The 266,140-nt window shown below is 48.4% G+C and overlaps 4 protein-coding genes across 17 annotated transcripts; 2 read left to right on the top strand and 2 right to left on the bottom strand.

Annotated features, from left to right (window-relative positions):
• Positions 1–2,810: 2,810 nt before the first annotated feature.
• Positions 2,811–12,360, top strand: LOC135907171 (uncharacterized). Its single transcript, XM_065438841.1, has 5 exons — positions 2,811–3,083; positions 4,159–4,270; positions 5,249–5,416; positions 10,553–10,636; positions 11,970–12,360. Exons 2-5 carry the CDS (start codon positions 4,205–4,207, stop codon positions 12,033–12,035), a joined length of 384 nt encoding a protein of 127 aa, XP_065294913.1. The 5' UTR covers positions 2,811–3,083; positions 4,159–4,204; the 3' UTR covers positions 12,036–12,360.
• Positions 12,361–23,331: 10,971 nt separating this feature from the next.
• Positions 23,332–41,222, bottom strand: ND-19 (NADH dehydrogenase [ubiquinone] 1 alpha subcomplex subunit 8). The gene is made up of 3 exons (XM_065438817.1): positions 40,976–41,222; positions 34,870–35,045; positions 23,332–23,647 (listed from the first exon to the last, which is right to left on the bottom strand). The coding sequence occupies exons 1-3, from the start codon at positions 41,102–41,104 to the stop codon at positions 23,431–23,433; spliced, it is 522 nt and encodes a 173-aa protein (XP_065294889.1). The 5' UTR covers positions 41,105–41,222; the 3' UTR covers positions 23,332–23,430.
• Positions 41,223–41,609: 387 nt separating this feature from the next.
• On the top strand, positions 41,610–223,717 carry LOC135907152 (transcription factor 12-like). Of its 12 annotated transcripts, none has more exons than XM_070536907.1 (19): positions 41,610–41,763; positions 42,655–42,719; positions 45,936–46,047; positions 54,420–54,445; positions 61,703–61,735; positions 191,805–191,892; positions 192,632–192,777; positions 193,361–193,759; positions 196,006–196,087; positions 198,813–198,892; positions 203,921–204,118; positions 204,535–204,619; positions 210,885–211,050; positions 212,765–212,827; positions 213,593–213,673; positions 213,888–214,033; positions 215,237–215,382; positions 219,230–219,301; positions 221,895–223,717. In XM_070536907.1, exons 1-18 carry the CDS (start codon positions 41,682–41,684, stop codon positions 219,281–219,283), a joined length of 2,052 nt encoding a protein of 683 aa, XP_070393008.1. In that variant the 5' UTR covers positions 41,610–41,681; the 3' UTR covers positions 219,284–219,301; positions 221,895–223,717. The 12 variants fall into 12 exon arrangements, with proteins under 12 accessions (XP_070393008.1, XP_065294886.1, XP_065294887.1 ...); XM_065438814.1 differs by having other exon boundaries at positions 215,237–215,394; XM_065438815.1 differs by lacking the exon at positions 41,610–41,763 and adding an exon at positions 41,823–41,883 and having other exon boundaries at positions 215,237–215,394.
• An 11,791-nt stretch (positions 223,718–235,508) lies between these two features.
• On the bottom strand, positions 235,509–251,053 carry Nacalpha (nascent polypeptide associated complex protein alpha subunit). Of its 3 annotated transcripts, none has more exons than XM_065438839.1 (7): positions 250,923–251,053; positions 250,372–250,458; positions 249,888–249,967; positions 248,428–248,652; positions 245,823–245,960; positions 241,195–241,317; positions 235,509–235,726 (listed from the first exon to the last, which is right to left on the bottom strand). In XM_065438839.1, the coding sequence occupies exons 2-7, from the start codon at positions 250,439–250,441 to the stop codon at positions 235,712–235,714; spliced, it is 651 nt and encodes a 216-aa protein (XP_065294911.1). In that variant the 5' UTR covers positions 250,442–250,458; positions 250,923–251,053; the 3' UTR covers positions 235,509–235,711. The 3 variants fall into 3 exon arrangements, with proteins under 3 accessions (XP_065294911.1, XP_065294910.1, XP_065294912.1); XM_065438838.1 differs by having other exon boundaries at positions 250,887–250,997; XM_065438840.2 differs by lacking the exon at positions 250,923–251,053 and adding an exon at positions 250,527–250,734.
• Between the last annotated feature and the right edge of the window lie 15,087 nt (positions 251,054–266,140).

The following is a 266,140-nucleotide window of genomic DNA, read 5'->3' as shown; positions in this document are numbered from 1 at the left end:
AATGACTTCTGCCAAAACGTTAGAATTTTTTTTCGACATTCTAAACCTTATGTATAGTTTAACCTTAAGTATTTTATCGCTATTCTGCAGCGGTCTACTGGGCCAGCCGCACTTGCCTTAGATCAACGCTGTTACTCTTCGCAATCGGACATTTTTCCGTGCCACCTTACACTGTGTACGATGCGCTGGTTTCTGATCCCATCATGAAGTGACTCGACGTGTTATTTTGCTCCATGTTCGTTTGTACGCGTTCGCAAGTGTCCTACAGTAAGCTTCGTTGCGTAATCTGCATATTTTAACGCGATAGCGTTAAGGAGCTCGTGTCGCAGAAAAGCCGGTGTCGTCGGCGTCGGGTGTCGGCGTCCGTGGCGTTGACCGTGAGCGATAAATCACGGCAGGCACTTCATAAATAAAAAGCAACTTCCAAGATGGGCTGGGTGGGAATCGAACCAGGGTCTCCGGAGTGTGAGACGGAGACGCTACCACTCAGCCACGAGTTTGCTGCTTCCAAGCGGTACAAACGCGCCTCTAGTGAATGCGGTGTTGCCTTCGAAACGAGCCGTGGAAAGTTATACTGCAGTGTATATCGGTAATTATGAACATGTAACTTACAGAAGTCGCAATTACACGAGTAGCGAAGTGCGTTTCCGCTGCATTTCTTCTGCGCTTTCCGCACACGCAGAGCCATCTTGCGGCAAACACAGAAGACCCCCTCCTCTCCATGTAGGGCGCCGCCTCGACAGATGGCGCGCCACGCGCGCATTGGAGCTGTGGAAGGACCGGTGCGAGGGGGGTCGTTGCCCGGACTCTCTCTCTCCTGACAACGCTTCGCCTTGCTCCCTCCGCAGAATCAAGCGTCCTTCCTTTCTTTAGATCACTATCTGTCTATCTCTCTGCCCGTGCCGATCACGACGTTTGGCTGGCGTGCATCATTTCCCCCTCCGAGATACCGAGTTCTTTGGTTCGCTCCGCTTGCTCAGGCGCACGTTTCGTTGCTGCGCCGAACGCCGCGTTGCTCGACCATATGGCTCGACGCTCACCGCGTCCGATGCGGGGCGCCTCGTAAGTGATGACTGCCCTGTAGCCCATTGTCTTACACCCCTTGGCGGGTCGACGGGAACGCTATCGCGTTCCACTCTTGAAGGCGAAGCTTAAGCGTCCTCCAATTTTTGTGCACTAAATAAGTTGCGCGTGTTCTGCAGACATAACCTCATGTAAGCAATATATCGCGCTGCGATTTTTCTTTATTTGTTTCTATACGACAGCAAATGTAGCGTACACAGAAATATTTTGCGAGAAAAATAAAAGACTGAAAAAGTATTTAAGCTTTAAGGTCGCTCCTGCCAGCTTCCTCACAACAGACATGGGAGGAGCTGCTCAGAACGCCGGATGAAAAGCTACAAAAAAGCCCTCGTTGCCTGGTCCGAAAGGTTCGCTCCTCGTGAGGGGCCATACTAGGACTCGGACCTGCCAGATAACTGAGCAGAATCTCAATAAAGTTGTTACCACCACCATAACGTACCTTTCTTTTTTGTTTTCTTCTGTTTTCTGTTTATCACTTTTTCTGCATAGTTTCACTAGCACTTCGCGCTGATGTCCTTTTTGCGTCAATTTACGGGGGAAAGATGTGTGAAATAGTTTACTCACTTATGTCTGTAACTTTTACGCCCATCACCAACGCTGCTTTCATGGTGTACGAAAGAGTCGAGTGCTGGAATATGTGGCTGTTTTCTTATAGGTACAGATAAGCACGCTATACAGAACATACGAGATGTGACAAGACACCAGGCGACACACCAGGCGATGCGTGACACATCCACTCTACGAGTTTGCACAGCCGTACTGTAATTACATGACTAGGTGAACCGAGGTAGCTTCTTCATAAATTAAGAGCCCTTGGCTCGTGCATATGAGATCTATCTGCCTATACATATGTGGCTGAAGCAACAGCGCACACGTGTCAACTGAAGATAGTGAACAGACGAAGAAATCTCATTTCGCACACAATATTGATAACACAATTTTTTCGAAACTCTTCCAGCATGAACAAAAAAAAGCATTTTTTTAATAACTAAGAATCTGTCCCCTGTTTCTTTTTTTCATTGAAATAAATGTTCCGTAGCAAAAGATATAAGTTTTCCGTTTGTTCTTTATTTTTCACATTTATTTTGCACAGTGTAGGGTATCAAGACACCTAAAGACATAGAAACACCACAACAGTTAAATGAAACGAACTTAGGGAGATCTACCACCACCTCGTTTAAAATGTCAACACCCCGTTTCAAACGTCAAGGGAGTGCAATTCCTAATTGCAAGGTCACCTCTTCTTTAACGCATTCATCAATGTCTTTACTGCTCGTGAGAGGCGCTCGATGAATAGAATCAAATAATCCACCACATAATCGTCAAGAGAACAGCCAGCTGCCACAGATTTCGGGATAAAGACACAGATAGCTTCGCTTTAAAAGTGGTATACCGTGTTGAACCGAGCTCATCAGCCATATGCCACTATATCATTTGGCCAACGAGAACAGTTCAAGCACAGGCGCTTAGTGAGACATAACGCACGACAACGCCCGCAAAGTGGGATCAAAAGGCAATGTCAGGTTCGCTGTAAAGGAAGAGAAAGATTTCTCGCACACTATTCTAGTTATTCCAGTATCTCCTTTCTTTCTTTCTTCTTTTACGTTGCGTTTCTCGTTTTCAAATAAGAATTTTCTTGCGCTACCTCTTGCCGCCCGATTATCGGCCCGTCCTCGTTAGTTAGTGGGTGCGAGCCATGATATACGATCATCATCATCATCACTTGTATGTGTAAAGACGACTTACAGCATTTATTCTATTCTCTCTCAAAATTCAGTTTAGCGTTCGCATTTACACGGTTTCCTTTAACCTCTCGTTAATACTTTAATATGACAAGTGTTAAATTCACGGTTATAATGTTCACTAAAAAGAACACTCGTATGACCGCCGGCTCCCTGGTCTTTTAGAGGGCACAGGAACCGTTGTTGGGCAACAAGGACAAGAACAAGGAACTGCGCTACGAACCAGCCGGTCGGAGCCGACGCTGACCTCGATTCAAGGTCGGTGTTCTTGCGCTAGGTTCCATTCTCACTCCGCGTATATTGCGGCAGCAGGCTCCCACGACCTTTTGACATTTTAGGGTATGCACGACAGAACACTGAAGGACGGTGAGGCGATGGCGTCAAATGGGCAGCTATAGCACTAGCGGCCAAAAATGTGGCACTGGCGCGAATACCTTTCCAGAATCGTTCGGCTATATTCGATTACCTTGACAATCATTCTCGATGGTTCCTGCACAATTATGTTCTGCAGTGCGCCGTCATCGTTCTCTTGCATTATTATCGTTTGCTACGGTTGCAGTGGCCTTTTCCTAACCACCAGTTTTGTTTTGTTGTTCAATGATATCGCACCTCGATTGACTGACAGGATTCAGACACTTCGCATGAACTGCATATGTTACGTTATACTTACCTACTGTGGTGGCGTAGCGACTTTGGCGTTGCGCTGCTAAGCACGGAGGTCGCGGGATCGAATCCCAGCCGCGAGTGCCGCGCATTTCGACGGGGGCGAAATGCAAGAACGCCTGCTTACCGAGCATTGGACGCGCTTTAGGAGCCCCGGGTGGTCAAAATTAATCCGAAGTCCTCCGCTACAGCGTGCCTCCTAATCATATCGCAAGATCATATTGCTCAATCATATTGCTAATCATAACGGTACGTAAAACCCCAAAATTTATTTTTTTCTAACACGACACGTATATATCAAACGGATGTAGCTCATATGCCAATAGAGCATAAGAAGATGAGGCGTACAGGCAGGTACGCATACAATTCGCAGATTATACCAGTAATCGTCTATTAGCCAGCATAACGAGGATGGAACCCTATAGTCAGAAACCACAGAAGGCAAGGCGGTGGTATGAAGTTGTTCATGTTGGCAACTGATGGAGACAGCTCAGAAAGGTAATTCTAAGCACTCAGTGTGTTTTCGTGACACTCGTGTCTCGCGCTGTAAACCTTGTTCCAATGCGTGAGATACTCGCCAATAAGTGATAAACAGTACGCGTGGTTTGGACCAAGCAAACAATAGATCCTCTTTTTTTTCTTTTTTCTTTCTTCCTTTTTTTTTGCGCAGAAATCGTGCACCAGCAGCGCGCCCAGAGCGTCAACAACCCAGAGAGATGGTGGGCCTCTACATCCGGGAGTACACGCGGACGACCAACGGCTGGCTCAACGTCGTCGAAGTCGTGAGTATGAAGCATTTCGCGAGATTTTACCCGCACCCGCCGTGGTTGCTCTGTGGCTATGGTGTTGCGCTGCTGAGCACGAGGTCGCGGGATCGAATACCGGCCACGGCGGTCGCATTTCGACGGGGGCGAAATGCGAAAACACCCGTGTGCCTAGATTTAGGTGCACGTTAAAGAACCCCAGGTGGTCTAAATTTCCAGAGTCCTCCAATACGGCGTGCCTCATAATCAGATAGTGGTTTTGGCACGTAAAACCCCCTAATTTAATTTTTTTTAAATTTAACCCGGGTCATTCCGCCAGAGTGCGCTCACGTCGCCGTGGATTCGTCGCTGCTGGCGCGGATCGAGCGAGCCCGTTGCGCTCTCATAAGGTGTGCCGGCACAGGGTTTGTTTAATTCTGCAGAAGGTTAAGGTGCATGTGGCGCCGATCAGACGCATTCGTCGAACACGTGGCCATAAGGGGGCAGGAAAAAAAAGTGCTCACCGTTGTGAGATGGAGGTTCACAAGGATGCGTGAAGTTACTCGCCGGGATCCTCGAGATGCCACGTGAAGTCGAGAAATTCTCGCCAAGAGTTCTCCGGAGAATTTCCAGAGCAAAAACAATATTTTTCCAAAAGATGCCACCCGAAGATTAGAGAGCTTTAGTTTAGAGCAATACTTTTTTTTTGTTGGGCTAGTTGGTGCATTACTGACCGCCAAACAGACGACCGTGCCAAACAGACCCGGCGTGTCTCTTCTTCTTGTGTCGTCTGTTTGGCGCTATAGTACTTCATTAGTTCAGAGGACGCAAGCGGCTTGCGCACGCAGGAACTAGGGGTGCCAGTACTGCGCATGCGCCGACTCATACGTAGGAGCCTGCGCATGCGCAGTACCGTCGCTCCTAGTTCTTGCGTACGCAAGCCGCTTGCGTCCTCTCAACTAAAGCTCTCTACCACCTAGCCACGCGGGCTCCGTCATTCACGCTCTTGTCGTCCAGGTTGTCGGGGCTCTCCTGTGGCTCATGTTCGCGGCCCTGGGCGCGAGCACGTGGAGCGAGCAGGTGCTCTACGGCGCGGCCGTAACCTTCACGACGAACGGGAGCCTCTTCCTGCTCGGCTGCGTCCTCAGCATACCCACAGCTCTAATGCTACCCAAGCTGCTATACGTAAGCTGCGGCAATCTTTCACGTGTCTTCGCAGGCCACGCGAAACTATGGTACTAAGAGGAAGCTTTTGCTCGGGCCCAACTCCCACGCGGCCTATTTCAAGTACATGTAGAACGCCAAAACGTTTTTCTGAGATAATCCCTGGACCGGTCTTAAATAAATTGTTGCATTTAAGAGAGAAAGTTAAATTCTAGTGAGTGTTGGAAGCGGAATTTCAATTTAGGCTCTGAAGCTTGTTAAAAAGATTTTCAAAAAATCGAAACTGAAAAAAAATAGAAGGATGAAGTTTACAAATTAATAGCTCTGAATAAAAAACAGATATAGCGGTTCTGTACACGGCATCCATTAGACCACTGAAAGCGCACAACTTTGATATGTCATTTGATATCTTACATTAATATGTTACGTAGTGTACAAGGGTTCTGCAGGAGCTGTATTTCCATATTACAAAATTTTTTGAGATTCATGTGTAACATATTGAGTTTGTCCGCTTTAGATGTTCTATTAGATGCAATTCATCTAATTGTGATATAGCTTTTCACTGCCGAATTACACAGTTCTAAACTTGATAGTGTCATTTTCTGAAAATTTTCCATTTTTGCCACTTTTAAATAAAAAAATTGACGACCTAAGTAAAAAATTTGAAACCAGCAGTCACTAGATTTTAAGTTTTTCTTTTAAATGCATCACCCTCAACAAATTTGGTACAGTGGTTGCCGAGAAAAACGCATTCTTCTTTTACGTGTATTTAGCTAGCACCCGAGCTAAAGCTTCCTCTTAATTGAACAGCACGGCGCCATAGCTTGCCGCTGTATACGTCTGACCCACAAAGGGGATAGTATATTTCCAGGCATATTATTTCGCCGATGATTTGTCCCGAGCAGGTTCAACATTGGCACGTCAAAACTACCACCTCGGTAGGGAAAACAATAGTGCGAGTTTTTTTTCTGGTGCGTTAAAAAAAGCGAGGCGTCACGAAAGTTGCGGCACAATAAATTACAAAGTATTTGCGCTTCATTCACTCAACCGATAGACATTGAATGTTGTGCCAAGAGGAGAGCGTGATAGTTATGGTCTAGCTCCTACAAGACAAGCAATAGCGTACAAAAGAAAACAATACAGCTTGTGCTCGTAAATACTGATCGTTTAGTAAAAAAAAACAAGATTCATGGCAAGAAGAATAGTGAAATTGAACGAGGCTGGCCTGCAGCCACCCTAGAGGCTGTCAGCTTCCTCTCCCGACGACCATCGGTCTGAGTAAGCGTTCAGACTGCATCCAAGAGAGAGCGTTCATGCACTACACGACATAAGCTTGCAGCTTTTTATTTTGTTTATGCATGCATTGCACCACAGTTTACCACGTAAGTGACAACGATACCATGTCTTTACCTTCAGCATTTCCCTCATTTCCCCCTAAACAACTTTTATGTTTTTATTTTTCGTGCAACGAATCACAGGTCACACGTGTATTCAGGGAGCGCAGAAAGGGAGAGACAGGCATGCGACGAGGCAAAGTCAAATTTGTCAGCACTTGTGAACGCACAAGTGCACGCGCAGCGGCGTTTCAACACACTGCGAAGACCAAAATCACAACAAAATCTAGAATCTGCACGGCGATAACACAGCGCAGTGTGAGCATGGCGCGAATACAACGTACTCCTTTGGGTAAGCAAACACATAGGACAAAAAAGAGAAAAGTTAGATGGGAGCTGGCGAAGCGCAGAGCGATAAAGCTGCGGCAGGAAAACGAATACAGTGGTCGGAGTACGAAACTACGTGAAAAGAACGTCGTATAGAATGGAGTGGAACGCGATGTGTAGTACCTGACAAGGGTGCATTCAGATAATGTATTTTATTCCTGCTTATTTCTGCATGCTCTTTCGCTTGATCAAACAACACACAAGTTCACAGGGAGATGCGGGCTTGAAGTGATGAGCAGGTGGCCGAACAAGCAGCGTTCATCAGAGCAGCTACTGCCCCGACGAAAGACAAGTCCCCTTGTCGAAACGTTGGCTTCGGCGACACTTCTTGTTCGATCCCCTGCTCGTTGCTTCACTTGAACAGATCCAGTCTGACGTTACCCACCGTGGCTGCTTAGTGGGTATGGTGCTGGGCTGCTATGCACGAGGTCGCTGGATCAAATCCCGGCCACGGCGGCCGCATTTCGATGAGGGCGCAGTACGAAAACACCCGTGTCCTTAGTTTTAGGCGCACGTTAAAGAACCCCAGCTGGTCCAAATTATTCCGGAGTCCCTCACTACGGCGTGCCTCATAATCAGATCGTGGTTATGGCACGTAAAACCCGATAATTTTCCAAATTATAAAGTGTGACGTTCAGTTGCAAATAACTCCGCAGTGTATTTATATCTTCGAGAAAGGCTGATCGATTTCCGCATGACGAAATCTGGCATTGCACCGTGAGTCGACCGTAGCCTTTAGTATCTCTTGTGTTGTGTATCGGCCCCTTTTTCGTCATCTCAGTTCTCAATAATTGCCCTTGCAGAGCTACACCTTTAATTGTAATGGTTACAACGGCAGGATATATATATATATATATATATATATATATATATATATTCTGGCGCTGAAACGCACTTGTCTTGAGATACCTGCGTATACAGCGAAAAGATGTTTTTCCTCAAACGCTTCAGACGGAACGTGTTTTAGTGTTAAAAGCATTGCTGTTTGTTGAAGCAACATTGACATTGATTTAAAAGCTGCAAATTCTAACAGTTTGGAATTCGCATCTCTAAATGCTTCCATATAGATTTAGATAACAGTGGTAAATTTTAAATTAGCCTAATTTAAAAGCTCCAATTTGTTACGAGTCTACAATTATTGCACGCAATAGCGTTTCCAAATTTAGATAATAATGCATGATAAAATCTCAATCAGTGGGTAATTACGTTTTTACCTCGCTCTTACATGTTAGAATGGCCTTAGAGATATGCAATGTTTATGCGTGTGGGAAAAGTTTCAGTTGAGAGGTGTATGTGCTAGCGATAACGTGTGCTTCGGGCAATCATTTTTAATCTGCATGTTGGAAATATCATGCACTGTGCTAACTTTTGTGAGTGAGTACTCGTATAGCTTCTGTGTAAAAAGTTGTTTTCAGATGTACACTATTATCATTATTGCTTGCCCCGTGCGCAGTATGAGCATTACGAAGAAATGTGTATGAGATTTTTTAAAAACTATCATTAATAATCTCCGCTCATGCAACACCTTCTATGCACTGATTGTTCAACAACAATTCAGTCATAATTTCATATGTATTTGGTCTATTTACCATTTCGCTACTTTTTCGCTACATATTATCTTGCTTACAAAGATGTTCCACCTCAAACTATCATTGTAATCACGCTTTCACGTTTGTAAGTGCGTTAGTTCAATTTCTGTGTATTTCTACAGTGTGGAAATGCATTCCAGTCCTCAAAGTTGTGTGTGGTAGGAACTTTGTGGAAGGTTTTTTTTTTCTTAATCATTTTCAGACAATCATTTGCTATCCATATTTCCTGGGGACTAGTTGTTTTCTTTAGGGAGATAAATGCGAGGTATTCAACGTATACTCTTCTGAATAAAATGTATCAATTTGTTTAGTGCAAAATTGTGGGGCGAAACTAGGACACGGGCGATAGACCCTACGCAAAGAAGCGCGCAATTCTAATTTATCAACAAAATAAACCAGAAATTAAATCTGATTTAAGATGTGAAAACTGCTGCTCTCACTATTTTGCGAACTTCGGAGAAGCACCGCATGAAGAGATGAAATATAAATCCCTGAACTGTGGATATAGGGTCTTCCAAATTCTACATTACGCTATTGTTCCTTCGCGAATCGCTCTTTTCTGTTCAAACTTCTTAAACGTTTGACGTAATATTGAGGTGTTCGTAATGTTGAATGCATTACGTGTGGCTGAGCGAGTAGAACGCGATCGACCCAAATTGCTATTCTTGTTTGTTTTATTAATTATTGCATAAAATTTGTGTTTCACGTTACCGGCTACTGAAGTCGCCACCTGGTCACGTCCAAATTTATGCTCATCTACCGTGTGTATCATGTTAGTTCCACCATACCCGCCGTGGTTGCTCAGTGGCTGTGGTGTTAGGCTGCTGAGTACGAGGTCGGGGGATCGAATCCCGGCCACGGCGGCCGCATTTCGATGGGGGCGAAATGCGAAAACACCCGTGTACTTAGATTTAGGTGCACGTTAAAGAACCCCAGGTGGTCGAAATTTCTGGAGTCCTCCACTACGGCGTGCCTCATAATCAGAAAGTGGTTTTGGCACGTAAAACCCCATAATTTTTTTAGTTCCACCATAAGTGTTGAGTTCTTTTTCTTTTTTTTTCGACCCCCGATGATATTGTCCTCACTCTTATAGATGAGGAGAGGGCAGCAATATACGCAAGCGCCCGAGTACCTGTCGGTAATTTAGGGTTTACACGTCTGCCGCTGGTCCCTTCCCACCAATTCTGGACATTGCCCCTACGCCCATCTATCGAACTTCACCGCAATGCGCAAGCTCAACTCAATAAGCAGAATTTCTCAAAATGATGGTTCGTGTATCCTGATGTCTGTCACTACTACGTTGCCATAATGTATTAATTACTATATTGTTAAATTACTGATAGGTGATCAACCTGACAGTTTTTGTGACCTCCTTCTGTACTACTAATGATGAATGCTGAAAGGCCGCCCGTTTGTCAACAACTTCAGCTAGATGCGGTGAGAGGGTACGCCCTTCTAATAACACGTGCATTTATGGCACTTATTCGTAAATTACCTGCTGCGTAATAGCCACTGTTTTATTCCTGACCAAAACACTGCCATAACGCAGCAAAGGCTAACGACTCAGTCCCCTAGATACGCACGTTAATAGAAGGACGTACCCTCTCGACGCACCTAACTGGTAGTATTGAAATTCGGTTGGCCTTCCGACATATCTTATTTTTTATTTGTTAATGCTGGCCACTGAGTTAAGCTAGTGCACTGCGGTGCAGTTCAAAAGACAGCCGAAGGGTACGAGTCTAAAATTTCTAGACATCTCCTTGCACGTTTCTCGTGCTTAGACGTTCCTTGCGCGTACCTTGCAGTATACACGCGTGGGTTTGCCTACAAGCGTTTATTTATTTCAGTTCACCATCTACCATCTCGTTGCCGGTGCGTCCTACCTGTACGGGGGCATCGGCAGTGTGCGCAATACTTCCTACACAGATGGCGTGAGTTGTGCTTTACTGTTTTGCCGTTAGGGGGTTCCAGCACTACCCATTTGGACGCAAGTTCACGGTTGCGACGGGCAATGCCGACGTCGCATGGATGTTTACGAAGCAACACCTTATGCACAAATATGCACGCTGCATTATTCGGCTACGATATCATAATCATGATGTTCGACACCGTGATGGAGTGGTTAAACTAGGTTTCAGACGCTCCGTCGCGAAACCCAAATGATTAATGCTTCTCGCAAAACCGAGAAGGCTGGATCATGTTATCCCAATAACAGGTGTTAACTGCCCAACGCGCCAACAGAGATTTGATGCCCACAACGAACTCATTCACGGATACAGGGAGAAGTTCCACGTTTGTTTTACGTGAAGGTAGTCTGTACTGTCGACACTGGATTAATATGCAAGACGAAATCCACATTCTAGTTATTCGTGACATGCGAGGGTTTATTAGCCACGTGCCCACTCAGCTAAGATCGCGTGTTACGTGACGTCATCGGGCAATAAAGGATGTGCCACATCCGCCTCCATGGCTCTGAGTAGCGTTGGCTAGCACTCTTAGTAAACATAAATACCCAAGTTAGTGGATGGATTCAAGGCCGTCGCCGCAGCACAATTGGTACGGCAACGCATGCGTAATGCGGATGTTATGGGTTCGGCTCCCACGGGCAACAAGTTATGATTTCGTCCACTTTCATTTCCCTCATTATTGTCTACATTTAAATTTCAACTACAGCCGATTTCCCCGATGCTTTCCTTGGCTTAATTGTCTGTTGGCTTCGTGGTCATGATTAACAAAATCGAGCCCCTCGGTTCCCCTTCTTCTCTCGTTCGCACACACACACACACACACACACACACACACACACACACACACACACACACACACACACACACACACCTATATATATATATATATATATATATATATATATATATATATATATATATATATATATATATATATATATATATATATATATATATATATATATATATATATATATATATATATATATATATATATATATATAACATTACCTTACCAGCAGGCTTACTTTTTATGCTTACTCTATTCGGACGTTGGACGTAGCTGCAACTCTCTGAGCAATTATATTTTGAGTTCGATGGCATTGCTATCCCCAAATGACGGATCCTTACGAGGCAGACTTGAATAAATATGTTTTGGTTTGCCGCGACAGATTAGGAGTGTGTGTGTTCATTCCCTTTGCGATATATTTCATTCCCACTTTAGTCCCGCAGGAGCGTCCAATGATTTCTATAATCACTTCCTTTCTGTTTCTTTTTTTTTCTTCTCGTTCTCCAGATCACGGCCATCGTCTGCGGGTGCTTCCACATTGCTCACTTCGCGTACACCATGTACGCGAAGTGAGTGCTACCAGCGCCCGTCTATACCATCAGCCAAGCGAAATTCAAGGGTGCACGTCGGAAACCGCGACCCAGATTTTTCGTGCCTTCGCGAAAATGAATAAAGCACGTCACTGACGTCCCTTTCAAACATAGCCGAAAGCCAATGTTAGGAAGGAAGAACAACATACAGTACGCGACGCGGAAAGTAAATAACGACTCATTAAGACACGTTACTTCATTCGTTTTCGAGTCAAACGCCGGCGAAGCTACCCATGCAATTTTTATTTCTTCGTATATACTTTGCGTGTAAAGAATGAAACGTTTCGGCTAAAAGATTTGCAAAAGCTCCCAAAAGCAGTGATCACCGATCACCTATTAAAACAAATTACGTAGCATAAGATTGCATTGGATGCACATTGTTAAAGGCGAAGGAAGCGAAACAAATAAATACAGAGTGCTTAGAAACAAAAGTGGCTTGTATAATGAGATGCTCATGCCTTGTTTTCATGCTTCCGGGTCAAAATGCGCATTTGTTTTATTGAACGTATGGATTGTCATGCTTCAAAATAGCAAACAGGTCTACCAGGGAAGGAACGGTACAGAGAAGCCCACTATTCCCGATGAAATGTCCTCTCTTCAAGACACCCATGCCCATTGTTTAGTGCATGGGTGTACATTCAGAGTATTTCAGAGGGCATACATTCAGTGTATTTCGAAACAACCAACCTATAGCTACCTATCTGCCACAAAGAGCCAAGAATGAGACAAAGAATGCTTCGCATTAAAAAAATATCCGGTAGAGGGCAGAGTCTCATATATATATTCAGACAATCTCGTCTGAATGCATATTCGCACACGCGGGAACTTCGCTGTGGCGCCGCTAGACGGCGCGGTGTGGCTGGAGGATAACAATAACTGATATTCCACGCACCACCTCAGGTTCCTTAAGAATGCGTGACGTACGCAGCGCATTTTTGGCGCAGCCTGCCAATGCTTCAGGTTGCTGTCCTTGAGAAATCCTTGTGCTGGGGGCTTGATTTCGCTCAGCGTCACAGAAATTTAAGGGATCTTTTTCGTCATCGTAGAGTGCCACATTCCCAGCGAATTCATCTTCGTGCTGCCTCGCACTTCATCGCGAACTAGGCGCGCGGGAAGACAGCGCACACGAAGCCATCAGCAATCTCAGGTCGGTTAGCCTTCGAACCCACCGCACGTTACCTCCAAGGTAGGATGCGCGCCATGTGCAGCCACAGCCGGAGTACAAGCGGAGTCGCGCCGCTACCGTACCCCCCTAACCCCCCCCCCCCCTCTTCTCACGGGCGCACCCTCCCTGCCTTCCTCCAATGCGCGCGCGAGAAGCCTCATCATTAGGCTACCATCCTTCTGGGCTGACTCTCACATGCTTTCCGTCAAACCTACAGCATACAGCGCGCGGCCGCGATGTTATCGCACTTGGTCAATACACAGAACATCACGCCGACGCCGACGGCGGAAATTCAACTGGAAAGAGCCTGACGTACTGGATGACTGGTGCAGCTCCTGGCTAATAGGTTTAAATTATTACTAGGAGCAGATTTGCACATACCATGACATTTGGTCCAAGGACGTGCGGTAAAGCCACCATATGCATCTGTATGCTTCTGTTGTCATGCTACATCAATGTGAAGAATTTTTTTTGCTTACTTTAGGCACGTTGAGTCTGTCTATCCGCTAATGCACTCGTGATGCTGTAGTGCTTGTTTTAACTAAATCATTTTTAACTGGAGTTAATCATTATATGCATAATGCGTGATATGAGTACAAAGCGTCACGTATGTCATATTCTCTGTGTCCTGTGTCGGTTGCGTTGCGTTCAAACATTAAGGCAAAATCTTCTCTTACGCTGTCACGATGCCACCGTGGTCTTTAACCGCATCATATCAGGATACGTATGACGTGCATTCATGACAAAACATGCATATTATGAATGAATGACAGGACACGCCTTTCATGACATGCATAAACTATGATATGAATACATTACATGGATTTTTTATCACATTATTTAGGGCACGTCATTCATATCAGTCATGCGTTGCTAGCTTGGGCTACTAGGTATGTGCTCGTGCATGTAATAAAATCGCATTCATCACGTCATGCTGCAAGTCACTTTCGTCGTGTCATGACATGCTACATCATTTGTGTCACGCATGCATTTCAGGACGTGTCAGTCGTGCCATGTTTTATGTATGTCCCGACATGTCATTCATGTTATGCCATGTCATGAGTGGAGAAAAAGGTATGAGCAACTATGCTCCCTCTAGGAGCATATACAGGGACACTAAGAGAAATGTGCCAGAGAGAAAATTCGCTGCACACATGCCTGATACAAGGCACGTATCGGTGGTGGCAGTACGGTGTGTCGCTACATTGGTTTACTGCTAAGCGCATTATCGTCAACATTCATAGTGAGATGGGTTCTGCTAGAATTTTCTTTTGCACCTTTGAGGCCGTGAGCACAGCCAACGTTTTGATGGAGTGGCTGTACGTGCCACGAGGACAGCCTGAAGGCTGCCTTCTTTTTGTCCTATACTTATAGTTGCATATATGGAAGTTGTGCTAAGCAGTATTGGAGTCGAGGAATTACGCAGTCGCCATCTGTCGGAGCGCCTCCCTTGCGTAGTACGAGGGATCAAACGGCGAGCTCCTCACAGGTTTGGCTCACGGCGCTCAACACCACGCGGCAGCCCACCTGGAGATTTCTGTAAGTGCTCTCAAAACGAGGGAAGCTTTGTACTGTCGAAATAATAATCTTGGGCAAACTTAAATCACAGAATCGTTTAGAGACGCTATTTACCGAATACGTACAGTGAACACCACTGCGCAGCATAGCCGTGACGGAGTCTCCCGAACCGACTTCTTGGGTGAAAGGTAGGCAAACGGTTGAGACCAAACTATGTGAAATACTTTCTTATAGTTGGTTTTCTATATAATCAAATGGGCATAACAGAATGAAGCCTCAATGCAGCGATCGCACGGGTTCGCAGCGACCGACTGCGCGTCTGCATGCGTGCTCGGGCACAATGTTTCGCTTTCGCTGCGTGCGCGTTTACGCACCGTGCCACGAGTTTTAGGCCGCAGAATATGAGCATTTGAAAGTACACAAGTAGCCATTGTTGCGTGGACGCTATCAGAGCTGTTCAAAAATAATTTCAATATATGTAGACTTCGACGCCTACGGCGACTGTGATGTGCCGTCGCGGCGGTTCAATCTTTTTTTTCCTGGAAGTTCTTGGACGTTTCAATATTATTTCTCAAGTAGCGTCGCACTACAGTATGTTTATCGGTCTTTTCAGCGTGCGATTTCCCGCTGCTTCTTTTTCGTAATCCAGTGCAGTAATTCATAACACAAACATATGACCATATATGCCACGCCATTTTTAATGTGCTTCTTGCCGCTCCCTTTCCATTCCAGTGAACTTGCCAGTATATAGCATCAACAAGTTCAAAGACCAAACCGTCATGACATTAGCCTGGCAGTGGGCGCGGGCGAGCGTCTCAGTGCGCGTTTCCTGCTACTCGCCGAACATCGCAGACCCGGCGCCGTAGCAAAAATCTACCTCGCGTCTGTGCTTGCTGCATACCTGAGTTGTAGCGGATGGCTGTTTGCCGGTTCCAAGTTTTGCGAGCCAAGCTTCACACAGCTTCTTGTCCTGCGGCTACGTGGGAATAAGGCTGACACCGGGCTCCGTTGCGTACGTCTGGCACTGCTGCACCGAGCAGTAGCCTACCATGCTGCACGCCTCCAAAGGCAGCCACTACTATTAGAGCTTTAAAATGTTGTCAAGCAGTTACCCAAGGCGGGAAAGCCTCGCCACTTGATCAGAACCGCAGCGCAGGTGGGACTTTATTCAGCTAGCTTCGGCACTTCCGAAGCAGTCGGTGCGGCTGCTGTGTCCACGTGGTCCCTCATGCCACGTCACGCTGACGGTAGCGCCAGCTTTTCCAGTGGTGGAGCTCGCTCGCGATATCGCTGCAGCGATAATTTTAGGGGTGTCAGAAACTACTAACCCAACCCTTGGTTACAGCCCTGGTGCAGCACGATGTTGACAGACGTAGGAAAACGATAAGAATGGCTACCTACATTACCGAAGAGTCTAGCAGTTTACTGACAGCCCATTTAACATGTCAATTTACTTTGGCCACAAATTTCGCAAATCGTGTTGTCATGAACATAAATGGCACTGCAGCTGTGCGTTTGGCACAACCTATCAGCAATGCTTAAATGGTCCCTGAAACGGTGTAAAAACATTCAGGCCAAAACTTTTGTGAAGCATCTCGTATTAGGAGAGCTACGTATGATTACAAGTTACCCTCCTCCATAGCCATGGTTTTTCTCTTCAGCTCATTCACTGAGTAATCGGGGCTAACCTCCGCCTTCACTGGCTCTGCATCATGATGGGACATCGTGTTGTCTACCCCTGGTTGTCTTGCGCGTGAAGCCTCTTCAACCTCTCCGCCAGCCGTCTGGCACTCGATTCCAAGTGAAAGCTATCGAAGCAGCGTGCGCGGTGAGCATTCTGTTGCAGGGCCGAGCGTGTCCAGTATGCTGGTAACCATGGGCAAGCTGGGTGTTTTGACGGATGGGTGGAGGCACCATACTATAATGCCGTTACGAAGGAGCTTTGGCATAAATGTACGTGAGCGCCCTGATTTGTCTGCACGTCCAGCCACCTGGTGGTGCAGAACTTAAACAGCCATTTTAGAAATGGTTTTAGGCGCAAAAAATGAGGTGCGGACAACAGAATAAAGGACACGGACAGGCGCACACTCGCCACTGATTTTTATTTTTCACGATGCTTCACTTATATACCGTCAGGCATGCGAACAAGAACATACACGGGTGAGATCACATGAGATACAAACCAAACCTAATCATATCCTATCAATCGGGAACCAAAACTCATTCTCATGACGACACAACGATGGAACACTAATACATTGGTCACCAAACTTTCTTATATACATCGCCTCTACTATTTCCCGTGCCACCGTATCCTTACTTTTTCGTAATATGCATGTGTTTTCAAGCAAACGTTTACACGTGCACACTTTGCAGTGATACAGCAAATGTGACCTAGTCCCATTCTTGATTGATAGAGCATACTCTCGCAGGCGGTCATTTATACAATGCCCAGTCTGGCTGATGTATACCTTGCCGCCATTTAAAGGAATCTTATACACGACGCCAGCGGAACAGTTTTCCAAGAAACGCTTTACGTGGTTCTTTACACACTCTGCCCTTTTAGCGGAAGACAGGCATGCACAAATGCGAGAAAGTTTCTGAGGAGCAGAAAACACTACTGGTACATCGTACGTAGAAGCAACATTCTTTAACGACCATTTCTAGGTACGATGTACCAGCAGTGTTTTCGGCTCTTCGGAAACTTTCTCGCATTTGTGCGCACCTGCCTTTCACAAGAAGGGCTGAGTGTGTAAAGAACCATGTAAGGTGTTTCTTGCGAAAATGCTCCGCTGGCGTCGTGTATAAGATTCCTTTAGACTGCGACAAGGTATACATTAGCCATATTGTACGTAGAAGCAACATTCTTTAACGACCATTTCTAGGTACGATGTACCAGCAGTGTTTTCGGCTCTTCGGAAACTTTCTCGCATTTGTGCGCACCTGCCTTTCACAAGAAGGGCTGAGTGTGTAAAGAACCATGTAAGGTGTTTCTTGCGAAAATGCTCCGCTGGCGTCGTGTATAAGATTCCTTTAGACTGCGACAAGGTATACATTAGCCATATTGGGTGTTGTATAAATGACTGCCTGCGAGAGTGTGCTCTATCAATCAATAATGGGACTGGCTCGCATTTGCTGTATCACTGCGAAATGTGCAGGTGTAAACCTTTGCTTGAAAACACATGCATATATGAAAAAGTAAAGATACGGTGGCGTGGGAACTAGCAGAGGTGATGTATATCAGAAAGTTTGGTGACCAATGTATTAGTGTTCCGTCATTGTGTCTTCATGAGAATGAGTTTAGGTTCTTGATTGATAGGATATGATTAGGTTTGGTTTGCATCTCATGTGATCTCACCCGTGTATGTTCTTGTTCGCATGCCTGAGGGTATATAAGTGAAGCATCGGGGGAAATAAAAATCAGTTGTGAATGTGCGTCTGTCTGTGTTCCTTATTATATTGTTCATGTCTTATTTTTTGCGCCTAAACCATTTCTAAAAGCCACGTACCAACTAGCTCAACAGCAGATATTAATTAACCAGCCAAACAAAGAGCTAATATTGCTGTAACCAAACGTAAAACATTTTCAACATTTAGAAAAACAATGTGTTCATGATTACATTGCTGCCAAAAAGTTATACCGGCAGCAAAGTAGATACACTTTGTTACTGCTATATTAGTTCTGTGTTTGGTTGAGCTCTGTGCCACCAGGTGGCTGCACCGTGCAGGCCATTCACATCCTGTAAAACACCTAGGCCCAGTCCACTTGTGTTTACCCGAATACCGAACACGCGAAACCCTATTGTGGTAGTAATCACTCGGCATCAAGCGATGGCCGCAAACGAGTAGATGCTGGTACCGATTGGATACCGACAACCAGTGCTGCAGCCACTCTGCTTGCACGTTTTCCTCAAAGAGGGCACAATGTTGCAGATTGAATTGTCGCCGATCACCACGTTTGCAGCCCACGAACCATGGTGGTCGCGAAAAGCCAAATGGAGACCAACACAGACCGCGTAGCTCGCGTCAACAGGGAGCTCGTTGCAACACAAGCAGACGAAACTTGCAGTGTGCTGGAAGTGCTTGAGTGTAGTGATAAACTGTCCTTTCTGCTTCTCTTCCTGTTATGTTATTTTTTATAGACACAAACGAACTAACATTCCAACTACTAGGGCTAATCAGAAAGTCTTTTCCCCTATTTCTTTTTAGCCAAGTTATGGCTGTAAATGCAAAGTCAACATATTCATTCCCAGCGGTGGAGCTTTCCTGGATCAGCCTGGCCTTAGCTGCCGTTAGCTCTGCAGCATGGCACTGCTGTCAGTTGTTGAAGATGGTGGTTGCGCTTCGCATGTCCATGGCATATGAGCAACAAAGTGCAGTTCATTTTCTAGGGAGTAAGTGAAGAACCCCCATCGAAATACACAGGGAAATGCAGCACACATATGGGGAAAGGTGTCTCGTTGTGAAAAGTGTGAGGTGGCGGTGTTTCGAGTTCGCAAAAGACCGTGAAGATTTGCCTGACAATGAGCATTCAGGGAGGCCGCCTGCGTCGCTGCCTGATGACATTTGCGATGTGACAAATGTCTGACCCCAGTGTGGGGACTGTGTGGAAAAATAGTGTAAGGTACATAGAATAGTATGTATATTTGTAATTACCTGTATGTACCTTACTTTGGCTAATAAAATATAGGGGCAAAAAACTTTCTGATTTGCCCTCGCATTACAAACATTAGTTCACCATAAAGTTTAAAAATTATCGATGATGTGCCCTGGAAAGTCAATCAGATAGCTTGCTGTACAGGCGTCATATGGTTACCTTGCGTCACTTGATCAGGGGCGGCTGAAAACTTAGTAGCTTGCTGTACAGGCATCATATGGTTACCTTGCGTCACTTCATCAGGCGCGGCTGAAAACTTAGAAGACTGGTGTGCTGCGATCGGTGTAGTGAAGTACATTTTTAATATCTTATAGTAAATTACATGCTTTCCGTGGAGCACTTGGAAGTGTCAATTAATAATCGGGAGGACCTACCTCAACGGCTCAGTATGTTTGTACAAAATCATCAAAATCGTTTCAGGGTCCCTTTAAGGACATTATTTGCACATGCAACGAGGCGGCATTACAGCAAAACATATTTTGACACTCACAGTTTTTTTTTTTCCGCATGAAGCGAGTGTTCAACTAAGTGGGACTATCATGATTGCGCTCAACTGTACCTGGCTAGTTAATACTCCAAGTTTCGAGAGAATGGTCTAATGGTGGAGCATCTCTTCCACGCCACCATCACAATAACGCTATCTGTCCAACCAACATTCAATGAGCTGACACCTTGATAAAAGTGACGCGAGTGTTATTAGGTGCCTTCTTCACAGCAAATGACTCGCAGTGTTTCAAATTTGCCTCAAACACCTACAGTGTTTCCTGCCAATTTCACCCTCTCTCTCCAACATTAAAAGCAGCTCATTTGGCAGCTCATTTGACAGCTAGCTGATATTAAGTCTGAAAAAGAATGCCGAAGCCAGAAATTATGAAACATTCATGAAATATAAAAAAAATGGTTTTACTACTCCAGGTACTGACTGTTTACTAAAATATTTCGCTAATTTTCTTCGTCAGCAATGCTGTGAACTGGCTATCGGCTTTACAGTAGCAGTTAAATCAATCTGCACCACAGACAAACAGAAATATTCATATATAGTTGGTTCGTAAAACATTCATGACAACTTACTCAATTCATTCATGACAATTTATTTGTAGCAGTTATTCAATTACTAGACTAGGGGTGTGCAAATAGTAGTCCTTGAGACAGAATTGAATAGGGCCTGAAGCAGATCGAATCGAATACAGAAGTTTTCAAATAATGAACAGCCATTTCCACAAATAATATATAAAATGAATATATAAAATCCTGGTGCTAAAAATACACGATTTCAATATAATGAAATTTCGCTGCTGCTGCTGCTGCAAAGAAATACCGGGACATTAAATAAAAACTTCCGTGGATACAATGGTTATACGGTTGAATTACAAGTGGCTGCTTCCGAAGGCACATCTCAAATTGCGCGCCAAGCGACCAAAGGCGACCGCTGAAGTGAAGCAGCGGCATGTTTCTTATAATGTCCAAGTGCGAGAAGATCCTATTGTGCCCCCACATGCTGTACGCTTTGGGTGCGAGTGAAAGTGTGCGACGGTGAACCAAGAAAGGTGGTGGTTTGGCTCCCACATGAGCAAGGAGAAATGGGTGAGCAGAGCAAGTTCGGGGTGATGCAATCAAGCGAGCACGAGGGAGGGACGAGCACGTGTGGCGTCCATCTGCTTCTCTAGCATGGCCATGGCTGCACACGAATGTCACAGTAGCCGAGTGCATATGCAGCCCGTGCGCCCTCTTTTGGAGGTCATCTGCCAGATGTTCAAAGAGTGGGCGTGCCAAAATGGCGCGGCACCACACATTCCATCGTCCTGTTCGTTTAGTGCCGGAGGCTGCACAAACTCAAAGTTTCAGAGACATGTGGAAGTGAGAGGCAGATCGAACATTTGCTCCGCACTGCCGACGCTTTTCATGCTAGCATCATCCTACTCGTGTCTATGCTATCAGCCGTAGGTGCAGAGTGGATGCGAAAGTGTCGCTTGCTTTGCTTTACAACGCTGACATGAGCATATCATCGACACGGCATGAAACTGATGGTTAGCAGCTATGATGCAAGTCCCAGCATGTCGCCTCCGAGATTTGTCAGTGTGCCGCGGTCAGTCACAGGTGGTGCCTCATCTCGGAGATCATGCCAAGCATTTGATCAATTGGAGTTGTGCGTTGCTTCTGGTGAGCGGTAATGGTGGCATTTTTTCAATTTCAATATCAACAATGCCTACTTCAGCGAGCGTTTGGATACACATCTACAAGTAACAAATTTTGCAAGGAGGCTATTCTGTATCTTCGACTTTTAAGTGGCTCAAAATTTCATTGCCTTTGCCCATTAATCCACACACCCAGTCCTTCCCAGTTTAACAGCTTGAATTTACTTCTAAATGTTGTGTGAATAAAATTTTAGGATGTGTTTCTCCTTGCCTGTATCAGCACGTGAAGAATTAAGTTGGCATGCAACAAGTGCCAAAGTTTTCGTTATACTGCATTGGTTCCATGGAAGAGGTCGCAGTGTTGCAGGTAGGGTAGAACGATTTGCACGCAGCAATTTCGCACTGCATTTTTCACAGGTGTCATTTCTGCAAATGTGAGCCTCGGATTGCTGTTGCACATGCACCAACCATGACAGCTGCGATTTTTGCATCTGTGAGCACCTACTGGAAGACAGAATTATTTTGACATGAGCTTATTCAGTCCCAATATTCTCGCCGTGGTTGGGCGGCAATGGAAATGCGATCCACCACTCCGGTTTACCGCCAACCGTTCTGAGTGACTGGTCAAAATTTAAGATTTTTTTTTTTCACAATGCTTGAGTGTCACTTTATCACGTGCAGAAATGTTCAAGAGAAAAGTGGCATGGAATTTCAGAAAGTTGCACTGTTCTAGCGCGCTGTTAACAAAAGTGGCATAAAAAATCTGGCATTGGGAGATGCTACCGCACACCAAAGTGTGCAACTTTCTGTTGAAACACTGCTGGAATTTCGGTACCATCGTAAAGAGGAGAGATCCGAGCTTGAGATAGCCACAGTGCTGCATTTCGCTATGCACAAATAACAGCAAATTAAGTGAACGAAAAATGAAAAAACAACAACGAAAAAAGAAAAATAAATAAAGTAGAATTGTGATTAGTTACTACTGCCACACAAACACAGGAACTACTCTCATTGGCTAATGAATAATGAGATGGCCGGTGCATCTTTCACGGACATTTTGACAGTGGTGAGGTGTGCATTTTTTTTTCCTGGCAAAGTCTGGCGATTAAGACGTGTCGCTGGCTTGTGTTAGTTTTGTTAATGTATCCAAAATGCAAAATTGGTGAACTTAGAATTAAAAATGGTGGAATGGTCGTATGGGGGGTTGAGGAGAAAGAGAGAGCATGGGGCTTAGCAAACACATTTCTCCTCAGCCTTCTTAGTACAGATATCCTTTCTTTTACGACTACACTGTAAATCAGCCTATTCACTCTTCAGTTATCTTATTGGTACACAATATGGCAAATCAATTCTGCAGAATCCTACAACTTGGAGGAAGGTTCATAAAACAGAAAAATACTAGCCATCCGCCCCATTTTAACACAAAGCGACAAAGGAAACTAACAGGCATTGGACTCTCGTTCAATCCCGTGACCGGGACAAATTTTTTCTGAATCCGCAAAATTTTCTGAGAAACTAGTGTGGGTCTCCTTTGCAGCTTCATGCTACACTGGGGTGAATGACTATTCTTACCTTTCACAAATTGTACTAATACTATGAAGTCAAAAGAAGGATGATGCCATTCCAGTCTGCTTACGTAGTGAACCACAGCCGATCACCCCTTGTGGGTACGTGCCAAAGTTAACAGGCTATAACAACCTGAGAAAGCTTTATGTCCACACTACCTAACACTACCTGCAAGTGCTAACACTGCCAAAGATGTATATCTTACCATTTAAATAAAGGAGCAATAGACACAGCCCTCTTCAACCTGAAGAAGCTTTATGTCCATATTTTCTACAACTATCCGCTAGTAACGATGTTGAAGATCTATTGCAGGTGTGCTACAATGTACCTCCAACGGTTACGAAATGATGGACCGCAAGCCGTGCTTTGCAGGCGGCCTGGGAAAGTCATCTTCCACTTTCGGCGTCGCAGGGTAGTCGTCACGGTAACCCTTTTCCGGCCTTGGTCGCTCGGTGTGGTGAACACGAGGCATCGTAAAGTACCCAAGGTGCGGCCGTTGAATGCCCAGCTTGTCAAGCATGCAGCCATCCAATGCGGCCTGGGTTTTTCGGCAGCTGCAAAAGAACAAACGATCCATTTAAATTAGAGCACAAACTGAGCACAGTAAGGAAACATAAGAAGGCAGACTGAAAAAAAAAACAAAAAAAAACAGCCACCACTTTCAAAACAGAGCATCAGTGTTACATTTTGACCACAGTAACAATTTTCCATAAACATTTGTCGTCATACATTGTGGTTACAGGCATCTGTTACACTGGGAAGCTCCCATCTTGCTACGATGGTCTCTACAGTGTATTATGCAAAGTCACCGATGTTCACCGATGTGAGTCACCAATCCAACCATTTGTTACAATTGCACCGTCTATGTGGCTAACGAGTAGGTCGCGTACCGTGGGTCTCTCATATGATACACTATTGTACGCATTGTACTAAAACTTAAGCCACATAACATGGCTAACTTCGCAATCATGGTGAGAGCACCAGGTCGGTGCTCTTACCGTGAAGGTTGCTGTTGTGGGACAGTAGAGGAACAGATGTGTCCATCAGCTGATGAAGACATCTACAAAGCAGACCCAGGTGGGCTCAAGCTTCATATCTGTCACTGCTGCCCGTGGTTTGCCTCAAACCCAACTAGGAACAATGCGCGGCAGTCAGCATTGAAAACACAGTGGAACGGAAGGGGCTGGTACATTGAAGGAGCCACAAGACGGTCGTCCGACAGGATGAACTGCGTTATTTCCTGCTTTGGTTTTTCACATGACGTCATCATGCTTACTGATACCTGGTATCAGGATGAATGTGATATATACTTAGTCTTTCCGACTATCATACCTAGTTCTTGGTGTCAGTGTTTGTTGGCTTCTTATGATATGACTAATAAAAGCAGGCCCCTTGATTAACCCCTTTTCTCCTCTCTGAAGGTGACGATAAGAAAGAACTGTTGAACCACAGACCAATATGTATACTTCCCGTGTTTTCAAAGGGCATAGAAAAGTTAATTACCGATAGAATAACTACGTTTTGTAACAAACATAACATACTGACAAATTCCCAAGTTGGATTCCGCAAGGGTCGTTCAGCATAGTCAGCACTATTAAACCAAAAAGAACTAATCTTGACTGCTAAACAAGCTTTTAGCCCTAGGTGTCGTAACTTTTCTAAAGCATTCAGAACTTTATCGATTATGGCTTTAGGGGAGTATTTCTAGATTTACTAAAAACTTACCTACAATATCGCTGCAAGGTTATCATCAACCCTCATACCTCTAACACTATGGAAATTAACTCTGGGACACCACAAGGAAGTATCCTTGGACCCTTACTGTTTAATGTTTACATTAATTAAATCATACCACTAATATATTTATTATATTAATATTTATATTAATGCCATCATTAATACTAACGAAATTGTACCATGCTGCAATCATGCCCTTAATAAGCTACACAAATGGAGCTCATTCAACTCATTAACCATTAATCCACTAAAACTAAAGCCGTGCTATTTCAAGCAAGAAATAAAATGCCATAATTAACAGTGACCTCATTATAGGTACTTCGATAAGTGAACTTGCTCCCTGCACTAATAGTCTTGGAGTTATATTTGATGCACACCTAACATGGAATAATCACGTTCATTTCATTTCCAAAAAGGGTGCCAAAGGTGTAGGCATGCTAACAAGATTACATTTTTCTTTGCCAAGAAAACTTTTAAGGTGCTGATATACAATTTGCTATTTTTATCGCACATTAACTACTGCCACCTGGTCTGGGGTAGTACCACCCCGACCAAAATTACCAAGCGGTCGATATAGCAAAAAAAAAAAAAAATCTGTTTGTGCAATTGCTAATGCACTGCGCCTAGTTCACACAGAACCATTATTTAACAGCCTTCGAATAACAACCATAAATTCCATCTACAATGATTTACTATTAAGCGATATATAGGAAGCAAAAACACAGGGCAACAATTTGGTTCGGGAAATATCTAACCTCCCAAGAAATACTAACGATTACCATACACAGCATAACGAAACATGGTGCGTTCCAAAAACACGAACCAACTACGGTGCACAGTCACTAAATTACAGACTACGATCATTACTCAACTCACTTGACAATGCTATGTGATTTATTGTTTTCTTTCTCTGTGTTGGAATGCTTATATTCTATTTTCCTCCGTACTCGCGAACTTTTTGTATAAATGTCATCTTGTCAGGTTAGGGTTCTTGCTTCGGATTGCTACTTCCCATTCCTGTGTCGTGAAGATGCTTGCAAGTGCTGTTTTTGTATTACGTCTTAATTGCTGTATTTCAAATCTTTGTTTCATAGATGTGTACTACTTATTAAAGTGAATTGTGAACTATGCTTGTAAGTGCTGTTTTTGTACTTATTAAACGCTGTAATGCCAAATCTTCTTTTTTAACAGATGTGTTCAACTTAAGTAGCCTGTATTTAGAGTGAACATTGGCCTTTGTCAAACCGCGCTCCTTTGGCTTTTTGCCCATTTTTATGACATTGTGTAATCATGATGTCGAATAAATCTGTCTGTCTGTATGTCTATTTGTAACTCAGAGTAGAGGGCCCAATATGGTTACACACACACACAAAACAAATGTGGCTCTCAGCACACACTTAACTTGAAATTTCAACTTGAAATCGCTGCCTCTAAACCCCTCCCACCAATAGCAACCACCATTTTTTCATGACTGTGTGACATCAGGAAATAAGGGGCCACCACTGTGTCATCTGCTTTGAAACAGTTCAAGACCACATCGGAGGTCTTGCTCCACACACTCTGGTTGCCAACGATGCAGCAAGGGTGGTGCCACCGAGGTATGGCCGCAATACCTTCATTTTCGCGACAAAAACCAGCAACCAAATGCCCACATGTACAGAGACGTACATGCAAAACAAAACAATGCATGGCAGCCATGATGTATATACTGCTCCTGCAATCACATCTGCAATCACTTCCGGTGTTTGCAGTATACAAAAGCACGGCCTTCGAGACTGCCTTCTGTCACCCGAGGGAGCCGTTTTCAGGGGAACCAAATCATTTTACCATCACTCAGTGTCGCCAGACTGCTTTACAATTCAACAGCAACATTAAACATTCAGATACAAATTTTCTACTACACCGAATGCACTCAAATTTCACCAGCTTGCTGTGGCATGCATAAAGTTTGCCATGCAATGCATAATTCAAGCTTTAAAATTTGTTGTTATGGCCCCTTTGAATGGTAGCACCACCACATCACCTGTATTTCTAGACTACTCATCAGCAGGCTGCAATATTAGCCTTTACATATTAGGAAGGCAGGTAATGTGTTCGAGTGCAGCAATAAACATTGCCCTTGTGACAATGCCCAATGACAATGTGAACGTGAGTGGAAACGGGAATGTGGGTAGGCTTATTGGGTCTGTCAGCTGCCGACATGATGCTATTGCCAATGCAGAAACAGAATGTGGGAGGAAAGCTATCAGTGAACATAACAGCATGTCCTTTTACACTTTGTTCTCGATGGCAGCCACCGTGTATGTACCCTAGCTCAACAACTCAACAACTCGGGAAAGGGTGCTTCAGGACCCCTTTAAAGAGGCCCTGAACCACCCCTCGGGTTTAGTTAAATACCATAGTCCATGGGTAGCATAAGCTACTGTGAACATCTCAGCCAAGTTTTGCTGTTGTATGCGGTGCGTAGAGCTCGCAAGCGGATCGCGAAGTCACCTTTATCTGAAACACTTTCTTTTCAACAGAAGCCTGCACCTCATTCTCTTCTGGATGCTTTATTTTGTAATAAAGTGTATTCCCATACGCGGCTGCTATTGGCAGCTGCAGTAAGCTACGTAGCGTAGGTATCGCGGCTACTGCAGGGTGCCGCCACGAGTCCACTAGCTAAGCGCCCTGTGGCTTGCTGAGCACAGCAGCGTTTGGCTTATATTTAGTGCATTGTAGGTGCCAAAATCAGAAGTCATGACATGTTAGTTAACAACCAAAATGAAATTCGAACTGTGCACCGTGATGACATTTACAGGGCTCAGCAATGCAGGCACGCCTCACTCTGCTGTCTCCTTTGCAGTGCAAAGCATTGAAGAAGGAACAGGATCACAGCGGAGGTCGTGTTTGATTGCCAATAACACTGCTTCTGCTGAACGCATTGAAGTACTTTTTGTGGAAAAGTATTTCTGAAATAGCCTATTTTCACTCAAATGCCCTTCTTCACTTCAATAGAAAGTGGTTCAGGGCTACTTCCAAATATTTTTGTGAACAGGATTTATTTTTCGTATGAGCGGATGCAGTATATGTACAATCACGAAAGAAGCCCAAATTTGCAAAATTGACAAAAAATTCGGGTGAGTTGGCAGGTACGTAGAGTCATGACCAAAAGTTTGGGGACCGAAAGTGCTGCGATTTATTCTTTTTTTCGCAGCCTGGGCATTCCAGCTGAAATCAGGAGTGCACATATATGCGCGCATGTTTTACCAATACAATGTATTAAACCAACTCCAGGCCGTGGAGCTGCGCTTGAATATATTTTAATTTTTTTGCTGGTGCCGTGGTCCCAAAACTCTTGATCGCGACTGTATGTGCTACCCCCCTAACAACCTAGGGTGAATTTGAGGGCTACATTAGCTAAATGCTCTTGAATGGCTCTCCCTGTGCTACTAAAGGAACACAGAAAAAAAAAAATTATTAAGTAAAGCTGTATTAGCAAACTATGTTTCCGCAATAGTGAACTTTTCTCTCTGTTTATGAGGGTAGGCTCAGTATGAAAGACCGGCAGCACCATTGCTCTAAAGTTCCCGCACCAGATTGCTGAGATTTCACTGATTTTGACATTAACGTGGGGCCTAGTTAATATTTTCTTATGAAAGAATTAACACTGGTTTCTAGAGGCACCGAGGTCAACCTAACAAGTCTTGCAAACTCTTCCTGCACCAAAACTGCCTGAATCGAATAAAGAAAGAAGAAAAAAAGAGATCTTCCAGATCAGAACGACGTTCCAGCTCTGTGCTTTCGGCACAAAATTGAAAAAAGGGGAGGCCCAGCCATCCACTTTCACTACTAGAAACCAATTCCTTTCCAAGAAAAAACTTAAGGAATACTCTACTGGTATAAGTTGTAGTGCCCCTTCCAATTTGATTCCATGATTCTTAGTATCGACAACTGCTTTAAGCTTTGTAAAACACAGTTCATGATTATCGATAACAGCAATAAGCATGCTGTGTTGAAACGCGGCTCCGCCTTTGTGCAGACAGACCGGTTCATCAATAGACTTTCAAGAATTTTGAAACGATGACTTACAAAAGTTTGAGTCATGTTATGAGAGTGACATGAAGGCCACTGTCTATTTCAAGATGTTGGAAATGCGTTGTGCCTTCAACCTAACACCAGTGCAGCATCCTTACTGCAATGTTAAAAAAGGCAGTAGTGTCAACCGAGACGTACACACGCTACACAGACTTTGCCTGTTGGAAACGTGCTAGATTATTGCTGACTCTCTAAGAAAAAGACGTAGAAGCTACTACTTATGCAACCGATTATATACTGAGGATAGCTAGTGGGGACATCAGTGTTCAACACAAAGCAACCACTCCTTCAGAGGCCCTACGTGCTTCCAGTTTCTCACATTTACTGGCATGGTATTGCCACTTTGTCCAGTAACCAGCATTGCGAGTGTTCGTTACAATCTAAAGAGACTGTGCAGACTAATAAATTCTGTTCTGAAATTTACTGCTTGCTTTCAAAAGAAACCACATTAAGCATAGACACTTTGTATGGTAGGCTTTGCATTATGGTACAGAATAGGAAGTCATTGAAAAATTTCCTTTAAAGGCCAACTGCAACAATACTTTAAGCAGTGTAGACAGCCTAATTTCATAGTGTAAATATATAGCAGCCGGCATAAAATAATTTATGCCCACAATGTAAGCGGACGTGTCACAAAAGGCTCGCAAAAGTAGATGTTTTTGATACCAAAAGTGAAGAAATAAAAAATTTCCCTTACAGCTTGCCCTGCAGTCGGCACACATTTAATAGGCAGGACATTGCTCGCGCTCTGAAGTGCCTGATTCGACGTGAGGAATGAATTTCCCTGTTCATTTTGCAGATTGATTCATCACCAAGAGGATACTATATCACGTGAAACAGTGTTTTGGTTACACTCCAGAGCTAGCACAACAGCAGCGAGACCACAAAACTTCTTGAGGTCCCTAAATTTTTGTGCTGCAAAAAAATTCTGGCAGAACCCACCCCACGATGACTGCCAAAGCAAATGCTAGCATTGGATCAATATAGCCACACAACTTATTTGATACAGGTTATGTGCGAGACGTGTACTGCAGTGGGACTCCTCTTTCGCGCTTCCCTAAGAACACTCGGCGCCATCTAGCGTCACCGCCACGAAGCCTTTGCGCAGCTTTAGAAGTGCATGGTGCACTGGTGCGTGCGAACGATGATGAACCCATCGCGCAGCAACCTGGCTCTTCTCGCGTTCTTTCTGGACATGCTACGCCATCTAGTGGCACCGCCGAGAAGTCCGCACGTGGCCTTCGAGATGAGAAGTGTGGCTCGCCAGTGCCGGTAAACGCCGAAAGCTATGCCCTCGGTTGCCACACGCACAGTGGCACATACTCGGTGACCCAAGTTAGTGAGAGGTTCATTGAAGAGTGCCACATACACCGATTTATTCATGATGCAGCCTGCTGAAACATGGGTGTGAAAGACATCCACTGAAACTGGCACACATCCGATGCATTTGTGGCACAGCTTGCTCATATGTCAGGTTGCTGTCCTTGAAGGACCCTCGTGACATGGGTTCAATTCCGCTCAGCATCGTAGAAATTTAAGGGACCTTTTTCTTCATTGTAGAGCAGCAGATTACCAGTGGCGCACGCCTAGCTACCCAAGTTGGCGGCAGACATTTATTGAAGAGCGGCACACACCTACTGGCACACATCTAGTGACACAAATTGGCCTCAGTGAGGTTCACTGAAGACCAGCACAGACTAAATGGCACCAGTCTTTTTGGCAATGAATCAAAGCTGTTTCTCATGAATTGACAAAAGCTCGATGCACTGAAAGCAGTATGTGCTTCTTCAAATTTCTTAACTCACAATCACAATAGCGTCGAATATAGCCACAGATTATCTAAAGGGACAATAGAGGCAGATATTAAGTGAGGTGAAAGTGGTAGATTAATACTCGAAAACATATACGGTATCAATATCATCAAGAATAAAGCTTCAGTAAGCGAGAAGTCAAAGTAAATGTAGGACACTATTTAGGAGTCTACCAGGTCGTTTTAGTACAGTGAACTCGTGTTCAGAAGAACTTGGTTAAGCTGAATTCTTGCATATAACAAACAACATGGGAACGTTTGTTTGGTTATCCATAGACTCAATGCAAAAGAAATCTGCTTAAGACGAACCACCAGACGTACTCTTCGGTTAAGATGAACATTCGGAGTGACTGCCACTGCTACCGATCCTGGAGCCTAGGGTGCCCCGATGCGCCGATAGGAGTAATTGCATTGCGATTACTCCCACCAGCAATAGCGAGCGAAGTGACCTTCGAGCTGTCTATTACTTTAAGCAAACTGAGTGGTGAGAACACAGCGCATGCAAGGCTACGAGCCATCAGGCCAAGCAGATTGCTTTCAAGATAAGGCCCGTGCAATCGCGCATGGCCGCAGCACAACAATGCCCTCCCTCCCCTACCCCAGTGCCATGTGCACGAGAGAATACAGCGTGCTTCCTCCCACCTTTCTTCCTCTACGCACATGAGACTGAGCCATCATTGTCTGCTCCCCATCACATGCTTTCACTCGCACACACAGTGTATGGCGCGCAAGCACGATGTTATCACAAGATGAAGCCGGTATGTCCGTATTGCAATCAAAACCTGTAGCAACTGCTAGAGGAAGTCAACCGAACGCACCTCCGCTGAAGCTTTGCTTCATTTCTCTTTCCCCACCTCTCAACGTCACCTAGATTTTCCTCTAGGTGGTGTTCCTTTGCCGCGTGCTCAGCACGCTCCTTCATACTTTCGCTAGCTCGGAATCTGCCTCAATGACCTGCGAGGTGACAGATGCTTGCTTGAACTTCCTAGTGAACTTTTTCGAGCAGCACGAAGGCACAGAAGGATTTTTAAGGTCATTAGGTCAGATGACGTCATTTGTGGCTGCTGACCGATTTACACAAAAGCGACAAACATCCATCATGGACTGGATGAAAGCAAGCAAGAGTACCACTTGAAGACAGTTTTCTGTTAAGTTCAGCCAAATGAAAGCTTTTTATGTCATTTTTCCCCATTGTAAGTCTACTTCATTTACTTAAGTAAGATATATGGATGTGCCTAGTCATGTTGCCAATTATTCTTCAGATGAGATGAACAAATTTTCATGGTCCCTTTGAGTTCGTCTTAAAGGGAGTCTACTGCATTAGCCTGATGATGCCCAACTCTTCATTATAATTGTACCACTGGTACTAAACCACTGATACTAAAGATATCATTGTATTGCATTATAAGATGAAAGAAAATGCTACTTGACCACTTCTACTCAACTCTGGAACATGCCGTGTAGCCAACATTTTAAAAAGAGCGTATCACACATCTAGCTTTATTATGCCATCATCGCCAGTAAAAACGTATTTCATGCCGCCCGCAGTACATGTTGTGGCAACATCTGATAACTAGAAATCAAAACATTTTCATGACTCTGGCCTCTGAGATTGTCTGCGCACGTGCAATCTCAGATGCTTTGTACTCAGTGTGAACTGAGATGAAGCGAAGGCTCATTTTACCATTTACTTCTTGCTGTCATGGAGAAGAGCAAGCAGCAAAAGTGATTTCAGATCAAAGTGGGCAGACTAGTTGCTGTCATGTTGTTAGGCAAACAGGCGGTAATGGGTGGGCTGCCATGCGAACTTCAGGACGACAAGCAATGCGCCGCATCCATGTAACGCCTTGGGATGCTGTCTGTTGTGTCTTCACTTGGTTTCTGGCTGGGCCATTGCATTTTACACAAAATACGATAGCACTGACTGCTACTTCACTCACTGGTGGCTGTAAAGGGTGATGATGGCATATACAGCGTCACACCTCGTCGCTAGTGGTGGGGGATTTGAGCCGTGCTAAAGGAATGTTGACCCTTCAGACGCTATATTCTCTTTATATAAGCATTCTCTTAAAGAAAAATGAACTACGGGGTTCCTGGAATGGCATCTTAACAGTCCCTGCTGACAAAATATTTGCCTTCAGTGTCCCTTTAAAGACTCTTTTTATAACATCCAAGGTAGGTTTTCTACTAGACAGCAGGCTCCAAAAATAAAGTGCAGAGACCTAGCCTTAAGAAGCTGTGATGCATTAACAGTTGTGAAATTTCAGGGAGAGCCATATTTATCCATTGCACAAAGTTGACAAATGATGAATTAGCAGTGCTGATACTCTCATTTCTGAAAATAACTTTGTTGTTTCTTTTTCTTGATGTAAGATATTTCCTGCAAGACATTACGGTTTGTGCAGGAATTGTTATAGACCAGAAAGGGTTAAAGGTCAACTGCAATAAAACTTGAGACCGCATAGAAAGCCCAGTTTCAAATACTGTAAGACACGCAGCAGTCTCCGTGCAAAATTTTAGATTACTAGATGCGTAACAAAAATCAAGCAAGAATTAACAATTTAGATACTGAAACTGAAAAAAAAAAATTCCGGCAGAACCCCATCTCACAGATGAATGTTTATGTTAATGAGATTACTATAGGATTGAAGCAACGTAGCGACACTTGTATTGACACCAATGAATTGCTTCATGTATGAGGCATGTATGCAGTAGAGTTCCTCTTTCGCCCTTCCCAATGAACATGCAGTGCTAGCATAGCATGATCACTGTGTCACGATTGACGAGCGGCACACATCCAGTGATACATGCTCAGTGACTCAACAATTTGAAGCTAAATATTTTGACAGAATTGCCTGTCTTGTTGGGTTAATTCTGACTTTCAAGTGGCTCCAACTAAAAGAAATAGGTTTATTTTCCCATTGTTTCAGAATGAACTCTGCTCCTTCAAAGGGGATGATGACAGAGATGTCGAGGCACAACTTTTAAGCTTTCGTTGTCTGGTGGGGGAGGGGATTATGATTTCTTCTTGGATACTTGAAGGTTTTAAAGAAACCAAAATTCTTACAACTGAGACCAACCAACAAAGACGACAGCCTAAACCATGCCAAAGGAAACCTGACGTCAGGTTATATTCGTGATAAGCACAGAACCATCCCAGACAGCGCCCGGCCTACGACCCTCAGGTAGCCAACCCCTCCTCCACCTCTCCCTTCCCCCCCTTCCCTTCCCCCACCAGACCATGAAAGTTTAAAAGTTGCACTTTAACATCTCCGTCGTCATCCCTCCTGAAGAAGGAAGAAAGTTGGTTCCAAAATGTCAGGAAATGAACTTTTTTGTTGGGGCCACTTCAAAGTCATAACCAAGTTAGCATGAAAATGATAAAATGAAGAGCAGCACATACCCAGGGACCCAAGTTATGAACCCTGCTCCTTCAGCAAAGCAGCCAAACGCTGTACCCATTAGACCATGAACTACCGAGTGATCCAAGTTGGCAGGAAAATGGTTGGAGACCCAGCCTGACAGCTAGATTGTTAGTTGTTCCCTTAAAAGCATGTGAAGTTCCCAAAGAATGCTAATCGCATACAAAATATAGCACCACCGTTGATGTTGCACAATTCTGCAATGATGCCGAACCTGCAATGTTGAAAAATCACTGCAACGCCTGCTCAGAGCCTCCTAGATCTGGCACTAGCCATTACGAGCTGAACATTTCAGAGGCCAAGCACAGCTGGGATCTGTGCCATGTCTGCTAACCACAGTGTACTTGCACTATCTGCTTAGTTGCTGTATAACAGCTGTTAATGTTTAAAAAATACTTTGCACTTACAAAAATTTGTAATTACATACTGGGGTTTTGCATGCTAGAACAAATATGTGATTGCGAGGCACACTGTAGCGGGCACACCAACGAGCGTTCTTACATTTCACCCCCCCCCCCCCCCGCCCCTTCAAAAGGCGGTTAAGATCAAACCAGCAACTTTGAACTCAGCAGCGAAATGCCATGGCCACTAAGATATTGCAGTAGGTTTGGACAATTATTTACCAGTCCTGCAGCTTTGCTTCAACAGTGTACACACTACTCATTTATAACCACTTTATCCCAAATTCGCTGTACTTGGCCTTTAGGCACACGCCTGTCGAGGAACTTACTGGTGGTAGTGCATCTCACTGCTGCTCCACTCGAGGCAGTGTGCGTACTCGTCATACTCCGGTCGGCAGGCTTTCTTCGCCTTGCGGAAGAACTCGAGGGCGCACTTGGTCACCTGCCTGCCTTCAGCGAGGCACTTGCGTGGGTCCCTCTCCTCTTTCCGGCAAAGCATGAACTCCTAAAGGAAAAAAAATGAAATTGATGCAGCACACAGAGTCAGTGTACTATGATTGGTTCGACAAGATGCGTTTTTGGGCACGTTTGTTCACTGCACTTAAATGAGTACTGGCATGACAGTTTCAATTTTTCATTTTCTTTCGTGCTTTAAATGAAGGTCCTCGGCCTCGAAACGTTAGAAAAATTACTCGCAAGCCTTGGAGCAGCCTGAATAATTTACTATGACAGCTTTTCTACTAACCACTTTTGGCTTCATTCCAGGGAGCTGCATAAGTTGTGGTGCAGAAGGTTGTCACGTGGAAGCAGGTCATTGCAACATTCTGGTTCTCACTCGGCTGTCTGCTATGCTATTGATTGTGTGGCCCGATGTGGCAGCATAGCAGACGACAGAACTAACTGAAGTGAGTGCTAAGACATTGCAATCTTCTGCTACCCTATGACCATCTTCAACGTGATCACTCATACACCATCGAGGAATGAAACCGAAAGTGGTTCGTGGAAAAGCAATCATAGAAAATTATTTAGGCTGCTACGAGACTTGCAAGTAGTTTTTCTAGTGTGTCAAGGTCAAGGACCTTAACTTAAAGCAAAAAAAAAAAAAACAAGAAAGAAAGGGAGAGAAGTCAGAAATGTCATGTTAGCACACCTTTCAAGGGGTACTGCAACACTTCTTGAAACATGGTAAAAAAGCATTTGCAATCTGTAAACAATGCTGCTATGTGAGCTAAATTTTGTTCCACTTCAGGCAACAGGGAGCATGAACTCTTGCATCAAGGTTTGTTCACTCTCTCCTGTAGCTTTCGAGGCTCCCTCAATCATGCCACAATTATATGGCGTGATGACACATGCAACAGTTCAAAGACACCAGCCATTGGATGAACTACTGACGAGTTACGTTTAAGTGAAAGCTTGTGCACACATGCGCATCCTTCCATTGTTCTAGTAAACTGGAGAGTAACGGTTGTTAACACGTCCCGGTCACGCGGTCACTGATTCTTTCTTGCTCTCGGAAATGCTTGTCAGATGGCAGCCTTCTCAGGTTACCATAAATGCACCACAGAAAAAAATAAAAAGCTACAAAAAGAGCAACAAGCAGGGCATTCACATTGAGGGTGGAATTTAAGCATCGCGTTTTCATATATCTCTGTTACTGTTAGGAGCTCTCCAAAAATTTACATAGGAATATTTATTTATTTATTTAGAATACCTTACAGGCCCCGTGGGGGCATTGTGTAAGGGGGGGTTACAAAATCAAAGAAAAAAAAGAGTAAGCAGCCTTCTAAAGTGCTATACAAAAGATACACCTCAATACAGGGCTCATTAACATTACTACCAAGACTAAACATGAAACAGGAACAACTGAAGTAATGAAAGGCCACAAAGGTACACTTAAGAAAATGAGTAAAACTTAACACAAGGCACTAATACTAGAAAGCAAAATACACAAAAAATGAACATATCAGGGAGTACAATTCTTGAAGTGATATTTAGGGAAAAAGACGCAAGAAAGCAATAATATATACAGGGCATACAAGTGAACATGCGACGCAGCATAACATAGCAATTCACAAGAGCGAGATAGCAAAAAGAAACATATATATCACAAGAAGTTCGAAGCAGATTGCCAAGTGTAAGAAACAAGATAAAGTGATTTGTAAGTGCTATTATGAAAAATGCTCGTGTAAGAGATGACGAAATTTTTCTTGATCTGACTCGGAAGCAATGTGATCAGGCAGATTGTTCCACAAGCGAATGGCCGTAGGGAGTGCGGAAAAGTTAAAAGCATGTGTCGTACCGTACATGCGCGGAAAACTTAAGTGGTTATTTAATCGACGAGACGTGTTCGAGGCGATCTGGATATGTAGTGTGGATTGTGTGGCATTATAAACATATTTGTGAAACAAGGATAACAGAGCGATATTACGGCGAAGAACTAAAGGCTGTATGGAATGATCGAGTTTCATTTGCGTTACGCTGGAGTGATGGCTATAATTACGTGAAATGTAACGGGCAGCTTGGTTCTGGACTGATTCAAGCATGTCGATTAAGTATGTAGGATGTGACAACCAAATGGATGATGCATACTCGAGCTGTGGTCGAACAAATGTCTGATAGGCCAATTTGCGGATGTTGGAAGGTGAATTACCCAGATTACGACGTACGTAACCTAATGTCCTTGAAGCTTTTGCGCAAACGGCTGCAATATGGTCTGTCCAGGAGAGGTTTTTGGTTAGGTGAACACCCAAATATTTATACCATACTGTATGTATATGTATGTATGTGTATATATATATATATATATATATATATATATATATATATATATATATATATATATATATATATATATATATATATATATATATATATATGACAAACTGCACAATAGTATGGCATGGTGCAATAGTGGAGAAAGAGGTGGATGATGAATAAAGGCAGTGTTCGGGTGACTATGTTTGTCTCTGTCCACAATCTCATTCTCGCGTCACACACACACACACACACATACATAAATGTGCATATATGCAGAAGAAACAGTGCCATAAGGCATTTAAAATCAAAACTTGGTCAGATCTTCGCCAATTGGTGAAGTGAGATGTGAATATTGGATTGCTAATTCATTGGGCTATGCCCATGTGGGTTCAGATTACATCCTTGTCCTCAACTGTTTAAGCAAAGAACAGCGACCAAGCTCAGTTACAGAAAAAGTTCGGCTGGTAGCTGCCAGTATAGGTTGCGAGCTGCTGCTCTATGTCCCGTGACCTTGTTGTATGGGCCACACTTTCAAGTCGCTGCCGCTGCTTGGTCACCGTCACACCCAACGTCACACTGTACCACAGAGGTGGGCTGATGATGATGCAATTTTCATAGTGGCATGTTGATGATGGCAAGACGAAATGGATGGGCACAGCCAACCCAGTTTCCTGCTCTCAACTGCTGTCGCAGTAAATGGTCGTTTTTCCATGAGGTGCTACCTGATGCTGCACACATTATCTTCAGAACCTTTGAGTTTTATGCAATGCAAGCCAATACATCTGAATGGTCTTATTAACTGCCATAAACTAGTTTCACTTCGCATTTCATTAAGGTTTCTCATTAGGACACTTCAAATTGACTGTAAGTGCAAGTCAGCATGTTAACTGATGCCACATCTGAAGCAGTCACCTTTTGCTTAGTTTTTGAAAATCTTTCTGCAAAATTTAGCTCCCCACCCTTCTTTCTTCCTGTGCAAAATTTGGTCTCAAGTAAAACTTAAATTGGGCTCGGCTTATGGCTTGGATTCCCACTCAGCTCTCAACAAACCTTCAATAGAGTACAATAAATACGTTCTGTGCTTCTTAAAGAGACAAGGTGAATCTAACCGTGTTTTCCCATGTAATAAAAATATTTGCACATAACGGGATAACTGTGGACGGCATTCGAGGCTGTGAGAAAGGCGAAAACCAGTACGTAAATGTACCTGCCAGCCAGTCAATTATAGAGGGTCCTTCAGCTAATTTAGGGACCCCATGCGCCCGCGGGAAAATAAAGGAGAAAGAGAAGAGCGCGATTGGGTGCGCCAGTAGTGACGTCGTTGCTCTCCGCCTCAGCCAAGCGCGCGCGCTGCAGTTTCCTTCCAGTTCCGAAATGGGTAGGCCCATAGAGTTTCTAAATAAATACCCTAGAGGGAAATGTGGCGCTAGTGTCTATGGGGGTTCTCATGAGTGTTGCCTCAACCTACGTGGGAATGATGGGAAGTACAGGCTTCGGATTGACTTCGGTCTTTAGACTAGTGGCGTTTGCTTCTGGTGCAGTAAACAAAGCTATACTCAAATGTTATCGCGTAAAATCTAATTTTATTTCTGCAGTATGTTATGTAATGTACAACACGCTACCTAAACTTTGTATGAATTTGAGATGGAAGCATGGTTTACTATGGTTTGTCACCAGGACACACCAGGGTATCCATACTTGTGCGATTCTGTTCCCAATTTAACGCCTAAGAATAATTATTTATTCATTTTTGCAACAGCAAAACAACCGTGCATGTACTTATATAAAAATACTCACCAAGTATTTCTGGAAATAAAAATGTTGTATTGTGACAAAGCGTTGCGCCCTTGAGCGGAATGCTGAAAGTGTCATCTGCTACGACGCCTGCTCGCTGCAAACGCGAGACTTTTCTCGCAGACGACAGGCACTTGCGAACTCTCTTGCTCTTTCGAAAAGGTTGCGTCGGCTGTCACGATTGCTGAACGTCTTCAAGTACTTTTAAGCACATCTGCTGCAGTGCTAGCTAGGACGCTAGTGGCCTCCTACGAGTATGCTTCATCATATTTTATATTGGCGTACCGCTTCCGAAGCGCTACAGCGTGGCTTTGCGGGTACCCATTGTGCGACACTAGACTACAGCTCGGAAGCAGCTAACTTTCCTACCACAAGCAAGTTTGTGTTCTCAAAGTCCTAAAACACGCATGTCAATGAGCACATAAACGAGCACATAATGAAGCCCTCAATAAAATTTGATTTTCAAGCCACTAGAAGTACAACTGTATATGTCTTGTATCAGTAGTGCCTTCTTTGTCCTATTCTGAAGTTTCATAAAGAACGTAACGCTACAGTGTCAACCTAACACACTTAACCAACCAAGGTCCAAACGCTCAAAACATGTTCTTTCAACGTTTATGATGCCACCGCTTTCTCGTCACGGTTTCGACGCCACACCGTGACACATTCATCGTCCCAGTCGCTGGCCCAGCGCGCTATCGCCACTCCGAGCAACATAACAAAGGCGTTGCACTGTCCCACTGCAGGTTATAGCAATTGCGCTTGGAGCGAAACCATAACAGCCAAAAAAATACTTGTAGACTAGTTCGCCAGTCAATAGAATGCCAATCCGAAGCCTGTACTTCCCATCATTCCCATGATGGTTGAACGATCGCAGCGCCAGATTTGCCTCTAGGTATACTAATATGAAACTCTATGGGGTAGGCCATACGTCATACGTACTGCTGAGGAGCAGGAAACTTTCGATCAGCAGAGCCGCGAGCAGAATCGGGAACAAGCTCGTCTACGCCGTGCCGGTGCTGCAACCCGGACACAAGAACAGGCTCGTGCAGCCGAGCGCAAGCAGCAACTGCGTACCGAGGATCCAGCAGCTTACCAAGCCGTAGTTTAATGAAACACCGGGGTTAACCCAGGGGGCGCACGTTTCAGCCTTGCTGGTTAACCATCTGTACGGAGTACTTAAGCGGTGATTTTTTAAATACTCCTCCCACGTTGGCTGAAGCACGCTGTATTAATGCGTAAGGTGATTTAAGGATTGCGCGTAATCAAGCAAACGATCTGAAAAACAGCGGGTGCAGGAAGTGCCGTAAGGTGCACTCCGATGGTCAAGTAGCCTGGCGGGACATGTGGCACTGTATTCGGCGCCGCCGTACGCTCACAACAAATAGCTTCATTAGTTATAGACGATATAAAAAACGTTCGCAGGCTTTGAAAGATGTGTCGAGCAAAATTTACTTCAGCGGTAGCGCCAATGCTTGGTTTCCTAGCGCGAGGCTGTCGTTTCGCTTGCTAACGGCGACTCTTTTGAAAGCACTGCCTGCAGACGACATTCGGAGATAACTCGACCACGTTGTCCAGGCGAAACCCCCGCTGCTTTTGCTGCGCCCTACCTTATGCGGTGACACGCACTCATCGCTGAACCATCCTACAAAAGCCTGAGATAAATTCTATGTGCCGGTTTCGGCCTTTACGGAACGGAAGGTCACATTAGGCAGTTTCGACTTCTTCAAGGTGATCTAGTCAACGTATGTGCATTCCAAGGCGACAGTTGCGAAGCTTCAACATTACATACCATGCGGTTTATATAGATGCTTTCGTTACAGGCCTAATATTACGAAAATTTGAGTGATTGAAGAATGCACACGGCCGTTGCATCCATACTACCTTGCTTGGCTCTTCGCAGTATTTTCCAAAATAGTAAGCTCCCGCACGTAGTGCGGGCGTCGAGATGTTGACTTCTTGAACATTTAACTCGTCGTCACTTGGAAATTGATATCCATCAGTAAAAGGCATCCCGAAAACAGTACAGCAGCAGCACTTGCGGACACAGAAATCACAAAATCCTCTTTCTCGAGCACAGCGAGCTTTCACCGACCACCTAGACCGAACAGTCAAGCAGCTGTTACAACTAATGGCAGTCGCATTGAAGTTTCCATAACACCGAGTATGGTGACTAGCGCCGCGTTACACTGTCGCTATTTTATGTTTGCGTTAGTAATCATTTGAATAAAAACAGTATGCCTGAAAGTTAAAATTTCTTATTATATTGTTGAAATATAAAATGTTTAGTTTGCAAGAAGTATTACGTAATGTTTTAAAAACAAGCGCAGCAGTGTCATATAAATTTTTGCTTGATGTTCAATAAAAAATTGTTTAAAAACGTAGGCCGAAAGTTGTTGAGCACCTTTAATAAACTACAGGCTTTATTTGAAGAAGCTTGATAATAAACATACAAAAACAACGCCATTAGCAACTAAAACAAACAAACAAAAAATTTTGGGACGCCATCTTGGACGTTTTTTGATCAGCAGCGACCTCTACTCCGATTCTCGCACTTGTTTAGGTCGAGAGTGTCAATGTTGGTGTTATCATGGCGACAAACGACGATGAGCCAATGCATTTGTATGAAGTGTTTCAAAATTGTTTCAATAAGATAGCGAATAAACAGCCAGGTGAGTAGGCCAATGCTCTTTGTTCCTATCGCGCTGCTAACGGTTTCACGCAATCCCCGCGCAGAGCCGCACGGATGGTGCATGCACGGAAGACGCTCTCTGCGGACAAAAGCATCACCAGTGAGGCTTAACGAACGTATTAGTCGAGGAAAAACCGTTAATTGGCGATGGAAAGCGTCGTGGACCGTTGCGTTAGCCAGTGTATTGTCTCTGAATGCAAACATGAGCTCGAGAGCGGGTCATCCGGTGACGTTGTCTTCGAAGAGACGCGCTCAGGTCGGAGCTTCGTGTGTCCGATCTTCAACGCCGCTTGGAGGAGACAGCGGATAGCGAAACTTTTTTTTTTCTTCGCGCCGATCTTTCTCATCGGCTTGTGCTTTATAATACCGACTCAACCAAAAGAGAAAGGAAAACGCTTTAGCCTGCGTCATGTCGGCTTTAGCATAGTAGTTTGTGGCATGCTTAACACGTAGGCGGGTGTGTTTGTAGTAATGTTTTCGTGTTTACACTTGACAGTCGGTATACTTCTTTTTTTTCGGTTCTCGCCGTCCAACGTTTACCGCGGATATACTTTTGCGGTTTCGTAGTGTCTGCCAAGCTATTTCGCAGTTGGTAAAATTTCCTAGGAATAGAGCATGATGTCCTCTTCTCAATAAACTGCTACGTCTGCGGTCGCTTTAGCGACGCACCGCGTGCTTGCCTGGCGTGCAGCTATCGCTCGCGCGCGTTTTTACACTCCTTGTCAGCGCACGCTACCTTTGTCGGTTCGAAAAGACGCTCGACGTGTTTTCTTTTGCGTATTTTCCGCGAGTAATTGTCTTCAGTGTGCCTTAGCATCGAGGATTTGGAGAGCCGCTTCGAATACATGGTGGAAACTTGCTGCCGTTTCAGAAAAAAGTCGAGAAATGCCTTATGGAATGCCTTACTCCAGTCAAGGGGAAGATGCACTACAACCTGTAAGTATTCACTTTCGCTTTACGTTCTGTAACTTCGGTGCGAGGTTCCGGCGCCCTGCGCATTATAAAAGTGTACAGATGAATTTACCATCCCGCCGTACGCGAAGCTGACACTTAACTTTACCTATGCCATGGCGTCCAAAATTTTGGGCGTTACTTTCTTAAAAAGACACTGACAATCTTGTACAACGTCAGTTGAATCCAGTTCTAACTGCACTCCTATGTAAACACTGGGCGATTGCATGTTGTTATTGAGTTGTTGAAGCTCCTGTTCAGGAGGAAAAGGGGAAGCTTCAGGAGTAAGCTCAGTGTGTGAATTGCCACACTGTTAATTCACTCGTGGATGAATTTTGAGTTTTAAATTGGAAAGAAAGTAAGTTCAGTGCCGTACCTTCCTTTAGGAGTTCGTAAAGTGAGTTGTTCCTAGCAGCTGTGTTGCTTTACATTGCTGTGGTACTTCCCACAAGACAACATCAGCCCATAGCACGCTAGGAACTACAGCTAGTGAATTAAGGCTTTTATCATAGAGAGATAACCATCACGGGCACATTGGAGCATGGTGTATTTTGCACGCCTGTTTGGAATGCAGCTTACTTCCTACCCTTTATGGTATAGATGCTTGTTGTGACAGACAGCAGGCAAATTTTGTTTAATGAATGTTTCTGCCGTATAAAATCTTCAGGAAATGACGGCAAGTACGCATCTCTATTTGGTGAAACAAAACATTGCAGAAGTTTTGAGTGATAAGTTGGCGAAACATGCGACACCTGAATTATTTGTCTGCTCTTCAGATGACGCGGTGATATTGAGTCTGAAGTTCTTTTTTTTTCCTTTTTAATGTAGTGTCTTGTGCAAAGAAACCTTTTTTGCTTTTGTTGCTGGGTTGTTCGTTTGGTTTAAAAAGGGGCAATGCCATTAAAATGCCAAGGCCTGTTCAACCACTGGCAAGGATAAAAGAGCGGCTTGGTGATTGATGAGGGCAGAACATGAAGTAAGCGACACTTGAATGCAGGCCAGTAACAGGCTGCATTTATTGCTACACGTCTTATGCCCCTAGCACTGTGTGCGCACATGTGTAGACAATTATTATGCTCTTGCTTTTAGTGTCAGCCATTGATTACTTTGGCATGTGCTACTGTGTTGTAGTGCTATTAGTTGTAGTATTCAAGACTTTATTCAATGCTTGCTTCAGTCTTCACACACACACCTGCACATATATACAAGACTATTATGAAGGGAAGGAGAACTGCGGCATTTGTCTCTCATGTAAGCGATGCGCAGTGAAGTCAGATGTGATGGCAGTAAGTCATTTCACATCTATGTTAATGGTGTGGGAGTTGAATTTATTATTGTAACTTTTCATAATTATGAAGGTAGCCTTCCCATGAGGCAGTTTGCCATGCTAACGACATTGTAGTCATTCTTGCCCTCAGTGCGAGCACAGTTTGCTTGTTTTACGACAGCGAAAATTTAGGCGTCTCTGGTTATGAAGCGCAACAGGCAAGACCCGGCATGTGCAGAAAGTGACTTTCTCTTCATTTGAACCATAACTGGTGCTGCTACTAGTTGAGCAAATATGCATTGCTAAGAAGCACACATGTGAGTGTGGAAAAAGGTATTAGATGGAACTTTGAAAGCACATTATATGGATCTGCCTTGCATTGTATGCGTAGCTGCGAGTAAGTAGTAGCTACTGCAGTTCAGTTCATTTTCACTTTGCTCACTGGGAAACTTGCGAAACTTTTGAAGTTGGCAGCCCTATAAAACTTCCTTTCACTGAAAAGCTATACTACGGACCAACTTTGCCATTTTTTTTCAAAAATAAGGTTTATGCTATCTGACCTCCAGGTTTCTGAGCAACTTGAGGCCCTTGTCAGTTCTGAGGGCCACTCGCAGCTTAGTTAGAGTGGTGAAAGGTTGTCTGTGCATGTGAATCTTGTCGTGAAGGACTATTACTGGGCAGAGATGGAACCCAGTTTTCGATTTAGTGGTCTGAAGACAAAACAGTAATAAATAAAGAAGAATGTTGCTGAATATGCTACTGACCAGCAGTACTCAGTTGCAGCTGATGAGAGCTTTTCGTTAGCACTAAGCCTTCTTGCAAGCCAGCCAACATGCAGAATTTTGCTAATTGTCCATTTATGCTTAAAAGCTTTCTATCAGCCGACAGGTCAGGCTTGTCTGGCACCTTAGAGTTCGGCCCTGAGGCCTCTCTTTCCTGATGACAATAGTCAAGCGGGGAACAGGTAACTGTAGATAAGTATGTTTGAACAACAACGACTTGCTATTGGCAAAGGGCTGAAATGCTCAGATGGCAACCTTCTCAGTGCCTGCAGTTATGCAGAGGCCACCATGCGGTCTTGTGCTTTCAGCATGTCACTCGTTAGTTCTCGGTGCTTATGATTACATTAAAGAGACGCTAAATAGAAAAAGATGATTTTACCTGTATTAGTACATTACCCTTCTGCAAAATTAAAAACCCCGCTATTACCATGAGAAGAGGCGTGGTAAACAAAAAAAGGCGCAGAAAGGAAATACAGATGGCGGCACCTCCTTGAAGTTCCCGCACCAGTTCACCTTAGCATCATAGATTTTGACATCTGCTAGGACCTAGTTTGTTCATCTGTAAAAATGAGCTACGGTACCTTGTATTCTAAAGGAGATAAGGGTCGAACTTGGCCATCAAGGCTCAAATGCAAAGAAATACTGTGAAGTCTGTGATGTTACACTGGCATACTGACGCTGGGGTTCTGGTGCGAAAAAAAAACAAACAAAAAAACATTGAAGTTGTACGTTCATTTCCTCTTCTAATAATTAACCTATTGTCATGAAATTAAGCAAAATATAATGTTTTCAAATACTTCATCAGTCTAAACTGCTTCCCTCTAGTGTGCTTGTGAAAGCACAGTTGGACCACATTATAACGAAGTCGCATCTGAGAGTTGGACCACATTATAACGAAGTCGCATCTGAGAGGAAAATACGTTCATTATCTGTCACATGCTAGTATCGGCAAGAGACACATTATGTTTGCTTTGTTATATTCTTTAATTTGTTATATTTGGGTTCTTTATAAAATGCTTCAACCGTACTTGCAGGTTCTCATTTCAAATTATGCTTCCGTTTCAGTGGATCTCTTAACCATAACCATTCTGTGTTGAAAGTAAAGTTTCACTTTACTGAGTAAATCCTTCCCCTCTTTTTTTCGTGATGCAGGACGGCCTGGGCAACTTTCCCGGCGCAGAGCCAATAGCATCGAACGACCCAGCCTACTTCCAATACGGCAATGCAGCTCAGCAACGGTTACTACCACCGGACACCAGCAGAGGTATGGCGGCCATTATGTATTTGTTGCAGTTGAGAGCAGTCCAATAGGCGCAGCCAGCGATATATGAGAATGGTGGCTGCACAGGCCTCCTCTTTGAGGCGCGCGTGGGGGAGTGGCTCGGAACCCTGGCCCAGGTGTTCAAAAGAGTGTCGTGCGGAGCCTGTGGAGTGCAAGAAGCCGCGGAACATCCAACACTGCAATGCGCAAAACTGGTTCCACCTGCAAGAGAAAACGCCACTGTTTACGGATGCACCTGGACTCTCAAATGCAAACACTTGGAGCTACTGCCATCACCAAAACCGGACTGCGAGAGTAATGGAGATGGTGCCAGCAGTAAACATCTGTTTTTTCAGTCATTTTTATTAGGACACCATGTACACAGACTACGAAAGGGAACTTCTTTGTGTGTAGAACGTGAGCAAGGAAGCAGTTTGCTACACCCATAGTGATAGAAAAATGATGTGCTGCTCGCGGGAGTGCATGACACACGTTGTTTTTGCCTTCGTTGTGGAATAAGTGATGGAAGAAGGTGCGCTGCTCTGGGATTCATTTTTGTGTGCGGTGCTTCACTTCTCCTGAAGCCTGGCCAACACGGGACACAAGTTGGGCCATAATGGCCTTTCCAGTGTCATCGCCATGTCATCATCATAGTGATAGTAGCGAAATGGGGCAGCTGTATGCAAGACAGGATACAGAGCACAGGCCTGTGGTTTAGCAAGATATACCAACCAGCTCAAATGAATAGAGTATTAATGACTAAAGGACTTCGCAAGCCTGCTTGGAGATTGCCTACTGCGGTGGCTCTGATGCCGTGGCCTGCTGCCGTGCATCAGAATGCGGGTTTGATTCTCGACCATGGTGGGTGGCACCGTAACATCAAGGACAGAAGCAGCTCGTGTACCACGCTTTTGGGTGCACAGCGAAGGATGCCAAGTGGTCAAGATTAACCCTGGGACCTCCCACAGCACTGTCTCTTACTGTGTTGTTCTGGGATGTTAGACCCAAGTCATAATGAGGCTTCAGGATTTTGATTGCCCATGTGCGTTGTGCTTATCATCTTGTTATGGCCATTTTGACGAAAAAGTTTCTGGTGCTGTCTACTCGGCCAAATGGTATCGATGCTTGCTGCCTTGCTGGTAACCTGTCATGATTGTGTGTGTGTTTGTGTGTGTGTGGACAAGGTGCAGGACAGCAAGACGTGGTTGGGACCGTTAGGGAAAATGACTGTGCAGTTTACCAGATTGTACCGCAGCTGTGCAGACATGGTGTCAAATGCTGGCAGATGCAAATACGTGTGTTGGACATTTTTGCCAGTTCCCACGAGTGCACTCGCTCACGAGCAGAGGTAGCCTCTGCAAACAGGCGCGTCAAAGGCGCGTCACGGGCCACCTGCAATGAAACTTTAGTTTGGTTGGTTGCATGATGAAGCAATCTTGGCAGAACTGGTAGTTGTTTAATTTTGTTTTAACAGCCTTTATATAGCACCTAGCAGATGATGTGAACACATGATTGCTGGTGGATGTGGTGCAGATACTAAAACGTGACCTCCGAAATCTTGGGCTTACTGTGTGTGCCCATCTTAGAGGTTGCACCCGAGTGCTGCACTGGTTCTGAACATTACAGGTTCTGTGTTGTTTCAGGCAAATGGTAACTGCAGTATTTTCTTGAGCTCAGTATGAAAATGTTGATTTACTTGGAACACCTTGTGAAACATTTACTTGCATTTCTAATGTAAAATTTTGCACTGAGTCTATGTCTACACTACGTATAGACTATCAGAAAGTAGTGTTCTTGTGCAGTCCAAAATTTAACAAGCATTTGTACCAGTCTTTAAGGTGTTAAAAAATGGTGTCTTTTTTTTCTGCATGTGGAAGAAGGAGCTACACAAGAAATAGTGCCTACTGTAAGCAATCAAAATTAACGTCTTCAGATGTGCTATTATCAAGCCCAGTATGTTGAACACTAATTAACATGAAGTTAATGGAAGGGCAAGGTTGCTGGCTGCTTCTGCTAATGACTTACAGTTGATGTTATCTCTGTAGAATGTGTTTTCTGGTGGTGGTGGTAGGAACATGTTATCCAAGAAGTTAATAAGAGAGTTGCTTGCTGTGCGCCTGAGTGGCAGCCCCTAGTCTGGGACGCCATTGGAGATGGCCGCTGCCCGGGCGCGTGCCACCAAGGAACGTTGAGCTTCCAAGGTAGAGCAGGTACTCCTCCCAAGCCTCTCTAGTAGGGATGGCAAAAGGGGATGAGAAGGAAAGTGGAGTGGCGGTGCACGGAGCCACAATGTGAAAGGTATCGGCGAGGGCCTGACAAGTCGGGCACGTGCCTGAGATTTCCGGCATGGAGTGCCGGGCGACCGCCGGACTAAGGAAAGTATTGGTCTGAAGGCGGCGTAGTAGTAGTTCTCCCACTTTTGCCAAACCGCTTGCAGGGTTAGGGTAGAGTCGGCGCGAAGTGCGATAATAATCCAGAATATCGCTGTAGCGTGTGAGGCTCGAGTTGCCAGGATCTGACTCGGGACATGAAGGGGCAGCGGCCCGGAGGAAGGAAGCGTGGGCAGTGGCATTCGCCACATCGTTGCCGGGAAGACCTGTGTGGCCTGGAGTCCAGACTATTCTGATGGAGTGAGGGTTGAAGCGCCAGGAGGCGGCCCCAAGGAGACTAGCCGCCAGCGGGCCGATGGAACCCTGGATGTATTGAGCACAGATTGAGCGCGAATCTGTCAAGATAGTGCTAGTGGTGGGGTGGGAGGCGGCCAGAGCGATGGCAACCTCCTCTGCATGAGTTACAGTGTCGGCTCTGAACGAGAGGCCATCGACATGGTGACCCTCGGTGATCACAGCGGCCGTGAAGTGACCTGTGGGGGAGACGTCTACGTAGAATATGCCGGGGTGTTTGGAGTGGCGTGCCTGAAGGGCAGTGGCACGCGCTTGCCTGCGACCGGGGTGTTGTTCGGGATTCATGTTGCGAGGGAGCGACTTCGCCCATGGCTTCTGATGCCAGAGTTCCGGTATCGGGGAGGGAGGGACTGGGTTAGAGATTGAGCTGAGGCCAAGTCTGTGTAGCAGGTGGCGCCCGCAAAGCGTCTGCGACAGACGAATGAGTTGACGCGATGGGCTTCCCGCAGCTCTGCGCGAAGGAGTTGTGCACCCCCAGGGCCGCAAAGCGGCAATTGGAAGTAGGGTCTGTGCATGTTAATTGTAACACCCTTTATACATAGTGCAGCGACTCGGATAATGCAAGTTAGCTTTATCCGTAGAAGTTAAAACGAACACCTATTTGTGTGGTACCTCTCTTATTAACCTCACAAGACCCGCCATATCATTGTTGATACATTGAGTTTGATTCCTAAAAATTTGATTTTAAGTGTGATAAACTTTACACAAGGTCCATAGAAATGTTGTCAATACCCTGGAGCGAGATTTCATTTGTGGGTAGTTCAGCAAACCAGTTACTCAGTAGTTGATTAAATAATTATTATGTTATTTATTTTTGCTAGAAAAGTTCATTGCACCTTAATGTACTTGTCATGGCCAAAAGTAAAGGGAAATGAGTTCTTCATATTTTCCTAGATGTGAATTGTGTTCGAGCTTTTTGGGGTTACAGTAAAACCTCGTTAAACCGTACCCGCTTAAACAGTAGTTTCGTTTTAAAAGTAGTAAAGTCAATTCCCCGACTCAGCGGCCATTGAACATAATGTATTTTGTATCCGCATAAACCGTACCAGCTTATTGCGTACGCATCGGTTAAAACGTAGCGTTTCCACTTTTCGTCGCGCAAACACGGCGGTGCGTCGTCTCCATCGGGCGGCCCGGGAGAACAACAAGCCTCGGAGATCGGTACAACGGCCTCCAAGCGCCCTGTGCGTTTGCACGTGAAGCCGCATCAACATCAACATCATTTAGACGCCGCATGGACGCCGTGCCAGAGAGCGTTGCGGCGTTGTGCAAGCGAGGACTCGCGTCATGCCAAAGCTAGGATAAAAAAGACGCCGGATGCTCAGCATAGAAGAAAAATTAGACATCGTCCGTGCTACCGAACGTGACATGAAGTCGGCGCTGGCCCACGACGTGGATCTGCTGTTGACTACAGTGTGTGGCATTTGGAATGCGAAGTTGCTCGGCAGCGCTGCTGCGACCGCGAAGAGATGTCGGTTACGAGGTTCGACTTTTCACCATCGTTGCCGCTGTTGTTGCCGAAGTGTCAACTAGCGACAGTGATGAGGACGACACGGAAAGCGACAGCACGGGCTATTCAGGCCCGACAGTGGCAGAAGCGGCGCGTTACGTCAGCCTCGTGAATGCGATCGTCGCAAGGAGAACAGGGGCGCGATAACGTAACTATTCCAAACGAAAAGTTTTCCGAACTCCGGCACCCGGCAATGAAAAACGCGCCCCGGGACTTATGCAGCACTACTGCGCGCGTGCACGGAGAATACGTAACGCCAACGAGGAATCTGCCGTGCGAGTGTTTGCCGAGAGGAGGGGGGCTGGCTGAGAAGCGGGCACGGAGCTTCAGTAAGTTTGAGGCCGCTGTCGTCGTGCTAGGCCGCCGCGACATCAAACGAAAATAACACTTACGTCCCGCGAAGTGAATAAATACTGCATGTTTTTTCACCTTTCATCGTACTCTCTCTGAGTTCAGTTTTCGACAGGTAAGTGGGCGATCTCATGCTATTTCGCTTAAACAGTACTACCGTTTAGTACGTACTTTTTCCGAGCTCCGGCCGACTACGGTTTAACGAGGTTTCACTGTAGTAAGCTCCTTTAGGCTGAATCAAAGGTGGGAATGGTCCGCTTTTTAATTTGCCTGCCCTTACGGCTGGCACTGTGTTGCGTTGCGTATGGAATTTAGCTGAAGGGGGCATTGTATGTAAATCAGAAAAACGCAATCTAAGCTTGTGTAGGTTTTCTGCATGATCTTTTCTCTTAAGTTTTGATCGACCTAGTCATTGAGTCATTGATCACATGACCTGTATTGTGCTAGAAAATTGGTTGTTAAAGGCCAACTACAGCAAAATTTTAGAGGCCGCATAAAAAAAAAAAATCTGGTTTCAGATGAGGTAGGTGAAAAGCTACCTCCATTCATAATTTTATCTGAAGTGCGAGGAGATGCTTCTCAAAAAGGTGGCAAAGATATACATTTCTCTTACCAATACCGAAGCAAACACAACCATTATCACTGAAATGGCACAGAAACCAGACTTTTAGACACTGAAAATTCAGGCGTCATGGTCTAGAATTGCTGTCACATGCGCTGTTAGGTGCTAGTGTCATCTGCTTAGGTGCTTACATGCGCTTAGGTGCTACTCCACGGGCCTTCCTGAAAGTCCAGGCTCAGTGCCACGGCTGCGCCGCACTGTCCGAAGCATTTTTCGATGGGCCTAAGGCCGACCTTGGGTATCAGGCCGCGGGCTGGCGCTGGGCTCGGGCTTGGAGTGCCAGGCCCGGGCTGGACTTGGGCCGCTCATTAAAGGGCCTAAGTAGAGCCTTCGAGCAGATGCAAACATTAGGCATTGTATGGCCCAAGGCATTCTGTGCCAAGCTGAAGTGACATGTGAAAAGAGCTGGATCTTGGTATACCTTAGGAAAGAAAATAGAAAAGCAGATAAAGTTCCAATTTTTTTCTTTTCCACAAGAATGAACATTGTTTCCACATAAAGAAAAATAAGTTAGAGAAAAAAAAATGCTCTTCAAACCATTCTGTTATTTTAGGGCTAATGCAAGGGGTGTTGCTTTCAAATTGAGCATTTATATTATGCTGTATACTCATGAATTCGCCTGTTTGTATATATATACATATATAGACTCATGCTAAATGATCTCATAGGACCATATCGTATGATCAAGATTAATGCATACGCACCAGCGGAAAAATAATGGCACAGGCAATGGGCCAGATCACTGATGTTCCCATGGGAGAAACAAAGATTTCTGTCTTTGCGTATACACTGCAGCTGATATACCCCCAGAAGGGGTGTGCCTGATACACAGGGTACAATTTGCAAGTGAAGGAATATATTTTTTTACTTACAGGCTGGGCCTGGTCATGCACATGCGGACACTGACTAAGCCTAATAATGAACACCCAAGCATGGGCTTAGTAACATGGGCCTGGGCTTGGAACCACGGGAATCATGGGCCTGAGCTGGGCTCGGTCATGTATGCCCTGGCCTGGGCTAGGCCTGTGCTTGGTATCACAGGCCCGAGCTGGGCTTCGGCTTCATGAAGCGGGCCCGGGCCAGGCCGGGACAGAAGAATCAGGCCCGTGCAGTGCGCTAGTGCCACTGCCTTCCATAACCACCGCTAAGTTGCACTGGGTATAAACTTGGAGCGAGCGCTTGATTTTATCAATCCGAATCCGCCGGTGGAATGCTCCTTGGGGGATCACACTATAGTTATTGCATAAACGTTACTCAAACTAATTTCAAGAATAGTGCTGAACTTACACTCCTTGTGTGTTTTCATGGCAACCAGAGTCTCCTTCCCACAGCAGGCACATGTTGTGTGTAGATTTTACATGAACACAGATGTGACGCATGCTTCTTATCCTACTTCCGCCTAAATCCGAGCCTTGGCAACAAAGCAAATGTGAAAGATTTGACACTGAGCGAGTTGGTTCAGAGTTGGAAAGCATGAACCCGCTCCGGATCGATCACTGGAAAACACTATACGTATCTCTTGGAATTCACCTTAAGTAAACATTATCTTTTGCTTAAAGGGCTTGACTTGAAGTGGTGCCATGCACAATCTTTGCAACGAAGTGACCTTTATAAGGAAGTATTTTGGATGTGTCATGCGCTTTGTTGTTTGACTGTACTTGCTTTTCAGCATACAAACTATGGCAAGCATAGGCATGTTGAGAGGAATTTATTAACCAAGTTTTTGTTATTTCTTTCTTTTTCTTTCTTTCACACACATGGCATGGCTTGAAAAAAAAAACATTACAACTGCAACTTGTGAACAATAAGGTTATGCCAAATTAGGTATTGTTCGTGCACCTTTGTGTTTCTTCTACATAAGCTGATGCGTTTTGGTCACGAGCATATGCTAAGGTAGCCACTGGTCTGGTCACAGAAACATCTCTCATTGAGTGGTGTAAATAGGGTCAGATCTGTAATAATTAATAATTACGACCTGATTTGTCTCACATAAGTATGAATTCAGAATTCTAACTTTGAAACAGAAATATCTGTTGACAGGTCACTAGAAGCTTGCAAAACCAGACACTTCCAACAGTGAAATGGAGGGTGGGGGGGAAAGGGAATGACAACAAAGAATGAAAAAACATCACCATTGCTGTTTGTGGGAATGGCGAACGACCCAGAAAGTCGAGATCCAACTCAAGTTTTCGACGCAGCCTCCAAGATTAGGCCACTCCTGTAGTGCGCTGAAAATCTTGGAGGCGTCGCGCTGGGATTTGCGTCGTATCCACTGTTGCGCCACACTGTGTGCCTGTCATCGAGGCAACTGGCGCTACCCCCCTCCCTCCCTCTCATTCTTCTGAAGTGGTTGCTCTTGTGCTGAGCTTCAAACATCCACTGACAACCTTGACCTCGTCATGTCGGGCCAACTCTCCCAGCTATCTGTACCGACCTCCAAAGTTTCACGAAACTGCCGACCCCTTCCTGTAGGTCGAATTGAGGAATCCGGTGGCGCACCACACCAAGACTGCTGCTGCGATAAAAGAGGGATGCGATGCGGGTGATGTCGGCGCCCGCCATGCCTCGTTCCTGCCGACAATGGGTCATCAAAGGGACTTAAGGCAGAACCGGCCCATTGTTAGAAGAGAGTGTAACTGCCAGCCACCCCGTCGGTCTGGTGCGCTGTGGCCGCTACTTGTACGCTATTACCTGCTATATCTGTACATGCTGTACAACGCTTTTCATCTCCTCTTCGTCTGCTTCAAGAGTCCATCTCTCCTCATCCCCGAGTCACAATACCACTAACCACCAGATGCAGAGGTCTGCTGAGGTGCTTTTTAAAGGCTGTTTAATGGAAGAAAATTACAGGATTAGCAGCCCTGCAGGCTTTTGTTGAGATTGCTTCAGTGGTATATGTTACTTATTCTTTTGACAAGATTGCTTCAGTGGTATGTGTTGCTCATGCTTAACCAATTTTGCCATTGTGAAATTTTGTTGCACTTGGCCTTCAAGAACCCCAGGTGGTTGAACACAAACAGGAGTCCTGCCACTAGAGCGTCCCTTGTAGCCCATACATCGCTTGGAGATGTTAAACAGCACAATTTGACTTCATTTTGTTTTCTTTCTTCTGGCCATGTTGAGAGTGTACGCATGTGTCAGTGTTACAAAAAAAAAAAAAATGTGTTCTGCCGTACCTGAAGTCAGTTTCTCTTCTGTTCCCGTGCAGGTATCACGAACAAAAGGAAAAGAGACGTAAGTGTCCTTCCACTTATTGATTGATTATAGAGGGATTTAGGGCAGGGTCCCCTAGGTTTTGGCCTCCCAGATGTTGTCACGCTGGCCAGAACTGTGAAGAGGAGCAGCAAGCTCTAGAATTGGGTTTTGTGCTAGTGCCAGTTGTCTGGGCTTGTTTATGTTCTGCTGATATTCAGAATGCTCATGGTTTAAAATTTTTCCTACTGCGAGAGGGCTCAAAGAATGGATGGGAGTCGAAGTAATATGTAAAGGAAATCAGTATTGGTTAACTTCAGAGCATTGTACAACGACAAGCAGTTGTGCAGGCAAAAGTGGTGAAAACACACAATACATGCAGCAAATAGAAGCAGCAACGATAAACACAATTGCTCCAACCCCAGCAAGGACGATAAGAAAGGCAAAAGAAGGTAAAAAAGCACAAGCTCAGTTGTACTACAAAAGAGCTTGATGGTGACCAAATTAGAAATAACAGCATATAAATATTAAAGAGCAGACACAACAGGCTGTCTCCACTGTGCCTTTGCAGTGCAGGAAATTATGCCAGGCTGTGTTGTTTAATTTCCAAAACAGATTCATTTGTCTTTGTCAACCTAGCAAGGAAGGGTAATGCCAGTTTGACCGGTAGCGTTACCATCTTTGGCACATTTGTTTTTTTAATCGAACAGCTAATCTCTTAGAGCTTAGCTAGGTTATATTGTGTTAAACAGATAAATAGGTTATATACAGTTCGTCCCACATGAGATTAGCTATGTTATATTGTGTTATATAAATATATAGGTTATATACAGTTTGTCCCACATAACTTGAGCCAAAGTTTTAAAACTGAAAGGCACTCTTTACGTGAGTTGAACTGAATGCATAATGTTGGCACTGGCCTAGGGTTACTCAGGCTATCTTTTATTTTCCCCTTAACTAACGGATTAGTTATGTTTAACTAATCAACTTTTTAAGTATTGGCTGCAGACCCCAGGTGTGATACGCAACGTTATAGCGCACCTTGAGAAACCTCTCAATAAATTGTTTCCAGCACGATATATCTCACGCGTTCTTTTTTTCCGCGTTTCAAAGAAAGCCTGCGAAATATGAAAAAATACAACTTGACCGGGCACTTGCGCACTGTTATTGTGCTGCTCTCAAGGGCGCGATGGATGAACAAGGTCGGGTGCAGCGAGATTGGCCTGTGACAGGGCGTTGTGCCTGGTGTAGGTAGCTGGGCATGCGGCTTTTATCGCATGACGGTGCAAATGCCTGCTGCTGGCCGAGCGTTGCGGACCTTGTTCATGCATCGCACGCTTGAGAGCAGCACAATAACTGTGTGCAATCGACCTGTCACGTGGTATTTTTTTCATATTTCGCGGGCTTTCTTTGGAACGCTGAAAAAGGACCACGTGAGATATATCGTGTTGGAAGCAATTCATTGAGAGGTTTCTCAAGGTTCTCTACAACTTTGCATATCACACTTGGGGTCTGCAGCCAATACGTAAAAAGTTGATTAATTAAACATTACTAATCCGTTAGTTAAGGGGAAATAAAACATAGCCTGAGTAACTCTAGGCCAGTGCCAACATTATGCATTCGGTCCAATTCATGTCCAGAGTTCCTTTTATATTTAAAACATTGGCTCAAGTTATGTGGGACAACCTGTATATGTTATATAGGTAAGACAGGTTATATTGTGTTGCGCTCACACTAATTCTCACTTATAGGGAACCGCTTTATCCGAGACGAGTTTGTGATGCCCTCACGAGGCTCAGGCTTTGCAGCTGGTGATGATATATACAGATGAAGATATGCAATGGATGATAATATGGTAGAGATAATGAAATTGAAAGTCAAACGTGTTGTGCTCACAATATATATTTATGATTTACACGAGATGGCTATGATAGGCTTCATCGGCACTCATTGTATACAAACATTTCAGTTTCCCTGAAAATGGTCACATTTGCTTGAAGGGGAAAAAGGGAAGCAGGGAGGGAAAAGGGAAGAAGGGAAACAAAAGCAATACGTTAACGATTACACTTCTGCGCAAAATTAACACCAGCAGCAAAGAAGAATACATTTCGTTACTGCTACTGTGTGTGGTTGAGCTCTGTGCCACCAGGGAGACCATTCACATTTGCGCTTCTGCTCATTCCGTGAAACGGTAGGGTCAAACGGCCAAGCCCTGTTCCTTTGCGCTTGCGTTTACCTGAATACAGGACTCACGAAACGCTATTGTGGTAGTAATCCTCCCGTGTAAAGTGACAGCAGCAAACATGCAAATCCTGACGCTAATCGGATAGCAGCCAGTCCGCTCGTCTGCTGCCTTGCACAAAGACAAGATGTCGCAGCTTGACGACATATTACCAGTCGCTACGCTTGCAGCCCACAACTCAACAAAGTCGAATCGTAGTGCTCACAAAAAGACTGAGACTGACTCTTGACTGCGGAGCTCTCGTAAAAACAGAGCACGTTGTAACACAAGCAGACGACACTTGCTGTGTGCTGGAAGTGCTTAAGTCTAGAGAAATTGTTCTTGTGCATCCACTTTATGTTCCTTTGTTTTTGTAGAAACAAATGAACTAACATTCCAACTATTAAGAACAACATTTGTTCACCATAAAGTTGGAAAAATAATTGCTGACGCGCCCTGGGCAGCCCATCCGATAGCTCGCCCTACTAATGTCATTGGGGCGAATGACGTCAAATGGGCAGGGGCGGCTTAAAAGTCAGCTGAGCAATGTGCTGCGATCGGCAGCAATGTACATTTTTAAAACCTTTTAAATTACACACTTTACGTGGAGCACTTAGATGCGTCAATTAATGATCAGAAGGGCCTACTCTAACGGCTCAATACATTTGTTTCTAATCGCCAAAATCGTTTCAGGGTCCCTTTAAGCACATTTTGTGTCCCATTAATGTGCAGTGTCAATGATGCAATTTCCTTGCCACCCTAGTATGTTTGGGTCCCCTGTTCTAAAGCTTTCTTATGGCTGCAGGTGAAGATGATGCTGGGCAGGTGCTTTGAAATGCACTCTATCATCTTTATTTTGATCTTGTCAGATGCACACATTGAATGTTAAAGGGTGGAGGGAAGAGAGAGAGAAAAAAATAAACGTACATTCAAGTAATATGTACAGGAAATGATGTCACTACTGCAATGTAAACTTTACTTGCAGAAATTGCATTGAACTTCTGATTCAATACACGGAGAACATGCATCACCATGTCTTTATGCTTTGCATTCATAGGGGAGATGGTTTTATGTTATCGCTCCTAGCAAGACCCTTTTCAAAAAGGGTGCACTGAAGGTGATTACAGCTGAAACGTTCTGCATGCAGTGCAATAATTTCATTTGTTTCCCGTAAGATTATTATGGAAAAAACAAAATTTGCAAGGAATCCATACAGATTCTGTAAAAATTACATGGAAATCATATGTAAAGATGTAGAATGATTTGAATGGCATACGGTACGGTTCAGTAATCTTCAGTGGGATTGGAACTCACTTCTCGTTTTGCTTGTAATTACCGAATGTACCGTATTTATTCAAATCTAGGCTGATAGCTTTTTTTCAAATAATCACGTACCAAACTCTGGGGTTGGTTTAGATTAGAGGATTTTTAAAAAATGTGCCAGTTTTTAACGGAAATTGATAAATATGCTGCATAGCTAGCACCCTCTAGAGATGTCAGTATTGCAGCCGCTACTAGCCATGCCAGTAGCCAACTATAGTACACGAGCGATGTCGTCATTTTGACCTGGGAAGTATCGGTGTGCGGCATGGCGTTATCGTAATGACACCAAACGCGATGCCACTATGCTGCCGCTTTAAAACGAAAAATTTTGCTAGCCACAGAGGCATTGTCAAACGTTCAAGCTGGGAGGGACTTTTGCATCAATGAGAAAAATGTACGTCGTTGGAGGCAGCAACAGGAGATGCTTTTTGTATGTGCCGGCCGCAACGAGGAAATGACAGTGATAAGGGAGATAGTGACGTAGAATAAGCTCGGCATATTTGTATTCAGTAAATGCTGATTTCATTTTCTGAACAGTGTCCTCGCTTTTTTGTTCGGCCTACTTTCGAGGCAAGCTTTTTTTTTTTTCTGGCTTTGGACTTTTAAGGGTTGTTTTAGTATCGGGGCTGGCCTAGATTCGAGTAAATACGGTACCTGTGCATTCAGCATAGGCAACACGCAGCACAAATATAAAGAAAGCGCACAGACAAGGAAGATGCAGCACCTGTTCGTGCATGACGCATTTATTGTGCTTGTAATCTTCGAATCTTCAACCAGTCTGGCAAACTGCCTCGCAGTAGAGGAACAATAATTTCTTGAGCTGCCTCCTCTTGAGTAGAGTGTATTGTGCATGTGAAAAAGTAAATTTAAGAGCTTGGGTTCATTGCAGGATTGTCTGTCTTTAATTACTGGCAGCAAAAAATTTGTTAGTTTGTGGCTAAACTTATTCTTGTACAATTTTGTGAAGGTTACGCGGGATGACTGACTCAAAGCAGATATAGAAGCCAGTTGAAGTTGTTTTGCGAGAAAGTTTTCAAGTTGTTGGCACCTTTGTATCATTGTCTGGCTTTCAACATTGGGAACTACTTCATTTGAAACAGGGTTGTCTAAATGTAACAGTCCATGAAGGAATGTAAAAGAAAAATATATATTTATAGAAACACTTGAGGCCATAAAATAACACCATTGGAACTCTCTAGTAAAAGGCTACTTGGTAAGTGACTTGTAACCTGCAGATTTTCTTACTTTGTTAGAGTCATAGATAGTTGCACAACAAAAGCATAAATTCCGAGTCCGCCTTTCTGAGTAAAATGGATTCCACAGTGCTACACACATGCATGTAGTATCCTTTAAGAAGGTAGAAATATAAATTTTTTCACTGGATAATTCTGGTGGACTTCGTTGTAATTATCAATGCAGTAAACCTGTTTAAACTTATTAAGGAGGGGTAACATGTTTGATGTAGAATACAGGGCCTCTCAATTGAATGAAACCAGTAATGTCATCCTTGCAGTGCGTATTTCATGAGCATGAATTGAAACACAAACAGGAAGGAACTGTTTAGAGCACTTGTTACGCGTAGTCACACAGAAGTGCAATCACTACACAGCCGTTTTCTCAGTATGGTGCTGTCCCAGATCCGTATAGTAATGCATGAACTAAGCCAATGCTACTAAAGCAAGCATATACAGTGCTACAATGCATTCAAATCTCTTTTGACTTGTTTGCGTTTGAACTTATGCCAATGGTACATTAAGCAGCAATAATAAAAGAACTACAAGTTTAAATAGCTGCCACGGTTATCCTGTCATGTATCAGCACATAGCATTACGAAGGCTGCATATTCTGGCAGTGACCAGAAATCTGGTTCCAACTTCAGCAAGAATGTATTGGCTTTTACTAGATGACTGCAGGGATACATTGTAGTGCGAAGCCCAGTTTTATTGGTGCTGAATGAAAATCAATGTCAAGATCACTCGCATCCATTAAAATGCCTACAGTAGCTAATAAACATTGCATACACTGTATATGTGTATCAGAGATGCTATGAGTTGTGGAATTCAAGACCGTCTCTTGCATATTCCTTGATACTTATTTTGGTATTGAGGTTGGCACTGGCACGTAAAAATTATCAATAATAATTCAAGTAACTAAGAAACAGCCATCAGACACTGATGTCATGAAAAATAGGAGAAATAATGCTCTTTTAATTAATATAATACCATGTTAATTTAGGAGAGGGTAAACACTCATTAATATTGTCAAAAACGAAAGAAAATAAGCACGTAATAAAGCCAACTCTGTGACCATTGAGGAGTCAAAGCCAAAGTCTCCTCCTTGTGCATGTAGTGCTCACCCAGCTGTGGATGCAGCTAACAGTTTTAACCAGTTTGAAGTGTTGTGCGTGTTGTATTTGTTGTGTTGTTTTGCATACGACTAAATTTACTTTGCAAGGTTGTGGGCATTGTTCAACGCTCAAATGTTTAGGAGGACAAGCACATTTTTTTATCATACCCATAGTGGCATAGGGAGGGGTGAGGGGGAGGGGGCACTCACACAAGAATGAAGTGTATTTTCATTTGGACCATTGAAATTAAGGAAGTACATTACGCATCGGAGTTACAAATTTACTTATGGACGGAAAACCGCACGAGAAGTAATCTCAAAAAGAGCTCTGAATAAAGCTCATGATAAACTCAAAAAGTGGCGAATGCACATGCAAGAATGCAAATCACATTTGGCCCACACAAAGGCAGAGCTGTACAGCTTCGCTTGGTCATAATTCCAGATGCACACATACACACAAACAAACAAACAAAAAACGAAAAACCATGACACTGCCATTCCTCTGACAAAATAACACTCCTACAGGTCTAACCATGCTGCACATAGAGAAACTTATTTCAACCAGTCCATGAGCAGCACGTTTGTTCTGTCACTCGCCTTGCATACTAACTGGCAGCACATCCAGCTGTGACACAGCAAGCTGTGTGTTCAGTGCACTTAAAGTAGCACAGCCTGATACTGTAAGAATTGCTTTATTTGGAGGTTGGATTTTAAATGCGAAGCATTTCTTGGTGAACATTTGCTACTTTGACAGTATCTATCTAGCTGCCTACATCTTGGTCCTCTCATAGTCATTTTGTTAACTTGGTGTGTACCAAAATTGACATAGTATGGTGAACATAAATGATAGGTTATGACATTAATATCATGACGTGTGTCGTAGGTCATGAAACAGCCGCCTACGTATTGGTGCTCTCATGCTTGTTTTGTTAACTTGGCATGTACCACAATTGGCATAGAATGACAAGAGTGCATGACGAACATAAACGATAGGTCACGAATGTCATGACATGCATGTCTTGTAGCTCATTAAACAGCCGCCTGCATATTGGTGCTCTAATGGTCATTTGGTTAACTTGCATAACTTTGCATAACATCGATTCCCGCAGGGTGTGGGATCTGCCGGCTTTTTCCTTTGGGGATCTCTCTCCCTCTCTTTGTGATGCTGCATTTGCTTCCCTTTCTCTTGCTCAGTCTTGCATGTCACAGGCCAAATCACTATACGCTGCCAGTCACCGCCGTACTTCACTAATTTTCTGCAGGTTAATGCAAGTGAACGGAACATGTTTCTGAATACTGAGAGTCACTGTCATGTAAGCCATGTGCTTGGGCTCATTGGAAAGATACCCTTGCTTCCTCAGTGGCTTTAAAGGGTATCGCTGTCTGACTCGTCTTTGTTTTGCGGACAGGTCATAGAGCCAGAAGATTTGGACGTCCATTGGGTGAGTGCTGCATGGAATTGCATGACTTCTCGGCCTTATATGCCGCTTCCGAAATTCGGAAGCGCGTCACCTTTTCGTTTAAGCCCCAGCCACTAAAGACGCGCGTCGGAACGTGTCAGCACGCGCTGAATCGCGTCCGGGCGCGTTAAGGCTCAACCAGACGTACGCGTTCCAATGCGCCCGCACGCGCCGCACCACGCCTGGGCGCGTACGGCGTCAGGCGCGGAGGCTGTTTCGCGTGTCGGCGCGCGGCGGCGTCGAGACCTACAACCGCTAGGTTTTTTGCGCCCGCGCCGGAAGCTGCCGCTCGCGTCAGTAGCATGACGCACCTCACATGACCACGGCAGGCCAACGTCACTTCCGGAACGATTCTTCGCGCGACGTTCAGGCAAGCCCGGGTAGGGTGGCTAGAACGGGAGGTGTCAGCATCGGCAGGGCTGCGCCGCGTATGGCGGTGCAGCATTTTTTCATGACAGCGACAGGTGGCGCGCTCGTCGTCTCCGAGATGCCTAGCGTGATGTGTTTGAGCAATCTCTCCGGCCCCAAGCGCGCGTCGTGAAGTCTGTACATAATTTAGTACATAGTACGTTAGGCCAGCTGCAGGGATAAAGCCGCCTAGCCTTTAAAATGATTTTCCGATGCGCGTTTTGCGCCCCAACAAGCCGCGGAGCGAGAAAGCACTTCACAGCGGAACCAAATAACCGCAGCGAACCATCTCGGAGCCGACAGCAGCGCCGCCGCATCGTCCTGAAAAAATGCTGCCTCTCCGGCGCTCCGATGCCGACACCTCCCCCTCTAGCCACCACAGCCCGGGCTAAAGATGCAGGGGCTTTAGCCCGGGCAAGCTGCTTCAGTACCTGGTGATGCTATGCCGATGCTGCTGCAGGTTTCGCCGGGCTCAAAATACTCATATTAGGTCGCAGTTGAGCTGAATGACCCACAAGGAGTCGTAAAATATGTTTCTGAAATATAAAAACAAATTTTAAGCTAAAATTATTGTGTTTTCTTGCAATATGTAACACATTGCTTAACATGGCCGTTAAGCGAAGGCTACACTGCCTTGAACATGGCAAGCTAGCAACACTGCGCCACCGCGACGAGACGCGCGGCTACGCGCGGCAACTCATGCATCGTTTGGGTGCGCGCCCTCTTTCTCCGTCGGGCGCGACGCGGCGTCGAGTCAGCGCGGCGTGTGCGGACGCATTGGAACGCGTACGTCTGGTTGAGCCTTTAAGCGTCGGGTGCGTCGCGCGTTGACGCGTAGCAGCGCCGAAACCTAGCACCGCGTGCGCCGGAAGCTGCCCGCCTGCGCGATGTGACCTCACGAGAGCGTGGCGAGCCCACGTCACTTCCAAAACGACGCTTCCCTCGACGCGCACGTTTCGCTCCAAGCTGCGCGTGTGTTGTGACCGGCGTGCCGCGCCGGCTTTGTGATCATTGCAGCCACGCCCAGCGACGCGCGGCAACTCGAGCTTCGTGTGGATACGTACCCCCTTCTCACGCGCCGGACGGGACGCGACGCCGAGTGCAGTGCGGCGAGTGCTGACGCGTTCCGACGCGTCCCGACGCCTGGGTCTGGCTGGGGCTTTAGGACTGACGCACCGATATAAGTGTCGCGCGTTCTTTGGCAGAATGCGACAGCTGCCCTGGTCGTTTGCGGAGTTCGTGCCTCTGTTATTAACGTGCTATTATACCTGATACCTACGGATGTGCACGCCATATATGACGTCGGGACTTTTATGCGACTCGGCATCCCGCGCGAAGTGCGTGTGCGTAAAGTTCCAAGGTTAAGCTAGTAGGGTTTTGGGCGCAGTATGTGTTTCCTAGACGCTCAGTGGGCCATCATTGTGAACTGCATTTTGTGGGCGCAGATCACTCTCTTACACCTTGGGGTGCCAGCGCACGAATATTTCTCGCTTTACGTCCAGTGTTATACCCGCATTCTGTTTGGCAACGGAACATTGCTCTGAATCTTCTTTATATTTAAAGTGCGAACTTTTTCGTCGCTTTCCTCACATACTGAAATTTCTTTTTCTATTTTTTTTAACGCTCGCCGTCTTTGGATGTGTCTACACTGAAGTTGAAGCGACACCAAGTTGCATGGAGCGAGCCGTGGCCGAAGCCCTGAGCTTCTTCTGCGCGCTCAGATTCATGTGACGCGTTTCAGTTCTGACGGCGGGGTTGCCGGACCTTTGATTGTGGCGGCGAAAGGCGCGAGCTTTCGTGTGCGTGTGCACGTTGAGGGATGTCACTGTCGGGTTACAACCATGCGCAGGTGCGAAGCGCGCGGCTTTATTTCATCGTTCGTGATAGAGCTAGAGGCCGGCCGAGCGAGGAACACCCGCTGCTTGTACAGTCTTCCATACCAGTCCCGTTGGTCCCTCCTGGCCGCACTGCCAGGTGAGCCAGCTAAATGAAGAAAAATCGCGTCGTAATGGGTTGGATCCACACTCGGGCAAATTCTCCGGCACGCGCGCTTTATTGTGCAGTTTGTGAGGGTGAAGGGCTAGCATTCAAAAGGCCTTGAAGTGGTTGGATGGCTGCGTTGGCGTTGAGAAGCTCGTCGACACTGGAAAAGACTTGCGCTTGTTTTCGCATTCTCGCAATTATCCCCTAAAAAATTAGCTCTGTGGCCGACGTGATCGGCCTTCGATCTGCTAATGTGCCGGCCCCTGGACGCGCATGTTCAGGCTCTGTGCGCATGCCATTCCGTTCGGCCGTATATAAAGAAAAGAAAAAAAGCAAGCTCGGTAACCGCGCTACCACCTCATATCGGTGCGACCCCCCCTCCTCCTCGAAGCTGGTGCGGGTCCGACTCGCTTGTCGACCGGTTGTCGAGCAGCTCGCTTGCCGCGGCCTTGTAGATACCGGCACCCCTCCTCCCGCTCTGCCGCCGAAGAACAGCTGGCCCCGCCGCGATCCGACACGGCAGCTGCCGCCTGCTCGCCCATCGGCGCCCCTGGGGTTCCCGTGCACACCTCCGGCCAGCGCCAGCGAGCGGTGGCCCGAAGTTGCGGGGGCCTCTCTCTCTGGGCCGACCTCGCGGCGGCAGGGGCGACGCCGGAGGTCAAGGGTTCGCGTACCTCCCCGGCGAGGAATCGATCGACTGCCCTTGATCCCCCGATGCGCTGACGCGTCTCTTCTTGCTCTCGCGTGGCGGACGTGCGTCTCTCGTGTGACAGCCCGTCCTTATTTCTTTTTTTTTTCGACCCTCGGGTAGGAAGGGCAACCTATATATTGTGTCTCGTAAAAATCCTGTGGCATTAGGCAACACGACGAGTGGTGCTGTGCCTCAACAGCGACTCTATTTGCCGAACGCTCTTCGCGCGGCTTCGTCTCCTTACCGTCCTCGAGGCCTCTAGAGAAAGAGAGAGAGAAAAAAAAATAAGGACGTGAAAGGCGGATAAGTGGGCCTGGTCGAGGCAAGCTCCTCTATATAGCCAGCTACTCTGCGTGGGGAAAGGGGAAAGGAATAGTAACGCGATCGATGGCGACAGATGGAAGAGGGAAAGCACATAACGGGCAGGTATACTCGTACAGCCTAGAGTCCAGGTCCGTACTGTTTTATTAATGAGTCAAGTGACACCTAGGTGGCCTGAACACCAGATCACGACAAGTGCCCAGCATAACGTCCTCTCGACAACGGCCAATCATTGAGACAGGCACGAGCATCAGTCAGCACCCGTCGACGTTCCCTGCATTGGGGGCAGTCGCGTAGCACATGTTTTATTGATTCATTGGCTTGGCCGAGCACACGGTGCGTCGCATGAATTGCGCCTGTACAACGACGTGTGAACGCGACTTGTGCAGAAGACTGCTGCGCTGAATTTTCGGGTGGTGGTAGCCTTGCATGTGCGGCAAATCCGTCGGCGCACGAAGCCGGCTGTCGCGTTTGCCAACGCGACAGATGCAAACGGTTTTCTTTCTCTTTGCCGTTTCATGCTTTGGTTAGAGCACGTACAAGCATTCGTGCGAGGGGGAGAGGCAGGCCTGCCGCTATTAACCTAACCTAGCCAAGCAGTCCGGCTACTGCTCCTGGTTTGGTACTAAGTCCTACATTAACCTAACCTAGCCAAGCAGTCCGGCTACTGCTCCTGGTTTGGTACTAAGTCCCACATTAACCTAACCTAGCCAAGCAGTCCGGCTACTGCTCCTGGTTTGGTACTAAGTCCCACATTAACCTAACCTAGCCAAGCAGTCCGGCTACTGCTCCTGGTTTGGTACTAAGTCCCACGTTAACCTAACCTAGCCAAGCAGTCCGGCTGCTGCTCCTGGTTTGGTACTAAGTCCCACGACCTCGAAAGCTCGAGTCCCCAAGCACGCGCTTCGACTGCGTCCGCTTGACGCTCGCTGTCTAAACAAATGTGAGTCGAGTGGGCCGTGATTGAACGCTTCCGAGGCCTCAACCGAGTGAAGCCCTTAGCGGACGGAAACACGCGTTTCTCCTTCGAGCGAGCACGCGAGACGGCGAAGGCAGCTGCAAGACGAGGAAGAAGCCGACGCTATCTCTTAGCGCAAAGCGTGCGTCTGTATCTCGCGTCACATCGTTGCGTCCGACTGGGGACGGCGGAGCGTCTCTGGAATCCTTGGAAACGAATTACGCTTCGGAGATTGCGTGAAAAAAGGTGGTGGGCGCACGGCCAGATCTTGATGCGCTCAGTCTCCCCCGCCGCTCTTTTCAAAAGTTACTTTGCGTCCATTTCCCCGGGTGTTTAAGATAGATCTCCCGCCGATTCCGATCGCTTGGCCGTATTTTGCGCGGGAAAAAGACGCGAGCGGGGGAGGGGGGAGGGGGGGCAATCGCCGGAACTCGGCGGCTACCGAATTGGCACTGCGCGCACTCAATGATCGGGACAGCTGGTGCGATCGGAGCGTCATTTCTTTCTGGCGCTGTGGACGAAGGCAGAAGGGGAAGCGCGGACATGGATTGCGGATAGCCGGTTTTGTTTTGCTCGCTCGCAGTGGTCATGTATAATTGCTTGTTGTGCTGCTGCTTTGTCATAAGTAGCCAGCCAGTTCTGCGGGCGAAACACTTGAGGGAGTACTAACATATGTTCAAGTTGTAGAAACTTTACTACTACCACTCCTCCTTTCTCGCTCATTAACTTTGGGGAACGTGCACTTGCTGGTTGTTCAAACTGGAAGTTCGTCTCAAGATAACCGACCGGGGCGCCATCGACGTTATCGTGACTTCATGACACGAAATGAATCCTTCTTCGCCGTGTTCTTTGCCGTCGTGTAGCGGCAAGGCGTATGTGTGCCTACGTGTACGTGAACCGCTACGGGAGCGGTTCGAGCCACAAGTCGGGTTCGGACAGCCCGACTCGAGGGCGTTTACGTCTCACTGGTCGAGATTGTTGCGACAGCCTTGGTCGAGGCCGTGAGGCGAAGACAGTATCCGTCCGCGCTTAGAATCGCTCCTTGGCCCTCGAATCGCCGACCCAGACCCGTCCGCATTTACACGGGTGGTTCGATCCGGGTCGCGCTGGTTCAGCCCCACAAGCGCACTCGACCCGCTTTGTGCCAGGTTCTTGTGAACGCCTTGTGAAACTAAAGTGTACGCTGCACGCCCTTCTTGTTGGCGTGGCGGCCACATCGATCGTATAAATAGAGCGAGCTAGTTTGTCGGGACCCATCCACCACATGGGTACCCAAAACCGAAACCGACTCTCACAAAAAAAACGCCGACAGGTTGCAGAGCTTGGACCTAGCTGGAAAGGTCGCGTCTGCGCGCCCTTTCTCGAATCCTGCGAGGTGTGCGTGAACCAGCTTGTTTAGCTCGGGGCTGTCGTCGAGGGGGTTCGGGTGAGTCCGTCTGCTAGTGATGGGTAAGATCGTTGGACCCGCATTCCTGGCGGTGCTAGCAACTCTGTGCTCGTCCAGCGCGCGCTTTGCAAGCACCACAGGCGCACTACGATCTATCTCCTCCTCAGATGCGCAGAGCGTACCGTCTCAGTTACTTCGAGGGACACTAAAGCAAACACTAAATCAGCTAAGCCGATAAACCGTTCTCTGAAAGCTCTGCCGTTTATAACTTTGATATAATAGCTCGATTGTTAGAAACGAAAATTAAGGTCGAAGTTTCAGTTCTTGAATTTCGCGCCGAATGCCCAACGCCGGTACGTCAGTGTGACGTGACGTATTTCAAGGTACTCTCCTTAAGTATGCAGGCCGCGTTAGCTCGGCAAAAGTTCTCGAAACTCGCCATGTTCACGTTTTGTCTCCTTTAGAACGCAATATGGTCTGTCTTTACCGCTACAAGATTAACTAGGCCCTAGAAGTCGTCAAAATCCGTGACGTCGCAGTCGGATGGTGTGCGGGAGGCTCAAGGAAGCGTCGCCACCCGTCTTTTGTTACGACGCTTTTTCTGGCTTGCCAAGCGTCTTGTAGTGGCAAAAGTTGGTGTTTGTGATGTTGTCGAAGGGTAGTTTACTCATGCAGAAGTGATTACTATTTTTTTTTTCTCCTTGGTATCCCTTTCAGACGTAAAATTCGGGCGATGACGGACGGCGGCCGTGTAGCGACGAAGGCAGATCCGCTTGCGTGGTCCGTTCCCCCTGTTCGCGTTGGCGTGGAAGGCCTGTGCGGCCACAAATCACACCCTCGAGGGGGCTGGTCTTGTTGCGCGCTCAGGTGTGAATGCGCGATGACGGCTCGGCCGAGGGACGACGCCGCGCAACGAACGTGGCCGTCTTACGGGGAGGGCTGGAAGTAATAAAACAACACGGTCGGGCCTTTTTCGTGGGCAAGCTACCGATGAACAACAGCCCAGCCCAGTGGCGGACGTTGTTGTCGCTTCGCGGTGTATTTGCGCGGACTGTATTGCCTCGTGTAGTCCGTGGGATCGCGTGACGAAGACCTCGGCGAATGTAACGCCTTCCTGTGTGTGTGCCTGTGTGCGCTCGCAAGCGTGACTGCTTGGCCGGAATTGCCCTTTCGCTGTCGACGTGGGAGGGGATGGACGATGGTGTTGTGGCCGCAATGCGCGCGGAGTATAGCCGAGCATTTTGCTTTCTTTCTCTCTTTTTCGCCTCCTACGCGGATCCTCCGCGCGCGCGCTTTTGTCTACATCCTCATTTGTCAGCAGCGACACGGTCACGTTGTCGCTCCTACGCTCTGTCGCCGTGCGAGACGAGGTCGTGGGTTCGAATCTCGACCACGGCGTGGCCGCGTTCCGACGGGGCGGGCGGACTGGGGGAAAAAAAAAAAATGCGTGTGACGATAGAGAAACCCGCGCTGCTGACATTAATCGGCAGCCTGTCTTGGTTCTCGCATAGCCCCTGCGTGTTGGTTTGGATGTCAAGGCCCACCATTCGATCAACGTTTCTCAGCAGCCGCGTTCGGGAAAATGTTGAATCCCGCAGCCGCGCATTTTTTTTTTTTTTGAAGTTAGCAGTGTTGTGCCTGATCAATTTTGTTTACGTTCAGAAATCTCCCCACCAGCTCAGGCGACAGGGTAAGTGGTAAGAACAGAACAGCGCTTCTCGTCCGGCTCGAATCACTTGTTAAAAAAAAGAAGAAAGAACAGAAAAGCAGCTACACCGTTCGCCAAGCTGCTGTTACCGGGTAGTTCGACCGTGTAACCATTGACCTCCGGAATTCTTTACCTGGCGATATCCGTTCCCTCCTGTTAGATGAATTTTGTTTCACGGCACTTGATATCGGTGATAACTTCGTAACGTTTTCATTTTCAATTTTTTTGTACCGTTTCTGGTCTTGTTCATTGTTGTAAGTTCGTGTCCGCACCTTTTCAAGCGTACTTCTTGCTCCGTCGCCGTTTTACGCTGTGCCCGCGAGTGTCCGGAGTAGCACTCATTGGGGTGCACTATGTTGAGGTGAATAAGTATAGCTCCCCCCCCCCCCCCCCCACTCCTCCTTTTGGAGGCGGACGTCCGCCCGCAGCGGCCCGTGCAGCAACGGGATCTGGCATGCGTGCCTTTGGGGCTGCCGGTCGTCGCCCCGCGATCCAAGTTGCATGCACGCAGCCGCGGCCGGACCTACGCCGCCGGGTTTCCTGTCCGCAGGTTGCGCCGGTGTCCCGAAAGCAGCGCACTGTCCCCCCCCCCCCCCCCCTCCCTTCCCCGCCGCGGGCTCACGAAATGTGCACGGGGCAGACGCTTGTCCTAACCTCCTCGTACCCCAGGACTGCTTTTTCATCGCCTCTTATTACCGAATAGAATGTTCCGCGACCATGAGGGGGGGGGGGGGGGGGGGGAGGATTTATATAGCGCGGTTATCTAGATGCTGCAAGCAGCATCTACATTTACAACAACAACCGGATACAACGACAAGCACCTTCGGTGAACAAGATGTGTTCGTTGTATCAGAAGTTCGTTATAGTTCGACTTGCTCTCAGATCTACCGATGCAGAACTCAACAAGGCGCGGAGTAGAGGCTCCATATCGGAAGAAAAAAAAGACGACGCGTTCTTCAGTTACCGCCGGAAATTGGTGATTGAGCTTTGTTTAAGTAGTTTCCAGCCGACAGGGAGTTCGTCAACTGTCGACGTAGTTGTATAGGAAAAGCTCCAGACAGGATGCTTGAGCGAGCTATGAGGCAGGCGATGTGAAGACTGCTGAGCCACTTTCCGGCTCGCCGACACACTGCCAAGTTGCGGTTCTTATTTCGTTGGTTGTAACCAAGCTGAGGACGACGCAACGAGCTATGGAAAGAAGAATGTTAGGTGTAACGTTAAGGGATAAGAAAAGAGCAGATTGGGTGAGGGAACTAACGCGAGGTAATGACATCTTATTTGAAATCAAGAAAAAGAAATGGGCGTGGGCAGGACTTGTAATGAGGAGGGAAGATAACCGATGGTCATTTGGGGCTATGGACTGGATTCCAAGGGAAGGGAAGCGTAGCAGGGGGCGGCAGAAAGTTAGGTGGGCGGATGAGATTAAGAAGTTTGCAGGGATGGCATGGCCACAATTAGTACATGACCGGGGTTGTTGGAGAAGTATGGCATAGGCCTTTGCCCTGCAGTGGGCGTAACCGGATGATGATGATGATGATGATGAACCAAGCTGAACTCGGTACGTTATAAGCGGGCTGTTCTCCCATAGACTCCTTCCGAAACAGTTTGGTTGTTGCGAAAGTGTTCGCAGTATAGTCGAAAATTCGCTATAAATGGTATCGTTATATGTGGGTTCCACTCACTATGTTAAAAGTGAGGCGGTATGGGGGGTTAAGCTCTTGGAAATCACCCGGAAAACATTACTGATGATGTGTCAAGCGCTATATTGCCGTCCTGGTTCGACTCGTTGGGCGGCGTTACTGGGCAATTTTTTTTTTTATCCCTAACGTGATTCGTCGAAGCAGGCGTCTCACTAACGATCCAGCGATATATACAGGGTGTCCCGGCTTATTTGGACCAAGATTTCAAAAATACCCAAGAGCTCTAGAGAAATTGTACCGACTGCATAGTAGCTGTAGTCGTATGTACTTACGGCCAGTACTTCTTTCATCACGAAGAATTACTTAATTAATCACTTGTAATTAGCGATCAATTTTAATTATTGCATGAATCGCAAACATGTCAATTACGAAGTCGTTGGGCGCCTCAAATAACCTCCGAATCAAGCATTTGTTTAGTGCTCAGCTTTTCCTCGTTGGTTTTTCCGAGAAAAACAAAAGCGCGAGAAACATCCAAAATACGAAATAGATAGGCGCTCTCAAGCGCTCCCAAACGAACAGCCGCGGATACACGGCGTTACTAGGGGCGGCAGCTCGATACAGGGCTTCACGCTATGTGATGGTCGTGGCATAAAGAGAACACGCCGCTGACGCATTGATAAGCGTAGCGGAGCCTTGTAGTGTGCGGCGATAAGAGAATGCAGCCGTATATCTTTCAATGGTTGCTTGCAGGCGCCTGAATAGCGGCGTGCGAGTGCGCATCTATTTCGTATTTCGCGGGCTTTTGTTCTTTCTTGAAAAACAAAAACAAATAGGACCACTTCATCACGAAATAAATGCTTGATTCGGAGGTTATATGAGCTGCCCTACAACTTTGTAATTGATATGTTTGCGATTCAAGCAATAATTAGAAAGCTAATTAATTAAAAGTAATTAATTGATACTTAGTGATGAAGAAATGCTGGCCGTAAGTACATACGACTATGCAGTCGGTAGGATATCTCTAGAGTTCTTGGGTATTTTTAAAATATTGGTCCAGGTTAGCTACCGTATATTGCACTGGTAAAATTGGAAAACGCGCGTTTGTTTGTTTGTTTTATTTATTGCGTTGCGTTGGCCGTTTTGCCGTGTATGCTGCGAGCATTTCTTGGCGGAATTCCCGACGGCGGTCTCTTCTTTCTGCTCGGCTATTAAACTGGAATACGCCCCCTATTGTGTCGAAGCATGCCTGTGTGGTGCAAGGGTGGACCTTTGGGCAAGAAGCGAAGCAGAAAGCCTCGAAAACACCTGTAAAATCCGAAGTCAGGGTTTCTGCACATTTCTAAAAAAATTATCGTTATTACTGTTGTATTCTATTAGTATTTGTAAATGCTGTGTTGGAGATGCGTGTCTACTGCTGTGTGTGCTACTGTCTTTTCGTTTCGATGGCCTCAATTCATACTTCGTCAGTTTTCCTCCCTAGCGTAATGACATAATTTGGCGCTGTGGATATACGCGGCCAAATCGGTACACTGTAGATACCACGTGTTCCAGGTCAACGTTGCGCCCCCGCGGATGACGTCACTCCTCTTAGCTCCGTTCGCGATAGCGGTCGTAATTACACGGGCCGCTCGGCAGCGTTACCGGCTCTTGCGCTCGCATGTTGTCCTTCGGCGTTTTTGATTAGCCTGTGTAAACACGCTTCGTCATTCGAAGTGAGACATTTTGCTCGCGAGCGCCTGAAAACGCCACCTCACCGTTTATTCCCCTTCGCCGCTTGCCGCTTCCCTATGCACACCTGTAGGTGGGGAACGCAAGAGTTCGGGGCAGTCCCAGAAAACCCTCGAACACCAAAACTAACATTCTCGAGGTCGTTACATTTCGTCAAACGTTAAAGGGACACTAAAGTGAAAAATGATTTCTTCTGAGTCAATAAGTTACCGTTCTACAACACCAAAAACACCACTCATGCAACGATAAGACGTTTGGTAAGCCAGAAAAAGCGCAAGAACGAAATACGGGTGGCGACGCCTACTTCCGCAACTGGGGGCTTTGACGCCTTGGATTTTGATGGCATCTTCTAGGGCCTACTAATTATATATAGCGGTACAGATTGACTACATGGTGTTCTAAAGGAACCAAATATTCAACGTGGCAAGTTTCGGGAACCTTTATTTCAGCCATCGCGGCTCAAATGCGAAAACATGCTTTCGAATCCCTGACGTCACGCTGACGTACCGGCGCTGGGGTTTCGGCGCGAAATTCAAATACTGATGCTTAGAGCTTCATTTCCTCGTCTAATAATCAAACTATTTTTTTCGAAATGACTGCCTGCAAGGTTCTCATACAATGGTTCATTAGTCTAAACTGATTTATTGTTTCGCTTTAGTGTCCCTTTAAAGGGGAACTAAAGAAAAGTGTTGAGCCGTGTATGTCCATAGATTGTTCGTCTACAAGTCTACGATCGTTTTAAGTGTATCAGTGTGGGACTTCGTTGCGTAGGAAATTGCCGCTGAAGGTCCCGCTTCTGCTCCGCAATGCGAACCGCCCGCGCCCAAACGGGCGAGTTGACGTAGCCTCCACGTGACTTCCCTCTCTGCCGCTGCCTGTGAAGTGCAAGTGCCTGGTCTTAGTGCTGGTTAAAAATACTTTGTCAGGGTGGCGAAAGCCACACTGACAAATGCCACGAGTCCTGTCGGAAAGTAAGACTGGTTGTTGCAAGGCTTGCCCGCTGTATAAGGTAGTGGCGGAATCCAGCGCCTCACTTATTCTGTAAGCTTTTGTGTGTGTTTGCGTGCGCTGCCGGCATCCGTTCTCGCCGTGAATTCTCGTCAAGTCTTGGTGCCTAGGACGACCGCGGTCTACGGCAAGTGCTCGTCGTACGTGCGCTAACACTCCCGTTTTTCACTCGCGAGCGCGCCTGGTCCCGTCACCGCAGCTCGCTCGGCCTTGGCCTCTCTCTCTCTCTCTCCCCGCCCTGCTTCCCTCTCTCCACGTACTACGTGCGAGTTTCATTCATCGCGAGCCGCCCTGGGAGACTTTCGGAACCGGCGCATTCAGGCTGCGTCCTTCAGCGCCGCGATTTGTATTTTTTTGTTATCGTTGTTATTAGTTGTATCCTTCCGCCTGCCTGCCTCGCTAGAAAGGTGTACCGAAACAGGGAGGGAGAGGGGAGGGTGCGAAGAGGTTACATAGCAGCCGATTTCCTGCCCGTATCGTCCGTGATCATTGCGACCTGCTTTGATCTCTCTCCCCCCCTTTTTTTTTTTACTTTGCTCTGCGTCGTTGTTCGCGCACAGGCGCAGGTACCACTGTGCTTTCGTCGGCCTACGCTCGCGCGGAGGGCTTGCCCTGCCGTGCTCTGTGCGAGCGAGGAGTGTGTACCTTGGCGGCTCCGCTTCGAGGCGGAAACGAGGTTGGAGAGGAGCCTTTTTTTTTCCTCTTTTTTTTCCCTTCGCGCTCGCTTACCTCTTCCCCATCTCTGATCTCCTCCTCCTCGCCCTTTCGCGCGTTGCTTTGCAGCGCGCTCGTGCGCGTGGACGCCGGCGCTTCGAGTTGCGAGCCGCCCCCTGGCGTGCCTCCCCTGCCCGCTTCGGGCTCAACCCGGCTCCGCCGCTACCGCTGGCGGCAACGCCGGCAGCGGCAAGCTGCGGCGAAGCCGGGCGTGCGTGACCCCCCCACCGGCGCCGTTCCTCGCGTGTCGGTCGGTCGCCGCATTTCTGGCCAGCCCACGCCGCGGCTTACGCCGGGCACCCCCCCTCTCTCTCCACCACGCTTTCTCGCTCTCTCCTCACCTTGTCGCCTTGCGGTAGCCGCACCTATCGCGTCCACTCGTTGTTTCCTTTTCTGCGCCCAGGGCTTTCTTGCTCGTTCATTCGGCAACTCTGTTCGACCTCGGTCATCAATCTCGCTGCAGCGAGAAAGAAAAAGCCGCTTACTGTTTCCGGCGAAGATGGTGGCAGTCGGTAGCCGCGTGGAGCACTCGATGGCCTCCTGTGTGCTTTCGAGCGTAGTTAAAGCTACGCCGTGTCTTCTTTGGGTCTTCTTGGCGACCCCGACCTTGTTGATGCCGCCGCCGAGTCGGCTTCTGAGGTGATGACGGCGCGACTCGAGGATGCCCTACCGTTGTCCGTGGTAGCCCGTTTTGGATGTGGCCCGGACAGCGGAGATCGCGTCGTTAGAAAGGCGTGTGTTAAACTCCGCTGCCCAGAATTGAAACGTGGACCGAGTCTCCCGTTTCATTATCAACACCGAGCGTACGCTATGTGCACACAGTTGGAATTGTTTCCGTTTCTATTTAATTGGGTTCAGTCGACGCCCCATTGCTTCAAAAGACAGTGCTACGTCAAATTGCGGGCCTTATCCGATGCCAAAAAATTTAGTCTTCCTTGTGCATCTGAGCAGGCTGATTCATCGCCGATCTCCGCTTGCTTCGTCAATCGGCTGCGTATCGCTCGCAAAGAAGGTGTGTGCGCAGGCTCTGCAACGGCGTCCCTTGTGGTATTGGTCAACGGCATGACCGTGAGATGCTTGCCTCTTGGGGGAGGGCGGAATTTGCCAACAGTGGACACAGCTGTTGGGCTGGCGGAATCTATTACGCTGCAGGAGGCATTGCACCGACGAGTGCAGCTGACGTATATAGTGTATAGTTAAGTTACTACGCCACAAACGCGTTGTGCACGTAGATGTGGCTGTTATTTCTTTTAAGATTGTTTTTCGTTATTCTTTTAGCGAAAGTAATATCGATTTATCAGCTAATGTCGTGATGAAATTTTGTCAATGTGCTTTTGACTGATCGCCTATGCTGCTGATTGATCATTTTGAATTCTGCTATCTTTTTCGAGCTGTTTGGGTCTGCGTGTTCAATTCGTTTGCGGCGGCACTGAAACAGTGGGTGTGTCGAGTGTTGCCTCTTCATCAGTGTTCACTCTTCGTAGCAAGGACGCCGCAAAAGGCGTGCGAATCGGGCCGCGCGTCTAAAAAAAAAGTAAAAAAGAAGAGAAAAAAAGAAATAAATGAAGACTAAAGACCGCGGTAATATCTCAGTGCCACGCGCGGCCTCCCGCGGATACACACACGCACGCGCGCGCATGTCTGCCTGCCTGCACTTGGCTAGGCTGCCGGCGGGGCGGGACGGGACGAATTCGCGCGTAGTTTTTCGGCGCTCGTTGGACGTCGTTGGCAAAGACGACCGTTCAGTAGTAAAATGCCTGGCTTCGCCTCTTGTTCGTGGCTGCCGAGAAGGGAGCTGTCACGGCGTCTCCGCCTCCGTCCGGAGGGGGACGCCGGAAGACCTTGGCGGCGCGCGTTGATGCCCACACGCGTTCACGCTTCTTCTTCTTTTCTTTTTGTTATCTTGTGCGACGACTTCGCCTTTGCTTTCATCCGCTCGCGCGCCGGTGTCGGCGGTTGACGCGTCTCGTTGGCGGCGGCGTAGAGCCATTACGGAGCCTGCCTCCGTGTTTGCGCTGGCTGCTTCTTCCGATTCCCCCCCTTTGTGTGCGGTCCGCGCGGAGAGAGGGGTGACCGTGTCGGCGCCGACAAGCCAAACGGCGTTGGTGTTGTCCGCTGAGCCGTGCTCCCGCAAGGGCTGCAGAAAACAGCGTCAACCTTTCCTTACCCCTTCAAGAACCACTTCTCTCTTCGTGTTGTCCACTTCTCTACTCTTGTGTCCTGTCTGCACGCCTCACTTCTATTTTGCATAATGAATCCTTACCAACTAGCTCAGCTTTCTGTCGTTCTAAGCCAAACGTATCGCAACATGGACCGCGGCAGCCCTACGCAGCTCGCACAATCTGACGAATCTGTGGCGTCGTTTTGGACCCTTCGGTTGTGAAAAAAAAAATGAATATGAATGAACGTTCGGGGGGAGGAGGCGTCACATGCGAGCCGAGACCGCCGTCGCGAATGGTATCTCTTCTTGTTTTTTTTTTTTCCCCCGCTGATAGTCGGAAGGTGTGTGACCGCTGGAAGACCTAAGTATCGAAGTAGTAAGTCACTGGTGTCACAAGACGTGGTTTTAAAGCGGTGCGGCGTGGTTTGACGGCGCCCGCCTCTGGGATTGGAAAAAAGCTTCGCGAGTAGCACACAGGTGTTTGCGTGGGCTTCTAAGCTATCCTTCTTTCTATATATACATATCAGGTGACCTCGAGAGTGGCGCCGTCTGTGGCTTGTGTGTGGACAGCCATTCGCTTGCAACTCTGCGGAAAATGTTGTCCCAGTCGGCGACATGCGGTTTCTTAGCGCCGAATCATTTGAATAGAGAACGAATGTTTTCTGGTGGCTGACTTCAAAAGGGACCCGACTCGGAACTGACCGAGATCAGTGGTGATCGAGACGTGTATCTGGCTTTTCAAAAGATACACAAGCTTGCGTTGTTGAAGACGGTGACGTCACGGCGACCTGTAGCGGAGACTCCACGGCGGCGTCGCCACCGGTCTGTCGTTTGTCGCGTTTTCTCTGGCTTACCCAGCCCGTATTCAAGGCAATAGTGGTCGTTTTGGTATTGCAGGGGCGTAAATTGCTTGTACAGCTAGCTTTATTTAACCTTATTCTTTAGTTCCCCCGATTCGAGCCAGGAGTGGAATCACGTCGTTCTTGTTCTTTCTCCCCATTCTCGTTTCGCGCCGCCCACGGACGGCGCCATTGACACCCAGTTTTTCGCTCGCGGCACGATTACGCGCGCGTGCCGTACGCGTAATCCGAGTTGTCGTATTTGCCGTAGGCGCTCGCGGTAAGCCAGCCCGTCTCACATTCTTCGTAATCTGCGTACTTGTGTACGGAACGCCTTCTTTTTTTTTTTCTTTTGTACGCGTGACGTATACCTATCGGCTGTCTGCGCACCCGTTCGGCGGCGCAAGTTCGCTTCGTCATATCTGCATCATCGCCGCCGCACATACGGCGCGGCTCATTTCACGTCGCGACCCGCTGCGTGGGACGGCGCAAGGCGTCGTCAGCCCGCACTCTCGATTACCCGCGTTTGTAGCGCGCAGTGTTGTTAATTGGCCGTCGTGTTCTTTAGCGTACACGTTCACTACGTAGTGCCGGTCCCGCTGTGTGTGTGTGTGTATATATATATATATATATATATATATATATATATATATATATATATGCGCGCCAGCCGCGCCCCGTCACCGCGCTCTGCAGCGGCTCACGCCCTGTGCACGTATAACATAATAGCGGAGCCGCAGCAGACGAGTTGTAGCATTCTGGAAAAAAAAAAAAAAAAAACTCGCGCCGCGATATCGCCTTTCTCTCTCTCTCCCTGTTCATTCAGTGCCTCAAGTCTTGAATTTTTCGCATTCAGCTCGCGGGCTCGTGCCGCCGGCTTGACGCGTAGGTGTGCGTCGGGCGCGCGTATCTCGTGGCCCCGCGAGCTCGTTCGCTGTCTAGCAACTCTGATGCATATGTTCATCCTGTCTCTCTGTCTACTCTTCCGAGTACTGTTTGCGCCTGCGCAGAGAGGTTGGTTCGGAGTGAATCCGTCTGCGACCTCGGAAACGTCGCTTGGCGCGCACCTACACGCGCGGCCGTGTTCGTATTGTGGCGAGTTCGTTCCGACGGCTTACATTCCCCTGGCTGATGAGTGTGCCCGCGGCAGAGTGTCCCGCGCACGATGCGCGCTCTTCGCGGCGGCTTATACGCACCTTGGGCAGTTGGGAGCCACCACCTCCTCGAAAGATTTTCCTCGGGCGATGGACCCCTGGCAGCCTAGCCCCGGGCACCAACATCAACAACCGTTGGACAAATAAAGTTTATTCCTATCCTATCCTATCCCTACTCTCAGTTCGCGACTCGGTTCTCCTAATCCGCGTCACCATTGAGTTGTCTCGCGTGTCTGCCGAAGTGTGTGAAAAGCCTATAGCTCCGACTCCCCATCGCCGCGCATGGCGAGTTTTTGTACAGGACGTGCTATGAAAACGTCGTTCCAACGAACTTCTCTGCCGAATGGCGTTCGACCGTTTTGTTTCCCGTTAACCGATTCCACCGTCCAAGTGATTCGGACGCGTGCGCTGTGCGCGCGTCGTTAAAAAAAATGGCTGTGGCTTAGCTAAGGTTAAGCCCAGGATGCGAAGCATACTAGCCTTTATTGTAGTTGTTGAACCACTGTTTAGCCTGGTGAACTGCTGTTGCTTGGCTATATTTCGTTCGGCTAGACGAAGAAACAACTCATGCGTTACTCTGCTTCGCCTTCAAGAGTGGAACGCGACAGCGTTCCCGTCGACCCGCCAAGGGGTGTAAGACAATGGGCTACGGCGCAGCGACTACGCGCCCCGCATTGGACGCGGTGAGCGTCGAGCAACGCAGCGTTCGGCGCGGCAACGAAATGTGCGCCTTAGCAAGCGACGCACGCCTGAGCCTTAGAAACAGCTCGTTTCTAAGGCAACACCGCATTCACTAGAGGCGCTTTTGTACCGCTTTGAAGCATCGTACTCGTGGCTCAGTGGTAGCGTCTCCGTCTCACACTCCGGAGACCCTGGTTCGATTCCCACCCAGCCCATCTTGCAAGAGTTGAGCCAAAGCCACCTAGAAAATCAGTCTCTGTAGCACGCCGCAACCTTCGCTTCTCATTCCAACGAGCAGCTCTGTCTCCAGCAGGCATCTCACCTCGTGAGTGTCTAGCAGAGGCAACCGCCGCGACGCCGCGAGCGACGGCGCGAGTTGGAGCCCCGTTTCTCCTCTGTCGTGACGTCACGGTGTCACGTGGTATTGAAGGCGACACCGCCGCGCCTGAGGAGCTGGGTTGAGCTCTCGTAATATGCTTCGCATAAAAAAAGAAAGAAAAGAATTAAACGAATAAGCGGCAACCTTTCAGCCCGAGCATGCAGTCTTGGAACTGATTTCTACGTGCATCGTGTATTCATTCCAAGCGACATGCTTCGGCTGCAAACCGTGCCCGTATTATTTTATTTTATTGTCGGTGCCGTTTTCCGTGAACGTTGCCGGACGAGGGTGTGTGGACCATGCGGAATGGTGCGGACGCATCCGCGCGGTCCTGGGCCAGCTCGAGATGTTAGATGCACTCGTGCATATGTGCGTATGTGTGTTCACTCACTCTGATACGAACTGAGAATGCCGACAAGTTGAACCTTAATCGCGATACCCTCTTAGTTGTGTTAAACCTGAAAACCCGGAAATCGTGTTATATCGCACCTTATAGGAAACGCTGTTGAGGCGGCTTCGTTAGAAGGGGAGTTCGATGAAATGGGCCGAATCAGCCTGTCTGTACTGCGGCACACGATCTGTGCGTGATCAGATCAGATAAGCTCGGTGCGTGATCAGTGGGCGTGACGACAGTCTGGTGTCTCCTATATAACGGGACGAAATGTGATGTTTGGGTTTAATTGATTCGTGGCATTTAACGGTCCGAAGCAACACTGAGGGTTATGAGGAGACGCCCTAGTGGAGTGTTACGGATTTGTTGTTGACACCTTTCGTCGATCTAAGCGCACTGACATTTTCCGCAGTTTCATCCCTATTTACAGTATGCGTCTGCCCCGACCGGGTGTCGAATCCGCGACCTCGTGCTCGGCTGCAGAACGCCGTATGGCCATTGTGCCACCGCGACAGATGACGAAATGGGATGATTTCCTCTGTGGCCTCCGAGATCGCAGTTGCGAACATGCGATCTCGGAGGCTACGGTTCTCTCTCTCCCAGCGGTGGAAGCTTCGTCTTCTTTCTGGCGTCCTGCGTGTCCCCGTTTGCGCTATACACATTTGACGTAAAGCAGTTACTTGCCTGGCGATTGCGCATTCTAACGCGAATGTGCGCGCTCTCTCTCCATGCAACGTCGCATGCGCACTCTGCACACCGAAGAATACGATGTCATCTCTAACTGTTCGCGCAGTTGCACACGAGACACCTCTGCGTTAGCGTTCGCCCTCCTCGCCACTCCCTCTCTCTCTCTATCTCCATCTTGAACTGCGCAATTCTCTTCGACACTGGCCTCGCTGTACTGTCTGATTTTTTCGTATGGTGCGGCATCCTTTAGTCGTCTCTGAGTACTCTTGTTTATTTACTTTTTTTCCCTTCATTTCCTCCCCGAGTGTCGGGACCGCCCAACTTCCGGTCTCGCGCTCACGTCGAAATTACCGCGCATACGCACAAAAAAAGCACGGGGCGTCGCGGATCTTGTACGCAGTGCCCTCTGCATCTCCTCCTCGCCGTCTTCGTGCCCCTCCCCCAACCTTCCTCCTCCGTGTAAATAATAAAGAAGTTAGGTCAGAAAGAAGGAACATCGTGAGTGAGCCTGGCGAACAAGAAATAAACAAATGTGTACTCTGAGATGCGGAGGAGCGCAGAGAGAGGTTCCCTTTGCCGTGCGTTTCAAGGTTCCGCCATTATTTGAATCGGTGGCGCGTCCCTCTCTATTTTTCCTGGTTTTGGATCATTTATTTACCCGCCACGCGAGAAGACAGAGGTGTGTTTGGAAGGGGAGGGAGGGGGGGATTCCTCACGACTCCATCGTTTCCTCTCGACCGGCTCCTTTCTTACAACTTTCCGGTGTTTATTTTGCTTCGGCGCCCTTTACCAAAGTAATAAATCTAAAAAAAGAAAAAGTAAGTTCTCGCGGTTTCTTCTCGTCGCAGGATTGAGACTCGTCCCCTCCTCGTCCCTCTTTTTAGTTTTCTATTCGCCTATCGTGCCAGAGTTCCAACGCTTTTGCGAGAGGGGAAGATTCAGCGGGGGGGGGGGGGGGGGGGTGACGTTGATTCTCCCGCGTTTGCCATCGTTATTTCCGAGGCCTCGACACTCGGTTTATCGCAGTTTTGTACCGTTTCGTTTGTTCTTGCTTATACGTTGTCTCCCCAGCGAAAGATTGTATGTCCTCGTTTTTTTTTTCTTCTTAGTCGTTGGTTTTCTTCCTTCTTTGCCTTTCGTGACATTCGGCTTTGCGTTTCTCGTCTCGAGTCCCGGTAGAACGTTCCGTCTACTTGAGGGTCACCGAAGAACAAAGCGGATCAGTCGTGGTTGTAAGTTAAACCAAAGGTCGGTGGGGCGTTGGGTGCCCGCGGCGAAACCGCGCACCGGGCAGTGCAGTGGGACATAAGTTCGCCATCTTTTAACGCCGGAGAAACGCACACGAAAGCTTTCAAGTATTTATGAAAAGCTGGCGAAGATCGATGAAAAGAAAAGGGGCGGCTGGAGTGCCACAAATATCAGCACCTCAAAAGCGTGGACACGGAATGGAGGAAAAGGCTAAGAAAGTGAGAGAAACAGAGATGGTAAACTAGGTGCAAGGAATTGGGAAACAAAAGAAAGTCAGACGGTGTTTTGCAAACACCTGGAAATAAAGACAAGGAAAAATTAAACTCGGTAAACATATGTGGCATGACACAAAGGCCAGTAACTTGCTTTTTGGCGCCCGAGCTTGCTGCGTGAGGTCAAAAACATGATAGGGCCAAAAATTCGCAACGTGATGAAGTCTGCTGTAGAAAAAAGTCCGGAGATGACTCGGCACGTTAATTGGAATGCCAAGATATTCGTCAACCCAGAACCGTATAGAATGTCCGCATTCCAGGAGAGCGTTAGCGAGAGCAGCATCAGCTGTAGCAGCAACGGCGGCCCATAATTATCGAGCAAATCGCCCGTTTGAACTGCTTGTAATGTCTCTGTAAAAAGCCTGTAGTTTATCAAACAAAGCAGAACTGTCTTCTTTCCACTGATTCTCCTCGCGGCGAGAGCGTCCTTTCCCGCGTACTGTATTGTTCCAGTGGATTAAAGGGGAAATAAAAAAGAAGAAAAAAAAAGAACTAATTCTGTATTAGTAAATTGCCCTTCACACAATACCAAAAATCACCACTTTTACGGAGAGAAGACGCTTGGTAAGCGAGATAAAGCGCAAAAAAAAAAGTACAGGTGGAGACGCATTTTCGAAGTACCCCCACGAGATCGCTGTGTCGTCATGGGCTTGGATGGCGCCTTCTTGGGCTTACTTGATTACTTAGCAGTAGAAATTGGCTGCGTTGTGTTCTAGAGGAACCAAAGTATTAAACATGGCAAGTTTCAAGAACTATTATACTTTGGAATCCCTGACGTCACGCTGACGTACCGGCGTCGCGTTTTTGGCGCGAGGTTCAAATGCTGTCAATCTGGCCTTAATTTTTCTCATCCAATAATCGACTTATGATTTTGAAACTACCGCCTGCGGGATTTTCAAACACTGATTTATCAGTGTTAACTGATTCATTGTTTTACTTTAAAGTCGGGAAGTAGAGAACGAGAACGGATTGTTTAGTTATCGCCCTGCCGTCAATCTCTCTCTCTCTCTCTCTCTCTCGTCCGTATTCGCTTCCACTAGCACGATGCCTACACTCCGTTCCGTACAATAGCAGTCAATGTGGTTGGGGCTAGAAAGAATTCTTGCAGTGGTCTCGTTCCCACTTGGATATAGTTCGATGTTTTTTTGACCGCACTTAAGCGCAACTGTTGTTCATATAGGCTCAGCATTGGGTGAAACAAGTTTTAATCCTTAGAAACCAACATACTGTGGTACACAGCTGTTAATGCGTTGTTTTAGATCCTTCTTATTTTTGTTGTTTCCGTTTTTATTTAAATTTTATTTGCAACCCGTTGCGAGGCGCCTCACGTACATGGACTTAACGCGCGGGGTGATAAATTTTCTTGACCGAACTTCTTGCGTAGCTTCCACAGCGTTGACTGCTATGCATGGAACGGAGTATAGTCTCTGGCTGTCAGGATTGGGGGCTCAATCCCATCGCTCGTGGTCCGTTGTCAAAATTGGAGTACGGCATGAATTCGAAGGTAGCTGGCCCCTGCCGTCGACCAACTTATCCACGCTGAGGACGTTAATGAAGGGAAGAACTGCTTCTCATCGAGAACGAGGAATATGGCTTTATTTACAGTATTTACATCAGTCTAACATGACTGCTTGAGAAAAAGAGTGTCAGTCCAAGATGACTGCATGAGAGAAGTGTATCAGTCTAACATGACAGCTCAAGAGAAGTGTGTCCAGCATTCGCACCACAGCAGTTTTTATAAACTCGGTCCTCCCGCGATACAAGGTGACGCGAACGTTCGTTTACTCATTGTCAACTTGCCGCCGCCCCGCAGAACAGTTTACGCACACAAAGCACTCACATTCCGACGTCCGAGGGGCGCCGTTCCGGGAAGCTCGGAGCCAATGGTGGGTAGCTCGTTGTCTTGCGTCCCGGTCGGGGCGTGTGGGAAGCAACAAAAAGCGGCTTTCTCGCGGCAGCTTGCTCACGCGTAGCAGATCATGTACGCGCTGGAGAGCTCCGGCACCATAGTTCGCCCGTCGAACTCGTTTCGTCACAGCGGAGATGGGGTTGGAGGAATGCCGGCGGTTTTCAGCACAAAGCCCGCTTCATCGAACGCATCCCAGGTGCAGCGAAGGAGAGTGGGGGATGCGTGTCTTGTTCCCCGGTCGTAACTGGGTGGCAATCTGGCAGTGCAGCTCGCCATTCTTAACATGGCCTGACATGGCGTCCGAGATTTGCGCGCGCCGTCAGAACCAGCCGGTGCGCGCGCATCTCGCAGGCCGTAGGCCTAACCATTTAAAGTCGGATACAGCTCAAGTCTGCAGTGAAGCCCCGCACACGCCCTCATTACCGCCAGCCCCTGTTCCTCCGCGAGGCTGCAAATAGTTCGCACTTCAGACTTTCCCTCTTACCTAAATAAGGTGCTAACCTCAAAAATAAAATCATCGTAATTTTCCACGTTTTCACTCGTCTGTTATAGGGAAACATTGAAAGCCTGATTCTTTCTTTAACTGAAATAAAACGCATGCTTCGCTGCAACTTTTTATTGTCAAGTTCCACTTCACTTTGCAGTGAAGATTTATGAGTAAAATGGGGTCAGCAGTGAATTTAACTGTACCGCGGACTTTTAAAGAGTGAAATGCTCGGACTCCATACACTTTGTCCATGCCCTTAGCACATCGCATCGCTTACGCCAATGAAACGACTCTTCAAGAACAGCAGGCGCTTCGGAGGTATCAAGTACGACGCCATTTTGAAATGGTCGCATGAGGACAATTTTGTTTCCTTTTGTGATAGGTTGGCAGAGTAAGGAGCCCGCGCGGTCCGTGTGCCTTGGTTGCCAACTGCCGTTTCTTTAAGTTGTATCCTACTGTAGTCCCAATTATTCGCTCCTCGGAGGCGCTGGTTTGGGGAACTAGAATTAAGGCACATGCCTCCAGGTTTTTTGTGTTTCATGGGCTCCTTTTGACATATTTTGTGTATCGTATTATTATTTCGCAATGCATTCTTCATGTTCATAGTACAGCTCATTAGCTCATTGCCATAATCTTATATCTTGTAGGTTTTATGCACTCCACAGCGACTATTATTAGGCCCCTTTACAAGTGCGTCTCATCTATTTCTCAGAATGCATCGCTCCGTTGCGGACTCACTAGCACTGGCTGGCGCTCTTTGGCCATACCTGCCCCTTGCGCCACTACACAACACACATTCAATTTTTCTTTTTTCTTTTTCTGACTCTGGGCGCTGCGGTGTATCACCGCGGCTGCTCAAGCTGCGGCGGGCCAGTGCAACTGGTTCCTTTGCAACGCGTGCTCGGAGGCGTGGGTTGAACGTGTAATTAATGCCGGCCCGCTGAGAGAGAGGGAGAGAGAAAGTTGGCTGCGTGAAATCCGCCGGGGCAACGCTTCGAAAGGAGCGTGGGAGTGCGGCGGAAAGTTACTTTTGCGGAAGACCTCGTAGCGGGGCTGCTCTTCTTCCTCGAGCGATCTGCGTATGGGCGTGCTCTGCGGAACGCGATGATGATGACTCGATATGAATCTGCGGGAACGAGGACGCAGGCTCTGTGAGGCGCAAAGGAGGCGTTCCCGCTGTGCACGGCGCGTTCTCGCCTGCCGCCGGGGCGCCCCGGCAAATGTTATGACAAATGGCGGAGCGGAGGCGCTCGAATAACGGACGCGCGGCTCGGCGCTCATGACGAAGCGGTTTTTCGTCACGAGCGCTTTGTCTCGTGATGGGTGGCTTTTGAAAATTCTATAACGGATCCGCTCGGCCCGCCTTACGCTGATGCCGCCAGTCCGGTCGTCCAGCTAGCTGGACGACGGGACTGGCGGCATCAGCGCCAACTGCATGTGTGGGTCGAGAGCTGCGTGTACGGGAACCCGATAAAGTCGAGTCGGGTCGGGTAGTCGGCCAGAAAACCGATCGTCGTCTACCTTTAGGCTGGTCGGGTCAAGCGAGCGCCGAGGCTATTTCAGTCGGACTGCCTGCGAGATGTGGGTTGACCCGTTCAGCCCGCTTGCCTTAGGTGCACGTGAGCGCGGGCGGGTAGGGGGGTGTTGGGTCAGCTCGACTTCTGACTCGACCCACTCGCGTTGAATTCGTGTAAGCGAAGCTACAGAATGGTTAGTAGGGCACAGTGAGTGAGCCCTCCATGTTTCTCCGGGGCACGCGAGCAGCTTTCGTTAAAGATTGGTTGACGCCAGCTGTGAACCTTCGCTTGTACTGCACGGAATTGGTTAGACGGGAGTACGCCTTCCGTGGCTACGTGCGCGGCGGTGTTTGTTTCTGAAAGGCGCCGTCGCACTCGCAGGTTCGCTGTTTGGGGATGTTGAGTAAGTGGGGGTTCCTGTGCGTGGTCATCTACGTAAAGGACACGCAAACTCGAGACTCACGGGCCAAGCTCAGCCGATTCTTTGCTGTCTTGTCGCGTCCTCTTACGTGGCTCATTAACGAGCCGTAAGAGAAAAGCACGCCAACAGTGTGTTTGTACTGTTGCGAATTGTTTCTTCGTTTGACGGAGAGTCACGTCACAGGTCGCACATGTAACTTGCTTAAGGCTATATTAACGATGCGGTGAGAAAACGTTGAGCCAGAAAGAGAAAAGCAGCGAGGTTAACCACATGAGAGTTTTCGGGTTTCGTACTTGCACGAAGATTATAACGAGATAAAGAGATTAAGAGAAAAAATAAAGGGGGGGGGGAAAGAACTGGGAAGGCCTTTTCGATTGCAGGGGTTTACACAGACCCGTGGATAGCAAAAAGCAAAGTAATATGTCTGCGGTATTCGGTTTTCACGTTGACTACCGTCGATATTGTGAACATTGTCAGGTTTACACTGTGCAGTTCGTTGAATTCGCTAGAAAATACTGACCATGATGAACTGCGATGGAATCCATGCTGACAGAGTGAACTCGTGTGTGTTTTCTAGCTCTATGGCCTGCGTTTCGTAGACGCATCTCTGTTAGGCAGTGGTGCTCCAGGAGCGATGATCCGCGATACACGTGGCGCCGGCCACTGATATCCTTCTCCCCACCCCCCTCCTCCCTCGCCATCGTGGAACAGGTGGCCCGGCTCGGCCTGCTGCTCACCCCCCTCCCACCTTCCCGTTCTCAGGGGGAGTGGGGCCGACACGCTGGGGGCTTTTAGTGCGGCGTCTGCACGCGTCCACCCCCTCTCCCTCGGTTTCGTGTCATTGTTGGTCGCCGCGTGTGTGCCAGCAGCGATGGAGCGAGCGTGCTGGGGGCGTCGCGTAATCGGACGGCCGCCGCGGATCCATCGGGCAAATTTCCGCGCGCGCACTTCCTCGTTCGTTTTCTCCCCCACACCCTCTCGGTGTTCGCTTTTGGGGGAAGAACAGTGGTGGGCTGCTGCTCTTTGCGGGCGGCACTTTTGTGTAGCCGGCCTCGGGCTCCCCTCGTCGCTGCTCGGCGTCGTCCGTCCCTTGTTTTCTGATCCCCTCTTTCTATCGGAACGAACCCCCCTCCCCCCTGTTCCTCCCTCTACTCCAATCCACTCCACCTTAGGCGGCGGCAGTCACCCACCCTCGCTTTATTTAATTCCGCGCAGTTTTTGTAGGCCCCAAAGCGAGTCCCCCCGCGTGCTCTTGCCGCGCCGGCGGCGGTATAAATAGCGGGGAAGCCTCGCTCTTTTCATATTGAGCCTCGCTCGTCGCGCGAGAGGACGTAGAGCGAGCGATTCCCCTCTCCCCCTCCCTAATTTCCATGAGCGTTCTGCTCGTCTAGACGAGGCGAGAAGCCTTGCCTCCCCCATCGCCGCTTCTGGGTGCGTGCGTGCGTGCTCGGCCCCGCCGTGATTCGATATTTTTCAATGAGAAAAGCGTGATTTCGTGGGCGTAGTGCAGGAATAAAACCGGCAGAAGGGGCGGGGAGGGGGTTTGCGTATAAGCACCACCGCGCACCGTGCACACACGCACCCGCGGCGCTGCTTCCCCTCCTCCTCCTCTCCTGTTATATGCGCCCGAGTGCGAGCTACGCTCGCTTGCAGGGATTGACCTCGCGGCTAGTGAAGAGCTCTCGCGCGGGCTTTGGGATTTCGGTTCGCTCGCTTTTTCGCTGGTTCCCCGGGACTCGCACTTTTCAGCGGTGTAGAGCGGGCGGGGGGGGTGGGGGGCGGTCTCGCAGTTCATGATGGCCTTCTTTTCTCTTTCGGCCCGTAAGCACTAGAGCGCCGAGCCGGCTCGGTTTTGGGCCCCGTGCTCGTTGGAGCGGCGAGAACCTCTCTCCCTCTCCCTCTGCTCGCTGCCTAGCCGGTTGAGGTTTTACTTCGCTCTCGCTTTTTGCGTTATTTTTTCGCGAGGTGCTCGTTGTGATCTCTCTCTGCGGGGGCGCCGCTTATACACGCGCGCGCGCGCTTTTTGATGTCTCGGCGTGCGGTGCGTGTCTGCGGCTCGCCGGTTTTTCTTTCCGGGGAGCTGCGCAGAATGGCCCTCGTTATTCCGGCCCCTTGTCTGCTTGCCCCCCTCCTCCTCCCCCGCCCCCCGCGCCTTTTCTCCCGCACCTCGATGTGCTCTAACTGCGTGAACCACCGTGCTTCAGCCTCCCCCCCCACCCCACCCCTCCCTCTTGTCTTTCGCCTCGGCGTCATTCGCTTCGCGGTGTGTTTTACTGCTAGGGTCGGGACCGCCGGTTGCGTACTCGCGCACACGGACGTGTAGTTAGGGCCGGTGCCTATATGCAGGGCGCGCTCCCTGCGGACGAAAAGCGAGAGAGAGAGACCTCTACGTCGGCTTTTGCTTTGATGTGTTGTGAGGCTCCTCCACGCGTTCTTTAATATAGCCATCTATGGATGACGTCGCTGAATGGCCCCGCAGCGCGTAATGCGTCTGAGGCCGAACCAGCGTGACGTCCCTCCTCTCCTCCCCGACCGGCACACCACCACCACCACCACCGCGTTCTCGTTGTGCGCGCCGTAGTGGTTTTCGCTCTCGGTGCGCTCACCCGGTTACGCGGGTGTCCCTCCCCATCCCCTTCTCCGTTTGCCCATTTCCGTTATTGTTTCTTACACTGCTACGTACTTGGCCCGCTCCGCGTTATTTATCGTGCAGAACTCGTGCCGTTCTTCCCGCTTTCGTCTCCGCCGTTTTGCTCGGCCGCTGCATTCGGAAGGTGACGTCACCTTTGTAAGTCATCTCCTCCGCTGATGTTGGTCGCGCGGGCCCCTCGTGCGCGTTGGATTAGGGCGAGGCGGCGTAGGGTTAACGCCACTGTGAGAGATCGCTTTTACCACCGGAGCTGTTGGCCTTTCATTTTATCAGCATTCTTTTCTTCTCTTTTTCCTTTTTGTCCTAGTATTCGTCACGCTCGCGACTATTCCGATGCAAACTTTCGAATTTGCGCAGGTTCGCATTAATCCAGCTTACTGTGGTTGGTGAATTCAACTAGGAGTCCTCCCTCACGCGTTGTTATGTGTCCGTTTTCACGGTGTTCGCGCTCCGCTACTGAGTCATGGGAAAGAGAGAGAGAGAAAAAAACATATGTCGTTGTTTTGTGCAGCTAACCTTGCCGAACCTTGCCGAGTCGCGTTGCATTGCGAGTGAACTGTGAGATCCTATCCCCGGTACTGTCTTACGAGACTCTCGATAGCGATTGTTCCGCGGTTAGTGTTATAGATGGGTTGCGCGATACGGCGGGCGAACTCGCAAGTAAAAGGTGACGATCGACAGGCGCTACACGTTTCGCCACGGTTGGCACTGTGTGCTTTTTCCGCGTTCACTTCGCAGCGTTCGAAATCCCGACTTTTTCGGTCACGTTTCCAGTCTGCCGCCACCGTTCGCGCATTCAGGAGGCGACGCGCGTGAGGGGTTTGCAGAAAGAAGAAATAAAGAAAAACAAAATCCGAATCCACCTGCGCGGAGTCCTGAGGTAGCTGGTGCGCTGAACCATAGTCTGCGGCGCTGTGGCGCCGTGTCTGTTCCCGGCCTCGCGTACGAGGAAAGAAAAAGAAAAAAAGATATGAGCTGGTAAAGCAGAATACAAAGAGATCGACGATGGTCGAGCGGCTTGTTGAACCGGAGCGCGCGACGCTTCGCTCGACGACACCGGTGCGCGCAGGTGCGTTTTAGGAGGAAAGTGGAAGTCCCCCCACTCCGGCCGCCAGTCCCGATAGTGTGACGTATACGCGTGCTTTTATACATATATATCTGTTTCCTACGCGTATTTCAGGATTGATTTAAAGAAGAAAGGAAAAAAAAACAAGAAAGGGACTTGTACCGCGAATTATCACCGCCGTACTTTTGTCCTCGTTATTTTCATTTTTTATTTCTTTATTTGGTTGTTTTAGAACGAAACATTGAGCGATAGCTAGTGGCAAGTGCGTTTATTGCGCTACTCCTGGGGCCAAATTCGCGCAGCTTTTCGTTCGTATGTGCTCTTTGCCATTGGCTCCCGGCCTTCGGGAGATGCGGCATTATGTGTGTCCGCCTTGCGAGTTCGTTGCGGTGCGGTCGGTTGGGAGGCGAACGTTCCAGAAGTGCGGTATATCAAATGACATGCATGGACGGCACTGCAGATGAGATGTCCATTATAAAATATGAAGATGCCGAATAAACGGACGCACATAAAGAAGAGAACGGGACAGGGCGCCTGGCGCCCTGTCCCGTTCTCTTCTCTTGTGTGTGTCCGTTTATTTGACGTCTTTATATATTATAATGATCAACTACCGACTAGCCCAACAAGAAGTGCTTTTAAGATGAGATGTCGTGGGCCGTCGATAGCGATAAGGAAGCTTCATGTAGCGACGATGGGTGATGTGATCGATCCGACGTGGTATAATGATGGAATACTTTTTGTCTTTCTTCGAAGTGAAAACAAAGCGTTATTACCTTCTCTCTCTATTACAATCAAAATCTGGTAGCCAACACAGTCAGTGCCACTGCATTCTTTGTTCTTGCGTGAAAATCATTGCGCGTTTAATGAACTGCGAACTTATGTTCGAGTCAGTGCCATTCGTGTCCGACTTGTGGACACTACCGCGAAACGCTTGAGCACTTGCTGTTAAAGTGCCCAACTTTCAACAGTGATCGCTGTGTGCTGCTGAGCATGTGTTCCAGCAACTTGATAATATTGCACGAACTGCGCTAGGTGATTTCTTGGTTCAGAAAGGTCGTACTTCGCAACTCGGTGCGAGGCTCACAAATCTGTGCTGCAATTATTCTCGAACACGTCGGCTAGACCTTCGCAATGACCGTACTCTGCGTGCGAATCGGTGTGATGTGCTGTGGTGGGCTTTCCTTTTTCTTTTATGGCGGACACTCCAGGCTCATTTTTGCCGGCGGCGTCGCCGTGATGTCCCGTATAAAATACAAGGGCGCAATCACCCTTGCCGCGCGCCGAATGCTGTATGTGCGACTGAAAGCGTGCGAGGGGGAACTGACGACCGCGGCACGATTTCGCGCGCGCAAGGGAGGAAAGTGGGGAGGGAACGCGCCGTCTTCAGTCGCGCGCGAGTCACCGGGGGGAGGGGAAGAAAGGGCGCGGGCGGCAGCGTTCAACTCTGGCTGAGACTGCGTTATTGCGCGGCCCGCAGCTTGAAAGCTATATGTGTTGGGGGCAGAGTCTATAGGTGCGCCGATGGCTCATACCTTTGTACGTGTTGTGTTCTCGCCGCTCGATTTGCTTTGAAGCGATAGACAGCACGATGGTCACTTCGCGCGCTGCTGCTGCTGCTGCGCTTCACCTCACGCCAATGTTTTGACAGCCAGTGTGCGTGGTCATCGAGTGTTCATGTTTGCCTATGACACCAGGCTTGTTCATTTAGTTAATAGGTGAATGTTTACAAGTTTATGCGGACGATAACACTACTATCCTTACTTCGTATAGCAGTCCACGAATTTGCTATCGCACTCGATGCTTCGCTTTTCATGCGAGTCTGCGGCTTTTTTTACGTCTTTTCTCGTTCTCCTTCTTAAATGCGAAACATTTCTTGGCGAACATTTGCCACTTTGACAGTATCTAACCAGCCGCCTACGTATTCTTGCTCTCATGGTCGTTTCGCTAACTTGGTATGTACCAAAATTGGCGTAGTATGGCAAGAGTGTATGGCGAACATAAATGATAGGTCGTGACACGAATGTCATGACATGCCTGTCATGTAGGTGATGAAACAGCTGCCCACGTCTTGGCGCTCTCATGGTCGTTTCGTTAAGTTGGTAGGCTCCCCGCACAATGCTTCGCATAGCATCGATTCCCAAGGGGCGTGGGATCTGCCGGCTTTTTTCTCGCCTTTTCAAAGGAGGAGTGGGCGGGGTGAAACAATGGCTAGCTCGCTTCGTAATTTGTTTGCACAATTAATAATAATTAGAGTCGACTAAGTACAGTATATTTGCTGGTACCTTTAGAATTGAGTTACAATCTACGCCCACAAAACCGCACCACGCCTGGTCGTATGTGCGTCCGCGCTACGAAACATAGTTCGCGAGAGGCGCCGATATTGAAAGTACCTCACCTCCACCATGACGTCACAGTAATGTGCGAACGTCGGCGCCTCTATAACAATTCTCTCTTGACTTGGACGGCTGTGCACTTGTCGCTGCATTCCTAGGCTGCCACCGATAGGTATAGCCTAAAACATGGCGGATCTTGACGTGTTTCCGACTCCGCAACCACTTCCGGTGCATGCGGGTCACAAAAGCATAGCCTTCGAGACCTGTTTCTTGTTACTCGGAGAAAACCGCCGCTACATCATCAGCCGAGCTCGTAAGGACACGTTGTAGGGGTCGTGGACGGACTTCGGGATGAAAACAAAACTTGGGAGGTTTATTTTACATTAAATACAGAGAGGTGAGAGTCAAGTAACAGTCGTACAGTCATTACGGGCCGGCAGCAACTCGGACGCTGCGGCCCGCGGCAAGAAGTTCGAGAGAGGTGAATCAGGGAATGCTGGGGTCTCTCTGGAATGCTTCTTTTAAACCCTTCGAGGACTGGAAGTCGCGTCATGTTCGGCCAATGGGAGAATCCGCTCAGATGACGGCATTTTCCGCCAATGGTTGGCGCCCGTGTCGCGGTGTCACATCTGGCGAAGAGAGTCGCCGCTTGGTCCCCCTTGCTTGATCGCTTGATCCACCTTGCCTTGTTGACTAGCAACTCGCCGTCACAAAAGCCAGGTGGGGGCGACGCTGCCAGGCCTTCCCGGTACATCGCAGCCGTCTTGTTTCGGGACCCACTTTCCTTGCAACAATGCCGGGCTATCGCTTCGTTTTCTGGAAAACTCAAGCATTGAATAGCTCCACCGGCGGCGTACGAACTTGTTTGCAAGTGTCCTGCCTCAGGAATGTGGCATCCCTGCTTCTGCATTCCTCAATTAGCTGTGCTGCGATTCGAAGTGGTTTGGGGAACTCGAAGTAGGCGCAGGAAACAGCTCCATATCTAACAACGTAAACATGTCACGTCGGGGAACAAGTGCAAAACACGTGGTTTGTGTTGAAGGTGAGCGAGTCGCAGCTTTTTTTTTTCTGTTTGTTAGCATAATTTTTTTTTTTAATTCGGGGTTCCGCATGCGCAGTTGCTTGCTTCGTTGCGAGTCGCGGAAATGGATAATAGGGCGGGTCTTTGACCTGTGCGCCCGTGTCCTACGCGTCGCTTGCCGTGCATTGCATATGTTTCCAACACAATTATGCGTGGAGGATGCGTATGAAAGCATGGTAATGGGCGAAGGATGTGGCTTTTGACGCACTCGAGAGGAGAGTCTCATTGCGGTACGTTGCGCAATTTTGAAACTATAATTACTGAAGGAGGCCGGCGACACGGCGATCGTTATCAGCTATATTGGTAGCTGCTTAGTTATATAGACTATTGATTATCGCGCCTACGGCTGGCTAGGAACACCAGGGTGTCTTCTGCGAGCAGGAAAATGTGGAAATTTCTGGGATTTGGCCAGTTCTGGACAAATTTAGGCGTGGTGGGGTGAGGTGACTGGGGATTTTCGCGTCCAGTCGGCACCTGCTGTAGTTTTTTTGCGCGACTCGTCGGGGCTCTCGGCGAGACTCTAGGATTTTCTCCAAAGACGGATAGCCTCACGGCTACCCAAACCACTCTAGGCTACTCGAACTGCCCCAATCATCTGGCTCCTGCTGGATCACCGCTCCCTGGCCTTTCACCAGATCACCAATCCTACCGGACCCACTGGGCCCTTCCTGCCGGACTGCTCATCCGCTGCCATGGCGACCCTTTAACCCTCTACTCTCCTATCTCCTTTGCTCCCACTATCCCCCCCCCCCCCCCCACCCCCGTTGACGCTGAGCCGTGCTCCCGCAAGGGCTGCAGAAAACAGCGACAACCTTTCCTTACCCCCTTCAAGAACCACTTCTCTCTCTAATTCCGCCCTTTGCTGGGTTTGCGCGTGTGAGCCTCGCTGTGTGACTGGAATACTACGAAACACGTGTTTCAGTCAAATCTCGCACTGCATCCTACCTGATTTGCAGTTCGATGGTAGTTAGTGGTTGTGAAGGGGGCTGACTTAGTAACTTGTAAAAGCTATAAACCCATCTTGTTTTGTGTTTGAACCTCCTACATGTCAGTCTGCCAAATAATTTTCATAAAAGAACAGTCGGGGTTAGCTTGAAAAAAAAAATGTGAGAGGGGGATCTGAGAATGCTTACTTAGTAGACATTCTGGAAATTAGCTTCAGCGTCGTCGTCTGGGAAGTTCTGGAAACCGACGTAAGAAGTTAATTACCCGTTGTAGCTAAGGGGTCTGTTAAGGAGAGCTACACGGAATTCTGTTACGTTTCGCCAAAGTATTGGGCAAGGCTTTGCGGTACGTGTAGTAATAAAACGTTTAGTGAGAGAAGAGAGGCGTATTTAATGAAAAAGAGAAGAGTGGAGTAAGGCGGATTGTGATCGCGTCGCTGTCGAGAGATTACGGGCCAGCGTTGAAAGTGCGGAAGAGCGATAGGAAATTAACGTTAACCATACCGCGTTTCGCAGCGTGGCCTTGCAAAAAAAAAAAAAAAAGAGAGAGAGATGGCAAAGCATATAAGCTTAAAAGATAACTAGCTATGCATGTTCGACTTTTGTAAGTTGTGTGTGTGGGCGTTTCAGAGAGGAAGGATTGAGCAAAGAAGGGCAAAATTTGCATTCACGCAACAGGGCGCGATTCGATGAAATTTGTGCGAAATGCAAGAACAATCGTGTAATCCGATCTATGTGCACGGAAGACCCGCAGGTGGTCGAAATTAATCCGGAGTTCTCCCCCCACTACAGCCTGTCTTGGTTTTAGCGCGCAGAACACCAGATTTCTTTTCTATTTACTTTTTTTTTCCGTTCGAAACGCTGAAAGCAAGTGTGCAATATAACGTACGAGGGGTCACAGGGGAGGAAACCACAGCTCGCGTGGGCTTCGCCAGTTCTCGCCGCTATCGGAACCGGAAATCGGCATCCGCCGTCCCGGTGATGCCGCTTCTTTTCGCCGGTCCTCCATTGGGCGAGGAAGAAGATGCTCGGGCCGCCCACTCCTTTCTCCGGGCTTCCGCTAGCCGCCGTCGGCCACCGCCACAGCCGGTCGGTCCCCGGTCGGTGACAACGGTGCTGCCCTCCGTACTCGGATCGTGTGGGAGGGATGGTCGCCGAATAGAACGCGCTTTCTTTTTTTCTTTTTTTTTTTTGCACGCGCGGAGACCTCGTTCGTACCTACCTCTTTCCGAAGTTGTACGGCCGGTGGGCGTATCTGGCGCGTAACGGTGCTGCCCGCCCGCTTCCAGAGACCCGGCGGAGCATGTGATGTCGCTGCCGCCGCCCGAGGTTGCGCGTGAATCTTTTCCTCTGACTGAGCCTTCGCAATGGTTTTACGAGAGCACTGCTCTCTCTCTCTCTCTCTCCCTCTCGCGTGCTTCGCGCGGGCGGAGTCGTGCGCGCGTGGAATCGGAAAGCGCTTTCACGCGGCTACAGTGCCCTCGCGAGATATTTCGAGCGATCGCAGGTACGGCGTGTTTCTTTTTTGTTTTTAAATATATATAACGGAAAAAAGTCTGGTCTCCAGGTTGTCGATTCGGCGTCGCATTGGAAAAGAGGGAATCTGATTATTGCTTTCTATTATTATTATTATTATTATTATTATTATTATTATTATTATTATTATTATTGAAGAGATAGTGTACTTGTGCCGGAAGCTTGCTGAGTCATTCAGGGCCTCATCCCTTCGTGACGGCACAAAACAGGGAGAATGCGTTAATCAAAAAGAAAAAAAAGATCGTGTGGTTTTACATCTAGAAACTGCGCAGTGGGCTGTAACAGTAGATTTGGGTCCATTTGTTCTACGTGTATTTGTCCGCGACCGCCGGTTGAACGGTAAGCGCACCTGGTTGAATCAGCTGGGTATCACGTGCCATTTTATCGCGCCTTTGCAGCACTGTGGATACCTCCTGCCGTTACGGCTATACCGGCTTGGTGCGTTACCCTGAGCCATTTGTGTCTTAGCATAGCGCTAAGGCTGTGCTTTCCAAAACTGACGTTTTACGGTGCCCGGCTGTTTTTTTACTAAGCTTTGCTACCTAGGCAGTGAAAAAAAAAAAAAACCTCCCTTTACGCACTGAACGAGCTATGCGGGCAACTTTCCGAGTCTACGCTTTCCAAAACGCGCTAATTGGAAGGCTATTATAAATATAGCGCGTGCAATCGCCGCGGTGTATTTCGATTTAAACGGGGTCGTCTACTCTGCAGAACCTAAATCATCAGCGTTTTCGTTTGTGCGCAGGGCCGATATCGTCCGCTAAAGTCGGGACTTCGCGTTTCCCAAAACTGCCTAATGAAATGGAAGCGGCCATCGGGCTGCGCTGGTATCCGCTGGAAAAACAAAGGGTGTAGGGGGAAATAAAGAAAGAAAGAAAGGGAAGCCCTAAAAACAGGGTGAAAGCAGATGCCAGCGTAGTGGCCTCGTTAATTTTGCGGTGGCGCCCGTAGGCGGAGCGGGCGTTGTTCTTGCGGAAGAACGAATCGAAATCGTTTGCTGCGAAGAAGCGCTTCGCGCTGGTCGCATCCGAGGCGCGCTCTGCTTTGCATTCATTAAAAGCCTGTGTCGGGGGGAGGGGGGGGGGGCGAAGTCGTTGCTCGCTCCAGAAATCCCGTTGTGCGACCGCGTGGGCGCCGTGTAATGCGAGGAACCCCGAGGGGCGCGGGACTCTGAGCGTTCTCTGGGCACGGGTTCTCCGAGCAGGGGGGTCTCGCTGCGAAGCGAAATGCGTGAGGTGTCGGGAGCCATTGTGTTCGAAAGCGTGCACCATTACGCGGGTGATGACGGGGTTCAGGCGCTGCGTGGGCGTCCGCCTTGTTACTGAAAATACTGCGGCCAACCTCCCCGTGCACGCACGTTGGTGTGGGCGTGTGAAGCGATTTTCGGCCCGCAGTCACCGCCCTGTAATGAGAGGTGTAGGCATTTAGCGCAGCGATCGAAGCGGGAGGTGCTGAAGTCGAGCTGAAGTCGAGCGAGTGTTTATGTTTTGTGGTTTTTGTCTGTAGCAATCATTCTCTTTGTTTTGTGTGTGTGTTGTACCCATGGAAGAATGAAAGAAACTAGGAAGGTGCGTGACGTCACTCAGCCGGCCGTGGCAACTCAACTGTTTGTGAAGCCGTTCCATTATTTCTGATTTCATACTCCTTTTGCCTTAAATAATAATGAAGGGGGGGAAAAGAAAGAGAGAAACATCTTAACGCTAGACCTCAGATATTCGGCATGTTGGCCGGTAGTCCTTGGTTTTCGGCCGTTTTTAACCGATGCGCAGTCGTACGACTGCTTCGCCTTCTCTTTGCTCGGTGCTTATGGAACCGTTTATGTGAACGTTGGTTCTGCCTGCACAGCGGTGGAACTAGACTACCTCGCGCTCTGACCTGACGGTGACGCGTTGGACCCAATCGTTCTGCTTCAATGGCGTTTTGCAGTGCGTACTCCTTCCTCCGTGGCTTTACCGGGTTTCGGTTGCGCTTCAAGAGCCCGGTGTCGTCGAAATCAACGACGCTGGGTCGCAGAACAATAGCCGAATCGGTTCTCAGTTCGATTGATTTAAAATGCTCGGGCACGCTGCCTGAATGCGAGTATTGTAGGGGTTGGAGGACGGACTTCGCGATGAAAACCAAACTTGGGAGGGTTTATGTTACATTATATACAGAGAGGTGAGACTCAAGTAACAGTCGTACAGTCATTACGGGCCGGCAGCAACTCGGACGCTGCGGCCCGCGCCAAGAAGTTCGAGAGAAGTCAATCGGGGAATGCTCTGGAATCTCTGGAATGCTTCTTTTAAACCTTTCGAGGACTGGAAGTCGCGTCATGTTCGTCCAATGGGTAAGTCCGCTCAGATGACGCCATTTTCGGCCAATGTTAGGCGCCCGTGCGATGGTGTCATACCCGGCGAAGAGAGTCGCCGTTTGGTCCCCCTTGCTTGATCGCTTGATCCCCCTTGCCTTGCTGACTAGCAACTCGCCGTCACAAAAGCCAGGAGGGGGCGACGCTGCCAGGCCTTCCCGGTACATCGCAGCCGTCATGTTTCGGGACCCACTTTCCCTGCAACAATGCCTGGCTATGCCTTCGTTTTCTGGAAAACTCAAGCATTGAATAGCTCCCGCGCGGCACACGACCTGGGGGCCGCCAACTTGTTTGCACGTGTCTTGCCTCAGGAATGTGGCATCCCTGCTTCTGCATTCCTCAATTAGCTGTGCTGCGATTTGATGTGGTCTGGGGAACTCGAAGTAGGCGCAGGAAACCGCTCCATATCTAACAATGACGATTCTGCGTCAGGCGCCTCCGTGTTGTTCGGCGCCGAGGCTCGAGATGTAGCGTGCGTGTTTAAATGGCACGCACGAAGTTTGTACTAAACGCTTTGCGTTTCTTGGTGCGTCTTCTCGCATGACGAGAGCTGTTTTTGGTCGTCGCGCTAGAAGACACCGACGCGATGCCTGTTCGGCCGAGCCCCCCCTCCCCCCCCCCCCCCCCCCCCATCCTTCCGCCATCAAGTTTTCGTCGAAGCATCTTCGTTTCCCTTGTGCACGCGGCATGTTGCTGCGCTTGCCATTCACGCTTCTCGCTTATGGAACGCTTACGACAAAAAAAAAAAAAGGTCGTAATTGTGGTTACGCCTTTTCTCTTTCCGCTCGGACGGCTTTCTGCCTTCGTCGTCCTTTCTTCGTTCCCTTCCGCTCGGAATGATGCAAGCGTTAAATATCGTCGAGGTTTCGCAAGCGCGCATTATACGCGTTCGTCGCATCGCAGCCCGGATAATTTAAACGCAACCCTAGCGCGAGGCCAGGCCCAGCCTTCCTTTCCGAGGGGAACGGAAGGAGCGGCGACCGCGCGGAGAAGAGAGGCGGTGTTGTCTGTCGCGGCGTGTATTATGGTGTTACAGCGCGCACGCCAAGGAGGCGATCCTCGCTGCGTCGACAGCGGCGATTGGCGCAGCAGCAGCGAAAGACAATTACGTTGCCGCAGCCGCGGAGCTTTGCTGTGTGTGCGTGTGTGCGCGCGCGGGCGGGCGAGCAAGCGAGCCTTCTCGGGGAGGCCCCGTTGTGTTCCGGCAGGGATCCGCTGTTCTCGGCCGTTTTTTGTTTCTCCTTCTATCCGGCGCCCTGCGCGACGCTGCTTGCGCGCCTGTGTTTTTCTCGTTCGCTGGCTGCGCCAGCGATCCAGTTCATTGCCGCGGAAAATGCAGCAGCAAGCAGCGGGAGGGACGAAAATGACGACGATGATGGTGACGGCGCATTTAGGACCTCTCTCTCCCACTCGTTCCTCGTGGCTTGCCTCCGCCGCCTCGGTTGCTGCTTCGGCGGCGGCGGCGTCTTCTGCCTGGCGCTCGGCTCGGCTCGGCTCTGGGCCGCGGCTTGCCTTGTTCGACTTCTTTTCTTTTCTTCCTTCTCTCTCATTCTTGTTCTCTCTCTCTAGGCGGTTGGTTGTACGTGTTTGTTTCGCTGCGATCTCCTTTTTCGGGGCATTGCTGCCGGCCTCGGGACGCATCGTGCGCGAATCCCGGGCTCTGCTGCCGCCCTTCTTTTGCTCTCTTTCTTTTTCGGTGGTTTTCCTCGTCGATATTACTGTTTCCTGCAGACTCCTCTCGCGTCGTCGTCTCCTTTTTCTTGCGTCCTGTTTCTCTTTCATTTTTCTCTCGTCCTCTCTGTATTTCTGCCCGAATTCCCGGGAAGCAGCGACTCTTCTTGCGCGCATCGTCTTCGCGTTTCTGTTCTTTTGCTTCGGTGTACGCGGGGTCCTCTCCGAACGCGTCAGTTGAGAGGGCATCCGGGGAAAGGGGCGGGAACACACTGCGCGATTATGTTCGGTAGGGGATGAGAGGATGCTAAATAAAGGGAAAAGAGGATAGAGAGATGAAGGCGACAAGTACGCACACACACACAAAAAGGAAGGAACAACCTAAAGGCTGGGGGGGGGGGGGCGAACGCGGGAGCAGGCTCGCGTCTACTACGCGCGTGGCGCTTGCCTTTTGCCCTCCCTTTCACTCGCCGCGTTTTTCTCTCTCTGCTGTCGGATTTTCGTCTCCGTGCAAGCCCTCTCCTCACCCTCGTTTCGCCCGCGTTGGTTATGCGGCCGCTTTTCGCGTTTTTTATCTGCATCCGGACGTCTGCTTTTCTTTTTCTGCCCAGCTACCCGCTATTCGCGCTACTCCCCGAATTTCGGTGCTTCCTTTATTTCGCCGACCCTGGTGTTTCACGCCGCTTTTTTGCTTCCTTTTGTGTCTGATCGCGGTGGCCCTCTCTTCCCTCCACCGAGTGCCGCGCAGCTCCCTCCCGAAGCACTCTCATCGTGCAACGGAGGGAGGCTCCAGCGCTGTCGAGCTGGGGCGCACCGAGACGCGTCGTCTCTTCCTCCCTCCCGTGGTTCCCCCTCTGTCCTTTCCCCACCGACGATTCCTCCTTTCCGCCGGCTTTCGGGCGAACTTCCTCCTCGCCCCTCTTTGTTTCCCCGGCGGTGGCGGAGCGCTGCTGCGTCCTCCTCCTCTCCACGCACGGTGGCGGCGGTTGCTGCAGATAGTCAGCGAGACCTGCCGGCAGCAGCAGCAGTAGCAGGACGCAACGCGCACGCCGACCGGGTAGTAGCGCGTGCGAGGTGCGGGCGCGCGCTCTTTCCACCACCTCTCATTCGCGGTGAAGCCACCGGCTCGTCGTCCAGCGCGCTGCTGCCTTTTCTTGCCGCCGTGCAGTGTAGTAGTCGCGACTGGCGTGGCTGTCAGCTTGCCGGTCGTCCGTCTCCGAGTGGTTTGTGCCGTCGTCGTCCCTTGACTCCCGTCGGCGATATCGGGCCGCCCTTGTGTGACCGCATCGCGCCCGCCTCCTTTCTTCCTCGCGTGGTGTCCTGGGCGCGCGTCGCCGGCGTGGTGGTGATGCCGCGGTGATTAGGCGCTTGATGTGTTGTGCGTGCGGCGCTACCGGCCCAACGTCGTCATGTTTCCCTACGAGAGCGGCGGCGGTCAGGGCTTTCTCGAGGTCGGCGGCACGCAGGTGCACCAGCTGATGACGCCGCCCGCCGCCGCCTACCAGCAGCACGGCGGCATCGTCAACGGCCACCTGCACCATGCTCAGCACCAGCCGCCGCCGCAACACCAGCACCAGCACCACCATCAGATGGTGCGCTATCAGGTGAGGTCTCCGCACGCGCTGTGCTGAAGACCACGTGGAACTATATATATATATATATCTATAAATTCATTCGCTGCCTGCACGTGGCGGAGGCGAGCTGTGGTGGGGGAGGGTTCTAGACAAGCGAATGGCGGCACGACCCCTCTCGCTTTGTGCTGCCGTCTGCTATTTCTTTGTGCACGTTTCACGCCGCCTTCTAGGAGTTCCCGATTTTTTTTCCTTCTTTTTCGTTTACCACAGACAGGATCAAAAGTGCGCGTTCGCCTACTTCTTCATTTCTTTTCTTTAGAAGCGGGTGTCAACATGCTGCCGTGTTTTACTCTCCACTTCAGCACGACGCAGAAGTGGACGTATCATGCACGTGGTGCGCTTACCGGCGACGCTCGAGCAGTTACCACTGGCTTGCGCAAGTTCCGTGTACCCGCAGCCTAGGATGCCCTCCGTTGTCTCTTCAGCTGCGTGTAGTTTTTGCTGCGTTAGTACTTTCATACTTCGGTAATTTGCAGTACACCTCTGTTACACGGACGCGGGCCACGTGCGAACGGATGACGCCCTTTGCAAACCTATTGCACTTTCAACCGAATCCACGTTTGTTAAAAAAAAAAAAAGATGGTGAAGGTGTCATCGGTGAAACCTGTCACGCTTTAATCGCGCCGCGTTTTCTACGACGCTGGCCGGGCGTCCGTCTCTCGCTGCTGCTGCACCGTGTCTTCTTCGTACCGGCTTTGCGTGTTTTGCGGCAAAGTACATTCAGGTTTGTCGCAGCTCGCTGCCGACGGGGAAGGACGCCTTCGATGTAGTCTCGCCTTCTTTTTTTACTACCATTATTTCTCGTTACTCGGCCGTGCGCAGTGTTATTGTTGCGGCAAGCCATTGTCATGCAGCCTCGATACCTGTGCGTCTCCGCCGTCTCGTACCTGCGCTTCGCGACGCGTTTCGCAGTAGGGGGCGAGGGGGTCCGTGTTGGGCCTCGTATTTCACCATTGTTTGCGGCGCACCTTCGTGGAAGGTCGCTGACGTTGAGGCCGCTAGTCCGCGAGTCCATTGTATTCCTTCTTTTCGAGGCGCGACTGGTCTTCGTTTTTCTTTTTTTTAGTAGGTGTGTTTTGTGAGGGCTTTAGCGGCCGGGATTTTCTATCCCTGAGCGCGAACGGCGTGTTTCTCGAGCCATCCGCGTGTTTACTCGCGAATGCGATAGCGTCGCATGTGCGAAAACGGCGCTAACCCTCTCCGTACCGCTGGAAATCACAGAAAAAGAAAAAAGCTTGATTAGTACCTGGTAACGCCATTGAAGCACAAGTAAGACAAGGCACCGAGAAGGTGGTTTTGTGAAATGACAAAAAGTGCATCAAATTCCCCATGGATATCCAGAAACGTGGCCTCGTGACGAGCTGTACTTGCTATCGGCCATGTTGGAACCAATTCGGGTGTCGGTTGTTCATTCCAGGGTTGTAGCTGTGCCGTTTGAGGTGCGTACTACTGTTACGTTTGGTTTACTAGCTGAAGAGCAGGGGTCTTGGGGTGTCGATATCAGACGACATTTCACCGAGTCGAACGCAGGCACGTAGAGGCTGACAATTTCGCCACCCCTACGAGAGGACGCGTCTAACTCGTAACCTCGACCGCGTACTGGCATAGCGATCTATAGTTGCCATTCAACATCTTACGCTTTACCACCGTTGAACCCTGCACACGATACTACCCTGCCATAGCCTGTAGCGGGGGAGAACTGAGGAGCTGGAATCTTTGCCGTAATTTTTTTGTAATGCCTTTAGGCTCGCGTTTCGTTCCTGGAATGGGAGGGGACTGGGCCGTGCTTAAAGGGAGCAATGCAGTCTGTGAACGAGAGTAGACGTCTGAAAAACACGAGGTGGCGGTCACTATTTTGCGAATCTCAAAACGTGTGCCAAATCGGCTATGTTTGAGGCCTGAGCCCGGATGCCCAAGGAAAAAAAAAAGAAAAAAAAACTTGACAGATATGTGCCACAGGATGCGGCATATGTGGGCCACAACAAAAGCCCCGGTAAACGACTCGACTTATCCTAATGGCGTTCAAGATCAAGGTATCCAGCGACAAGAGGGGGCCGCCAACAGCTGCCATCAACGTCGTCAATCACCAACGCCCATGTCCAGCTCGTCTGCTAGCGATTGGGCGAGCAGGTCAAGAAGTGGTTGGGGAATTTCGGGGACCGGCTTTCCTTCTGGCGGTGTGTGTTGTGTACCTCTCACTGTCATTCCTAGGACAACGGGGTGTACTCGCATCACCCTTTCCACGATGATGGCGGCACGTGTGCTTGGTTGGCGTCGTCATTCTCCTCCTTAGCTAAGGTGGTGTTTTGCGGCTACACGCCACTGGATTGGTCAACGGTGACACGACCTGTTTCCCTAGCATGCTAGCGGGCGTGCTCCTCCAGGGTGATTTAGCGTGCTCAGACAGAACGATGTAGCTGCGTGCTTCGATGTTACTGCGCTCTGTAGTTCTTCTGCCCGTACGTGTACGCTTTCACTTGTGACTAAATTTGCCCCGCAATCTCCCGTGTACGAGGGCGAACCAGAAAGCTTTTGCCCCTATTTTTTTATTAGCCAAAATAAAGTAGTTACAGGTTATTACAAATGTACGTACACCTTACACTATCATTCCACATAATCCACACGCCGGTTCAGACATTTGTCCCACCGCAGCACTAAATTCGAGATGCGCCTGTAGCAGAATTCCTCCGGCTAACTGTGGAACCACCGTCGGACCGCTGTCTTGGCTTCATCGTTGCACGTGAATCGCTGTCCTGACAGGAACTTCTTATGCGGACCGAAAACGAGGAACTCACTAGGGGCGAGGACCGGGCCGTATGGTGGGTGAGACTGTATGGTGCTCGATCGAAAACGAATCGCACTTAGTTGCTCCTACGCCGTGGACGTGTGAAACACAACCGCCATCTTCAACAACTGACAGCAGCGCCGTGCCGCGGAGCTACCGGCAGATAAGGCCGGGCCGCTCCAAGAAAGGTCCAAGGCCGGAAATCGGTCCAGCGCCGGAAATTGGTCCACCGCTGGGAAACATTGCATTTACAGCGTTATCTGAAAAAAAAAAAAAACGTGGAGGGGGCGGGGGGGTTAAGGACTCTGATTCGCCCTCGTAAACACCCCTGTTTTGTTTCTTCGACCTTACAACCCATCACCAAGCTACCAACTATCGTCAAGGGTGTACGGACGACGGCGTGGACCGGCTTGACGTTGGTGTTGCTTTACCCTTTAGAACGGGCGGGCGCTGGTGCTGCGCCGCAGCCGTGATAAAAAAGCATTAAAACAGTAACATAACACTGTCACAAAAGAAACAAAAAAACTAAACAGTAAAAAGATAGCAAAAGTCTAAATTGTCACTATCGACTGTACGGTTCAACTTCAGTTCATGGACGTCCGCTCGCTACCCTCCGTGTGACGCCCCGCCTAGCGTAGGCCAATTGGCTACCCTTTTTTGAGGCTCACTCGTGGCGTTGGCCAAGAGCGCGACCGTCTGTGTGACGCCCGGCTCCACAGCTACCGTGCCCAAACCCTAGAGATGGGACTGTGGCATCGCGACACCGAATTTATCGACGACTATCTTGACTTCTGGTAACTCGCATGCGCGTTTTCTTTGTAGCTTCTTTCTGATGGACAATTTGCAACATCCTGTAAGTCGGCTGCACCTGCTAGGTGATTCTCCAGTCAATAACCTCGTTCGCAGTGTAATGTTTCTCCCTGCCAGTGCAGTCTCGCCTAGGAGGCAGCGCGTGTACAAAGGCTTACCGCAAGTTACCCCAAAAATTTCACCTCGTCGTAGTTTCACGATTCTTTTTTTTCCTTTATTTTTACTTCGGGAAATAGCCTGCCTTTAGGCGTCATAAATACGCGGTTACATAAGCACAAACAGATTTGTTTAGATGACGTCATGCACTCGGAAAAGAGGACCGCAAGAATGACTCGCCCATTGTCCGCGTACGATCGGCCCTTCACGCGACGAAGCATGAATGAAAACTCCACAGATGGACTTGCAGATCACAATGGGCGAGCCATTCTCCCGTCCCTGAAACACGCAGCCGGCTCTATCTAGTTAGTACGACTACTTCGTTCACAAGTTTTCCAGCACGGATTGCGTCTATTGTTTCCTCTCGAGGGCCCATCATAGAGTTGCGCAAGGCAGTCGGACAAGCGTCGGGATTTACAGGTGGCTTCGGGAGGGTTAAAGGGCCCCTGAAACGGTTCGGACAAATTTTGTAGGTGCGTAGGGTACAGCTTAAGTAGAACATTCGCACCACAATTTAAGTGAAGCGTTACGTATTAATGGAGCTGCAAGCGATTAGAAGTTACCCTCCTCCCTAGCTATGCTTTTCCTCCTCAACTCGCTCGCCGAGCGAGTGGCGCTAAGCTCCGCCTTCACTGGTTCAGCGTCACGATGCGACGTCACATCGCTCACTTCCGGTTGTTTAGGAGCACGCCCCCTCCCGCGCGAGACCTCCGCTAGCCGCTTGGCCGTCGACCGAGAGCTATCGAAGCAGCGTGCGTTGCGAGCATTCTGTCGTAGCGCCGAACGTGTCCGGTACTGCGCTAAAAACAGGCAAGCTGGTCATTTCGGCAAATGACTGGAGGCATAAACTCAAGCTGATGAAGGAACTTTAGCGTAGACGTACGTGAGCAGCCTAATCGGTCTGCACGGTCCAGACACTTGCTGGCGCAGCGCTTAACCAGTCAAACAAAGCGCTAATATTGCTCTAACCAAGTGTAAAGCATTTTAAACATTTATAAATCAACGTGTTGATGATTACACTCCTGCGAAAAATACACACCAGCAGCAAAGAATACACTTCGTTGCTGCTACTGTGTATGGTTGAGCTCTGTGCCACCAGGTGGCTGCACCGTGCAGACCGTTCACATTTGCCCTTCTGCTCATCTCGTGGCTCATCCCGGCACAGTCAAGCGGCCAGACCCTGTCCCCCTGCGCTTGCGTTTGCCCTAATACTGGACTCGCGGTTTGCAGGTCGCTAGGTTTGCAGTCCACAAGGCAACAAAGTCGAATCATAGTGCTCGCGAAAAGACTGAGACCGACTCTGACCGCGGAGCTCTCGTCAAAATGGAGTACGTTGTAACACAAGCAGACGACACTTGCTGTGTGCCGGAAGTGCTGAAGTGTACTAAAAAACTATTCTTGTGTATTCTCTTTAAGTTATTTTCTTTTTACAAAAACAAAGTAACTAACATTCCAACTATTACGAGCATCATTTGTTCACCATAAAGTTGGAAAAATTATCGACCACGCGCCCTGGTCAGCCAATCAGATAGCTCGCCCATGTGACGTAATATGGGTTATTTGCATCATATGGGTAGGGGCGGCTTAAAATTCCGCCGAGCAGTGCGCTGCGATCGGCAGCGATGGGTATTTTTAAAACCTTATAATAAATTACACGCTTTACGCAGAGCACTTAGATGCATCAATTAATGATCAGAAGAACCTACTCTAACGACTCAGTACGTTTGTAGAAAATCGCCAAAATCGTTTCAGGGTCCCTTTAACATCGACGAAGTGAACGTAAGCGAAAAACGCTTGGAAGATTGGTAGCGCGAGATAAGAGAGTGAATGGCGTCTAATAATGGTTTTTTACATGGCCGGACTCCTCCACGTGGCGGCTGAATTTGCAAAGGAGGCACAAGGCGACTAGAATTGCTTAGACATGCGCAGTCGCTTTCAAGCGAAGACTAATCTCGAGGATGACACGAGGAAAGGCGTGAGATATGCCTTTTGTAATTTATTATTATTACATTTTTGACGACGAAAGCTCCACCATCATGGCGCACGCGGTCCTTCCCAGCTGCACCTGCACAGCTTCGCAAAGTGTCTGTGGCGTCTTCGTCAGATCCCCTCAGCTGTAGACGGGTCGCAGGTGCACCTCGCTGCTTCAAGCAGCCGGTGTCGCACCAAATGCTGGCCCCAGCCACAGCCGAGGTGGTGACCGCGGAACGCGCTGTGGTTTCCCCAGCTCGCGTGTATTGCGATGCGTCCAGCGTCGGCATGACGCAGCTGGCGCCTGCAGTGACCATGCGTGTGACGTTCGCCTGGAGTGGGGGGTTACAAGGCGAAAGAAACCGGATGTGCGGCAGGCACAATCCGTGGTTCACTCAACTGCTACCGTGCGGACCCCTTCGCTTTATGGTACCCCTTGTGGCACCTGCTGTCCAGTTCACCTCGCGTTGCTCGGACCTGTCTCGACGCCGTTTGGGGACACCTGCTCGCAGGTGTACGGAGCGAACATCTGCGTTTTTCGTCGGCGGCGGCGGCGCTGGGAGAGCGGTGTCTCCCCAAGAAGGTTGCAGTTTTAAAACCTCTTTGGCTCCCTCCCCCTTGCTTTTCTTGTTGCGAACTGAGAGGACGTCGCGGTAGGGTCGCGCGGGTTCTGCTCGGCTCCTGTCTGACCCGATCCGTTCGCGTAAACGAAACGGCGATCTCTTCTAACCCCGGTCTTGCGCTAGCTGGTTCCTTATTTATTTGTTGAATTTCCTTACTTGATCACTGCACCTAATTGTCTGCTGCCCTTGATTGGGTTTCTCTTCCACTGGTAACCACTGGTTATCTGCCCTATCCATTATGTGGCTTGCCCAGCTCCATTTCTTTCCCGTCCTAATGTCAACTGTAATATCGGCTAACCCACTCTAATTCATACCTCGGTCTCCTAACGTTACGTGTAATATTTCTCGTTGCATCGCTGGTTGCGCGGTCCATAACTTGGTCTCAAGCTTCTTTGTCAACCTCCAAGTTTCTTCCCCATATGTTAGCACCGGTAGAATGCAGTGATTGTACGCTTTTCTTTTCAAAGATAATGGTAGTGTCGCGGTCATGAATTTATCCGCCATAGTGGCTTTGGTATTGCGCTGCTAGGTTCGAGATGACCGCATAAACATACTCCGCGCATATTTCGAAAGTGTGACTGTCGATCATGAATTCTTGTTATCTTGTCAGGCTATTCAACATTACATTGTTCTGCTATTAATATTCAACCCTACCCTTACACTTTCTCAGCCAAGGTCTTCCTCAATCGTTTGTTGCGATTTATCCCCAGTGTTGCTGGGGGTGAATATCCCCGATATGTTCGCCGTTGATCGTCACACTCGGTCTTGCCCAGTCAGTCAGACAGTTTGAATATTTCTGAGCATGCAGTGAAAAGCGTTGAAGGGATTGTCTTTTCTTGCCTGTCCTTTTTCTTTTTTCTCCGCTTTTCTTGTGGAGAATTAAAGTAGCGGTGGAGTCATTGTATATATTTGCTAGGATATTGACGCATGTTTCCCGCACTCCATAATTATGCAATGCCTCCATCTCTGCTGGAATCGCTACTGAATGAAATACCTTTTTTTTTTTTCACAATTCACGAAAGCTATTATAGCGCTCGTGATATCATAGCGTGGATAAATGCTGCTTGAGACTGAGCCCTGGCGAAGTCCATATTTCAGGTTAATTGCGCCGTTCTTCTTTTTTTTTTTTTCAGTAGCAATTACATGGCCACTCCAAGCGAATATCTGCCGTCGGCGTCGCCGTGATATCCTTATATATTTAGGTGTATGCAGGTTATATGGTATGCGGTATATGCAGGTTACATTGGCACACCATTCTATCACTCAAATTGCTTGTACCAGGTCTTACATTCTTGCCAAAATTATTCCTCAGGATTTCGCAAATGGCAGCCCATAAGCGAATGTCACGAAACAAAACACAAACATCGCATGCCTTTTGTCTTAAATCTTCTCAGACTTAAATATTAAATGCGCGAGACAACAGAGAGTTTTGGATGTCTGCGCATGCGCAGTACCGTGGCCACTAGTTCTTGCGTACGCAAGCCACTTACGTCCCCTAATCTAAAACTCGCAAGCAACAGAGCGCGGACCTGAAAGTGATGTAATTTTATTGGTGCGTCAGTGCACTACCTCCGGGATCGGCCCAGCATCGAGGTTCGATACATACCCGACACGGAAAAGTGGGGCTAAAGTCGCTAAAAAAGTCGTTGGCTTTAATTAAATACACGTAAACGAAATTGCCCGATGACAGAATTCAAACAGAGGACCCCTAGCAAAACAGCAATTTTTTTTTTACTTAGTCAGCTTACGTTTACTTCAATTCATACTTCCACTACAGCCACGAGTCTTGCACTTCGTGTAATATTCCAAGTTGTTGCTATCACATTGATTGCTTCGCCATTATGGAGAAATTGATATTTTTATGACTCTGGCAAAAGCAGATGGTTCGCGAGCCGTTGCGACGCCTCGAAAACGCGCGGGGACTGCACTTAAGAGAAGTTAGCCAAGTGGCCTCGATTCGTGAACTGCCAGAAGGATAACAGCTGACAAAAGCCCGCTGCAGTGAGGAGTAAAAAAAAAAAGGTACTATAAAACACATTAGCTTAGTACGGGCTTCGTGTTGGGCAGGCATGATGTATTAGTCGCATGTATTAGTTTCCCATTACCGAGAGTCATGCGTACTGTATACGATGTGCAGTATAAATGTTTTATAGACCGAGTGTACAATTGGCGTTCCCGCTCGTCCTTCATAAATTCTGACAGTGAGCGAATGGATCGTCGACCTCTGTAGCGCTTTTCCCCCCTCCCTTTCTTTCTACATTGAACCGATGCGTGCTGCTCTAGCGGATGGTACAGGTGCCGCACGCAGCTTCTGATTAACCTTATATAATCCCCTTGCCCCGGAACCGGTTGTGACGTCGCTCATCGAGTGACACCGCCGCCATGCCGATGCGTAGCTGCCGCTGGAGACGCGGCGGCTGATGCTGCTGTGATGAACGTCGCGCTGGTGCGAGCCGCGGGGTTATATATCGCGCCCATCAAACGCGCGCTGTCGCAAGCGTTTCCGCCGCTGCTGCCTCGCATTCGGTAACGAAGTGAGTAGCGAGCGCTCGTTGCAGTGTCCATCCGCTTTCACCGGAGCAGCATCACGTGACCACTTAACTGTTGGCGACTGCGCGGTTGCAGCTGCACTGACTGGCGCGCCGTGTTAAGCACGCTACGTAGTCTTGACAAGTCAGGTGCCGGATCGCATGCGTGCGCGTGATTGATGCGTGACTGACCGTTTGGCGGCTACGCGCCGTCATATTGTGTGGGACGAGGGGGGAGCGCTAATTAATACTTCGGCAACTTTTGAATGAAAGAAAAAAAGATATTAGAAGGAAGGAAGTTAAGCGGTTTTGAGGCTCTTTAACGGAGAAATGGCGTTAGTGAAGTGTTTGACGTTACGCGCTATGACGGGAATGTCACAACGTTTGGCAAGTATTGCGCAACTGCTTGCCAATGAGAATAAGCCCATGTCACATATTACGTGTCACATTCGTAAGTGCCGTGGAAGATGCGCATATCTTGCTTTTGCACTGCTTTGTGAAGCCCCCTGTGCGTCATATGTGCATCTGAGAAGCAAGTTGCAGCCGTGTTGGGGAGTGCCCCAATTTACGCCGCGCTGTCAGCGCCTTTACGGCGACAGGTACCACGAACTTGGTGGTCAATTAACGACAGAACTGAGGAAGGGGGCGAGTGTTTAAGGTCATCACGACCGCGCCAGCCGCACGTGGAGACAAGGTGACAGTGTCTCGGGTGTCAAAAAGCAATTCCCGAAACGTTTTGTTAATTCTTGTCTAAACAGGGAGAAATGTGTTGCGATCGGGTCTGAAAGAGCCCGCCGAAATGGAGTAGTCGGTAAGGCTACGTGCTTCCTGCCCAGTTCTGCCCTGTACGGCTGCTCGTGTTCCGAGAGCTCCGGGCGTTGTGTGCCACTGTCATCGTCGTGGTTCCGACTGGATCGTTGTTGGACTCACCTTTGACTCTTGCTCCTCCTTTTTTTATGCGAAGCATACTAGCCGCACAACCACGCTCTTCCGTCCTTGCGGCCGCGTAGCTACCATATGACGTCATAACAGCTGCAAAATCGGAGGCTGAACTCGTGCGCTCGCTTGCGGCCGCGTAGCTACATAGCCGGGTCTCAGCTCGTGCGCTCGCCTGCATGATTTGCTTCTTCGTCTAGCCGAACCAAATATAGCCAAGCAACAGCAGTTCACCAGGCGAAACAGTGGTTCAACAACTAAAATATTTGTCACGTGTGCGGCGCCACATTCGCGACCTGGTGTATTGCAGCATGGTAGCAGCGCGCTGCGATACACATTTCATTACCCTCGGGTGTGCGCCGCAACCTTTGAGAATCCGCAGGTGATTTCAAGCTCGGAAGTGGGTGCAGTTAAAGGAGACCATCGGGTGATGCCGGTTACGTTCCGATATTTAAATCCTGTCGTGTTCTCCTACGTCACGTGTAAAGCAGTCGTGCTGCTTTGATCGGCATGCATATCCTAATGTACGCTGAAATGAAATAATCTAAGGAACGCAGGCAAGAGCGCACACACAACAACGTCTTTGCAACACTCGTCTGCTACGTGGTCGCTTCATTCTGAGTTAAATAGCGCTGGACATTTTTTTTTTTAATACACACTCTAAATGTTTTTTTTTTTTTTATACGCTCAAGGATGTTGGCGTCTTTATGGCTAACACCTTTACCCTTCAGGATATTAAAAAAAAAAATATTTGCACATTGTCGAGCTCGAACTGCACCTGCGATGAGAGAAACTGTAGTTGAATACTGTTATAATGCTGATCACTCAGTTGCGCACCACAGGGATAACTATTAAAGTTTATTTCGTGCACTTTTGTCTATCGCAAATGTCATGCTTACTTGCAAAAAAAAAAAAATCTGAAAAGTGAAAGTCCATCTGTACCCATCAGCGATTCGATCTTACCACTCTAGAGACTGAAGGTGTTCAGCCGTGGGTTAAACCAAGCACCACTTATACCCTCACAAAATTGTTGCAAAAAGTATAATGCGTATTACGAAAATGCATGCATTGCCAGAGTTAAACATGGGTCAATATTGTAAAAAAAGAAAAACTAAAAGAAAGGCCAGAATGCATCTCTTGGTAACTGCGTGGCGTTTAATGCGATCAACATTCACGCAGTGTAATTGCTGAAGACACCTTGATTGACAATCCGTAATAGGGTACGTGGCTGCGTATGGGAATCGTACTAAAAAGACTTGAAACTTGTAATTTTTAGTGTTAGCTAGAATAGAGCACGTGCTCACTTTTATCAGTCAGAAGTGCGAGCTTTTTCTTTTTCTCTTTTTTTTTCGCGAGGGAGAACGACGTCTCAGGGGCTGCATAGCAGGCAAGCAGCAGGCCAAAGTGGGCGAAGTAGGCTAAGAATCCTAATCGAATTAACTAAAGAAGAAACAAGTAAACAAGAAATGAAAGAAAAGAACGAAAAAAAAAAGGAAGCAAGTCAGGTCCGCGGCCAACCCGGGCCGTGGTCTCTCTCTCTCTTCCTCGTATTATCCGGGGCCGCGCCCCCTCCCCTCCTTCATTCTGTCCCCCCCCTTTCCTTACAGCGCTCCAAGATTTGTGGCCGCTGTGCGGGGGCGTCGATCTGTTTGCTCTGCGGGATCGGAAGCCGCTGCTGCTGCTGCTGCCGGAAGGAGGAGTACACAGCGTCGGGCGCTTGTTCGAGGGGGCGCCGGATCAACCCTCTTCCCTGTTAGCTCATTGATTTATTCCGGGGCTGGCGGTGAACGGGAGTGCCCGGTGGATTTATTGGCACCCCGCAACAGCGGTGGGGCCGATCCGAGATTGCATTATGGGAGCCAGCTCTACGCGACGATGCCTGTCCACGGTGTGGCTGCGAATAATAATTGAGAAAGGCCGTGTCTTGCCCGCGCTCTCCAGGAGCGAGGAAAGGGAAGATCCGGACCGCGGATGGGTAGTGGCTGAGGTTCGGTGAGGAGGAGGAAATCCGGGGGGGGGAGAGAATAATGAGAAATAAGTCCGATTTTGCGTCACGTGCGAAAACTTTCGAGAAACGACTGTTATTTTGCTACTCATGTGTCGCGCGAACCTCCAGACTGCGATGCTTTTGGTCGGAATACCTCTGCCGTACGCAACGTACAACAGCAACGTCAGAGGTTAGCCAGAAGGGAAGACTGGTTTGCTACCCTGCGAGAGGAGGGAAATGGATTGCGAGTTTGCTGTGTGTGTATTCCGCATGTGGACACCAAACGTTTTTTTCTCTCTTTTCTTTTTTTGAACTAGTGCTTACGTTTCTGGTAAGAGCGGCCGAACGAAGGTTGTTTCTAGAGCCATCGTTTCGACAAGGGAACTCGTTTTTGTCCGATATCTCTAGAACAACACTTTCTAGAAGGGGAAGAGTGATGACATTCATCGAGCAGAATCTTGAAAAAGCGAATCGCGAGTGCTTTTTATTGTCATTATTATTTTTTATTGCATAAGCACGTCGGGAGCATTCTTAGTATTTCGAGTACGAGTAGGGGCACTATATGCATATTGCTCTCTCTCTGCGCTCCGATGAAATAACGTAGTGCCGGCTGATTTTTTTCTTCCTTCTTTCTTAACACGTCTCGGCTTGCTTTTCGTTTGGCTTCTGTTTCTTGCGGCTGTCCTTCCGGTTGTCGTTCGCCGTTGCGTCCGCAGTCTGTTCAACGGCCGGCTGACAGACGAGCGAGTCGACGAATGTTTCCGGGACGAAGTGGGAAACGGAGCCGGCGGTTGCGTCGCGTTGCCGAACAACCCCCCTTCCTCCTCCTCCTCCTTCCCTCCGCATGGCGGAAGATTCGCACTCGGTGTCCGGTTACGATTTACTAGGCAGGAAGTTACAAACGCACCGAGCGTCTTTCGAGCGTTGCCGGTTGACGGCCGCGAGGCTTCGGGAACTGCGCAATCGGTCGGCGGTGTAGAGCACGTTGACGGAGGAAGCACCGTTACTTTGGAAGGAAGGGAGTGTTAAAGAAGCGTTAGAAAGATATTAACGATAAAAGTTAAGTTGAAGCTGCGTTACTAAACTTTGCTTCTACGATAAAAAAAAATCTTCAACTGTAAGAAACAGATGGAGAGTTTCCTAAGTTACTAGAGCGAGCTCCGACGCTGAGGTCGCTTGTCTGTCATGGGAAGGACGGTTACTACATTGAATATTTTCAGATCTTCGAACTTGTGGCTTCAAAAGTTCTTGTGGCTTTATTTATTGCGCTTCATCTGCCATTATCCGCCTAAACATTGGCGCAGTTCTATACTCATAAATCCGAAAGCAAATAAGAATCGGCGCACATGTTTTTTACAACGCAATATTTTCGTGAAAAAGTGAGCACTTAGCAAAGTCGCGAAGCCGTTTGAAACCAGAAAGCCGAAGTTTAGACAAGTGCATGTATTAAGTAACATTTCCATGCCGTCTGTGCGGCCTTTGCTCGTTGGTCCTCTAGACGCTAGCGCCATAAATCCCTCTGGTAATGTTTTTAGTAAACTTTGTAGTGAAAATGTGTCCTCCGAGATTGCATGCGCAGTCTCGGAGGCCCTGGTGAGAAGAGGCTTAAGAAGGCAGAATTTAAAAGTAGATGGTTGTCGACGCCGCCTTTGGAAGTTACCGCACCAGCGCTCCATGACGTCAGAGTTTGACGGCGTCTGCTAGCCTCCTGCTGAAATAGCGACACGAAAAGTGCTTTCTCTTCATAGACTGTCCGGCAGCGTAATCATTCGGAACGGTGCGCGCCTGCATTACTTTCCTTGGGGACTCCACGAGTATTGCTATCCTTTATATTGGACCAGAAACGAATATGGGACAATTCCAAATGTATATATCAAGGACTATTTGATTCGATCATGGTTTTGGCACGCAGAACCTTCGGATTCGATTCGTGTTCGAAACTTATCGAAATAGTCGCACAGCCTTAGAACTTATTAACCGCGAAACAGTTTCTTCGCTTCGAATTCCTGTGTGTACGACGCACTTCCCGTTGCTCTCTGATCCACGCTGTGGCTCCTCTCGATCCGCCGTGGGCGGGAACGTACGGGGGCAGAAAGTACGTGTTGTGTGCAAAGCGAGCGGAGAGACGCGAAAAAATTAGTCTGGGACCGCGACATCAATTAGTCGCGCCACGGCCAGCCTGAAGTCGTCGAGCCAGCGAATAAACAGGTGGGGGGGGGGGGGGGGGACGAGCGTGGCGCTTCTCTTAATCGGCTTACGGAAGCCGCCATCCTTGCGCGCTGTTTCCCCACACTGCACTTTGCGGAGTATTATCTCGTTCTGTAAGCAGAGGAGGTTGGGGGGATGAGTCTGGTCGCAGTTCGCGCAGACGCAGGGTCGCCACCCTTCGTCCCCGAGCTCTGGGCCGTGCTGTGTGTGTGTGTGTGTGTGTGTGCGTGCGTGCGCGAGACTGCGCCCGTTGAGTTTCCTGCAAGCATTACTGGAGGGAACACTCCGTCGCTGCCATCGTTAAGCTGCCATGGAAACGGAATGAGCACTAGTACTCGCGGATTTGTCTTTAATCTTCGTCTTTGTGGCTTCGGGCGTTTCTCGCGGCGCTGCTATTTTTCCCTGGTTCTTACGTTTGTAAGTTGCTGAGCACTCATTTTTCTCTTGTTTTCCAGACGCCCGAATGGCCCTTAAGTCTCTGCTGCCCACGTGCATAATAATCATTGCCGGTTGTTTCATTTGCAGCGCGGTATTTCGTCGCAAAGCATCGATTTTGCAAAATTTTTGAAGCCAAAGTCATTCCCGTGCTGACTGAACAGCCACGCTCGCGGTTATCATAGAGCACCGTCACCCGAATTCACTCTAGTATTCCTTTTCTAGGAAACTGCGTGCCTCCCATGCAGACAGACAGACAGACAGGGGAGCACACTCGCACACACAGGCAGGCAGGCAGGCAGGCAGGGTCGACACCCTCCTCCTCCTTCCACGGGCCCCGCACTGTGCGCGACGCCGTGCCGACCGGGCGGCACGAATGCCGACTGCGCCCGTAATGACTTCTTTGTGTCCGCTCTCCCGAGCGCTCGAAGCTCCGGGGCCCAGGAGCATTATGGAAATGGCGATCACCCACCCGCGCAGCTAGCTAGCTAGCACTCGTCGCGCGGGGCCTGAGCGGATTCGTTAGCGCAGGTCGGTCGCCCGGCTGGGCTGGAGAAGGGAAAAGAACAAAACCGGCAGACAGATATATAAAGGGAAGCCGGGAGAGGGGGGCGAGTTGCCTCGCGGGGCCATCGCTCGGGCACGCCGAGTCGCCCGGAGGGGACGGGTGGTGGCGGCCGTCGGGCATGGGATAGGTCGCGTCACGGCTCGGCAGAGTTCCCGCTGACGGCGAGCCGGTTATCAACTTTTTCTTTTACTTACTTTTTGCGTTACGCCGGCTGCGTTGCCAGCCTAACGGTGCAGGCCCGCCTTCATTGAGAGGTTCTCTGGCGCCGCCAAGTTCGACCGGGTTTGTATGATGGTCCGTTTGTTTACGGTCTTCCTTCGTCCTGGCTTCGACGCTGTTTGGATAGAGGTGGCTGCTCTATTTGGGCTGATCTCGTAGTTGAATCCGCGCGCTCGGAATCGGGCTTTTAGGATGCCGTCGCCGACCCGGTAGGGGCCTTAGATATAACGTCTTCCGCAGCTCCATAATGACAGCAATAGGAATTTCGTGTCAGAATGCAAAATTTGTTTTGTTTAAATCCAAGAGGTGTAACGAATAATTACTCGGTTTAACTTGAATGATGGCACGTTGTAGTGACGGTGAAGAACGCAGAATAATAGCCAGTCTGCCAATTTTTCAATTGGGCGAACCTGTGCCCGCAAAAGCAACTTACACTGCAAGCACGGCGATAAGCGTAGAGCGCACTTGGCGAACGTCCAAATCTGATCTGCGAGTCAAGTGCGTCAGCTTTTATGCATGGCTCGTCGATGGTCGCGAGGTAATCGCTGGTGCCCGCACGCCTTTCAGAAAAGTACTGCACAGTCCGTGTCGCCCATACAATCGATCACACAAGGTTCGCCGAGAACACACACACACACACACACACACACACACACACACACACACACACACACACACAAAATAGAATCAAAGATAACGTTCGAGTAAGTTTCAAATCATTCAGGCGCGCCTTGTGCTGAGCGATAACCTTAATTTGTTAACGTGTGAAATGCAGTGCCCGAGAAGAGGATTCCGTTTTACCTTGTATGTGAAACATTGTGTCCTTCACGGTTACAGAACCCATTTAACGGCGCCTGTGGCACGACCTTCCCGTCAGTTGAATTCAATTCTGTGGTTTTACGGGCCAAAACCACGATCTGATTGTTAGGCACGCCGTAGTGGTGGACTCCGGATTAATTTTGACCACCAGGAGGGTATCTTTAACGCGCCCCAAATGCTCGGGACACGGGCGTTTTTTTGCATTTCGGCCCCCATTGAATTGCGGCCGCCGCGGCTGGGATTCGATTCCGCGACCGCGTGCATAGCAGCGCAGCACCATAACCTTGCTAAGTCACTGCGGCGGGCCACAGCGTTAGCACTTCTTCGGTTCTTTTATGTCGCTGTCAGCGTCTTTCGGCTGTATGTAGCTATCCTACTACAGAAAGGTCGTTCGGAGAGGGCAGAAATAGTATACATTCGGAATACCTTGTGGCGGAGCCCTGCCTCAATGCACTATGGCACGGTCAAAAGAGCAGACGGCAGGATAAGTGTTCCGTCTGTCTTGCTCCGTCGTCTGCGCTGGTCACCCCGTTAGTGTCAGTGTAACAATGCACCTAGTGCGCGACTACTTGTGGCAAATTCGACTTGTATTTTGAGAGCGCTGGCAATGAAGGTCTATTGCGCAAAAAAAAAGTGACCATTAGAACAGGTAATTTTTTTACTAGAAGGACGTAACAAGTTGTTTTAACTTTATTAACACACGTAAACATGTGTTATTAAATCTTGAGGACCTGTGTTTTGGTTTGGATGTTCATCTATCGGTGGGCCGTCAGCTGTTGGAGGACAGACGACTAGGTCCGCGCTCGCTTGGCGTTAATTTGCTGTCTGTTCTTGCTTTTACTTGTCTTTATTATGCACTGCAGGGGAGTAAATTTCATTGAACCATGTAATACGGGTGAATGAAAACGTTTAGTAAAGCTTTTATTTTAAGGGAGTTACATATGTGCAGCCATATCCACGTTTCACCCTCGCTCAACACGAGAGAGAGAGAGATGCAAATGAGACAAAGGCAGGGAGGTTAACCAGAGTCAAAGCCTCCGGTTGGCTACCCTGCACTAGGGGAAGGGAAAGTAAAGACGGAAAGAAGAGCGGTAACTCCCGTGTGGCTGTTACGACTTCGTCCTATTAGGGACTTTTAGCGGTGCTACGGAAAGTACGGTATACGGTACGGTAAGTGCGTAATACCGTACCGGTCGAGGACTGCGCATGCGCGAACTGTACCGTACGGTATGACTTTCCGTACGGCATACGAGGCGGTAAGGCTCGGCTAGCACCGTGTGTCGCGAGCTGAGCTGCACCAAGCCAAAACAGTGAGAAGCTGATGTCGGCCACAGAGTCCACCTCTCGCGTGCTTTTTTTTACCATGATAATACCAAGGCAAGAGGTTACTTTAAACCACCATCTGCGGGGCGACGAAGTGACAACAAGTAAACAGTGGCATAAAAAAAAAAACAGGTAGGTGGCGCCATCTAGTGATGCAGAGTTTACTTAGAGGGGACACAGAGTTTTTATTGCAGTAACTAACTATATTCATCTTATCTGCTGGTGTAAATTGTCAGCAGCGGTGCAATTTACAAGAAACAAACCCTTTTTTATGTATTGATTAGATAAAAACACCTATGTAACAAAAGGTTTCACGTGTTGCAGGACGAAGTGTCACAAGATGTCGCCACCGGCCTTGTGACTGGTGTCTAAGTTTGCCGTAGCCGGGCCCTTTTGTAAAAAATGATGCGTGTATGAACAAGCTAAAGCTTTCTAGTATTCGTCAAAATGAATATTTCGCACTCAGCGCATAGTTATTGTACTCTGTAAAGCCCCAATGTTAGCCGCTATCATCATTATCAGATTACCGTACGCATCGAGCGGCACACGCAGCTAAAACGTCTTCGGTCATTGCGGTAATTTAGTACGGAACAGTAATACCGTACCGTATACCGCGCTTACCGTACCGTAATAAGGCACTGCTAAAAGTCTCTATTGACCGCGCACCGAGCGATCTGTGACAGCCGCGCGTTCTTCGTCGTCCCGCTCTCAACACAAGCCTTCCTACACACCCGTATAGCGTCATTCCCATGACGCACAGCGCCCGCCTTCAAGTTCGCATAGACGGTCGCGCCGGATTTCTCTCTTTCTCTCTAGGCAATATTGCGAGAAACTTTTATGCTCACTGCCAAGCGTTCGGGCTTTCTGTAAAGCAGAGTGTTTGGAACAGTAAACCTCTTCACTTTCCTTCTGTACGGACGCTGTCTTCGCATCATTGACGCTAGGTTAAACTGAACCCCTCTTCCCTCGCAGCTAGCGTTGCTCGGGGTCTCTCTTCGAGTGCGTTTGCCGCCGCTCATCTCCCCCGGGGGTCTTCTTCGCGAGACAGCTGGGCACATGCGTTGGTTCCTCGACGCGCTGCTCTGGCCGCGAGAGCCTAGCCAGCGCATCGTGCGTCTGTGTGTGTGTGTGTGTGTGTGTGTGTGTGTGTGTGTGTGTTTTTTTTTTTAACTCGTGGGCCGCCAAATCGACGCCGAACGAGAAAACTGGGTTAACGGGCGTAGTAGCTTTCTCCCTCGAGGTTGTCTTCGCCGCAAGGGCCCCAGCGACGGCCGTGAAGCTGTGCCTCGTTCCTCCTCCGGCGCTCGCTGTGTTGCGGCCTCGCGCGTTTCGAGAGTAGTTGACGCCCGCTGTAGGATACTTCGTAGGGAACCAGCACACTGACAACACAGCCATGCCATGCGGATTTATTGCAACCGGAGCAGCTTGCCCGGCTTGCCATACTTCCGGGGGAGGGGGGGGGGAGAGAAGGGCAGGGGGTTCCTAAGCATTTCGGTGCAGAAGCTCTCTACCCTTGTCTGTCTTTCCATTTGCCATTTCCTCTCACCCCCTTTTGAAGTAGGTGGGCGTTCTTCCCTTTCTGGAGGTAGTTGCCAACTGGGCTTACATTTTTTTTTTTCTTTTTGTGGCTTCGAATAAGGATGTAGTGTGATTTTGTTAATGGTATTTTCCCCGTTCTTTTCGTGTGGTTTAACGTATTCGCATGTCGCCGCCTTTGCACGCTGGGATTGTGCTTGTGGAAACATTCGGCCACGCTTATCGCTTTCCGACTGTCGCGGTACTACAAACAAGAAAAATAATGGAGAGAAACCGCTGGAGGACGATCGCCATAGTCAAGCTCTAGCTTCCCGGTAGGCCTGCTGAGATATGAGGTTGGGGACGCTTATTGGTTAGCTCGGTTTACAAGGCGTCTCGGTGCTGTGAGGTTGCGCTGCCTCCAAGATCGCCCCGCGTTACGAACCACATTAAAGCCCTTGCGGTAACACATTTCGTGCACTGGTATCGGGATGGGTGCAGTTTACTCTCCAGACGTGTACCTGCGTGGTCTTGTTTCGGAAGGGGTGGGGAAGGGGATAAGGTCTTCTAAGAAATGGCAGGAATTATTTGAGATGGTTAGGAAGCACGTCAGCGCACATATTCCTGGGATACCTGGGACCGGTAAGGCGTAGTTGTTCATTTCACTTGATTCTACACCTTTTTTTTTTCATTTAGGGCTCACGACTCGCCGATCTTGACTGTGATAACGTAGCCGGAGCGCAGCTCGAACCACCGACGAATCGCTCGAAGAATTGCAACACAATCGTTACATCCGTCCCCCCAACCTTGCTCCCAACTCCCTTGTGGATCTTGCGTCTTCGTCCTATTGACCGCGCCCCGAGCGATCCGTGGCAGCCGCGCGAGTTCTTCGTCGTCTTATTCTTCGTTCCGCGACGTATATAGAGAGGCGTGAACGTGGCGTGGAAGGTGTTCGCGGCCGGAGGGAGTTACAACGGCGGTTCGTGGCGGCCGGCCAGAATAGAGAGACCTCCCCTCCCACCGCTCCCTCCCCGGTCGTCGGTGTTAGCGCCCCTCGCGCTCCGTTGGCCGACCGGGCGGGCGGGCTCGGCGCCGTGTAGCAGTAGCAGCGCGGCGCGGCTACAGGTCGTTAGAGGCTGCTGCACACATCCGCGGCGGATCGGCCGAGAGAGCCGCGGCGCTCATCATTAGGCCAAAGGGAGGAGGATCGCCGCCGCCAGATGGAGAATCGATAATTGACTCGGGGGCCAAAATGCGACTGGGGCTGCTTGTCCCAGGAGTCCCCCCCCCCCCCCCCCCCCCCCTTCTCGCCCGCAGCGCTAGCCGGCGAGGCGGCCGGCAGCGGATGGTCTTTACTTCGCCGCTGCTTCTGCTGTTAGCAGGCCTGGCCGGGCGGGCGGTGGCAGCGCGCTTGTGTGTGTCTGTTGTTTTCCCGAAGCACGTGGACCGTTCTCCGGCTCTTCTGTTCTTTCTCCGCTGCGTGTCTGCCTTCGTGCGCATGCTCTTTCACCGTTGCCCCTCTCTGCAGCCGACCTCCCTCCCTGCCCTGTCCCTTACTTCCAAGACATTCCCTCGGATCTGAGGAAAAGCTCGTGTGCTGGAAGTTTCCTCTCTGCTCCGCGCGCTGGTAGGCGTTTTGGTGTCGTGCTTGTGGGAGGGATTTATATATGTTTTTTTTTTTCTGCTTCTCCGCAGGCGGCTCGGATTTGGGCTCAGAAACCGTCCGAGCCGTACAGGGCTCGAACAGAAATACAGCAAGTTGTGTTAGCACTGGTTCACCAAGCGTCTTGTCGTCTGGAAATACTTTTCTGTTATGTACGCCTCAGAGATGGGTGCGGACGCAAAGAACTGCATCATAGAGAGTTTCAGACTAGCGGGAAGCAGTCATTTGGGACCCCAAACGCTTGCGTCCGCCTAATTTGAAACTGTATAATATCTCGCAGGCAATGGCACTCATTCGCTGAGTGCATGTGCTCGATGGTGCCACAGTACCGCGGTGAAGCAGACGCGAAGGCTTTACCGAAACGGGCAGTGCCTTGCGCCTTGCTAGCGCGAGTTCGTCATCGTGCCCCTGTAGCGGAGGGGCAGAAAGAACAAAGGTTTATTCTAGAAGAAAAATATTTTAAAAATACACTTGCTCGGAGATTTATGCGCAAGAGCGTAACTTGTGCGAGAGAGCCCTGAACTTGCTATCGCAAGGCTTCAGTCGCAGTTTCATGCGCGAAGCCTTTAATTTCTCTACGGGGAATAGCGCTAATACCACAAAAGACACATAGATGTGCAGTACCTGCTCACAAAGCGCAAACTTGAAGCATCTGTTTTCATGCGCACCGAATAACCGAAAAAAAAAAAGAACGGTGGGGGGGGGGGTGCAGATTAGTAAAGTGAAGGATATTACGAACGACAGACCAAACGTCACCAGCTAGACTCTATGATACGGCGGTGCCTGTATTACCTGGGCGCCGAGGACTATTATATGGATTCCACCTACATTATTCGCTCTGATATTTATTCCGCACGCATTGAGATAAATCCTCCATTCGCAAGCTATCCCTTTCTATGCTCGTACGTCTTCGAGTCTTGTGGTGTTAGCGCTACCCTTCGTTTACAACGCGCGTCACCAACTCTCCCCAAGCTTCAGCTTATTGCATAGTTAAGAGCCGCTGGGGCACCACGTGCAACGGTGTGCGATGTAGCCAAGTTTAATTTCCCGTACATCGCACATCGTTGCACGTCGTGTCCCAGGGACTCTTAGGACTAAACAAAGAAATCAGTTTTATTGCAGGCGCGCGGAGGCTGTGTCGTTTGTTTCTCCCCCAAACTGCAGCTGACCGCAGCGCAAGTTTGTCGCGCATGCGACAAACTTGCGCTGTCCACACCGCCGGATCCCCTTGCGTGCGGCGGAGTTGAAATGGGCCAGTGGTGCGTCGGTAGGCACGACCTTTCGTTTCGCGGTCGTCGCGGGTTGGCAGCGTCGGTGCGCGATGCTGTTGCGGCTGTAGAAGTACTTCTTCACCCCCCTCCCCCCCCGCTCCTTCTTTTCGGCTGCCGATCTGTCTGCCGCACGGGGGCGGGCGGCCCTCTTGCCGGCCACAATGGCGCTCCTTTGTTTCCCACTCCTCCCCGAAGCTCGCGCGCGCCTGTGTGGGTGCACTGGCCTTTGCGACCAGCGTAAAGCACCCACGCCTCAACACCCCCCGCCCCCCTGCTCGACCGACAACCATTAAGGCGACTCGCGCAGCGCAAAGAGTCATGACGGCCAGAGCGGAATCGCCGTCGCTGCCTGCCCCGGTTTGCGTGTCTTATGCGCGCGTTCTCCAGAAGACTCGCGGTGCGTTATACACCCGGGCGCATGCATCACTTTTGTCAAGATGAATCGCCGGCCGGCCCGCACTGCTTGCTGCCCCCCTATACGCCGCCGTATGTACTGTTGTAATGAGGATAGCGGGCGCGGTGCCTCGCGCCGTATGACTTGCGTGCGCACGTGATTTCCGGCGAGATCTTCGGAGGGGTTTCGGCGCCTTTGCCTGCGCGGGGTCGGTCGCGGCCAGTGCGTCCCGGTGTGCATTGAATACTGAGCTAAGGGGGGTCCCGTCGCTGCGCGGAAATTGATGCCCGCTCGCGCACTGCGCATGCGTCCTAAAACCTGACCGTCGACGCCCGCGCACCTCGCAAGAGCGCTAGTTATGCCCTCAAAGTTCTGCAGTGTTATACCGGTGGGATGATTACTCTTCCGCAAAGTACTTTAGTGAATCATATGGCGACCGAGTGTGCCAAGGGCGACGTGCCGCCTCTTCGCCAGGGCGCATCGTTAGCGTCGCGCTTGGTCTCCGCGGACAGTCCGCTTCTCTCCTGTCCTCACAGTCATTTTCTTCGTGTTTCGTGTAGTCGCGCATCTTACGTGCGACCATTTAAAGAAAGGCGTTTATTGTGTGTACATGAAATACGCGATATCTGAACCAATCGCCTACGTTCCTGCTGGGAATCTGCGCTGTAGATCAGCCACACGAAATTGAAGTGATCATAGGATAGACTTGTCATAGCGTACCTATTGGCCACATACCTGTGAAAACAGCTTTGTCGAAGCTCTTTCGGCACCTGTAACATTCGGGACTGCTGCATCTTATACTTTCTGCTTACTGTATTCATTCGGCGCTTGGGGATATTAGTTTTTTGCTTCGGTGGGTCCAGTAGGCAACTCAACAACTTACCAGTCAGGGAACCCGTTTAACTTAGTCCAGTTTAACGAGCACGGCTGCGTTCTAAAGTTCTGTAACGCCGTACGATGCCTATGCCATGGAGTTACTGGAGATGACAGCAGGTGTTCGAGCGTCAGTCTTACAAACCCATATGCCCGTGATACGGAAGTACATTACCCATTTTGCATCCCTTAATGCCACGTCTCTGCTACCGTCACCAATGTGGTCTGTTTCTGTTTCATTTTTATGTAAGCACATCCTCTTTTAAGCGTACTTCAACGATTGTACATTAATTTACTTGCGAAAGAAGCATTGGTTACCGTAAAGACGAGAAATCAAAGGCCAAAGTTTTACATTTAGGATTTCGCGCCCATGTGAAAGTTCCGCACATAAGGGCGATGTCAGTTGATTCCAGTGCAGTGATTCCAGAATAATCGGTTAGTTTCTTTTAACGCGATAGCGTTAAGGAGCTCGTGTCGCAGAAAAGCCGGTGTCGTCTTCGTCGGTGCCGGCGTCGGGTGTCGGCGTTTGCGGCGTTGACCGTGAGCGATAAATCACGGCAGGCGCTTCATAAATAAAAAGCAACTTCCAAGATTGGCCCGGTGGGAATCGAACCAGGGTCTCCGGAGTGTGAGACGGAGACGCTACCACTCAGCCACGAGTTCGATGCTTCCAAGCGGTGCAAACGCGCCTCTAGTGAATGCGGTGTTGCCTTCGAAACGAGCCGTGTAAAGTTATACTGCGGTGTATATCGGTAATTATGAACATGTAACGTACAGAAGTCACAATTACACGAGTTGCGAAGTGCGTTTCCGCTGCATTTCTTCTGCGCTTTCCGCACACGCAGAGCCATCTTGCGGCAAACACAGAAGACCCCCTCCTCTCAATGTACGGCGCTGCCCCGACAGGAGGCGCGCCGCGCGCGCATTGGGACCGCTGCCAGGCGCGTCGCGGGACTCCCTCTCCCCTGACGACGCTTCGCCGTGCTCCCGGTCGCAGAATCAAGCGCCGTTCCTTTCTTTAGATTACTATCTATCTCTCTGCCCGTGCCGATCACGTCGTTTGGCTGGCGTAGATCGTTTCCCCTCCGAGACACCGAGTTCTTTGGTTCGTTCCGTTCGCTCAGGCGCACGTTTCGTTGCCGCGCCGAACGCTGCGTTGCTCGACGCTCACCGCGTGATAGGTGGGCGCAAAGTCCGATGCGGGGCGCATCGTAAGTGATCGCTGTGCCGTAGCGCATTGTCTTATACCCCTTGGCGGGTCGACGGGAACGCTATCGCGTCCCACTCTTGAAGGCGAAGCTTAAGCGTCCTCCAATTTTTTATGGACTTTAGTAGCGGCTCCTAATTAATCCAGCTAGGCCTCGTACTCTTTAGAGCTCCTATTATGAATTGGCCGCCTCTGAAAGCGTTGTCCGAAAAAGTTCAAGAAATATGCCAGGTTGTCTGTAGTATCTTTAGCGGGCGGTGCGTTTGCTGTTCATGGATGCCTGACAATCCAGTTCCCAGGCGTACTCCGTCAAAATCCATCGTGCTAGGACTGGCGCAAGAACTTCTACGCGCGCCCCAGGACCTTCTTCCTGTCTTATACCAATTATAGACTAGCGGTATACGAGGCTCGTGTTGCAATTCGAACTTATATTGTGCGCAGTGGATTGTGAAGCCTCTTCGTTGAAGGCTTTTGTCTGTCATACGTGTCTCCTGGATGCGCAGTTGCGCAAAGTTTTGCTTGCGATAGTATGGTATGCTTCGTGCCTGCACTGCTTCACGGCATCTTGTCCGTAGCTTGTGTTGTGTGTCTATCAAAAAAAAAAAAAGTAGGAAGGAAGAAGGCGGGAATATAAAGAAAAGATGTGTTGAAATGCCGGTCCTTCGGCCTAATAGACGCCGGACCATTCCAGTCTTCTCACTGTACTGCACTGTACAAGCAATGCGCGTATTGCAAGGATACATATACTTTCAAATCTAATCATAGTAATGTTAGTGCTCGCAGGTCGGCAGTAACTTGGCGGTTGCAAGTTCTCCCCCTTTCCCATTCCCCCGTGTAGGGAAGTCAACCGGACGTTATTCTGGGTAACCTCCCTGCCTTCTACTTATCTCTTTCCCTCCTCCAAGTGTTTCGGCGGCAGTTTTATGAAAAAGATCTGTTAGTTTTTCTTTTTTTTTATGTACTATAGTAGCGGCACTTAATCAATCCAGCCGGGCCTCGTACTCTTTCGAGCCCCAATTATGAATTGTCTGCCTCTGGGAGCGTTGTCCTCGAACCGGTAACCCCTCGAACCGGTCAGCCTCGCAAGCAGAGAAGGGATGCGAAGGTGCGTGGAACGGTTCTGGCGCCGAGCTGCAGTTGGCACGGGGCAAGGCGCGCGGGGCAAGGTCCTCTCGCCGGCGGCAGATGGTCCGCGTCGCCCCACTGCCCGCCCCGGTCCCCCTCCCCCCTCTCTCTCTCTCTCCTGGCTATTTGCCGGGGGGGGGCCGTTGTCTTTTGCCACCGAGCGGGGGTCGTCCCCCCTTCAATTTTACTGTCAGGTTCTTTCTTCGCTTTCGTATTTTGCATTGGCGATTGGATACGACGCCTTTGCAGGGGGCGAAGCTCTTCTTGAGCACGAGAAGGGAAGGGACTTCGCTTCTGTTCTCTAAACGGACGTTTTAAGCGGGGCACTGGTCAAGTTCAGACTCGTAGCGTATTCATTTGCACTTAATTTCGCAGAATGAGCTTGGTTACTAGCGGAGAAAGGGAAGGCCGAAACTTAATCTCGCGGGTCTGACGCCCAAATGGCAGCGCCTGTGTGTCGTCACGAATTAAAAAAATAAACATACCTTTTTATTTTTGCTTGTGTGTGTGTGTGTGTGTGTGTGTGTGTGTAATTTATCAAAATGTGTTTGGTATATGAAGTCTGTGGATACGTTTTTAAAATTCGGTGTAATGCTTCTCTTTTGCGCAAACGATAGAATGTCTCGAGCAGGCGCTGACAAAATCTGTGACGCTACGGAAAGTTGGTGCGCGAACTTCAAGGTGGAGTCGCCACGAGTCTTCTGTGTTCTCGCGTCTGACCTGGCTTTGCTGTAGTTCTTGTGCCTATTGTAAATATTTATTTATTCAAGAAGTGGAGTTCATCAGTCGAACTGGTGCTCCTCTTTTAGCGGCCTTTTAAAAGGATACGAAAGAGAAAAAGAATTCGAGCTGTATTACTAAATTATCTTTGAATATGAAAAAAAAAACATCTTTGCCGTTAGAAGAGCCTTGGGAAAGCTAGAAAAGGCGAAAAAAAAAAAACGACGGGTGGCGACGCCGTCTCGAAGTTTCCGCACCATCCGGCCGTGACGTCACAGATTTTGCCAGCGTCTGCTCTGTCCGAGTTTAGTTTTTTTGGGTAAATGTCGACTGCATGGGCATTGTAGAAGAGCCAGGCATTGAACTTAACAAGATAAAAGAGCCACGACCACCGAATTAAAAATAAAACGAAATTCGTGACACTGACGTGCCGACGGTGGGTTTTTCAAAAGCGCGAAATTTAAAAAGAAATGGAAATTTGACTCGGTTTTTCTCCTAATGTTCAACGTATTACTGCGAAATTAAGTAAAACGGTGTTTTGGAGTTGTACTTTATTAGTTTAAACTGTTGCATTGTTTCTCTTTGATGCCCCTTTAAGGTAGCCATGGCGCTACCAAAGCGCAAGTGGATATTTTTATTCGTAGCGTGCGACCTTCTCCGAGCCATGTTTCAAGATCAGTGCGAGCGAATGAGTGAAAAAAAAAAAAAGCAGTCCGCCTGGTGAATTACTGCTCGCCGGCGGGTCTGCACTCAATGCACGCTCGAGCTGTTTCTTTGCTGCGGCTTCCCTCGGTGTCCCATAACAAACTGCTATTGTGTTCCATTGAGTCGGCGTGATGCAGCACGCTTACCTGAAGCGCTTTCGCAGCTACTGTTCCAAGCTCGAAAACGAGGTGTCCGTTCACGTTGGCAGCAAGTTACCGGTTTTCTGTTTTGTTGGGGAACGGGACGGTGTCTTTCGCGTCTTGAGCACGGGGGGAAGGAAAGAGTGGATGGACTTGGAAAGAACTGAGGAAATAAAAACGAAAAGCAAACGTACCATGGAGTGTCACGTGTCAACCTTGAAGTTTAGTCACAAAAGGGGCGAATCCATGGGAAAAACACCCAAGCAAGTGACCATTCACGTAATGGCAAGCGGGCGTTTCTAGGAAACCCGCGCGGCGCGCCGGGTTCTTCGTCCGTTTGTCTGCTGCTCTAAGTTGGAACCTGTGGCTCTTCGTGGGGAGCACCTTCTTCCCGCACAAGCGTCGCGTCGAGAGAAAAACAAAAAAAAACAAAAAATAACACTGTTCTAGAAAGCGGCAGCACTAAAATCTATCGTGAAACCGAACAACGTCGTGATTTGTTTAGGAACGTGGGGCCTCTTCGACTATCCGTCCCCGGCAGTCCTGGACTGTCCGAGACGCTGTTTACGCAAAGCTCTTTGACTGTGAGAGCACCGCCTCGGGCAGTGCGGGACTGTCGGGAACGGATAGCCGAAGATGCCCTATGTTGACGCTAATGCGTACTGTTCCCAGTATTCAGTGCGCCATGTATAGAGGAAGTAAATGAACTAGAATGAAGCTTGACGGCACGCGGTGGCCAGGCTTCGCAAGCCAACTGTCCCTAGCTTTTTCGCACTCCAGATAAGTCGACTGTACGCGTGAACCCGCGCTCGACAGACTCTGTCCAGTGTACTTGGCTGCCGGTAGGTTTTAATCGACGCGACTGTGTGCTTTGCCAACCGCCTTGTGCACATTTTTTTTAAAATTTTTTTCCCTCAAGAACCTGCAACGAGCACGGCTAGAGGAAGACCTTTACCGCAACATGTGATCGCGTGTTGGGACCGACTCTCTTCAGTTTTGTCCGTATTGCTCCAACACCACGTAGAACTAGAGACAGAACTATTGTTCTAGGTGGCGTTGGACGTTCCCACTCAGTTCCTCTCCTCCCTCCGTATTCCTGACGCAGTCGTCCTGACGCTAGGTGAGGGAGATCAAGGTTGCTAACATGCGCGAACTTGCGGTAACTTCTCCTTGAAAGACGGCGTACCCTCGGGCTGGTCGTTCGTTTCGTCTGACATCCGCAGAAAAACAATGCGTCCGATTGTCCTTCTTCTTTTTCATCTCCCCCCTCCAAACCTTCCTTCGATATCCGCCGCCCCCGACCTCTGCGGGGGTCTCGAATCGGGAGGCGCCGCGCTCGCGCAGCGTTCGTTGGGTTGCGGTCGGCGGGGGTCGACGTCACTCTCCCGCGGCTTGCTTTGCTCTCTCCGCGCAGGCGGGCATATCGGATGACTCTCTCCTTTTGTCTTGCCACGGGCCGGTTTGATGGAGCGTCGGCCCTCGTCCCTACACTTCTCGCCGCACGCGCCCTTTGTTCTGTTCCGTTGTTGCCCGTATTTCTAACCTCCCCCCCCCTCCCCCAATCTTTCTTTTTTTCTCTATAGTCTTGCTTCTTCTGTTCCGCGCTCGCGCGTATTACTATTATTCGCCGCGTGACGCCCGTCCCGCTGCGCTAAACGGGGGATGCAAACCGAGGTGCGCGGCCGTTATATATCCCCCTCAACGGCGTAGAAAGAGAGGGGGGGGGGGGGGCGTTTTTCTATCCGACGTTACTTCGAGCGCGGCGTCGCTGCTTTCAAGCCGCACAGTTAAGAGAGGAACGTTGAAGCGATACGTCGCGTTAAGCTTAAAATTGGTATGTCACGCTTGCGCTGCGTGACTCTTGAGGCGATGGGCAGGTGGCACAGTCGCGTGAAAGTCTTTTTTTCCGTGCCAGCTATACCCGTGACCAGGGGCGTAGCCAGGGGGGGGGCTTATGGGGCTTCAGCCCCCCCCCGAAATTTTTTCGTGCTGTCCATGCACCGCCGACCAAAGCGACCCCCGGCGCCGGAAATCACTCTGGATTTTGTCTATAATGTCTTTTTGACGCTCGAAAAGACATTTAACCGCGAAGATTGCAAACTCGGGCTGGATTTCGTGGCAACGCCCATACACCGGGAGTCACATAAGGCCAAGCAGTCCCATCCAAGCACAAAGTTTCAAGGGCGCTTTGATGGTGAGCGGGCTCGCCGCGGCATCGCACTGAGGCCACCGAATCTATGGAGCGCATGGATATCAATTGCGAAACTTTATGGGTATATATCTCATAAGCTCTTGATGTGAAAGGTGCATTGACGTTTCCAAAGTTGTGCTTTAGATTTTCAATTGCGGAACTTTGTGGGTTTAATGTTGTTATAAACATTTGACGCCAAAGGTCTATTGACTTTTCTAAAGTCTTACATCGGAACATACAACGAGACAAGCCAAATCAACACACTAGCAGACGAGTTGACAAAGCAGGCAGCGAGGTCCAATGAGACGAAGCGTTGGGGTGGTTCATTTGTGCCGTCATGTCACATTAAAAATGTCAACATTTTTTTAAACCTACGCCAGAACATCCATGCCAAGACACTAAAGCCAGCCAAAGTAACTACGTTCTTATTTATTTTTTTACTTTGACTTTTATTCGCGAGGACACATTGAGCCTCTTCAATTTTTATTTTCGCTACCCTACCCGCGGGCTGCCAGAGCCAGCCAGAGCGCATATGTTTTTCTCGTATGGCCCCGACCACCGTGCGGTGCACTTCGGTGCGCGTTCGGTTTGCTCTGGCCGAGTGGATTTTCACCGGACAGAGTTTTGGACGCTTTCTGGCTAGCAGACGAGAAAAAAAAATGGTCGCTCGCCGCCATCACTGTGGGGACTCGAAGGATTGCACCGCACTCCTTGAGCGGAACCTTTCCGGAAAGTCTTGTTTCGCCGCTGTAGGATATTGAGCAGTATGCGTATGGTTCTCAGTGGACCAAGCGTCTCATGTTTTCTTCGGTATTCCTTCCGTAGCCCCACTAGGTTCCCTAAGTAGGCATTAGATTCTGTCCAACATACTTTCCTATGCGTTTTTTTTTTTCATTTCGGTGCCTCCGCCTCACAGAAAAAAAAAATACATTGTTGCGGCGCAGCGAATTGTCGCATGGTGAAAGTTCGATTTTGATACTTCTTCTGCGGAAAGTAATGGGCGACGGGACGCTTCAATTGCCGGATACGTTTATTATTTTATTGCGAAAGCAATTATATGGACACTCCAGGCGCATTCCTGCCATCGCCCTCACGTTTCGTACAAAGTCCAAGGGTGATAACATCGTGACCACGCGCTGCATGCTGTATGTGCGAGTGAAAGCGTAGGAGGGGAGGTGGAATGGGTGAGCCGACGATGGTGGCTCAGTCTTGTGTGCGCAAAGGAGAAAAGCGGGGAGCAAGCGCGCTGCCTTCCGTCGCGCGCAATACATCGGGGGGAATCGATGGAATGGGGGCGGAATCTAGGATTCTGTGAATCTATGATTGTGCAACATGTTTATTTGCCTTGTTGGACGCATTATATACAGTTACTTCTTCTTACATACATAGACTCATTGGAGACTTATAACGTATACTTAAATATCTTGTTGCGAGGTTTTGTGTATACATGCAGTGAACTTTGTTTCCAGGGACACTTTGTTGTCCTTTATCAAGCCGTATTTTCGCATTTGTATATCCCATGGTATCTTTGCATTTCTAATGTACGAGGGCGAGTCAAATGAAAGTGAGCCTACCCTAACCGCGCAATAATGGTTCGGTTCATTATCTGCGAGGCATGTGCGTAGGAGAACGGCATGTCTCATTTACAAAAGTGACACGCAGGTGTGAAGATAAATGTTCTTTAATGCTCTCATACACTGGGTTGAATATGGTTGCGTCACATAATGGGCACTTCAAAAGTTGAACAGCTCGGTGTCGCGAAGTTTTTGACAGCTGAAGGTGTTTCGAAAACAGAAATTAGTCACCATATGACTGCCGTGTACGTTGAACACTGCATTTCATTGACCACTGTGAAGCGTTGGAGCAAACGGTTCAAAAGACGTTGCAAAAACATTCCAAGACCGGGCCAAAAGCATCGTGCAATCACCCCCACACAATTTCAAAGGTTCATGAGCTGCTGAAACAAGAACGGAGGATAAGCATCGATGAACTACTGGCAGACCGTCTGAACATCAGTCACGGTTCGGTTCACGCCATAATTCATGAGCTTCTCGGTTATCGGCTCTTTGGTGCGCGATGGATCCCCAAGATTTTTATCCATCGCGAGAAGACGGAGAAGTTTCGCGCTGCCTTGACTCATCTGATCGGGTATCACAATGAGCATGACGACTTATTGTTTGCAACTGTGATCGGGGACGAACCTTGGTGCCACTACTACGAGCCTGAAACACGACGGCAGAGCTTACAGTGGAAACATTCGAATTTACCACGCCCAAAGAACGTAAAGGCTGTCATTTCCGCTGGAAAGGTGTTGTTGACTTTTTTTTTCGATCGACAGGGTCCATTACTGATAGAATTTGCTAAATCTTGAGAGGCTATCAATTGTTTCCGATATTGTGAAACGCCAGAACGGCAGCGTGTCGCAACCAAGAACGAACAACGTGGAAAATTGACGAATAGGGTCATCTTGTTCCACGACAATGCCTGTCCCCACGTCGCTTATGTGGTTAATATAAAACTGGGAAAGTTTAAGTGGGAAACGCTGCAACATCCGCAATAGAGCTCAGACCTGTCACCTTGCGACTTCTACATTTTGGGGCAACCGAAAAAACAGCTCAAGAAAACCAGATACAGACTTTTTGAAGCAGCAACCCAAGGAGTTTTATAAGACGGGAATCGCGCAACTCGTTAGTCAATAAGACAAATGTCTAAATTCTCATGAAGACTACTTTTAAATAAAGTAGCCCGTCGTTGGCTCATTCACTTGACTTGCCCTCATATATCTTGCAGAACTCCTGCTTTTTATACGTGCTCTCTGTCGCGACTATAACTTCGGTGCAATTACTCACGATACACGACAAGGGACAGCTACTCCTGCGTAATACATTGGAACAAACAACAGCGTCATTGAGATTTTTCACTGGCCATTGCATATATACAAGAATGTCAGCACGGTTCTTGAATGACAAAGTTTCATTAACATATTTGTCCTCAACTTGTTCAGTTCATTGCCTTTTAATTTTTCATATCAGCGGTATGCACTGCTTTCCTGGTTTCGAACTGATATAGTTCTAAAGTTCGTGTGATATTTTCTTTACTTAATAAATACACAAACAACATGGAAGCATTGACGTCAGTTATGTTGGGCACAATTTTTGGCACATACGAGTATAATATTTTATGAAAAAATACATATTTTACTTGTATTTACAGAGCGTAGCTTTCAAGAATTCGTTTGCAGCATCTTTGGCAATGACAATGCAGTTATTATGCAGTTATTATTCATATAGTTGATCCCTCGATAAATTGTTTAAGAGGAAGCTTTAGCTCGGGCCCGATCCGACGCGGCCTATTCAAATACTTGTAAACCGCAGACACGCTTTTCTGAGATAATCCTGCTAATCGCTTTTATTGAAATTGGTTGCAGGTAAATCCTAGTGTCTGTTGGAAACAGAACTTTGATTTAGGGCCTGAATTTTGTTTAAAATATTTTGGAAAATTCGAAAGTTTGAAAAAATAGAAGCACGACGTTTACAAGCTAATAGCTATGCATGAAGAACAGATATTGTGGTTCTGTAAACGGCATTTATTATAACAGTAAAAGCGGACAAGTTTGCTGTGTCAATTTGTATCTTACGTGAATTGGTTGCGTTGGGTAGAAGGGTTCTGCAAAAGCCGTATTTCCGCAATACTAAATTTTTTGAGATTTATGTGTACCATAGCTATTTTTTCCGCTGTAGATGTACTATTAGATGCAATTCACAGAATTGTGATATCATTTTTAATTGTTGAGTCACGGTGTTTTAAACTTGATAGTTTCGTTTTCTGAAAATTTTCAATTTTGGCCAATTTTTAATAAATAATTGACCACCTAAATGAAAAATTCGAAGCCAGTAGTCACTAGAAATAAATTATTCCTTTTAAATGCAAAAAACCTCCTCAAATTTGGTGAAGTGGTTGCAGGGAAAAACGAATTCCGCTTCTACATGTACTTAAATAGGAGCACCCGAGCTAAAGCTTCCTCTGAAGGAGGAGGCTATATATATATATATATATATATATATATATATATATATATATATATATATATATATATATCTTGGGCCAGTGGCGTAGCCCCCCCCCCCCGAACAAAATTTCTGGCTACGCCACTGCCCGTGACGTCGTAGATTTCGAGTGGCCCACTAAAAGCGCAGGAGGTGGAAGCGACTCGACGGGGACATCGGCTGATTCGGCGCGCGGCTTTCAAAGTGATGGCGCTGAAAGGACACACATACCCACAAAGTCCCCGCGCTGCGGCAACTTCTTTTTGCTGCGCAGAAATAACTGAAACTACGCCCGCGTAATTTGACAGTGAAATAAGCGGTATTGCAATCCACCTTATCGAGGCTGTCGTGTGGGTGCTTACACGTGAAAGCGCGAGACATCAACGATCCCTTCCTTCTCCGCACTCTTGTGACAGCAGCATTCACTCACTGTGGAGATTGCCATCTTACTCGCTTGCTTGCAGCTCAAATTACTGCGCTCACAAACTGCAGTTTTCTTGCCTTTCTGCTGATGAAACGCATGTGAAGCTTGGAAAGAATAGCTCGTCTCTTCACTGAGCCCTTATGTTTCGCCTGTGGACAATGTTGACTTCGTAGCCGCACCTAGTTTACAGTGCACGCACAGGGAAAAACAAAACAAAAAGTCGCTGACCTGTTTATCTCCGCTCTTCTGAAGATCGTATTGCTCAAGTATGTCCGTTCATGCATATCTGTGAGCGTATGCCTGCCGTAGCCGTCTTGCTCCTGTGTTATTTATTTACTTTTTTTTTTCTTGCGCATGGGTGCCAGGTGTTTCAGATTCGCGGGCACTAGAGTAGGCAGGCATGCCTGCTTCGCAGAAACGTACGCAATTCACGTTTCTCCTCTTGAAACACATGCCGCACCTGTCTGTGTACGAGTGGTGTCGAAGTGCTCATAGGTGCAGGAAGGGGGGTGCGCGTGGGGGTGGGGTGGGGGGGGGGACGTTGCAAGAGCAGTGCGTTCGAGTGACTTCACCTGCGTGAACCAGAGGTTGGAGGATCCTCGTTAGAAGAACCCCCCCCCCCTTCCCCCTGCTTACCTTTCCCGCTGGCGAGAGGCGACGCTGTAGGTGCTCTATCGGCTTAACAAAGTGTGAGCGGTCTGGCGCACGGTTTTGCGTCAACCACGTTGCCAAGGTGTCTGCCGCGTTCGAATCGTGCGGCCTTGGGCGCGCTGGGGTTGTTTCTTTTTTTCTTTTTTTGCGCCTCACCGCGAGCAGTGTCGAGTTTCTTTCTTGCTTTTCGTTTCCTTTTCGTAGCACCTGCCCTGCTGCCTTCTCCGGGGCTAAAACTTGCTCGGCGCTTCAATGTCATCTTGCTCAAGCGATGGCTTCCTCATTCTCGCGTTCGAGGCGATGCCATTGTGCATTACATCACACCAGCCTGGAGTGTCGGGTTGTCTCTTAGCGCCTCTTCTTTCTTTTTTTTTTTTCGTCGCACCTGTTGCTTTGTCTTCACTTGTGTGTCACTGTTGCGAGGCGCTCGTCACATTCCGCCTAGTCTCTACCGTTCTCGCATTTTGTACAATTCGACGAGAAGAATCGCGTCCTGGGCGTGCGCTTCTCCCGCTGGCATCTGGTTTTCTGGCGCGACGGTCGGAGACGCGGCCACGATTGCGCCAGGCGTGTTCAAGCGCCAGCTCGGTCGAATACATCTGTTGTAGTCAATTTAGAACCAGTTTCTTTTGTGGTCAGACGTTCTTCTCAAATCCTGTCCTCCCTTCCCAGTCTCGCACCACGTCCTCTTCTGTCAGTGAGAGCCGCGCGACGAGCTGGCGCCCTGGAAGTTTCCATCTCTGGTGGGCGCATGCTTCTTTCGACGGGACACGAGACTCGGAACGCAACTCGCTAGACGCGCCTTCGGTCGTGCAAAACGCTGTGGAAAAACGCGATTGTCTGCTTTATTTATTTATTATTTACAGCGTACTGCAGACCCTAAATGGGTCCTGGCATGAGTGGCTACACAAAAACACAACAATAAATACTATACTATTTTTATAGTTGGTAGAATAAATCGCCGATGTGGCCGTGCAAAAATTATACGAGGGTTTGCAAAGAGGAGAGATAAAGAGAACTGCATGGGACGGTTATCTTTTTCACCAGTGTCATTTTTGCGGTGCGAAGACGAGTGTGGGTAGGTTGATTGAGGTGGCATCTACCGAGAGATAAAAAAAAAGGGGGGGGGGGGGTTGTTGTCAAATAGCCACCTGCCGGCCCCGTCGGGTACGTTGCCTCCGGTGCTCCGGCACTTTCCAAAGCCGTTCTTGTGTGGCACGTCAGCGAGAAGAGGTTCGGAAAGGGAGGAGGGGTGCAAAACAGCATCTGGCGCGCCATCACCTGTTGCTCTCTCTCCCTCCCACCCTCGTGTGCGCATGCGTGCGCGGCGGGGGATGGTAGTGCTGGGGCTTTCTTTCTCTGAGCATCGCGTGGCGTCGCCTCCCGATGGGCTGTTTAGGCCTGGTGAAGAATAGAGGGGCTTTAACCCATTAGGGACCGGTTTCTTTTTTTTCTTGCTATCTTGAAATAAATGTCATATCTTAACTTACATTTATACTAATAATTCACATGCAAGAAATTAGTACTCTTGCCTAATTAGTTTTTGAAATATAGCCCGTGACCATATGGTCACACTGGGCTCTTACGCTACAGAAAAATATGCGAAGTTAAAAACATTTATTTCAAGCCATGAAACATCACAAAAAACATATATAGCGAATAGTCGAGCACTTATTTAGTGTGATATGGTTTAAATCTTGGAATATACATGCTGACGTCATACTTTGTGCATTGTGTGTGCACTGCGCTGTTGCAATTATCTCATGCACACCTCCACCTCTTGCCATTAGGTATTGGTGCAACAAAGTGGGCCACTTGGTCACACCGCGTACCAGTGAGGACATCACCAGTCTTTGGTATTCTGCGTTGACCAGGTCCTCTAGGCGTATTGTCCCACTGCATCAGGTAGCTTTGTGCAATTTGCCTGCGGAATTCCACCTGCGTGACATAGAACCCTGTGCTACGAATTAGTGCCCAAGCGTTGCTGATAGATACATCACAAAGTGAAGTGAAAATCGGCCACCACCACTTTTTGCCACGGATTGCAATCCTATAGGTGCCTGCATTTGCATCCATCTGGTCCGTACCTCGCATAAATCTTGTACTTAGCAACAGTGTTTGGATGGGCCACCTTGATTCGCTTCTTCTCAACATACGAGTACTTGCACTATCGAGTACGGCGTTGTCAAAAAGATCGAACAACTCAACAGGTGAAAAGTCCCTGTAAGCAGCAAAGTTTGGGTCGGGAAATATGCCAAGGCTTGTCTGGAGATCACCCTTCGTCCACTTAGAAGCAGTGGATAATTTTGCCGGAATTGCCGCATCAACTACAGAAGAAGAAACCTCTGATATTCTCTCACCTCGCTCGCCGGGGTCTTCATCGTCCGAGTCACATCCACCAATGCGGCGTCCGTCAGAGAAAACAGTTTCAGCGCCGGCTAATAGCTACCACCTGCTTAGAATGTCAATGAGCCCACCTGAGTCTTCATCGGCCGAGTTTTCACCCGAATAGGTGCTAGCCACTGGCGGCTCGATATAAATCACTGACACGTCGTGATGTTCCTCTACGACTGCTTCGCTATTTCTTCCAACATCAACCTATTCAGACAATAAAATAAGAAATAACCGCTGCGAGAACGCGCCAACAGCCGTGTAAGAGATGAGAATGCAGTTAAAAAATAAATAAAAAGTTAGGTAGCCTAAAGGCCCAGCGTGACCATATGGCAACGCGCAAGATAACAGGCTTGTTCATGGATAAATCAAACATTATTCCTTCACAAATGCTCATCGAAGGCCACATATTCAAAGAACAATACGGAGGTAAGGATATCTGACTATTGCTTGAAGAAGTAGTGAAAAAAAAAACACGCTTACCCCTTGGAGCAATGCATGGCAACGCTACTCCCAGAGCAACACTTATTCCCTCCTTTGCGAGGGGCTCCCACAAAACGACTGACAGCTGCTGCCACTTGGTATGCATAAAGTGAACTCTAATCTGTCAAACGGCACGTCAAAGGCGATTTTGGTGCCGTTTTGTTAATCGTAATTTATTGAAATCCACTGTGCAGACTACCGTGACCATATCGTCACGCTGGTCTTTAATGGGTTAAGGCTTGGGGCTGAGGCACGCCCTCTCTCTGGTCCGTGCCACGAGAGGAGGGGGAGGGAAGGGGGTGCCGGACACCGCCGTCTCGCTCAGCTGAGCAAGGCGCGCGCGCGCACGAGCCCCCATCACCGGAAGCGGCACGCGACCGCCGCGCGAGGCTTACACCCCGCCCCCCCTCTCCTCCCCGCCGTGCCCCGCTCCCACATTGGGCTCGAAGCATGACCTCAGAGATCGGCTGGCGTGTCCCGCGTCCGCTCTTGGTTGCGGTGCTCGAAGCGTGCGCTCTCATCTTGTATAGGCGTACTCAGAGGCCAGTAATTTCAGATTGCGCACAGGATTAGCATGCATGGTGAGTTCGAGCAGCCTCGGCACGGGAAACAAAGGAGCGTGCCGAGCGCATAACTTGCCTTAAATAAGTCGCGACGACGCATGTTGTTGTGTGCTACGTGCGTAGCCCCTCATCCTGACTTCGGAAGTGCGTTGTCACCGACTTCTATGACAAATTTCTCGAGCGCGCGAGGCGCCGCTTACGACAGCGCCCACCCAGCGTGACACAAGGGCAGGGCTTCGTAGCATTTCGAGGCGTGCCGCGGCAGTCCCGTTGCTGCCTCATTTGCTAGCTCGCAAACTCTCTCGACGTGGGCGCAGCCAGCACGTTGTGACTCACCATTGACGCACCAGCGTGCGCGTACGTACCGTTACAACTGCGGAGTTCGTTCCCGCTCTCGTGCGGTTTCAGAAAGGATCGTGCGCCACGTAGTGTATACTGCGCCTAGTTTTCCTGCTCGTAATTTTTCACCGCGCGTGCGACGCGATTATTGGAGACCCCCCCTCAAGCTTTGCGGACACGTCACGCGTCTGCGGATTTAGCCTCGGGTGGTGTCGGCGGCTGTAGTCTTTTTGCAAAGTGTGGGCATATTTTGGCGCCAGGCCGGCTTCTGAATTGAATAGCACCCGTTCGTCATCTTCGTCGGGCCGGCTTTTGTGTTCGCAGCCTGGGCGAGTAATGGCGTCTCTCCCAACGACCTCGCTTTTAGAGTCGACCGACGGTGTCGTGTGCCTGCGAATTTGCTGGCCCCATCGCACCGCGACTTGCCCCTCCGCGGTCCTCAAGTTTGCTTCCGTGCCCTTGGCAACCATTCTGTTATAATAAACCAATGGTTACCCGCCGCATGTAGCAGCACGAACCGACCAACCGCTCTTTGTTTCCTGCTGTCTAAACTTTGGCATCGCGTCGTTGCTTTCTGGTTCACGCTGTGTTATCGTTTCACGCGTCATTTTCCCGCTCCGTCTCTGGTTGCGCGATGGAACGTTGAACGAGAAGTTTAACCGTGGTGACTTTGCACGTGTAACGCGGTTAGGCCTTCCTTCCCGAGTGGGCGCAGCTGCTGCTGGTGGTCTGACAAGCTTAGCATGATCGCACAGTGCGATATCTTCCCAGCCAGCAGTGCGCTGGAATGTTTGTTCTATTGTGCAACGCTACTCTGCGGGAAGCGTGGTATCAGGAAGTCTGTGTGTCGTCGCGGGCCCCTTTGCCCCAGCAGATAAGAGAAGGCAGGTGCGCGACAGTAGTCCGGGTGGTTTGGTTGAAACCCGGCGTCGTAATAACGCCGGCGGTGTATTCGCTGCTTGCGGCGTTTTTGGCACGATGGTAACGTTCTGCACGTGGCCGCGGTTTCCTAATGAAATTACTAGGGGGAACTGTGGCGTTCCGATCGTTCAGCTACCATGGGAATTTCAGATTTGGCTTATCTCCGTGCTTGTGACTTTGTTTACTACGTTCGGTCTGATTTTACCGGCATAAATTTCCAAGGAATCACTTCTTTTTTTTTCTTTTCTTTTAAGAGCGCAGAAGGCAGTGATCGCGAATTTTTTCGTGTGTAACCCGATATTTCGTTGAATATGATCTAGTTGCGAAGTCACAAAGTCGTTTGAATCCCGAAGGACGAATTCCAGGGAAGTCTGTATATACTACTCGTTATCGCAATTTAGGATTTGCTTGTAGCAAATTTCCCGGGAAGCTCAGCCGAGCATGGCGGGACAAGCATGTTCCGTCACCCGAACATGTCCCAGTGGATTATTTCGCGTGTGCCGGCGAGGAGGGGAGAAGGGGGGGGGGAGGGGATAGGCAGTGGTGCACGTGCGCGTTGTGTGTGTGTGTCACCTCTGTCGGGCAAAGGCGGCTTCCCCCGAGAGGTCGACCCAAGGTCGGCCCCACTCGTTTCCAGTCGCTTTCTTCCCTCTTTCTCCGTGTACGAGCATCTGCTCCACCGCCGCCGCATTCCGGAATTTGGATCGCGCCCCAAAAAAGCAGCCACGACGCAATAACAGCAGGTGCGAGACCGCGTGGCAGTCGGCCACGGTGGTTGGTGGCTGCTGGCTGGCTCGGGGATTTCCCCCGCGGCGGCGGCGATGGCGTCTCTCGTCGAATGCAGCCGGCACTTTATTATATATATATACATATATATTCAATGCATTGCCTTGTGTTTCAGCAGGTCCCCCACTGCTCCAAACGGGCTTGCTCGAGGAATAATAGTTGGCAAGTGCCTTTGCACAAAAGCGAATGTTGGGTAATGGACAACTGCTGGTGCTAGCGTCGCGTGGCTGACACCGCCCTATGCAGACGGTTCGATTCGATCTAGCTTTATTCGATGCAAAGCGTAGGATGCCATTGCGAGAACTGTTTTATATAGTAATGGGTCCAGGACTGAAGTTCAGTGGTGCGCGCAAGTATTGATTCTCGTGTACGCATTCAAAGCAGGGATGAGGTTGCGATGCTGTTATTTCGTTTCGTTCTGCGCCGAACGTGCCTGCTTGTACGCTGCGATCTGTACTGCCGTAAGAGCCGCGCGAATATTGATATTTCAGGATGTTCTCGCTCGGTGTATCTGAAAGCAACTTGGGTGAAACTGAGTTGTACTAAAAGGACAATGATGGACTTGCGAAGTGCAACACACGAACGCACTCCATGTCCCGCCTTTGTCGTTCTGGCGCTACTTATTTTCCCAGTATGACGGGACAGTGTCAAGAATGGCGAGTTGCGCAACAAGATTGCCACCTTGCCACCCGATTACGACAAGGGGTGCAAGACGCGCACCTCTCCCTCTCCGTCGCCGCAGCTGGGAGGCGTTCAAAGAAGCGGCCTTTGCGCTGGAATCCGCCGCCTTCCTCCAGCCCCTTCGACATTGTGACGGGACGAGTTCGGTGCGTGGACAATGATTCCAGAGTTCCCCAACGCGGAGCTGATTTGACACGCCTGGACAAGCCGCCGTGGGGACGACGTATTTTTGTGCTTCTCACGGTTCGGAGTGGCACGGAACAATGAGCGACGCTCGATCGGCAACGATAGTTTCCCGGAACGGCACCCCGCGCGGTTGCCTCTGTGTACAGAGCGCGGTTGCCTTTGTGTACGTAAACTGATCTTCAGAGCAGCTGCGAGTTGGTGATGTGTAAACGAACAGTCGCCGCGTCGTAGGAACGGCGGATCGAGTGTATAAAAACTGTGGTTGTGCGAATGCTGAGGACACACTTCTCTTGAGCAGTCATGTTAGACTGGTTCACTTCTCTCATGCAGTCCTGTTGGACTAATACTCTTTTTCTCAAGCAGTCATGTTAGACTGAGTTAATTTCTGTAAATAAACCCTTTTCCTCGTTCTCGATGAGAAGCAGTTCTTCACTTCATCAACGATCTCAGCGTAAATAAGTTGGACGACGGCATGGGCCAGCTACCTTCGAATTCATGCCGTACTCCAATCTTGGCAAAGGACCACGGACGATGGGATTGAGCCCCCAATCCTGACAACTGGCTGACAGCGGTGAGATGGACTTTGCGACATGGTGCTGTATCTGCGGTGAGTGCTTGGTTTTTGCTTTGACTCTCTAGGCTTCATTTTGTGGTTGTTCTGTTTAGAACAGTAGGGAAGCTAGATTGTTGTGTGTTAGCTAGGTTGTGTTTACCTAGCTTGATTTAGAGAGCAGAATCAAGGCAGTAAAACAGCAGTCATGGAGTTAAGGACACTGCTGAGAGACGAGTTGTTGATTGTTGGTGAGGAACTTGGCCTAGATGTACGCAAGGAAATGCTCAAATCGGAATTATTGGAGCTAATTTCCAATCAGGCCAGTGAGCAAGATATTGAAATGGGATTGGAACTTCTCAAAAAGAGAGAGAAACGGGAAAGAGAAAGAGAAGAACGGGACCGAGAAAGAGAAGAAAGGGACAGAGAAAAGCAAGATAGAGGGGAACGCGATAAAGATCGCGAGTTTCAGTTAAGGAAAATGCAACTTGAACTTGAAAGCAAACGTTTGGAGTTGTCTCAAGGAAGTGAAGGCGCTCTGGGACGATGAAGTGAGGCAGAATCGTACCGCATGGACAGGCTATTAAAGCCATTTGAGGTCGGGACCGACATAGGCTTGTTCCTATGCAATTTTGAAAGGACTTGCGAAAAGATGAACTTCGGCCCGAGTACATGGCCACAGCGGTTGCTGTCTATGTTGCCGTGTGAGGCAGCGGAAGTAATCGCCAGATTGAGTGTGCAGGATGCATATGATTATGCAAAAGTTAAGGCTAGTCTCCTGAAGAAATACCGCCTTTCAGCCGAAGCTTTTCGGCAAAGGTTTAGGAGCACAGGCAAGAAAGATAGCGAGGGCTATCCGGAGTTTGCATATAGCTTAAAGGCCAACCTAGTCGAGTGGCTTAAAAGCGCGGAAGCGTACGACAGCAGAGACATGATCATTGAATGCATGTGTCTAGAGCAGTTTTACAAAACCATCCCCCAAGCTGTGAAACTGTGGGTGCAAGACAGAGGTAATGTAAACACTGTGGAAAGGGCGGCTGAATTAGCCGAAGAGTACGCAACCCGTAGAAAGTTGAACGCCGAGGAGGGAAACTGGGACGGTCGAAATGGACCGCGGAAACCATTTCCGTTCAAAAAGGGTGCGCAAACTAGACGATCAGAGCCTGTAGACATGGCGGAAAAGCCCGCAGAAAAGAGCGAGGAGAAACTTAACGGAGAAACCGCACAAAAGGAACAGAAAAGAAAATTCGAATCTCTTAGACCAATTCGCTGTTACAAATGCCACAAACTGGGACATATAGCTGTAAACTGCGAGAAGTCTAGCGTAGTTTTTTCCTACGTGGAGGAAAAAGATGAGAATATGGAACTTTTAAGTCCATATCTCCACGACCTGCAAGTTAATGGAAAACCATGCCGAGTGCTAAGAGACAGTGCCGCCACGCTGGACATTGTCCATCCGTCTTACGTGATGGTAGATGACTTCACCGGAGAAGTAGCATGGATAAAACAGGTTGTAGAAGAACACAGCGTGTGTCTGCCCATGGCCAAAGTCAAAATCAGTGGACCCTTCGGGGAGCTAGAGACTGAGGCTGCAGTTTCCAAATTTTTGTCACTGCAGTATCCCTACATCTTTTCGAATCGTTCGAATCAGTTACTGCGTGACAGAGGGCTCAAACTGGGAGAGGGCATAGTACAGGCATTGACCCGAGGCCAAGCTCGTAAGATCGCGGCGCTTTCGGCTGAAAATGCTCAAGCTCCTCCAGCTGAAGCAGAAAAGGGGATAGCTTCAATACCCGAATCCGAGCTAGGCCCGAGGGACAAAAGAACAGTTGAGGAGAGCCTGCCAGTTGACCAGCTCAATGAGAGCGTAGCACTAGAGTGTCAGAGTTCTAGCCTGCAGGAAGAGCATGCAGACGCGCTCACAAGCGAGACAGGGTCGTTATTATCACCGGCCTCAAAGAACTTTGATCAACTCTTACGCGTGGATAGAGAGTCACTGGCAGCTGAGCAAAAGAATGATGAGAGCTTAGCTAAATTACGTGACACAGCTAAAGAAGGCATTGCTAGGCGCAACGTAACGATACATGAGAAAGGAGGATTGTTGTATCGGCATTACAGAGATCGAAAGGGTAGGATTTTAGATCAGTTAGTCATACCTACTAAGCATAGGGAGGACCTTTTGAGTCTTTGTCATGGAAATGGGTGGTCCGGCCACCTAGGCATAAACAAATCAAAGGAAAGATTGCTTATGGAATACTACTGGCCTGGCTGTTTCAAAGATGTAGAAAACTTTGTAAGATCATGCGACGCCTGCCAGCGTTCTGGTAAACCAGGAGAGACTTGGAAAGCTCCACTGAAGGTAGTGCCCTTAATAACAGAGCCTTTCAGACGACTTGTAATAGACACGGTAGGGCCTCTTCCAAAAACAAAATCAGGCTACAGGTACTTGTTTACCATGCTGTGTCCGGCCACCAAGTTTCCAGAAGCAATCCCTTTGAAAGAGCTCAGCTCCACCGAAGTAGTAGACGCGCTTTTGACAGTGTTTGCACGAGTTGGGTTTCCAGCCGAAATTCAGGCAGATCAAGGGTCAGTATTCACGAGCGCACTGACTTCCACATTCTTGCAAAAGTGCGGGGTAAAGTTAATACACAGTTCTGTCTATCACCCTCAGTCAAACAGTGTAGAGAGGTGGCATTCGGTGCTTAAGCGAGTTTTGCGTGCGCTCTGTTACGAGCACAAGGAGGACTGGGAGAACTGTCTGCCGGCAACTTTGTTTGCTTTGCGAACGGTTCCACATGAAGCAACAGGGTTCTCACCAGCAGAACTAGTGTATGGGAGGACACTCCGGTCTCCACTGAGAATGTTAAGAGAGATGTGGGAGGAAAGAGGGGAGAGTCGAACCGTGGTTGAATACGTGCTAAATTTACTGGAACGGCTAAGCGCAACCCAGAAATTAGTCGGAAAGAACATGGCAATAGCTCAAATGAACGCCAAAGTCTATTACGACAAGAATGCGAGGCTTCGTACGTTTAAAGTTGACTTAACGATGAAAGCGGAAAAGTGTAGGTTTGGTTGTTCGCAGGTTACTTATCTGGGCCATGTTGTCGGTCAGGACATGAGACGGCCGGCTGAGCTGAAAATAGCGACGATTGGAGATTTTTCTCAGCCGCGCACGAAAACGGACGTTCGTTCATTTTTGGGACTTGTGGGGTATTATCAACGGTACATTCCGAATTACTCGCAATTGGCAAGTCCATTAACAGACGCCCTCCGAAAGGGAGCACCGAGTAACGTACACTGGGATAAGGACAAAGAGAACGCTTTCCAAAGTTTGAAAACGCTATTGGTTTCTCGCCCTGTGCTTCGCGCGCCAGACTACACAAAGGAATTCATAGTTCAATGCGACGCAAGCGACAGAGGTATGGGCGTGGTACTTAGTCAGGTCGGCGACGATAACGAGGAGCATCCTATCCTCTACGCCAGCCGTAAACTAAATGTAAGAGAGGAAGCCTACAGCGCTTCAGAGAAGGAATGCGCTTGTTTGGTTTGGGCCGCCCAGAAGTTGTCGTGTTACTTGTACGGAGCGAAGTTCATCTTCGAGACCGACCACTGTCCTCTGACGTGGCTCAATCAAATGTCACACAAAAACGGCCGCTTGCTCCGATGGAGCCTCACTCTCCAAGAGTACAACTTCTCCGTTAGATATAAGAAGGGAAAGTTGCATAGCAATGCGGATGGTTTGAGCAGGCTAATTTGAATTCTGCGTTTGAGGGTCCCGCCTAAATTTTGGGGTTACTAGTGTTAGCTTTTCTTTAGGCGAAGAAAATCCCCTCTCATTCAGCAGAATTCCCTCCATTAATTGCTGAATTTGTCAGCAGGAATTTGCTTCAGAAATTGGCATAGTGAAATGTAGCATTTTTTTTTGTTTCTACACTTATGTTGTTGTTTTTTTTTTTTGAAGCCTAGCGAGTCTAAAGTGAGAGCCAATGCACGTCATCTCGGCGCAGAGCCGTGTTGTGGGGTTCATTTTGCAGTTGCCTGTCCTTGTTGAATGTTTTGGGGCGGTGACATCAATGCACAAGTGGTCGCTGCGAGCCAAGACATCAATCCCCCCCCCCCCCCCCCCTGACCAACAGCCGTTCTCTTCCTGCCGAGCGGTTGTCAGCGCTAGACAGTCGAGACTTTTCGGGCCATGGAGGCGCTGTCAAGAATGGCGAGTTGCGCAACAAGATTGCCACCTTGCCACCCGATTACGACAAGGGGTGCAAGACGCGCACCTCTCCCTCTCCGTCGCCGCAGCTGGGAGGCGTTCAAAGAAGCGGCCTTTGCGCTGGAATCCGCCGCCTTCCTCCAGCCCCTTCGACATTGTGACGGGACGAGTTCGGTGCGTGGACAATGATTCCAGAGTTCCCCAACGCGGAGCTGATTTGACACGCCTGGACAAGCCGCCGTGGGGACGACGTATTTTTGTGCTTCTCACGGTTCGGAGTGGCACGGAACAATGAGCGACGCTCGATCGGCAACGATAGTTTCCCGGAACGGCACCCCGCGCGGTTGCCTCTGTGTACAGAGCGCGGTTGCCTTTGTGTACGTAAACTGATCTTCAGAGCAGCTGCGAGTTGGTGATGTGTAAACGAACAGTCGCCGCGTCGTAGGAACGGCGGATCGAGTGTATAAAAACTGTGGTTGTGCGAATGCTGAGGACACACTTCTCTTGAGCAGTCATGTTAGACTGGTTCACTTCTCTCATGCAGTCCTGTTGGACTAATACTCTTTTTCTCAAGCAGTCATGTTAGACTGAGTTAATTTCTGTAAATAAACCCTTTTCCTCGTTCTCGATGAGAAGCAGTTCTTCACTTCATCAACGATCTCAGCGTAAATAAGTTGGACGACGGCATGGGCCAGCTACCTTTGAATTCATGCCGTACTCCAATCTTGGCAAAGGACCACGGACGATGGGATTGAGCCCCCAATCCTGACAACAGTTAACCCGAATTACTGGCTTGGTAAATGTATCAGTCTTTTAATCGTATATATGTCGAAAGAGAGAGAGTTGGGGTCAGGGGCCGTGGCGATTGCAGTTTTGCACTCAGTGCACGTTATGCTGTGATGCGTTACTGACGCGTGATACAGGAGCATGTTAATGGATTTATGCATACTTGTTTTCCTGCGTCCCCTAAGACGATTTATTTTATGGTACGGGTATGCGCCCACAGGATCGAGGACGTTCCACGTAGCCAGGAATGTCTTTGTGACGGTGGTGCAGTTTTGGTACACTCACGTTGCGGTAATTAAGAGCCCCGTCGAACTGATGTACAGTATTGGCCAGTACAGTATATATGCCGATTCGTCCGAATGGCGTCTAAGCGATCGCCGTGCGCACTGCCGCTAATCGCCGCAAGAGCGCGGTCACACCAGGTGAAGGCATTGGCGCACAGCGTGGCAAAGCAGACGAAGGGGGGTCGGGAGGGTGGTCGTTCAAGTGCGGGCCTTTCATCCCGTGTCAGGGTCTCTGGCCCCGCTAACCGTGCCAGACATAGCGGAGAGGGCGGCCGTGAGTTGAACCGGCGGCACGCGACCCTTGGCGGCGGCAGCGGCGCTAATCCATCCGGCAGGCGGACCGAAGCCGCCGGTCGGCGCTGTCGAAGGAAGCCCGCTCCTCCACCTCCTCTTCTGTTTGCCCTCTCCACGATCGTCGGATCGTGCTGGGGGGTGGGGCATTGGTCACGCCTTGGCCGCCGCTGCACTAGCTGCTTGCGTGTCTGGCAGCCTCTCGAAGCTGGGTGGTAGTGTTCCGTCGCGCACAACGGAGCGGAGGTATAGGAATAATTGACGCAGAAAGTCGGGATAGTTGGCGGCTTTGATTCATTTGGTGCGACTTTATACTTGTGCTCGTACGCTGGGTTCTGGATGTGTGGTCGAGCTGGCACTGTTGCGCGGAGGTAGGCGTTCAGAAGGACCAAAATCCACTACCCCTGTAGTGCAGCTCTTGACTGTAGGGTGTTAGGATGTTTGGGTCGTATGTCACAAAGCTAAGAGGACGGCTTGCTCAGAATAGATTTCTGGGCAGAGTCAACACACCTTGGAGGTGTGTTGGCCGGGCGTGCCCCCGCATATTCTTCCAGAAGAAGACCAGGCGCGACACCTTCGCGGATTGGTACAGTAGTCGACGTAGTAGCAATTCTGCTCTTTTCGTTAGGAAAGGAAAGCGGCCATTGTAATGAGCCCATTTGGACCGTTCCGCGGCGAGTGAGCCCGTGCACTTTGCAGGCCACTTTTGTGACTGAACCACAGTCGCCCGATCGTATACCGACGCTAAGCTGTGCCCGTCGCATCCGCGTCACCGCCCTCGCTTTTGTCTTCCTTCGTGGTAGCAGTCGGTGAAATGCTGCACACTGCCTCCCCAGTCGACGCCTGCGCCCTACACCTCCTCCTTCCTCCGTGGCCAACGGCAATCCGCGCCTGTGCGACGAGCGTGCGCGCGTAGAGTAACCAGCCTTCGGCGGCGCCCGGTGACCGCCACTCGGGACGCCACCGCGCTGTGCCGTGATGGCGCTTCCGTTCCGGGAAACCCCGTTGCGTGTCTGCTTTTCCCCCTCTCCCATACTTTCCTCCCCACTGCTGCCAATTTTGCTGCTGCTGTGCGACTGCTGAGGAGGAGCCTGGAAAGATGCGGACGGGGCGCGTCGTCCACCCCCACAAGCAACCCCCCCCCCCCCCTGCTTTGGTTATCTCTCTCTCTCCCACCCTTTCCCCGCCGTCTAGGCCTCTTTTTGGTGGCTTCTGTGCACGCCTGCTCGCGCACGTTCTCTTTTGTCTCGCGGCAGCGTTTGTCCTACTGACTGCGTCCTGCAACCTTTCGTCATCGTTGTGTGTCTCGATTGAAAAAAAAACTCGGTTATCTCGCACACCTCTGCTGGCCACTGGTCAGGCGTCAGCCGCCTAGGCTAGACAGTTGTAGTGCGACCAGCAGCAGCGCTCTTTCTATTTCCGTTACGAAATAATTTCAAATAAACAACCGATTATTACAAGATCGTCTTCGAATTCAGACGTCGGGTCGGACGCGTGTTTCGACGTAAGCTTTACGCATCATCCAGTGCGATTGACAAGCTGGCTGTGTATATCCTTTGCGTTCTCACATTCGTGAAAAAAAAAAAAAAGTGACGACTCGAGCCTCGTCTGTTCCATTGGTTCTTTATGCGCATCCATCTTCCTAATTTAGAAGCAACTGGGCTGCGCCATTATAGTTCCATTGGTATCCTTGTATTTTGTCATGCCCGAATTAAACGCGTTGGGTAAAATGTTGCACCGATGCGAGCGCGACGTCTGTTCGAGCATAGCCGTCTCTGTGACATTGAGAGTCGCGCATTGATACCCAGCTTCCGTTGAAAAAGAGAGAGAGAGAGAGAAGATGAGAAAACAAGCAAGAGTAAGGACTTCCAGAGCGTCCTGGAGCCGCGTGCACGTGTTCCAGGCCCGAGGCTGGAGACGCATTTACTCGTTCTCTCTCTGCCACTTACCAGTAAGGACTTTAAGAGAGAGAGAGAGAGAGAAGGGGAAAAATAATGTCTAGATGGAAGTGTGGTCGGGGACGGCGAGGATGCGCTGTTTACCGATGGCTCGTGTTTCGCCCGCTTCCGGTGTCGCCTTGCAACATCCACGTCAGTGGATGCTGCCCGCCTCCCTTCGGCTGTGCCCCCTTCCACCTTTCTCTCCCTCTCTCTCTCGCTGCCCGTGCTTACTACCCGTTCTACTGCCGCAGTGCCGTCAGCTTCGCAGCGGTTCGCGTGCGGTACCAGCACCGTCGTTGGTATCCGGATGCTGCTGCGTCTTTCTGGGGACAAAGCTGTCCGCGCGCTTAATAATATGAGCTTTCTGTTCGGTGCCGACCACGCGTTCCTTTCGAAGTTATTTCGGATGCCCGCGAAGGAGCTGCAGTCTCTTGCAACCCTAAGAGTCGAAGGTTCGCACTCGTTGCCGGAGAACTTCCAGGACGTCGATATCGAGATTTACACATTTTGATCGCTGCACCTCTGATTGCTGAACGTGAAAACTTCGGATCTCATTCACAAAGGTGTACAATGTGTACTTCCCTCGGCGGTAGGGAATGCTCGAACGTTGTTACACATTGAGAAGCTGGTCACGTCTGACTTGCTGAAGCTTGTGTCTTGCGTGGTCAAATCCAATGACTGTGGTTTGCCAATAGCAGAACGAGGTAGTTGCTACTTTTCCTATTCGTTACCTGTTCTTTTCAGGCTCTTGTTTTTCTTTTTACACGTTAATTACGTGTCTACGTCCACACAAACACCATTTCTTTCTCGCGTATCTAGCTAGCAAGAGTCTCTGCTTCAAATCTACCGACATGTACCTCTCGTTTAGCCGAGCAGCTGACATCAGCGGTGGCCGTGGAAGTTCTACGTAAACGAATTGTGTGGATCGTGCTATGGAAATGATAATTATTAGTTTAAATGAAACCAACCAAATTACGATCATACATTGTTCATCATATCCGAAAATTTGGCATAAACGGGTTTTTCTTGACGGAGCTTACTATATTGATTGTGTAGAGTCCCGCACCATCAAACGCTTCGCGCTGTTTGCTTGTAGTAGGCAGGGTTTTGCGGTATGCGGAATAAAGAGCTCTGTCTGTATATATATTTCCCTCCCCCTCTTTCTCTCTCTAACTCCCGACGCTGAATAGTCAAAATACCTAGCTGCTATTCGGATGGTAACGAGCATGATTATCCGACACCCGAGTTTTCCTTTCTTTTCCTTTTTTTTTCTTTTCTTTTACCGCGTTTATGGCATCCTGTCGCCTGTTTCAAATACAAACTAACAAAACCGAACAAAGAGCGACGAAAGAGAGTAAGAAACATCCGCCGTGTATAAATTCGAAGAATTCAGTGCGCAAGTCATGAAGTTCGTCTCCCGCTTTCCCGTCTTCCTGCTCCAAAAGGAAGGCGAACATAATCACGCCCAAATGATTTGTTCGAGCGTCGAACGGAACGGGATGCGCGCGAGCAGTATCTCTGCGCGGATGGGTCGCTGTGCTGGCTGACTGAACGAGGGGGGGGGGGGTAGAAAGGGAGGCGGGGGGAGGGGGGTCTAGGAACCGGAGCGAAACGCGTCCTTCTGCTGCCGCCTCTGGCGCGCGCAATTTCGCCGCTCAGCGTCGGATTTACCGCTCGCCGTTCGGTTCACTGCGCCCGAAGAAGAAGAAAATGGGAAGCGGCTCCGCTCTGCTCTTCCTACGAGGGACGGAGAAAAGAAAACTTCCCCTAGTCGGCGGCAGGAGGCAGCAGCAGGGACGCCGCCAGAAATCTGCGAACGACAAACAAACGCGTCCGCCGCGCGCAGCGGCATCAGCGGCGGCGAGGGGTGGGAGAAACGAGGCCAGAAAAAAAGGAGAGAGAGGGAGAGAAAGAAGGCAACGAATACTGTTAGGAGTTGCGCTTCTCCTCCTTTCCGGGGAGAGGGGGATCCTTTATTGTTTCTTCCTCTCCGACCGAGTGCGCGCGCGCGCGCTTCGTTTCTGCCCCAAGAGTTATTCACCGTAAAAGACGCGATTCCAAATTGCTGCCGGATCCCGCTTTCTCTTCTCACTCTCTCTCTATTTTCTTTTTTGTCTCTGCGGCTCTTTGTCTCTTCGCCCGGCGTTGTGCCGTTTTCGCTTTTTGCGTATCTCCGTTTCACTCGGCGCAGCGACGGCAGTGGCAACGGTTTTCTCTGCCTGCGCGTCGCTTTGTTCCAGCGGCGGCTGCCCCGCGGAGGAGGAGATAAATAAAGGCGAAGTCGTAAAGGGTGCGCCTAAAATAAATAACGCGTTTCGGGCGGCGGCGGGCTGTGCATGAGAGCGGGGGAGACGATATCAATGCCGCCGACCCGGGGACCGACTCTGGGGCCCCGGAGAAGAGAAGTTTTTTGGGGAAAAAGAGCGGGCCCCACGCCGCGTTGACTCGGTATGCTGCGCGCACACTGAATAGAGCGGCCGTCGGTGCACTTGACGTGTGTGTGTGTCCGTAGGAGGCGCTGTAATTACAAAGCGTAGTTATAGGAGACGTTTTTAACTTATTAACTTAAAATTAGCAAGTAATTAACTTAAAACCATTTTGTGCATTCTTAGGACAAAGACGAGGACAGAAGTAACAGGATGACGTTAGACCCGACCAGTCTGAACTATAGTTCTTATCGAACTTGTTCTGTTAGAATGCCCATTTTGCGATAAATGCGTAAGCAGTTGATTTGACCGAGGTGTTAGGCTTTAAGGGCGGTGGGGGAAACATAAATGGAAGTGGCTTTGGAGTCTAGTAAAGGACGGCTGGAAAATTGATGTCGAAAAAGGAACGTATAACTGAGAATAAAGCGCTCTTTGGACTTTCAGTAACGTAACTTAAGAGCATAAAGATACTCAGATTTATAAATTCAACAAAAAGTATTAAAGTACGAGCTTGGTGACGCGTGTCATCGCATCGTTTCAGGCGGCTTGCTGGTATCTATCATCACCGTCGTAATTATCATCATTTACACAATTCGTGAGCGACGTTCAGTTTAAACAACATCAGAACACCGAGGAGCGAGCGAGAGGGAGAGAGAGAGACGTGTACTTGTGCACTGATGGCGCCATCTTGTGGAACCGATGTCAGCTATGCTGAAGGTTGCTACAGTGTCAGCTATCCAGAAGTTGGCGAAGTTAAAGCTCCACAAATCAATGACAACGGTGTTTTTTGTTGGGATAGTTTTCAGCGCTCTGCTGTGTTTCTGCGGCGCCGAAGCAGGTCTTGACATTCCGCGCGGATGCTTCTCCACGGAGCACGTTGGCCGCAACCGTGGCGACGGTGTGTCTTGAATTCTGGCGGAGGTGACGGTTTGGTTCAAGCGTGCCGTCAGGTGCAGCGATGTTACCATTTCATTTACCGTGCGCGCAAAGCGTCGACGCCAAAGTATACCATTACTGTAACGAAGCGTTACGCCTTGAAAATTTTCAGCAATGGGGGTTCCGCGGAACAGCAGCGTCATTCAGCAAATGTCTGTTATGCATCCGTCCGCCTCTTGGCAAACAAACAGATGGTTGGTTTGTTGTTTTCGTGGTATGGGTTCAGGTAAAAAGGGACCACCGCTAACCAACTCCGGTTGTCATCGATGGTTACACTGTCTGATACCAGGCTGTTTATATATATATATATATATATATATATATATATATATATATATATATATATATATATATATATATATATATATATATATAATTTTCTGCCTATGCGCCTGCGTGTGCAGTGGGGATAACAAGGTTTCGAACAATGGAACTGCCGCTTGCGAAATTTTTTGCTGACGTCCGTGGGCTGACGCATTGTGTTTTTGCCTAAAATGGTCCGTGTCAAGACAAATTTGGCGACGAGGCGGCGGCATTTGCGTTGTTAATTCGCGTTTTCGAAGCCCGGTAGTCGCCGGGACTCGCCTTGAGCGCGCTCCTCTGCGAAGAAGAGACCCCGGGACGACGGAGGTGCACGGGTCGTAGAGTCCTTGTACGTGGTGTTGCAGCACGACGGATCATTCTGGAGCATTGACTTGTGAGCACACCGTTCCTTCTAGACACCTTTCCGCGCCGCATGAAGAGCGTACGGACGTAAACGGCGCAAAGGAGGCACTTGAATCGCCATTCGAACAGCGATGCCTGCAAATGTGAGCAAAACCCCGCTCACTGTTGTTCGCTGTATGGTTCTCGTGTTGAAAAAACAAGGAATGCCTGTCATTGAACGTGCTTTTCCTTTCCGCTGCCTTTTTCTTCCTTTTTCTTTATGCTTATGCATAGGAACAAGAATAATTATTGAGTTTAAACAGCTCTTTCGTAAGATCTTGCGTATCTTTTTTTTTCCCCTGTAAAATAAGAACCGCGTGTTTATTGCGTCATCCTTCGAGGCTGCGAATGCGCATGCGCAGTGGACTTTTCGGGACTGCGTTTCGCGAGACGCTGCGAACGGTAGAGCGATAATGGCGTTCGGTCGCATTATAGTGGTATGCGTCGTTTGCGTCAGCGGCAATGTGTGTGCTGCGGCGGCGTAGCGCTACCGGTTACCCAGTCGATTGCTTGATATTTTACTTTAGGTAGCTCCTGGCGTGACGTAAAAACCGACTACCGTGATGCCGGATTCGTATGCGGGGAGAGCGGTACTGCATTTCTATACTCGCGGACTACTTTCTCTGGCTATGAAGGGAAAGAAGCTACGGAGCCAAAGCGCGCACAAGTGGTGCGCGTCTGACAAGAGTCCCGCGTTTTAATCGTTATGATCGTGCTGAGGAGAATGCACTGAAGGTTTCAATTCAGAAACGACCCCCCCCCCTTTTTTTTTTCTTTCTCTCTCTCTCTCTCTCTCTTTTTTTTTTTTTCACCTGTAGCGGCACCGTCATGGGCGCTGGTCTTATAGTCGGGTTGAGGACTCAGTGGGTCCAGGGGAAATCGCAACTTGTCAACGCGTGCGCGTACCAGGCTTGGGTTACACTTTAGCAGGGAAGAAGTTTGGGCGTGTTGGTGGTATGCATTCAGACTGGGTAAAGTGGCGGTAATTCCCTACTTTCATAAGGTTTCCCACAACCTAAAAAAGGTCGGGCAACGTTCTGGTGTAAACGTTGTGTTTACAGCACCTAACAAACTCTTGAGGTTGAGTGTGATGAGCTGTCCCATGAGGAAACCAAAGCCTGGTTGCGCTACCGCGCACAAAGATCCTTTTGTTGCATGCACCCGCAATGTTGTGTATAAGATCCCACTCTCGTGTGGGAAGTACTACGTGGGCCAGACGGGCAGATGTTTAAACGTGCGTCTGGCGGAGCATAGCAACAAAGTGGAGAGCATTGCAATAGATGGGCATCTAGCTGCCCATTGTAGAAAGTGTGACGCGAACGCTCCATGCTTCCCGCTTTTCGAACGAACCGTTGTTGTCTATCGCCACAGGAATAAGATTACGAGGGAAATTGTGGAAGCAGCTGAGATAGCCAGAGCAGGTGAAGAGTGCGTTAGCACGCCGTCTATATTTTTATCAAGGAAAGAGCTTGAATTTTTGGGCATAGTAGTCACATGACTGTCTTTTCCTCCTTCCCTTCAGTCTGCTCTATTGTAGTGGCGTCCCAGTGAGTATATATATACTCACCAGCTGCAATAAATCATTTGTTGAAAGTTAGCGCTCGTCCTGTGTTCTGCTTGTCCCTGTGTAATTTTTTTTGCGCTATGTATCCCAGTCTGAATGCATACCACCAACACGCCCAAACTTCTTCCCTGCTAAAGTGCATTTCTAGTACCTTGGGCCTTCCCTATGCTGTTCCTCCTGATCTTTGTTCTTTGGTTACTCGTGCGGCCTATGCCGAGGTTCAAGCTCGTGCCCTCTCGTTCTGCGTTCGGTCCAGGATTTTCCCTCCTGCAATTCTGGCTATGCTTGGGGGGTTCCCTCCGTCTTTTAACCATGGCAGAAGGTTGTGCAAGATTTTCCGTGCTGAGTGGCATAGACAGGCTGGCTTCTACCGTGACTGGTTGTACGCAAGCATCTTTTGTGACGACGACGTGAGGCGAGTACGCCGAAGATGGTGGGAACACTCAAGGCTGTTGACACACTCCACTGAAACCTTCTGGCACAGCGTTTTGGACGCCCTTCGTCCCTTGGCTTCCCGCAAGGTCGCGCATAGTGAGGACAGGCTCCACACTATTGGTGACGCCGACGTTCCTGAGGATGTTCACCGAATTCTGTGCCTCGGTCCGAAATTCGCCGTTCAGCCTCGGAAGGATCCCGCTGAGCTTCTGACTTGCGTCCGTGATGTGGCTCAGATGGCGCCTGTGGAGGAACGTGAGGCCTGTGTTTCTCAGGGAGTCAAGGTGCTCTCTTGTGGCGGACATGAGCGCACGGGTGACCGCATCGGCCGAGTGGCGGCTTCACTTCGGGAACGCAGGCTATGTGTCCTGCCTGCGGACAAGGAAGGGGGTTTCGTGGTGCTTTCACAGGGTGTTTACCGTGATAAAGCCTGTGCTGCGGTATGTGCTGTCTTTAATCCTATTCGACGTGTTTCGCTGAAGAAAGTAAAGTTGCGAGCTAAGCAGATGTGTAAAGACCTTAATTTGGAAAACGTTGCAAAGAAAATCAATGGCGCTGACGGTGACTGCCTAGAAATGTTTTTCACCGCGAAGACACATAAGGATGATTGTCCTTTTCGTGTCATTGTTTCTGAATCCGGGACGTGGCAGAAGTGCGTCGCAGAATTCCTGCAAAATAGCCTGAGACTCCTCAACGTGGCGGATCCGTTTCTTACCAAAGATTCTTCAGATGTGATCAACTTTTTAAATGGAGCTGACGGCCAGTGTTTAACTGCATTTTCTGTGGACATAAAGGATTTGTTTTATTCATTGCCACATGAGGGTTTGCTGCGCAGTGTTGAGGCGGCAATAGATGAGCACGGCACTGTCCTTTTTTCTAACGCTTGTGGTGTTAGTGTGGCAAGGTTTTTAGAGCTTTTATCATTTTATTTGAGCTCTACCTTTGTTCAATTTGACAATAACATTTACCTGCAAAAGCAGGGTGTTTGCATAGGCTCTTGCATAGCGCCCATTTTAAGTGACCTGTTTTTAGCTCGTTGTGACAAGGCTTTTGCCGCGCGGGTGGGTGATTTGGGAGTTTTGAAGGTTTTTAGATATGTAGACGATTTTTTGGTATTTTTAGATAGATCACTACTTGTTCCGGCTGCCAGTTCTCAGGTAGATTGCCGTTTTGACTGTTCAAACCCTGCTGTTAGCTGTATTCTTGCCTCTTTCAATGAGTATTATAGGCCACTTACTTTCACTACTGAATTTCCAGCGCAAGGCAATATCAGGTTTTTAGACTTGCGTTTGCGTTTCAAAGCCGAACACGTGTGTTGGGTATATGAGCCCAGAGCTAACAAGCCGCCCTTGAGGTACAGTTCTGCACACTCTAAACTCGTAAAAAGAAGCATTGTACGTTCTTTCCTGTCATGCGCTCTATCTAAGTCATGTGCTCACTTACTAGATGAAGGCCTTAGTAAGCAGGTGGCTCGTCTGGAAGCAGCGAACTATCCGAAACATATCATTATCTCGGTTGCTGAAGGCCTGCATCGTCAAAAGAAACTAACTTCACGCATGAGCGATGAGCAGAGAGCGGACTACGTAAGAGAAAGGAAAGAAGAAAGGGAAAAACGTAAAGTGGCGGTAATTCCCTACTTTCATAAGGTTTCCCACAACCTAAAAAAGGTCGGGCAACGTTCTGGTGTAAACGTTGTGCTTACAGCTCCTAACAAACTCTTGAGGTTGAGTGTGATGAGCTGTCCCATGAGGAAACCAAAGCCTGGTTGCGCTACCGCGCACAAAGATCCTTTTGTTGCATGCACCCGCAATGTTGTGTATAAGATCCCACTCTCGTGTGGGAAGTACTACGTGGGCCAGACGGGCAGATGTTTAAACGTGCGTCTGGCGGAGCATAGCAACAAAGTGGAGAGCATTGCAATAGATGGGCATCTAGCTGCCCATTGTAGAAAGTGTGACGCGAACGCTCCATGCTTCCCGCTTTTCGAACGAACCGTTGTTGTCTATCGCCACAGGAATAAGATTACGAGGGAAATTGTGGAAGCAGCTGAGATAGCCAGAGCAGGTGAAGAGTGCGTTAGCACGCCGTCTATATTTTTATCAAGGAAAGAGCTTGAATTTTTGGGCATAGTAGTCACATGACTGTCTTTTCCTCCTTCCCTTCAGTCTGCTCTATTGTAGTGGCGTCCCAGTGAGTATATATATACTCACCAGCTGCAATAAATCATTTGTTGAAAGTTAGCGCTCGTCCTGTGTTCTGCTTGTCCCTGTGTAATTTTTTTTGCGCTATGTATCCCAGTCTGAATTGGGTTACACCTCGCACGAGGAGAGAATAAAACAGTCTAGTCGCTTCTGGTCTCTTCGCTGGCTTCTGACGTCGTGTCCTTGCGCTACGCAATTGAAACCGTGCTGCAAACACTTAGCACGCCGTCGCGTCGCCGGTTTTTTGGCCAACCACAAAATATTGCTTGACGCGCACGGAAGTTCAGTGCGGTGACATCCGTTGGGGACAGCGATTGCGGATCCGCATGGCAGCGACCAGTCCGCCCCCGGGCGTGCCCGCTTCGATCTGAATTATTTCTCTTGCCACTCGCTCTCTACCGTGACGGCTAAAGATAAACAGTAAAATCGGCCCTCGCTTCGTCTCTTAAGCGTAGGCCGAAGTGCCGGTGTTGCCGCGTCGTTATTGTTGAGCCCGGTTGTTTGTTGTTGATGTTAGGCCTGAGACGCCACCGAGAGCTGCGAAAGTTTTTTTTTTTTTTATGCGAAGCATATTACGAGAGCTCAACCCAGCTCCTCAGGCGCGGCGGTGTCGCCTTGAATACCACGTGACACCGTGACGTCACGACAGAGGAGAAGTGGCTTTAGCTCAACTCTTGCAAGATGGGCTGGGTGGGAATCGAACCAGGGTCTCCGGAGTGTGAGACGGAGACGCTACCACTGAGCCACGAGTACGATGCTTCAAAGCGGTACAAAAGCGCCTCTAGTGAATGCGGTGTTGCCTTAGAAACGAGCTGTTTCTAACGCTCAGGCGTGCGTCGCTTGCTCAGGCGCACATTTCGTTGCCGCGCCGAATGCTGCGCTGCTCGACGCTCACCGCGTCCAATGCGGGGCGCGTAGTCGCTGCGCCGTAGCCCATTGTAATGGCGGGTCGACGGGAACGCTGTCGCGTTCCACTCTTGAAGGCGAAGCAGAGTAACGCATGAGTTGTTTCTTCGTGTAGCCGAACCAAATATAGCCAAGCAACAGCAGTTCACCAGGCTAAACAGTGGTTCAACAACTAAAATAAAGGCTAGTATGCTTCGCATCCTGGGCTTAACCTTACCTAAGCCACAGTCATTTTTTTTTAGCTTTGCTCACCGGATAGCGCCACGCCATTTCACGCTGGCTGCATTAAACTGATTGTCACTGGCGATGACGGCATATTAAAACTATACCTAATGCACCTTGTATGAAACTTCGGCCTCGTGGTACGTTCGCGAGTTTTTTACGGGCGCTCGACTGTATCTATTTGGAACACAATGTAAATTTGTGGCTACATTTGTTCATGATGACGTGGTTGCTTTACAAGGGAACGGGGTCTGCTTGTTGCTTGAATATCGCATGCACGTGGTTTGCCGCTTCATGCGGTTGGGGCTGCGTAGACGGTAAGTGATTGTGGAACCGGAACAGTGATGTCGGTGTATCGTAGCACAGTGCTGACGGGGGAAGTGCAGAGCTGGGCATTGTAGAACACGTGCCTTTTTTTTTATATGTGGCAAGTGTATCACTCCCAGCTACATCACTTATGATTGGTGATACTGGCACATTTCTGTACACCTGTTCAGTGCATTTTCGTAGCCTCAGCTGGCACTTGAAGCCAGAGCTCTGGCAGAGTGAAACCATCACATTAGAGGGCTGCTGTAAATTTTTGGCGCCAATACCCGTTGTGGGTTATACCAACCAAACGCGCGCATTGCACGGGCCCCCCTCACTTTCAGCACTGCGCTACAGTGATGTCGCAGTAATGTAACATTAGACCTGGGCAGTGGCGATGATGATGCCTGACATCAGATACAGAGAGCGATGTCAGAAGGTAGCGATGAAAAACAAAAGCAGTGACGGCACTGTCGCGGGTTACCAGAAAACGCATCGGGTGGCGTATTTAAGCGACCATGCACTAAGCGAGCCGTTCTTTCCCGCCGCAGACGAGGAAGCCTCGCATGCTGTAGCGGCGGACTAGGTCCGTCAGAGTGGGCCTAGGTTTGTACTGCTCTTCGCTCTATGCTCTTGGGGCGTAAAGCTTGTTCACTTGCTATAGTGGACTCCTCTCGGTTCTCTTCCAAGACCAGTGGAGCTTCGGGAAGCACGAACCATTGATTTACAGCCCCCTCTAGCGTGGGGCTTTCGCAAAGAGCTGCACCGTGCATCGGGAGCTGTCTCGTGACCTCGTGCGACTGGAGAGCGGCAACCGCGGGCGTCCGCTCCAGCGCTCGCGGTTCGCACCGCCGACGGCAGCCCCCCGGGCTTCGAACGCCTCCAGCACCGTGCTTCTCCCTGCCGCCGGGGGTCGAGCCCCTGGAGCGTAACGACCTCGGGAAGGAGCCGGCGGGCCCCAAAGGGGAGAAAGCGACGCTCTGGTATTGCGGAGCGACAAAAAGGAAAGAAAGAAAGCGAGTAGGTGCTCGTAATTCGCCCGTTTTTTATAGGGGCAGGCGACCCCCGGTTTGTGGGCGCCTGCCGCCACCACGCCTTTTGCGACGGAGCCCTCGGTGCCGCCGAGACACGGCGCTGTGCTCTCGAGAGACGCTTTCCCCGCCTTTTGTCTTTCCTCGGTGAGAAAGGAGCTCTCCGGCGATGAAGAAGAGAGAGAAGCAGGAAGAGGAGAATGCCTTTCCCGCCGCCGACGCTTATGCAAACAGCGCCTGTGAAGGAAGTCTCGGAGAGTACGCCGGGATATAGGCGCACAAGGCATTCGACTGTCATTGAGACGCTCAGAGGTGTGTACGGAAGCGAGCTGTAGCAACTGAATATTTTTCTTCTTTATTTTTTTTATAACTTAAATTGTTCATATATCAGACACGTATATTCAAGACATAATCAGCGAAGCTTCCTTGAGTGACATACGCCGTGTTTTGTTGTCGTGAAAATTTATATGCCTCCAGGACTCAACAGAGCATCATAGATCGTACATATCACGTGGCTTTCGGATCACGTGGCGTGTGTAGTGTTACGACAATGTGAGATTGCCACGATCTTAGTACCACACGGCCGTGCATGTACTTATGTGGCTCACTAAGGGTGTACTACACTGTGTAAGGAGCAGGGCGCGGCGGAACATAAACCACTACCCGAAACCCTCTCCCTCTCTACCTTTATTCCCCTTTGTCGGCCGTATTTTGGCGGTCTTGTCCTGCTGCCTTTGGCGCCTTTACTATTTCTGCCTTGATCGTTGGGACACGACCTCTCTTCGCTCGAGGTTGCATTTGGTGCAGCGTACGTCTTGCGCAAGCAGCTCCCGCAGTTCAGCGGAGCTGTGTTCGGTGTGTGCCGAAGTCGTACCGCTTGGCGAATTCGGTGATATCCGCTGTCCTCTCCTGACCAGCTTTTTCCAACAAGGTTAAAATGGGTGTGGGTGTCTCGGCCACGGCGGCCGAATTTCAGTGGGGGCGGAATGCAAAAACAAAAAAAAAAACAAAAGAAAACAAAAGAAAAAGAAGAAGCCCGTGTACTTAGATTTAGGTGCACGTTAAAGCCGCCGAGGTGGTCAAAATTATTGCGGAGTCCCCCACTGAAAACCACATAAAATAAAGAAAAAATAAGTAAAAAATAAAATGGGTGTGGGATATGTCGTCACCCCAATGCGAATTATTCGAAAGCCAAAACCTTCTCTCATTTTGCCATCTTTGCACACTCTGTCGGGTTTAACGGTTACCGCGTTATTTCTCCGGCGCGCTATTTTTTTTTTTTTTTTTTCGGGCTAGTGGAATGCTGTTTCTCGGCCTCAAGGTGCGCCATGTAGGCCGTCCCGTATCGGAATCCGGACTCTCCTGCTGCGCCTCGGAAGCCGCCGTTGGCGCTCGCTTCCTCGCTTTCTCCTCTTCGTGGTCGGTATTTATCGTCGCCCCCCCCCCCCCCTCCGCTTCGTTGTGCGCCCCAAGAGGCGTTTTAGATCATCGGTCGTTCTTCGGCGATTCGTTGCGTCCGGATGCCCTGCGCGTCAGAGCGTTGCGTTTCTTGTTCTTTTATATTTTCCCTCGCCGCTAATGCTTTCCCGTGAAAAACTCGCGTAAGCCGGAGCACAGCTTCGGTGGGGGAATGCGGGCTCTCACACCCTCCCTTCCTCCCCTTCCTCCTTCGCCCCCGGAGCTCCGCTCCAGGGGGGCGTGCTCGCGTGCCTTGTTTACCCCCGCTGTCACGTTCCCTCCTTTCGTGGGGGTCTCTCTCCCTCTCTCTCCTAACCCGCGTATAGACGCTGAGTTGTGGCGCTTCGGAAAACCAAGAAGAATGCAAGTCGGTCGGTAGAAAGCCGGGGAAGGCCTCGGCAGCAATAACAGCGGGTCTCGGTTGTGCCAGACAGCCTGGTGCCACCAGCGGCAGCTTTACTTTTATTTTTTTCTCTCTCGATGCTTGGCTTCCGGTTTGCGCATTTTTCTGTCGTCTGTTCCTGCACCGCTTCTCTCTCTCTCTGACGCTTTGCATTTACGCCGGGGAGGCTCGTAGGCGGGCAAGGGGATAGAACTACATATACGCGTATATATGCGGCTCGGCGGGCTTCGTTGCTTGGCTGTCGGAAGGGGATCGTGTCGCTCGTCTTGGCTCGATGTTTGCGTTATGCGACAAGCAGCGGCTCTTTTTTACACGCGTTTCTTTTCCTGCGTGTGGCCTTGCTTTATTCATTCCCATTTTTCAGTGCTCCCTCTGTCGCCCCCTCCTCCTGTGTCTTTCACTGCCTTTTTCTCTGTGGTCTGTATATAAATTTGTTTCCGAAGCCTTTACGCACTCTGGCACGCTACCTTGCTCGCTGTCCAAAGCTATATATATATATATATATATATATATATATATATATATATATATATATATATATATATATATATACCTTTTAAGCCTTGTCTTGCTGCTTCTCCCTGGAAGTTATCGCGGTAGTGTGCGTGACCTCCCCCTCCCCTTTTTTCACCTATTCTTTTTTTTCTCCGTTATTGATAAGAAAATGAAGGAAGGCGTCTTTGTCGCTTTGCTGTGCCGACGTCTGCTCCTGTTCAAGTGGCAGTAAAGAAAAATGTGATTTCGGGAAACGTGACAAGTTCAGTAACGCAAACAATAAAATAGCTGAAAGACACGGGACGTTCACAACTCACGGCATATGTACGGTACGGTAGTGCTTTGAAAATGTACTTTTATTTTATTTACAGCTCTTACTTCAGTTGGCGGGTGTTTCTCGCGCAGAGATTTTGTTTGCACCGTCTTGAAGTCAGCTTAGAGGACACACGCGGCTTACCTGCGAATTATTTTCGGATCTTTGCACTCGGTCTGCTTTGTCTCTCTTTCGAAATCCATTCGTTCGCCATTTATCAAAGTTCAGGCGCGAAAGTCTGTGATTGCGCTACACTAGGCGGCTTGCCAAAGCATTGTACGTAATGAACGACTGACGGGGAAGCTTGTAAAGAAAGCCGGGCAGCTTAATAGCAGTTTTCAGAGCCCAGCGATGTGAGGAGCTAATGAAGAGGAAATCCTGTCAATTCTGTCAACTCTGAACCCATTGTCAAACGCGCCGTCTTCAAAGGGGCAATTTAAAATGTCATTTATGGCGTAAGCCAGGAGGTTAGGTACGAGACCTACTGTGGCGGCGGTACCGCCATGGCGCCAAAGCGCGGAGTCTGATGCAACGCTGTCACACTGATTGTGGCGTGCTTTGCGAATGCATTACGACACCTTAGTGAGTCAGCTATCTCGTGTTTCGTTTGCGGCTGCACTAATCGCATTTGGAAACACCTCTGCGAACATCGTTCGCGAGTATTTCGATTTGTGTGTCTTGTTAGCTTCAGCCGGGGAGGGTGCAGCGAGTGTGTGCGTCTCTGTGTGGAATCTACGGTTATATACTCGTTGGCGTGCCCTCCCCAACGTGACGAAGGTGCAGAGCGCAAGGTGCCGGGTTCCGCCGTGGTTGCTTAGTGGCTGTGGTGTTGGGCTGCTGATCGCGAGGTCGCGGTGTCGAATCGCCGGCCACGGCGGCCGCATATCGATGGGGGCGAAATGCGAAAGCACCCGTGTACTTAGATTTAGGTGCACGTTCTTTGATACGGACCCTTTTCCCGGCAGCACTCGAGTTCCCCGACCACATCCAATCGCCGTCGCATTCCAATTAGGGTGCGCCGAAGCGCGTCTAACACGTTCCCGGACCTGTCAGACAAGTTGGCGACCGCCGCCTCGTGCGCCGTACGTCGAGCTATTGTCTCCACCCCCATGCTTGACTTCTCCCGAAAGGGCAGCGGGAGCCTGGCACGGTTCCAGGTAATCTTTGTCCCGAGCAAAGCTATTTTGCAGCTCTGAAAGGTCGCTCGAAAACAACCGGTCTCCCCCAGCTGAGCGCTTGCAGACCAGGAGGCAACGCCGTGGCAAGTCACCCCTCGGACAATGGTGCCCTTGGAGCCACACCACCAGCCGCTGGTGATGGCCCTTGCACGGGCGCCTACGATTGGCCGAAAATGACGTGACCCCGAGACACCGAAGGGGTTAAAAGAGAGAGACCGGCAGTAGAGAGAAGCATTCCTTCGCCCATTCATTTTTTTTTTCATTGTTCTTGCCACGGGCCGCAGCGTCCGATTTGCTGCCGGCCGTCAATGACTTTATGACTTAATTATTTTGTGTTACTAATGTAAATAATGTAAATAAACCTCCCGTTTCATCTCAGGATCCTCCTCAATGTTGGCCAACTCAGGCACTCAATGGCAAGATCCAATAACGTTAAAGAACCCCGGGTAGGCCAAATTTCCGGAGCCCCCATTACGGCGTGCAGCACAATCAGATCGTGGTCATTGCACGTAAAGCTCCGTAAATTTTTTTTAAGAGGCCGGGTTCAATTGCCGGCTTAGCATTCCGATAGGGGGCGGAATGCTAAACGCTCGAGTAACGTGATTTGGCATGCGTTAAAAAGCCCCTAGTTTCGAAATTAATGCGGTGGTAAGAGGGAATGTGAAGTTCACTGAATTCGCTCGTTGCCCGCGATCCTCGCGCCTCCTCTACTAAGGGCCGGGCGGTGGGCCGGGCAGCGTCGTTCGTATAGCCCTTCTCTCTCTCTCCTCTTTTTCTTCCTCTCCAGCTGCGACCGCAGCGTCGCCTGTCCTCGTTGTGTTTTCCACCGGCTCGTTTGATGCTCCGGCCCCGGAGGTGTCGAGACGGAGTAGAAGCCCCGCGGTGCACCCGGCGTGTACTGCCAACCGACCGCTCTTGTCGCCCGTCGTTGGCCGCGCGCGGCCGCAGCTGGCTTCGGCGCTTTGCTTTTGTTTCGGTTTGCCGCCGCCGCCGCCGCTCGCCTCTGCGCCCGCTGAGCGTGAAATCTGATCCCACCGGCGAGGACGGCGCGGCGGAAGCGGCCTGACGACGGAAAGTGGTGCGCTGACTTTGAACGGAAGTGGCGGCGGCGTGTTTAGTGTCGGGTTGGGGGGGGGGGGGAGGGAGAGCGGCGCTGCGCTGGCTTCGGATTCGGAAATCGTTGCCGCGTTGAGCGTCTCTCTCTCTGGCGGTAAATTCAAAAGGCGCCGCCCCTCGTATAACGCGACATTTTTTTACAGGGAAGAGGAAAAGGCGGCGGGAAATGGGAATCGCGTGTCTTTCCGTGTCCTTGCACACACGCGCCGCTCGTTGTGAGATGACAGGGAACGGTCGTAACGAGGCAGGTTGAGGAGCGACACGAGCGGCGAGTCTGCTGCCTGCGCTTTCTTCTCTTTTTTGTCATCTGGCTAATGCTTGCGATGGACGCTATCTCGCGTTTGTGTGATGCGGTGGCGGCGCCTGTACGTTTCGCTTCACCTCTACGTAAATTGACTCTGTATGCGCTACAGCAGCAATCGCGAATGAACAAGCTCAGGTGAAAACCGTGTTGGCGGTTCGCTTGTTTTCCGTGGCACGTAGCACAAGCGGATGCACGATGAAAGGAAAAAAGGAAAGCCTAAAGGGCTTCAGTAATTTCTCCAGCTCGTTGTCCCTTGGTTAACTAACATGCCCAGTGCGCGACTTCCGTCACTTATTCTAGCACGTTGCAGGTGAGCGCGTCGTGTCACACGCTGTAGTAGTGAATCCGGCCGTTGGCGAAAGTGCAACCGGGTGGTCGTTTACACTCCGACCGCGAAAGCGGCAGGCGAATCTGGACGGACGCGATCCTAGTGTGCGAGATATATATATATATATAATAATATTTGGGGTTTTACGTGCCAAAACCACTTTCTGATTATGAGGCACGCCGTAGTGGAGGACTCCGGAAATTTTGACCACCTGGGGTTCTTTAACGTGCACCTAAATCTAAGCACACGGGTGTTTTCGCATTTCGCCCCCATCGAAATGCGGCCGCCGTGGCCGGGATTCGATCCCGCGACCTCGTGCTCAGCAGCCCAACACCATAGCCACTGAGCAACCACGGCGGGTATATATATATATATATATATATATATATATATATATATATATATATATATATATATATATATATATATATATGTATATAAGCTGTCGCGTCTCCTTTTGTCAGACTTGGCCGCTTCGCAAAGAGGAGGCAGCGAACGTGAGAACCGTTGAGGGATAGGGCAGCGTCGTAGTGCCAGACGAGAAGCGGATGGCTGCGACAACAGCTCGGAACAAGGCGGGGAAGGGATGCCGGCGATGGTCGGCCGTGCGTGTGTTGTTCTCGGGTTGCAGCCGTGGAACGCCGCGTTGACTCGGGTGCACCTGCATCGGCACTCGCCCGAGGTCCGTCTCTCTCTCTCTCTCTCTCTCTCTCTCTCTCTCCATGCAGGGTCGGTAGGACGTCCGCGGTCGTTGTTGTTGTGATATTCGGTGTAGCGCTCCTTTGAAGCCGCCGGGAGGCTGCTGCGGAATGCGGCCCCCTTTTGTGTGGGACCTCGTGAGGAACGATGCTTCGCGTGGGTGGCATGTCGCCTTTCCTCCTTCCCTCAATCACTTCACGTCGGACGCTTTATTTTCACGTTCACGCCTCGCGGGCCAAAAACGAAGCGCGACGCTTTTCTTGGCTGCGGCCGACTTTGTCGCGCCGTGACCGACCGATTGGTTGGGGGAGGGGGTGACCCGGTTGCGGCGGGGTCTGTGGCAAAGCGCCCGTTTCTGGGAAGTTGGAACGCGAACCGCTGAGCCCTTCGCGTTGCTTCGGGAAAATATGTCTCCTAGAAGTTGAACTGAAACATTACATTGGCGCGTGTACGTACATATCTAAGCGTTTACGAATATTCTAAACTTCCGAATAACGAACCGAATATTATCCTTTCCGTATAGACCCGCGAATAGTCTCTAGTCGAGAAAATCGGAAGCGTCCGTGGACGCCTTGCTTCGTCCGCTGTGTATACTCGCTCAAACATCAAATCTAAGCAAAAAAATGCGAAAACTTTCATCCCGTGCGCAGTGGACGGCATGCTGCGTCGCTCACACAGCCAGACTTTTCCGTCTAAACACGATCACTCGCTATAAAAATGTTTGAGACACACGCCATCCGGCAGCCATCGGCGATGGCACGAATGCACCTGGAGCGTCCGTATAATTTGCTGGCGCAGCAATAAACGAACTTGAGTGACACTGATTCGTGTCGGTAGTTCAGTGCTTGCAGCTTGCTCGTTCATTTATTTTTTTACATTTTTATTTCGTGATGAGCCCCGCGTCGGCCGAACACGGCTGCATTTACGCGGTACTTTTTTCTTTCTTTTTTAAACTGTCACCATACCGCATAGCGAAGGCGTAACCTTCACGTTGCATTCAGCGGCGGTCACTGGCGGGGATGCCCGTGCCTCCCTCAAGGTGAATCCCCGAAGTGCCCCCGAAAATGACCGTTGAGCGACGCGGGACCCGGCCATTTGTTCTCGGTCCGATGCCCGCCGACGAGAATGTTGGAATCGGGCGGCCGGCCACTCGTCGTCATTTTCGTACGAAAGATGCAGCAGGATAGACAAACGGGCTAGTCGGCTTACGTTCGGCTTCAGAACTATTTTTAAAGCGCACCTAAAAGACGAACGTTTCTTTCGACCACCGTCTTTTTCGTTGAGATTTAAATATTTCTTCGGGACGATACGAAGATTGTCTGCTGACTACTTCCTTCCGTACGTGCTCACGCCCTTCCGACCAGTACAGCTTGACCTCGAAGCTGCTACGAGGTCGCGGGATCGAATCCCGGCCACGGCGGCCGCATTTCGATGGGGGCGAAATGCGAAAGCACCCGTGTACTTAGATTTAGGTGCACGTTAAAGAACCCCAGGTGGTCGAAATTTCCGGAGTCCCCCACTACGGCGTGCCTCATAATCAGAAAGTGGTTTTGGCACGTAACCCCCCCCCCCCTTTTTTTTTAAAGTCTGAAAGTGTGGCCTGGGGTGAGATGGCGCAAGCATCTCGCTTTCCGAACGTTCGCTTGCGTGATTTGGCCGGCGCTGCGCTTTCGCCAGCGTTCGTCTGCTCGGCGAGGCGGATCGCCACTCGAACACCGCCTACCCGGTGACATAAGAAGCGAACGTTCGGAAAGCGAGTCGCGTTCCGCCTGGACACATGCGGCGTGAAGCTGCGCGCGCCTTTGTGTCTGGTCTAAACTGCGTTGAACCAATGCCGCCGCCATGCGATTTTGTTTCTCTAGACTTATACCGTCTCCGAATGGTCCTAGACGCGAAGCTTTCGCGCTGGAACGACGATATGCCTGGTTTGCACCGAAATCTCGGCCCTACGGCAACAACGCGGATAGCTTCGCAGCGGGACGTCTTCGCGTGAGGGGGGGTGTCAGAACACACACTCTGTCGCCGTGTCTTTTGTCCCTGCTGCTGCTGCTGCTGCTGCTACACGCTCGGTTGGCCACGCCTGGCCGGACGCGAGGAGGACCCTACTGGCTGAAACGCGACGCTGTCCGCCTCCCCCCGCCCCCACCTCCTCTTTCATTATCGCCCACCCCCCACAGTCTCCATCTTTCTCGTCGCCAGTGCTGTTGTTGTGCTGTGGTGTTGGTAGGAAGGGGGGCGAAAGCGGCCAAACCGAACGTGTGTCGGTTTGCCGCCGCAGGTGCAGCCGGGCTAGCCACCCGAAAAAGACGCGCGAGAGCCTGCCCCCCCCCCCCCCCCCCCCCGCTCTCGGCGCACCTGCAGCAGCTTTGGTTGTCGCCGTCGGCCTGACCTTGCACGTGGTGTCGTTGCTCTTGTTTGTCCCTGGGATTATTAATTAAAGCCCCCGTCGAAAGACGAAGTGTGTGTGGGGAGGAAGGGGGGCGGCAACTTTCTTTTCAGGCCACGCGCTCGCTACCCATTCCGGCGTTCTTTCCTCCTTTACTTATTTTTTTTTACGCGTCCCGCGCGCATCCTTCTTCTGGAGACGTGTGGACACTGTCAACAGGCACACTGGCTGCGCGCGCGTTTTTTCGTTCCTTGCATCGTTTCTGTTTTCTTTTTTCCCCTTACTGCTCTCTCTTTCTCTCTCTCTCTCTCTCTCTCTGCGGTCCAGCTTTCAGAGTCCGCCGAGTGTTTGCCGGCTTCTCTGCTTCCCGTACGCGGCTGGATTATGTGTGGCGCTGTGCTCTCCTAAATCCGCCACCGACCACCGAACGGGATGGGCGGGTGTGTGGCTTCCCCGGCATTTCCTCGCATTGGTCCCTCCCCCCCCTCCCCTTTTCTTGGAAGATCAGCGAGTTCTCCGCAATCTTCGTGTCTTCGCCTCGCGAGCTTTTCGGTGCTCTCCGCTCTCATCCTGTCTGTTTTTTCACCCCCTCGAGAATACGACAGATTTTTATTGCGGATTTTGGATGGAACTTGCGGGGGGGGGGGGGTGACGTCGAAGACCGAAGCCGTATGTTTCGTCCCACGACTTAGTTGCGGCCACATCAGCAGCGACATTCCTTTCTTTCCCGTGTTTTCTTTTTCTTTTTTTTTTTCTTCCCTTCGTTCGTCTTTTGTTTGCCTGCCGACACTGCCGGAGGGAGAGAGATGGACTGAAAGGGGGGAGGGGAACCTGTGGTACTGCGAAAAATGCGAGGAATGTTCCAGCGCCAGATGTGTCCCGCAGTGTTTTTATTTAGCCCTTTTAACCCAGCATGCTATAGTACCTCGGCTGTTTACAGACGTGTGCAGATTCTGGTCAAGCGGCCACGTTTCTTTTTTTTTTCCCCTTTTCTCCTGCACGACGACGGATTCGCGATGGGCAGGAGAAACGCGGTGTTACCCGGAGGACCTGACCATGGCTTGTCAGTGGCTGTGCCACTGACAAGCCACCGTCAGGTCCTCCGGGTACACTACGGGAACATACTGGGGGCGGCAGTAATACTGTACTGAACAACAACAACAACAACAACAACAACAACAACAACACACACACACACACACACACACACACACACACACACACACACACACACACACACACACACACACACACACACACACAGAGAGAGCATACTTAGAATTTAAAAAAAACTGACTGAGAAATGTGATTTCTGGCAGAACCCTGATGCAACAGACACAGCAGCGCGATGTTCGAGCCACGCGCATTATTCCCTCATGCCGACGCCAACTACACTCCAGCACCGCTTTACAGAACGGAATGACCTCTTTTTTCTAGTCGCCGAATGGAAGCTAGAGTGCGCACAGGTGCCCTAGCACGTGCTATGTGGGACGCGGCGTATACGTGCCAGCCGTCTGTAAGAAGTGTAATACAGTCGAACACCTTCATGACCAAGTGCTCGGGTGTCCGAAACCCTTCGTTATGCAGGTCAATTCACTGCCAAGGTCGCGCAGCACACAGCTCACGTAAGAGCTGGTCGTTCCAATCTGTAAAGGGGGTGCTCGACTCCTGCTGGCGGCGGCACGAGAGAAGCGTGCGTATGGCTTGGAACATTCCCGCTGCCGTGGTCTCTTTTGCGTTAGGGCTTCGATCGCACCGAACTCTGCACTTCGTGACCCTCGTCAGTGGCACATCCACTAACGAGCCACGATGTTTGTTAACAAGCCGCGAATTTCTGCGATATTGTCCCCGAACGCTAAGCGAGGCGAAAGGGTGGAAAAGACGCAAGCAAGGAAGGCATCGCGTACGTCGTGACTGCCTCGGGAATTCGGAGCGAAACCGAGCTGCACCGCTGCCGCTTCGAAGATGAAGGAGATTTGCAGTCGGAAGGGACGATTGGATAAAAAAAAAAGGGGGGGGGGAGTGTGTGATTGTGCACTGCGCCTCAGTCAGTTGTCGTACTCTTAATTCTTTCCCATGTCATTTCAACATTATTTTCTTCATATATTTCCTGTAGGAAATCGATTGCCTCATGACTGATACATTCGTCTTTTAATATGTTCCACAGGAGTTCGCTGTTCACGTTGTCGTATGCACCGCTTATGGCCAGGAAGGCGAAATACGGCGATCTATTTTCCGCCTTAGCTATTTCTATGCACTGGGTAAGCACGAACAGTCTATCATCTAAGCGCCTACCACTTCTGAGCCCGTTCTGAAGTTCTCCGAGTATTCTATTACTTTCTACCTATGACTGCCATGTTTACTTTCACTGCCTGCATCGCCAGCCTATATATAACTGATGTTATCGTAATTGATCGGAAGGGTTTTATGTTCGTCTTATCGTCTTTCCCTTTATAAATCAAAATCATTTTACTCTGTTTCCAGCTGTGCGGAATTTGCTTATTTGTTTTGACTTCCTCCAATTCTTTTATCAGCGTTTCCTTACTTCTTGGGCCAAGTTCATTAATTAACTTGATTGGAATTTCGTCTATCCCTGCGGACGTGCATTTTGGAACATTTGCCTCCGCCTTTTTCCAGTTAAGATTGGTCAGTTCTAAGCTGTTTTCTTTATGCTATCCTGTGTTGCTCCCTCATTTGGGGCGATTACCCTATCGTCTTTCCTAAATGACCCAGCTATAACTGAACCAATGTAGTTCACAGCGTCATCTCCCTCACATGCGGGGCGGCAGGGACACCTAGCGTCAGGACCAAACCGGCAGGCATAGGGGGGGAGCCACGGAAGAAGAGCAAGGCTCCTTGCAGTCCTCGTTCCGTTCATTCCGGCGAAGGACTGAGCACGGTTCCCCGCTAGTCGGACCCCGGTTGCCGTTTCTCGGAAGACGCCGGCCAGAAGAGAGGAAATGGCTCGGGCCGCGGTTTCCTTCGTTTTGTGCCGGCGGCGCGCTCGCTTCTCACTGTTGCTGCTGCTGCCGCTTTCAGTTCAGCCCGCGTTCATTTCATTCCCAGCCCCCGGTTCTCGCGCTTCCCATCCGGTGGCTCCCTTCTCCCCCATCATTCCGCGCGTATCAAGTTATCGACAGCTCATTTGCTTCATCGCCGTGAGGGGTGGGCTTACGCTACCCCACCCTCCTTCCCGAGCCGCAATTCTCGAGGGTCCGGCCCGGCCGACGGATAAGTCTGTCGTCGAAATTACCTGCTTGTCCGTGCGATCCCAGACAGAAGCCTGTCTCACTTTTCTTCTTTTCTTTTTTTTTTTCTTTCCCCGGTTGAGCGTGTGCGGCAAATTGAGAAGAAACCCCGTTTTGGGTCTTTCGAGGTTTGCCGTGCACGAATGAGAGCTGATCGAGCGCCTGGTACCCCCCCCCCCCCCCCCCCCCTGCTGTGACAATTTGCACCGCCTTATACGCGGGGTGGTTGTGTCTGATGTGAAGGAGATGGGGTAAAACCGTGCGACCGGGGCGGATAGTTTTCGACCGTATCAGCTGGTTTGGCTCTACTCAATTGATGAAGACGACGATTTGTTAGGTTATAGGTTAACGTCGTAGTAAACAAATAGGGCAAGATGAACAGGGTGCAAAACAAAATCAGCTCCCGGGTTTTCTGATTCCTTCGTCCTCTGTTATGTTCGCGTCTGTTTCATTTCTCCGATATTGTTTGTGCTCAGCGTTGAACCAGATAGTTGAGCACCGCGGCATCTTCTTTCGTCGGGAGGACAGCTGTTCGACTTGTGGTCTTTTTTTTTTCATCGACGTACTTTTTGTTATGATCATTATCAAAGGATGCTGTCGCCTTTAATTGGCGCTGGCTACTCCTTTTCCCATAGATATACATTCGTGCGAGACTTTCAGCTAGTTTGAAGGCAATCACTACACCCGCGCTTCCATTTTTAACCGCCTAGGCTCGGGGGTATTCTTACGAAGTAGTCGCGCTTGGTTGCCGATGAACGAGTGCATATCTGGCAGAGTTGTTCTCGTCTCACTCCTTTAGTGCTCATGCATACGACGTCACGGGCCCGCGGCGCCGGCTGAGTGGCTGCGCTGTTCTGCCGCCTATAGAAGTCGCAGGTTCGATTGCCGACCGTTGAAACTGCATTCCATTGGTTCCGGAATCATAAAAAAAAGGTGGAAAAAAAAAAGAAAATGTTCGTGTACCGCGTTTTTGGCTGCACGCTGAAAAACCCCAGGTGGTCGTAACTCACCCGGAGTCCTTCTCTAAGGCGTGTTGCTTCTGTGCTTCAATCAATCAATCAATCAATCAATCAATCATTGAATAGGGGCTTACCCATCTTCAGCGCTGCTCCGTGCGCGGAGCTGCTCCTTTCGCACCCGCCGTGTTTTCAGGGCTCGAGACGTTCCTTCGAGCGCCGCCGTGCAACAGCAATTATCTACATCCCGCGCTCGTTATCTAATTACCTCTGAGGCGTAGCATATTAAAATCGAACTCGCAAGTGTGCGGGAGGAAGCTTCTAATGCAGCAGCTCTTCATCCGCGCATTAATCACTCGAGCTGTCCCCGGGTGTGCGCTCGTGTAGTATATATATATATAACAATCGATGAGAGGCGCCCTATCAGCGCATCAGAAGCGACCCTTCTTTTGTGCTGACAGACCGAGTCTTTCCTCTTTACCTATTGTCTTCTTTCATAAGCTCGTCGGCCGTGTAAAAGAAAACGTTTTGTTTCACTTTCTCTACCGACAGGCCAGTGGTGGATGGGGAGGACGGGCAGAGAAGTTAGGAGGTTACTGACGGGTTCGTTGTCTACGAAAGGACGAGAAAGAAGAGAGAGGATCGCCCATCAGGGCCAACTTTTTTTTCAAGGTCCTCCCCCACCCTCTAAAGAGCCTACGTATATAAGTTATAGCCCGCCCACGCTATTCGAAGCTTCGCAGGCGGCGGCAGCTTCGCTCGGCTAAGTAGCAAAACAAGTGAAGTGAGCGCGTATACCTACTGTGTGTGTGTGGGGAGGGGATTGCTGCTTTGTCCCCCCACCTCCAAGTCTTTTCTTTCGCGCTTCAAGGCTGTGAAACGCAAAAAAAGAAAACAAAGGAAGAAGGACAGTTAAGTGACGCTTCAGTTACGCAGGGCTGCATGGCTGGCTGTGCAAGGCAGGGAGAGGAAAGGAAAACAACAACAAAAGACCCGAGAGACAACCGTTCTTTTGCACGATGAGGTGAAGCGAGAAGGGAAGCGGCACGTCGACGCCAAACGAGATTTAAAGTGATCGAGAGCCAATGATGCAGTTTTGCAGCGGGGGCCTTCTTGGCGCTCCCACTGTTCCTCACTCTGCGCGTCAGTTCGGCGCGAGGCTTCCAGAAAATCGACGAGCGCGCGACGGGCACGTCGTGCGTGAAAATAGAACGCGGATGAAGAAATGAGTGCGTTAAAGAAAGCTACGGGGGGGGTGGGGGGGGGACAGATTTTAAGAAGAGAGAAGACCAGCGCGCGTCCCCTCCCTTACCTCCTTACCTCTGCAGTGAGGGGAAGCCTCCTTTGACGGATGACTCGAGAACGAGCGGCAGCTTGGCCCTTCGGCAGGACTAGAGGGGGCGTTTTTTTGTTTTAGTTTTTTTATTCCGGGCGGAAGCGTCAACTTGGCGCGATTCATCGGCTATTTCTTCAGTCGTTCGCGGAAACGCGGAAGGTTCTCGTTCTGGAAGCGTTCGCAGTGCAGTTGCTGTGGCTGCGTTCCGTAAGACCGGCACGGTTGATGATGATGCCGGTGACGATACACGATGACGATCTTTTTTTTTAATCCATAGTTTCGTTTAGTTCGTGTCGTCGAGGCACGCAGTAGCTCAGAATACTTGCGATTCCCACGCTAAAGGGGTTAGCACTCGCAGCTTGGAGCCTGTAATTGCGCTACAGAGAAGAAAAAAAAAGTGTTAACGGGAAGGAGGTGAGGAGGGATTATGTTACGAGATTGAAGGGAGTAGATTTACGAGCTTAACAGAGCCAGACAAGGTGCGAGTGTAAATATCATTCCTATTAGAGTGATTTCGTTCTTCCACGCATGCTCCTGTTCCGTCTTTCCTGCCACGGCGGCCGCATTTCCATAGGGGCGAAATGCGAAAACACCCGCGGGAGGTACTCGGATTTAGGCGCATGTCAGGGGGGGTCCAAATTTCCGGAGTCCCCCAGCACGGCGTGCCTCATAATCAGAAAGTGGTTTTAGCACTTAAAACCCCATAATTTAATTCCGTATTTTCTGCTTCTTTTTTGACCCCCCCCCCCTTCTTCTTGTTGAGCGGTACACTAGCTTCTCGAAAGAATAAGCATTTGCTTTGTTTCTTAATCAGCACCTTTGTCTGTCCGTTCTTTAAGCCCAGTTTTTTCACTGTTTTCTTAAGCGCTGTGCTAACCAGCCCAAATACGTACGCTTCTGTAGAACGCCTGGAGTTTCGGCGCTGTAATTTCTTCTGCGAAGCTCCATTACAGTGGCAGTTCCGCCCACTGCGTACAGCAATACAACAGAGCAGGAAGTCGGAACACAGTTGTTCTGCTCCCTTTGCTGCAGCGTGGGAATCGTTTGCAGACTACGTGGGGAGACCTGGAGCCTTTGCCCGTCGTTTCTTCTTTGGTGTGCTCTATCAGGCGGTCCACGCAGTCCTCTCAACCGTTTGTCGAACCGGTTCGACATAGTTCGGAACGGTTACTGCAGTAGGTTCCAGCGGTTCTGGATCTGTTGCACTATGGCGGGAAAATAAACGGTTCGGTCCTGATCCAGGTGAACATAACGGTGAATTCAGCCGGGTTTTGGTTGAGTTCCTGTTTGGCTTGACGATGTGTCGCCAACACATGACGCACACTAAATGCAGTGGCACCATACTGTAGACCAATATCATGGCACTTCCGCGCCAATGACGGCGTCTTTCGGTACGCCCTTATAGCATCAAAATGGTGTGACACTCCATTGCCGAGGCATTGTCTTCGAGGTGAGACGAGACTAAGCAAAAGCAGGTTTTACCGTTTAGTGCTTGTCATAAAAGTTCGCGTGAGCTATACTGAGGGACGTCAGTATGGGCAACCAGCGCTGAAGCTTCGCGTGCCGACAGCAGCGCCGTAACACACAGCCTAGCGAGCGGTAGACACAGTTTCCAGTAGCACACGCAGTGATTTCGTGTCAGCAAATTCGCCGATTGTCTTGAGTCACACTTTTCACGGCTCCTCAAATGGCAGGGAACCGACGTGCTAGGACGTAGCAGCGCATGCGCTCTACGCAGCGCGCATGGCCATGGACAGAACTTGGCTGGCCGCATCGGGCTAGGCAAACATTGATACAGGCGCACGTTTCTTATCGTTAAATATGTCGTGCCATCTTCGTAGCCTCCCTATCGGACGGTTTCAGCATATTTTAGTAACGCATGAAAAATGTCGTAGCGCCTCCTGGCCAGCGCTGGTTCCCCATAGCTCATGCCGAACTGATGTCCTGCCGTCTACTCGTACTTTCGGTGCAGTGGTTCATGCAGCCTGTGAAAAAAGGCCACTTCACAATTTTCTTTGAACTCGGTTCTTTCTTTTGTTGATTTCCTGTGTCAATCTAGTCAGTCATCGTAAATTTGTCGTATGGCAGTATTAGCTTCACTTAGCCTCTGTTTCCTAGCATCGCGCTGTCCGAAATCACTACGGTCTCAGAAGTAACTTTAAAATATCACAAATAATCACCCTTGGCGAGTGCCGCTGCGAAGCAATATCTACGCATAAACTCAGTGACGCGTCGAGACTCGTCAAAAGTGTCAAGGTATTCGCGAAAAAGAAAAAAAAGGAAAGAAAAAAGAAAACTCGTTCAATATAAAGAAATAGTGATTGTAAAGCACTATTTTGCTCTAAAAGCGTAAGATAGAGAGATACAAGAGTCCCGACTAATGGTGTGAACTACGCACAAAGCGCTAGCGCGTCTACTGTCTCAACTCTGTTGCATCCAAGGTACAATCGACTCCAGTTAATTTGACCCGGTTAATTCGACTATTTGCTTAATTCGATAAAATCTTGCGGTCCCGCAAGAGTCGAATTGACGGGAGTCGATTCGATCGTGTGTGGCCATTCACCTCGTGTTTTCATTATAATGAATTCCGTTTGAAATGTCGTCTCTGGACGCGTTTCACGCACCGCCATCCGCACCGACGCGGTACTATAGTTTCACTTATCTACTACTATTTTCATGCTACTAGTTTCACTCTTGGCGCCACTTATCTGAGCTTGTAAAAGGTGCGTGTTGAGTTCACTCACGCGTGTTTCTCGCTACAGTGATGCGCAAGCTGCTGCCCCATGGCGAGTCCGTTCAGTTCTTTATTTCCTTTACATTTCGAGCTTCTATCCTTCAAAAGCTGTTCTGTTCGCTTAGTCGCTCATTGTTTTCGCGTCCGCTTTTGTCGGCCCTAGCAGCGGCGGCGGCAGCAAGCAGCCCGACTCATGATTCTGCTGTTGAGAAACCACCCACGTTTCCATTCTCTTTTTCTTTGGTTGTTTCGTTTTTCTTTGTGTGTACGTGAGGAAAATTTGCAGCGCAAGAGGCAGGCAGGCGCTCCTTCGCATTGGCGCCTTCGACTCCTGCTTTCACGCGTGTCTTCGTTTGACCTTTCGCTTGGCATTTTTAAAAACGTTGTTGCCCCGGAATTCGTTCGCCTGCTCCTCCTTGCTTTGCTCGGCCGAAGCTGCCGTTGCTCTTCTGCGTCTTCCCACCACGACATCCGTGCGGTGGCGCTTTCCGTCATCGACGTCGTCGCGCATTCTTCTGCCTGCGTCGCAGTGTGCCGTTACGGATAGAAAATAACGCGCGTGGCGGCGCGGCCATAATCCGCGAAGACCACCGCAACGTCCTGTTTTTTGGCTTTTGTTTGTTTGTCTGTGGCCCGCTCGACGGTACGTGGGATCGCCGGAACTGTGTGCCTGCGCCCTGGGTTTTTTTTTTTGTTCCGCCTCGGAAGTCTGCCTTAATTTGGGCCGGCGACTTGGGGGCTTTACACTTTCGCCGTGCCGACTGCCCTGAACGATGGGGGCCGTGTAGGCCTTGCGCCTTCTGAAAGGTGCGTACAACTGTTCTTGACGATTCGACGTCGCAGCTTCTCTTGTCCGCGCACTCGCGTTCTCGCGCCTAGCTTCGCTCGATCTCGTGTGTAATGTTGTCTCTTTGATGAAGCGTTAAAGCGATGTTAGGTGCGTTTTAATTGCAGCATCTCTCTAGATCCTGGGTGCATAGAATCCTGTGGGATTTTTTTTTTCTTTCTTTTTTTTCTGTGTTTGCTTGCCGTGGCTCTTGCCGTTAGTCTCCTTTGACCGTGATGCGGCTTGAACGTCACGAAAAGATGGGCAGCTCGAACGGCCGGCCGAGTTGTGTTCTGCTGATAACGAACGCACAAGGCCGCCGTAGTACTTAATCACTGAGTGAGCCTCATACTGGTGTCAACACGGCGCACTTTTGATCGCGATCGAGCCCGATCCGTATCGGAATTCACCACTGGGATTTCCGCCCTCGCGCGGCTGGCGCAAAATGAGCCAATGACGACTGTGAAATTCGATCCGGATCGGGCTTGATCGCAATCGAAAGTGCGCCGTGTGACAGCCGTAATTAGATTAACGTCATGTATTTTCGCTGTTAGTGTTAAGTCGGACGGCCATTGTTGACGTGCGACGGCGGCAGGTTGCACATTTCGGCAGCTAACGTGGCGTCCGGTTCGCCCGTGTTTGAAACGTGGCAGTACGGACCACCGGTCGAAACAGTAGCCCTTCGCGGTCATTTTCACGGTTAGGTTTCCGTTCGCTGTTGGAAAGGAGCCTCGCGTTTCCCGTAATGTTCGCTCTTCTGGGTCGTGCCAAAAAGCCTTTATTTATTTTACTTTGATGGGGAAGAGCGGCTTTGTATGGTCGCGCTTCTTGCTTCCCGTGGCTTGGCTTGGCATCGCCGACCTCTTTTAACAATGCTCCGCTGGAGAGTCGTTAGCTTCTGCGGCCGCAGCCCGCCGCATTGTGTGCTGACTTCTAGTCGCAACAGGTGCGCGCGCGGCATTTTCCCGCGCGCTTTGAGCGTCCGTTGCCGGCTGAACTTTTCTCCGAGTACCTCGCTTCTCGGCGCGAGCTGCTTGTGCGCGGTCACATCGCGGATGACGCTTGCCGGCGACCTTTAGCGCGCGGTCGTGACGTGAGTCACGCGGCCCTCTTCCTCGCCGACTGCGAGCCGGCCTGGTTCTTTTTTTTTTTTCATGGCTGATTGTCAGTTCAATGAGCCTCGGGGGGAGGGGGAAGAAGCCTACCGCCAAACGATATTGAGCCTAGCTTGGCGGTTGGCTTTGTCGCTTTTGCAGTCAAACGCACAGCGCTCGCGGGCGGCGGCGAATGCGCATGTATCGCAGCAAAAAAAGACAGAAAAGAAAGTTCTTTGCCGAAGGCTTAATTACGTACGTCAGCGGAATGTCTTCCGCATTCCGTCTTGGTTCTGTAGCCGGGAGTACGCTAAAGCTGTAGTTTCTTGACAGCCGTTATACCGCTTGCCCCCCAGTGTTTCGTTGTGCGAGTCCGATCTGGAGATTCGGTGGCAGCGCCGTCTCGCGGCCCTTGACGGCGTTCCCGCCCGCGTCAGCGCGTCCACACACAGCAGTGGCTCTACAGCGCTGCACTCTGCGAGCGCGCCGCGACAAATTGGCGAGGGCCCGACGCCTCGTCGCGCGACAGTTTTATCGGAAGCGTCATCGGCGGAGTGGCTTTTAGCGGTGCGGCCGCGGCGGCAACGCGGCAGCATCGCCGACGTGTTGTCGGGACCGGCGGCGGGCCCGCTCGCAGACGCGCGCCAAGGAATGCGTCGCGTGGGCCCCGCTGTAGTGGCGCTCGCATGGGCGCCGGTGCGTGTTTGTTGTCGCCGCACGAGACACTTTTCAGTTTGGGGCCGCATCACGCATGGAGAGGAAGCGGCAGCACGAATGCCTTTTATGCGAAGCATACTAGCCGCACAACCACGCTCTTCCTTTTCCTTGCTGCGCCGCGCGCGGCCGCGTAGCTACCATATGACGTCATAACAGCTGCAAAAGCGGAGGCTCAACTCGCGCGCTCGCTTGCGGCCGCGTAGCTACATAGCCGGGTCTCAGCTCGTGCGCTCGCCTGCATGAGTTGTTCCTTCGCCTAGCCGAACCAAATATAGCCAAGCAACAGCAGTTCACCAGGCTAAACAGTGGTTCAACAACTAAAATAAAGGCTAGTATGCTTCGCATCCTGGGCTTAACCTTAGCTAAGCCACAGCCATTTTTTGTTTTCGATTTAGTGAACGTTGCACGGGCGCGTGAGGAGACGCCGGCGAGGGTCGAATTAACCGAACGGCATGCTTTCGCATTCGATCTGGACGAGTCTTTTGTTCCTTAGCGATACTTGCTTTCTCTCCGGGACTTTCGCAGTGTGTTCGAGGTAAGCGAAAAGTCGAATTAACCGAGGTCGAATTAACGGGAATCGACTCCGCACACGCCACGGTTGCCGTGCTTGCTGAACAGCCACACTTGCAGCTTCCGTAGAAAACGTCAGAGTCCCATCTAGTGTGAGTGTGAATTATAAATATATATGTTGGGTGAGGGGAGTAAGTAACCGGCATACACTGTCAACACGACGGTCCGTGCAAACGAAACCCGACGGGCCGTGACCTAACACATCGAGAGCGGTAACGTTGCACCATAATAGCGTGCGCAGCGCTATGTTACGCGTTCTCACATTAGCGGCCGGGTGCGTCGAAGGCCAGCGCCTTCCAGTGAGATTTGTGTACGCTTCCACCTCACCATCGCCATTTGAGAACGTCAACGCCCATTGAATCTTGCACACTGCGTCCCTTTCAGGCCGATACAAAGAAAAATTTTAAAAAAAAGTTGAAAAAATCCAACGCCGGAACCTCTCTCGGGCGGGCGGTCCTTTCCGTCGTGTCGCGATAGCTATTCACTTGTACTACGAACAGCCCGAAAGAAGGCGGTATACGTGGGGGAGGGCTAAACAGCGCTCACGGAAGAGCGCTGCTCTTTTTTGCCTCTCTCTCTCCCTCGCTTCCTTCCGTATCACCGAGTGGCTCGTAGTATACGTTGCGTGTCGCACTCACATTCGCGCTCCTTGCTTCGCCATTTCGCGGGCATTCAGTCGTCCGCGCTTCATCGCGCGGTTGTAGTACAACACGGAGGAAATGCGGCGTCGCTCTCTTACTCGCAACACCTCCTGCCCCGGGTTTTTTTTTTTTTTTCCTTTTCCTGCGCTTGAAGCATTCGCTCGCGTTGCGACGTTTTCTTTCTAATCTTTCGGGGGAAAAGGTGAAAGGGATCGCACTCCATCCCCGCTTTGCGACACCCGCTTCTGTGGTGCCGTCTCCCGGGGACCTTACCTTTTTTATTTATTTTTTTTTGTCCACCTTTCTTCCACCCCGCAACCTTGTTGGTGTGCTCTCTCTCTCTCGAGATCATTGAGACCCGGAAAAGTTCGAGAGAAAAGGAAATCGTGAGTACCGGTGCTTTCCGAGTTTCACTCGTGAAAAACCGGTAGCGAATCTTTCTCGTGTTCCCGCTGGTGACCGCGGTGGTTAGCAGTCTTTGTTGCCCCCCCCCACACCTCTTAGAAAAAGTAGTATAAAATAAATAGGCAACTAGCACGGGGAGATATGAACATCCCAAGTTTGCGTTCGTTCGTGTCTTGATTCGTCGTCTCTCACGAGACTCTCTCTCTCCCCCCTCTCTCTCTCTCTCTCTCTGTGTGTGTGTGTGTAAGCACGCACTATGCATAGATGTCGGATAGATTTCTTCCTCGCTCTCTCCGCTCACCTTTTTCTTCCACACAGAATGAATATTCTCCGTGAAGGTCTTGCTAGCAAGGTTGGGGGACCGGTTCGACGACACGGATGGGGACATGCTCTCCGTCAGCTGTTGACGTCACACGTCCCAGGCGTGTTCTATAGTGATGTTAAAGATAAGCCTTGGCCAGTCTTGAACCTGATGACCATTTCCGGAGGCCGGACCAATGCGTGATGTCGCGATGATCTGCGATGAGAAGAAATCGATGCGCATTAGGAAATGGGCTGTTGTAACCAAGTTCTTGCGACAGTCATCCCGCTGGATGATCAAGTAGGGGTGTGCCAATATTCGGAACGTTCGAATAATGAATCGAATATTCTCCTATTCGGTTCGCTCCTCGTATCGAAAATTGCGGGAGAATTCGGGTATTTTTCGAATACTTTATGCCGTCTACTGTACACGTTTAAACTTGAAATTGAAACAAAGAAAAAAAATGCCATCGCTGTCATCCAATTCACAGCGAACATATATGCCACATATGTGTCCTCTCATCAGTATAAATCAAAATACATTTCATTGCAACACATTTTATACAAGAGGCACCATCTGCCGCGACTATTTAATCTAGAGAAGCAGTGCATCCCCGCTCTTTTTTTTTTCTCACTCTGCCATCGCCGCAAATGACACACATGCATGTCAGAGTTGGTCGCCAAGGTGGTATGGACGGATAATTAGCCCATAACGTTACCTTTGAAAGCTTTATGTGACAATGCATCCCCGCTTATGCTCCGAAGAGTTTGGAGTTGGCGAACTATCAGCTTAGCTGTTCCTAATGCTCGCTTTGGGTTCTTTAAAATAAATCACTCTATATAATGCGCAATGTAATAACATAAACTTACTAGTGGTGTGATTAGTAGGATGTGATATTTTTTTGTGTGTGTGGTAATGTTAATGGTGAGAGCTGCTGCACACTATTCGCGAAGTATTCCGGAAATGTTCGATAAGGTTGACTTCTGGCAGTATTCGATTCGTATTCCACTCGGCCTCGAAAACACCATTCGCAGCGCCCTGTCATCATGACGAAGCGCTGCCGACGCAGCATTTAGTGTTATGGGGATAGGTAAGCAACGCTACACTTATTGGATCATCACAACAAACGTTTTCGAGAAAGACACCTTATTCTGATCTCGACATTCGCGCGATTGAAGACCTCTTGCGGCCATATCTATGTTGTGCATTGTTAGCGTTGTAATATTCTGAGCTTGCTGGAACTGTTGACTAATCTTACGCATGAGAGAGAGAGAGAGGACAGGGAAGGTGGGGAGGTCAACCAGATGAGCACCCGGTTCGCTAACCTACACTGGGGATAGGGGGAAAGGGGAATAGAAAAAGAAATCAGTCTTGGCTGCTTCGACTGATCTGTGCTGTAAAGTGCCCCGATTTTTTAATATTCTTTTTGTCTCTAGACGATCGGGACCGAAGCAACGTTAGGCAGACGGTACCTGCGTTGCGCCGGTCTTTCTCATGACTTCCAGCGACATTGTAATTTTCGAGTGTAATTAATTAAAACGGTGCACGGTAATTCTACTGGCGTTACTGTTATGGCGCGTTTACGCGGATCCCGGCGCATTATCGCTAAAATTCGTTTTAAGAATTGTTCGTAATAGCGAATTCCAGCCAATCCTGATGGCGGACAGGTCGCTTACGGACGAGAATCTTCGCGGCCTCTTGGTCGGCATCGATCTGTGGACCACGTTTATGCCAACGGTTTTCGTCTTGGATGACTGGTAGCGGGACGTTTTGTTTCGCGGATGTTCACATTCACTTGTCCTTGAATTAAGTGCGCCTTTATTTTCGCGGTGGGACCGTCTAGCGAATTTATTGGTCGTCTTTAGCTGTCGTCCCCCTGCTTGTCTCGGCAGACGTACATAGCCCATCGATCTGAGCGATACATATATATAGACCTCATCGGTCCCAGCTGTCGCCGCGTTGGTATATATTTCCAGCTCGACCGGGACTGGGAAACCTCTTTTTAATGACCGTGTATATTACCGAAGAACGAAGCGCCACGGAACACGCTGGTCCCGTTCGTGCGTGCTGGAGCTTTTCCTTCCCTCTCCCTCGATCTCTCTCCTTTTTTTTCTTGCTCTCTCGCCGTTATGAAACGCTTCGCGGCCCTTTTTGAAATGGCGAAACAATCTGCTGTCCACATCCTGGCTGCTCGGGAAATGCGAAAAATATTGCCCGATGAATTCAACGCGAAATGAGGAAAGGTGGGAGGAGGAGGGGGGGGGGGGGGGGGTATTACGCTGCTTTATATAGGCGGCCCACGAATGCTGTGCGCTTTGGATTGCCCTACTCCTGGTCATCTTTATATGCCCTAAGACGAGTATCCTGTTTCTCTCTTCTCTCTTCTCTCTCTGAGAGAAAGCGAGAGGAAAGCAGTGTAGTGCTGCGACTCGATCAGCGTGGCCGCGCGTGTTTTGGCATATTTTTTCTTACTTTTTCGACTCCAGCGGCATTTCGAGGTTAAAAGTTTCACCGTCTACCAGCGGTTGGCGACTTTTGGTTCCACCCTCTCTACGGAATGAATGGCTTCTTTGTTCTTCCTATATCTTTTTTCCCTCACTTGAAGCAACTCTTTACAGCAGTTTGTCTCGGCAAGAAAACCGGGTCTATCAAAGATAAAAAGGAAAAGAAATGGAAGTACACCGAGCAGAGGAGAAGTGAAAAAGGCCTCGGAGGCGCGGCCTCGAAAAACACTCCGCAAACTCTAGGGGCGCCGGCGCCGGAAGCTCCGTTTAAGAGAAAAGGAATCGGGATAATAAAAGAGGGAGAAAAAAAAATGCAGTAAGGGCGGCAGTAAGGAAGAACAAAGGGTGCTGCGTCGTTGGAGTCGGTGACTCGAGCACAAAGAGAACGCGGCCGTTCGCCAAGGGGAAAAAAAAGAATCCTTAGGAAGGCAGCGAAAAGGTTTTCGCGGGCGTCGGATTGGGATCGAATCAAGTGTGCCGCTGGCCCCCCCGTGGACGGTTTGGTTGTTGGTGCCTCGCGGTCATTGGGCGCCCGGTTCTCCCCGCCGACTCTTCTCGGTTTCTCGATGCGAGCGGAAGCAGCCCTGCGGTTTGTGTCGTCGTTAAAACCGTGCACCGTTGTCTGGAAAGCCGCAGTGCCTGGCGTCGTCTCGGCCGAATCGTAACCGCAAGTTCGAGAAATTAGTCGGAGCACGCATTATTTGGCGTGTACGATTCGCCGTCCGGAAAGCCCGTGCTAGTGAGGTTAATCGGAGCAGAAGTCAGTCTGACAGCCCTCGACTGTCGCCGCCGTTTCGTAGGAAACAGCTTTTTTTCGTAACCTGTGTTCCCCGATTGGCAGGCTTCGACGCGACATCGCACTGCACGCTTTTGGCCAGGCGGGGCGTCGTCGTTTCCTTTCTTTTTTCCTTCCGGGAGAACGCCGGCGAGTCGAGGTTTCGTGCCTGTGCCCGAGTGGGTGTTAGTTTATGCTGATGACCGCCGGCACCGCCCGTGCCCTTTTACGTAGCCCGCCCTCCACCCCCGTTCTCTCCTTGGCTTTCTTTCTCCTGCGGCAACGGCGGCGTATTCTCTCGCGGGCACGGGCTTTGAGGCACATTTACGCGTCCCAGGCGCTGTCTTTGGGGAGCGAGTGGGTATCGCGCGGCGGTTCTGTGTTTACACCGCCGACGGTGTGAGCTAAGCCCGGTACCATTGTTCCGCTCCCTGTCGATGCGCACATTTGCGTAAGCCTTGGGTCGGCGAAGTTTTCGCTGAACAAAGCTCTCTCTCGTTTTCTCTCACTCCGTGCGCGAGCGTGCGTTCCTTAATTCTTTGAATCTGGGCCAATTATCTTGACTGAGCTCTTTCTATACCACAGAGTTAAAAAAAAAAACCCGTGTGATGTCTCTGTGTCAGACCGTACAGTGTCGGCTGCCTTATCGGGAGAATTACGACGCACGCTAATACCGTGATCCATATTTCGTAGGGATGCCTTTCATACCTTCGCAGCTTGGCTTACGTATGTGTTCGCCCCCCTCCCTTCCCACTTTTTTTTTCTTCTGCAGTCAGGTGCTTCTATACACGTAGAGTTAGTCGTCGTGGCTAAAAATTATCGACCGTACGTAGGTAAAGCGTCCGGCACTGCCGTGCGCGCTTGCACTCCGATGCGGCTCTGCCCCCCCTCTCTCTCTCTCTCGCGTGAAACACCCCTCCCCCCGTGTAGCGGGCTGAGCGACTCGGCCAATATTTGGGTCGCGCTTCTTCAGCTAGAGAGTTCTCCTCGACAGTCCCGTGCGCGCAGCCATTTCCGGCGCCGTCGATACTGTACGTCCTCACCGATTTTTTAAAGAGAGGGTCGGGTGCTGAAAAGTGGGGAGAGCCTGCTCTTCAAACGAACGGCAACTGCATCTTTCTTCTCTTTTCTTTTTCATTTTGTTGTTGTCCCGAAGATATCGCAGCGCTTCTGCTTTGTGAGTTAGCTTATTGTTTCTCTTTCTCTCGCTCTCGCGTTTGCATTTTTTGGCCCGTTCTTTCGGCACCGATGCGAGGTTGCACATGCGTCGGTTCATCGCAAGCAGGGGGTGAGACCCACCACGAGGGAGCCCGGTTGTGGCGTTGAGTCTTCCTTGGAGGAAAGCTCTCTCTCTCTCTCTCTCTCTCGTACGTGCGTTCGTTCTCAGTGCGCCTTGCGTTCGAGCTTCGATCCGGCGCGCGTGTGAAGAAGGCCTTCCCCACGAAGCTCCTGCGCCGAGAAGCCGCCCTGCCAGGGGAAGAAGCGCATGCTGTATAAGAGGGGAAGAAAAAAAAAGTAAAACAGCGGGGAAGGTGGCCGCCTCGCACTTTGCCCCCCCCCCCCCGCCGCCGCTGAATTGGAAATCGAATCCGTTCTCTACGCGCCCTGGCCTCCTCTGGGAAGAAGCCGGCGCATAACAAGCCGCCGCAGAAGCAGGCTTCGCAAACGCGTCTATTTCTTTTTTTCTTTCTTCTCGAAGGCCCGTTTTCTGTGCTGAACAACAGGACTGCTTTCTTTTTTTTCTTTTTGTGGAAGCACGCGTTCGCCGGCCACATTGTTTTGCCGCGCCTTTATCTACCGTTCGGCAGCGAGCGGGCTCTTCCGCTAGCCGTTTTCACGACAGAGAGAGAGGGGGTGAGGGAAAAAATAAATAAATCCGGCGCTTGGCTTCGACCTTTTCGTTCATTCACGCCCCCCGTTGTGCAACTCGTGGGCTACCCCGTTACGATGGCTTTCTCGGTGTACAGAGAGTTGTCTCTCTACTGCGGTGCACCGAGGTCGCTGGTTCGTCTCCCGGCAGCAGCAATTCCGTGGGGGAGGAGATGCCGATACCGTTGTGTGCCGATATCTTCACGAGCACTATGTAAAAAAGAAAAACAAGTCCATAGTGTGATTTCGCTGCGGCTCGTTGAAATCAGTCGCCGTACACATGCGCGGTGTAGCGTTGCTCGCGACTGAGCCAGTGAGTTCCAGAAGGTCGCGATGTTCTGCTGTCGCGTGACCGCCTTCTACGTGTTGCCTCTTAGAAAACGATACCTAAAGTGGGTTGTATGAAGTCTGCTGTAGTACAATATTAAGGCCGCTTCGAGGTTTGCCAATGCTACCCAAGAATTTCGATGTCTAGGATGTTCATTCAACGCACGCGCACACACGCACACAAAGTCTCAAACGTCGTATCAGTAGTGCTTTACTGTGTGCAGTTACTTTTTTTGCTGGAGAACAACTGTTCGTTGGTAAGGTATGATGGGGCGTAGTACATATGTGGTATAAACCGTGGCTCCTCCAAGAGACGGCGGTGCTCTTGTTGGTGTAGCCGAGACGCGCCCTCTCCGCGTCTTCCTTCCTCTCCGGTACCCCACGAACGTTCGTACGCGCTATCCTGCACACTACAGCGCACTGGAATAGTGGAGCTTATAAAATGTCTGAATTCTCCCGTATTGTCGAATTCGCCGTTCTTTCTGCGCTGACTGAAAAAGGCCGACATGGCGGAATTCGGCTGCGACCGCAATAGCGTCCCAGGGCGAGCTCTCTCTCTCTCTCTCTCTCTCTCTCTCTCTCTCTCTCGCTCGCTTTCTGCCGACTGCTACGCACGCACCTTCATGTCACGGGCGAGATGCGCGCGTTGTGCTAAACGCAATGCCACAAATGCAGCGGTGGCGGCAACTGCGTCGACGACTGTAGTGGAACGCCACATTACTTCGAAGGCCGAGCCAAAGTCTCGTCTTCCCCGTTTCCCCGAGTATCGCCATCATCATCCCGGGCAGTCCCGCGAATGGAATCGCTTGTCGCCCCCCCCTCCTCCCCCTCGACGTCATTTCCTCTCCGCGAGCGGTATCCCCAATGAATCGGCCCGAGTCGCGGCGCTGCTGTCGCCCCCTTTCCTCGAGCTTGTTCTCTTCTTCCCGCTCGGCCATGCCCGGGCTACAAGCAGGCAGGCAGGCAACAACAAAGCCTTCCCGTGCTTTTTTATTTTTCTTTATCGTTACCCGCCCCTGCGATCTCGTCGACGCGCCGCCGGGAGCAGCTCCGGGGCTCATCATCGCTGTCGTTGTTCCGTTCGCAGTCGGCGTGTCGCTCGCCAACTTCGCTTTCGGCGCCTCTCCATTTCGCCGGGATTTGTATTACTTCTCTTCTTCCTCGCGTCGCAGCGATGCTCAACCGTTGAGGTGCATTCCTCCTCTTTTCTTTTTTTTTTTGGTTAAGTTGTGTTTATCCTCTCGCTCTCTCTCTCTCTAATTCGCTGAACACTCTCTCTCGCTGCATCCGCAGCCTCGTGTCGGCGTGTTTCGGTTCTGCTACGTTACTCGTTGCCGATTTTGTCGCGAGCGGCCCGGGAGATGTTATTGCTTTATTGTTATTCCGATAGTTTCTTTTTTCCATTCGTATTCCTTTCTTCTGAGTCTGTGCGGTGATTGTTTTTGTTACGTTTTGGAAATGTGCCGAGAGAAAAAGAGAAGGCGAGTGAAGCGTTTGGCAATCTCCCGAGAGCTTTCTTTCCAGGCCCCGCTGGTGTTTCGGGTGTGCCCTTTCCCCCCTTCAGTCTCTTCATAATCTATATAATCACTCCCTACTTTCTTTCCCTTATTTCTCATCTTTTTCTTCACTTTTTTCTTATCGCTCTTTGCGCGACTATCTCGGTAACGCGCCGGCGCTTGGATCTAGGATGCTGCGTGGATTTTTTTTCGCAGAAACCGAGATGGGCGCGTGAAATTGAATTTGGTTTGGTGGCACGTTCGTTGATTTGAAGCGTATTGCGAGAGAGGAGCTCTCTGTTTCGCTTGTGCCTTTGTCAGTTATTTTTTTTATTGTCTTCATGTAGCAAGTTTGTTGACAAGTTCTGTTATTCTTCGTCCCGGACGAAATAAACGGATAGGACAGACAATTAATAAAGGGAAAATCAGACATCTACCCGTTCGTAGCAATTGATCCCGTATGGGTTCCTCGACTTTTCTGTCGAGGAACCCATACGGGTTCCTCGACAGAAAAGCCTCGCAGTTGAAGAAAAATTCGTGCTCGTCTGGGATTCGAATCCGGGACCACCGAACGAACGGGTGGATGTCTGATATTCCCTTTATTAATTACTTCTCTCCACCGTGCGGGTTTCCACAGAACTCCTACGTCATAGGACAGAGAAGTTGGTAGTTTCGCTTGGCCTGGGGGCCGCGCTTTGTAAAGATCGATTTTCAGCCCGATCTACTATTTAGACAATAGTTCTATAGTTTTACGTGTCTTATCACCCGTGGCGGCATCGTCCGAGCCAATGACGACGCGCGAATTGAATCGCAAGCGCAGTAGATCGTTACAAAAGAGAGAGAGAGAGAAATGCGGGCTCCGCACGTCTTCCCGGTCGGCGTTCTTCAACGCTGTCTCACCGTCTGCGTTTAATTGATGGCGCAAATGAAGGAAACTAGGAAAACGTAGGAAAACGAAACCCGACCCGTCGTTTCCCCAAATTTCGTTCCCGTCCAGTGCGGCGCCTGCCCAGGATTTCGCGGTTGTCTCCGATTATCGAGCCGGCCACCACAGCCGGGGATTTGAACCATCGACCTCCAGGGCTCGGCAACTAAGCGCCGTTTCGACTACCGAGCCTCCATAGGCAAGTCGGGACGAAAGGGACATTTAAAAATGTACATTTGGCAGCAGAGCAGAGGCGATCCCTGGCGCCCACGGTCCGTGCAGGGAGCGGTGTGTGCGCCGATCTCCGCAGTTCTGGGCGTAGTTTTTGATCCGCCGCCGTGTTTGCCGCGAAGCAATGTTTGTGCGACTCTAGACGGGTAGAGTTGAGAAGTGCGTGGATCAAGAGGTGGGGGGTGGGGGGGGGGGGAGCACGTGTTTCTTCTGCCTTGAACGGTAGCGTGCTGCTTACGTAAGGACCGTCTCCTTTGGCATGTGCGCGGGGTTAGATATCTCCGAGAGAACGGGTGGCGGGGGCGTATAAGAGGGCGCCCGCTGTCGCCGACGCCGCTGCGATAGGTGCGTGCGCCCCCCCCCCCCCCCCCGTGTTTATAAACAAGGCGCCCGGGGGTGCTCGTTCACTGCCTCCCCCTCCCCACCACCCGGCGGCAGCCTTCGGGCCGACCCGTGTATATTTTCCCAAGCGATTTGCTCGCACCCCGAAGAGCATAGCAGCCCGTGGCTGATCCTTCATTTTCCTTCTTTATTTATTTTCTTGCTTGGCGAGCTTGCAGAAGCACCTCCTGCAACAGCAACAATTTTTTTTTTTGAAGAAAAAAAGAAACTGATTTGCGAAAAGATTTGGTACCTGCTCCATCATTGCAGACATCACAGCAGAGTGGGCACGATTGATAAAACAATGCACAACACAAAGGCTGCTCGAGATAAAATCCCTACTGGCCTTTGGAGTATGAAGAATAAGTTCCACCTGTAGCATACTTTTGAAGAAGACAAAGACACATTTATTTATTTGTAGCATATGCCATGTGGCAACCTGTGGGGCCAGAAAACATACGCAAGATCACTTTCCTGGAGTATAGAAGAAATAATCATCTCAAATATGATTATTGGGCGACAGAATGTTTCAATCTCCCTACACTTCTATTTACCTACAACTACTATGTTCCTAGTGCATTGGAATTAATGTTCTTTTTATTTTGCCTGACCAATATGTCTCCTCTTTTCGTTTTCTATTTGCAGCCTTACGGGTCGGAAGGCTTCGACCAAGATTCACCAAGGTACTCCTCTCCGAAGCCACCGGGCCTTTATGGGGAGCCTTATTTTATTGGTAAGAATTGTGCATTTTATTTTGGTGTGGTGTAGCTACTTCTATATTTTGTTTCACACATCACATGCAACACTGTGGAAACAAGTAAGGCTTTCCGCAGTGGCTGCGTTCACACAAGAAAATAATTCAATGCTTTTTGCAGGCAATTAGGTGGAACTCTTCTTCATTTAGGCTCATTGATGAATGAAAAGCACCTTTAATTTATTTAAATGAAAAGAAAAACTGTGTTATGCGACTACTAATAGGCTGTATTATATATTTTTTCGTATTGTTTTTTGTTGCTTTTCGCAAGCCACGCTTGCCACGTGGCTTGTGTGAGCATACGCCGCTTTTTCTGTGTCTTGTCTAATCTCATAAATATGATATGGCACTCAAAAGATACCACACAAAGTACATTTCGTGGATCAAATTTTCAAACGGCCATTAGAAGAGCAACAAAGAAAATGTTCAGGTGAGTTGTCAGACCCAGGCCGTTTTGAGTCAGAGTTGTATACCCTAACCACTTTACACGAAACATGTAAAGTGATAAATCTTTATGACCAAACTTAATGAGTAGCTTCCACAGCATTGTTTGCTAAAGTATAAAACGGAGTACGGTTGTTCGCAAATTTAAATGTAACAGAATTGCGTGAAGTACGTTCTAGTGCCACAATTTTCAGGATAAATGACCGAAGAATGTCAAACATTGCCCCACAAATCTTGTGCTATGCTAATGTGATTTTTGTGGGCCCCTGTGCAGACGGGGGCCATGGTGGAGGAGGTGACCCTTGGTCCTCAAACCAAAGCCTGCAGCCTTCTTCATACTCTTACCTGGGGAACCAGACCTCACACCTGCCCTCCACGTCGTCTGCCTTCTCCTCCATGCACCTCCCTCCTGAATCAATGGTGAGGGGTGGCCACAGCACAAGGACAGTCTCGATGAAGACACATGTTAGGGAATTTCTTTCCTAAGCCGCAAGTTTCTGTGTTCTTTTTCTTTCTTTTTTTGTAGCAGCTACTGTGTCCGCCATTGTTCATATGAATAGTATGCAACAAAATGAGAGCTATACTAGAGGCAACACGCATGTGTGACAGCACTCCTAAAAATAGTCCCATGGTCTCATTCACCATTTGTTTAAGCTGGGAAAAAGAAAACGTAGACCCTTTACTATCTACAGCACTTATCTTATAAGACATGAAATACACCAGGCGCAATTTTGACTTCTATTATATTTCATGGCGTGCGCTTCCTCGTTTTTGTAAGTGTGAGACTGTTACAACCAACAAGCTACGCTGATTGTGTTACCGCTTTTTCCTAGGATTGAAGTTCTCTGAAACCTTGGTTCACATTCCTTCCCAAGGGCTCTGCTTCAAGTGTTCTTAAGTAGAAAGATATATAACTAGCAGGGCCTCGCTTTTATAGCAATAGTGGCCGTTCTGAAAGCTAACCCTGCTCAAGTTTTGACATTGGTGCATCCTCTCCGTGCAGGCATATGGTGCAGTGTCTCCAGGCCAGGAGCCCACAGGCCTAATGCCGACCAGCCTGCCCCCCATGTCGAGCTTCCGCGGGGCCGGTGCCTCCCCGCTCTACTCCTCACAACAGAACAATGGCAGCAGCGGCAGTGGTAGCACAGCTGTCGTGGCCGCAGGCAGCACAAACACGGGCACCGTGGCACCCACGTCGGTGCCCACTCCCACAGCGGCCACCGGCGGTAGCGGCACCACGGCTGGCAGCACCAACCAGGGCACCTCCCCGGCACCCACGGTAGCCGATGCCCTGTCGTCTCGGACGGCGGGCGGACCTATTGCCGCCTCTGCAAACTCTTCCGCGCACACTCCGTCAGCCTCTTCACAGACGGGGGACACCCTGGGCAAGGCTCTCGCCTCGGTCAGTCTCCCTCCTCATTGTCTGTTTTGTCTGTGCACTTCCTTTTTCACCCCAGTAACTATGGTGGGGCAATTTGTGTAAGACTTGTACAGTATTGGTAGTTGCTTAATAGTCGCAGCTTTAAAACAGGAACGTCATGGCATTTTCCCGGTACCTGCAGCGCACAAAAGCATGGCCTTCGAGATAGGTTCCCATTACTGTAAGGGAGCCATTGCTGAAGGGTGGGACCCCACCTGTTGCTACATGATGTATGAGTCACTTTTGTTGCCCGCCGGGCTTGTGCAAGCCAACATGTGGCGGATAGTGGCAGAGGCCACACGCGACATAGCTAGCCATTGAGGTTTGGGCATATGCATTTCCGAGCCGCACTTTGGCCATGACTGCAGCGCCACTGTTGAAGTGGTGCTGCGAAAAGGAATTATACTTGTGCAACTCTCCAAGCTAGTTTTTATGACTTGGTAATCTACAAAGACTGCTCTTCCCACTACTTGTAAATACTGATGTACAGTGAAACCTCGTTACTCCGTAGTTGCCCAGAGCTCGGGAAAGGTACGTACTATACGGTAGCACTGTTTAACCGAATAGCATGAGATCGCCCACTTACCTGTCCAAAACGGAACTCAGAGAGAGTGCGATGAACGGGGAAAAAAACATGCAGTATTTATTCACTTCGTGCGACAAAAGCGTTATTTTCGTTTGATGCCGCGGCGGCCTAGCACGACGACGACAGCGGCCTCAAACTTACTGAAGCTGCGTGCCAGCTTTTCAGCCAGCCCCCTCTTCTCGGCAAACACTCGCGTGGCAGATTCCTTGTTGGCGTTACGTATTCTCCGTGCACGTGCGCAGTAGTGCTGCAGAAGTCCCGGGGGCGCCTTTTTCATTGCCGGGTGCTGGAGTTTGGAATAATTTTCATTTGGAATAGAGTTACGTTATCGCGCCCCTATTGTTGTCGCGCCGATTGCATTCATGAGGCTGACGTAACGCGCAGCTTGTGCCGCTGTCGGGCCTGAATCGCCCATGCTATTGCTTTCCGTGTCGTCCCCGTCACTGTCGCTAGTCGACACTTCGGCAACAACACAGGCAACGATGGCGAAAAGTTGAACCTCGTAGCCGACATATCTTCGCGGTCGCAGCAGCGCTGCCGAGCAACTTCTTCGCATTCCAAATGCCAGACACTGTAGTCAACAGCCGATCCCTTTTGCGTGTAAGCGCCGGCTTCTTCGTGTCATGTTCGATAGCACAGACAATGTCCAATTTTTCTTCTATGCTGAGCACCCAGCGTCTTTTTTTATCTGAACTTCGGAACGACGCAAGTCCTTGCTTGCACGACGCCATAACGCTCTCTGGCACCGCCAGCACCGCGTCGAAATGATGTTGATGTTGATGTGGCTTCACGCGCAAACGCACAGGGCGCTTGGAGGCCGTTGTTCCGATCTCTGAGGCGTGTTGTTCTGCCGGGCCGCCCGATGGAGACGGTGCAGCGCCATGTTTGCACGACAAAAAGTTGAAACGCTACGTTTTAACCGATGCGTATGCAATAAGCTGGTACGGTTTATGCGGATACGAAACACATTATGTTCAATGGCCGCTGAGTCGGGGATTTGACTTTACTACTTTTCAAACGAAACTACTGTTTAAGCGGGTACGGTTTAATGAGGTTTTACTGTATATCTTTGCCGGAAGTTGAAAAGAAACATACTGATAGGTCTCTACAATGATAGTTGAAAATACTGTCCGTCAGATCTTGAAAGATAACTGTTGCAGCCACCTCTTTTGAAGACCATGTTATCACAACTGATTAATTGATTAGCCACTTCCTTCTTGAATTGCAGAATTGCTAAATGCTTGCAGAATTGAAATCCACTGGCGTAGGGATCCGTAGAAATGTTTTCCTAAGTGTCAAACGTTTGGTAACAACTGTGAATAGATTGTGTGTGTTTTTTTGTTTTTTGCTTTACTGGACATTACGGTATCTAGGGTGGTGTTCCCGCACTATCACTTCTGAGAGATTCTGCACGGCTCTACACCAGACATGCTCGCATAACCAGCTGATAGCAGTCTTGGCACTGGGCCAAGCTCGCCATCTTTGCACAGGGCCGGCAATGCTGCTGGCCATATACTTTGACGTGACCAAGGCCGAGTCGCACGAAATCTCACGAAAGTGATGTCGTGTGAGAATGCCGCCCCTGTTTTGCGGTTCGACGTGTTCTTACACCTCCTGTCTTTTCCTATCTTCCGGCATGCAGCAGTTGTATCCAGCCGACCACCCAGGGAGCAGTTTTTCATCGACGTCTTCCACACCTGTCAGTTCACCTCCCCCCCTCTGTGGTGAGTAGTTGTCTGAGCGCACCTTGCAGCTGAGTGTTTTCTTCACACTACTTGTGGGGTGTCACTTATTGAAATGAATCATGATCACTGCCTGTTGATCCCAAGAGCCGTATTGTTTACCTTGTGCTATAGAAGAAACTTCCCCTTTTGTGTACAAGGGCGAATCGGAAAGTCCTTGCCCCTATTTTTCGTTAGCCAAAATAAGATAGATACAGGTTATTAGAGATGTATGTACTATTCTACGTACCTTACCACTATTTTTCCACATAGTCCCCACACTGACTAAGACATTTGTCCCATCGCAGCTCTAAATTTGAGATGTCCCTGTGGTAGAATTCGTCCGGCTGACTGTGAGAACCACTGTTGGACTGCTGCCTTGGCTTCATTGTTGCCTGTGAATCGTTGTCCTGCCAGGAACTTCTTCGGTGGACCGAATAGGTGGAAATCACTAGGGGCAAGGTCTGGACTGTATGGTGGGCGGTCCAGACTCTCCAAGTGAAATAACCAGAGCTTGTCGTCAATCAGCGGTGCATGCGGCCTTCCCGAACGCTCATTGTCATGCAAGTCTTCACGATTCACGCAACACCACTACCTCACACTTCTCAAACCGAGACACCTTTTCCCGTACATGGGCTGCATTTCCCTGTGGATTTCGATGGTCCCTTGCTCCACAGGAAACTAATCGCACTTGGTTGCTCGTACGCCATGGACGCGTGAAGCACAACTGCCATCTTCAACAACTGACAGCATCGCTGCGCCATAGAGATACTGTCACAGAAGGCCGGGCCAGTCCAAGAAAGGTCCAGCACAGTGAATAGATATGTTCACATCACATTTACAACCGTAATTTAGCTAAGAACAAATGGGGGCAAAGACATTATATTTGCCCTGGTAAGTGACCTCAAGTGTGGAAGCAGGGTGGTCACCCATGGGTGAAACTGACCTGTAGATGCATACCCTGCGACTGCTCCGTAATTATCTGTAGAGGTTATGGGTTCTGACTTGGTCTACGATGTTGCGGATGCTTCGTCTAATTCATGGAAAGAAAGTTCTGTTTGTGAAAACGTTTTGTGTGTCAGTTTCCTACAATACTGATTCTTGTCTTCTGATATATACTGATATATATACAATACTGAGTCTTCTGATTGTAATAGGACACCAGAAGGATGCCTGCTTCGAGCAAGTTTATTTAGACGAATTTCTGAAGCACGTGAAATCAGGATCAACAATGTCACTGAAAACATCACCGTGATCTAAAAAACAATCTGTCGCTTGTCAATTTGTGCTGTTCCAAGTTTGCTATTCTTTGTGCGCTCCGCCTAAAGTTAAATAATAAGTCTTAATAATGTGCTTGCATGTATGCCACAAAGTGAGTGTGCTCAGGGCGCACTTAAAAAGATCAAATGCATGCTATTCTCCCCTCCCAATACCCCTTTCTTGTGTTGGGTTCGCAGAATTTTCACCCACCGTGGTAGCTTAGTGGCTATGTATGTTTGCACTGCCTAGCTTGAAGTTCGGGGTTCAATCCCAAGCACATTTCGATGGGTACAGAATGCAAAAACACTTGTGTACTTAGTGCATGTTAACCCTTTCCCTACCGCGAAAAAAGAAAATTGTGCCAAATCTACTGGAAAATTTTTTTCCTTTACTTTGTAGAGCTTGTCTTTTTTTTTTTCTGAATAAAACGGCCCTATTATTTCAATTCAGTGGGGTTCCCTTATTTCACAAATTGTGTAAAAAAGATGGGTAAAGAAGGCTTCGCTGCATGACCCTGGTTTCTTGCAAAAAAATGTTTTGCCGAGGTCGATACAGTAAGAAGAAAGAGAATACGAAGGAAAAATAACCTAAATGTTGCAAAAAGCATGCACATGGATAGTGGCCACCTTTACACAGCTCCTAAAGAAGTTAGTAGGCTGTCTTCATATGGTAGACACACGGGCAGCTGTAAGGTCCTATGGGCCATCCATACAATAATCGTCATCCGACTCCTCAGATGAGAACACATCACTTTCTGTTTCTGAACAAAACTCTACAGAGCTGTGGTTTAATGAGTCGTCGAAATACTTTCCTTTACTCGTTAATTGCCTCGCTTCGAGGAGGCTGCCATGCTTTATGCGGGTGTGTCAGCCGTGGCAATGTAATAAAGGGCGAGACACAAATGCCACAACATGGACAAGCGGGGCCATCTAGTATCAGGTATCGCAACTAGATGCAATTGGATGAGTATAGTTGTCATAAGTTCACTGTTTGACAAATTTTTGTTTGTGACGACTATAGTTGTCAGTGGTTACATTGGTACAAAATTTCATGAAGACTACACTCGTCAGCGGGAGGTAAAAGGTTAAAGATGAAAATTAGTCCAGAGTGCCCCCATTATGGCGTGCCTCATAATCGGATTGGTGCTTTAAACGTAAAACCTCAGAATTAAGTTTAATGAAACTCTTCGTGATGTTGAATAATTTTATGTATACTTCACAGTTTAGCAGGTACGTATATGCATTTTGATGCCGCATCTGTTTGCATCACTTGCTTGCCTGTTTTGTCCATCATAAGTATGCATCGTCTGTGGCAGTACCATCACAGAAGTGTAGAATTTGCAGGAGTGGAACGGTGGGCCCTGTCTGCAGTAGTAACGGTGAAACTAGGTGCAAGCCGTGCTTAGTCCTGACAATAACGGACTGCATTGATGCCCGGATCTCTGCCTGATTTTTTTCCTCTCTTGCAGCAGTATCCCAGTGGCCAAGGAATAATGCACAGTCAAGCCAACCTCCGTCTGGTTTCCAGGAAGCTACAATGCACCAGCTGGTGAGTAGTTAGCACTACTCGACCGGTTTAAGTTTGTTTGTGCCCCTGCTTTTGACTATTTCACGGTTAGCAAGCCTGCGTACGTCGTTTGTTTTTTCTCCCCCCCCCCCTCCCTCCCGTAACCTAAGATACCCAGATCGCGTAATTAGACGGAGGTCCTCTTGCTGTAGCTGGGCATATCTGAAGTCGCCAGATATGGTTGCATGCAATGAAAAGAACAACTTGTTTTGTTTCATAGCAACTTTTCTTCTCTTTCATATTTCTTATCATGAATAGGTAGGGGTGTGCGAATTTTCAGAACTCTCGAATAATGAATTGAGTAGTCACTATTTGTAAATGTGAATATTTTTCGAATACTTTTTGAATATTTCATAATGTCATCTGCACCCAATAAACATAGATTTGGAGCAAAGGTACAGAAAGTTTTCACCCCAGCGGGCATAGTATAACCACAAACCATGAGAATTTGCGTAGTGGAGCAGGCTACATTGCTTAGGTAGCCATACTCTACACGCTATGCAGCGATCGTTTGTGCTCTCCGAAAGGGCCTGTCCACGTGAAAGAAACTACTTGCTTGCTTGTAATGCTCCATTTGTGCTTTTAATAAACCGCGCTTCATATCGTGCCACGTAATGACACAAACGTGCTAACTGTAAGAATACGAGCATGTGGACAGTGGCGTGTTTATTATTCAGAAATTATTCGTTATTCAATTTGAATCTGGCGTTTTTCAATTCACATTCAATTCAGTCTCAAAAATCACTATTCGCACGCCCCTGTTAATATGCGACATGCATGGGAGCACACTGCATGTGACTTGGCAGCGAGAACACCTTGTTGTCCTAGATCCTGTTCTTTTAGTTCCATCCATCTTTCACATTGGAATTATATGTCTGAGAGATATACTGAATTCGCAGTGCATTCCACTTATAATGTACCATATATAATGACGATAACAGCAAAAACTACGAAAATGATAGAATCATGTTGACATGTATGTAGAACATTCAAATAGTTTGGCTCTTTAAGTAGCTGCTTCTGGCCCAGTTGAGGCATCGAATGAAATAAAGAAGTGATAAAGTTGACTTCTGTTTATTTGGCATTGGTAGGACACAAAATTTATTGACTGCCGTATTGCCCTTATGTAACGCAACGGTGATTGTAATGCAAGGATCGACTTTCCCAGTCACATAAAATAAATAAAACTGCGAATGTAGCGCAAGATGAACTGAAAAAGAAATGGTACCTTTATTCAAGGAATCACATTTCAAAAATGAATTCTCTTCACTACTCATCGTTGTCTAAAAAGAACTCCTTGGGCGGTATTCTCGGGTAATCGCTTTCGTAGATAGTTTCACTTTCGCGAAATTTCGCGTGACTCGACACTCAAAGCATCCCCGACAAGTGTTTCTGGCCGCTGTCCTAAGCTCGCTATCAGTGCCACGAGAGCTGTTGGCTGCATACTTCGAGGGGTTTTGTGCTGAGATCAGCCTAGTCTCGCGAAAGTGAAACTATCTCCAAGAGTGATTGCCCGAGAATCAAGTCGTCTTCCATGCTGTCATGCTTGTTCGGGATTTAAGTACTTCTTAAAAGACCCCACAACCGTTTCATTCGGGGTCAATACCAAGCCACTTCTAGTTCCCCCAAGCCTTTTCGAGTGCCCACACACTTAAAGGGGCCCTCGCCAGGCCCCATAGAAAATTTGGGTTATGCACTGGAAGTTGTTACAGGTCTTCTAGGGAGCGTTCTGCCGCAAAAATTTTTCAAATAGGCTCATTAATAGCCAAGATAGAAATATTTCAGTGCCGTGAACCCGTGATTTCAGATTTCATTTTTGGACAAATTTCTGAGAAAAAAAAAATGGTGCCCCTTAGAATTGGGTAAATCTATATTCATTGTGAGCTTCCATTTTTACTTGAAGTTTCGTAAAAGCCAGACCAAGAATCAACATCTTTGGTGAGCATTTTAAATAGTGTGATTTGGTTGTACTATTCAGTCACTTAGTGCCACAAAGACAGGTGTGGCAACCATTGGAAGGGATGATTGAGAGCACAATTTAGGTCTAGAGAGGGGCAGTGTGAGCGCCTGCAAAAGTCCTGGCAAAGGCTTGGGTGCTGTCAGGGACCTTCGGTTGGGCTTGAATTAGCTGAAGAACAAAGTAAACAATGTCAGATTGACTAGGTCTGCTGTATCAGTGGCTGTTTATTAGTGACAGGAGATTTGTGCTTTGGGAAATGTAATTTGAAGTGGACTGCTCTGTGTTTACATTTGCACTTAGTCAGGTAGCTCAGGGACAGTCGCTGAAGAAGGGATGATTTTTTTGCCCATTCATCCGCTGCAAAAATTTGTGTCGCATCTTGTGCACGAACCTGACTGCACTTTCTGTTGACCCTTCTCACGTAGCACCATTCTACTACTCTGGCTGATGACACTTGTGATGGTGACTTTCATTTTTTTGGAGACTCAGTGGAGGTAACTAACCCGCATGCCCACCTATGTTGTCTCTTGCTGTTCTTGGGAGTCCCACGTTCGCCATGCCTGTGTTGTCCTTGGCCGTGCGGTGTCGTCATGTCACATGGACAAGCTGTTGCTAGGATGAGCTGCGTGTGTCATTTGTCCCTTTGCATTTTGTACCATTTCTTTTGTAACAGTCAATGTGGTGGTGCTGGCTTTCTTTGAGAGTTTCAGTGGCTTTGAACTAAACTTCATTGTTTCTTTGCCAAAATATCGAAGTACTTTTTTTTTTTGCTTTTTGTACTTAAATATGTGATTAGCTTTTATGTATGTCATCTAGTGTGCATAATAACATGTAATAACCCATAACCCAAGTAGATGAAACGTTTGTGGCCCCACTTAGAAAAGGTTTGCTAGAAAAATTTACCTTATTTATTCGAACCTAGGCCGGCACCGATTCTAAGCCGACCCCCGAATGTTCGAAGCCAGAAAAAATAAAGAAACTTGCCTCGAATGTAGGCCAAGCAAAAAAGTGAGGACAGCGTTCACAAAATGAAAACAGCATTTATTTGATATGAACAGGCCGAGCTCGCTCTACGTAATCATCGGTGCTAGCCTCGTCGCTATAGCCAAGACCACATGCACGCTTGCGGACGTGTGCAAGCTCGCGTCCATGCGCCCATGCATGCACAGACAGTGTGGCACGGCTCACAAACATCGAAACAAGGTGCGATCTCGATGAACAGCTCCTCAATGTTATCGCACGCTTATTTTCCTTATCACTGTCATCTCGTTGCAGCACACACAAAAAGCGTCCCCCATTGCCCCCTTCAACGATGGACGTTTTTTTCTAATCGATGCTGAAGTCCCGCCCGGCTTGAACATTTGACAATGCCTCTGCAGCTAACACAACTTTTCGTTTGAAAGTGGAACTATAGTGGCATCGCCTGTTTGGTGCCATTACGATAACTCCACACCACACGCCAATACAACACAGGTCAAGATGGCGATGTCGCTCGTGTACTTCCGTTGGCTACTGGCACGGCTAATAGCGGCTGCAATACTGACTTTTCTAGATGGCACTAGCTTTGCACCATATTTATCATGTCAAATTACAGCCTGGCGCATTTTTTAAATCCTCGAATCTAAGCCGACCCAGAGTTTAGGATATGATTATTTGAAAGAAAAAAAAACTCGCCCTAGATTCAAATAAATACGGTAATCCCAGCATCCATTGCGTACACAAAACGCGAAAAGTTACATGGAGCATGCTCATACATCACTCGCACAAGACCTGAACGCCGCAATTCACGAAACGCCGCTGTTATAGGTGGGGCCACCTCGTTTGGTACAAGGTTTGTCCAAGTCAATTGGACCCACTGAATTTACTTTGTGGTAAATATTGTGATATGATTAAACTCAATATTCCGCCGTTTCTTTTTTTTTTTTTTTCTTGATTTGATTCTATGTTCCATTTGCAATCTGCTTTCGGTATTCGCACATTCGTAATGTACAGCGTGTGTCAGATTACATGCTCATCACAACAGCTAAAGCTGTCTAGAGCGCCATGACATTCCTACCGCGGTTAGGGCCACCAGTTGTAGGTCGTGGATTGGTATGATTCATAAATGACACAGAACGCTGTCCAGAATGCCCGAAACATTGCACATTGTGCTGTTTGGTTTAGCTCAAGAATTCAACAAATTCGTATCCTGTTGAAGTTTGTGCCAACCACAATTACATCACCAAATGCCTATCGTGATTGAATTCAGTGGCTCGTAAAGGTAATTCAGGTAGTGAAGCGAATTAGCATGGTGCGCGTTGTTGTTTAGCTTTTGTTATGTACACATGTGCTGTACTGCATTGCCTGTTCCTGTGGCTTTCTTGTTTTCAATTATAGTTGTGCGAGGTCATCTCTTTCTGCATTACCGGTGTTTTTTCTTACGTTTGTTCATGCACTGGCTTTAAACTAACACTCTTGCATTGCTGTGTCAAAGAAGGAGACCTTTCCCCCTTTTTTTGCAACCCCTGATGTATGACCCAGTGTATTAGTGAATTACATTGGCAGAGATGTGAAGGTCTACCCATTGTGTTGTTAAAAGTCTAAAAGAACTGTCAGCAGTTTGACAAGTGGCAGCTACTGCTTCTCGCGTTGATGCCACTTAGTTGCAGCTAGCTCCCTTTGACTCACCGCGGTGGGTTAGTGGCTGTAGTGCTCCGGTTCTGAGCTTGAGCTATAGGTTTGATCTTGGCCACAGCGGCTGCATTGGGATGGGCGCGACGCGCAGAAAACGCTTGTGTACTTAGGTGCACGTTACAAAAACGCTGTGTGGGCAAAATTAATCTGCAGTCCCTCACCATGGTGTGCCTCGTAATCAAGGTCGTAGTTCTGGCACGTAAAACTCAAAATTCAATTGACTTAATTTATCTTCCTTTGTTCAGTGCCCCGCGAGTGTTCTGTGATGGCTTTGAGTCCATTGTCTGTCTGGTGAATCATAAGTTCAATACTTGTCGATGGACTTTTGTTGCTGTTTCATTAGTAACGCCCAGTTGTGCGCGTTTGGGTGTGCGCAGCAGACACGAGGGGTTCTAGAGGAGCGGCTGGATGATGCGCTGAGCATCTTGCGGACTCACGCCGAGGGTGCCTCCCTGGGTCCCGCGCTGGGGCCTGCGCTGGGGCTCACGCCCGGCTCACACTCCAACGGACTTCTGGCTTCCTTAACAGCAGGGCATCCCTTCTCGCCTGGCATGCCTACCCTTGATGCACACGGAGTGAGCATCAGTTTCTTGCTTTCTTTTTTCTCGCAAGCAGCTATTTTGCGCATTCGGTCGTCAAGCCAAAAGCGCAAGGTGTACAGGGTACAGAATTAAAAAAAAAAGAAGCTATATATTAGCTGGTATTTGCATTTCTAGTATAGACTGGTATATGAGGACACTATGTAGAGCCGTACAGTTCCAACAGACACAAGCTGTTAGAAAATTCAACTTTTTCACGGAACTCGGGCCCCAGTAAATTTTTGATGCCAACTCCACTTTCTTGGAAGTCAGCTGTTTAACTACATGTGAAAACAAGAGGAAATTTCTGTTACGTTTGTGACAGTGTAAGGAACACGGCGCATTCTTGTTTTTGTAGATTCTTTTTTTGTATGCTGCTGTACTTGTATTCATTGCACATTGCTTTTGCGCAGGCAAGCCCACCTGCCCTGTCCGACAGTTCTATGAGGAGCAGGACATCGCTAACGACTCCCAACAGCCAAAATCCAACTCATTATGGTAAGTGTTTGTGCTTCAGATGGAAAATTGCACCTCGTTTCTCATCTTGTGTCCAAGGCATATAAATCTTCATAATGGGGGAAAATTTCGCAGGTAGCAAACCGTTACCGTAGGCATAATGCATTGGTGTAAAATGAGTTTGTGGTAATATTAATGAATGTTACATAAAAGAGGTAAATTTTATTAGAACAGATCTCCTGGCTACTCTCCCAGCTTGTCGGCATGCAAGTCTTGTAAGAGACATGGCGTTTCGCGGTGTATACTGTTGTAATGCCATGTCTGCGAGCGGTACTTGTTCATTTCATTCATAATAAATCAGGAGCGTGCATCAAGCAGCAGTGCCGAAAAAAAAAAAAAAAACTGTGGCAGCAGATTGCTAGCTCTACCTTTCCCCCTTACAATGCGAGACATGGCTCGCATCGCGTGTGGCGGTAGCAATGACAGAATGGCACCGCCATTCCTCTCGCTGAGAAAACTTGCTTGTTTCTGCAGTCAGAGGTTTGATACTGCTGCATAACGATGAAGCTGGAATGTAAAAACGCTGGGGTGCTTAGATTTTGGGGCGCACTAGAGAAATCCTAGGTGGCATCTCTTATAGCCAGAGTGATGCTCTGGTGTTCTAAACCTCCTAAAGTGAGACACTCCTCGAAAAAACATTTTAAAAAAATATTTGTACTAGAAATTTAAAAGTCTACCCACTCATTGAGCATTACAAGCAGATTCCAAATATGTCATTAGTTTCTGTGTAGCCGCTATAGTAGGGATGGGCGAATAGTGAATCTGAGGTCCGAAGTGAATTGAAAGCGAATAGTGATTTGGTCGAATAATTTCGAATCGAATAGTTCAAATAGTATATATCGCATATTTAAAACAGTGAGCATTTTTATTGTGACCTGACTAATCGAGACAACTTTTAAAGAATTAGAACACATGTAGGCACAGCATTTTGTGAAATTGACAACTAATAACAGTTGAATTTTATTCAGAAATCACGCACTGCTTTTCTTCACTGCGTTCACAAGTTTTTCATGCAAAAATACCAGCTGCTCCACGTGGTCTGGGAGCAGCAGTTCCCGCCGGCTGCTAGCAACATTTTCCTGCTGTTGAAAACAGCCTCTCACTCCTTGCCTGTGCGGCAGGAATCGAGAAGCACTTTTGTGCAACCTTGGCAAGCGCTGGGTACAGCTGGCTGCCGTGGCTCCACTCCAAAGGGTACCTTGGAAGCACAGGGGTAGCCATGTAGTCTGCCACTTGGCAAGGAACACTTTTATGTGCATTCTTTTGCACTACGTTGGAGCTTAATGAGGAAGAAACACTCCACAGAGTGTTAGCTGGAGGCTTCTCTATTTCCGGGCAGTTGTCCGGGCACAGTCGTTTTGGGCTGGCACGAGCTCATTTGCTGCAGTTGAAAAGTGTTGCTTTTGCCCACTTTTTTTTAGCTCTCTTCAGTGTAGCAAATGTCTTTGTAACGAGGGTCAACTAGCGTTGCATTTGCTGGAACACGTGCCATTTTTAAGCCAGGGAACCTAGTTGCAAGACTGCACAGAAGGCTCTTTGCAGATGATGCTGCTTCCTCACCTTCAGACACATGCCGATGCAGCACCACTTGTGTACAATGCACTAGAGGTGTCACTTGGGAAAGTGTGGGGTAGCGGTCTGCGCAAAGCTCGGTCGTTGCTTGGTCTACTGGCTGCAAGAGTTTTACAGCTGCAGCCATTAATTTACATTCTTTGGAGTTCAAGTTGTCCACATCTCATTCACAAAGTTCAACTAAAATAGGGGCACGGAGTGTGACGAGTCTCTCCATCATGGCATACTCGCTGTTCCAGCGTGTGGGGACGCCCTGAAGCACTTCGTGCTGGACCACGTGCATGTCCTTTTGAATGTCCATAAGCCATGCACGTGCACGCGCGCTTCTCTTGTAGCGACCCACAGTCGCTCGACACTTCGCACAAAGCTGGGAAAAACTTGCCACTTCCCTTTTTAGCATCATTTATTCACAACTACAGGGTATGTGCAAAACAGAGAAGTCCTGACCACTGAGATTTGGCAACAGCTGAAACGGAAGTTCCTGCCGTTGTCAGTAATGACAAAAGTCGGGTTGTTATCGGGCAGACCCCGCTCTTTGATCATGTCTTGGAGAAACTGGACTGTATTTTCTCCAGTATGCTCCTGTGGCATTGGTTTGCAGGCGAGGGCGTATGCGTGCTGTTTGAAGTCTCAATCCATCATGCGGGCCGTAACGCAGCTGTTGACGGCTCTCGATGTCCACCCATCCGTTGTCAAAGTGAAGCACGCGGCACCATCATTGTCAAATACGTCCCTAACGCGCTTCTTCAGGTCATTTTTGTTTGTCGCGTACAAGTTTGGAATGGCCGTTCACGAAAAGGTGTTCCGCGATGGAACGACATACTCCATCCAGAATTGCACAGCGCATCATATCAATGACGCTTTCTTCTTTGACCACACTGTACGGCTGCAGGCCGCATGCAATGTATGTTGCTATCTTCTTCGTCATTTCTTGCACTTTTATTGATGACGACTGAAGTTTAGGCTTAAACAAACTGGCCATGGATAGCTGCGATGATAGCCCCTTTAACTCGCTTTTCTTTTTCGGCGAACTGTAAAGTTTGTACATTTCAGTGCATTCTTTGTATTTGCCTGGATGTTTCTTCAAGTGGGTGACAAGCATCGTCGTAGTGCCAGTAGGCATCTTCAAAACAACTCCGCAGGTCTCGCACTGTGCTTCACTACCAGCAGGCACTTTCAGGTAAAAGTGCCGTATCGCGTTCGCGTGCGCGCGCTGCCCAGACTACAGGTGCGGTCGACGGCATCTTCACCTATAACGGCAGCAGCCAACGCGTGAATAAGTGCGACTGGCGTGGCGCGACTGAAAGTTAGGGCAATACCGAGGCTTTGTCAGTGGGAGAAAAAACGAAAGCAAGGAAAGAAAATTGATGTCTACACCAATGCGGGGCTGCCCACGTAGTGAGCTATACGGCGATGACATATTTCCGGCTTTTAATGCAAAAATGTATAGCCTTCGAGATCTGCAGCTGCTGTATGACAGCCATGACATATAAAACATAGCCTCCAAGATTTGTATTTGTTCCAGTCGTTTGCGGCTTTTGGCTGCCTATTCGAGACCGGCGAATAATTTGAAAATATTGAATACCTTAATTTGAATCGAAGCGAATAACAGACGGAGAACTATTCGCTCGAATATTCGACAGCATGGAATATTCGCCCATCTCTACGCTATAGTTCTTATGTCCTACACAATGGCTAAGTAGAACGATTTTGTGGCCACTTTATTGTGTGATACATTCTCACAAAATACTTTGTGCTGTAGTTTAGTTAGCTCTTTGTAGGCCACTAAGTACCAATATCTATTCAAATAGCATCTACAATTACTGCAAGTACCGTAAAAACCCGCGTATAATACGAACCCGAATATAATACGAGGTGAAATTTCTGGGACGAGAAATGGAAAAAAAAAGGTTTACCCGTGTATAATACGAGTGAGAGAAACTCGGGGAAAACATTTATTGAAATCGGACTCAGCACTTCATTCACTGTCGTCCTCCGCTGCGCTTTCATCGGACAATTCCTTGTCTGACATATCCTCCCAGAGGTACTCGTCCTCGGTGCCATCGAGCGCGTTCGAGATCCCGCACTTCTTGAAAGCGCGACGCACAAGGTCTACTGGGATGCTCGCCCATGCGTCCACGATCCACTTGCACAGCGTGGCTGGCGATGCCCGCTTCAGCCGCCCAGTTGGCGTCACTGCAGGTTCACCTGACCGCATCCACTCTGCGTAGCACCGCTTCACCGCGTCCTTGAAAGGCTTGTTGACGCAAACATCTAGAGGCTGCAGCTGAGACGTCATCCCACCAGGGATAACGACGAGTTCAGTATTACAATCACGCAACAGCTTCTTCACCGAGTCGGCCAAATGGCCACGAAACGCGTCCAGCACGAGGATGGACGGGAACGACAACAGTGCACCGGGCCGCCTACACCAAACGGACTTTATCCAGTCGAGCACAAGACTCTCATTCATCCACCCTTTCTCATGGCATTTAACGATGACATTTTTCGACAGCTCACCTTTCGACATTGTCTTGCGCTTGAAGACGACATAGGGCGGGAGCTTGCGGCCGTCTGCCGTGCATGACAACATGACGGTAACACGCGTCTTCTCGTTCCCAGTGGACCGGACACAAACTTGTTTCGAGCCCTTTTCGTGCACGGTGAGGGGCGATGGCATGTCCAGATAAACTGGTGTTTGGTCAGCATTGCCGATTTGCCCTAGCTGAAAGTTCTTCAACTTGCGCAACGAAATAACGCGGCGCTGGAAAGCCACCAGTAACTCTTCAAACGATTCCGGCAGCTTTTGTGAAATTGAAGTTCTCCGGCGCAATGAAAATCCTGCACGGCACATATACCGATAAACCCAATGCTTGCTTGCTTTGAAGGTGGAGCTCGTTAGGCCTTTTTCTCTCGCAAGCTCCCTGGCTTTTGCCTGCATGAGCTCCACGCTCACAGCAAGATGCGCGGCTCGCTGTTCTCGGACGAATTCCGTCAGTTTGAGTTCAATTTCAGGGAATGCCCCATTCTTCGGGCCGCGAAAGCTTCTTCGCTTTCCGCTGCACTCGAAAAGTGCTTCTTTTTGCCGTCGCCATCCGCGGATACTTCCCTCGGTGACGCCAAACTGCCTCCCGGCCGCACTGTTGCCGATTTCCTCTGCCGCTAAAATCACATTTCGCTTGAAAGCTGCCGAGTACTGCTTCCGTGCCCCCGACATCGTGCTCCTTCACTAAAAACGATGCACTTCGCGAAGCGCGGTTAACACGTGAACTGCCAAGGTCCGCACTCAACAAAGAAAGAAACAATGCCGTAGCCACGCTGCAATAGCGAAGGCAAGCCGTAGCCAGGCAGCAATAACAAAGCCAAGTCGTAGCCATGCAGATATTACGAAGCCAAGCCGTAGCCACAGAGCAATAACGAAACCAAAACTTCGAGCCGAACTTTGAAATTTTTGTCCGGATCCGCATATAGTACGAGGCGGAAATTTGGGACGCTAATAACAGGAAAAAAACCTCGTACTATACGCGGGTTTTTACGGTATGTAAAAAAATTAGGGCACTCCAACAAATTTTTTTCACGAACACATGAAAATAACCTTGTGCATTTATAATTGTCTTATACTAACAAAATTTGGCATACATACTCTTGAAGATATGCACAGTGCTGATACCTACTTGAAATTTCGATATCTCCCATCAGTAGTTGCAAAATTACAAGGTTATATTTCAGGGAATCAAGAAAAAAAAAATTGTTGGAATGCTTCCAGTAATCGTGCACGCTGTTTGGCTAGATATTGGCACTTTGTGATCTAGAAAGAGCTAATGAAGCTACAGCACGATGCTTTCTGTGAAAATTTAGTACATAAAAAAGTGCCCACAAAGATGACTATATTCTGCCATTGGGCATCACATAACTCAAAAACTATTGCAGCTACACAAAAAGTAATGACATATTTGAAATCTGCATAGAAAACTATAATTGGCTGAATTTTGAAGCCCCTAGTACAAGTAATAAAAGAAAGTTGTTTGAAAGAGCGTCTCCTCTTAATATTATTTTATTAGAACTTCTGCATTGTTGCAGAAGTTGTGTGCTTGTCGACATACAGAGGGACCCCATTGATGTGTCGCATTTTCGCAGTCTCGACCCAAAGGCCATTGACTCCTATGTATTATGTTCCCATTTAAGATGTAGCCTTTCTGTAATTTTCCCACATCTTTGCATTGCGTATGCGGTGGTTACGTAAATTTAGCAGTGCAGAGGCAAAATCTAAAAGTATGAATGCCATAAGTACACGATACTCACGTCTGAGAAGTGACAAACTGTGCATTTTGCTACACAATTGTTTTTGCTTGCTTCTTAAAGTCAGCTTCGCCGCAATAAGGCCGTGTTATGCGGTGAAGCATATTGGGAGTTGAACGCCCCTATTGACGCAGAACATATGAGTCCCTTAATTATACACTCGCACAGAGATGTTCCAAAGCTGTTTCTGGTGTTGCTGTGGCAATTTGATGCCTTCCTCACTGTTACGTCTTCCCAGCTGTTACATTTTTCTTTTTCACGGTCCCTTGAAACACTCCTCAACAGGGTTCTACTGTAACCCGTACTTCGATTAGGTCGATGTGATGTGCCGGCAGTGATGATGACGGTGTGTGCGAATCTCCCCTTTGCTCAACAGTGGAGAGCAGCCCGGGCATCAAGGTGGAAAAGTGCAAGGAGGCCGCCGACAAACTGGAGCACAGCAAGATCAGCCCCCCGAACTCCCCGGGTCCCCTGGGCGCCAGCCTGACCACCCCGACTGCCACGTCTTCCTCTGGGGGAGGAAAGTCCAGCAAGAGGTCTCGGTCAGTTTTTGAACCCCCTTGGGCAGCTTGATGAGAGAGGTTCGGTCGTAATTGTGAGAAGGGGCAGAGGAAGTGATGTCCATGCATACTGCTGCTTTGTTTGACAGTGTTTACCTGTATCTAGCAGGCACCTGATGTCAGGCCTCTGATCCTGGCGATCTAACTTCACAGAGTGGATTTGGTTTATGCTTAATGTCTATTGTCATGAACAGCTCTTTATGGTTGCCTACAGAACGCCACACACTGTCCTTCTGCATGTGGGACATGTGGGATGGTGTTTACATGTGGGATGGTGCATGTGGTCTTCTACATTGGTCTACATGTGGTGTACATGTGGTCTTCTACAATTACATGTGGGATGGTGGCCCATGCCTAGACTAGCCATTTCGCTAGTTCATCCTGTGGCATTGGCGGTTTTCCGGAATGTCCAGAAACACACGGTACCACTTGTTACCGCTGGTGAGCATGTAAAGTAATGTACCTTTTGAATGACCTTTCATAATCAAAGCCTTAAAGGGGCAGGCACGTCGTTGCCATCGTATGTGAAGTGTTTTGCCACAATTTTGTGACGATAGTGGCAATCAAGACATTGGCTGTTTGGGCAGGCTGTTGTAAACGTTGCGAAGGTGATTTTGGTTTGGTGCCTGATTGTACGACAGACAGTTTTCGGGCACAATTTTTTGGAAAAGACTATGCGTGTTAGAATCGGGTAAATACTAATCATTCATTGTGGGTTGCCATTTTTGCTTCGAAATCTGCCTGAGTTAGAATGACAACAGAGAGGAGATGATGGTTCTTCAGCTTATTCCCTGACCTCTAGTGCCATTAGTGTGGACACTGCAGTCATTGCAGTCGGGTGCTTCTGTGCCAACCAGTCAAATTCAATCTATCTGGCAAGGCCCAATTTCAGGATTGATATAACAAAAGCTTTGACACATGGGTGTATCAGTATAGGTGCCAGCCAAAACCTTTGTTCAGGATCGGGTAAACGAAAAAATTGGACATAAGTCCAATCAAGGACAGTATGTAGATTGCCAGGTTCAGGAGCCTGACCTCTTGGTGCAGTGTTATATTTGGAAAATCTTGGTGTACATACGAACGTTTCTTGCGTATTTAGTTGCCCCTGGTGGCATGACAGGCAGGCTGAATTTCTTAAAATTTTTCTCTGCCTTCATGATTCAGTGACTCACAAAACTAGTTCTGAAGCCTTTATGAGTACCGAAATGACCATACTTGAGGTCAGTCATACCTCAATGTTACATGATCATTCGTGCTGCAAACAACGTTAAGTTCCCTATTTCATTACATCAAAAGTTTGTAAATCACTCCATGCCTTTTATGTGAGCGTGACAGATTCACCTTTTGGTTAAATTTGATCATGTCAACACTGCAGTTTTGGTAATCTTGTTTTTACATGGCCGAGACTGTTTATGGCTGCATATTATTGTGCACATTTCCCCTTGGACCCTCCTTCTGGACTCGCACTTTATAACCTTGACCACCTTATAATCGAATAGGAACTGTGCTACCTTGTACGCAGTCACCGTGGCTTGGGAAATTCACTAGCCTGTTCAGTGATAGTAATGCACATGATGTTTGTCCCATGAAATTCCTTTTTTTTCTCAATTGTTTTGGAGGCTGCTTTGGCTGTGCTTCATGTTTGTGTGTGAAATTGATTTTTTCAAATTTGTGATTTATATTTTTTGGTCTGCAGGAGCCGTTGGCAAGTAGCTGCTGGAAACAATAGCAACAGCGGCCACGGTGACGCGTTTGCCGGGTAAGTCATCGCTGCAGCAATTAATCACACGTAAAGATTTTCTTTTTCTCTCTCTTTGAGTGCAATTACCAGTTTGAGAAGAAAAAAAACGTGTTGTGCTTGAGATCGTACTTTCAGTACAAACCAGATGTTTCCCCACTAATTTTGCTGAACAAAATGTGATGACCTCACCGATGAAGAGTTCTATACTTGAAGAAGGCTAACTTTCTTACACAGGAAACATAGGTGCGCAAATAAACAGGAGTGTAGCTTGACACAGTGAAGGGGTATGGGGTTGACAAGTACAGAGAAGTTGAGCTGCATGTTAAACCCTTATCTACAGAATTTAGATGTAATGGTCCAGTCCACCACAGTGATGCTTGTTGGCACGGTACAGGCATGGCACCTGTACGGTGGCCAATGTTTGGTCTGGCCCTCTCGGTGCAGTGCATTGCGCTTCTGTAGCAATAGTTATTCCCGATGCAGTGGCTGAGACCACTAGTTCGATTCCAGGCCACTGTGGTCCCATTTTGATAGAGTTGACATACAAAAACGCTCTTGTGTATAGGATTTGTGTGAGCATTTTAATAGAGAAACCCCAGATGTTCCGAGTTAACCTAGAGCTTGTCGCTACGGCGACTTGCACAGCCCCAGTATTGCTTTGAAACGTGAGGCCTCGCAAATCCACCAATCATCCAGTTGTTGGTCGCCGCATGGAAGCATGCTGGCCACTCTTGTTCTGCCCGTGTCTGATCTCTTTGCCTGGTGCTGTGTGTTTCTCTGCAGCTCCGGAGATGAGGACGAACCCCCAGAAGTTAAGGCAGAGCGAGAAAAGGAGAGGAGACAGGCGAACAATGCGCGGGAAAGGTAAGCACTTCTGTGTACGCGTAGCTCTGAAGTTCACAGGATGGTGAATACCTTGAAGTGATCTACCACTGTTGATCACTTCAAAGTATTCACCATCCTGTGAACCTCTGTATTGTTTGGAATCCTGCACGTGCATTGTTTTTTAGTGAGCTTCTGCAGGTTAACACGCCAGCACTACGTTGCCTTGACCTCGCGCTGCTTTTGCTTTGTGCAGGATACGTGTAAGGGACATAAACGAGGCGTTCAAGGAGCTGGGCCGAATGTGCATGATGCACCTCAAGACAGACAAGGCCCAGACGAAGCTGAACATCTTACACCAGGCAGTGGAGGTCATTACAAGCCTGGAGCAGCAAGTCAGGGGTGAGTCTCGTCTGCACTTTCTCTTGGCTGGAGACGTTGAGCAAATGTACATGTTGATTCCAATGCTCTGGTCTACTTGGGATGCAGCTAATGCCCTGGATGTGACACAGTCTTGGCGCACCATTGTATCATGAAAGGAGCATGTGCCTAAGTGTTGGAACTGGATTACATGTCGGGCTTGTTGTATAACAGGACGACCAGCTCATCTCGAGTAACGCAAAACGAAAACCATTGCAATACATGCCACCAAAAAGCACAATTCGGAGCCTAGACATGTGGCACGAAATTGAGCAGTACTAAGGGAGGGTGTGTAAACATATTGGGCACATGTTGCTGGGTTGGCGAGATTCACTCGACTGGTAAAGCAGCAGATGCCTGTGTCCCATGCATTGGGGACACACTAAAGATCCCCTGGTGCTCACGATTAATCCAGACTCTTCCACTACGGCGTGCCGCACAATGAAATTGTGGTTTTGGCACATAAGATGCCTGAGTTCAATATACAGTTTCCCACCTCAATGCATTGAGCACACGTCGTCTGTTGTCAAAAATGCCCATTTTTGGCCTGCCCTAGGATGATTTTCAAGCAATATCCTAAGCTCACAAGGTTTGATTACAATATTTACCCAATTCCAGCATGTACCTTCTTGTTCTTTTTCTGTTTTGTTTTGTTTTTGAAGAAAACTTGGGCTGAATATTGCCATCAAGGTGGAATCGGACACAAAACCAAAACAGCCTTCGCAGCATTTACATACTTTGCCGCATAACACGGATGTATGACAGCGAAGCTCTTTTTGAAAAACAATGTAGCGAAGCTGACTTTAGGTAACCAACTGCCATTGTGCAACAATTTTTCTTGCTAAAAACTTGCGTCTGCATTAGATTTCTACCTTGTTTAGGAGCATTAATGTCATTTCTATGTTGGTGTACTACTTTGGACATATAAAAATCGGGCACGCTTTATTCGGGGGCGTGTTAAAATCTGGAAAATACTGCCAAATGAATCAACGCTATGTTTCAACGTTTTTTTTCTTCTTCTGTATCTTGTTTAATTCAATCCACCGGATAATTCAGTCAGTTTTGTTGTTCCCGTCGAGGTCGAAATAATGGAAGTTGACTGTGCTGCGGTGTAGAGCGGTTCGGTGAGCTTTTTCTCTCTGTCCTCGGTGCTCTCTAGAGTGTCGGTGCGCGCGTTGTGCGCAGAGCGAAATTTGAACCCCAAGACGGCGTGCCTGAAGAGGCGTGAGGAGGAAAAGAGCGACGAGGGGGCCAAGCTGGGCGCCCACGGCCTGGCCCACCCGGGTCCCGCGCTCGATGCACTGGCACACCAGAGGCTGGCCTCGCTGCCTGTAAGTACCCTAGTAAGTACTCTCTCTCTCTTTCTCTCTCTTCTATCCTCGCTCATGTCTGAGGCAGCGCACAGCTGAGAATAAAGCAATAATTTTTTGTGGTGCCGAAGGACTTGAGCAACCGTGAGCCAGTTTGGCATCGTCTTTGCCCAAATTAGTGTCCTCGGTGCCCCCGTCACTCTGACAGCAACGCTAACCCTAAAAGCCGGCGTCGGCCAAATGCGAGTCTGCAGTACACCATGCTTTGAAGTGCTTGTTGTGCATTTTTATTTGTGATAACATAGAAATGCATGCAGTGTGGAAGCAAACCAGCCTGTAACTGGCCTGTGCCGTGTGGCCATCAGCCCACTTCTAGTGCAAATCGCGCGTGAACGGGCCCATTACAATACGTGATCTCAACCATCGTACGTTTGCAACGAGTCAGTAAGGCAGGCGCTGTTAGATGTGAAAGTGACTCGCAGATTGCAGAACATTTGAGTCCATTCCCGCCTATGTGTAAACCCGCGAGCTCGAATGAAACGCATTCAACAAGATCGCCTAGCACTGAGCCACTATGGTCTTTCCACAATTGTGGATTTGGCGTGTGGTGGTTTTCCTAGAATGTAATGTAAAAATCCGTCCCAAGTTGGGGTCAGGTTCATTTTTACCGCTTGTGGGAATCCTAAAAGGCTGTTTGTTGAGGCCCCTGGTCTACACAGGAAGACAAATCCGGCAACACGTACATCTCCAGTTGGGCATCCCGTACCTGGAGCCACTCGGTAGAAAGATCTAATGTTAACCAGGCCTTCTTGTGGAACGCGTGCGTATTGAACTGGGAGGCCCTTCTCATTTTTTAAGTGGCATGGCTGTATGTTCTTGCAATAAAAGGTGCCCGCAGTTTGCACAAGCCAACGCTATTTCCAGGGCGCACAACTGTGACGTGTACGTTGCTTATTTTTGCTCCATGGCATGCACTACCCTTGAGATGCAATGTCTTGTTTGATAGCATCTGGCAAAACAGTGCTGTCAGCACTGAAGTTCCTAATTAGAACTGCACTTGCAGGGGGTGCCGACTTTTGCATAGGATTTCGAAGGGGATGTTATGGCTGTTCAGTGTAGACAAATTTATGTTTGTAGGTTCTATATATCCGGAATTTAACTGTACAGTAAAACCTCGTTAAACCGTACCCGCTTAAACAGTAGTTTCGGTTTAAAAGTAGTAAAGTCAATTCCCCGACTCAGCGGCCATTGAACATAATGTATTTTGTATCCGCATTAACCGTACCAGCTTATTGCGTACGCATCGGTTAAAACGTAGCGTTTCCACTTTTCGTCGCGCAAACATGGCGGTGCGTCGTCTCCATCGGGCGGCCCGGCAGAACAACAAGCCTCAGAGATCGGTACAACGGCCTCCAAGCGCCCTGTGCGTTTGCATGTGAAGCCGCATCAACATCAACATCATTTCGACGCCGCATGGACGCCATGCCAGAGAGCGTTGTGGCGTCGTGCAAGCGAGGACTCGCGTCATGCCAAAGCTAGGATAAAAAAGACGCCGGGTGCTCAGCATAGAAGAAAAATTAGACATCGTCCGTGCTACCGAACGTGACACGAAGAAGTCGGCGCTGGCCTGCGACATGGATCTGCTGTTGACTACAGTGTGTGGCATTTGGAATGCGAAGTTGCTCGGCAGCGCTGCTGCGACCGCGAAGAGATGTTGGCTACGAGGTTCGACTATTCACCATCGTTGCCGCTGTTGTTGCCGAAGTGTCAACTAGCGACAGTGATGAGGACGACACGGAAATCCGACAGCACGGGCTATTCAGGCCCGACAGTGGCAGAAGCTGCGCGTTACGTCAGCCTCGTGAATGCGATCGTCGCAAGAACAGGGGCGCGATAACGTAACTATTCCAAACGAAAAGTTTTCCGAACTCCGGCACCCGGCAATGAAAAAGGCGCCACGGGACTTATGCAGCACTACTGCGCGCGTGCACGGAGAATACGTAACGCCAACGAGGAATCTGTCGTGCCGTGCGAGTGTTTGCCGAGAAGAGGGGGGCTGGCTGAGAAGCTGGCACGCAGCTTCAGTAAGTTTGAGGCCGCTGTCGTCGTGCTAGGCCGCCGCGACATCAAACGAAAATAACACTTACGTCCCGCGAAGTGAATAAATACTGCATGTTTTTTCCCCTTTCATCGCACTCTCTCTGAGTTCCGTTTTCGACAGGTAAGTGGGCGATCTCATGCTATTTCGCTTAAACAGTACTACCGTTTAGTACGTACTTTTTCCGAGCTCCGGCCGACTACGGTTTAACGAGGTTTCACTGTATTCTAAATCATGCGAGCTGCCACATTGTCTGCTGCTTGGAAGGGGTGTGCAAATATTCAAAAATTTTGAATATTATCGAATATTATATATTCAATGTTCGTATTTTATTCGAAAAATAGATATTCGGAAATGTTGGTATATTCGGTGGGATACGAATACTCGAATGAAATCGAATGTATTGGCAGCTGCGTGAGAGCTAACACAGTTCTCTTAGCATTTGTTTCTATCTGCACTCTTAAAAAAGTTTACACCCTTTGAGGCTCGTCTTGTCTCACAAAAAATAATTGTCATTTTTCTTGCGCACCTTCCCTTTCATTAGCGCTGTGTGCCTGGTACATCCAGGCCTTTAACGACACGTGCGTTATCACCATGGCATTGCAATCTTGACAGAAAAGTAGCAAGCACAGAGTTTTCAAGAACGACGATTATTGTTGTGTGACAGGATAAGCCGCAAAGGGTAAACTTTATTAAGAGGGTAATCTAAGAATATTGGTGATTTTCAGCTGAATTTTGTTACGATTTTGTGCTGCTAGCGAAATTTCGCCTGTAAAGAACACTTAGCGACTAAACGTCTAAGCCTTGTGGAAAAGCCAGCCTTCCAGCAGGCAGGGCCGCGGGTTTGCAGACAGCGAGGGTGCACTTTTTTCCTTTTTTATTTATTTATTTATTTCCTGCACTTTCATTCCCAATCTTGAGCTTATTGCTTGGCAGCAAGTCTAGTGTGTGACGACTGGCACAGAGTCAAATGCCTCCGAGTTTACGGGCATTTGATACGGCATAATAGGGCACAGGCTGGCAAGGACAGCTAGTGGGAATTACTAAATTTTCCAAGTTAACTTGAGCCAAAAACACAATATTTTAGTATAACTGCTTATTAATCTAGCTTTTTAACACTGACAACACAATTGCAATGTTCCATCATGACAACTTAACCCAACTTACTAATAAATGCATGTACATATATTATTCTACTGATATGATATATGATATGAATCAATAATGATCTGAATATGATATGAATAATGATATGTACAGTCAACAGCAAAAGTTTGTGGGATGCGGTTTCCCCTTCAAATGTGAATTCCTGCACTGTTAAGGCATGACACCTCGTATTTAATGAATCACCGTGTAGGTGGCAAAGGCTACTACATGCTGGAACATTTAATTCGAGGCTGTGTGACCGCGCTTCACGAGAATTCAGCTTCTTGGCAAATCCTGCGTCCCGTAAACTTTTGCGGTTGACTGTACATATCATTATTCAATATTCGAAGCTAACTATTCGTATTCAAAAAGTTTCATATTAGCACACCCCTACCACTTCTCAGGCTATGCGGTAAATGCACGCATCAGTGCCCTCTTCGACTGCCATACATTTAGAATCTTCTCTTCCCTCTCCCCATTCTCAAGGGTCCTAACTTGGGGTAAGGGTTATGCATGTGAGGGTGTGGTAACGGTTCGTAGAATGGCTGCACTAACAAGCTTCTCAAGGCACCGTGATGATGCCGTGGTGGTGACTTGCACTTTTTTTTTCTCTTGTCTCATCAGTGGACCGAGTATTCGCAACCGATGGATGGTGAAACAAGTAACTCAGAAATGTGAACTTCTCGCGTTACACAGGCAAGTGTTGCTATTTTGTGTCCATCTTCACTGTCTTCTCTCGAGAAGAAAATGAGAATTTGTGATTGACTTTCCATTGACGAGTGTTGCCTACAGGCAGCTTACCAGGAAAAAAAAATAGCAATGTTTTTAGTATTGAGTACGAAGCTTCTGGCTCAGTGTGTTCGGCCGACACCGAATGACAGGCAGCAAGGGTCATTTGTTGGTTTGGAGCAGAAACGTGGGACGTGGAAGAAGTTTGGCATGCAGCTCGCTTTCTTTTGAAAGCACTGTCACTGGAGACAGACCAACTTAAGATCTCCGGCTACACTGGTGTCACATGCGTTATGTAAAGCAAAATGAGTATGCACCTATGGCTCATATATGATGTGAGCTGCCTGTACAAATTCAACTGAAGCCATAGGTGGCTTGGGGTGAAGCCCACTTCCGGTTTCCTGCCTGGGGTTTCCACCCCCTGTTGCTGAAAAAATTTCTGCAAAATATTTTCCTTTTTGTCGATTATGCTTATTCTTGATTTGTTCTGCTCATTTAGGTCGAAATTAAACATTTTTTTAGGGTATTTATGTCTCGTCATTAAAGGGTTCATAGTTCGCCTTTGGAATCTTAAGTTATCTACAGGAATTAGTAACAGGGAAATTGGATCATGAAAATGGGTTGGAGTGCATGCATCAGGGATTGCCAAGTCATGACCGGTAGCTTATACTTTTATGTCCTTGTACAAAAGATGTCTACAATCATTGCATGCTACCTGTGCTATCATATGGGGCAGAAACTTGGAGAATAACAAAGAAGCTTGAGGACAACATACCGTATTTGCTCGCATAATGATCACAATTTTTTTGTCAGAAAAATTGACGCAAAATCAGGGGTGCGATCATTACGCGGGTTAAATTTCCCGCGAAAAGAAAAAAAAAGGTTTTTTTCGTCCCGCGTTTGCTGCGGGACACCAAAACAAAAATGGCGGCTGGCGGAGCAAGCCGAACGCGCCGAACTTGGTTTTTTTTTTTGTTGTTTCTTCTCGTGAGTACATTACGTGCATTGAAACCGTTTCTTCCGTATCAGTAATGAATAATATCGTTAATATCGGCAAGTTTGCGGCAATAACAGCCATGTCCACTTTGAGGAGACAGAAACAGATGGGCGTGCTTAGCTGCCAGTGTCATAGAAACACATGACAGGCATGCTGCGGAAACTGTGGCATCTGTCTTCACTACTATCCTAATATGGCATGTTTCCGCTAAGGGTGAGGGAATATCTTAGCTGTGTTACAAGCATCGGCGTATGAATAGGGTACACTTTAACACATCAGTGTAAACGTGGCTACTATAGTTGCCGCTCGCGATTTGTTGCATGCCCGCGAATGCAGATGAGAAGAATCGAAAGGCGCCTTTTTTGTTGTTGACCACAACCATTCTAAAGCCTACTTTCACATAATAAAGGCAAGTTTGGTTGCAGCTTTTTTTTAGTCATGGAAGTGCGGAAAGTGATGAAATGAGGCATCTACTTAAGAATGTTTGGTGCGTGCAGACCGCTTGGTTTGTCCTGAAGAGTCGTTGGCGTAGCATTCGACAAATGGTAAGCGCGATCAATATTAGCTAGACTTGGCACATGACATATCGCTGCGGCAAGTTCGGGGTGCGATCATTACACGGGAAATTAGAAAAATTTAATTTTGGCGACAAAATTCAGGGGTGCGATAATTGTGCGAGTGCGATTATTATGCGAGTAAATACGGTTAATACTGCGCAATGAGCCACGGAAAAAAAAAAAGCTAAACATTACCTTAAGAGACCAGAATATAGCAGTGTGGAATAAAGCAAACGGGTGCAGCCGATATTTTAGTTGACATAAAAAAAAAAAAGGAAGCTAGGCAGGCCACGTAACTTGTATGGTGGATTACCGGCAGCCTGTTAGGGTTACAGAATGATGGGTGCCAAGGGAAGTGCAGTTGAGGGTGGTGCAATGAAATTAGGAAGTTTGCAGGCATAAGATGGGGTGAGCTGGTACAAGACAGGTAATTTAGGGAGAGGCCTTTGTTTTCAAATAGGCACATGATGTAATGATTGGGCTAATATCTGCTTTTACACTTAGTATCATGCTCTAATGCCTGCAGGACTGCTTGATTGGGGCATGAGCAAAAATTTTGAAAAGCTTATCCCCTATTGCGGTTGTGCATCTCGGGATTGAGATGCGCCCAGCATCGGTTGTATGCGAACTCAGACTTACAATCATAGTGGTTGCTACCACTGAATAATGGTCGTAGAATTGCACTCCAAGAACAGTTTGCATTCTTTGGAGCTTATCTTGTCTTCGAACATTAATAATCGTCATCTGTATTATGTGCCATTCCTTTCTGTAATGGTCACAAATGGCATGCATGTTATCAGCGTGACCCAGCATTCTTGACAGAAAAGTAGCGAGGGCAGAGTTTTCGGGAAAGAAAATGCAAGCAAGATAGATTTGGAATAAGATTTGTCCAAAAGGGTGTTAACATCTTTTAGAGCGAGTGCATTCTTTGCAGCATTGTGTTCAGAAAGAAGCCTCTTAGTGCGAAATTCTCAGATTGTCATGCAGCTCGTTTCTCTTTAACCAGGTTCTCCAGGGTTCTGCCAGGCCTGTTGGCCACACAAGTTCTTCGATGTTGAAGGAGAGACTTCTTCCAGCTTCCAGTAGAATGAACGAGCAAAAAAAAGGGGGGGGACATGTTTTACTCCGCAGCAGCCGAAGAGGAAAGCAGCCACCATTCTTTCTTCCCGACCAGCACCACCTGTTGTCCTCCTCGTTTTTGGTTCATTTTATTTTTCTTCTTTTCCATTTACTCTTACACGATGAGATCCTCGTTCCCTCATTGTTCATCACGCCCGTGCCCAAAAAACGCACAGAGAAGCAGGTTTGGCTACTGCACCAGGACTCTTACAACCTGCTTCGTGCTTTTCTTTTTGGACAAGTGGGGGCGGGACTTGCTGTTGCAACTTGTATACATACCATAATGCATCTCTCATCGCAGATCAGTGCATTTCAACGTTTCGTGGTGGAGGAAAGCAGCGGCGGCGAGATTTAAAAGAAAAATGAGGGCGGCACTTTTCTTTTTCTTTCTTGCGCGCGCATGCTGTTGTAGAATCGCTGGCAATGCTGTATTTAAAACAAAATCGAGCGGAGCGGGCGACGCTCCCTTCTACGTGGCTCAATAAAAACGCACTTTGTAATTGTTTCCTCCCACTGGGAAGTTTGTCAAAGCACTTGTCTTCTTATCTTGTTATGAGAGAGTCTTTAGCTGGTTCGCATCTGTATTACCTTTTGCAGAATAATTGGTTACTGGAGCGATAGGCATGAGCACATTTGTGGCAACTTCTTGTGGCAGAGAGCCTAACTAGAGAGGACGTATTCTGCTTAACCTCTGTTGTAATGCATCGGTAGTGACCTGACTAACATTAAATCTGTTCCCCTCGGCAGCAGCGCTCGCGTAACGCAAAAACATTTCACACGTGTTGCATACCTTCTAACTTCTGCCATTTTTATCCTAGCATGCCCAATCTTTTTACTCCAGTCGTATTACCACAAGCAATCTAAAGATTTTTCATTTGCACCCAGGGAAAACTTATTTCAAACAAATAAGAAAAGTAGTCGCTGACTGGTTTTTCATACCCAACCGCGTGGAGCAGTGGCCACCAATTTTAGAGCCAATGTAACAGCAGCAACAGAAATTATGTGCACATTTCATCAATGGAGTTTTTATGAACATTAAATGTTTGAAGAGCTGTTTGTAGCCCTTCTGGTCTTGTTGTCTCTGGAATGGGTAAAAGAAATTTTCCCTTGCGGTGCGGATCATTCTAGCTGTGACTATAAAGAGCGAAGCATGTATTCTCAGTGACCTAGTAGGTCATAGTCTGCGATTCTGTAATGGACAGCCGACATCTTTAGTAATCAAGCAATTCATATGATATGTTTCAACAAATTTCGATGCGAGAGCGTTAAGGGCCCCATATCACGAAAAATCCCACATCCACCTTCGTACGTTGTTTCTGCAAAAAGATTTTCGAACCACTCATACCCAGGCCCTCCATGTGGCGCAAGGAAGTTACTGAAATAATTGAATTTCTCAAGCTAAAATATGTAGAAAAATTATAGCGTACGACTTGCATACAGCCTACAGACATGAAAGTGTCGACTTTTAAAAATTTGACTAGATGAGAAAACATAATTCTGTCTGTTACGCAAAAACTAAAAAAAGAAACCGCCCTTTTTCTACGTTTCTACCACTCATATACCGGCCACGGCATCCGCCATTTGCGCGTGCCGGCGCACGAGTATCTCTGAGGCCACAGAGCGGCGCGCCCGGTTTCTTGCAATACTTCCAGATGGCGCCCGCCTCCGCCGCATCACGACTCATGCAGAAAGCCAAGTTTCAACCAGAAAGCCCGCCTTCGTGCATAGCGTTCTCGGCCAGCGTTTCCCAGTAAACATTATGGTTACGTGCGCTCCAGTTGTCAAAGCATGAGAAGCAGTCTGGAATCTTTGAATGCTATCGCATTCCACTCTTAAAGGCGACGCTTAAGCGTCCTCGAAATTTTAGTACATTTGGCTACAATTGTTGTATTTTTTTCAAGTTCCAAGGCTGGCATTGGAGTTTGCTGTGGTGGCATAGTGGCTAATGGCATTGCACTGCAAAGCACGAAGTCATGGATTCGATTCCCAGCTGTGCCGACAGCATTTAAATTGGCCGAAATGCAAAAAACACTCGTTTACTTCGATTTGAGTACATCTTAAGGAACCCTGGATAGCCAAAATTAATCTGTAGCTCCCCACCATGGCGCCTAATAGTTGGATGGTGGCTTTGTCACAGGCCTAGATATCTATTATAATTATTGTATTTTTTACTTTGTAGTTGAACAAAGTAACACGAGCTCGCTATCGCTGTTGCTACTGCCATCCATGGCTCCAGTCACCTGGCACTGTGTAAAGGGTAATACATTTACGGACAAGTTACAACTGTCTGTCATTATTCTTTTCTTTGTCTCCTTATTTCATCGGCTCGCCTGTCTTGGAAATTGCATGTTCGCCAAGCTGCAGGCAGGCTTTTCATGCAGAAACTTCAACACAGTTGTCTCGTTTCCCTCTCATTTTTATTTCTTCTGCTTTAATTTATTTTTGTGGGAATTGATCACTCAGTTTGTTTCTCCTTTCTTTTGCTCACTGTCGTACTTGCTTTTCTTTTGATTCTATTGCTCTTTTTTTTTTTTCTGAGGAGAAAAAAAATGTGTGGCGTGACTGTCCTTTTTCGAGTGCTTGTTCTTGTGAGCCTGCATGTCTCTTCATGGACGTGTGCATGTGGTGTGTGTGAGCAAGGTTATATACATAAAGAAATATAAATATATATATATATATATATATTATACACGCGGACACACTCGAAAAAAAAAAATGTATAGAATCATCTGTTTTTTCTTCATTGTCATTTCTATATTACTGTATAAACTTTTGACGGGAGGCTTTTTTGGGTGTTGGCTTAGTGTTTGGCGACAAAGAAGTTTGAAAACAGGCAACGATAGAGAGATGATGATTTCTGTTTCGGCGCTTTGCTGAAAGCAGTGTTCAGTGTCTTCTTTTGTTCTGCTTTTACGACTCTTAAAAACCGATTCCCTCCTCTTCCTCACCTCTCTTCCTCACTCTATTGCATTTATTGCAGCTGCAATTTGGGACTGGATGCTGCACTGCTGACCTGTCTTTTGTCTTTTTCATGCGTGGCTTTTAATTCTTCATCTGTTACATGGGCAGCCATAATTATCACACAGCTGGCTACTGCCTCGTCTTCGGGTGGTCTTGGCTCGGCTTCTGAACGACTTGTACCAAAATCAACAGGATGGTTGAGACTGTAGCAGGCAGTTACAACTAGTCACGTGATCGTGCAGGATCCTACCTAGCTTGTCTTGATTAATGCTACGGGACTCTTGAAAGCCTTGGCAGTAAGGCTCGGGATGTGGAATGATGCCTGGGCATCAGGGGGCATCTTGCAGAGGCTTTTTTGCATCATTGCTGAAACTTTATACGTGCTATTGTAGATAGTTGAAATACAAACAAGTTAAGGCTAAGCAGAACACATTCTTTCACTTCTGCTTTCGATAATGTGCGTAATGCATTAGCGTGATTTCAACTTGTGTGTTCGGTGTTCGACCACCTATGCCGTTTTTTTTCCACCTCGTGACTAGCTGTGCAAGGTCATGCTCTCGAGTTATTGCTTGCAAAAGGTGTTCTACTGTGTAATCTCTTGCTGTTCGTTCAAATCTCAATCGGCCACGTCCGTGCCGTGACCTTGTGTGGTTTTTTTTTTTTCTTTTTTGTTAACAACCTTGAATGACGATTTTGCAGCAAGGCTGCATTGTATTGTCCGCGTAGTTCAGTAAACTTCGCATCCACGCCTGGGTAGTTTCTCCATAACAAAATAAAAACCACAGTAATATATGTGCAGCCTAATGCTTTGAGGAAATGAGCTGTCGTGCATACATGGTCCCGTTTCACTGCCTTAAACTTGCCGTTTGGATGAAGAAGTTCGGAGTCCGACAATGATGCTGCAGGTTTTATCAAATTACATAGACCAAAAGCTGCACTCCCGTTATGAAATTTGAGAGCAGACCAGCGTTGAGCACTAAATCATCTCAAAGTTGGTAAAAACGTGGGTCACTGCGTGTAGCAACGATGTGCATTGCCATCCACATTTTGTGTTCAGCGCTATTAATAATTGGAATATTGTTTAAACTGCAATTATGTAGAGACTGCATTGGTGGCTTTAAAGGCCCCAAAGGCATTCATGCTCTATTTCTTTTTTTTTGGCTATTCCATTAGCATACATACCTTCAGTAAGCTTTACACTGGTGGTCTTAAAGAAAAGATAAACATAATTATGCAACATGGATTGTTGATGGTTAGAAATGAAATGCAGCTGCACATCTGACTAAGTACGCTTAGTGTGGAAGTTGCCTGAAGTGAAAGTTGAGTTGTCAGTGAAAGTGACTACAGATCAGGAATGTAGCTTGAAGTTTCACACCTACAAGTTAACTTGATAGAAGAAGCGACAGTGAAATATGGTTGGCTTGCCAGACCATCGCATTGCAACATTATTACTCTCATAGCCACGATGCCTTCTTGGCTGTGGCACTCCGTTGCTCGTTGCAGTGGCCAGTGGGACAATTATGGCTTCCCATGCACTACGGGCATCTGTCGATGCCTACACGTCGGTGCGGACATTTCTCATGTACTGTGCTGATGTAATTTCCGACAGTTGAAGATTGTGTCTCGATTGTCTTCAGCTGTAAATTGTGCAAAAAAAGAAAAAAGAGTTTGACGAGTGTCTTTTACTTTTGTTTCGCGATGGTGATTATTATTGAACCGAACTGTTGTGTTCCTACCATTTGACGGTAGCCCATGAACTTGTACAGCAGCTGATTTGTGAAGGATGCGTTTATGTAACATGCATTTTTTAGCATTTATATAAATATATATCTTGCGATGGAGGTTGAAATTTTCATTAAAGGCTCTTTTTTTTTTTTCTTCCTGTTAGCATGGCGAGTGTTATGGAAATTGCAGTAGAAAGCCTTTTTTTGCACTGTGGAGTTGCCAAAAGGAAGTTGAACATTAAACAGGGTTTAGAAGGTTGAAACAAGTGCAGTTTGTCAAATACCCATTGATTGAGCAGTCAATCTGGTAAAAGTGTTAATTGCTTATCAACTTGAAATCGGTGCAGCACCGGAGTGTTACTCCTGCGAGACGCTCTGTTTCATACTTTGCCTGCACTCTGTGAAAAACTATGCAAGTATTAGTTTGGTGATTAAGAATTACTGCTCCACACATTCTGTGGTCACACGGCATTCATAGCTGACCGATACAAGGCGACAAAGAGTTTCGTTTAGAATATGCTGGTGAACTTTCATTTCAATGGGTTGACATTAACGAAATTTCAGTTGCATCACCATTCAGCCACTTTCCCTCGAGCAAAATTGGTCTGCGAGCAAACCTTCAGCAATGGTGTAGAGCAGGTGCAAGCAAGAGCGACGCCTCAGTGTAGCTAGGTTCACACTGGTGTGCTGTTTCTGCACTTGTGTGCCCCAGTGGTCCCAGAGCTGCGATCAACTCTCGTATTGCCATTTGTGACAACCACGTAACATCTTTCACGGAACAGCATTACAGAAATTACGGCATTACATTACGGCATTACAATTTCACGGAAGCAGCATTAGCCACAGACTGAAGCTTACGGAAGTCTAAAAGACTTTGTCACCAGGACAGCTGTGACCATCGCACGAGAAACTGCCAAAAAGTAAACCATTGTAAAGTAATGATACAGCCCTCCCGTGTATCAGCCACGTAATGTTTAAAAACTATTGCTTTAAATGTGTAATGCGCTATTTCTTGAACCCCGAATTTCATGTTTCTGCATGCAAAGTATGAAACAGAGCATGGCACTAATTAAATGGCAAACTGTGCTTCCAGAAGCCATGCTGCATCACCTGTCTGGCAGTTGTGTTGTTGCACGCATGGCTCTTTAAATGTCCTAATTTGTATGTACTGGCTGAAACATTTCTGGTTTCCGTAGCCGTGCATTCTGTTCAGCGTGCAGGTTAGTTTGGCAGGGGTGGCCCGTGACAGTATTTGCAGTCGATGCAGAAATTTCCTGGTACTTCTACTGAAGATTAAATGGTTGTAAAGACTGGATAGAATTTGCTTGTTACGTTGTAGTGGAGTACCTTCTTGAGGAACTGTTTTGCCTGTTCATTCTCGCAGTGGGGAACACATTTGGACAGTCAAAGAATATGTGCACGCCTTTCGCAAGGAACTCGTGTAGTCCACTGCTGTGGCAACTCGGTTGCTGTGGCATTGTGCTTTCTATCCCCGGCCACAATATCGGGGGGGGGGGGGGGGGGGGGGGTTCAAAAATGCTCAAGTACTTAAATATAGGCACATGCTGAAGAACACGTGGTCAAAATTAGCGCAGGGCCCGCCGTATGTAGCCCTGCATTGTTAAGCCCTCCCAATTTTAGTACTTGTATTTTTGAAGAAACACAATAGGTGTTGCCTTGTTTTAGGCTAGACTGTGCCAGGCACCGACTGGTTGCACTGAAGTAAGCCAGTGGGAGCAGCTGCACCCAGAGTTCTTAATGTCCCAACCTCACCCCCTCCCACAAATTTTGGCGTTGCAAGACAGCTACGTTTTTGATTGTAGAAGCAACACAAGCGCACGTCATTCATTATCCCCATACAGCTAATTTCAGTACAATGAGCCAGCATTTTTGGGAACATAGTTCTGAATATGACAGTGCCGAGCTTTTCCCAAAAGAGTTGCACAACTGAGAGGCCCAAAAGCATGTACTAGTTCTATGTACTACTACATGTACTAGAATTGATGAATAAAAGTACTATCTATCTATCTAGTACTGTCCGAGCTCGGAATATCAATGGTGAAGCCAGCTTACGGGCAAGCTTGAGGCAACTGTTATTGATAGTGGCTAGGCAAGCGCTGTAGGTTGCCAGCTGTGCAAGCTGAACCTTGATTGTTATGAGGAAGCCTTTGCATTGGGCGAGCCACCTATGCAACAACACACAAATGCCGATAGCAGATGCCGCGTGCATTGTTAAGGTATGCCATGCCTGCTGCTGTTCTTGACAGTGCCGAATTTCAAAGGAGCAGGGTTTGGCAACATCCTCAAGCAAATTTCAACAACTACCATTGCACAGGATGGGACGTTATTGCCCCTGCACACACACTGCGCCTGGATAATTTTTTTTTTTCTTTAGTGTGCACCGCCGCTTTCGGTAATTTTACAATGCCAAAGAAAAACTGATGCATTTCTTATCGCTCTATTTTTTTTTTTCTTGTTTCCAGTTCATGTATTTGTGTCGCTTATATGGCTTTCGGGAAAGCAGCTGAAGTTTGTTGCTAGATTTGGTTCCGAGTACTTAACTGTGCTTCCTGCTTGTCGTTTTTGGGGGGTGCAGTGCTTTCTTGTTGTACAATTAAGAGAGTGCAGCTGTGCGAGGCATCTGCGGGCAACGTTTTGCAACAGTACGTGAACTATTTTTGTTGCAGTCACCTTTATCGCTTTTTTTTATTTCCAGAGTTGGTATTTTGCCAATGCCTTTTGATCCTACCAAATCGACAAATTATTGTTATCACAATTTGGCGCAAAACTTCTTTTAAGCCTTTGGCGACGAAAAAAAACAACTGACATCCTCATTAAAACTGCAAGAACGGGCAAGAACCAAAGCAGCACCGCTTCACTCTCTTAATGACGAAGTTGAATTCAGTTGTGTTCCCGCCGATGTACTTCCTGTTATTTAAGGCAGCCCTACCCCTACCCTGCCTCACCCTTAAATCACCATTTTTTTTTTTACTTGGCAACTTGATATGTGCGCACATTTGTGTCAACGCATTGTTATGCATCTGTTTTTTTGTTTTGTAATTATTAGGGCACGTGCAGCATCTCAGCCGCAACACATCTGAGGAAAAAAAAAGAACTTTTGTTACTGGATGCATTTGTTTTAAGTAGAGCTCCGTGTTCCGTATTTTGAGATTGTGTAATTTAACAAAGCTACATCGAATCATGCGCGTACATCACCAAGTAACTTGTACTGTTGTCCTCCATATATACATTTTTTCCCCCTCCCCGTCACATTTGTTTCTGTCTTGAACTCTGAAAAGTTGTCGCTCTACTTTTTTTTGCCTTTGTTATCACTTTATTGTACACAGTATTCTTGCTTTTGCCTGCTTTTATTATTATTATTGTTTTGTTTTAAACAATCCTGTCCAAATGTGAGTTTTGAGTTGCGTGTGGCCATGGATGTTATACCAAGTTGTCCATATGCATACCCGAGGCTTCTGTTGTGTTCTATCCTGTGTGTGCTTTTTATGTTGGCTGTACCCACTGTTTGTTTTATTACACCTGATTTTTTCAGGCTGACCATTTGCACATACATTTCAGTTGTCCTCTGCTGACACTTGGTCCAGTCATCCAGAGTAAAGAAAAAAGTGCCATTTTTCGTAAAAATGTGTGGTGGTTGTCTTCCTTCTGCCTGCTTGGCACACGCATGCACACTTGTAAAGAGGGACATCAAATGAGCGCCACTCAAGCAAGCATTTTATAAAAGCAAAATATAAAATTGTACGAGTTGATACAAGTTGACCATGTAGAACGTAGCACACACAAAAACAAAAGCCACAAGAGGGGGCATACACAATGCTACGCTCGCAACTGAATTTTTATTAGAAAATGAAGAGCTCGACTGCAAATTGCATCTGTACTTAACATTCCGGTTTTTGTAGAAATGACAATATTTGTCTTCACTCCTTTTTAAGGTTTTTGGTTTTTCATGAAAGAAATGTTCCGCACAGGCAGTTCTGACTCGTGACTTCCTAATAAAAATTTAGTCGAGCTAGTGATCATGTGTGTGCCTCTTCTCTCATGCTCTTTTATGGTATACATATGCAGTTTATTAATGCGAAAGCATTATGTGCCACAATGTGTGAAAATCCGTTGGCGTGACCGAAAAATAATAGCAAAATGTCGGACGCAAAGAGTAAAAGCACGTCAAAAAACACTTGGATTGACATGATTAATGGCTCTGAAAACGACATTCAGTCTGGGTAAGAATAGAACTGTGGAGTGCGAGACTAGCAGATTTCCCCCGATTCCCGCATGTAGGCAGTCTTAAGTGTATCTGCCGAATTTTTTTAAAATTTTGCTTAGCACCAACAAGCAACAATTTTTAAATCATTTACATTTTTATTGACTGCAGATTTCGCCTTCTTCAGGGACTTCTCTGAATATAAGCTTGCTTGAAGCAAGAACCCCTTTAGTACATAAAATACTTGCACCCTTTGGGGCTTATCTTGTCCCACAACAATAATCGTCATCTGTCTTGCCCGAGTTTCCTTTCTTGAAAGCTCGGCGCTCGCTACTTTCCTTTCGAGAAGCTGCGTCACACTGATAACGCGCGTGTCGTTCGTGACTGGGAAGTACCGGGCTCGCAGCGTTAAAGAAAGGAAACGCGGGCAAGACAGACGATTATTGTTATGGGACAAGATACGCCTCAAAAGGTGTAAATATTTTTGAGAGTACACTCTTAGAAAAATTTACACCCTTTGGGGCGTATCTTGTCCCACAACGATAATCGTCATCTGTCTTGCCCGCGTTTCCTTTCTTTAACGCTGCGAGCCCGGTACTTCCCAGTCACGAACGGCACGCGCGTTATCAGTGTGACGCAGCATTCTCGACAAGAAAGTAGCCAGAGCCGAGTTTTCAAGAAAGGAAACGCCAGCAAGGCAGATGACGATTATTGTTGTGGGACAAATACACACCCCAATGGGTGCAACCGTGTTAAGAGTGCATAGTTGAATAGTGCCCGCCACAAAAAAGTGATACGGATAGTGTGAAAATTTTTTCTTCTATGCATATCTTTTTTTTTTTAATGGCCGTGCCAAAAATCCGTGCCTTATGCTCCACATAATAAATGCGTCAACGTCACTATGACAATTACAGTTTTTGCGAGTTCCTGACGTCGCGCGATTGACAGACAAAATGGGCGCGGCCCGGTCATTTTCGACCAATGGCTGCGCGGTGATGGCGGCAGAAGGCATAGAGAAAATAATAGAATTCCTAAAAAATCGCACCCCTGGTACCAGCCCCCTCGTACAACACCTTTAAAATTTATTCATGAATTGGACTTTTTTGTAAAACTTGATGCAACATTTGCCAAATGAGCTCAAGTTTGCAAAGGTTATAAACATTGTGGAGAGTTGGTAGGTACAATTGGAGTCAATGTACAGTAACCATGTGTTGCAACCCTTCAGACGTACAAGCCAAATTTCTGAACTAGACAGAAGTCGTAGAAAAACTGAGGCTTGAAGTGAATAACAGTGGTAGCACAAGGAACATTCCAACAAGGGGAATGCGCCTTCGTCGGTGAACCAGCTCTGACAAAGCCCCTTGCTGCCCCGATAAAGACGAGTCCTCCTTGCCGAAACGTAGGCTCCAGTGGCATTCCTTGGACTACCATGGTTCACAATTCGGGACACCCAAGGGCAAAAGGCTGACTTTGCACATTAAGACGAATAAATTCTAGTAGCGTTTTTCAGTACCAGTCCAGTAGCACTACTACTATTGAAAAAGTCGCTTTCCTCTCAACAGCTCCGCCACGACTCAATTTTTGAGCAAATAGTAGCAGTGCAGTCCTTCAGAAGCGTGAAAAAGTTACATGCACTGAAATTTCTTTTATGATACAATGCATATACACTTACATGTCATAAATTGCAGTACAAAGCTGCATACACACTGCAGTGAAATAGCACTGTTCGATTGCAAAGAAGTCTACATGCTTCATTGAAAATCAGGACGCTTAAGCTTCGCCTTTAAGAGTGGAACGCAATAGATTTCCGCTGCTTTCTTGGGGTTGCGCGGAGGCGAGCGTGATGGGTGTTGTTGCAAGGAACAGAGAAGGCCACGCCGCTCGGGAAAGGGTTTGTGTTTAAGTTTCTGTGTAACAGAATTACACTTTCCCATATATTCAAATTAAACTCCGACGCTATCATGTGTGTAGGTTGTGTTTAAGTCGTATGTTATAATTTTTCTGACATATTAAGGAGTTCAATTAGTTGAGCAACACCTCTGCACCACGTGGAGGGCCTGCGCGATTGTGGTTAGGATTGATTTTTTGCCATGTGACATCCGAGGCCGACATCAGATTTTTTGTGACACCGGGCCCTTAACGCTATTGCTTTAATATACCGCAGTGTACGAGTTGGCGTGGGGGTGGTTTAGACGTTGCACAAAGCACACAAATCGGTAATACATGCCGACCGTAAACCAAGCAACAGGGTGGAACAACCGTATTGCTATTCTAATTTACTACTAAAATTACATAAGGGACTTGTGGTACAGATCATTCAGCCATCGTGAGAATGATAGGCAGTATACATGGATTTGTCTAACTTCTGTGCTTGTCGCTTTAGTCATTCCTCTGGCATTATTACACCTTTAACTTTCTGAATTTCTAAGCCATCAGTTTTCCGAACACTGCAAGGCAATAGGTCTTCGTTGTTGAAGATGACCAATTTGCAACGTCGCAAGGCCACTTGAAGTCTGAAGGACAAAGTTCATGCAAATTCATGTACCATTCTAGACTACACCCACGGATCCAGAGTACCCTCCTGGAAGGGGTGATGAGGGGGCTCACTGCAAGCTCAATAGCAATTAAAATGTTTAGTCTGACAAATTGGTACCTTTTAATCAGTTTTGTGCATTTATGCACATCAGCGAAAAACACCCAAAACCAGTCATTTCTAACAATGCATATAGTTTGAAGAAAAAAATTTTGCTACAGTCGAAACTAGATATATCAAGCCCGGACATAACAAATTATTGTATGCAACCAACAGCTGTAAAATCCCCTCGAAAAGTTTTCGTAAAAATTTGTATTTTATATATCCGACTATTTCGCAATCCTCTTCCAGTCCGATATACAGTATCCGGGTTCGACTGTTATTTAGACAGTTGCTTGTACTGTTACTTGATCACAATCAACAGTTTTACACAAATGGGGCTTCCGAAGCATGTCAAATTCGATCGAACACAATGGCAGCTCCAGCTGTGGAGGCTTGTTAACATTCTTTCGCACTAGAAAGTTCCTTTGCTTATGAATAGTTATGCGAGTTGCATAGAAGCCATGCTTGCACGGCATTGATGTTGCCAGAACCCACAGTACAGTTTTCACAAGCTGCAATATGTCCTGCACTCGGGCACTACTGTAAGAGGTTACAGTAAAACCTCATTAATTCAGACTCGTCCTTTGGTCCCGGCAGTCATATGCATTATTTACTTCAATGAAACTCGCCTTAAACCGGACGTATTTGGCCGCACATCGGTTAATTCGGACAACTCTCGGAGCTCGACGTGCAACGCGAAAGAACAAATATGGCATTAGCGTTCATCTAAACCAAGCGGTGAAGTCCGAATCACCAGAAAGGTTCATGCCTAATAATGCCTCTAATGCTATTCTTGCTTTTACACATCAGTCGGCCATGCAACTTCATGATCGCGTTGATAGCGGCAACGGTTTCTTCCGCAGTTGCAGCAAATGGTAGTTTCGTATAAAAAAAAAATATATCAAATTATGGGGTTTTACATGCCAAAACCACAATCTGATTATGAGGCACGCCGTAGTGAGGGACTCCGGAAATTTGGACCATCTGGGGTTATTAAATGTGCACCTAAATCGAAGTACATGGGCGTTTTCACATTTCGCCCTCATCGAAATGTGGCCGCTGTGGCCAGGATTTGATCCCACGTAGTTTCGTTTTGACTTGGTGTGTGCGTTTGCCACACACCTTCAGAACCGCAAGGTCACAATCCATGATTGTGTCGACAGCGGCTTCGTCCGCAGTCCTTGCGGCAGACAGCATCGTTTTGACAAGGTTTCGAGGATGAAGAGTACTGGCTACATCGCAATGGATGGCGACTAGCTCACTGGCGAAAAAAAATAATCGGGATGTGCGCGAGGTAGTAAAGTCCGTCTGTCTTAGTAACATGTGCTGCAGCCACACTGTGAAGGAAGTCGCGAGGCCTTCGCCGCTGCAAGCGCTTATCAGCCACAAGATGATGAGATTACCTTTGATAATTCGACATTCGGTTAATCCGGACATCTTTTTCAGTCCCATGAAATACCAGTTAACGAGGTTAACAACACGAGCAGGTGGCTTGGCATTGTTTTCTCGCTGTTTTCCGCTGAAAACTAGTACTTCCCACTTTTGATTGAGGTACGTGATAACTGTGCGACTATTTGGTTAAACACCGTTCCCAAACGTTCTCCCGCATGTCTGTGTTGATGCACTTGAATTCTTGGGTCAAGCGAAGTAGTGCCAGCTCGTAATTTATTGTAGCGTTGCCAGGTAAGCTTGACCGATTAAAGCTTTGATTAATCGAAAGTTTAATCAATCGTTCAGCCCTGCTCAATACCACATTGCCAAATTTCTTTTTTTAAGTATGTATATTGCTAAATCTAGCGACAAAATCGCCAAAACAGCAACGCTGCTCAATACTGTCAGTACTCAAAACTCAATATGTCATGGAACAGGAAGCCCCTGGACCTCTCTAGTAGTACATAGTAATTTTTGTAAGTCACACAACGGTAGCCGCTGCTAAGCAAAGAAAAGAACAGCAACCAATGGGCTTTACAATTTATTGTAACTGTTCACAACACTATGAATGAGAAGGATACCCTGCCAAACGATCTACTGGCAGAGTAAAGGTGGATTATCTTCCACATCCACACACATTTCTTTTTTTACAAGGCGAGGGAGGCAAACAGAAAAAAAAAAAACTCTTCTCAAAACATGGCCACATGATTTTTGGAGCCTTGAGCACGTCGCTACATGGTCAGTTCCTGCAAGAAAAAGAAAAGCAACTCAGTATCTCATACAGCTCTCTTTCCTCATACATTTACAAACACAGCAAAGGCAAACCCATGATGGCAGTGGAGCTTCAGGACAATGCACAAGAGTAAAAAAGTTAAATTCTGGGGCTTTACATGCCAAAACCACGATAGGATGATGCACGCTGTAGTGGGGGATTACAGACCAATAATTTTCACCACCTGGGTTTCTTACAAGGGCCCCCTCACCAGGCCCCATAGCAAATTTTGGTTATGCGCTGGAAATTGTTACATAACCTCAGCGTTCTGCCGTTAAAAATTTTCAAATCGGCTCGTTAATAGCCGAGATAGAACTATTTCAGTGCTGCGAACTCATGATTTCAGCAGGCGGGCTCCACTGCCAAGCATGACGCTCTCTCCACTCGCCCTGTCTGGCCTCTGCAAGCAAATTCCTTCCCTGCGTTCTTCCATATTCGACGTCGAGGATCGCATGACGCGTATGTCACAGGGCCCTTCGCCTTCGTTTTCTTTTTTTTTTTCTCGATGCTACGCACTTCTGCTGACGGCGTCACGTGCGAGCTGTTGTCTTGTTTGCGCAGCGCACGATTTTGCATGCTGCGCACAAGGAACCATGACTAGCGGTATAATTCTGTGCGACAGGAATACTGAGGCAGTACAAGCGGATCGCAGAGCTTGATCACGTGCTGGAACACGGTAGAAAATGGCGTAGTTTCAGTACTTGCACATGTGATTTCACGACTGTGGGAACAAGCAGACGAAGCGGAAGTACATCTCTCTTGCTTTGGTGCGAAGTAAAAAAACTTGCAGACATTCCGTTTGTGTGTTTCATTATTTCTCTAAACTTCAATTCGTCAATTCAAGCAACAGCTCACATATCACGTCATCTGCAACACTGGGCACACGGAAAGACGGCGCGCATTAAGCCACCATTTTTTTCGCCTCGCACTCGCAGCAAACGGCACGGTGCAAGGCACGATCTTATTACACTTTATAGGAACCTAGGCTTCTTCCGGCACATGTCAGTGTGCGCTAGTGGAGGAAAGGTAAGACTTTTTCAATGCCCACAGGCGGTTTTGGTTTTGAGCACTGTACCGCACAATTCATCGGGCGTTGTACTGAAAGGGGCTTTTCTTAGTTCGAACTCCGTTTCATTCAAATAAATTTCTAGGCCCCTTTGGAGTTCGTATTAACGAGATTCTGCTTTACTACTGACTATAGCAGTTGTCTAAACTGTGTCTGCCAGAGCACCCAATGAGGACAAATATGATACGCGTGTACTGCTTGCGTGAAATTGTTGCAATGTTTGAGAGGGTCTTACGAGTGCTACTCCCAAATTAGTGGTATATTTCAGAGTGACGTATTGTACATCCAATTTTGTCCACTTTAGGTGCCTCAATAGGTGCGCCTTACAGATTTGTGTTATACAGGAGAACCTCTTTAATATGACCACGTTTTATACGATTTCCCAGCACCAATGTTCACAATCAACAACGGAAAAAAAAAAGAACAGACCGAATAGAGTTACACTACTTTTTTCACAGGTTAATAAGTTATCAGGAAACATGATCTTTTGGCACCAACATTCAGTATAATGCCAAGCTGCGATTGTACGATACATTTTCGGGTCGCTAGATCCCATGTCAACAGTGGAAGGCACACGCGATAAGAGCAATAGCCACCCCCAACGGCAGCTTCTCCGCAGTAATGTACATGCCCGCCTGTGTCACATGAAAATGCTGCCCCACGCTCTGTTTCTATTCCAGTGCCAGCAAATTTAACAGGTCGTCGCATGTCGCCATTGAAAGCTACTGCCACCAACCCATTACGATAAGGATCTTCACTCATCCGTTTCACAGCGTATACAGCATAGTGCCACTGGAAACATACTGCGCTATAATGCACCACTGTTCCCTGCTGCAGGCAAACACGAACTGAGCGCCATTTCGCTCTGGTGGCATCATAGCACCACATTCCGGTGCTGCTGACTAGCTCTATTTCGTTTCACGCTGCCATCCTAAAACGACAATGCACGTCTCTGGGCACTTAAGTTTAAACTCGGGAATATTTTAAAGAATTTATGGCCTAAACAAAAAATTGTTTCTTACATTTAGTAGATGGTAAACACTTATTTTGCATGCAACAAACCTCACCAAATTTGGTGCTGTGAATTTAGAATAAACTGATTTCTCCATTCCTATGTGCTTAGACAGGAGCACCTAAGTAACACTAACAGATTTAGCATAAGGCATCAAATATCTGGGATCGTAATGATCTTTGCATATGCTAGTTTCTGGGCACACAGAAGGCACAACTTTTTGAACAAGGTTCTGCACGTGTACTTTCCATCTTGCCCTTGTACTGCGCCACTGCCACCAGAAAGCAAATCCACATTAATACCGTATTTACTCGCATAATGATCGCACTCGCGTAATGATCGCACCCCTGAATTTTGTCGTCAAAATTCGATTTTTTTTATTTCCCGTGTAATGATCGCACCCTGAACTTGCCGCAGCGATATGTCGTGTGCCAAGCCTAGCTAATAATGATCGCGCTTACCATCTGTCGAATGCTACGTGAACGACTCGTCTGCACGCACCAAACATGCTTAAGTATATGCCTCATTTCATTACTTTCATCACTTTCCGCACTTCCATGGCAAAAAGAGGTACAACCAAACTTGCCTTTATTATGGGTAGGCTTTATAATGGTTGTAGTCAACAAAAACAAAAAAGGCACCTTTCGATTCTTTTCATCTGCACTCATGAGCACGCAACAAATCGCGCGCGGCAATGATAGTAGCCACGTTTACACTGATACGTTAGAAGTGTACCCTATTCATACGCCAACGCTTGTAACACAGCTAAGATATTCGCCCACCCTTAGCGGAAACGTGCCGTGTTAGGATAGTAGTGAAAACAGATGCCGCAGTTTCCGCAGCACGCCGGCCATGGGTTTCTGTCACTGGCAGCTAAGCGCGCCCATCTGTTTCTGTCCCCTCTAAGTGCACATCGCTACGTTATTGCCGCAAACTTGCCGATATTAACTATATTATTCATCACTGACACGGAAGAAACTGGTTCAATGCACGTAATGTACTCACGAGAAGAAAAAAAAAAAGATCGCGTTCGGCGCGTTCGGCTTGCTCCGCCGGCCGCCATTTTTGTTTTGGTGTCCCGCACCCGCATCCCGCAGCAAACGCGGGACGAAACAAAAAAATTTTTTTTCCGCGGGAAATTTAATTCGCGTAATGATCGCACCCCTGAATATGGGTCAATTTTTTCTGACAAAAAAGTGCGATCATTATGCGAGTAAATACGGTAATATAAAAGCTCATAGAGGAACTGCGTTTGACATATATCAGTCTAACTCTTTAGTGATAGCACACATAAATATTAAAAAAAAAAAAAACGCTTATTTCCCAACTAAATGCGCAAACACGTTGAGGACAGGGAAGACAGGTATAAACAAAGAAAAAAATTTTGTTTTTTTGTGGAAGCTTTTTCAGCGATAGGAGTGAAAACACCCAGCAATAAACTGGAAGTGAGCTTCACCAAAAGCCCTTCATGGCTTAACTTGAAATGTGTGAACCATAGGCATAAATTTCATTTGCTTTGCATGATGTGTGCGGCATCACTGCCGCCAAAAAACTCGCACCGGTCATTATTTTCAAAATGAAACGAGTTGCATGCCAAACTTCATCCTAACCCCGCATTCCTGCTCCAAACCAACAAATCATGCTTGCTGCTTGTCAAGCAATGTTGGCTGAAGACTGCCAGAAGCTTCATATTTAATACCGAAACTCAGCAATCAACTTTTCTGATATGTTGCCTGTAGGCAACACTCACCAATAAAGGGTTAACAAGAATTTTGAGTGTTCATACATCACCAGCAGTTAATTTACTGCACTTAAGACTAAAGCGGCGAACTTATCTGCCATCACGAGCCAAGGAAATCCACAATGGGGTACCAGCCAAAAGCATCCCACTTCAGCACCATGAACCATCAAATTCACAACTGACCTTTGTTTATCCTTCAGTCTTTATCACCTATGCAACGTGGTGAAAAGCGACGATGTACACAAGCACTTGTTTGTTACGAATGTGACCAGGTACATTGAAATGGCTCAGATTCGGTGATAGGCGAGAGCCATTGCTTCAATGGCTGCCGCCATGTTTGACGATGCAAAGCTTTAGGAGCAGGTTTGGAGCTGCATGCTACAATCGAAAGATGGCGAGATGCAAATGGTGTCTGAGGTTTACCTCACACACGATCTGTGTCTCATGCATACCGTACTTACTCGAATCTAATGTGCAATTTTTTCCTGACAAAATAGGTAAAAAAATTCCGTGCGCGCTAAAATCGAGTTTCATTTTAAATCTGCGTTACTATATTGCCATCGTCACTTCGAAATGGACGGCTCGTACGCGCTTCCGAGCCTAGCTGCCATAGCTTTCTCCATGTGCTATAGTGCGAGCTTAGGCAATGCTTGCTTTGGCTTAGGTTAGTGCACCGTCTGTCTTCCCGTTTTCTGCGTTTGCTCTATCAACGTGGAAGTGCCAACTGCAAAGACAGGCCGAGTTCATCACGATGCCCCAATTAAAAGCAAAGCGAACACGTGTACAGAGATGGACAGAAATCGGGCCGCATCACAGGCGTTCAGAGTTCCCGAAACTTGCGTGCAGGACTGGCGCAAACACGGGAGGCATTCTACATCGGCGGCTGCTACGTATGGCACAGCCTCTATGTCGAAAGTGATCTGCGGCGGAGACAAGAGTCTATGCATCTAGGTGCACCGTGCTGTGTTCTCGTCGCTTAGTTCGCATCGAAGTGAGAATCCCCACAAAGGTCAATTCTCTTGCTCCTGCTACTGCACTTCCTCACTCCAGCGTTTAAAGAGTTTCCATGGTTATTTGAGTTAGACGTGTTCATGCTTGTGTGCGCGTGACACCATGCTTGTTAATTTAGTTAGTAAGCAAATGTTTGAAAGTTTATGCGGCCAATAAAACTACTATCCTTACTTTTCGTACATAGCTGTCTACTAATTTGCTATCGTAATCGATGCTTCGCCTTTCGCACGAAACTGCGACTTTTTTCTATTTATCACAACTTTACTGCATTGGGAGTAAATCATTGTTTTTTCCTAATGAGAGAAAGTTGTATTTCCGATGAAAGAATGAGGTGCGCGGTACTGTAAAGGATTTTTCTTTCTTTAGGTCACAGCAAACGGGTAGGCGTTACAATGGAGGGCATTTCCCCCCCCCCCTTTTTTTCTGGTCACAAAATACAGGCGCACGTTAAAATCGAGGGCACGTCAGAATCGAGTAAATACGGTATGCAGTGGTAACGGGACCATTTCTTTCAGGCTCCTATTCTACAGCTATCCCCCAGCACTTCCCTATATCGAGAAAGAATAGATGAAAGGGAGGAAAAGGAAAAAAAGCCAAATGTCCACCGCTTACCATAATTGCATTGACAATGTCGTTGTTATTGTTCTTGAGCGCCCTGACCGCTTTGACACGAGAGACGTTGGCTTGTGACATGACAAGTTCTATGTCCTTGCCCTCCACTCCTGCCTCGTCCACCTGCAAAGGGAAAGAAAAAAGTTTATTTTCATAAACTGCACAGTCAGAATGGTGCCAATTACAAGGCATGTACCAAATATGTGTAATGATTTAACCATTGGAAGGACAGCGGGATATATAGGTCCCCCTTATGTGGCAACTTCACAGTAACGGTGAAATATACCATATCTACTCAGTTGTAATATGAACTCTTTTCATGATTTTCATCGCTTCAACTCTACCCTCGCGCAACATTTGAATAACGACAGAATTGCCCATCTTAAAAGAAATATTCCAAGTCTCTCAGTTTTTAGCATCGCGTTGGCAACCTGTACCGCTATATCCCAAATCCAACGCCACAGACAAAGTCAGCCAAACTCAAAACTTTTTATTGGCTGGAATTGACACCGTTTTCACTGTGCTTGTGACGGGAGACTGTGCTGCAGTACCCCGTGTCCTTTCGAGCTTCCAATTTCACTCATTCGTGATGTTATGGTGATGCAGCGCGTTCTGTATGACAGCCGCTTCGAGAAATCGACAATTTTTATGGCCGAGAAGTTGTGAAAGCTTGCTGTAACTCAGAGTCTTGACATCAATGATTCACAGATAGCTAAACCAGCGGAAGGGAAGGCCCGCTGGTCGGAAGGGCTCTGTGTATATTGAAGTGGCCTGGTACTGCCCCAGAATTAAATGGCTGTGCGGGCTTTTAAGAACTTAATCTCCAAAGAGCTTGCGACACAGAAGATGACTTGATTCTGGAGCAATCATTTTCAGAGATTTGCTTTGGCGAGACTCGGCTCGTCCCGACACTGACGGCGAACTCGGAACAATGCCATGAACACTTCTCTGGGACACTTTTGATGCCGAGTCGTGCGAAATTTCACGATGCGAACTATTTCAGAAACCGGTCGCACAAGAACGCTGCCTAAAGAAACCTGTCTCCTCCTCAGATGACGATGATGAGTGAGGAGACCTCATTCCCGAATTGCGATTCCTTGAATAACAGTACCACTTCTTTTTTTTTCATACGTCTTGCTTTACATTCGCTGTTTTATTTTTAAAATTTTGCATGACTGGAAGGTCGATCGGCGCATTACATTCAGGTAAATATGGTAATAAACAAAATTTCGCTTTTCTGTGCAGCTGTTTCTGGACCTCGCAAGACTGTCCTTTTATGTTTATTTTTCATATTTCATCAACAAGGCGGAGCAGTTGCAGAGTTTGTTTACTTCCTTTTCCACAATGCTTCATAATTTCTTTCATCTTTCTTCAAGCCACTACGATGATAAATGGAGAGACTAAGTGAAACTTCTTTTTTTTTTTAGTAGAACTTGTTGTTGGGCGAGTTGGTAGGTATTAGCGAACATTGTTTTAACTGCGCGAGCAAACGAACCACAAAGACAGCGAGGGACAAGGACGGGCGCAGGTCCTTGGACAAGGACTGCGCCCGTCCTTGTCCCTCGCTGTCTTTGTGGTTCGTTTGCTCGCGCAGTTAAAACAATGTTCGCTAATACCTACCAACTCGCCCAACAACAAGTTCTACTAAACTATGTATCTTCTACAGCGGGCTATGGTTTTTGTGTTCCCACTGCGCCCGTCCTTGTCCCTCGCTGTCTTTGTGGTTCGTTTGCTCGCGCAGTTAAAACAATGTTCGCTGAAACTTCTTCCTTGCACTCAAGTAAATAGACAGGAAGTGCCCAAGCCCATTTCCCTCCATATTTGTTCACTGAACATACAGCAAAACCTCATGAATTCGGATTTCACGGGAACAAAGAAAAATGTCAAGATTTAACCGAATGTCAGATTATTGAGAGTATCAAAAGAACAAGAAACGAACGCCTACTATGTCAACATGATCCAATTTGTTCAATAAATAAGCAAATCCTGCTTCTATTTTGCACAAGAGCAATGCAGAAGCAAGGCCTCGCGACTTCCTTCGCAACGCGGCCACGACGTATCTTCGTCTCAGACACACCACTTCACTACCGCACGTACATCCCAATTATTCTTTAGCTAGTCGCCAACAGATTGGCCATTTGCCGCGATGTAACCGGCACTCTTCACCCTCGACAGCTTCCGCCGCGTTTGTGACACTGCATGCGTGGCTACTGCATGCTAGTGCTACTGCTGAATACTGGCTACTGCTGAATACGAAACTACCGTTTGCAGCAACCAATGCGGACAGAACTGAGGTCACTACCGACATGACCATGGATGGCAAACATGCAGTTGTGAAGACTCACGGCCAACGCGCATACAGATTAAAAACGCCACTGTTTGCCACAACTGCTACGGACGAAACCGTGGTCGTTACCAACGCAATCATGGACCGCAACCATGCAGTTCTGTAAGGCACACAACCAGTGCGCACACTCGAGTCAATACGAGACTTCCGTCTGTCGCAAGTGCTCCAGACTAAACTGCGGTTGTTATCCAAGCGATCATGGCGGCAACTACACAGTTTTGAAGGCACACGGCCAACCTGGTGTTGTGCATGGCGGTAAACGTAAAGAGGCTGTTATGAAGGCACGAATAGGCACGAAGCATTCCCCCTTTCATTCACGTACAATTTCTGCAGATGACCATGGCAATGACGCTCTCATGGCTAGCGTTGTCGCTATTTTGCGTCACACATTTGCCGCGCTCCGTGATGGCCAAACTCCGAGCATTGTCCAAATAAACGGATGTGCGGCCAAATACATCTGAATTAACAAGAATTTGATTACATTAAATAATGCATACACCTGGCAAGATCCATTTTTCCTAATAAAGGAGGTTTTACTGTACTTGAAGAAATGTTTCCATGACATTTGAATGCATTTTATCGTTTTGGTGAGGTTACACATCTAAATTTGTAACACCTACACCAACCAATCATGGATTATCTATTCATTACCCTTACACAAACATCATAGCACTATACAGTCAACAACTGATTTTCCAGACACCTGAAAATTCAGATGCAAAAACATTTGCCATCCAATTTTCCAAACTTTTTGCCGTAACTACAGGTCTGAAATGGCATTAATCATTGCCAGCACCACCGCCGCCTTTTTCATTATCCCGCCTCTTCAAACCAGCGCTCTCGCACACAGATCTGTGCTGTGGCAACACCAGGCCTAACTACATCGACGTTCGCTGCCGAGCTTCTTGCTGCTTGGTGCCGTTTTTTATTGAAACAAATTGCCACTCTTGGCAGCCACGCCGACTCCGCCTTTAAAATCCTTGCCAATGTCTTGTGCGTTGCCCAATGACGGCTCCCAAAAAATCAGCTTCACCTCAATTCAGCAGTCTTGCGCAGTGATGCATATGCAAAGTATTGCAATGAAGCATACCAAAAGTGGGAAGGGGCCATTGTTATGGGCACTGTATTCCTTAATTTATACACGCATGCATTGTCGTCTCCTGTCACAGTACGAGCACCGATAAGCCAATGTCTACTGGTAGGCTTTCAGAGCTATTTCGGACGTGCCTGTGGCAATTTGAGCCGGGCAGTAAAAGGCATGCATTTGTTTTTTTGAGCTGCCCAATTTTTCAGAAGCTTCCATGGCCCCTGGCAGCCCGAAAGGGGGCTACAGCTGCCAGCGGATCTGCGTGCGAGAGCGCCGGTTTGAGGCGGCAAGGTAATCAAAGTGGCTGCGGTGGTGGGGGCTTTGATTAATACCATGTTGGACCTATGGTCAGGGCAAAAAGTACGAAAAATTGGACGGCGAAGGGTTCTTGCGTCCGAAATTTCAGACAATCTTACACATAAACTCTACGGGGTAGGTGATGGTGCCGCGAAGCTTTACGAACTATTGGGCATCCGGAAAGTCGGTCGTTGACTGTACACTGCCAACTGCTTCAGTCGATGACACAGCGTCAAAGACAATTTGTTGCGATTCTTTTCTGTCACTCGAGCCAGCATTGGCACTTCAAATGAGTCATCCACTTTGCCTCGTGCGTAACTTTGGTGGCGGTGCAATCCAGTGTCATTTCGGATTGATGACCATGACGATCTGTGCAGCCATAGGGCTTGATATGATTTTCAGCATTTAGAATTTTATAAACGCTTACTCCTTTATTACAAAAAAAAGGAGATAGATATACTAGTATAATTTCATTAACATGTCTACTTGTTTTTAGCCAATACAAGCAAGGAACATAGCTAAAATCCAGGCAGTCAAAATGGTGGAATTAGTGGACAATCTGACAAGTGCTGAAAATGTTTTTTCAAGCTTATCGCTTCACTGCAGTCACAGGGACACTCATAATGTTTGGTCATAGAATTAGCGCCGACTCGACCTTAAGTATTTGTTTATGCTTGAAGCACTGCTATCGAGAATACACACTTCCACACAGTGAAGCGAGTTCATCAAATACAGTTGCCTGCAAATCCAAATCAAGTGTCACTAGACCTTTCCGGGTGACAGCTTAAAAATGACGCCAGCGGCAATGCGCAATTGCTGAAAGCGACACTAAATTTGCCCGTTTGACTGGGGCGAGCATCAGCAATATGGCATGCGAATAAAGAATGTGCAACGAACCTCTTCCTCTTCCTCAGACTCCTCCTCAATAGGTTGAGACACCGCAGCCTGTGCCGGCTCGCCCATCGCAGCGCCTGCATCAGGTGCCTTGAACTTCTCGGCCGCCGCCATCTGAGCTTGTTGACTAAGATCCTCGATCTGGAGAGAGAGATGGAGAAAGAAAGAACCATCGTGTTAGGAGAAAAAAAGAAAAGAAAAGGAAGAAGAAAAAAGACAGCAGGTGTCATATTTTCTAACAAACCATTTCATTTTATATTCTTTTCAGCCTTCCCTCATGGCTTAAATGCCAGTGCGCTGAGTAGCCGATTCCCGCAATAAGGTCACCTTTGGTCAAAATAAATTAACACTTTAGGGTTAACGAAAGTAGACTGTATAAAAAAAAAAAAAAACAACCAGCAGATCTCACAACCTGTGGGAATTGATGTTATGCGAAGCAGTGTGCGGGGAAGATAAGGGCACCAAAACGTAGGCGGCTGTTTCATGACCTACATGACACACGTCATGACTTATCATTTATGTTCGTCATACACTCTTGTCATACTATGCCGATTTTGGTACACACAAAGTTAACAAATCGACCATGAGAAGACCAAGATGTAGGCGGCTATTTCATGACCTACATGACACACATATGATATTCGTGTTGGCTGATCATTTATGTTCGTCATACACTCCTGTCATACTATGCCAATTTTTGTAGATACCAAGTTGACGAAACGACCATGAGAGCACCAAGGCGTAGGTAGCTAGATAGATACTGACAAAGTGGCAAATGCTTGCCAAGAAATGCTTCACAATGAAAAGCTGGCTGTTGTTGCTACAGCTGTTACACTGCACTGTCATTTTTTAAACCAAGGGGAGTCAAACTTCTGCTGATTTTCTGCCACTTCCCTAAGGACCGTCAAACTGGTGCCCTTTATTAGCGCAGCATTCATGCCAAAATAATAATGTGTCTCACTCGTGTGCCACTTAACAGCCTAAAGGAAATTCTTGGACAAGTGACCCTTATCCTTGGCATGGAAAAGGTTAAGGAGAGAAATTTTTGGCCAGTATAATGTAAGGATTTTTTCACTTGTTTACACTACACTCTTGTCAACCACAGTTCACAAACAGCCAATTGTGGCGATATGTTAATACTATATGCAAAGCGCTGCTCAGACCACTGACACAGAACAAGGAAAAAAATAAGAATACTGGTAAACAACTGTTATCCTATCCTGACTGTGGGTCAGTATACGTAGTTAAAGACTGCTGAAGCAAGTGCTAGCCATTTAGCGAACTTCTACAATTTTCAAGACGAGGTGCCCCTGCAATAAGATAAAACAACTTTCGCTCTAATAGAATTCTTCTCACACTGGCCAAATGGCAATAGAAATGATGAGACACCTCACCCAAAATCGGGCGTAGTACAGACAGCAACCTAAATAGTCGCAGCTGCTACTGTGTGCATGTGGATATGTCGACATCTGTGCGCCGCAATACGTTGACGATTGACATTGGACGCACATTATCAGAAAATTTGGGCACCATTAAGGAAGTCCAAGAAATCGAACAGGCCTGAAAAGCTGCACAATCAAGAAATCGGCCAGTGACTGTATTGCCTTTCCTGCTTCATCAATTGCCTAACAAGTGACCTGTCAACATTTTAAGTTCCCTTTCCTTCTTTGTCAATGGCCCAAACAGTGACCTGAAGACGTATTATGCAGGTCCATTTCGTCTGCTGTTGAAGTGGTGATTGGCTGCGGGCGCTTGACTCATTCTCAAGTGTGCCCCAGCTTGGGAACTTCAGCAGCAGACGAAACGAACACGTCCACTAGGTGCATACTTACAGAACCCCCTTGCCCCCTAGCCTCGCCTGCATTATAAAACTAAGCACTGGTGGGTTTATTGATAAGAACAGAATTAGGGCGCCTGTTACGTTGGCATTTCTTAAATTCCCCAATTTTTCTAGGTTTTCCTGGACACTTTCGTTGACAATTCCCTAGCCCTCTACAACACTGGATGTTCAGGCGAAAGAAAAATTTGGTGGTTTATACAGTGAATTCTCACTGATACAATTCAGCAAATGTTTTTCTCTCTTTTCTGGTACTTACATACCTTTCTCAGAGCTTGCTTTGGATGATACAATATTCAGAGGATGTTTTTATATTTCAGTTCCCTTGATGATCGTATCAACGAGATTCCGCTGTAGTAGCCTATGTCAGCCCATTATTTTAGGCAACAGGTCCTACCAGTAAGCTGTAAAGCAGGCACGAAGTACTAGCAGATTTGATTTAATCAAGTGTTTCAGAATATTTCAGCCACTTGGCCAGGCTCACACTCACAAGTACACAATTGTTTGTGGATTAGGCAGGTTCCGTTGGAAACATCCTTCAGAGATACGGCTAGCTTTGCTGTAAACACTGTAGGTATGAACTTCCGTGACTCAAAGTGACCACAGCGAGAACTCCTTTCTTCCGTGACAATAAACACCCAGAGAATAGAATTCATGTCTAAAGAATTTGTTGTTACACCAGTAATGTTTGCTTTATCAGATGTTAAGCTCAAACTAGTTTTGTAAAGGATACGCAAAGGCACAGGATGGCAGCGCTATCAAGACGCACACCTTGGCCTCTCCAAAAACAATGTAGGTGTCCGACGCAGGGCTCTTGTAGACGTCTGGCTTGGTGATGACGAAGAGGATGTTTTTGGACTTTCGAATGGTCACCCGGCAGACGCCCTGCACCTGCTTAAGCCCCAGCTTGGACATCAGCTTGCGCGCCTTCTTCTCACTTCTGCTCTGCTTGGCCTTGCTGACCAGCTCCTCTGTGATGCCTGCCGCCTGTGCAATCTGTGAGGAACAACGCGACAACGAAACAAACACACTGAAAGTGAATGCAGATGCTTAGGTAATTTCGCATTTTAAGCTCTCTTTCGAACATTTAGTGCCCACACTACTCAGCCTACACTTTCAGCAATCCATTCCTTTCTGCAACAATACGAGAATGGAGCAGTCTACCTGAAGCATTACTTTCGTGTATTACAACAAAATAAAGAGTTGGTAATGGTACATAATTTTGAACGTTAACTAGAACATTTTCCTTGTTTTTCCTTGTTTAATCTTCCATTACTGATAAGCTTGTACTTCTGGTAGTTCAACCACGCTCACTAACCGAAGAACTTAACTACACTAACATTTGTTACCCCTTGCTATTCAATGCCATTTGATTGAAATCTATCTTAACAGTACATTAAGCATAGTGTTCCTAAATAAATGTTGAATTGTTTCCTGCACATTTTTCCCACTCCTGTGGCTGGTACGCTTGTGCCATCTTGCCTTTTTCGCATTGAAAATTCTTGAATACTGAAGTGTGAGCTGCAAAAGTAAGTATTCAACCTTAACCTACAAGCAAGCTTACCATAACAGTAATTGCATCAACACTTCTGATAACATACGCAGTGCCAATACTTGTGCTGCCTCTTGGTTTTGCACACGCTAAATATTTGTGACAGGTGGGTCCTTCAGCAATTATGTTTAAGTTCAATTAGTTTCCAGAGATAGAATAAAATTTATACCACAGTCGCATGGAGCGCTTTCCATCATAAAGGAGCACAATCGAGATCGAATTTCTCCCCCTTGCGCATGTGCAAGGGGAGCCAATCGAGGTCAGCTGTGGCCTGTGTGACTGGGTATAGCAATGATTGAATCACTAACACTGTTGAGCAGCACTAAAAGAAGACCGCACACTTAAACCTTGAAAGCTAACAGTTCCATGAACCAAGAAAGCTACACACTTTACAATGACATTTGTATGCAGTTGTTCACAAACACACTATCAAAGTGCAGATTGTCACTCGACGACCAATCCAATGCTAATGTAGAAATGCTTCTTGCTATAACCTCTATCAGCCAGAATCGCTGACATCCCCGTAAGTGAAATACGGAATGCGGCAGCCCGTCGTTCAGAATGCACTGCATCGAATACATTGGAGTCTTCCAGTAAACGCAAGTAGTGGGACAAATTCAGTACGACTGTTGCTCTGCCTACCCTTCAATCAACAAGCACTAGGCTTTCACATCCCTACCTGGCTCTGTCCAGTTGCCTTTCCAATGTCATCTTCAAGTTCTGGCGCCGAGTCATCGCTGCCAGAGTCGGTGTCACTGGCTGAAACAGCAACGTTTTTCACACATCAGATCAAAGGAACTGTCGAACATTTAACAAACTTAACGAAAGGTTGTTATTGCCGTAAACTCGGTTGCGGCACAAGCGGGTTACATGAAGACGATTACAATAGACCACGCACACGATTCATACGCGATTTGGAGGATGTACGAACAAGGGACATCGTACAGCGCTATGCCAGGAGGCTTACGTACGGCCGATCATCCGCAGGCTACCAGGCACCACAATTGCGTGAAACTGCAGAACGATATCGTCTCACGGCAGTACACAGGTCAATTGGGTTTCCGTTACACGGTCAATAATGGCGGGAGCACCGCTCCGAGCTCATTGTAACAGACTAGCACTTCACACAACTCCCACAACACACGACAGTGTAGTCTACTCACCATCCTCCACAGTCACTTTGTCCTCAACTTTGGGCTCCCGCTTTGAATCTTGTGCGCTGAGTTCAGGCATGTTTTGTGTTTGTGAATCTGCATGAATAAACCCAGGAATTAGGGCACGGGTAGGAACCACAGAAAAGTCCGTTCCATCCACTTACGAAGGAGAAGGGGCTGTTCATGCACTAAAAATTAAGTTTGTGGATGCCGGCGGTGTAGTCGGGAAACTAGAGCCGGTGACTCATCCGCCAACAGCATTTAACTTGCGGCAAATCAAATAAAATGTCAAAGAAAGTAACGAAAGGAGGAAGCTTCTTCTTTCTGCTTTTAATAATTTATTGTCGCAAATGCTTAACGCAATGTTTGCAGTGCGACGACGAAATAAAAGGGGCGCCGATGCCCAAGACGCGCCATGCCAGAACCAGAGGATGACGAGACACGCGCTCAAAATCATCACACACAAGTAAAGCACTGCGTATGACGCAGCCATACAGTTTAATAGTTAGAGAATAATATTTTACCCATAGGAAGATGACAATGGATATAAATTCACTTGCCTGCAGCTTGATGGAAATAAAAGGAGCTCACACACAAAACATGCGACGAAAAGGGCCTCTGTGGGTAGGATTACAAAGCTTTCGCAAGTAATTTTTCACTTTCAACAAATCATTGTAACAATTTAGACAATAGTTTGCAAAATTAAACACAAAATTATTTCTGCATCTCTTATATTGCTTATGTTTTTGTTACTTTCAAATGTTTATGTACGTAATCAACGTTAGTTAGAAATTTAGTGGCGCCACCTAGAACGGGTCCAGCGGCTGTAGGAATTTGCGCGAAGTTCGTCTGCGAGTATCGTTTTCGGCCAAAGCGACAGAGTTGGCAAGGGAGCTTAACATTAATAATCTGCGAGCTGCGTAGCCACCTTCGAAGCAAATATAGCGTTGCTCTTCCCACATCACCAGCCTTGTCCGATTTCCGAGCGAAAAGTTTGATGCTAACGTAACGTTTTTTGATATTTGAGGAGCAACTTGAGATGCGAAACTGCCTTCGTTCGCGACGGAAATGGTGGGAAAAAAGTGTTATAGGGCCTTAAGGCATGGTCTGAAAGTTGCAAACGTGAACAAGCAAAGCGAGAAGAGGTCGAACGAAGCAATCAGCTAGCTTTACTGGAGGCAAAAAGTTCGTGTGTAATCCGCTACAGAAGATGAGGCACGAGTCATTCAACAGCGGCGGCCTATTCTCTTGAAGGACGCTCTCATTGGACCGGCATACCTGCGTGGCACTGCAAACCTCAAGCTGAACTCAAGAACTTGAGCAGCTAAAAACAAGGAAAGTGTCACAATCCCTTTGTATTTTCCAGGAAGTGTATATGTATGTATATATATATATATATATATATATATATATATATATATATATATATATATATATATATATATATAATTTATCGAACCGCTGGCTTTCTCTCTACTATCATGCCTTATAGGAGATGGCTGCGGTGTCTATAGATGAACTAAACGAGTGACCTTGTCGACCGTTGATGATTCGTGGATATAGGCGAACGTTATGGGTGAGTGTAGGCAAAGGTCAAAGTGTGTCGTTGAATTACAGCGTGGAATTCAGCCGGCTGTCCGGGGAGAAGTTGAAGCCACCGAAATGAAATTCGATTGGACTGATGGGGGGGGGGGGGGGGGGCATTATGATTGATGTGAATGTAAAGCGTGGGTGAAGCACAGCCTTCGCTTAGAATTCCTTAAGCAAAAGTAAGAACAGTGGGGCCAGCTGGCTCGGTAACATGATGAAAAAGATCTAAAGACGAATGCAAACAGAAAAAAAAAAAAGCCTTTGAGTGCTCGAAAGCGTTATATGCGAGTAACAGTGAAAACGGGCAAGTCGTATGCTTGCAACGTTTTAAGGTGTGGGGATTAATTACAAGCAATTTAAATTCGCAATGCAACTGCTATAGAAAAAAAAAACAGATTCGCTGGAAATTGGGCTGCTGTTTTCAAGGTCGCAGAAGTCTGCTGTCTGTTTTTGACTTGTGGAAAAACCTGCCGACTTTAGTCATGCATTCCTACGGTGGAGTCGTTTTCAGCAGCATGTGAAATAGGAGTGAACGGTACGCGTCTCAAGATTATTGCTATTTTTTTTCGAGAAGGCAACGCTAATGGCTGAGGAAGTAACTGATTAATTGTTTACGTTTATTAGTGATGAAAACATCGTCGGCTTACACGCAGATGTATATGTGAGTTATGCGAGTGCCGCTTGTTTTTTGTTATTCGTGGACATCACGTGCGCGAAGACTTCCAATAAACGAGTACGTAATGACGTAAAGTTCATTATTTAAGCTTGTAAGCAACCGTTCTGCGGGCATGTTGTAGCTCAAAATTGAAACATCTATACTCGCGGACAAGTTTCTGTGGATATGAAGAGAAAGCTACGGGGGCACATGTGTCTGCACGTGTGTGACCCTGCCAAGTAGTCCGCCAGCGTTTGGCAGTGCTTTCGGTTGCTCGGAACGGACGCTGAATTGACGTAGCTTCCACGTGCGACGGTTTCGCGTTTCGGCAAAAGCCGCAAAATAAGTAAACTTTTACGTTCAGCGGTGTGTTTAGTTTTATTTAACTGCTGCTAAACTCTTCCCCAGCTTAAACTATCTTAGATAAGAACGCGGGACTCTTTTCAGAAGCGCTTTCCGTTGTGCGTGCTTTGGCTCCGTAGCTATCCCTTCATAACCACAGAAAGTTGTGCGCGAGTGTAGTACGCAAAGCCTAACCATTCGCCAGCAATCTCGCGCCTTGCTCAACTTTCGCTCTGAAAATGTGCAGCGTATTGAATTGGTGTTCGATTTAACGCCCATCGTGATCGCATTTTTTATAGTGCGGCAAAGCATTATAAATATAATACTGCAGCTACAGCATATCGAAAGTTCTGGTAGTGACAAGCAAAAAGCTGGTTGGTTTTGTAAACGCCACCTGCTGCATAGCATAGACTTAGTTCCATCACCTACTTCAAACAATTAGGTAGTTAAAGACTTTATTTTATGAAATTATGAATTGATGAATTTTATGAATTAATTATATGAAAACATTCTGTGAATCCATACATCTCCAAAAAATTGTCACAACAGATTATAATAGTGATTAAGTAATTAATGAAAGGCTCAGAATAAAAATTCGCAGTTCTGCCCGAAAAGCGAAGCACCGATTGCAATAGCAAATTAGTAAATAGCTGTAAAAAGTAAGCATAGTAGTTTTATCGGCCGTTTAGACTTTTAAGCATTCCCATAAACTAAATTAGCAACGATAGAAAGTATAAGCGTGACTCAACGCGGACATCGAAAGGAACAGACACACAGAGACAGCGCTGTCTTTGTGTTTCTGCTTCTTTCTACGTCCTTGTTCAGTTGCGCTTATACATTCTTTCATTTATTAAAACCAACAGCCCGCCAACTTGCCTTAACTAAATTAACCAGCATGGAGTCACACGCGCACAGGTAAACATAAACACATCGTGTTCGATGAGCGCGGAAATTCGCTGTGAAAATTTTGGAGTGAGGAATCGCGGCAGTAGCAAGCGAATTTACCTTCATGCATGTCTCGCTTCATACGAAGCTACCGGAACTACGCGCACTCCGCAAACATCGCAGATCTCCTTGACGATGAGGCACGCGCGGGTTGTGGTGGTATAAACTTTATTTAATGAAAGCCAAAAAAAAAAAAACAAAAAAAAATTAAGATGCCGTCGTTCCGTGGGTGGCCTTCAGGCTGATGGTCGTGGCCAGCAGGTCATGCCTAAGGTCCCTCTATAATTTCCAAGGTAGCGCCATCTGCCGCACGCGCCACCTAGGAAGTTCCTGTAGCAGACGGCGCCCACGCTAAACCGCGGTATTCGTGAGGTGAAAAAATATCTGCATACTCGCGGAAATAAAACCTTCTGGTGCCTGACTGTGGCGAAAAACGAAAGGACCCGAACTGCTAAATTTAGTCCTTTAATTTCAAATAAGTGCTCCAAGAAAATAGCTCAAGAGAGCGTAATGAGGGCTTGATCGCCTCGATTCCGCGTGTTTACATTTCGTTCGTTTGCGATCAATCGCCGCGCGAGCCTTGGTGATTGCTTACGCTTAATCCCGTATGCTCTGTGAAATCTTTTGCATGTAAGTGCGCTGCGTACACATAGCGGTTGCATTGAACGAAGAAGTCGTGTAAAAATGAAGGCTGACAGTCGCTTGGACCAGAAAACTTTCGACATAACGTCGCTCAAACGTGCGATTCTCAAAGCGCGCGACCCTCATGGCAACTAAACAACATCCTGTGTGTTTGTGGAAACGAGTGCGCCAACAGTCTTCTTGTCGCTGAGTGTGTCTGTCTTGTAGCTTTTACATGACGACTGCTGTGTCTTGTGGTTCAATGCTACGAGCCAGTGCAACTGTCGTGACATGATGAAGAGGTGGTATGGATCGCGTCAGCGTGTCTCCTCGATCGTGTTCTGGCTGCCAGCGCGATCTGATCTCACGGCACACCAACATCGAGCGTAGTGTGTGCGCATGTGTGAATGTGGTTGACTGTTCTCGTGAACCGTGCGACGCCGCCGCGTAAACTGGAATCATGACGCGCATTCTTGTGTGTATCCCTTTTCGCCTCCGTGCACCGCTAAAGCCCCGTAAGAATTAGAGGGCCCTTATACGAAACGCACGCGGATTGACCCAGCTGTTACTGCACTGTGTTTTACTGGCAATCCGCGTATCGCTTGTGGCGTTTTTCTTATGTTCATTTGCAGTTGCGTGTTTTTCATCAGTAAACTGGCATTGCCGATTACTGAAACATCTTCGAGTGTAAGGGAAACTTGGAAGGAACGAGCTCGCAGCTGTATGTAATGTACTTTGATATACTGTATTACGCTTTATTATTTGACGGCCAGTAGCTGTGGCTATGCAGTATTCGTTTTTAAAAACAGAGTAATGCAGGAACTTAGCAATATATTTATTGACGTATGCAGTGCACAAAATACGATTAGGATATTGGAAATTACATTTTGGACATGTTGTAAAGCGCAGTTAACAACGCGCGCACAAACACAGGAAAGTGTAAAAGTAGAATTCGCTGCTGAATTTTATTTTTTATCGCACGTAACGTGTGGGGTCTGATGTGGGATTCTCACACCGTACTCTTGGGACAAAGGAACGACAACACAGTAGTGCAAACAATCACAATGGCATTTATTGCACCTTTCATAGATCAATGCCCGCTAGCCGAGTTGCTATCCACAAAACATGCCGATGGGCGCGCTACAAATCTAGAAGTCCGACTCACCGCGACTGGAAGCGAGCGAATATGTTCGCCCCATGCTGGATCCCAACGCCTGGTCGTTCGCGTGTATGGTCATGCGAATCGTGGCGCGTTCGAGGGCGGCCACGCGAGGTGGTCTCGCAGAAGCATGGGTCGGCGCGCACGCGGGAGACGTCCCCGCCGTGCGCCGACCCGCCGGGAAAGAGGGTCGCTGCACGTGCGGCACGGCACGTCCGTCCCGCTTGCTGTCTCGAACCCAAGAGAGAGCGCCTTGTCTCTCCCGCACCCAAGTAACCCCGCAGCAGCGCAACACTAGCGCCATCTCTCGCACTGCGCCTGTACCACTCCGACCACCGCGTGCGCGGTGAAGACGCACTACAGGAGACGCGCTATGTGGGAAAAACATCAGGGGAGGCGCAAGGGTCGCGCATCCCCACAAACGCAATGCGGTTATTTGTCAGCGAGTTAATGCGTTTCTGCCCCACTATTTACTTGCATGCTAGGTCATACTGCACTTGCTAAGTCAACGGGCTCGTAATGCACTAAAATCAGTAATCTCCACAAACTTCGGCCGTCAACATTCATGCGCGCGAATGAAATAATACTGCAGCTCTGCACACACAGGTGTATACTTTCTCTCGCACCTTCGTATCGCTCTACGTTACTTTCCTCGCATAGTAGTGCAGTTACCGACGGTTCAGTCTTTCCGTCCATTTCTATGCGACCAGAATTACCTTCTGGTTAGGTTTTGTTTGCTGCGCGGGATGCAAAATAACTTCTTGTCGTCCTCCGTCTGATCTCGGCACCCATCCGCACAGCAACAAGGCATTTCGGTCCTTCGCATCCTAGGTCATGCCGATCTATTCAGCGGGCTTACAGCGAACTAAAATAAATAATCTCCACAAACTTCGGCCCTCAACATTCATGCACGCGAGGGAAATACTATCACCGCTCTACACACGCACGTGTATACTTCCTATGACACCTTTGTATCGTTGTATGTTACTTGCCTCGCATAGTCGTGCTGTTACCGACGGTTCAAAGTCCGTACGCGCAATTCTGTGTAACCATACTTTTCGTCTGGTTAGGTTCTGGTTGCCGCGCGCGATGCAAAATAACTTCTTGCCATCCTTCGTCCGGTTTCGGCACCCAACCGCACAGCAACAAGGCATTTCGGACCTCCTGGAACGAAATTATCGCAGCGATGTGCAAAGCACAACAGGCGAAACGCGCGCTCTTCGCCCGGCGCGCAGGAACTTTCATGGCGGCAAAGGGGCGGAGCAAGGTCACATGTCACCGATCAGCCTATCGCAGGCGTTGTCGGCTGGATCAAAGCCTGGCGGTACTTTTAAATGATTGAGGGACTTTAGTCATGCCTGGCGGCGACTTCCGCTGCTCAGATCGTTAGCGCGCACTTTAGCCACGCCGCAGGTCGCTTCCAACGCACACGAGCGCCAGCAACGCGTCCCTATGGCGTGCGCCAAAGCGTCTACTGTGGCGTTCGCGATTCGTGTGGCCAGTGCCGCAGTAGACGCCGCGGTTGTTTCCACTCTGTACGGAGCGGCGGGCGAGGAGGATATCGAGGCATCCTAGCAGCCGCCGGAGGAGAACGCCCCTCCTCCCTCGCCTCACCCCCCTGCCTCGCGCGCCACAGGAGAGGGCACGCACCGGGCCGCTTTCCTCGCTCGCGCACGCGATATTCAACCGCGTTCGCCGGCTCACCCTGACACGCTTTCACTCATACGGAACCTCACGACGACGCCGACGGCAGAAATGCGCCTGAAGTGTCCATATAATTGCTACCGCAACAAATAATATATGTATATCAGTGTAATATATACACACGATGTGGCAACGCAATAAAATATTGTTGGAAGTCAGCGTAGTGTATGTCGTCTCTCGCAGTCCTTGTCCTTCGCGCCGTACGTAATTTGTTGTCATGAACCCAAGGGCGCAAGTAGACGCGGTCTGCGCATGCGCAGTACCGTCGCCCCTAGTTCTTGCGTACGCAAGCCACTTGCGTCCCCTAAACTGAAACTCTCTATTGTCGCCGGCGGCCAGCCGCGCAGGCGGGCAAAACGACGAACACAGGCGGGCAGCGCGGACCAATCAGGGCTCGAATTCATCCGACTTCCGATTGAAATCATGGTGTCGGCGGCCTGGCGGTGCTATTCGTTGCATGTGTGTGCAGCACGGCGAAGGCACGCCGGCGTGTCATCGCGACGACGCTCACCGCCGAAAGTTCCTCAGGAAAGTTCTCTCCATGCGGGTCCACCATTTAGCCAGGCGTGCGGCGAGTCACGTGGTCAGGCGGCAGCTAGCGCACGCGACGGCACCGGAGCTCGGCTCGGCGAGCCACGTGATACGCGTTGCCAAGGCTACGGCGCAGCTGCGGTCAAATGAAGGTCAAATTCGCGGCGACGGAGAAACTCGGCTTGACGAGCTTAGTAAAGCTTTCGTTTTGAAAGCCACCTTGCACAACATGTGCTGTGGTGTACCTTATCTGGAACTTTGCACCGCAAGCCCCTTCTCATGATCTCACGGCAGATTTCGACACCGAGGACTCCGGCACTCTTTTGTGGCCCTAATGATAGGTGCCATACTCACTCATCGACGTTCACCGATACGCACATATTTAGGGGAGGCAGTTACGAATCACACCTTGTGCCTGCAATCTATCCGTCAGCACGTTTTAAAGCGAAAGCTTTACTGGCCGCGAACTTGTGATTTCGCCATGGCGGTGCCCCGAGGAGGCACATGACGTCGTAACGCGCGCCTCGCCGCGGATATTTCTCTCTCTCTCTCTCGCTCTCTAGTAACTACTGCACGTGCGCCACTAGTAGCACCGAGCCACAAGTGTTCCGCCGCCGCGCAGCGCCGCGCCTTTCCGTTCCCGCCGTTTGGTACGACGTCACACCGCGTTCCTCGTCGTTGCGCTCCCCTCCACTCGCTTCGCCAGCTTCGTCGCATGCCTGATAACATGTCGGAGGATTGAAAAGGAGAGCTCGCGTGCGCCGCAACCACAGTTGAGGCGGCAGTATGGATGGCGACAATTCTGATAAGCAGGAGGAGGCCTGGAATCGACATCGGAACGAGATGAAGAGGAAACGAATCGCGCAGGAAACAGACGAACAGCGCGCCGAACGACTGGCTAAACGCCGCAACATAGCTAAACAACCAGACTAACCTGGACTTGCAATCAAGATGAACCAAGGTCGCTACGTATATCCTGGCATAGCCGAACTAAGCCACTGCCAATTTTTTTCTAACGTTACCGCTCGTTTACGAATTAGTTTCTATCCGATTATGTCAGGCGCATGAACCCTCTTTCAACTTGTTCAATACTTCTATCACACATGATAAGCTAACAGGCCTATGTGGCCAACCACTCCTTCTATTGTTTTGATGGTGATAACAATTTTCTCAATGGTGGTGAAAGAGCACTGCGCAGATGTGACGTTACACAGTTGTGCCACTTGTGTGGCCAAACAAAGTATCATCTAAGTAGAAGTGACCGCTTAAACAGCTTGAAGTTGCAGTAAATCTGCTAAAGTAATGTTGGAGTGAACGTCTATAGCGGTTTCATCACGGATACACTATTAAGGCCGATTTACGCCCGAGCCGCCCATCGCAAGCCGCACCAGACGCGCGCGGTCACGCGAAAGATTGCACGTATCAAACACTTGTGCACAAATTTCAGTTTAAAATGTGTAAGGTATGCACCGTGTACACAATGTAAACGGTAATTTGTGCACAAGTGCTGGATACGTGCAATCTTTCGCGCGACCGCACGCGTGCGGTGCGGCTTGCGGTGATGGGCGGCTCGAGCGTAAATCGGCCTTTCAGCACGTAGGTGATACCGCTGACACACGGGCACTCTAAACTCCTTTAGGCAAGGGGACATTTAGCGGAAAGGCGTTCAAGTGCATTTACACACGATAAAGGAGTATCAAAGTTCCTTTGCTGGAAAGCAGATTGCACACATACTTTTTGCGCGGAAAGGGCGCCACTTTCACGTAAAGCGTGCACAACTCGTCAATAGAAGGAAACCTTCGTTACAACTACAGTGCCCCGTGAGTATCTTTTTTTTTATCTTGCGAAAATGTTTTTATTTTTGACGGTAATGCGATTTGACGAACAGTGAAGATTTAACTCTAGCAATACTCTCAAACGCTCGCATCCCGTCGTTCGTATCGTAACACAAACGCGAGAAAGGACGACAGAAACGTGGCCAGTACCATGGCAGCACCATAACAAACAGCATGCGCAGCAAGACACCAACTGTAGATAGTTGCTGGGCCAATTCAACTTGCTACTAAGGACGCAGTGACATGAGGAAAATAAACGAATACGCACATTATAAGCCATCAACCATGAAAAAATGTATTTAGGTTCTACAATCGCTAAATGTAATCTACATACGCAGCTTTATTTAAGATGTTTCTTCCTTGCTGATCTAACAAGCAGCGCTATTTGTTTTTTATATTTTGCAGCGTTCATCTGAGGAACCACCTAAAATATTTTAGTTGTTGAACCACTGTTTAGCCTGGTGAACTGCTGTTGCTTGGCTTTTCCTACAATGCCTCGCAACTTCATCCTTTACCTCGGACTCTGTGGAGGAACGCTGCTGTTTAGCCGCGTACTGTGCACGTCGCTTAGCAAGCCGATCTTCTCGTTCTTCGGCCGTTTCCGTGGCTCTTTGTAACTTGCGCTTTGCGGTCTGACGAGCGGCCCTTTCCTTTCCCGCCATCGCGCTATACAACTGTCCTCGACGAGAGCGCGCCGCTCTTTTATACAGCTGTTATGACGCCAGTGCCCTAGCGGGAGGAACGGGAGTTAGGCCGCAGCACCGGCTGTGCGACCGCAGGCGAGCGCAAGAGTTGAGCCCGGCTTGCAGCTGTTGTGACGTCAGTGCCCTAGCGGGAGGAGCGGGAGTTAGGCCGCAGTACCATCTGTGCGACCGCAGGCGAGCGCACGAGCTGAGACCCGGCTATGTAGCTACGCGGCCGCAAGCGAGCGCACGAGTTGAGCCTCCGCTTTTGCAGCTGTTATGACGTCATATGGTAGCTACGCGGCCGCGCGCGGCGCAGCAAGGAAGAGCGTGGTTGTGCGGCTACTATGCTTCGCATAAAAGTTATTGCGGTGCTTTCTGTCATCGGCGCAACTCCTTTCTGCAAAGGATCCTTCGAAGTAACAAAACGGGTTTACTGCAAACGACTTTAATTTTGTCTGTGTGTCAGGGGTATAAGAATTCGTTATAGCAATCAATGCTTTCCCTCTCGGTCGAAACCACAATTCTTTTTTTCCCGTTGTAAGCTAACAAACGCGCGTTGCAAATGAACTCTTTCTTGTTCCTTGAAAGAGATGTCATACTATCTAAAGTGGCCAGGGAACACCACGTCTAAGCAACGGCAGCCAGGTGTGCCACTTGCATGGCCGAGCAGGGTTGCGTCTAACCAGAAGTGAAGTGAGATCTCGGCTCCGAAAAAAACGCAGTTGTGGTGATTCATCTCCATTCGTTTGAGGTGACGGCAAAGCACTCCCATAAAGCCCAGTGGCCGGCATGAATACCTGACCCGTACTTTGGGGTTTCGGCGTTGGGCACGCGCGTTTTGAACGATAGCTGGAACGCATTGTCACGCTGGCTGGGCTGATGGGCGCGGCATTCTTTCGCTTCTACTGCTCAACTGCGTGCTGTCTGTGGGCAGTTGATTTATCATGTAGTAAAAATGGTTGCGAACGATCTTTACAAGCTCCTGTAGAATCTGTGCAACGTGAAATTTAATGAAGTATACGCAAGATGCCTTGCGAAATGAGGCAATGTTTATTTTGCTAATGCTCGTTCCGGGATTCTTATGCATTCAGCCACTGTTGCGGCACCAGATGAGCAGCAGCAGTTCCCGTACGAAGTTCCATCGGACGAATTCAACTGAAAAAAAGTAAATTACAAGCATGTGCCATTATCCCTCAAGAGAAAAGTATATAATAGCTGTGTCTTACCAGTACTCACCTATGGGGCAGAAACCTGGAGGCTTACGAAAAGAGTTCTACTCAAATTGAGGACGACGCAACGAGCTATGGAAAGAAGAATGATAGGTGTAACGTTAAGGGATAAGAAAAGAGCAGATTGGGTCAGGGAACAAACGCGAGTTAATGACATCTTAGTTGAAATCAAGAAAAGGAAATAGGCATGGGCAGGACATGTCATGAGGAGGGAAGATAACCGATGGTCATTAAGGGTTACGGACTGGATCCCAAGGGAAGGGAAGCGTAGCAGGGGGCGGCAGAAAGTTAGGTGGGCGGATGAGATTAAGAAGTTTGCAGGGACGGCGTGGCCACAATTAGTACATGACCGGGGTTGTTGGAGAAATACGGGAGAGGCCTTTGCCCTGCAGTGGGCGTAACCAGGCTGATGATGATGATGATGATGATGACAAGCATGTGTCATTTTGGTATTTAGACCTTATAGGAATAATGCGTGTACAGGCGAAACGTGCGAAAGTGGTGAATGAGCGGCATTACAAACAAAAGAAAGTCGCTGTTATACATACATGGCGTAGAAAATACCCGACGCATCTCAAGCAATACCATGAAATATGACGAAAACATTTGATTTCCGAACCGTTTCATATTCCCGGGAATTATTTCCTGCACTTTAAGAGTACAAATATACGGGCGACTGTGCGTTTCCAAAACAACTTGGCCTTCGCCGACGCGATGGTACGCTATGTACACAAAAGTGGCCACAACACAAGCTCTCAGCCAGACCACGCTAGACGCTCGCAGAATGCCCTCTACTTGCACTCAAGGCAAAAGCGTGGGTGCAAAGCCTGTTTTCTGTCGTTCAGAGGACATAATTTTTGAGTTACGAGTTCCTGGTTTTCTTTAGCTCCTCGGCGTTATGTTTGCGTGTTCTGCCGCCGCAAGCAACACACTGCCGTGTTATCGCTCTAGCAAATCGCTCGTCGCGTATTCGACAAGCGTGATTACCGAAAGAAGGTATATATGTTGCGCCGGGGTCCCGAAAAACTAACAAAATTAATTACAGTACTGTTGGGGGTGAGAGAAAGCGTCACAAACTTGTCTCACTAAGATTCGCTACACACCAAACTAACTTTGTCACCACACCCGAGCTGCTTTTCACTAACTGCGTCACAACGCCAGGCGCGGCGAGCGTGCCTCAAAAATATCCCAAAAATGTAGCGAAATTAATTACAATACTGTTGGCGGTTAGAGTGTGTATTAGCTCGCGAGTTACCCAAGGGTTACTTTTTCTTCCATCTTTATAACACTGCGGAATAAATGTTTGCATGCAATACCCTGCCATATCAAGAAAAAAAAATTCACAGTTCTTCAGTAGTACCAGACGATCGATACAACTCGAGAAAAAAACAGTTTGAATGTCCCAGGTGTTCAAGTATTGCCAGGTCATTGGCGGCTTTAAAATTTGGGATAACAAGTTTCTCATCTTCGCATATGAAAATGCTAAGGGAGCCGTAGAAGTCAGAAATATATTTAGTGGATATTTACAATAACTGTAGCAGCTGACAAGATGGTAGACAGCACGCGACGTTCAGAGCGTCATCTTCTTCGGACCAAGCTTAAACGTCTTAGTCAGCGTGTCACATGACCGCCGGTGGCTGAAGCACCGGCCCGGAGCTGGTTAGGCGGCGGTCGAGTGATACGACTTAAGGCGCGCGACGTGGACCACGTCGGAGCGATGCTGAGCCACCGCTGGGTCAAAGGGGGCGATTTTGTACGTGACGTCAGTTACTTGACTCAAGGCACAGTAAAGGCCACAGTAGCGAGAAAGTAACTTCTCCGAGAGGCCAACTCGTCGCGACGGCGACAAAAGGAGAACCAGGGTGCCCGGTGTGTAGCGGGCGTCACGATGGCGGGCGTCACGTAAGAGCCGCTGATCTTCCTGCGACTCCACAAGACGTCGTCGGGCAACATGGTGAGCTTTTTGTGCTTTGGGTATGGCTTCATGGGCGTACTCGGATGTGAAATTCATACTAGCACGCAGAATGGCGTCGAAACGTAGAGTAGGGTCGCGGCCAAACAATTGAGAGGAAAAATGGAGAGAAGCCTGCGGTATTATGGCGAGACGAATTACAGGCGAACGTAATGAACGGCAATGCAACGTCCCAGTCGCGATGGTCAGTAGAGACATACATAAACAGCATGTCAGTAAGGGCTTGGTTGAGACCATCGGTTAGACAGTTCGTTTGTGGATGGTCAGTAGCAAGTTTGTGTTTAGTCGTGCACGAGTCTAGAATGTCACTGACAGCTTTAGAAAGAAAGTAGCGGTCTCGGTCGATGAGGAGCTGTCGAGGGCCACCATGGTGAAGGATGACGGTCTCTAGGAGGAAGTCGGCGACATTGGTTGCACTCAGGGTCTGGGAGGGCTATATATGTAGGACGTTTTAACGCTCATTATACAGTTGAAATAAGCGCCCGTGTTGTCTCATTTCTTGTGTGTGGGATTTTGGCGCAAAACTCGTTTATTATGTCGGTTGCAAAGCTTGTCGGAAAAGTCCGTGCGATTGCGTATCGGGTGGCGTGGTCTATTGCTACAGCAATCCACTTGTTTCCCGAAGCACATGAAGGAAAAGGGCCTAAAAATCAACACCTACACGTAAGAATGGTTTGGATGGTGTGTCAAATGGTTGAAGGTGACTAGCAGGGAGTGTGGTCGGCTTTTTGCGTCGTTGACAAAAGTCACACGCAGTGATATATCGGCAGACGTCACGGTATAGACCAGGCCAAAAGAAGCGCCGACGAACGCGGTCATAAGTCCGTGATACGCCAAGGTGACCGGCAGTCGGCACATTATGAAGCTGGGCTTTAGGGCAGTCTGATGCAAGATGCTCAGGCACAACGAAGAGTCGGTAAGGGCCGTCCGGGTGCATGTTAGAGTGGTACAGTATGCCATCGTTAAGTTCAAACATGCGAAGGTAAGGATTGGGCGTCGTTGAAGTCAGTCAGCCCAATCAGCTCGGTGAAAGCACCAGCTTGCTCAGGGCCCCAATTGGAGGCAGCGTCTTTCTTGAGGAGCTGATTAAGAGGGCGCGCAACGTCCGCAAAATTTCGGACAAAGGGACGGAAATAGGTGCAGAGGCTCAGGAAGCTGCGAAGGTTCTTGGCACACGTTGGCACAAAAAAAGTCCTTCACTGCCCATATTTTAGGTGATCAGGGCGTTCACCAGAAGAATCGACTAGATTACGACGACTTACGACGAAATTTTACGACGACCGATGTAACATTTGGATTAATTTAGTTGTCGCTCCGCCTGACGGAAAACAGATAGAATCGTCGAAAGGCATTCGAGGTGCGTCGCAAAAGTCGGAGAAAAAACGATCACGTCGTCCAGGTAACGGAGGCAAGGGATTTTCTTGCGACACTCAGCTTGCTGGATTTACTAACGACTTATTTACTTTAGTAGACGCCGGGTTTCAAGTCGACGCTTTGTTTCTCGATTTTTCTAAGGCATTTGATCGGGTCCCCCACCGTAGACTACTACTCACGTTATCGCATCTCAATGTTCACCCTCAGGTTTTATCATGGATTAAAGACTTCCTCTCATCTCGCGTTCAGTTCACAGCTGTTAATGGTTCTAACTCTTCGATGGCTCAAGTCACATCCGGTGTACCCCAGGGGAGCGTGCTTGGTCCCCTGCTCTTTCTAATATTTATTAATGACCTACCCAATTGTGTATCTTCCCAAATCAGACTGTTCGCGGACGACTGTGTTGTGTACCGAGCCATTAAATGTGAAACTGACCACCAATTTTTACAAACTGACCTCGATTCAATTAACACTTGGTGTTCATTGTGGCTAATGATGCTAAACCACTCTAAGACAAAGCTGGTCTCCTTTACAAGAAACTCTTCCCGCATCCCAACTGCATACACTATTAATCACGTAACAGTTGAGACAGCTTCTACTTACAAATATTTAGGGGTTCACCTTCAGTCCGACTTAACCTGGAACTATCACATCGATCTGATTTTAGCAGCTGCTAACCGTTCTCTTGGCCTCTTAAAACGTAACCTTCGACACGCTCCAGCGCCTGTGCGTAAACTTGCTTATACCACCCTAATCCGTCCGAAAATCGAGTACGCTTCAGCCATATGGGACCCGGATCAAACCTACCTCATAGATAACATCGAATCCCTGCAGAACCGTGCTGCTCGTTTCATTTTTTCAGATTACTCACGTTTCACTAGCGTCACATTGTTAAAGGCTCGTGCTGGTCTTGATAACCTTTCCCATCGTCGCAAACTTGCTCGCTTAACACTTTTTCACAAAATTTACCATCATCCGTTGCTTCATGATGATTTCTTTCAATTACCATCGGCGGTCTTTCCACGCCGTGACCATCCTTTCAAGATCAAACGCATCATTTGCCGCACTTCATATTTTGCGAAATCATTCATACCCAAAACAATTATTGAGTGGAACCAGCTGCCTGCTTCAATCG

This window comes from Dermacentor albipictus, chromosome 4 (genome assembly GCF_038994185.2).
Source record: "Dermacentor albipictus isolate Rhodes 1998 colony chromosome 4, USDA_Dalb.pri_finalv2, whole genome shotgun sequence".
Classification (NCBI taxonomy): domain Eukaryota; kingdom Metazoa; phylum Arthropoda; class Arachnida; order Ixodida; family Ixodidae; genus Dermacentor; species Dermacentor albipictus.
This window is presented reverse-complemented; position numbering and strand designations above follow the sequence as displayed.

What these genes read in the sequence shown, in the direction of transcription:
- LOC135907171 (XM_065438841.1), top strand. Translation starts at nt 4,205, where the DNA reads ATGGTGGGCCTCTACATCCGGGAGTACACGCGGACGACCAACGGCTGG. An exon ending in GGCTCAACGTCGTCGAAGTC is followed by an intron (nt 4,271 to 5,248) that starts GTGAGTATGAAG and finishes CTTGTCGTCCAG; the next exon opens with GTTGTCGGGGCTCTCCTGTG. An exon ending in TGCTACCCAAGCTGCTATAC is followed by an intron (nt 5,417 to 10,552) that starts GTAAGCTGCGGC and finishes TATTTATTTCAG; the next exon opens with TTCACCATCTACCATCTCGT.
- ND-19 (XM_065438817.1), bottom strand. Translation starts at nt 41,104, where the DNA reads ATGCCTTTTACTGATGGATATCAATTTCCAAGTGACGACGAGTTAAAT. An exon ending in ACTGCGAAGAGCCAAGCAAG is followed by an intron (nt 35,046 to 40,975) that starts GTAGTATGGATG and finishes TTTTTCCTTTAG; the next exon opens with GAGTTCATGCTTTGCCGGAA. An exon ending in AGTGAGATGCACTACCACCA is followed by an intron (nt 23,648 to 34,869) that starts GTAAGTTCCTCG and finishes GTTCTTTTGCAG; the next exon opens with CTGCCGAAAAACCCAGGCCG.
- Nacalpha (XM_065438838.1), bottom strand. An exon ending in TTGTTTTTGGAGAGGCCAAG is followed by an intron (nt 245,961 to 248,427) that starts GTGTGCGTCTTG and finishes CTCTCTCTCCAG; the next exon opens with ATCGAGGATCTTAGTCAACA. An exon ending in AGTCTGAGGAAGAGGAAGAG is followed by an intron (nt 241,318 to 245,822) that starts GTTCGTTGCACA and finishes TTCCCTTTGCAG; the next exon opens with GTGGACGAGGCAGGAGTGGA.
- LOC135907152 (XM_065438805.1), top strand. Translation starts at nt 41,931, where the DNA reads ATGGAAAGCGTCGTGGACCGTTGCGTTAGCCAGTGTATTGTCTCTGAA. An exon ending in TTCACCTCCCCCCCTCTGTG is followed by an intron (nt 196,088 to 198,812) that starts GTGAGTAGTTGT and finishes CCTCTCTTGCAG; the next exon opens with CAGTATCCCAGTGGCCAAGG. An exon ending in CCTGGAGCAGCAAGTCAGGG is followed by an intron (nt 214,034 to 215,236) that starts GTGAGTCTCGTC and finishes CGTTGTGCGCAG; the next exon opens with AGCGAAATTTGAACCCCAAG.